Source organism: Drosophila melanogaster, chromosome 3R (assembly GCF_000001215.4).
Source record: "Drosophila melanogaster chromosome 3R".
Lineage (NCBI taxonomy): Eukaryota > Metazoa > Arthropoda > Insecta > Diptera > Drosophilidae > Drosophila > Drosophila melanogaster.
In genome coordinates, this window is record NT_033777.3 from 31306064 (window position 1) to 31542512 (window position 236449).

The 236449-nt window shown below is 44.8% G+C and overlaps 12 protein-coding genes and 5 long non-coding RNA genes across 32 annotated transcripts, besides 2 other annotated features; 11 read left to right on the forward strand and 6 right to left on the reverse strand.

The window, feature by feature from the left end:
- Positions 1 to 5093: 5093 nt before the first annotated feature.
- CG34347 (uncharacterized protein) lies at positions 5094 to 65685 on the forward strand. Of its 4 annotated transcripts, NM_001382072.1 has the most exons (18): positions 5094 to 5600; positions 5747 to 5868; positions 34359 to 34518; positions 45205 to 45309; positions 45634 to 45758; positions 47022 to 47119; positions 47347 to 47555; positions 48399 to 48551; positions 49548 to 49720; positions 51216 to 51470; positions 52846 to 53301; positions 53723 to 54121; positions 54203 to 54487; positions 54616 to 54738; positions 54802 to 54948; positions 55056 to 56295; positions 60780 to 61459; positions 64173 to 65685. In NM_001382072.1, the coding sequence occupies exons 3-18, from the start codon at positions 34435 to 34437 to the stop codon at positions 64183 to 64185; spliced, it is 4545 nt and encodes a 1514-aa protein (NP_001368941.1). In that variant the 5' UTR covers positions 5094 to 5600; positions 5747 to 5868; positions 34359 to 34434; the 3' UTR covers positions 64186 to 65685. The 4 variants fall into 4 exon arrangements, with proteins under 4 accessions (NP_001368941.1, NP_001368952.1, NP_001369035.1 ...); NM_001382071.1 differs by having other exon boundaries at positions 5094 to 5868; positions 54601 to 54738; NM_001382074.1 differs by lacking the exon at positions 60780 to 61459 and having other exon boundaries at positions 5094 to 5868; positions 54601 to 54738; positions 64173 to 64181; positions 64236 to 65685.
- Positions 24428 to 29571: a mobile genetic element.
- Positions 39076 to 39683, forward strand: lncRNA:CR46118 (long non-coding RNA:CR46118). Its single transcript, NR_133497.1, has one exon. It is a non-coding gene; the product is annotated as a long non-coding RNA:CR46118 (long non-coding RNA).
- A 678-nt stretch (positions 65686 to 66363) lies between the features above and the next one.
- On the forward strand, positions 66364 to 68135 carry gskt (gasket). The gene has a single exon (NM_170547.3). It carries the CDS (start codon positions 66499 to 66501, stop codon positions 68002 to 68004), a length of 1506 nt encoding a protein of 501 aa, NP_733426.1. The 5' UTR covers positions 66364 to 66498; the 3' UTR covers positions 68005 to 68135.
- Positions 68136 to 76045: 7910 nt separating this feature from the next.
- Positions 76046 to 85830, forward strand: CG1607 (uncharacterized protein). Of its 4 annotated transcripts, none has more exons than NM_143608.2 (10): positions 76046 to 76272; positions 81013 to 81335; positions 81871 to 82117; positions 82974 to 83047; positions 83106 to 83251; positions 83318 to 83532; positions 83596 to 83825; positions 83883 to 84135; positions 84235 to 84296; positions 84526 to 85830. In NM_143608.2, exons 2-10 carry the CDS (start codon positions 81048 to 81050, stop codon positions 84526 to 84528), a joined length of 1518 nt encoding a protein of 505 aa, NP_651865.1. In that variant the 5' UTR covers positions 76046 to 76272; positions 81013 to 81047; the 3' UTR covers positions 84529 to 85830. The 4 variants fall into 4 exon arrangements, with proteins under 4 accessions (NP_651865.1, NP_001263140.1, NP_733427.1 ...); NM_170548.2 differs by lacking the exon at positions 76046 to 76272 and adding an exon at positions 78336 to 78436; NM_001276211.1 differs by lacking the exon at positions 84235 to 84296.
- Positions 85831 to 87464, reverse strand: CG31204 (uncharacterized protein). The gene has a single exon (NM_170549.2). The coding sequence runs from the start codon at positions 87387 to 87389 to the stop codon at positions 85914 to 85916; it is 1476 nt and encodes a 491-aa protein (NP_733428.2). The 5' UTR covers positions 87390 to 87464; the 3' UTR covers positions 85831 to 85913.
- A 54-nt stretch (positions 87465 to 87518) lies between these two features.
- On the reverse strand, positions 87519 to 89241 carry Ugt35D1 (UDP-glycosyltransferase family 35 member D1). The gene is made up of 2 exons (NM_143609.3): positions 88960 to 89241; positions 87519 to 88899 (listed from the first exon to the last, which is right to left on the reverse strand). The coding sequence occupies exons 1-2, from the start codon at positions 89189 to 89191 to the stop codon at positions 87566 to 87568; spliced, it is 1566 nt and encodes a 521-aa protein (NP_651866.1). The 5' UTR covers positions 89192 to 89241; the 3' UTR covers positions 87519 to 87565.
- Positions 89242 to 89596: 355 nt separating this feature from the next.
- Gcn2 lies at positions 89597 to 95950 on the forward strand. Of its 3 annotated transcripts, none has more exons than NM_057882.4 (10): positions 89597 to 89993; positions 90060 to 90229; positions 90339 to 90844; positions 90923 to 91550; positions 91604 to 92176; positions 92242 to 92418; positions 92483 to 92981; positions 93040 to 94092; positions 94155 to 95125; positions 95188 to 95950. In NM_057882.4, exons 1-10 carry the CDS (start codon positions 89928 to 89930, stop codon positions 95312 to 95314), a joined length of 4770 nt encoding a protein of 1589 aa, NP_477230.1. In that variant the 5' UTR covers positions 89597 to 89927; the 3' UTR covers positions 95315 to 95950. The 3 variants fall into 3 exon arrangements, with proteins under 3 accessions (NP_477230.1, NP_001263142.1, NP_001263141.1); NM_001276213.1 differs by having other exon boundaries at positions 90339 to 90850; positions 95188 to 95497; NM_001276212.1 differs by having other exon boundaries at positions 95188 to 95497.
- PNPase (Polynucleotide phosphorylase) lies at positions 95497 to 99389 on the reverse strand. 4 transcript variants are annotated; one of them, NM_170550.2, is made up of 5 exons: positions 99208 to 99389; positions 98349 to 98541; positions 97873 to 98292; positions 96592 to 97812; positions 95774 to 96519 (listed from the first exon to the last, which is right to left on the reverse strand). In NM_170550.2, the coding sequence occupies exons 2-5, from the start codon at positions 98492 to 98494 to the stop codon at positions 95991 to 95993; spliced, it is 2316 nt and encodes a 771-aa protein (NP_733429.1). In that variant the 5' UTR covers positions 98495 to 98541; positions 99208 to 99389; the 3' UTR covers positions 95774 to 95990. The 4 variants fall into 4 exon arrangements, with proteins under 4 accessions (NP_001163783.1, NP_733429.1, NP_001097990.2 ...); NM_001104520.3 differs by lacking the exon at positions 99208 to 99389 and adding an exon at positions 98590 to 98677 and having other exon boundaries at positions 98349 to 98520; NM_143610.3 differs by lacking the exon at positions 99208 to 99389 and adding an exon at positions 98590 to 98677.
- Gprk2 (G protein-coupled receptor kinase 2) lies at positions 99182 to 151810 on the forward strand. Of its 2 annotated transcripts, NM_057519.4 has the most exons (13): positions 99182 to 99893; positions 104291 to 104338; positions 127396 to 127825; positions 147248 to 147343; positions 147403 to 147523; positions 147588 to 148193; positions 148332 to 148437; positions 148512 to 148701; positions 149144 to 149392; positions 149465 to 149622; positions 149681 to 149890; positions 149985 to 150248; positions 150311 to 151810. In NM_057519.4, exons 3-13 carry the CDS (start codon positions 127774 to 127776, stop codon positions 150401 to 150403), a joined length of 2145 nt encoding a protein of 714 aa, NP_476867.1. In that variant the 5' UTR covers positions 99182 to 99893; positions 104291 to 104338; positions 127396 to 127773; the 3' UTR covers positions 150404 to 151810. The 2 variants fall into 2 exon arrangements, with proteins under 2 accessions (NP_476867.1, NP_001263143.1); NM_001276214.1 differs by lacking the exon at positions 104291 to 104338 and having other exon boundaries at positions 150311 to 150713.
- Positions 107082 to 112223: a mobile genetic element.
- Positions 151811 to 152316: 506 nt separating the features above from the next.
- On the reverse strand, positions 152317 to 153806 carry Loxl1 (Lysyl oxidase-like 1). Its single transcript, NM_079868.3, has 2 exons — positions 152815 to 153806; positions 152317 to 152759 (listed from the first exon to the last, which is right to left on the reverse strand). Exons 1-2 carry the CDS (start codon positions 153656 to 153658, stop codon positions 152521 to 152523), a joined length of 1083 nt encoding a protein of 360 aa, NP_524607.1. The 5' UTR covers positions 153659 to 153806; the 3' UTR covers positions 152317 to 152520.
- On the reverse strand, positions 153759 to 156974 carry CG11334 (uncharacterized protein). 3 transcript variants are annotated; one of them, NM_170551.3, is made up of 6 exons: positions 156767 to 156974; positions 155751 to 155905; positions 154858 to 155093; positions 154567 to 154799; positions 154337 to 154500; positions 153759 to 154278 (listed from the first exon to the last, which is right to left on the reverse strand). In NM_170551.3, the coding sequence occupies exons 2-6, from the start codon at positions 155880 to 155882 to the stop codon at positions 153949 to 153951; spliced, it is 1095 nt and encodes a 364-aa protein (NP_733430.1). In that variant the 5' UTR covers positions 155883 to 155905; positions 156767 to 156974; the 3' UTR covers positions 153759 to 153948. The 3 variants fall into 3 exon arrangements, with proteins under 3 accessions (NP_733430.1, NP_001263144.1, NP_651868.1); NM_001276215.1 differs by lacking the exon at positions 156767 to 156974 and adding an exon at positions 156333 to 156404; NM_143611.3 differs by lacking the exon at positions 156767 to 156974 and adding an exon at positions 155972 to 156115.
- A 263-nt stretch (positions 156975 to 157237) lies between these two features.
- CG11333 (uncharacterized protein) lies at positions 157238 to 158071 on the forward strand. The gene is made up of 3 exons (NM_143612.4): positions 157238 to 157421; positions 157479 to 157688; positions 157751 to 158071. Exons 1-3 carry the CDS (start codon positions 157287 to 157289, stop codon positions 158018 to 158020), a joined length of 615 nt encoding a protein of 204 aa, NP_651869.1. The 5' UTR covers positions 157238 to 157286; the 3' UTR covers positions 158021 to 158071.
- A 4968-nt stretch (positions 158072 to 163039) lies between these two features.
- lncRNA:CR45554 (long non-coding RNA:CR45554) lies at positions 163040 to 163915 on the forward strand. The gene has a single exon (NR_125304.1). It is a non-coding gene; the product is annotated as a long non-coding RNA:CR45554 (long non-coding RNA).
- Positions 163916 to 166977: 3062 nt separating this feature from the next.
- Positions 166978 to 167675, forward strand: lncRNA:CR45555 (long non-coding RNA:CR45555). The gene has a single exon (NR_125305.1). It is a non-coding gene; the product is annotated as a long non-coding RNA:CR45555 (long non-coding RNA).
- A 17339-nt stretch (positions 167676 to 185014) lies between these two features.
- Positions 185015 to 186615, forward strand: lncRNA:CR45572 (long non-coding RNA:CR45572). Its single transcript, NR_125306.1, has one exon. It is a non-coding gene; the product is annotated as a long non-coding RNA:CR45572 (long non-coding RNA).
- Positions 186616 to 193171: 6556 nt separating this feature from the next.
- On the forward strand, positions 193172 to 200929 carry mey (morpheyus). 2 transcript variants are annotated; one of them, NM_143613.4, is made up of 7 exons: positions 193172 to 193529; positions 196144 to 196623; positions 196896 to 197056; positions 197424 to 197625; positions 197930 to 199119; positions 199709 to 199933; positions 200161 to 200929. In NM_143613.4, exons 2-7 carry the CDS (start codon positions 196172 to 196174, stop codon positions 200253 to 200255), a joined length of 2325 nt encoding a protein of 774 aa, NP_651870.3. In that variant the 5' UTR covers positions 193172 to 193529; positions 196144 to 196171; the 3' UTR covers positions 200256 to 200929. The 2 variants fall into 2 exon arrangements, with proteins under 2 accessions (NP_651870.3, NP_001287622.1); NM_001300693.1 differs by having other exon boundaries at positions 193328 to 193529.
- Positions 200930 to 213814: 12885 nt separating this feature from the next.
- lncRNA:CR45573 (long non-coding RNA:CR45573) lies at positions 213815 to 217215 on the reverse strand. The gene has a single exon (NR_125307.1). It is a non-coding gene; the product is annotated as a long non-coding RNA:CR45573 (long non-coding RNA).
- Between the last annotated feature and the right edge of the window lie 19234 nt (positions 217216 to 236449).

The window sequence follows — 236449 nt, forward strand, 5'->3', positions numbered from 1 at the left end:
ATGAGGCCCATAAAAATTTATGGCTTCGAAACAGAGACGCAGAAACGAAACTACGCCGGAATGCATTACGCATGGCTGCGACTCTTGTGGCATCCGCACCTCATTCCACCGGCCAGGTCCATTTGCCCGCTAATGCAGTCGGCTGATTCCTGAATCACGAGGAGGCACGTGGCACGTGAAGCAGGCCTGCAACATCGTAGATGACTGCGAAATCGCAGCAGATTGGTCTCTTTAGCTGCTAAATGGATGGCTATATCGAGTGTTTACTACTTCGCCAGTTGAGGGGTGAAAAAATAATTTACAACATTTGCCGATCAATCCAAGCACTCCTACTGTTTGTAATGATAATGCTGATTATCTGGAATTACTACTACAATATAATAATTACCAACATTATTACCCTTTTTGTTTTTGGACACCATATGCATGCTGATTACTTTTTCATTCATTTTGTAGTACAGAACTTGACCCATTGAACCATGTAATAATGTAGCTTATTTTTATACTGCGCATGGGATTGAGCAATAAAGATTGGTTTTTACTGCAGTATATGACCTTTGTAATCAGTACATATTTTACTACAATTTATTCTCCATGCTGCCGACTATAACTTCGGTCATAGCTGATAGTGGTAAGGGTATTGAGCACTAACAAGGCAAATTAAAAATGTTTACAATCTCATTTTCACAACACTTAGCAGTGATTTCGACCGAAAGTGGGCGTGAAAGTGGGTCTGATTAGATAGAGCCATTGGTGGTTGGCTGTCCCGAGTGAATGTGGCTTTGGGGCAGGGGCGAACTGCAGTAGTCGGGCAACTTGAAATCAATTAAATCACTCACCGGCCATATAAACGCTGAAAATCCATTTAATCACCTTGCCTGTGTGTTCTCAAGCCCAGGTGAATATTCCACACTCCCTGCATTCATATTTCATTTTAGTGTTTTCGTTTTATTTTGTTTGCACGAAGTCCCTGCTGGCGCATTAATTTAAGCCGCCGGGAACATAAAAGCTGCTCGCAAAACTAAGCCGATTTAAGAGCACATTTGAATTCAAATGCCGCACTGCCGAATAAAAACTAAACGGACGGACGGATCCCTTTTTTCCCAGCTCCTGCTCCTGCTCCTGCACCTTGCTCTGTAAAACAGTGTGGATCCGAATCTGAATCCGAATCTGAATCTGACTCTGAACCGAACCAAACTGAACCGAACGGGGCCCAAAGGGAGTTTAAATGGCACAAAAACTGTCTGCAAAGTTTGCGTCTGAAGTTTTTAGTTTCGGCAATGGAGAAATTATAATCCTTTAAATGGCAATCGAGCGTTTCGGAACAGCCGGAAGATTAAGCCTGACGAGGAGTGCTCTCTAATTATGACCTGTAATCGAGGGCAGATAAACGGTTCCATAAGGTATTCTATAATGAATATGCCTTTTAGAAATAAATATATTATTCTGTAATATCTACAAGTTGATAAGGTCCTATCTTCAGATCAATATGTACTTGTATCAGGAGTATTATTGATATCTCAGCCATTAAATGCACTTCAAAAATGTGTTCTTTGATTGATTTGCGCACAATTACAATCAATCTTGATTTTGATGACACCTTTCTATCATTACGTGTTCATTTAATCAAAAAAAAATTCAAAGGTGCGGATGTGGATTCCACGTTTTCGATGGCTTTTGCAGAACCAAGCACATATCACACCTTATCGCACTCCTTCTTTTATTGCATCCAATCTTCTGGACGAGAAGCCCCATATAAAGAGGTGAGTAATAGTCGTCGCTTTTGTAATTGCGGTATATGTTGGCGGTGGGCTGGGGCTTCAGGAAGGCGTGGCCAGCCGCTAGAGCAATTAAGGCTGGCCAGACTGGCCGCAGACGGTTGGCCAGGTTGACATCACCGGACAATGGGACATAAATCACACGAGTCGCCGACTCACAAGGACGCCGGGTCCTCAGATCTGGGAAGTGGGTTGGTTTGAGATGATGCTTTTGATTCCCGGACCTCGTTTATTACTGCTGCTCGGCTTTTTACTACAGTTTCAGCTGGCGATTTCCCCTTTTGCTCTATTCTATTTTATTTTATTTCATTATTTCTGCAGATTCTCGCTGCCTTTATCGGTTTTTGTGTGTTGGCGGCGGATGCTGGCATTGCTGTTTTCTATTTTCTATTTTCCATTTTCCATTTTCCGCTTTTCCGTTTCGATTCTGGCCTTGCCTCTTTGTTTCTGCTGGTGCTCCATTATGGTTTCCTTTGATTTATTTTCGGTTTCAAGTGATTTCCGCCAGCACTCAACACTTTATGGCTGTTTTCGCCCGGTTTTGGTCTTTCACATTTTTTTGGCGCTTTTCTTGTTGCATTTCAAGCAAAACTCCCAGTGCAAACATTTGTCATTTGCGGGTTTGGTCCCCGGGGTTTTCCTCGTGGTTTCCTTTTGCACTTTTGCCTGGCTTTTGATTTGCGGTACTTAATCGTTGGCAAGCGTCTGCGGACGCAGATCTTGAACGGGTCTGTTTTCATTCGGTTCTGGCCATAAATTTGTTGGCTCTGCTTGAATTTTGCAATTTTTTGGTAGCCAGCACACGTAATTGAAAGCAGCAGGGCGGCGATTCTGCTGCTGTTGGCCATTTCACTGAGCCAGTTTGCATTTCGGACCAATTCCCGGACTCAGTGGTTCAATGGCATTGCCTCGCCTGCACTGAGGCCATTGATTAGAGTTATTTCTTACCTTCTTACTCTGCTCGGTTGGTGGCTTACCAAAACCAAAAACCCAAAACCCAAAAACCCAAGACCCAAAAGCCAAAAAGATGCCTTCGGGCCGACTCGCTGCCTTGTAATCTGTCAAAATTGGCTGCGTTCCTGCTAAGCGGAAGTTCGAACAAAAAATTTGCCACACTAAACTGGTTATTTAATGTTGCACAGAGAGATTTTAGAATCTTAAAGCAGGGAAATTGAAAAATACAAAAGTGATCAGTTATCACGCCTTTCCATTCAGTGGCTTGTTTTTATGATCATTACCACGATGTAGCTCGTCAATTTCTTTCAGTGCACACTTTATTACGAAGCCACCAGTTCAATGTCCTCGGTGGGCGTGTCGATTGACTTTGAAATCCCCCAGCTTCTTCTTCGCTTCGTTTTTTTTTTAGCCTGAGAATGTGCATTAATGTCTGCAATGATCGAAAACTGGCACTTGAATGAAGTCAGCCAGTCAGTCACACACTCAGTAGTCACTCGCCCCGCGAAACTGAAAGTTTTAAGCCCGGCCTGACATACAATTATTAGTTTAATTCCCAGCCGACTTTCTCGCTGAGTCAACGACTCTGTTTGTATCTGCGACTCAGTCAACCCAGTCAGCTGTAATTGATCACGATGCGACAAATATTTATACAAGAAAACAGAGCCGCAGTATCGCTAAGCTGCACAAATAAACACGCAGAGCGGCAAACTCGTATTAAGCGATCAATAATCGTGGTAAATACGACACTGTGACGCCAGAGGGGCGATAAGGCCAGAATTATGAACGCACAATCCGCTGAGATTGGGAAGGCAACCCGATGGCAGAGACTGGTTTTTGGGCCTGGCTCGTTGCAGATAAACAATAGCAATAGAAGAGCTTAGACTTTGGGTAAGGGTCAAATGCCGGGGGCATTCCTCTGTGCAGGGGAAGGCGGCGGAAAAACCGCAGAGCAGGAGGATGTGCCTTCGCCTTCGCCTTCGAGTGGCCCCTGCGCAATGATGATGATGATGATGATGAGCATAGCAAATACAAATTATGGCTGAAGAGCGCTACGTAAATACTGCAATCATTTTAATAGACCAAAAACGGCGGCGCATAAACCATAAACCAAACGCCACAGAGCCACAAAGAGGAGGCATCTCCGGACCCTTGGACAAAAGTGGACAGCCGAAACTAACTTTTCTATGGGAAGTCGGAGTTAAAGGCGTTTTGCGATGCTGCAATGGTGCACTGTTGCACTGTTGCACTGTTGCAATGCAGCAATGTTGCAACAAGCTGGCACGCGAGCGGCGAAAATTGCTAGCGAGCCCATGATGCGGTTTCCCGGCACTTGCCCAAGTTAAGCAGGGAAATTAGCGTAGATAAATATTTCCGAGGAAATTCCACAGCTGATGACCACTGATCGATAGGCAGGGGGGTGTGTATTTTGTCGATTTCAGTTGCTGGAGGACAGCGAATTCCGATGCGTCTCGGCCACTTGCGGTTTGCAAATTGCTGGCGAGGAAGGAGTACTCTTCTGCGCGGATCGTCAGGCTTCTTTTCCCGGATCATCGACGTTCTATGGGGTGATTTCTGTCTGATAGACAGCTACAAGCGCACTTAAGGCCGCTTGATGAGGGGCGGCATGGGCATGTATCTTTAGCTATCACTCGGCGTGCAAGATACAAAGCAGATGCTGACTAACCCCAGTCGTAGTCCCAGCACCCCTCTCCGCAGTCTGAAGCATCTCCCCCCCCCCCCCCCAGAAGAACTCATCCAAATCCAACTGCCGCCCCTGTCAATTCCGTAGCATTTATTTTCGTCGCCGCCACTCGAGTCTTTTCCCCCAGAGTTTGTGCTCTCGCTGTGCGCATGCGCTCTCCAACTCTACACACATCTCGCGGTTTGTTTTGCTACAGTCATTCGTAAATATACTATAAATAGTAGTTACTGTAAGTGTATATATGTGCAAACAATATTGGTTAGGATACAGCAAGATAGGAATTAATATAATAAGATGTGCTGAGACATAAGGTAGTACATTTTAAAAATTATTTATTATTATTCACACATATTACAACATTAATTTACCTTCGTTTTTTATCTTTTACTTTATTTTCGTAAGTGTTTATCTGGAATCATTCCTGCAATACAAGTCTTAAGCCGTACTTAGCGCCACACCACGTGCTGGCGGCGCTCTCTGCGGCCATCTCTCCATGGCTCTCTCTTTGCCAGCCGGCATTCGAAACTCTCCAAAGTTGGCGCCAAAAGTGCCGCCTGCTCCACTCCGGAGTCGCAACACCATCCACACTCGCGGTCCACCCCAGAAACAGGTTCCACCCGGGGGCTCAGCCAGGCGGCTCCAAGTCGATGCTCGGCCAGTTGCTGTTGGACCGTCGCACGTAACGCACGCTGCAGCGGAACTACTGAGTTTTGGTTCGGATCGGAATTCGCATCGAGTTTGGGCTTCGGTTTCGGCTGCTGTCGGATTTATCGGTCGTTTTGGTCCGCTTGATCGGTTGGCCAACTGCAAACTCGGCGGCCTGCATTCGGCAGTTGTGATTGATGGACTGCAGTTGCTCCGCAAACTCTGACCTCTGACCCCGGACAATCATCAGGTTCTGTGACTTGAAGGGCACTTTTTACGAGGGTCTCGCTGACCGATACCAAAAAACGACCATCAACGGAGAATATATCAAATAAAAAGTCCAATTTCGGTTTCTTTTTGTTGCCGGGTTTTCGATTTAGCATTTCGCATTTCTCGAGCTTGTCGACGTCGTGTGCGCGGTCTTCATAAATTATACAAGAGCGCATTTTGCGAACGACTTGCAAATAAATAAGCATTTACGCTTTTATTATTGCCCGGCGTGTGTGTGTTCGTTGTTGGTGAGTGTGTGTGTTTTTGGAGCGGGAGCGGGAGCCGCAGTTCTTCGGAAAAAGCTCCCATGTGGCGCAAGCCGGAGGAATAAAATAAAACCGAACCGAGCGTTCCCCTACTTAAAATATCATCTTTGCATACAATCAACATCTAGCCATAAAAGTGTCTTCGTCCTATGAGCATTCCGGTATCCGCTCTGATTTGTGTGTGCTGATAAGCCAGTGATTGCCCCAAAACGCGCTCCTCGCAGACCCCATATAAAGATATCTCAAGCAGGTAAGCATGTGGTACGCCGCCCATAACTCATCACGCACATTGAACCAGCCGAAGTGCAATGACATCGCGTCGTCATTATGCAAATGTGTAAATAGCGAAATGAGCAGCGTGTGCCTGCATCCTGATGCGTCCTCATCTTAGTCATTATAATCATCGTATCGCTGCCCAGCTGTGGGGCTTCCAGCCGCAACGATCTGCATAATTGGAGCACAGCTAGCTGGGTGTCTCTAACTGGCTCTAATGAATAAATAAGTGCCACTAATAGTTTTCGCACTTCCTGTTCTCGGCCATCAAGTTGCACGCGTTCTCGGCAGCAGGAATTGAATCATCTGCCACATCTGCATCGTCTGCATCATCAGGCCGCAACAAGGCAGCGTCCTCCATGCTGACAATATTTAATTATGAAGCTGCGATGGCGATAACCTACCTGTCTGACTTCTTTTGCTATTTGTGCCTGACATGCAAGAGTTCTGTGGCGGGTATGCACTGAAAAAAATCTATACGCACCCAAACAAACAGTTTATTGCACATTAACGTATTGCATAAAATTCTTAACTTAGTTAGAGAGTTCATTGTTGGTTCGGGATTGTTGACAATGACAAATATCCACTCAAGTATTTTCTCCTGGTGTGGGCAAGTCAATTCCGCAATTGTGGTTCTTGCAACAGCAACATTAACTGCTGATGCTGCTGCTGCTGCTGCTTCTGTGTTGCGTTGTGTTGTCGTTGTCAACGTCATCATCGTTGGCATAATCATTTTCGCTGCTCTTTCCCACACAAATCGGCATGGAAATGTTTTCATTTGGCGCATTTACTTTTTCCAACTTTTGAGCGAGGCAAAATGAAATTCTTGCCACCGAATTGTCAGCAGTTGCCATGGCAAATGTTTGCGCAATTATTATTGCAAACTTCTTCCGATGCTTTGAAATGTCTTTTTTATTTTGGAGAGATTTTTTTTTATTAGTTCAGGATATGACTAGCTATGATTTGATGGCATGGTTATAAGCTACATACATACATAAGTGCAGCTGTGTCACACCGCGTGTTTCGCCGGCCGAATTTCGCATGGAAAAAAACATTTCCTGTCCAACAATGTTGTGCAACGGATGCCCCATCATAGTTTCCCCAGATAAACATCAGCCAGACAACCAGAACACTCGAATGACTTGCGCAAGTAGGCAGAGTGGGGAAAAAGTGAGCACAAAGTAAATACAATTTTTCACGAACGAATTTTCCCGACTTCCTCATTTGCTTATCAGGCTGGGGAAGATTCCCCCGCCGCCGCTTGATTTCACTCACGCAGACTCATCAACTTTTAATTAGCTGTAATTTGTAAATTCAACGTCAAACACCGACCACGCAGTCAGTCAGTCAGAAGATGTCGCCGCCGCCTTTGAAGTTGCCGCAAATGCGGATGGCGATGATGATGTTCGCCACACTAACAGATTGCTGATAAAAGCCACCCCCCCCTACCGACCAACATTTCTCCATCACAAATCGCCTGGTTAACCCTTTCAGCACCTCTAATCGCCGGCAAAGCCAGGCCACGAGTCGCGGTATTCTTCTAACCAAAGCTGCAAAACGCCCATCCATCAGTGATGAGCGGCAGCTGTCAGCGGGTTCGCCGGTTAGAAGGCAGGGATTGGCCATCCGTCGAAATTTGACAAAACTGTTTCGTTTATAAATGACTCTTTGATGGCCATAAGCGGTGCCCGAAACGAGGAATTGATTGGGGGGGTATTGAAAATCCAAAAAAAAAAAAAAGGGGGAAGCCACTCGATTCGAGTGTCACATTAAGCGGGAATACATGGCACTTTAAAGGCTTGTTACTTTGGCTGGCACCCGTTTCTCATACCACTAATCACTGGCCAGGGTCGTAAATCCACTCGACTGATTCCCATCTGAAGCAATAAAATAATGCTCGACCAAATTACTTCAGGTCTTGGGATCCGCTTTTTTAATTAGTGACATTATAAATGTGGACACACTAATGGTGAGCAGGGGGGGCTGTACTAAAAACAAAACTTTACGAGCTAATTTTATGGCTCTTGCAAATTTATAGACTTTTGGCTCATGTGACACAAGACTAAACCAACCAACCACAAGCAACCAAACCAAACTGGCAGCCACTGCGAAAGCAGCAGCAACTTTCCTAACAATCTCTATAAATCCCCTGCTTTGCAGCAGAGGCACTTAATTAATTTCTGTAAAAACTTTAAGAACAAAGGGCTGTTCGTTCACGTTACCAGTGTAGTTGTTGTTCAGTTGTTCAGTTCGGCTCCTATAGCCCAGTTGTTGCACGTTAATTTCCAATTTGAGGCGAAAAGAAAATAGAAAAAAAGTGAACGAGCAATGTCATACATAGCAGCGCAGCTCTATGGCAGCAGCAAAATCAAAGCCCAAAGAAACAACGACGACAACTTCGACGGCGGACAACGCAACAGTAGAACTAACTGCAAACTTGCAGCAAGCTGAAGCGCAGCAGAAAAGCTTGCACCAGTTTCCCAACTGCAGCTCGAGGTTGTTGTAGTTGCGAACAGTTACCTGGGCGCTAAACAAAAAAAGACAAAAACGGAAAAACGGGGAAAACAAAAAGGAAACCGGGGGGAAAACTGCGCACAGTAACCAAGTGAACCAGGCTGCAAAGAGATGAGAAGTTGATGCTGTACACTCGAGGAAAAGCATCAGTGAACTAGATCGCAGAACTAGAATGTTACTTTTCTTCCAGAAGAAAGTAAGTCAGCTTATGATGCAATAGCTTAGTGGTTGCAACTTAATGTTGCCAAAATCTGCACCTCCAGACTTTTATGCCAGTGTAGTCTTAGCTACATTCTGGCGCGGTAAGAAAAGGCTTTAGAAAGTAGCCAGGGACGGGGGCAGAGATAGATGGTGGCAGGCCCAAAGCCAAACCCGTTGGCAGCTCGGCTCACTTCTTCAGTTTGCGTGATGCAATTGCCAGCGCCGGAGCGCCAAAAGATTGAAAGCAAACGACAGCCACGTAACTGGAACACTTGACGGTGCTGCTGCGGATGCCTCTGCTGCAACAATTTCCAATTAAAGCAGTTACTGCTGCTGCAGCTTGAGTTGCTTGGGGACCTGGGTTCTGTGTTCTAGGTTCTGGGATCCCAGAGCGGGAGAACCGAGACTCGAGATCTGGGATCTGAGATCTGGGAGTTGGAGTCCGCTTATGTGTCGCTTGCGCAATCATCATACGGCGCGACGGCCACTTCTGACAGCTCCGAATGCTCCGGCTTCTATTTGATTTTCTATTGGCGAGTCGCACTGGAGGCCAGCTTGTGCGACAGGAAGCCATCCGTAATGGGCCTTAAAATACACATTTTATGCCCAGCTAATCATCCCCAATTAGAGCTTTGGGTTAATTGCAGTGACGCATAGTTGCGCATTACTGCACTGCTCGCCGAGCGGCAGATCCATCTATCGTCCAGAAATTGGACGCTCCCAGTGGACAAGTCGGAAGCTAACGGCAGCGCGGTTTGAGCTAATTGATCATTAGGTCTATTTCCGCCATGAGATGGCGGAGACTTGGAGTTGTGAGTTCCTTACCCTTGGTTAGTTGAGTTTTTCCTGCACATAAGTAAGTCATAAAGTGGCAACTTTTATGACAACCGAGCGCATGTTGCACGCAATCACCTGGACAGTCCGAAATTCTAGCTTGGATTTCAGTTGGGTTGGGCTCTCTATAAGGTAGATTTCCTTGCATCCACGGGGGCAATCGTTTTTTATGGTTTCTCCGGCCAGAGAGCAACAAAAACGGATGGCCATAAAAGAAAATATGTGCTGCATGTAAGAATCCACGGAAAAAAGACCAGAGAACTGGGTGAAATCGATTTGTATACGGTATGTAGTTCTTTATTACAGTTGCGGCCGATGAAGACTTTTGTAAAAGTCAGCGAAGGAGAAAAACCAAAGTGGGTTGGATTGAGGAAAATGCGATTCTGTTTTCCCGAGATCGATGAAAGAGATGTGGAGCGAGGGGGGAGAGTGCGTGGTGGACTAGACAAAGACCATAACTATCCAACGAGTAGTTTACCAACTGCCCACCGAGGCATCAGAATCTCAGTTGACTGATAGATAGATAGACAGATAGATGGATTTCCCGCCAGTCACTGACCCACTGCCCACATGCAAATGAGTTCGGGACCGGGTATCTCACGAATGCGTGTGTATCTGGAGACGACGGCAAACTGGGTCGGGGGATCTGCATCCAGATATAAGTATGTACATGGTGCGTTGGCGTTGAGTGAAGTCTGAAGTCTTCTCCTGGCCTTTCCGTTTTTGGGAAAATAGGAGCGAAACGATAGGAGTACCATAGACCCACACCCACCCCCAGTTTCAGTGCTGTGTTGTTTCTGGCTGAATCTTTTGTTTACTTCTGGGTTATTTTTTGCTGCCGAACACATTTGGTTTTTATTCCACGAAAGATGCTGCCAGAAGAAAAGCGAGAAACCCGAGAAAAGCTGAAGCTGGAGCTGGAAAAAGAACAGAACAAGCGATCTTAATTTACGTTAGCTCGTTAGCTGGAACTACCGTTAGGCGCTCAAGTGCAGAAAACTGCAGCAGAGTCGGTTTTTGTGGCCAAAATGCCGATACCTTTTTTGGGCATTCCACCAACGCCTCCAATGCTCCATTGTGTCTGCTGTTCTGCGGTTGGAGGGCGCGTGAAAAGGCCAGTATCTCGGCCTGGTAATCAACAGTTAGTGGTCAACAAATAACAAAGAAAATTAAAAAGAAATTCGAAAAACCAAAGAAAAAAGAAGTATTGCTATTGGTTTCGCATGCTTTATTGCCAATTGGAAAGTTGGCTGGAGTGCCAGAAAGCCATTGAAGCCGCTCGGGGATTGGTGTTAGAATGCTTTACGGGCCATTGTCTTGAGTTGGCCGTAATTGGACGAGCCGTTGTCCGCTGCACTCTGAGTTCTATGCAAAGCCATGGATGCGGCAAAAGAGCCAGCTGACGAAGTCGTTGTGTAATAAATTGTGAACGCAGGCTGGGGAGAATTGATTTAATAACTGCGCATCATTAAAGTGTCTTAATTGCATTCTTCCGCGAAGCAAAGGCTAATCAACCTGAGAGTTGCAATCGCACCATCGGCCATTGATCAAACGTCTTTGGCAATCCATCAGATGCCGCCGAATGCCAATGCCATAATTTTCCCAGTTCCCAGTCGCAGCCAGTTTTGCCCGCTACCTACCTCCCTACCCGCCAGTCAGGTGCCGTTGAGTCAAGTCAATCAATTAGGCATTTCAACACATGTTGTTTACAGTTCTAATTCTGGCAGCGTTTCATTTAAATGCCATCGTGTCTGCGGCAGAAATGCAGTCGGATCATCGGAGCATCGGAGGTGGAGCCAACTATTTTAAACACGCCGCTCGCTAACGATTTCCTGTTAAATTATGCTGCGGCTCCAGAAAGAAAACTTCGGCTAGTTAGAGTTGGTAAAGGCCCAAGGAAAGAAAGGGAATCGGAAACCACAGAGAGGTCGTAAAGCGAAATAGCCGAAAATCGAGTCTTAAATAGCCCCCAGTCACGCTTCATCTTGAGTAATATACTAATGATTGTGTTTAGAACAAAGACCACTCATCGGGCTAATTCAACTTGAGAAATGCCTTCCGCTGCTAAATCGACCCCTTAACCCACAAACATGGCTCGCTCGCAAAATGAAGACGACTGCTGATCGATAACTTCTCAGCTACTCAAAAGCTCATTAGCTGGCTGAATTTTGGAGTAAAAAAATTCCCAGAACATTTGGACCGCCACTTTCGCTGGGGGGGTGCGAAAATAAGAGTGTAAAGCACCTCTAATTTGAGCGGGAAAAGCGGCAGAACGTGTCTCGAATGCACTTGAAAAATCAATTAGTACCCCAGTGATTAACGATTTCCTCGTCCCAGGGGCTCAGCAGCCATCGCAAACAGAAATTGACAGCCCACATCAAACGGGGTCTCCGTTCTGGGCTCTAAGTTCTTGGCTCGCGGTTCTGGCCAACTCAGTTGGCTATGGCCAGAGCTAGTTTCCAGTTATCTGCTAGACAGATTTGATTTATTCAACAGGCCACCCACGAACAGCAGTTCCACGGCAGCCAAAGTTTATAAATGTTTTACGAGCGGTATAAATTTAAATTAGCAAGCAAAGGTCTTTAAAATAAACAAGGGATTGATTCATTCTGAAAGTTGATGGCAGAATACTCTTTGAAGCGCATTTGTAGATTTCCGAAGACTATTAGAAAAAAATTAATGGTACATAATCTAAGATTAGATTTGATTTCGTTGGATATCGATTTATTCTTATTTCTTTCTTAAATACATTCGTCTTTCGTGAATTTTCATTAACTAGCGATTTCAGATAATCCCCTGCAGATAGTGGCATTTTAGCTCTTTTTTATAGCCCAAAGACAGCGATTATTTAATAATTGTTATGGGTTTTTTATGCTTGCAACTTCCATTTGGCCAATAAAGGCCATTCTGAGAGCCAAACAGTTAAACAGTCCGTCATGGCCAAGAGTCTGGCTTTGGAAAGATTCTCACTGATCGCCCGATCATTTCCTAATGAATATAAATTGCACCATCATTTGCAGCCGAACACGAAAATTTCATTTGTGCATGGGATTTATGATGACGCATTAGAGCGAATGCTTTTGGCGTAGACTGTGAGGAATTCGAAGTGGGATGAGGTATATCCAGTTCTACTGGGTATCTGCGATTGACCCGTATTTCTGGTTGAGCTCGTGCCGTCAGACATTTAACCTTGACACCCAGCGCTCCCTCCTCTCACTGCCCCAAAAGATCCGGGGTCAAAAGGGCGGCCGTTCGTTTCGCTTGCCGTTAGATTTGGCGCAATAAAAGTTTGCTTCTCGCTTTTCGCCGGCTCTTCTGCTTTTGGCCTTCTTGCGCAAGCTGGCTGTTTTTGCTCACAATCGGCGGGCATGACTCAAAAGTACAGCGACTAAAAAATACAAAAATAATCCCAGCGAAATAAATTGCAAAATCTTTCACAAGCCAAAGAAAAAGTGCGGCATTTTTTTATGATTCTGTTTGTTTGCCTTTTGCCTCTCAGATATCTCGGTGTAATTTTATAGTTAGCTGAGTCTTGTGGAACGTGATGCTATTTCCATTCGACGGCTATTCTCGTTTTTATTGGCCGGGAAAGGAGAACTAAAAGAAATCATAAATTTGCAGAAGCCAAGAGTCTGAATATTTAATAACGTCGATGGGAATCGAGGCAGGAGGTCGAAAATAAAAATGGTTTCCAATGAACGGCAATTACTTTCCTGCGCATACCTCTTTAAAAATGTATGTCAATTGGTCAATTTCCGCCCCTCGGCGAGTGTGGGCCAATTAAATGTCATTTACCTTATGTGCTGACCATATAATCCCCATTCCAGTCCCCCCCATCTCCTCATCTGTATCTGGACTCCAGCTCAACCATTAGCCATTCGCAAAGCAAATCCTATTTAAATATTTATATTACAAGCTGTCCCAGTCTGTGGCCCCCTCTTGGCCCATCGCTCATTTGGCCAAATTGCACTGTGGGGCATTTTAATTAGGCAAATGGCCGATTTGCCTTCATAAATGCAGACATGCACAAAATTAGCGAAACTATATCGCAATGTCCACCGGCGATTGACAGTTCAATCAACTCGCGGTGCAAATTGCCAATGCATTTGCAATAGAAAATCAAATATTACGTATACTCCCCGCACTGCCCCGCCATCGCCGTTGCCCCCCTCCCCTCACCCCTCTCCACACACCAACCACCGAAAACAGCTACGACCCATTGTTGTGTCAGCGATAACCAAAAAAAGGCAAACAAACACGACGATGACGGCGGCGACAGCGACTCCAACACCTTTGGAGTGGCAATTTGTTGGCGCTGCCATTGGGATATGGATGAAGTGGAGTCCATAGAGGCAACTGCTCCGGTTTGGCGACAAGCATACTGGAACGAGTGCCTTCGGTTGGCAGGCGAATGCGATTAGTCGATACCCTAACCAAGGGGTTTCGCCTTGACTTGGTGACTTCAAAAAAACCGACAGACTGGTCGACTTGACAGAGTATTACAATGTGATTGATTGTCATTTAGCCATTATTAAGCTTTGAATAATCAAATGTTTGCTAGACCTAATGCTCTCTACTCACACATTCTGATTCATTCACTATCGAAAATACAGATATTACCATTCAAATTACAAAAGCACTGCATTATGTATTTGATTACGTAGCAATACTACTTTACCAATGGCAGTTGTTTATTTTCCAAAAAGGGTATGCCCATTTCGAAGTTCCAGCCTGGTCGGGACTTAAACCCGTTGTGGTCTAAAGTCTATGACTCAAGCAATCAATTGCCAGCGGCAACAACAATGCAGGCCATACTTGAGTGGAAAATCAGGCATTGAGTATCTCGAGAATGACTTAACGGCAGGCAAACTTTGCAGTAGCAGTGGCAAAATGGCAAACTGGCAAAAAAGAAAATGAAAAGCGAGGAAAGGCCACAATGAGAGCTGCTAATAGCTGGCAACTTTTGAGTTGAGATTGCGATTGCGTGAATGCTTTCAGACTTTCAGACTTCCCGACGTGTTGCATTGCAGTTCCGGCCAACTTGAGCCCAACTCTAACTCCAAGTCGGATCGACGTAGAGGGTACAATTTCACGTCGTGCTTCAAATGTGTCAAATGCATCGATGGAAATACATATCAGTAATTTGAATCGCTTGCTTGCAAAATTTCCATTCGTATTGCGCAAAATGGCAACGGCAAAAATTGCGCACACAAACAATTATTTGGAAATTGCAGTTGTTGCTGTTGCATGCTTTTCTGTTGCCAAGTTGGCCATAAATTGTAACAACTGTCGTTTGCATATAAGTACCAAAGTATCGAGCCATGAAGCACATATAGTAGATGAAAATGCAAATGGAGCACAGGATTGTGGGACACAAATGTCAGTTTCCAGTGCGTTTATTAAGTGCTCGAGCGATGATGCAATGAATAGCCTTCAGAGGAAGTGGTATAAACTACACGGGATTGAGTGAGCCAACTGCTTTTCACTGTATATAACTCATAACTCAGATTACAATTTGCTGAATTTATAATATCGAAATCTTGTTTTGTTCTTCGACCGCCGGAGGGCCAATACACTCAATTAATTATTCATTAAACATATCCTGTCATGGTCTCCATTAACTTCCAGCTCTCTGCGAACCATTCCCTGTCACAAATCAAACATATCCATCGACCATTCTCCCCTTTAATTAGACACAGAAAATAAATTGAATTAACAGCGTGAGAGTGGAAAGAAGCGAGCTACATAATTGCTACCATGGCCAGAAAATGTTTAATTTGTTTATTTTTCGGTTTTGGACTTTGCGTTTTGGGCCCACTGCGTTCGTACCGCAATTTATTAGCAAGCCGAGGGAAACAAAGAAAAAATTGATTGATCTACCAACTGGGCAGGGTTCAATCAAAATGTGTAATGAACGAGCCGGAAAAAATAGGAGAAAAAATGTTTAAACACACAAAATTCTCGCAGAAGTTGGTTTGGGGAAGGGGTTTTTTGGTGGAGTTCGGTTCGGTTTTCATTACGACGCCGCCGCCGCTCGTAGCGGGTTCTCGTTTTAATGATACAATTTAAAATCAACGCAGACTCATGATTTTGCATATTTCGAGCATTAAACTCGCCTCGTCTGCTGCGGCGCGAGCATAATTCAGGCATGGTTACCGCATTTCCCCCAGTTTCCCAGTAACAACAATCAATGCCCGACGCCCGCTGTGATTTGACCAAAAAGCTGAAAAATAAAAGAATAGAAAAAAAAGAAAAAAAAACGACTGACGGACCGGGTCTGTAGCTGCCGAAGTCATCAAATAAATAACCGCGGGACCCGCAGTGAAAGAATGGCAGGCCAGAATGGGTGTGTCCTACTGGCCGTCGCCGCCTCTTTCCTTGTTCTTCTGGAAAAGCGAAAAGGAAAAGCGGAGGAAAAGCATTTTGTCTAAATGGCAAGGCATTACTTTTAATTAAAAGCAGCGCCGAGGCATCCGCAAAAATTGAACTTGAACTCCACGACCATGTCTAATTCAACATTGCCAGTTGGGGTCCATGGACACATGATTACCCATAAGCTGACATCGCAGAACATCACAGAACGCTTCGCAGATCCGACTTTAATCAGTTGGCCACGGCAACAAGCCCGTCTGACATTTGATGTTAATTTGCACTGAGCGCGACATTGAGCATACGCAGCGTTGTCCGTCCGCCAGTCAGCCGGTTAATTACCGCCAAGCGAACTTTACAAGCCATAAAGCACACACGACATCTCGTAATGTATACATTTTAATCGCGAACGCATTAATTAAACTACATGTAAGCCACCACCTCCAAAGGTGTAAATAAAAAAAAAACACCTGGTTTGGATTTGAAAGAACGCGATAATGACACAAACAAGTTTTGAGAGCTATTCCAAATGCGTTTTAATAACCCAGAGTCGTCCGTCTGGGTCGATTCCTGACTTCGACCAGCCCACGCCCGATTCCCAGCAAGTAATTAGCATAAAGCACGTGCGCCTGCCTCATTGGCATGCCAATGGGCCTGTCTGGAGGTGGATACTCGTGGCTACCTGTTGGTGGCCATGCCCACTCCACACCACTCCACTTGAATCACAGGTGCGTACACGTCACGCCCCTTAAAGCCGTCGGGTCGGGAGACTTTTGGCCGGGTCTCTCGCCTGGACGTGGCCCAAAGCATCTGGCCGACCGGCTAAGCCCGGCTCAACTTGGCAGACATTTGCACAATCCATTTCATTCCGTTCTGCTGCATTTCATTTCGGACTTCTCTGCCGCTTGATTTATGCCCAGCGGCCAAAGCACATGAATCACAGCCAAAAGAAAACCACTGAAATTCGGTGGACTACTCAGTATGTTTTGGTTTGTATCTCTTAAAAAAGGTTAGTTAAATAGAGGATAGTTCCATTAATTTTTTAGTGCAATTAAGATAATAATATAAGAAAAGTAAAAATGGGAATCATTGCAATGAAAAAAGTGATGTGCGACTTTTAATACAATAATGTCGTGCTGGAAATCATCTGCGGTTTTCTTTATCAACACAAACAGCCACTTGCATTACATGCTTACTGCTCTAATTACACAGATTTATCAACTCCCGTCCACAGCCCAATTACAGGGTATGGATGCCGTGCCATGCTGACATTTCTAGTGCAAAGTCTCGACACAAATAGAGTCAGTGGAAAGAGGGGTATGGCGGGTATAATGGGTATTGCGGAAACGGGGGAGCTGCAGAGATCACTGCATTTATTGTATACCTGCAGATTTATGATCATGCAACCAGCGTGCCGCTTCCACGGCACCTACTCCCAATCCATTGTGGTGGGGTTTTTACCCAGATTCGGCTATTGTTGCTGCAGCACAAGATACGGCTTTTTGCGGTCTGTGTCTGTCCATTTCACGCTTTGCCAAATTGCCAACTTGACCGGCTCGAGATGAAAAACAGATAAAGCAATGAAAATGCGGGCAGGCGTTTGCCGTCCAGCGGTATCTCGGCCAGTGCGCGAACATAAAATGTTATTTAAGGCGAATTTCGGGCACAATTTGTTGTTAATGAATGCACCACTTCGGCCAGCTCGCTTGCCACAGATTTTTACAGACTTTTACAGATTTTCCAAGCAAATTGCGCCCACAAATGAGGTCAGGCAGCCGCACAATGTGCGCCCGTTAGCTGCGGCCATGCTCACGTGCTGACTTGTGAAAGTAAGTGCCCCAGCTGGATCAGATCTTTATAGCTTTGGCTCAACTCTTTTATATATACATATGGCGAACACCTCCCATTCAGTGGGGCAACCTGCATCGTGTGAGCCTGCAACTAACCTTCACATAAATTATTCCCATCAACAGCTGCAGATACGAGTAGTCGGCGGTGGAGTAGGTGTTCCTCCAGTCGGCCATCCAGGCGGCAGCTTAATGTTTAAGACATCGTGATAAGCTGCAGATATTTATCTGGCCAGCAAATTACATGAGGCGACGCCTCGGAAAAGCAGCGAAGAGCATGCAACATGTGGCTCTGGCTGCAGTGAAATGAGGTGTCGAAATAGTTGTTAGCCAGTGCTCATACGCCCCGTGGTACGTGGGAAATGAAGGAATTAAAGGTGACCTTGAGGTTGCCAGGCTGGGCTTTCTCCAGGGCTTGCTAATTTCACGTCCATCAGTCGTGATTGATTGAAATAAATCATCACGATTATGCCCCACAAAACGTTAACTTTTACCATTCTAAAGAGTTTGCATTGCCGTATAAGTTATAAATACATAATAATACGCCAGCAGAGTAGGTTTCTATCCATTTTATTGGCATCTTCACATTACAGCCAGCACTCACAATATTTACATACTTCTGATTCCACTATCATTGATGTGTGGGTACTTGGAAATATTTTTAATGAGCCCCTCAAAATCTGGTCTTTAATTGGCTGCCAAGAAATCCATTTCCAGTACACAAATATTTGCGTATTTATTGTTGGCAATCCGCAGAGCAGGCCAAGCCAAACCCATATTTTTCGTCCATAGGCCGTGTATGTCTACGTGCACTGGCAATCGTTTCGATAACACTTGAATACAAAATGAGGGTCATTAATTTTATAACAAACTATGTTGGCCTGCCGTGGCAGTCGAGGCACACTTGAAAAATCCCCATTTCCAGATGGGGATTGCGGCTTATCCGCCTGCCAATGTCGCCTGTCCGACAGCCAGTCAATCATAACCCGTTTCGGCTGCCTTGGCGAACAAATCAAAACTTGTTATCGTTCCGAAAAGATCTGTAGGACCAATAAAATGTACTCCTATGTGGACTGGCCACCTCTGCCATCCCTCTTCCCTCTCCGTCTGGCTGCCATAGACTGAGTCCATGGAGCTGGAATTGTCAGGCCTTACGTGTTTGCCCATCAAAATGCTGCACGCCTCATCAGGCGAACGAAAAAAAAAAACCCATGAAATCGGTGACACTGTCCGCCGGATGGCCATGGCTGCAGTTTAATTGCAGCCACTGTGGTGTCATTTCCATTTGAACCTGGAGTCGTGGAGCCGCTGCCATCCTTCTTTTTGGGTCATGTCGGGCTAATCAAGGACTGGCTGGGTCACGCCCACGGCCATTTATCAGCATCAGAGCGAGTCTAAGTAGTAGTAGGCTCAGATGTTGCCTTTATTAAAAGTTACTTTTCTTCGACACTGAGAGAAATGTTGAAATGTTGGATATCTAAATAATATATTAAATGTTAAGACTAAATATTTTAGGCACTCATTCATTTATTTGCACTCGTCGTCAAGCTGAATTATTTCGGCTGAATCCAAGACACAGTTCTGGTTGATATTTTTGATATTTTTCCCAGTGTATCTATACACATTTTTGTGTTTCGCTGTTGCCGTGGCAAACGTGAGCTTATGGTTTATGGCGACTTAATAAGGCTGTGACCGGCTATCAGCCTGTTGCCCCAACCAACCACGATTGCAGCCCTGTCGGCATCTCTGGCTAATGTTTAATGGCCGGCGGATGAGGCGAATAAGGCGAATCTGGAGGGGAGGACGCCCGGCACATTAGGCACAGCGGCCAGGAAAAATCTGGGGAAGCTCACAGTGGAAGCTATGGAAGCTGTAGAAGCTCAGGGATGCCGCACGATGATAAACAACCGAAGCGTTTTAAACGGCTTCATTAATCTTATTCAGCTCTGCGCTGCGCTTGTCTATTAAAGCCTTGTAATGCCTGCAAGAACCCAACATCCAGCATCCCAGCATCCAACTTCCAACTGATGATGAGCAGCTGTGGCAACCGCAATCAGCGAGCTGAGGCTGAAAATCTACTACCTGTCAGCTTCATGTCATTCCGGCATTTTATGAGCTGTTGCTGCAGATGAAGCCGGAGTTTGGCCAGCAGCACGGGGTATCCCCTTTCCCGCTGCCAATAGAAATGGCATTGACATTGGCGGCACAGCAGAGTGGCGTAACTGTTACCGCCGACTGCTCACCGGTTACTATTTACCAGTTACCAGTTACCACTTACCAGCAGTTCGTAGTTACTGGTTACTGTCACCGCCAGCATTTTCAGCTGGGCTTCTTGAGGATGTACCAGCGTGATGTGTTGGGTAATAACTCGCCATTCCAACAGAAGCTGCAAATGAGCATTTATCTAGGGTTCTGTTTCAGTCGGGGGTATGCTCTAAAAAGGTTTTAAAAATTTATGAAAATATATTAGCCATTAATCAACGTCAATCTTCATAAATCAGCATATTTTTATGTGACCTGTGCATAGTTTTAATATCGAAGTTTAGGAGACTTCCTGTATACAACTATAATTATTAGAACAGCTTCTCTACTCAAACCCTTGATCTTGTCCAAGTTGTCGGTATGTGGCAACTTCTTTGACAATTTTCATGGGCTTATCATTTCATAATGAATTTGTTTTGTCAGCCAATAAATTACGGTCAACACGCCGTTGGTCTACCTACAAGAAAGAGGAGTTCTATTGGACCCCAAGAAATCGCTAGCACCATCCGCAATAACCGGGGAGCAACTATGCTACATCATAATCATGCGAGAAACATCATTGGCAGCGGCATAAAAAAGGCAATGTCTTCGGCTTTATCGTGAGACTCGTTGATTTACTGGCCCGCAGTTTGTTTAGTTATTAGCTTTTGCCCTTTTTGGCCCAGAACAAATTGCGTTTTGATTTATACGGCTGGAATGAGTTTATCTATGTATACGCGACACAGGGCATCGGAATCGGAAAATTGGTTTGGAATGGGCAGGAAACGAGTGTCAGACGCTCTCCCACATCAAAAGGCTGGAAAATCGAAGGGAAAATGCCAGTCACCATTCAGCATTTCCACATCCATTTCCCGCCCATCCAGCATCCCCAGCCACATCAAAGGGCATTAAAATTTCAAATAGGTAATTAAGTAAAACGCATAAACCGCACAACACGAAGGCATGCGATTATTTACACTCGGGAAGAAGCGTTTGCCATCGGTTGAGTACTCAGATTTCAGATTTCAGTGTGTCAATCAATTTGCCTTCCTCTGGCTTCACTTTGCGCTTCCGTGTTCAAGTGCAGCACACGGCAAAGTGTATTAAATAAACCGCAAAACGAACGCTTAACTCAAACACATGGTGGGTAAAATACGGAAGGGCCCAACAACTTGAGTGCCGCAAACAACCGTCATGCAAATTGTAATTGAGTCGCACGACGGGAGTCGGGGGCTTTGGAAACCAGGAACCGAAATCCCCAGGCCCCCAGATCCGCAGGTCCACAGATCCGGGCTCATTATGGCCGGTGAGCTGAACCTACGAGACCAGAAACCAGAAACCAGAAACCGAAATCCGTAACCAAAACGAAACGAAACCCAGCCGTCTGTAAATATTTGGCCATCCTTCGGCACTTGCTCTACTTTTCCCATTTGCCGCAATTAAATACATTAACGAGGGACATTTTTCACTGGCTAAATGTCGGCTTCGACGACGGCCTAAACCGAAATGTCTGCTGACCCGTTTTCCCCAAAGGCATTTTCAGTTTTGCGTGGCGTTGACCGCCGTTTTTCACCAACTGTGAACTGTGTTTTTGCCCCTGTTTGCCGTCGTCCAATTTGTTGATTAAATTTATATCGCATAATGCCATAAAGGGATCCGTTTTTATGATGGCTTCACTCGAACTGTCCGCGACTCTTATCGACTGTCATCAATCTGAGGTTGCCGACTGCACAGCACCCCTGCGGATGCACCTACTCGCCCCGATTCCCATATTTATGGCTTCTGGACAGCTGACAGGTCCAGCTGACCAATTAAAACGTACACTTGATTATGACTTGGGCTCTAGGTGATTTACTCGGAGTATCTTCCCCGTATATGGGGAACATACACCAATGACTCAGAATATTTTTTAAAGTTCAAGTCGCACAAATGAAGAATTGTCGAATTTCACGATAGTGTAATCTAATCGGATTGCCTAATTGCGGCGATTATGTGAATGAAAGTTAACCAACTCGTTTTATAAGTTATGCAAATTGATTCACCATTTCTGACCTGCATTTAACTTTTGTGTGAGTGGTTGGTTCAGTGAACTGGCCCCTTTCTCCGATTCTCTTTCTCTATTTGGCTGAGATTCTTCCGAGAAGCCGATAAATGGGTCAATCGAATGAAACGAAACCTGTTGTGCCATCGTATCGAACCGTATTCTACTGGCAGTGAATTTAAATAAAATTCTTATTAACGTGCAAATGAGCTCTGCCATTTGACACTTTTGATTTGGCCAAAGCAGACTTTATGGCACGGCATAAATGTGTGCTAATGGCTTTGGGAGCTTTTCCGCCAAAACCCCCATCCCATTGGCATAAATTTTATGGCCCGTCTTGACCGCCTGCAAAGACGCTGATATGACAGAAAGCCCTTTGGCTGGAGGCCATAAATGCACCAAATTCGAGATGCAAGATGATGTGCCAGTTTGGTGGCCATAAAACAGCACATAAGGGAGAATTTGGTGGTTAAACATCAATTAAAACGTGGCGGCTAATTGGAGCCATAACTTATGTCCCGAAGTGGGCAGATCGCTGCAACTTAGCGGAAGGTGGAAGAAAGGTATCAGGTGGTGTCGCGACGGAGGAGCAGTCACTCAAATAAGTAAATTGGATTTACCCCGGCCACAAGGCAACTTTGCCTGATTGCCTGGTGGATTGGGGACTCGTGGGCGCTCCGCTTCCGGGGATCCGGCTCCTCGGGCGGTTCTATTGCTGCTATTCCTGCTACTTTTACAGCTCAGCTGACAATGTTGCCAATGTTGTACGGTAATTTTACATAAAAGCACATAAAGTGCAATGTTTGATCGTAAAACTTTTTTACGACATTCTTCCTGTGCGCATATATAAAAATGCCTTTCAGCCAGCTGACTCCTCAGTGGGTATTTTCCTTTATCTGCTGTGGCGCTTATATTATATTCCCTCCGCCCATTTCCGCCTTCTCTGCTTCTGTGCTACTGTGCTCTGCTGCCCCTTAGCTGCCCCAGAAATTGTTTGCTCATATAAAATTTGTAACACGTGTGCCGAAGGTGGCGGTATTTGAAGATCTGGGTGGAAAAGCAGGACCTATAGCTACTATCCGTCTCTTTGCATTTCTATTTCGGTGCGTAGGAAAATTTATGTTGGCCTGGTTTATTGTTCGGCAGCAAGCGAAACACTTTGGAGAATTGCTGCCACCAGTAAATCGAAGCTGCAGATGGGCTGGCAGTACTGCCCCCTCCCAGTGAGTGAGTGGGCGTCTTCAGCGCGGAATAATCTTGGTAATTTACCCAGGAGCTTGGCCTCATAACTGCAATTGCAGTTTCCGTTACCTTGAGCTGCAGTCTGCAGCATTTAAGCACTCATAAAGTTAATGACATGCAGGGAAACCCCGGTGAAGTCAGGGAAACACCCTAAATATACCTGAGATGCCTGGGATTCCATTGTATCCCGGAGGTATGCAAATGCAACTGTCCCATTTACTTGCCTCTGGATGGCAGTCATTAAAAATAAAGCAATTTTCACGCATCTGCCAGACCGAATAGAAAATAAAATGCATTTTCCGCCACATGACGAATGGGTTGATTCTATTTTACAGTTTCGCAACCAGCCCATCCTTCATTAAAGAACAAGAAAAGCGGGAAAATGTATTTCTCTTCTTTATTCACGTATATATTTTTTGCTGCACAAAAGAAAATACACAAGTGCGAGCGGGAATGAGGGTGTGCAATGATGACGTTACCTTCGGCAACCACCGCACGAAGCATGATGGCCAAGAGCACTGGGATACCCTTTAAGCACGCAGGGTATGTCCACTTGCAGCTGCTCCGCTTGGCACTGAACGTCCGTCCAAGTAATCAAGTATTTACCTAACCGCATACATTTCGAATGCAAACACTGCTGGGTATGCAGGAACATGCCTCAACTTTTGCTTGTGGCACGCCCCCTCGCAGACAGCCAGTCAAGTTGTCCTACGGAACAGACGCGAGTCTAGCATCAGCTATAAATGCACTTTGAAAAAAATATAATACTAAAATCTAAACAATACTTTCAAAGTAACTTGCACCTCTTAGGTCTTTCAACTATGTAGTTAAATTGCTTTCAAAGTAACTAATTAATTTATAACTAAAGCTGTAGTGTTAGTGTATTTTTGTCAGTGTATGGCCTTACCTTCAGCATGAACTCTAGCCGGCATATCCAAGTGCAACTGCAACTGTGACTGCGCCTGCAACTGCGGTTGTGGCGCACTTTAAGCGAATTTCATTTGTCTGCAGCGTCAAGCACTTGACAATCACTCACGTAGCCGTGCAGCTTCCTGCCCCTCTTCTGCATTTAAGCCACCTCCTCCTACTCCCTCGAGCCCTTTGGGGCGCCTCCCCCTGCAGCCTCCTCGATAAACCCGCTTCCTGGGCGCTCGTCTGGGCTTTAGCTTTGGCTTTGGCTTCGGTACCGTCTGGTCTTGGATTCTGGGCCTGGATTCTGGGTCTGGGTTGGATCGCTGGATGGATGGTGTTGGAATATACTATTCAACCTACAAAAATAACGTTAAACAACACTACTTTATATTTGATATGAATGGCCACACCTTTTATGCCATAAAACATATTGTAAGAGAATACCACTCTTTTTATTCCTTCTTTCCTTCTTGTACGTTTTTTGCTGTGAGTAGGTCGTGGTGCTGGTGTTGCAGTTGAAATAACTTAAAATATAAATCATAAAACTCAAACATAAACTTGACTATTTATTTATTTATTAAGAAAGGAAATATAAATTATAAATTACAACAGGTTATGGGCCCAGTCCATGCCTAATAAACAATTAAATTGTGAATTAAAGATTGTGAAAATAAATTGTGAAATAGCATTTTTTCACATTCTTGTGAAATAGCTTTTTTTTTCACATTCTTGTGAAATTATTTCCTTCTCAGAATTTGAGTGAAAAATGGACAAGGCTAAACGTAATATTAAGCCGTTTGATGGCGAGAAGTACGCGATTTGGAAATTTAGAATTAGGGCTCTTTTAGCCGAGCAAGATGTGCTTAAAGTAGTTGATGGTTTAATGCCTAACGAGGTAGATGACTCCTGGAAAAAGGCAGAGCGTTGTGCAAAAAGTACAATAATAGAGTACCTAAGCGACTCGTTTTTAAATTTCGCAACAAGCGACATTACGGCGCGTCAGATTCTTGAGAATTTGGACGCCGTTTATGAACGAAAAAGTTTGGCGTCGCAACTGGCGCTGCGAAAACGTTTGCTTTCTCTGAAGCTATCGAGTGAGATGTCACTATTAAGCCATTTTCATATTTTTGACGAACTTATAAGTGAATTGTTGGCAGCTGGTGCAAAAATAGAAGAGATGGATAAAATTTCTCATCTACTGATCACATTGCCTTCGTGTTACGATGGAATTATTACAGCGATAGAGACATTATCTGAAGAAAATTTGACATTGGCGTTTGTGAAAAATAGATTGCTGGATCAAGAAATTAAAATTAAAAATGACCACAACGATACAAGCAAGAAAGTTATGAACGCGATCGTGCACAACAATAATAACACTTATAAAAATAATTTGTTTAAAAATCGGGTAACTAAACCAAAGAAAATATTCAAGGGAAATTCAAAGTATAAAGTCAAGTGTCACCACTGTGGCAGAGAAGGCCACATTAAAAAAAATTGTTTCCATTATAAAAGAATATTAAATAATAAAAATAAAGAAAATGAAAAACAAGTTCAAACTGCAACATCACACGGCATTGCGTTTATGGTAAAAGAAGTGAATAATACTTCAGTGATGGACAACTGCGGGTTTGTCCTTGATTCTGGTGCTAGTGACCATCTTATAAATGATGAGTCGCTGTATACCGACAGTGTGGAGGTTGTGCCTCCACTTAAGATTGCAGTGGCCAAGCAAGGCGAATTTATTTATGCCACTAAGCGTGGTATTGTCCGACTACGGAATGACCATGAGATTACACTGGAGGATGTACTCTTTTGTAAGGAAGCTGCTGGTAATTTGATGTCCGTAAAGCGTCTCCAAGAGGCAGGAATGTCGATCGAATTTGACAAAAGCGGTGTAACCATTTCGAAAAATGGGTTAATGGTTGTCAAAAATTCAGGTATGTTAAACAATGTACCTGTGATCAATTTTCAAGCATATTCTATAAATGCTAAGCATAAAAATAATTTTCGTTTATGGCATGAGAGGTTTGGCCATATAAGCGATGGCAAATTATTAGAAATAAAACGAAAGAATATGTTTAGTGATCAAAGTCTTCTAAACAACTTAGAGTTATCATGTGAAATTTGTGAACCCTGTTTAAATGGTAAACAGGCAAGACTTCCTTTTAAACTATTGAAAGATAAGACCCATATTAAAAGACCACTTTTTGTAGTACACTCAGATGTCTGTGGGCCTATTACTCCAGTTACTTTAGATGATAAAAATTATTTTGTGATCTTTGTTGATCAGTTTACACATTATTGTGTAACTTATTTAATTAAATATAAATCTGATGTGTTTAGCATGTTTCAAGATTTTGTAGCCAAGAGTGAAGCTCATTTTAATTTAAAGGTTGTGTACTTATACATTGACAATGGTAGAGAATACTTGTCAAATGAGATGAGACAATTTTGTGTTAAGAAAGGAATTTCTTATCACTTTACAGTGCCACATACACCTCAGTTAAATGGTGTTTCTGAGAGAATGATAAGAACCATTACGGAAAAAGCTCGAACCATGGTTAGTGGTGCAAAGCTAGATAAAAGCTTTTGGGGCGAAGCAGTATTAACTGCTACTTATTTAATCAACAGAATTCCTAGCAGAGCACTTGTTGATAGTTCAAAGACCCCATATGAGATGTGGCACAATAAGAAGCCATACTTAAAACATTTGAGAGTGTTTGGTGCAACTGTTTATGTGCATATTAAAAACAAACAAGGAAAGTTTGATGATAAATCATTTAAAAGTATTTTTGTGGGCTATGAACCCAATGGTTTTAAGTTGTGGGATGCTGTAAATGAAAAATTTATTGTCGCAAGAGATGTTGTTGTCGATGAAACCAATATGGTTAATTCTAGAGCTGTTAAATTTGAAACAGTGTTCCTGAAAGATAGTAAGGAAAGTGAAAATAAAAATTTTCCGAATGACAGTAGGAAAATAATACAAACAGAGTTCCCGAATGAGAGTAAGGAATGCGACAACATACAATTCCTGAAAGATAGTAAGGAAAGTGAAAATAAAAATTTTCCGAATGACAGTAGGAAAATAATACAAACAGAATTCCCGAATGAGAGTAAGGAATGCGACAACATACAATTCCTGAAAGATAGTAAGGAAAGTAATAAATATTTTCTGAATGAGAGTAAGAAAAGAAAGCGAGATGATCACCTGAATGAAAGTAAGGGATCAGGCAACCCGAATGAGAGTAGGGAAAGTGAAACAGCAGAGCACTTAAAAGAAATTGGAATTGATAATCCAACTAAAAATGATGGCATAGAAATTATTAATAGAAGAAGTGAGAGATTAAAGACTAAGCCTCAGATATCCTATAATGAAGAGGATAATAGTCTAAATAAAGTTGTTCTAAATGCTCACACTATATTTAACGATGTCCCAAATTCATTTGATGAAATTCAATATAGGGATGATAAATCTTCTTGGGAAGAAGCCATCAATACAGAGTTAAATGCTCATAAAATTAATAATACTTGGACAATTACAAAAAGGCCTGAAAACAAAAATATTGTAGATAGCAGATGGGTATTTTCTGTTAAATATAATGAACTTGGAAATCCAATTAGATACAAAGCTAGATTGGTTGCACGAGGATTCACTCAAAAATACCAAATAGACTATGAAGAGACATTTGCTCCTGTAGCTAGAATTTCAAGTTTCCGATTTATATTGTCATTAGCAATACAGTATAACTTGAAAGTCCATCAAATGGATGTAAAAACAGCTTTCTTAAATGGCACGTTAAAAGAGGAAATTTATATGAGACTTCCTCAAGGTATATCGTGTAATAGTGACAATGTGTGTAAATTGAATAAGGCAATTTACGGACTCAAGCAAGCGGCTAGATGCTGGTTTGAAGTATTTGAGCAAGCATTGAAAGAGTGTGAGTTTGTAAACTCTTCAGTTGATCGCTGTATATATATTTTAGACAAAGGTAACATCAATGAAAACATATATGTATTATTATATGTAGATGATGTGGTTATAGCTACAGGAGATATGACAAGAATGAATAACTTCAAAAGGTATTTAATGGAAAAGTTTAGGATGACTGACCTAAATGAAATAAAACATTTTATTGGAATTAGGATAGAGATGCAGGAAGATAAAATCTATTTAAGCCAATCTGCATATGTTAAAAAATTTTAAGTAAATTTAACATGGAAAATTGTAATGCAGTTAGTACTCCTTTACCTAGTAAAATGAATTATGAATTACTTAATTCAGATGAAGACTGCAATACCCCATGCCGTAGCCTCATAGGATGTTTAATGTACATAATGCTTTGTACACGCCCAGATTTAACTACTGCAGTAAATATCTTGAGCAGATATAGTAGCAAAAATAACTCCGAATTATGGCAGAACTTAAAAAGAGTTCTTAGATATTTGAAGGGCACTATCGATATGAAATTGATTTTTAAAAAGAACTTGGCATTTGAAAATAAAATTATTGGTTATGTGGATTCTGATTGGGCTGGTAGTGAAATTGATAGAAAAAGTACAACAGGGTATTTATTCAAAATGTTTGATTTTAATCTCATTTGTTGGAATACAAAGAGACAGAACTCAGTAGCAGCCTCATCAACTGAAGCTGAGTATATGGCCCTATTTGAAGCCGTGAGAGAAGCTCTATGGCTTAAATTTTTATTAACTAGTATTAACATTAAACTAGAAAACCCCATTAAAATTTACGAAGACAATCAAGGCTGTATTAGCATAGCAAACAACCCCTCATGTCATAAACGAGCTAAACATATTGATATTAAATATCATTTTGCCAGAGAGCAAGTTCAGAATAATGTGATTTGTCTTGAGTATATTCCTACAGAGAATCAACTGGCTGACATATTTACAAAACCGTTGCCTGCTGCGAGATTTGTGGAGTTACGAGACAAATTGGGTTTGCTGCAAGACGACCAATCGAATGCTGAATGAAATTTTTATATATATTTTTCAAATTTAAATTCCTGTAAACATATTTTGTTACAATGATCTGATCGGGTTTTTCTGGGTTTTCCCCGTATCCTCGCAGCAAATGCTGGATCAGTTAACACTTCCCAGAATGCACACCACCCACATTTGATAGTTACTAATGAATATTATTGTTATGTTTTTAATTATAGACGTTATTTTTGAGGGGGCGTGTTGGAATATACTATTCAACCTACAAAAATAACGTTAAACAACACTACTTTATATTTGATATGAATGGCCACACCTTTTATGCCATAAAACATATTGTAAGAGAATACCACTCTTTTTATTCCTTCTTTCCTTCTTGTACGTTTTTTGCTGTGAGTAGGTCGTGGTGCTGGTGTTGCAGTTGAAATAACTTAAAATATAAATCATAAAACTCAAACATAAACTTGACTATTTATTTATTTATTAAGAAAGGAAATATAAATTATAAATTACAACAGATGGTGTTAACAAGTTCCCATGCAACCGCTTAAATATTAACGCACACACGGCGACACACGCTGATTCATTGGAGGCAGCTGTCGCTGTCGTTGTCGGCAACTGTAAATAAATACTCATACAGCACACGTTGCAAAATCTTGTGTGTCAATGCACTCGACAGCCAGGACTCGGCCAGAAAAATACGAAAACGAAAAAAAAAAAACACACACTGCGGATACGTGACGTTAGCAGGGGCAAGACTCCAGCGAAATATTTGCCCGCGAACCGCTACAAATCATTAAAATCATCGAAATGCCAGCGTGGCATAATTAACTGCAACTCAATCAGTAGATTCGCATGAGGCATGGCTATGTCATTCCGGGCACAAGCGTCAATGCAATTAGAGCCTGTCTGGATGTCTTGGACAATCCAATTGGGTTCCACCGTCTCATTACGTGCCAAATACGAGTATAAGTGGGAAAGAAACCAGGAGGCAGTGAATCTGGCTCTGATTGTGGCCCCCGTCGAAAGTGGGCGCCAAGACACGCCGTCGACCGTGTTAATTGCTGCAAATGCCTCAAGGTATTCCGAGGCCCACGCCCAGCTGCCCCAACCCCCAGCTCCACCCTTCGGACCATATGTTATGTGGCAATTGTGTGTGTGAGGTGGCTGTAAAATTTATGCCCGCCTGCGGATTGCCAACTTGCCTTTGCCTTTGCCTATGCCTTTGCCTTTGCCTGCCTTGTGGCCACGTCTGTGGCTTTGGCTACAGATATGCACAAGGAGAAATGGCATCAAAGATTAATGCAATTAACTAATAAACCCTACGGTATTTATATCCTCAGATGTCCTGTAGAAGTCTCGGAACAACATACTATATTCATATGATATAGGTATTTTTCGATGATATTCGATATTCAACAATATGCAGATTCTTCCAGTGCACTCTTGGCTATGCATATGGCTCTGATGAAATGAGCCAGCTAGCAAATTCTCGGAAATTAGCGCCACAGCCAGAGAACTAGAAGAGACTAACAGGGACTAACTCGTGAACAAATATTAAGTAATTTTGCGCACGCATATCTCAAGAGGAGCATCGAGTGGCTCCGAATGCGAGATACACATATTTTTCCAACTAATTCTGGACGGGATTATGTCATTGTTGAGGTCTTGAGATGAGCGTCTTTCAGCCGAACCCTTTAACTTCTGTCAGAATGGAATTCCCCCGAAGCCATCGCATGCCCACCTGCCATTAACTCGCAGTCATTTGCAGTCTAGGAGAAATTTATGCCTGTGCCCTTGGCTTCAATTTTCCAGCTCATTTGAGAGTTATTTACATCTCACTACCCGACGCCCCCCAAAAACCAATAAGCTCCATTTTGTAGTCAAATCAACCAACTAAAAAAAGGAGGAAATCAGTGCCTGAGAGCCGGGTCCCCGTGCCCCACCTGCCATATATCCCCCTAAAGCCCCAAAACCCGGCGCGCATTTAATCATCATTAAAGCCCGAAAGACGGAAAATCTGGCACTGCTTCAGTTTCTGGTTCATGTTCGGGCCTGGCCTGGACTGGCCTGGTCTGGACTGCTTCGACGAGGTTGGGCAATCCTTCCGAATCCGAATCGGAATACGAATCCAAATCCAAACAGCCACCCACTGCCGTCTGTGTCTCACCTTTTTTGCCATTTGCACTCTTCGATGCTTTCACGTTTTTCATCATCATTACCAGCAGCTTCTACGCACACAGCACGGCGGGTAATAAATAATTTCGTTTAGCCAGAGAACCAGACACAGAATCAGACCCAAGCCACCACTTTTGCCAACCAGATGGATGTGCTGAAAGTTTGTTTGGCTTTCGCCTTGGCTGGGTGTTACTTCCGCAAACATAAAATGGCAAAACGGGGGAAAATCGAGGACGAAGGGTCGGTCCTGTGATCCATTGAAATATGACAAAATGCTGTTTGAGACATTTTCAGTTATTGATACGCCCGTCCGTCCATCAAGACAGGAAAAGCTGAAATGAATGCAAGTAGGGAGCAACGTTTATGATGATGTGAGGAGCAGAGTTTCGGGCAAAAATATTATTAATATACCGGGCAGAAGAAGGAAAAATAAAGAGACAGCCAGCCATGGGAAAGAAAGTAGTAAAGTCCCCCGGAAAATTGAAAGCAAAGTTTCGTCTGATAAATACGAGAGAAAAAGGACGGGTGGTTGCTTTCTGGCAAATGCCACACGCACTTTATCACAAATCAAGCAAAGTTTTTCCGGCCGGGGCGTCAAAAGTGCGGGGTTTTGGCCAAAAGTCACGCCCATCGCCCCCTGCTGCTGTGATAAATTTGATGGGAAAAGAAATTATGAGGGTGTCGCTGGCTCAAGAAACGATGCTCATGCTCATGGCTGATGCTGATGATGTCCTGTAAACACAGGCTCGGGCATAAAGATATGACGCTATAAATATGCCGGGCGATAAATTTCCCCAGTGTCATCTGGAATGGCGAAGCTTCGGAAAAGCTGCTCAAAAATCGATCAATGGCATATTTATCATATGTGCGGTGGCGGGATTTTTGGGGACCAACCAAGTCGCACATGGCCTTGTGGTTGGGCCTTCCAGAGTTATGGCCTTTGTTCAACATTTTTGATTTAACTTTTTAGCGAGTTGCGGGATGTGTGCAAGGATATTGGTTATCTAGCCATGTAAAATGTGGCGACACCTGTGTGAAATTTCATTTTATTAGTTAGAAGAAGATAATGTTTAATGTTAGAGCGACATACCACTATTCCCAAAATAGACCTTTCACTTGGAGTCTCTAGAAATATTGCCCATTTAAAAGATCTAAGAGGTCCGTTTTGAGTATCATGGAATGCAGAAGAGAATTTTCGAAAATTTCAACACTGATGTTCCCCTGAAACCGAACATGGCAATGAATAAGTTTATTGCCGCGCAAATTGCTTTCCATTTAAATGTACATAATTTCTAGGCGGGAGCTTAACGAGATGAGCATTAAATTTAAGGAAAATGTGGAAAATGCCATCGTAAAAGTGCGGCACATAAATGTAAATTGTAATTTCCGCTGTGCGTTGAGGCGCTGCCACTTGTGGGTGGTTTTTGAGGGGCAGGAGAGAATCAGGCTGGGGCAAGTTGAATGAACTTGTTGTTGCATGCGTTTGGCTGCAATTAAAATTACATGCAGTGCATTCTCCATTCTGCATTCTCCATTCCATTCATAGTGGCTGTCATTCAGAGGAATATGCATTTTAATTGATGTTGCTGCTGCCTCAGCTTCTGCTGCTGCTGCAGCTTCTGCTGCTGCTGCTGCGTTGACAGAGTGACCAAGTTAAAGACAGATGTATGACAGATGTCAGTCAACTTGGCAGCCGACTTTCCATTAATTAGGCATAATATTTCATTAGTGTAATGAGCGCCAGGCAGTGGGAAATGTGCCAGCTACTAGCGTCTAATGAAAGCAGGGGCACAAAAAGCAGCCAGCCACTATCTACGCTGCGCCATTTTACACTCGACGAAATAGTTAGTCATTCGGATGGTAAATTGATGATGACAAAATCGGGAACAAAATGAGGATCTCTATTACAGTAGAACATGCAATCCTTTCTGTGGCAATTGCCTAAAGGGTATATCTATCTCTTGGATTTACCTATGCGAGTAATAGATACACGCATCCCATCTTTCTATCCGTGTATGCAAAACAACGGACTTGAGGTCTGGCCATGTGAAATGTGCGAAAAGTTGGCATGTTTTTCAGCTGCTCCTTTGGCTTTTGCGCTCGGCGCCTTTCATTATGCGAGTGCACATTAATTATTTTGTAGTTGCAGCCGGCACAAAAGGCGAACTCTTTTTCTTTCTCCGACTGTCGGCGAATGTTGTGTGAAGTTGGCGAGGGATATCAGCCCGTGGAATACGGCAGACACTGTGCCGTGGCTTAATTTGTTTGGGGCTCAAACTAATTTGATGGGCTCAACGATTGAAACGTTGGTCTTTCGACTAGTCTGCTTCTGTTTGTGCTATTTGATTTTGAGCAGGAACACAATCTTAACATGTTAGTCATTGCCTTACCAAGCGTCACATGCAGTTGTCCATTATACTTAAGTGTGCTTAGATTTCGCGCTTTATCAGCCGCATTTCTTCTTGTGGGGGTTCTCGCCAGCTCCACTCACCTCACCGCATTTCGTCACGACGGCCTTTAACCGATATGTTGGCACCCAAAGCCCGGCGCTTCCTCCTCTCGAGTTCCTTTTCCCGCCTCCGCGCTCCCCTGTGCCGTGTACTATGCCTGTACTAATGACATAATCTGCTTTTGGCCAACACACACACACTGGAGCTGAAAGCCCTTTAACTAATCCGCTTAAGTGACTTTGTTGGGGCTGCCGCTGTCTGTTGGCCGTAGGTGATTCTTCTCTGCTTCTTCCACTTCATGCATATTAAACTTATCGCTGGCAAACAACCGCAATTATAAAATTATAATGATAATGCCCAACTAGGGAGCGGCAACCGCTGACAGTTGGACTGTCATTGCCTATGATGATGATGATGGTGATGACGATGTTTATGTTGGTGTTGAAGTTGAAGTTGCTTTTGCCGCTGATCTGCCAGGCAGATAAGCGGCGAAGCCAAAAGAGTTATTAAAACAAGGCCTAGTGGCTTTAACTCGGCTCAAATGCCAGAGATTTTTACTACAATGTTTACATAGTCACAGAGCAAACCAGTTTGCCCGGTGCAGTTGCATTCCCACTAATTGCCAGCTAATTACCTGCACGATATTAATTTCCACTTTCTATCTTTCCCATTGCAGAAAATGCTTAGCTGTCTCGGAGACACCACGGCGTATACTTAATCTTGTCAACGGGCCAAAGCACGGCTAAGCAAACATGAACTGCCTCTGTCGCCCATCACGGATTATGTCCGTGCGCATTAATTTGCTGGATGAAACCGAGTTTATACACGAGATCAAGGTAAGTCTGCTCCCTCATTCGCTTCTCCTCGCTGGTAAACATGGCCAACTCTTTCGCTTTCACCCCCACAACATCGTGAGCATCATCATCATCATCATCATCATCGTGCTGAAGAGCGTTTTGTGGCCACAAAAGTGTTGCATACTTTGCACGTGCCTCGGATTTTTAGGAGTGCCATGCCAGGGCCCATCCTCATCAATATTTAGTGCAGGGCCTTGTGACTTGGCAAACATGCAAAGTGTCATCATTCACACGTCCATCGCCGCACCATCGCCATCTGCTGTTTTCCAGCTTTCCAGCGCCTTTCCATCTCTTTGGCTTAAAACTGCTCACGTTTGCCAAATTAAATGGGTCGCCAGGCGACGGATCCCTTTGTCTCCGCTGAGCTTGGCTGGGAAAAATTGTGCTGATTTCGCACGCCATCTCATAGTTGGCATCATTGTGCGGGCAAATCAAATAAATTGTTGTGATTCCTCTCCGCCGGCTGACTGGCCTGGATTTCTGCTCTTTGGTTTCAGCAAACCTTTGCAAAATCTCGTCCCAATCCAGCTCACATGAAAGAGGAAACTCCCTGCTAGCATATTTGTATTTGCCTCTCTGCCACTGGATTTTAATTGAAAAATATTCCGAGTCCGAGATTCGAATTCTAAGAACGAAATCGAGGGCATAAATCAGTTATGAATGTTCGGGGAAATTTCGTTAAAATGCCATAAAATAGATCGGTGACATCAAGTTTCAATCGATTGTGGATAAATCAGAAAAGTCATTTGCCGAGCGCCAAATTGCCTTGAAAACTCTGTAGTTTATACAATTAAATACATGGTTTTCTAGAGCAATCGATTGAAATTCCAATTGCTGGCCAATAAAGATAAAGTTATTTCTGGAACCTTAATAATCTGCATTAAATCAATTAGACCACACCCAACCCAAAAATAACAAAGCCGAAGGTTGTGCTTCATGAATAATAATTCTGGGTAATCGGCCGATGTTCAGCGAGATAAGGTTCAACTACAACATGATGCCCGATCATATTCAATGCAAATTCTTGTCATCTGCGATGCGATGTGCCTGTGAGGTCTGCGACATAATTAGCAGTGACTTAAAGGGCCGCCAGTTGTTAATTATGCAGATGCCGGAAAGTCGGGCCGTGTGTGTACATGCATAAAGTACGCGTATATATATACATATGCCGTGTGTGTGTGTGTGCCGGGTAATTGGACCAGTTGAGCGTGAATCGCCCACGGGCTTTAAGTTGTTGCAGCCCGCTGCCTGCTGCCTGATTGATCGACCGGCGCAGCGGTACGGAGTCGGGGAATCGGTACCCAGGAATCGGGAACTCAACCACGACGACAGACTAGTTTAGTTTAGCCATTCCGGGAACTGACTAATGACACTGGCACTGAATCTCTTGTGGCGTGTGGTGCATGCCATGTGCAAGAATTGGAGCACGTAAAACGCTAATAATCACAGCTCATCAGGGGAGATTTATAATAATTTTACAAGATCCCAGCCGAAAGCCGGCGGCTCTAGCATTCGGGGGCGTGGCAACAATTTGACAACGGCAAACTGGCCAAGTGGCAAATGGCCAAGTGGCCAAGTGGGCAAGTGGCTGTTTCTGCCCGCGGGGGTCGTCATTAATGAGTCTAAAAACTGGACAGAGCAAGTGCGGAGCAAGTACTTATAATAGCTGGCACAACTTATCGCTTGTCATTATTGGCGGGTCGGGGCGAGTCACCTCGACTCACCACATGATTGATAAAAGACTCGCCGCCGACAAATTCCGAAAACCCAGAAAAAAGCCACGGCAAACAACGTCGAAAGCCCAGCCATGAATGAAAACTCAAAGAGCCGCAATGACGATGACGACGACGATGGCCCGATATGCAAAAACGGCAGCGGAAAAAATGCGTGTGGCCGCCAGCCTCAAAACGTAATTTTATTTACACGACGAAAGACTCCGGCCAAGGAGTGTGGCCAAAAGCAACTGCCAAGCAGACTGTCTGTCAAATTGCCACGGCGACGTTGTCGTTTTGGCCGTGTTGATTTTGACGGCTGCCGATGGCACTAAACGCACGCACTTAAGGCCACCAAACAACTGCAGTCTACCCATAATGACAGCGGAGTGGGGTGTTCAGATGTGCAGAGGGGAAAATGATGTGGCATGAAGATCAATTTAATGATTGTATAAATATTTTAGGAGTATATATTATGATTTACATAATTTATGTATAACTTGCATACGACTTTTGGCACGACCTGTTCTTCCTGTGTAGTTACAGATATACAATATTTCATGATGGAGTGAGATGAAGGGTACTCTGTGCGGTTGACTCGTTTCGCATTTCATCTGGCGCCCAGCCAGTGAATGTTGCAAATTTTACATGTGTGCAACTGTCTCCACTGCAGTTGCGCAATCGATATTTCATGGCCACGACAAGAGCTGCGTCGAACGTTGCGTATGAGTGATTATTCGGAATGCGTTATCTTGCGGATTAAATTTAAGTCGACAAGCGGAAAACAAACAAAATCGTATAGATACACCCGCAAATAAGTGACCACAATGTCATGAATGAAATTCGCTTTAAATAATTTCGACTGTATTACAAAGGGATTTGTTAATTGTTAACTTTTTGCGTTAAGTTTTTATTGAGTTTAGGTCCATGTGTAGTTCAAGCTAATTTGATTACAAAAAATAATACAAATAAAAAGCTGATTTAAGCCGTAACCACAAAAATGCCAAAGAACGCATTTAAAATTAAATTACATTTTAATATGATTTAATAAGTGCAAAAATGTAAAATAATTACTGTCTTTTAAATGCAAAGTATGTGAAATAATTACTTAGTTAGCCCTCATATATCAGTGGAAAAAAAACGCGCAATCACAGTCAAGGGAAAAACAAACTATTAGTGAGCATTAAAATCAAGAAACCATAAATTCCAAGCTTATTGTTCCAGAAAATATTCTCTAAAAATCCCTCGCTAAAGCTTGACACAAATTCCGAGAGATCTTAAAGTTCCCGAGACAAAAGTCTGAAAAATTGAGTTGAACCCGCCGAAATCGAGACAAAACCTCTGCCCCGGAGACCCTGGAGCCCAGTCACCTAAAGGCTGGCAAAACTGTGACAAATGATTTTGACGACTTCATGCCCAGACTGGAAACTGGGAACTCTACGTGCGCATATAGACCAGAAATCCGTGAGTCTGCGGGCCATTTATCACGCTTACCATGCTAATGACATTTGGCCAAGTCGGACTGCCAGACTCTGGGCCACTTTTCGAGTGCTCCCAAGCAGAGCCGCACTTCTTAGCACTTGGGGCGGACGAAATGGCATAAGCTTGTTATTGCTGGATAAGGTTATATAATTATTTCTTAACAGTTAAGCCGCTGCGAGCGGAGTGTGTGGGCATTGTTTGTCCAGCGCTTGATTCTGTCAATACAGGGTGCCTGCCATTGGAGAATATTTATGTAAATCATTCCGCACCGCACACACTTCACTCCAGTTCCGTTCCGTTTCGTTCAGCTCACTTCAGCTCAGTTCACTTCACACCGGCCACAATGACAGGCCGAAATGGAAAATGGTTAGTTCGAGTGCTTCACGAGCAAACACTCGAAGCCAGCAGTTCGAAATTGCCATATGAGTTCGTACGTATCGGGGACCTATGTATCTAACGCTAAACCTGGCCCAAAAGTTGGTCAGGCCCCCGAGCGACATTTAATTAGAGTCCGCAGATCGCGTCATTGCTGGCCGAAATAAACCTGCAGTTTATGGCCAACATAATTAAGTTAAAAGCTTTTTTACAGACCCCGCCCGTACAGTTCGTTCCGCAGAGAAAACCGGACAGAGCTCGCTCAAATTGATAATGAAAATGAAAATAAGCAAAGCCCATGAAGCGTGTTTAATGGCTAAATAAATGCCGGCGTCTAGATTTCAGCACCCACACCTGTATCCATGCAGCTGGCTATCTGGCTATCCCAGCAGTATCTCTGTGTGTGCTTAAACTTAACGTCGGCCAGGTTAGCAGTTATAGACGGTAATTTGGGCCATTTCCCAAGGCCAGGCCATTGATTTGACCCATGAAGTTGGAATGAAAATGGCTGAATTTCCATGGCAAATGTTTAATAACGGTTGAGATACTCCGAACTAATGGATTATGTTTTGAAGCACAGCAATAAACGTATTTTCCAAGATGATTTTTCTTTTCGGTAGAAACTTCCCTTCTATACCACATTAAATGTAATTCAATATTATCATTATAAACAGCACACCAATGTTAACTGAGTGGAGAAAGCAATAGGCGAAATTCAAAATTTACAAAACTCCCGCTTTCAGGCTTTTTAAATGACGTAATTAATAAGACGCAAAAGGTTAGGCCCAAAAACACCGAAAGTTTTACCTTTTTCGCAAGCTCAGCGAAACAGTTTTCCGGCGTTGCCCTTTTTTATTTGGCATTTTTTTGGGGCAGCCGGGGTAATTACTTTATCTGTTGCTGAAGTTGCGCTCCGGTTGGATAATAGGATTAACAAAGAGCCCCTTGAAAGAAATAGAAAACAGCCAGCAAAAATTCGGAAACTCAAAAGCCAGGCCAAAACTGGCCGTTCGTTGCCTTTCGCAGCTGTCAGAACCATAACTCAGTGTCAAGTCGAGACTTTGCGGCTATATCTGGATATCTGAATATCTGAATACCAGTATCTGCGTGGCCACAATGCCCCCTTTCGCCCCCTCCCTCCACCGCATCGTTCCGCTTTCGAAAAGACAAAAAGCAATTGTTCAATCGGTTGAGGTTGAGCCGCAGGGAGACCGGCGAAATAGATTTGCAAACAATTTGCAACAATTCAATCAAAAAAACTTTAAACGCAAATACAGAACGGACAGACATCAGCGGGTGGCCAGCAGTCTGGTGGGTGGTGGAAGGTAGAAGGTGGATGGTGGATGGTGGATGGCGGATGGCAGGCGGTCCGGCTTGACGGCCATCAGATAACTCACTCACCTGGTGGTCCGACGTCCGCCATCCGACGTCCAATTCCCGGGAACCCCTTGAGCCCGGCTTCTTTGCGCCCTGTGTCGCTGTCAGTTGGCTTCGCCGTTTGTTTGCCAAGCGTTTGAATGGGTTAGCGAACAAAGCGCCAAAGAAATTCAAGGTGAGCGCAGGCTTTTACACCTGAAAAAAATGGGGATTACCTGGCATGGTTCGAAAAGATGTGAACAGAAAAGTTGGTTAAGTAACATTGGCGAAAAGTAAAACTAACTCCAGAAGTAAGTTCTAAATCTTAGTCGTTCTACCTAGAAATGCAAGATTTCTTCAAGTGCACACTTGAAGAAGCCATTCCTTGGCTTCCATTCACCGTAGGATAAGCGCAGAAATATTTGCGAGGCAAACAATGATATCCAGCATTTGCACAGACGTCGTGCGATTGCGATAGCGGAAAATGCAAGTGATGCCTCTGCGGCGGAAGTCGTAGCTCTCGCCGGAAAAGCGCGAGACAAGTTGAACAGTTTGAACATCCGAACATCTGAGCATCTGAATAGTTGCACGTGCAGTATTTCACCGACTTCGCGGGAGCAGAACGCCCAGATGCATCGATAGCATGGCCCAAAGCTTGGAATTAGCACTGCAAAGGGAGCCATGCTCAAAGAGAATCCCAAAAAAATATGTGCCGGAAAGATGCGACAACCGTCGACAGATCAACTAGCTGCAACCCAGAAAAAACAGCCCGAACATGCCGCAAAAAATAGCAAAAGCAGAAAAAAACGGTTGAAAAACAGATATGGAAGTGCCGCTATGTGACGATGACGATGACGTACCAGTACCAACAACTCATATCGTAGCTAGGGCCAAAACTCCAAGCCAAGCCGATTCCACGGCTAAATCCGAGGCCAAAGCTGGCTGATGCGCTGCTGAATGTGGGATGTTGGATGTTGGTCGTTGGATGTTGGATGTTGAACCTGAGTCCAAAGTCAGAGCCAAAGTCAGAGGCTGAGCAGAGTCGCAGTCATCCGCATCTAGCATTGTCAGGCTTTATGCCGTTTGCAGTTTGCCGTTTGCCGTTTGGCGTGGCATGCGAAATAAAACTCTCGTAAACAGACAGCGACGTCTCTGAACTGCCAGCATCGGCGGAACAAGGAGCTGTCAACTTTGGGGCAGACCTACGACTATCAGATACCCTAGAAGGTTAATCTACTCATACATACCATCATCTTCCCAATCATCGATTAAGTAAGGAAGACGCCTAAATTATATTCTTTTGAATATAATATCTACTTCATTTTTTGATAGAATAGTAACTTTCCCTGGAATTCTCATTCCTTTACATATTTGTATTGACTTAAGGGAATTGAGCTGAATCCTATGGCCGAATCAACGTTGTGCCCACCTGGTGCAGGGTATAGCTATAACACACGGTACAGGAATCTCAAAAGGCAGCATCCCGTCCACTGCGACGACAACAACAACAAACAGACTGACAACAAACATTGCGAAGAACAAGCAGCCGGCAAACAACAAAACAGCAAAAATAAAAAAATAAAAAATGAAAAAGAAGAAAAACCGAGACGAGTCGAGTTGAGTTGAGTTGAGTCGAGGAACCTTCTCTTCGGCGCTGAGCTGCAGGAATTACGCAAATCTCGTTTGTTGAATGTGTTTTTCAGTTAGGTGAAGATGCGCCAATATGGGATGAGCAGGATGGTTTCCCGACCCGAAAAGGGGGTTCCCTCGAAGCTTGGCAGAGGGGGGGGGGGGGAGCAGACATAAATCTGCTTTAGCATTTGGAAAGGCTGGCTGGTTTTTGTGCATAACGACGACACGATGTTGCTGCCATTGCTTTTCTTTCATTTTGTCGCCGTTTTGTCTGTGACATTGCACTCACTCCATCCGTCCCTTTCCGCATTTCTGTGTTTTAGCCCCGTTTGTTTGCTCTTACTGGCTTTTATTTTTATTCCTCCTATTTCTGCCCTGAGCTTAAGACTCATAATGCCGTTATAAACACAAACGAATGCAGCTCTCTGCAGCTGTTTTTTGTTTTTCGCTTTTCGTTTCTCGCTTTTTTTTCCACTGCGTGTTGTGTGCATTTTTTGTTGTCAGAGGTCAGCGCTCGTTTAAGCCAAGCATCGCAATTATACGCACAATGCAATTGGAGAGGCTAAAACGCACACAGACACAGCTCACATGGCATAGAGGGCATTAAGTATACGACCCGTAGATGGCGGAACCTTTTGGGGGGGCAGATGCCGAGCATCATTTCCAGCATCTGACCTGACCCCCATTGCCGGCGACTCGGACTCACTTCTTATTTTCCATTTCAGCCAGCTTTGTTTTTATTTGCCCCTCCAAGGGCAATAAGCTGGCATTTCTTGTTAGCCGCCTTGCAGTTTAAATGGCAGCAAATGAGCTTACACCGGAAATACGATGTAATCTGACTGGGCTGGGTGAAAACACGGAAAAAGTGTGGCACTAGCCATACGTTCAGACTTTAAAGTTAATAATTTATCCGTCTATAAAATCACATACATATTTATTGTATTTGCTCTGTAAAAAATGCTTTCAGAGCATTTGTAACTATTCATAAAGTCAAGTTGATATCAAGTAGTTTTGACAAGCACGTGTGTCTGGGGAGCTCATCCTTTGAACACATAAAACACGTGCTAATTATGTTAAAGCCCGACGACTTGCAGCGCATTTCTGCACACGCAAAAGGCCGAAATTGGGTTAGTCACGTCGTTAAAGTTTACGAAAGACGCTGATTACGTTTTAGTCGGAACGCGGTGCTGGGATTTTCCTTTTCGCCCGAAAAGTGTCCCACGGGGGTGGTGGAAGAAAGGGAAGTTGTTTAGGGCTGGCTGGTGGCCAGACATGTGTGCTATATTTTCCGGTTTACCACTTGGCGTTCTCTAATTAAGTTGCATGGCAAAAACTTCCTCCTTTTTGCTCTGGTGTTGCCGTCAGCTGACAAGAAAAGCAGGCAATCGAGGTTGAGAGCCAGTCGGCGGGGGCGGGGGTGGCGAAAAATGTAAGCTCATTAAGTGTACTTGGCCAGGATTCGATGTCCTTTGGCTCGAGGCAAGCGTAGGTCCTTCCAGCAACATCAAAGTAAGCATAATTTGATTAAGACATTTTAGCCAAAGACCTAATCATCATTAGCATCAACATAATCATCGTAGGGCACATCCGGCGTCTTCTTAATTTTTTCTACTTTTTTTTTGTTTTTGTTGTTTCTCCGTCCTCGACTTGCTTTTGCTGCACTGTCAGCATCAGGATCATCCAAAGCCTTCAGCCTTTGATGCCCCAGACATCATCTACGTCACTGGTTCGGGGAAAATCTAATTTATTGAACTCTGTCAGTGAGTGAGTTGTGTGGAAATTGGCGTTGGAGGTTGGAGGGAGAAATGTTTCCGCCCCCAGAATCGTTTGTGTGGAAACGTGGAAAACCTTTTGGGACCCAAAACACTTTTGTTTGCACAAGTTTTTCCGGCAAAACCCATGTGATTAATTGCGGTCCTTACATGTAGACGTTGATTTCTGGCCATAACTTAGGCGCTGAACGACTAGTTCATTAGGCTGGTTTCCAATGGGGGTGTCTACTTGTTTGGATTCGTGAAAGGTACGGAATCCCATAAGCCCTGATCGATAAAGATGCCTCACGTGCTTTCGGCACACTTTAAGGAATATTATTTCACTCGCTTTTACCTCATTTGGAATTCCATTTACGTGCACATGCATTATTAGCTCCTCTCACTAAGTAAACGGCAACCGACAATATGATGAACGCTCATGTTTCTTATGCATTTTTAAAATGCACTTTTCTTCTTCTCGTGTTCTGTATTTTATGGTAAAAGCATTGACAGCAAAGTCAGAGGAGCGGCAGCTGGAACAAGAGCTTTCGGAGCAAGATGAGGAGGGACAACAATAAGGACTCGACTTGTGTTGGAAATTTCACAGACCATTGTCTTAATGTCCTTGCCCAAGTTCTCTCCACGTATTTGTAATGCAATTTGAGCTGCAGGACCAGAGAAGGAATTTGATGTCCTGCCCAGCTGCAGCATCACGTTCACTTTGCCACTGCCGATGTCACTTCACTGTCACTATGTCACTTCGTCCTGTTAACGACTGTCATCTAATGCAGTCGGCACAAATGCAATTAGTTTTTGACACACACGCACACGAGTCCGTGCACCGTGTACACTGGCATATACTCGTCCTGCGGCCCGGAGCTCATGCAAAAATCAACTCAGCTCGACTTTTTGATGCGGAATGAACTCTCATACGGAGATTATTCCTCCTATCCACTGGGATCTCGGTTTGGCATGGGAATGTTGTTGAAAGGTAAATGATTATTGGGCAGATCAAAATCATTTTGCACAGCTTGCGTACTAACGATATGTTTTTGGGCATATCGAATTCATTGCTGAAATGAGATGGAAATGGAATAATATTGTACAGTTTGCCATCATATGGATTTGAGGAAACAACTACAACTACATAAGTATGAACATGTGGCAAACATTCCCCAACAATGTGTATCAAATATCATTTCAAATATATATACAGCCAACATCCCAACTTCGACTCCATCTTTTGGTATTTACAATTCCCAGACGGCGAGTTAAGCAGCTCGATTTCGGACTGAAAGTCCGAGGTCAGCAGAATGTTTAACATAAATTCAAAACGAATTGTGCTCGGAGTTGCGAGCAAACTGGCAGTTACACCGAGTTCTCACTCCCGGAATCCCAGTGTGCTCACACTTGCCAGCCATTAAGTTTATTACGCAACAACAATAAAGCAGGCCAATATGCATGCGAAGGGAAATGCCGTGTGCAGGATGTGGATGTGTACGAGGATGTGGATGCCCCAAAGGGATCCTTCGACCAGGCAGAAATACCATAAATAAAACATGGCAGCGGGTCGAACAAACAACAAAAGGCAAAAGTCAGTGTCTGCTGGTCAGTTGGCGAAAAAGCAAAAAACGGAGTAGCACATGAGACACACTGCAGACAATCGAGGAGGAGCATCAGCTGCCATCAGGGTTGGGCGGTAAACAGGGGGCGTGGCAGATGCCTTTGCGGTTAACAATAGCACACCCCACGGCCATAGTTTGGGTGCTTTTTGCGGTTCCTGCAGCTGCGGCGGCCACCTTTTTTCGGGGTGATTCCGTATTCGATTGCCAGATCTCCCCGGAGAATAAACTCAATTTATTATTGCCACTAGGCGACGGGACAGACGGGGCGAGAAAAAGGGAATTGGCATTTTAAAGCTTTAACAAATTAAATTAAACCAACAGCAAAGCAGCAAAAATTGTTGATTGCCCGACTTTGGCCGCCTTCGATTTGCCATAAATTGTTTGGTCGAGAGGAAGAACGGGCCATTTTGCTATTTCCACATTTATTTTATCGCCGGCAAAGGCACACAAAAAAGGCAGCAATTTTCCAATTGAATAATTGTCACTGGCAAGTTTTCACTTTTGTCGGCGGAGGACTTAGCCAACTGGATGGAAAATGGGCGCAGGACGAAAGGGAAAAGGAAACGAGGGCCGTGTCTGTGGCCATTCAATGGCTCAACAGTTTGCCAGTGTTTCCAGTGTTTGCCTTTGCCTCTCTGCTTCTCTGCCTCTCAGCCTTTTCTGCTTTTATCCCTCCTGTTTATCCCCAGGACTCTGCTCTGTTTTAACAGCAATTTTCTTGTCTATTTTCAGGATGATTTGCCCGGCCAGGCTCTGCTGGATGTCGTCTTCGCCAGGCTCAATTTAATCGAGACCTCATACTTCGGCATACGTTATATAGACGAGGAGAATCAGACGGTAAGTGTGTAGAGCAAAAACGATCAAAATCGAAAAAAGTGAAGGAGACCGCTTCCGCTGGGCACACATATTGGTTTTGGAAATTCATTTTCGTTTTCATTGAAATTCATTCAGGCGCGATGAAAAATGAAAACAAAGAGCCCAGCAGCCAGACTATGGCAACTCTTTGAGAGTCCTTTGGCTGCGGGGCAAGTTAGATATTTTCGCTTTCGCTGGTCCTGCTGGCTGCGTTGTCCTTCATTTACCTTTACACATACCATACACGTTGCTCATACGCCACGTGGTTAGCCCTTAGATTTATCCCTCATTTGAATATTCCCACAGCACTGGCTCGATCCTGCGTCGCGTATTTCTCGCCAACTCAAGCCCAAGTCGGATCCTTATGACTTGTATTTCGGTGTGAAGTTCTATGCTGCCGATCCCTGCAAGCTGCTGGAGGAAATAACCAGGTGAGCAACCAAAATCCTATATAATCCGTAGTCCTTCACAATAAACTAGACCGCAAACATTTATGGGTATTCGAAATCGAAGTGAGATTCGTGTGAGTTCTGGTGGCATTTAAAGAATATCCTTTTGTTCGCACAGGCATTAACAATTTAAGCATTTAATTTGTGCCATCCCATCTTTGGTCTGCCATAAATTCGGTAAATTGAATTTGGCAAATTTAATTTGTTAATTGAGGCACACAGACGCATAATTATAATGCAATAAACAACAAATGAAGCGAATTGAGATGCACGAGCTGAAAGCTGTGAACTCGCTCTGCCCACTCAACTAATGGATAATGCATCGAGCAATTAATGCATTTATGCGCGCACATCAAGCGAAATAAATTAAAATAACGCCAGTGGAAAAGGCCAGCAGGCCGAAGGGAAAATGCCAAATGTCGTCGCGAATGGCGAGCGAAGTGGGCGGAAAAACTGTGGAAATGTGACCGTGGCCATGGTTTTCATCGCCACATCATCGGTGTTCGGTCGTCCTGGGGACCTGGTGTCCTGGTGTCTGGTTATCCTGGGGGCGATTGCTGCATTTATCAAGCATTTGGTGTGTGCAAATATTTGCTCTCCATACGACGACACGTTGGCCATAATCATTCGCCGAGCGACGGCAAAACCATTGGCCAAACATCATCAAAATCCTGGCCAACTGCCGCTGAATCCACTGCTAATATTAGCGCATATAAATGCATCGAAATGCACTTCTGTCCAAGTGGAAAGGGGCACGGGGCGTGGCAATGCAATTGCCGTTGCATTATTGGAAGTGCACTAGGGCCAAAGAATATCGTGTTATTTTAGCTATACAAAGTCTGCGCCGCACAATAAACGGCAATTGACTTTGGTCAGGACAAAGTTGAAAATTCCGAGCGACGAGGGGATTTCCAGGCAGACTGAGCCACGTCAGACAGGAGAGGATTAAGGCAAACAGGCAGCTTGAAGCTCAAACTTTGCTTGATTTTAGCAAATAATTGTGAAATATGATGCCGGCCTATGCCGTCTGCCGTTTACCAGTATTTGTTTCGTTTCATGATTTCCATGTTACGCCCAAAGTCAACAAGTCGGCCGAATGTTTGTTTTCGACAAGCATTCCAGGGGGGGGTGGGGATCAACTAATTTTATGCCCAGATTTCTGTTTGCCCACTTGTTAACTGCTTCTGGTTCTTGTTTTCGGCTTTTTGTGCTGCCATGTTGGCTAATGAAATTTGTCATTTGCAGGTATCAACTTTTCCTGCAAGTCAAACAGGATGTTTTGCAGGGACGACTGCCTGTGGCCTTTGAGCTGGCCGCCGAGCTGGGAGCCTTTGTGGTGCAATGTAAGTAAAGGAAAGGAACACCAAGTGAGTCACAGGTGTCATACAATCCCCTTGCAAATACGAATCGATTTTCAGCTTATATCCTTAGACTTGTGCTTATATTTACCAAGAACCACCCTCAACCCTTCATTTTTTTTAAAGAAATTTATTAGCATACAAGAATGCACCCGTTTTTAAAGTTTGCTTTCATCCAATAATCAGAGATACATACATGTTTGCTCCCCCAGCCGAACTTGGTGACTATGATCAGCGGCGCCACTCGAAGGGCTACGTGTCCGAGTTCCGGCTGCTTCCTAACCAAAGCAACGAGCTGGAAACCCGCGTCTCCGAACTCCACCAGCAGCTGAAGGGAATGTCGCCCTCCAGTGCGGAGCTCAACTATCTGGACAAAGTCAAATGGCACGATATGTACGGCGTGGATTTGCATCCCGTTCTGGTGAGTAATGTGCTGATGCTGCTCATGTGTCAAGCCAAATCGGGTGAACTGCCGAGGAATGAGGGTGGGATATAGGACCCATGGATACTTCTCGCATGTGACCCGACCCGAAGTTCTGAAACCGCAGATGGTTCACCAGGCAGACGGTCTTCGACGTTCAACCAGCCGCATTAAAGGGGTCAGAGGGAAATGCAAAGTTTAATTTCATTTCAGGGCAAATATTATAAATCATTTGCTCACATTTCTGTGGGGGTCCCCAATCGGGAAGGGGTGGTAATCATTTACCCCCGAAAAAGCGAGTCTCGTGTGTCTACGCTTTTGTGCTGCGTAAGTTGGCACTTCATTTGCATTTTTTATTGCCCTTTACTTTGATATCAAACCTCAATAAATCACCAGCTGTGTTTGTATACATGCGTGGAGTTGGGAATAACCCCGAACCCTTGTATCATACTCCATGTGGCATGGTATGCTATGTGCCATAATAAAGCCTATATCCACCCCCATCTCACTCAGTCGTCGGCCTTGTGTTTGTTTATAGACACAAATCATTGACTATCGCGGCGCCAGACCGCCGTCTTTTATATGCTTTGCCGCTCTCTCCTTTCTTTTTAATTTAATTAACAGCCGAAATTACATTTATTTCGGCTTTTTTTCTTGGCGGCGTTATAAGAACGAGGTATCCATAAAAATGCCGCCTGCTGCTAATGGGCGAAAACTTTCTTCTTGTTAACACATTTTTTGGCAATGGCCGAAAGGAAACTTTTGCGCCCGCCTTTGTTTGCGAAAGTTTCTCAGCTTCTCATTTTCTCTACTTTTTGCCTACACTTTCCCCTTTTCCCACAGGGCGAGGACAGCGTGGAGTACTTCCTGGGGCTGACTCCGAGCGGGATTGTCGTGCTGCGCAACAAGACGACGGTGGCTCATTACTATTGGCCGCGCATTGCCAAAGTTTATTATAAAGGACGCTATTTTATGCTCAGGATAAGCGATAAAAATGTAAATTCTCAAACGCACCCAACGCGACAATGGGAACTGGAACTGGAAAACTGTAAACTGTTAGCTGGAAACCCGAAACGACAATGGCCACTGTGACGATGTGGATGAGGATCCCCATTTCGTAGCCCATCCCAGCCATAAATTTGTTTGCCGACAAGTGCTTTTTACAATTTGCAGTTCGTTCCGCGAGTGAATGGTCGAAAGTTGGCACTAAAGGGTAGTAGACCTATGACAAAGTCGAGTAGAAAGTATCTGACAGTTGAGAGAGTTCTAGGCGTGCTAAATAGATGACGTGAAAGAAATGTAGAAAATTCAATACCAATTCACTTTACTTGATCCTTAGTCATTTTCAAGGATTTATACGAGTAAGTCATGATATCCTCGAAGTTGAGTACTTTAGTGTAGTAAACACAGATCGTTCTTTAAAACTTACAGGGTATCCTATAGTCCATAGCTCCCTTTGAGTGCTTTCAATTTCTTATTCCCGTTTTGCAGTGTCGCCAATTTTTCTGTGTGCTCCTTATGGCGACAACTTTTGCCTGTCAGCGGCATCAAGTGGCGCCAGGAGCCAGAAGCGTAGGAGGACTCGTTAGACAACAAGTAGCTAGTAGCTGGTAGATGGAAGATGGTAGCTTTGGTAGTAGATAGCAGATAGAGGACGCCAAATGGCTGGAGCTGCCGAAAGTTGCACACTTTCGGGTGTTAACGCTTTGATAATCAAAAAAGTTTCCCAGCCAGTTGACGCGCACAAAAGGCGGAACTTAAGCATTTTCCTTCGCCTTGATTTTTCCCTTTTCCTACCCAGCTTTTTTTTTTTTTTCGGCCAGTACTTTACAGTTTGGAATGGGAGGGGGCGAGCCCGACAGGGGCACTCATTCAGTCACTCCGCCTCTTTGTCGGCATGTCGAGTCCCAGTTGAGTTTCCAGTTCCCATCGTGACTCGACTCTTGCGCTTATCACACCTTTGCGATTCGATTCTGTTCCTGTTTCCCGCAGAACGAGCTGAGCACCTACGGATTCGAGACGCCTCGCAAGTCGGCCTGCAAGCACCTATGGCGCTGCTGCGTGGAACACCATGCCTTCTTCAGGCAGGTGCGAGTGGCCCCTCTGCCCAGTTCGCAATCGCATGCCGCCGATTTGTTCCAACTGGGATCGCGCTTCAGGCACAGGTGAGTAACCAGCCAGCTGGCCAGAAATAGTGGAGTGCCGGGCCGCACTGGGAACTCTCCAGGAAGTTCCTGTGGGTGCAGTCGTGTGTGCTCCGCCCATCAGATGGAGTCGTTAAACCAAAAAAAAAAAAAACCCTGCTTCTCCGTTGCCTAATTTATTGGCCAAACCCAAAAGCGCAGCCAATTAAGACGTAACGAATTTCAATGGCCCAGACACTCGAGTTCAATCCCTGGCCTCAAAGTGCACCTCATGTGATTAGCTCATTAAGGGGCAGCTCGAGTGGAGAAATTGGGCTGGACTCGAAGCGAACAAGTGAACTCGCTTTTGAGAGAATAGATGACTAGATGCGCCATTCCAAAGGGCTAAATTTCCTATAAAAATGTTCGGGGATATAGGACATGCCTGAATTTACTAGCAGTGTAAAAGCAAGGCACTTAAATACCTTTTTGTTTTGTTTATTTTATTAAAACATCTTATAAATTCAATGTAATGTTTGTATTAGACGAAATTAATGGTAATCAAGTTCAGACTAAATGGAGGCCCACTCCAGTTTCAAAAAAACAACGCCAATATGCACCAAGTTCGCATGTCAGCTCCTCGAGTTTCCCGCCGAACCAATTAGAGCTCATCTCTGGCCCAAGTCAAAGTCAAATCCAAACAGAAGCAGCATCCAGATGCAGCGCAATCCGACCAGTGTTCATAGATCAAGTTTACGCCATCGCCTGCATGGTCAACTAATTGGAAGTCCAATAAAAATGTCGGATCTGCAGGGGTACTGCAGATGGGGATGCGGATGAGGATGAGGTTGAGGCTGGGGATTCGGATTAGGAAGCCTTCGGGGCAGTCAGCCAAAAAGCAACTCGAGTGCAAAGCCCACTAATGACTTTCTGCGAAAAGGCGGCTCTAAGCTGCTGCCTCACCAAATGCAGGCAATTGTGCATGACGAATGTGGCAGGAAATCGAGGGAATCCAGGGGAATCGACGGGATTCAGGGGAACTCTGGGGCTTCAGGTCCTTCATGTTTATGACTGGACATTTGCGGTGACTGCGGCTGACCATTTAGTTGCTGCGGTAAACTTTCTTGCTCCCGGACACAAAATGGAGTTCACGTGGCCAACCGTAACTCAGTGAAACTATTAACTTGGCTGGCAGGGCATTTCTAGTGGCCGAAAACAAAGTTTTTTTTAGGGGCGTCGGCTCAGTTTATGACTGCCCCAAGAAGAGAACGTTTTTAATTTGAGAAACAAATGAAAGTTTCCGAGTTTCCTTGGTTTTTATTTTATTTGGCTGTCTGTGCTTTACAACCTTTTTATGGTTCACTGTTCATTATTAGCGTCTTCTATGATCCGTACTCTCGTTTTCCTTTTTTGTTTTTCACATTTTCCCATTTTGGTTGTTAATATTTTTGGACGCCTTTATGCCTACTTTTATGTTGCCCAACACCACCACCGCATGTCTGCCAACCCCCCGAACCCATCGAACCACACCCAAAAGTCGCCCGGACAAGCAAACGGAGAAGGATGCACTTTCCGCCGGACGATCGCCGCCTGCCTTCACCCGTACTCCCTCGAAGCGCCAGCCGCGCCGCGTGATTGATGACTTTTTTAACAGCAACGGCAACGGCAACGGCAATGGAAATGGAAATGGCAATGGCCATGGCCATGGAGGAAGTGGAGCGGGAACATTAGGAGGCGGCAGCCACATGGGCAACAGGCCGCTGCCACAGCCCGGAATGGGCACCATCTCCAAGTGAGTACTCCAGAATGCCCATCATTTGTTTTCATTCCGAGCACAAAAGTTTTGATTTACCCGACCGCCCATGTGTAGTACCCTCGCGTTTCGTATTTTACCCATTTATGTGCGGCAGCTGCTTCCTTTGACGTAGTTGTCCTTTTTTCCGGCCAAGTCCTTTTTTGGCCGCCAAGTCCTTTTTTGCTTTTTAGTAATCATTTTTGGGAGCTGGCGCGCCGGAAGAGCTCTCATGTGGCTCGTTGGAGAGGACTCGCCTTTGATCTCTTTTTAATTTTCAAACATATATTTTTCGGTATGGCTATTGCTATTTCGAATCGCCGGGTTCAATTTGAAAGGAATGCAGCCGGAGCACTTCATCATTCCCCGCCTTTTCCGCCTGCGTTTGCGTTTGACAGGACAAACAGGATACATAGATAGAAGCTCCTTGGCATTGTCCCGGCTCAAGTGCCCTCTGGCACTGTGGGTTCTGTTTCGAATTCGTGTTCAAAATCCATTTAGTTGCCATTTCGAAGGCAGTTACATTGTCTAGACGCAGCATTTATTAAATGTTTTATGGATGTGAGCGCATCAAATTATATGGACAAATAAAAATCATAGAAGTTTCGGGGGAAATTGAGTCATGCCAGGCGATTTATAGTCAGTGAGTGAGGGAGTGAGTGTATACTAGTATTCCGTTGTGGAGACTAATCGAAAGCGATCCTCCCAAGAAGCACTTGAATTGGAAAATTACCAGCCAGCATTTCCAGCTGTCCAGTGTAAGTGTTTGCCCACCATCCGTGCATAAATTACACGCTCAGGTGAGGCTCTAAATAAGGTAATAGAAGCCAATCGTAATCGCTGGATGCCTTCTCCTGCAAGACCCGGGATGAGCAAATAGCCCGCGTCATTTATCATTTGCAAACAAAGAGAAGCCCAAACATCAGGCCAATCAGGCAGCCGATCCCCGCCACACCACACCACGCCACATCAGACTATCCAGATCCCAGATCCCAGATGCCAGATCACAAATCACAGATCGCTGCATGCCAGGGAGCATAAATCACCGGGCACGTTCTGGCTTTTCTGGGATCCTCCTCAGTGGAACTGAGTCGAACCGAACTGGACTGAAGCGACGACTCCTGGGAGTACAAAATGATTGCCCGCTGATTGCCAGTGCGGCAATTACTCAATTTTGCACACGCGCATTATTTGTCTGTGTCGATCTCGTGGTGGCTCAGTTGCCTCCCCAGATCGAATTGGACAGCCTAAATGGCCTTCCATGCCGCGGACTTTAATCAACGTTTATGTTAAACAATTTAAATTTATGGCAAAATAATGCGAGATCGCGATGACTGATCCCCCGCCTTTAATCTCTACTCCCTTCCCTGAACAGCAACTACGACAGCCCCTATCGCTCCACCTACAGCATACCCACCAGCTTGGGCATCAGACCTTGCCATCAGCAGCAGAACAACAACTCCAGCAGCTACAACAACAACAGTGGGGGCAACCTGCAAACGCCTGACTCGCCCAGGAGCACCCGGAGTGCTCCCTGGCCCAGATCGCAGCAGAGATCCCTCTTCGGGCACAATCCATCGAGTCCGCGATCCGTGAGATCCGCGAGTACGGCAGGCGGTGGGCTGCACCATCATCACAGCCACCACAGCCACGGTCACGGTACCAGCCACCATCCGCACCACCAATCCTCGTCAGCGGGGGCCACCTCCTCGACCTCGCATCACCACCGTCAGCAGCGGGCCAGCTCCTCATCCGCCTCCCATCAGCAGCAGAGATACCGCTCCAGTTCTGTGGAGAGCCACTCCTCTAACGACTCGAGGTCCACGCGCAAGTAAGTCTTAGTAATATTACGAATTATTTTTACTTCGGACCCGAGTTTGACCTTTCCAAGGGCATCAGGACTGAATCCTAGGATGAAGTTAGATAAATGCGACGCGTGCGAATTTTATCGAGCTAGATGCATTAAGGTCGTCAACACTTAATTAACTTTAGAAGGTTAAGTATGTTAAGATAGAGTCCAGTTTATGTGACATTTTAAGACCAATTAAGCATTATCGACGTGGACATCCTCAGGCATGCGCCTAGTTTGAGTGGTTGGATGAACTGATTAAATTTGTCTATTTATCTTATCTGCAAAGATCTGAATTTCGCAAGGGAATTTGAATTTCCCAATTTTTATGCGTATCAACTTTGGTATTTTCACGTATCTAATCAAGGAACTCTTCGGAATTTGCAAATCATTATAATTCAAGGCATAAGCACCGTCATCGACGCACCTCAGATAATGAAAGCGAGCTTTCCAGAGGATCAGGTCGGTCCGGAAGATCAGGACGTTCGCATCATCGCAAGCACCGCCGTTCGCACCGGCATCGAAGGGACTCAGCCGGAGGATCCGATCATGACAGCACACGAGGACGCAGCTACTCTGGTCATCGCAGCTCTTCGATGAGAAGTGGAAGTACCGAGCTCATAGACTCCACATCGCAATGGAGGGAAGTGCAACGACGCCAGGCGGAGGCCAGTTTGGGGCAGAGTTCCGTGCAACAGGCAGCGGTTTCCAAGAGCAGCATGGTGGCCAGGAGTCTCCACAGCAACGACAGTCACTCGGACACCCATTCGCACCACAAATCCAGGAGGCACCGCAAAAACAAGTGAGTACAACCAAAAAAAAGGAGCCAGTATCCTTTATTTGCGATGGATCTCAATATATGTAAATTTTTAAACAAAAATAGATCCCCATCGGAATCACGAAGCCGCATGTGGAACAGTGAGCTGGCGAAGCACCTACAATTCGATCTGGTGGACACGGAGGGCATGTCGGAGCAGCAGTTACGGGAAATTCCCTACACGGTGGTAGAGACCACTTCGAAGAGGTCCAACTCTAACCTAAAGATCCACAAGAGCAACAGCAAGAGCAGTGTGGGAGCGAAGAGTACGGGCTCTGGTAACACCATTACGAATGGTAGTGGATCTGGAAATGCGGGTCAGGCCAGGAATCGCGTCGATCGCATCAGGGGGTAAGTACTAGTTAACCAACCAATCACTAAATTACTAATAGGAAAGGGAACGATTTTTAGTTCTTGTTCTGATTATTTATCAGCTCTCACTTAACTCATGTACATAATTGTAGACTTTACTATCAAAGCACGCATCCACACGAGGCCAACGGAGGTCCTGGAGCTGGAGGACATGCGCCGAAGAATGGATCCATCCGCTCGGCCAGCACTATATCTTCAAGGGAGTGTGAACGGAATAATGGTCTAGTTAGGTGAGTAGAGGAGGAGATGTCTTCACAAATTTTGGAATATGAATGTGGATTTCCGAACTTCAGAATGATGTCCAGCATGAGCATGGGTGACTTTATCTCGCCCACTGGCTCCAATCTGAGTCCTTTGGAAAACTCAGCTCTGCGGGTGTCCCACGAGCATACTGACTCTGGACTGGGAGCCGATCAGGATTATGCATACTCATCGGAAAGGTAAGATCATTTCATATTTACCTTAATTTGTATTAAGTATTTTAAAAGTTATTTCAGTTTAACTAACCTGCTTACTCTTTTAACATAAACCTCCTTAAAACTTCCAGATCCAGCGACAGCACTCGCTATGGCACCAACAAATCCTCTGGCGCCTCGAGCGGATCGCACCGGAAGTCGGGGGGCAGTGCCGGCGGGAACTACAACAACTTGATGCAGCAGACCGTGAGTAACCAGCAACAGCAGCAGCGCTCGCTGTTCGCGCAGCAGCAGCGGCAGCAGAAGAGCACCTACAAATACGCCACCTCCTCGCCATCGTCCACTAACCCAGGGAGCTCCTCGGGACTGGCGCCCGTCCACAACCCGGGCTCGAGTTCCAATCCCAGCTCCAGTCAAAACCCCAACAGCGCTACTAACTCTAATCAACAGTCGCCGGCTAATCGCCTGCTCCACTACACGACCTTTGAGAACAACCAGTACAAGTTCAGTCTGAACAATGCGCTGGCCAAGAGCTCCAAGGGCGTGGTGAGTGGAGGAGGCAGCATTAGCAATCTGGCCGGCAACATGGTAACATCTGGTGGTGTCGGTGGTCCAGGCTCTCAAGGTGGTGGTGGTGCTTTCAGCCGGCAGCGCAGCTTCGTGGAGTGGCCCAGCAATCCGGCGTCGCCCTACTATTACCAAGGTCCTTCCACGCACGTGGCGCAGGTGAAGCGCCGGGATGCCAAGTCAGATATTGGGGTGCCCACCAGGCGGCTCTCCGGACAGAGTTTGACCAAAACGCAACTTCTGACGGGCGGCGGTAACTCGCAGTTAGCCAATGCGGGCTGTTATCCGTTGCACTATGCGAGCAGCAATGTTGCGGGCGCGGGCTACAATCGTCCCTTAGGTCAAAGATCAGGTGGCAACGGCTCCTCCGCCAGTGGCTTTGGCCTCCAGCCAGCCAAATCGGACCTCTTCTTGTCCTACATCCACGGCGGGGAGTACGAAAGACCCTACATATACAACTACAAGATGCCGCAGATGCCGGGTGGAGCCGGGGCAGGAGCAGGAGCAGGAGCTGGAACGGGAGCAGTGGGCTCCCCAAAACAACAGACCACCGCTTACCACATTTCTGGGTCGCAGACCGCAGATCCGCCGCCACCCCCTCCTCCACTGTACGGCGGCACGGCGCCCGCCAACGACGTCATGTACTATCAGTTCGACAAAGGAGCCGCCGTCGCTGCCGGACCTCCTTCCACGTCGTCGTCCTCGTCGCCGCCCATTGTCCAGCAGCCGCGGCAAACGGGCGGTCCATTAGTGTATCTGCAACATGGCCAGAATCCATCTGTGCCCGAGGTGCAGCAGTCAACTGTGAGTACGAAGTGCAAACCTGTCGCATGTCGATGTTGAATGTTGATGTTGATGTTGATGTTGATGTGGATACGTCCACCTGCCCCTCCTCCTCATCTTCAGTTTGTGCAACTTGTCTTTCGTTTGCCACTCCATTGTGTTGCATGTTTGTGTTCCGCGCCTTAATTGAATCCGTATTTTACTGGCACTATCGCATCCCCAGCCAAGTACTTAGCGTGTATGGCATGATACTCCTCCTCCTCCTTTATATTTTCGGTTTGTATTTCTAAAGAGTACTAGAGTCTATGGCGTAGTGTGTATCCGTATTTGCCCAAGTGTAATAAGTAACTGAAGCTTTTATGTTGATTATTTCGTAAGACCCATTGTGTGAGGGTTGAGGGAGTTGTGGGGGCTGTCCTCATTTCCGCCAAATGAGGAATCCTTATCGCACACACACTCCACCCAAAGGACCTGTGTGTGTCTGGCCCTGTCGAAAGCCAGAAATGTTAACTTGCCGCTATCTCAGCTGCGGGTTGCTCTGAAATTTAATTAACTTAAATTTAAGGCGTGAGAGCGCCACTTGGGTTTGGGATCCTTTTCAGCACTCGAATTTCAGTGGAATAGTTGGGCAAATCTTGGCCAGACATATGCCCATATATTCCTAACTCAAAAGAATGTTTCGCAAAACTTTGCCCAATTTCACGCATGCCTAATTAACAACTGAAATATTCCAACTAATTTCTGCCGGAGCGCAAATAAATTACCCGAAAAATAAAAGGCCATAAAGACCCAGTAAAGACAAAGGTTTTGGCTAGCGGGGGCAATAAAAGAGAATAAATAATAAGCAACTATTTGCGCTACATTATCCAAGATTATATAACAGACAGGACCTCCAGTCCTTCCTCCTCCTTGACTTTTTCTCTTCTCTTCTGCTGCCCGAGCAAATAATTTCAGCCAGAGTTGATGGCACGAAAGCAGAAATACTTACCATTCTAAAATAAATTCTGGGCCAGCTTCCAAGCTCTCGACCGGGTCACACGCATGTGTGTATATCCTCCAGATACACACACATGCACGCGTATTCGTATTTCCCAAACGGCAAGAGAAACAACAAGCGGGAGTACATAGAAACATTTTCGAAATGTTTGGCATAATTTTGCTATAAAATAAATTTTGCAAAATTGTTTTTCCTAAGCTGGGAAGCAGCTTAGTGAGGAGCGGCCAAGAACGACGACTACGCCTGAAATGGCAGCCAAAGCAACGACATCAGCAAGGACATCAAATAAAACAAGCAAATCAAAAATTATGACAGCACAGCAAGGGGCAAAATCGGCCAAAGGAATATGCCAAACACGGTATCCTGCGGCAGGCGAAGATACACTTGAAAAATATATCCCGTTTCTATTGACCATAAAAAACTGAGAACAAACTAGTTCAGTCTTAAGTAAAACCATTTCAATCGAAATATATGCCATTACTTTTTCTGCATTTTAAAATTCCTTAACACTTAGATACAATTACTTCATAAGTAAATTTTATTTTCTATATTTCCGATTTCTCTGAGTGCACTCGGATATGGGACTAGGGACACCATCTTGGCCAGGCCAAAGTGGCAAGTGCGCAGCCAGCGGCCAACAGACAAACGCCAATGCTGACAACCCCCCCAAAAAAAGGGCGGGCGGGGAAATGGGTAGGCGTGGCTGGGTTGGCGTCCTCGCCCCAAAAAGCAGTTAAGTCAATAAATTTACTGATTTAATGTGGCAAAAGTTTCGATTGCTGTTGTCTCTGCCATTTGCTGTGTTGTTTCAAGGGCTAGCAGTTTTCGCCGTTGGCGAAGAACATATCGAATGATGGTTTTGTCCCTGGTAAAACGCCTGCAGTTGTTATTATATCTATTGTCCGGACTGTTTCCGTTTTAGTAGCCCCAAGGAACCGGCCACACTTGGCCAAATCCTAACAAATGCTAGATTAACACAATTGGCAAACAATAAGGCAACAAACTTATAGGCCTTAAAGCGATTGCTTATCGATGGAAGCGTCTTTCGTTTGAGGAGAAATGGTCACAAATTGATTGAGTTGTTCAGAAAATCGAATGGGCATTTTAATTTAAGTAAACATTTGCGTATTTATGCAACTCGCTATTTAGTTTTCCCTCCGTTTTTTCAAGTTCATTAAAAAGTAAAGTTTAAAGGTCAAAAAATATTATGATAGCCCTGGTCAACAGCATGAAATTTTAAATTTAGAAAACAATGCCCAGGGTAAACAATGACCGCAGCAGAAATGCATTCATTCCATCATAACTTTGAAAAAAATGGCAAATAAAATATGGGAATAAAAATATGAAATTGCCAATTGATTTATTGGCAGAAAACATTTTTCCATGTCAAATAGTGCGGAAAATGTACAAAGTGAGAAACAAAGGGAAACTTAAAACAAATACTCGTTTTTTTTTTTATCCAACATCCCGTGAATGATTTAATTATTCATCATGTAGGCAATTGAAAATACTAGATGGCTTGTAGGGGTGGCCCTTTTTCCGGGCTCTAAACGCCCTTTTGTCTTTTGGGCTGCAGGCGGCATATGGCATATTTTTATGCGTTTTTATTTAAAATGTTTTATGCATTCGAGAAAAAAGAAAAGCGCTGCACAACTGCTGGCGGAGTAGAAAAAATAGATCCTGGCGCTCGGTGGTTGGCAATTATCTTTGATGGCGACAGTTGCCAGACGAGGTGGTGACCCATCCTTGGTGACCCACCCAGTTTGTTCCTAACATTGGATGCGACCCCCTGTTCAGTTTTCCTCGGAGCCGCGTGTTAATGAACGGGGCGTTTGACACTGGGCCACATTTATGCCAGACAATTTGATGCATTAGCGTGTGTGTGTTGGTTGGCCATGGGCGTGTTTGCCCAATTAAGGCACACACACTCGCTCACACACACACACCCATAAGCGGGGAGGAAAATTAATTAAATTCCTTGGCTTTGGCCGGCGCTCTTCAAGTTTGTTTATGCAATCTTGTACGTGTTTCCATTAGGCTACAATTCAAAGTTCATTATTGAATGGAAGTGGGCGAGGCCTAGCAGATAAACTTCCCTCCTGCGGCAACAAATACGATTTTCAAGTTGAATGCAATTTTAATTAATAGAAAATCAAACAAACTTTGTGTATATACAAAACAAACTTGTGTTCTCCGGCAAACTTGTGTAGTTTGGCTACAAAAAGCATAAGCCGCCAGCACACAAAGGCCGAAAGCTTAAGTGAGTAAAGGATACTCAGGAACTCGAACTCGCACTCATACTCATACTTAGACCCCTGAACCATTCGAGTGTGCTTGTGTTTGTACACCTTTCTGATTTCATTTACAAATGAATCTCACTGGCCGGCAGCCATTTCCCCAGCTTTTCCCCCATTTCCCGGCGTTCTCCCGGCTCGTGTGCTTATGTGTTGACTTTTGGCAAAGAACTCGCCATCATAAAGGCATCAAATGGGCTTCAAGCGAACGTGTCTTGGGCCAAATTGAATGAGCTTTTAAGTGTATTGAGCCAGAGACAGAGCCAAGTCGCATTCAATGCGATTAGTTACCGCACATGTCTGCCACCTGAATGGCTTAATACCTTGCTTAAATGCAAATCGAAAAGTGTTTTCTTATATACCAATATTTTTAGCTGGCTAGGCTAGAGCCTTTAGCTAGCTGAAGAACAAATTAAAGTATATATTGTTAAAGAGAGTCCCATTAAAGCATGGTAACTAACCTCTGGATCAACAAGGACTCAATGAAGGAATCGCTATCCGCTGTGCAATCAACAGAAAACCGCAGGGCGTGTGGCGCATTTCGAATGGGTTAGGTATAGCAATCCCCCAGAGCTCACCTGGAACCAGCTCCCAATTCCCAGTCCCCCCAGCCCAATCCCCAGGTGCCTGCCCTATCCTGGCCACCTGTGCACGCGGTTTGATTCGAATGGTCAGCTGTTTGGCCGCCGGGGCTTTAGTTACCATTACCATTGCCATTACCATCGGCTTTGGCTTTGGCATTTGGCATTGTTGATTGGGGCCCTTGTTATTCGAGTATTTTGCGTGTAATTAAAATTGTGCAGGACCCGCGCTGCAGCAAATGATAAATTCATAAACTAGGGCAGGGGTATTTTCGCTGCTGTTTGTAAATTAATTAAAATACTATAGCAGCATACATTGGGTTGATTTTGTCAATATTATCCTAATTGAAATATTATGTATGTAGTCGAAATTGTCGATAAACAGCATGTGTTTGTGTTTTGCCTGTGCCATTTATTATTATGATAAATTAGTAAGCCTAATATTGTGATAAACAACTGCGTAGATGTGTAAGTTGCATGCCCGGCCGTCTGTCCCTAAAACTACTGAACAATAGAGCGTGATTAGAGCCCTGCAAGAAAGCTAAACCTTGTTTGTATTTTCAACCCCACCACCCCCGTACTACAACCCCAAACCACCCCCAATTGGATTCGATTTGCGATCCCCGAAACCAGACGCACTCCTCGCACTCCTGCAGCGAGGAGGACGAGGCCATGATTGTCCTGGAGGCCCTGCAGATGGAGGCGCAGACCACCAACGATGAGACCGAAGACACCGAAGACGATGAGGCCGCCGAGGCCGAGGACATGTTTGATGCGGATGCTCCTTTGATGTCCCCCACGGGCAGCCACAATAGCTCGAATAACAATAACAACAGCAGCAACAACTGCATCGCCAACAACAACAGCTGCGGCGGCGGCGGCATTCGTCAATCCAATCCATCGAGCAATATTAATTTCGATAATTGCAATGCGAATGTCTACTGTGGTCAGAAGGCAAAGCAACTAGGGCCAATTACCAGCGGCAACCAAACGTCAAATTGTCCCACATTGAACGCAAATGCAAATGCAAATGCAAATGCAAATGCGAACCCGAATCCGAATCTGAATCTGAACCCGAATCCGAGTAGCCACAACACCAATAGTCACTCCAGTAGCCAAGCGAATGCGAATGCGAATCCCCCACCCAACACCACCAACAATATCACAGCAGCAACTTTAGTTGCAGGTGCAGCAGCAGCAGCAGCAGCAACTGGCACGGCAGCAACATCAACTGCCACCAACCTGCAACAAAATCAAAACATTTCCTCCAGCTTAGAGATAATCCTTTCGCCAATTATCCAAAGTAGTCGACGGTAAGTTTTATTTTCAGTTCGTTTTCGTTTCGTTTCGGTTGCCGTTGTTCTGTTTGTTGAGTAGGTACAACCTATTTTCTGTTCTCTGTAGCTAACAAGAAGTAATACCGATACCGACCTCTGACCTGCATGCTAAAACCGAGAAACAACAGAAGTGACTTTTCCTTTAGATGGAAATGTATGCAATTTTTTCTTCTACCCAGGTTGTTCAGCGTTGAGTTATTGTGTCTATCTGCTATTGTTACGGATTGCATTGAAGTTCTAGCTTTGAGATGTTGACAAAAACAAAATGAGTTGAAAGCCCTTTGTTCTGTTACCCCGATTTTTCTTCCCTGCCACACATTAAACTTTATTGAACAGCGCGGGAAATTTAAAAGAACTCAACCCCAAAAACCAGATACACGACAGCTCCTTTAAGTGGGCGAAAACAAAACGAAACGAAAACATTATAAATTATGTATTAATGTGCCCGTTAGGCCTACGCAACGCGGAAATGTCGGGACCTCCCAGCTGCCAATTTTCAATTGCCTTTGGGCCAAGATAACAATCGACTTGGGGGCCAGGACAATGGCAAAGCCTCTCAGGCAAACATTCATTTTCATTTCAATTTCACTTGCCTGCTCCTTGCTTTCGTTCTGGATTTACATTTGATTTGACTGCCTTTCCCCCCATTTTTGTGCCCGGACATTTTTCCGCGTGGAGGGGCAGCACAGAAACGCACAAATATTTATGTAAGCTAGGAAATTCGACAGCCTCTTTACAAATGAATAGGTTAATGTCATCGGGGTGGAATCTGCTCTTTTGTTTACGAGCCCAACTTGGGGCAAATTGACTTTAAACATGTCAATTTAAATTTTGGGACCCCCATCCAGCCAGCCAACCCAGCAGGCCTCATTAACGGCCACCCGGAAAAGTATGCTATGGCAAACGCAGAAATATTACTCATACGCCGCATTGCACGCAGCCATTGAAGCAACAAAACGACAATTTCACAACAAATTAACCACCCAGCCAACCAAACAGCCAGCATTCGCATATCCGAGTGGATGTGAAAGTCCGGGACATTCATTTCGAGCTGGGAATTGCAAGTAAATGACCTTCAAACTCGATAAGCGAAAACAAAACAAGCGAAAGTGCTAAAAATATACATAATTTTCAGAACACGAAGACAAAGGTCCCCCGCACATGCACACATGAAAATATGATAGGACACAAAACACACCCACAGTCACACATTAAAGTATATGTGTTGCCGGGTGGGTAAATGATATTTCTGCCGGCTCGATGGCTCGATGCCAATGTTTCTGTGACTCCGACCCGCACATAAATACAAATTTCAACAAAACAACAGGCCACAAAACAAAAATAAACCCACAAAAAAAAAATAAGCGATGAAAGCAAAAAGGCGCAATGTTGGCAACAACAGGAGCAGCCAGTAAAAAGAACCAAAAAACAACCAGGCTAGGCAAACATTTCATATCGTAGAAATACTTTGGAGCCAAATAAACAACATTTTGTAGAAGCACAAAAAAGGCATAACAAACAGTTGAAAGGGAAAATGGTTGGCCCGAGGGACTTAGAGGACCTCGGGCTACTCTCTATTTGATTAAGATAAATATTTAAGGCCGGTCAATATTTGGAAAGTATTTCGCTGGAAGTTGTTAGAAATCAAATGTGAATAGAAATGGAAATGGAAATAAATACAATATCCCATGGTTTGAAAATGTTGATAGATTTCAACAAAACAATATCCGATGAATGCTTTATTTTGTTCCCATAAAAATGAGATAATCTTAACCTCGGACTTGCAACACTTTTTTTCGACTTTAATGCAGTTCCCTTTGCAACACACAGCCCCAACTTGGAAAGGGTATTTCCACAAAGGGTCTGCGTGTTCGACCTTGGCACAACGACAGTTCTTGTTTTAGATTAGAGCCCCTGGTCTCCCAACCCCTTGGCCCCCGCAATTCGGCCATTTGGAGCCCATCGCGACTTGTAGCTAGGCCACACGCCACCAGCAACAAAGGGACTCGGGGAAACTTTACGCATTTTTGTCACAGAAAGAAAATAGAAAACGAAAACGAAAGCGGTGGCGCAAGGAAAGTGCTGAAAATGTGGAAAGTGCCCGAGTGGCAATCGTAAATTTGACGCACATTTTTGCCGGAGGGCGGAGAGATAAGCTTATGAATGGCTTTATAAAAACTCACCCCATTTACACACATAATGTAGAATGACTTTTTTTCCAGGATTTCTTTTTGGTTTATGATTAAATTAAGTAATTATTTGTGGTGCGGCGCCAACTGAAATGATAAAAAGTATTCAATTTGTGGCAGTTGCTGCGATAAAACTGAATTTACTGCGGCCATAAACTGCGTGGCGGCACTTGAACTATATTTTTGTAAATTTATTTCGAATTGAAGAGCACCATAACGCATACGCACCGTAGTTGCTAAAACAAACTAACAAGCTATACTCACAAGCACACGCATATATATACATAAAAACATACGCATACACTTACACATACACTTACATTACCGAGCACTAGAGAACTTAAATGAGAAAATCGAATCAACAAGGAAACTTTTTCTAACATGTGCAAATATTTTCTCTCTTTCTTCCCACCCCCAAAAACAAAAACCCTCTTTTCTCCCCACTTTTATTTTCATGCCATGCAAATGCAACTACTACAAAACTACAATGCAAACGGCAGAGCGCAATTGTAAGCGAAATGAGCACAGAGTTGTGAGAATTAGCTAAATTTAATTTGCAATAGCCAAAGCCCGCCGACCATGCCCCTGCAGCAAGAGTAAACTGCTCCTCGAACCCGCCGCCCACTGCATTCTGCAAACTTTGGTTGCAGCAACAGCAGCAGCAGCAGCAACAGCAGCAGCAACAGCAGCAGCAGCAACAGCAACACCAGCAACACCAATCCCAGCAGCAGCAACTCTACGAACAGCAGCAGGCTTGGCTCTAGAAAAGAATAAACACGCACAACGTGTAAGTGGAAAGTTAAATGGAAACTACATGTGCGGGTTCAACATCAACAAAGCAGGAGCAACAATAAACAACATTTAAAAGCCGCTGGGGCTGAAGTTGGAGCAAAACTTTTCACCAGCACGTTGCGTTTGCAAATTAAATGCACATTATGCCGACATGTAAATAGATAATGCTGTATATAGGCAAGTTGGGACAGGGAAACTTAATCGTAAAGCGAGCAGGCCCAGTAATCTTAAGACGCGAATAATCAAAAAGCCAAAAAAGCAAATGTATCTCACAGATAAACAACAGCAATCGGGGGCCTGTGGGCTGCAGGATGAAAGCAAAAAGCTGAAAGTAGCATAAAAGCAAAAATAAATTGTGCGTTAATGATAAGCGGCGCACATTTCAGCGGCATAAAATTTATTAAAATATGCGCACAAGGCAGACAGCGCGGAAAACTTAGCAATGCCGGGCCCCCAAAAGTAGGCAGCACAAACAGACCCACGCAGACACACACACACACACACACACACACAGACAGGCACATACTGGAAAAGGACTTCTTCCGGAAATCGTTGGCGATAAATATAAAATTTTATTGTGCTCCGTATCTGGCCGAATCTGTATGTGTGTGTTTGCGTGCGCCTGGAAGTAAATTAAATATACGTTTTTATTAACTACTAAGAACCAATTTGATACGCATTTAAATAATGCCTCTTACACAAGAGCACACAGAAGATTATGTAAAATTTAATTTTACTGCAGCCAGCGGCAGCAACGAGAAAAGCCAAATAAATGTAGAAGCCTAAATGTGTATGTAATTTAAATAAAATATATTCGTAGAAGAGAAAGATACTCTAGTGTAGCCCCAACTACTTACTTACTTATGCCAACAACGTCCAACAATTTCAATAATATTTACGTAAGCGAACACTTTCGACCATATACGTTAAGCCCCATTTAGCTTAGTTTAATCATTTGCAACTAATTTAAGTCCGTCCGCTGGTTGACCTTCTCGACCTCTGTGACTCCTGAATTGTGTAAATATCCCTTTTGTTAACAAATATTACTCAACAATTTGTGCGGTCAAACTAGAGCTAACGAGTAGGAACGAATACGGAATGCATATGAAACATTATCGATAAAACACTTTAACAATCTACTGCATATGGGTGTTAACTGCAAAACGAAAAGGAAATATAAATATATACGATTAAATGTCTCTAACAAGATTTTACCATGAGTGTGTCACTTTTATATAAATCTATATATATATATATCTAATATATACAATAAAATTACAAGTGAAAAATAAACTGCAAGCGACATTTTATACAAACATTCACAAAGCAGATTTTTATTCGTTTTCCGGGGGCAGACATCTGTGCTATCTGGGGCTATATAAAAAAAATCCACCCTCGGGGGCACTTCAACTGTAAGGAAACAGTAAAAGCATGGTCCTTTGATAAGCGAGTGGACAGGATGGCCAAGACAAGGAGGGCCAAGTCGAGTTAGCCAAAGCCAAGCGATAAGATGCCAGGAGACAAAGGCGCCAGCGAAACTTTCAAGTCGAAAGTCGAGTCGTGGACAACAATGCAAAGGGGTCCTGCGAAATTAGCCAACTTACGCGGAACAAAGAAAGGCTCTCACGAATTATGAATGGCCTTGCATAAGTTCGGCTCAAGTGGCCAAGCCACCTCGAGCTCAGAGATTCGGGCTCCACAACAACTTGAAGTGAAAACTACGCTTGAATCCCTTGAATTATGAGTGAGCAGCTATTAAATACTTTCTTTTTGTGACAGCATTACTTACTTATCCAACGAGCTAAACTACTAAGCTGACTTAAATCACTGAATTAATTCTGAGACCCACCTCGTATAAACCCCAGCCATCCTGGAAATAAACTACAAAAACTGTCAACACTAGAGTAAAGGCAGTTCCACACGCATACGCACAATTTTTTTAAATTTTGTTTGATATTTTAAACACATGAAATCTCGTGGATAACCAAAGTCATACTCATACTCATACCGACATACTCAGGAATCTCAGATCAGATGGCTTCCCAGAGTAAGAACAGTGGGTTGACCAACAAGGTGACCACGGTGGTGGCCACCAATGCCTTCGGCGCTGATGTGATGAGCGAGATCAGCTACACGGACGCGAAAGTTGTGGGCAATGGCAGCTTCGGCGTGGTCTTCCAGGCCAAAATGGTGCCCAGCAACGAAATGGTGGCCATAAAGAAGGTCCTGCAGGATCGGCGCTTCAAGAATCGGGAACTGCAAATCATGCGCAAGCTGCGCCACGATAACATCATAACTCTCAAGTGGTTCTTCTTTTCAAGTGGCGAGAAAAGGGACGAGGTCTATCTGAACCTGGTCATGGAGTTCTTGCCGGAGACGCTGTATAAAGTGGAGCGACAGTACGCAAGGGCAAAGCAAACCTTGCCAGTTAACTTTGTCCGACTTTACATGTACCAGCTGCTGAGGAGCATGGGATATCTCCACAGCTTGGGATTCTGTCACAGGGACATCAAGCCGCAGAACATGCTGCTCGATTCGGAGACGGGTGTGCTTAAGCTCTGCGATTTCGGCAGTGCCAAGCAGCTGATCTCCGGCGAACCCAATGTCTCGTACATCTGCTCAAGGTACTATCGTGCGCCTGAGCTAATTTTTGGCTCCACTGACTATACCACCAAGATCGATATGTGGAGCGCCGGGTGTGTGATGTCAGAGTTGCTGCTGGGCCAGCTCATCTTTCCCGGGGACTCGGGAGTGGACCAGATTGTAGAGATCGTCAAGGTTATGGGCACTCCCACCTCGGAGCAGCTCCATGACATGAATCCGCATTACAAGCAGTTCAAGTTGCCGGAACTGAAGCCGCACCCCTGGTCCAAGGTGTTCAGGATTCGCACACCGGCGGAGGCCATAGATCTGGTCTCCAAGATGCTGATATACTCGCCCAATGCCAGGGTTTCTCCGTTGATGGGCTGTGCCCATCCGTTCTTCGACGAACTTCGTCAGGATCCACACCAGCAGTTGCCCAACGGCAGGAGCTTGCCGCCGCTGTTTAACTTTACAGACTATGAGAAAACCATCGAGCCGGATACAATGCCGCTGCTGCTGCCGCGGGCTCAGGGTTCCAGCACCACCAAGGAGCCAAGTGCTGCCCACAGGAACCGCAATACAGCCGGGGAGGAGAGCCCTCGGAAAACGGAGGACAGCCAAAAACCGGCGACAGCAGCGCTCTCAAAGTCCCCTGGACCTTCGGGCAAGGCGCTCGAATCCCCGCCAGGCTTTTTGCAACACGATTTGGGAAACGGCGACCATGTGGCTGTGGGCACCATGCCAATGGAGCCCCTGACCCTGGAGCAGAACCACTTCGCAGCAGAGAGCTATGCAGTCGGCGAGGATGCCGAGGATAATTTAGAAGAGGATGTCGGTGATGAAAACGACTATGACTACGATGATGGTGGGCAGTGCAATAGCACCTACATCAGCGACGACATGGATGAGGCCTCCGAGTCGGATGACGACGATTTCGAGGAAGAGGATGAAAACTAAATTGTTTCTTAAAGGGGCTTTAGGTCTTGATTTGAACCGCACAAACAGACAATCCCTTGAAAATTTAGAATTAATAGTATGATTCAAAATTGAAGCACAGGAAATGAAACAATAAAATTGTTTGTCCTTTTAAAAACGATATTCTTTTGTAATTTTCTTTTTTCGTTTTCAAAATATATGATTTCATACATTTAGACACCTTCACCATCGGGATGTGATTTCACATGGATGGCCGGTCTAAAAATATACTTAATTATTTAAATGTGAACGCAATAGGGTGGCGCCTCGACAAGGTTGTCCTTGCTCAGTTCTCTGCAATATAAATTTCCGCGCTTTATGGCGGTTCAAATGCCGGCGGAGAAACTGAATCCCAAAAACAGGAGTCCAGCACGCACACATGTCCTTTCCTTTCCGGAGGCGAGTCACATTTCCTGCCTTCGTCCTTTCGTGTCCTCCTGCCCACTCTATTTCTCGGCTTCTGTCTCTCTGTATATCTGTGTGTGTGTTTGTTAATGTGGTAAAATGAATTTTCAGTTTCATTAGTTAAATTGAATAATGGAAAACTTTGTTCGCCGCATTCAACTCACTGTTGTTGTTGTTTTTGGCCATGCCTGGCCTGGAAGCGAAAGTTACACTTCCGTTGGCAACACAAATACACAGCCACTAACTCACCCGCACACTCACACACACGCACGCATACATAAACGCACAAGGACATGGAACCGGGCAATAAAGCAAATTTATGCAAACGATAAATTTCGTGCGAGAGAAATTGTTTGTTTTGTGTTTTGTGTTTTGTGTTCGCCAGTTGTGACGTCGAGGGAAAAATGGCAGGCGGAATAAGCGGAGAACGAGTGTAGTTAGTGCCTCTAAGTAGCAGTTACCAATTACTCACCATTTTGGCCCTGTGCTGCAATGATATTTCCGCGCTTAAAGCTCACTCGAGTAAAGTTGGCAAATGCAATTTTAAACTACAGCAAAACGATGCGTAATTAAATATTCCAGAATGGAAAACGAAAATGTTTGTGTAATTTGATTCTGTGGTTTATGACTAATTTAAATGCCAAAGAAAAGGTAAGCTTAATATGAAACAAATGCGATTTCGCCATATTGAAAATCTTTAGTCCGATACTCCCTTAATGCTCAGATTAGAGAAGCCATTCAGTTTTCCGACCGTGATACGCAAAGTTTAAACTGTACTCTCATTAAGCGAAAAGTCAAGCACACACAGACTCCGGGTGAAAATCTTTCGCAACAGCGATTACACGGCAACACTAGCAACTAACCGCAGGAGCAGCCGGCGGAGCGGAGTCCGGCGGAAGGGAGAGACACTCCGGCACGGCTGAGTAATAAACACGCCGATGACTATTTACAAAGTGTTAGCTGCGGGTTGTTGTTGTTGGTGTTTTTGGGGCGTTGCGGGTGTTTTCTGGGTGTCGGTAGCTAAACCTTTGACTCAAGTGAGATTACGATATGCTACATAATAGAAACTCGGGCAGCCGTGAAGAGGTGGGATTTGGGAGGTCTGTCCACAAGGAGGTGTCCGGAACAGTCGGGGATCCGGGGCCGAAGGAGCAGGAGCAGAAGCAGGAAGAGTAGCTGTGGCTGTGGCAGCAATGGCAATGAAACATTTTTCGGGAACAGCAGCCAAGGGGCACATGGCCGTATACGGCTGTATGGCCGTAACTTGCAGGCATTTTACGGCCTTTTGGGCAGCAGAATGGAGTTCGGAACCAAGTGGGGAGCTGCTCTGTTCAGCTCTGTCTGTTCTGCTCTCAATGGCTACTAACAAGCAGCCGCCCAAGGTGAATGCGGTTAAAGTGCTTTCGGTTAAAGCATTTCGTGGGCCAAAGCATTTGCATAAACAGTAAAACCTTCGCATCAACGCCAACCGGGCAAACAAACAAACAAAAACAGGCAGTCGTGCAAATAGACAGAAGGCCAGAAGCGGGCGGACAAGAGTGCCTGGGATGCCAAGGATAAAAGTGGCAGGAGCGCAGACTTCCTGTTGCTATTGCAACCAGAATTATTTTATTTCCGTTTCCGGACACGCACACTTGTAGCTGCCGGCTGCCGGAGTCGAAAATGCGAAAATGCGCCTGCGGTGCCCACCTTTCTGCGCCGAGATAAATTTTCACTAAATGCACTTTTAATGGGCTCCACACGGCACTCTCCGGAAACTAAACCGAATCCGAGAACCGAAACGAAACCGGAACAAGCTAAATGAGCCACCAGAGGTGCGCTGCTAACAAGCATATCATATTCGGAGGTATTAAATACTCTGTGCAAACTTTTCGATTGAATCGACAGCAATGAATCATCTTTTATTGAACCTTGACCAACTAATGTTGAGCTCCTTGAATCCTTTGAAACATACCAGTGATAGTCCTTTAGCCTTGGCTATTATGTGTCCAGCTGTGCGTTTGTGATTCCTAGGCAGTAAAGTATTCTGGTATCCCCGGGGACCAAATGAACCTGGTCATCTCCGTGCTGCATTTGAAATTGTGTATGTTGCCAATTTTCGACAGCACGGATGGGCCTGGTGTCCTGGGATGGAAATAGCTGGGCAGAGGGAGGCTGTGGCTGCGGTTTGTCCAAATAAAGCAGTTGAGTTAGTTATGCGCAGCTTGCGGTTTCGCTTTGACTATTTTTGCGTGCAGAAATGCGAAATGCCAGCGGGAGGGCAACGCGTTTGGTAGAGCCTGTGTAAAACGGCAGACGGACTAATTAGGAAATTGTACGCTTTAATGCAGCCTCAACAAAATAAACGCCTAAATTTGTTATTGAATTTACACGCAAAAGCTGGAACAGGAACCCCGCCCCGAAACGTGACGATTTTTTGAGGACGAGAGCGGGGACGGGCAGCTGTGAAAAGTTTGCACACAAAAGCGGAATGTCCTGGCCACACACATGTTGGCCATTTATGCACTTGAACTTTTGCTGCTCAAAGTTCCGGGGGATAGAAAATCGAAGTTTTAATTGGATTTGCGATTCAATTAACAGATTTGTCAGCATGTAAACAGTTTTATGACGTCGCAACAGCGACAGGACCTTCTGAGCAGAGCAGAGCTTAGCTGAGCTGGCCATGCAATTGCGATTTCACCTTTGAATGAAATTTATTGAAATTGATTTGCCATTTTAATGGAATTACGGTGGCAGGCGAAGGTGGCCAGTGCATTCCCAGCTCGGCGTTTAATTGAAATCTTTTAATTAGTTTGATTTTCCAATCAAGTGGCATAGAAGACAAACAGGAGTGGCCATTTCCCTGCGGTCGAGCACCGCCCATTCCGCCTCCTCTCGCAGCCAAGGAAAGCCAATTAGTTGCAATGCCTTGAAGTATGCTTTCGGGGCTGTGGGCTACTGTCTCGGTTCGAGTTCGATATCCATTATGTTGTTCACGTCGATTGTCTGTCGATTACAAAGTCCCCCCAGCCCTTCCTCGTCACTCCACTCCCTGGAAGAGCTATGCAAAGCGCTCCCTTCGCCGGAGTCGTTGCGCAACATAATCATTATCCTTGGCTTAACTCGAGTGGCAGCAGATACGGACGGAGTGCGGAGCAGAACGGGTCTGTGCCAGGCTCTGCCAAAAGGATTTCGCCTATTGATTCCACAAAGTGAAAGCCAAATCCACATGATATCAATTTGCTTTCAACGTTATGCCGCTGGCGTAAATAACCGAGACAGTCGGCGGAAGGGGAGGAGCGAAACACATCCAGTGGATTTCGGGTCTTTGCGTGGGCCCTGGGAACCCCCTGAAAAGCTGGCGGAACTGAGCGACTTCTAGCTCCTGACAGCGGGTGCTGAGTAGCGCGGAAGCATCCGAATATCAAAGCACCGGGTTCAATGGATCCCATGAAAGGCAGCCACTTGGTTGGCATGCTAATGTTGCGGGCGATGGGGATGTCGAAACTGCAACACATCTGATTCAATTAACTAATTAAGCCGCCAACTGAAACTACTCTCAACTCAACTACTGAATTGATCTCCTATCTGAGCAGCCGATTTATGGTGGTTTATGGTCTTTTGACCGACAGCCTTCTGCTTGCCAATGATGTAAATGAATAACTAATTCATGATTCTCTTTATATGTAAACAGAGATGTCCTTTAGTGAGGGTTCCTGTCCTTTGGTCGTGCTTCCTTCTGCGACACCCACATAAAAGTATCCATAACTTGCATAAGCTCATCGCAAGCATACCCAATTACGGCGAGCTACCTCCCCCATTTATTCCGTGCCACAAGCCGCAAGTTCGCAAGCCAAAACTCTGCGGCGAGTGCAAAAAACGCAACAAATCCATTATGAGCTTATGCTGCGAGCGCAGTGTAAACTTTTCACACGAATCGCGGAAGCTTTACTTTTTCCGCGCCGAGCAATTATTTTAAATGCGCCGTCAACGCCGCCAAACACAAACTAACCAGACAAACAGTGAAGTCCCGGGTTTCGACTCCGGCGAAGCTCGCTTGCCTCCGACTCCGTACGTGCATAATTAATTCAGCGCATAAATTCAAGACGCCGCCCCAGAAGGGGGCTGGGCAAGTCGCCAAGGAGCTGGCAAGTCTATGAAATTATAAACTTTATCCTTTCGAGGCGCGAGTGTCAAATGGCGACTGGCTTTTTGATGTCGCCAGACAGCCAGCCATTCACAATTCCCGCGCACGACTTTAAATAAATTAAAAACCCTGAGCGATTGTGCCACATGAAAATGTTCCTGCGTGGAAAGAAAATTATGCCAGCTCTCGACGGGAAAATCCGGGAATCAAGAACGAGTTGGAAACTAATCCAAATGTGGCAGAAGTATTCGATACAGATCAAACAACTTTCAGATAATTAAAACTGAAAGAGAAGAATAAATTGTTCGGCGAAGTGAGAGATATCATGGCTGTGGAGGGGGATATGCAAATCCCGTAAAGGACTCAGAAATGGATATGCAAATTGCAGGTGGGATGCAAAGGAAAGTAAGCAACACAAGTAGGGACGGGAATGAACAGCAAGTTAAGGTGAATGCTGCAAAAAAGTTCTGATCAAATATGGAAAAAGGATTGAGGACTGAGCAAAAAAGAGCGAAAAGATGCCATTCAACCATTTTAGGAGCCTAAATAATAACTGTTCAGGCGGAATTCAGTGTTCTAACAACGTTTGTACTCGGCCATTCTCATAAAATATACTACCAGAAGCTGTCGCCAGTCAGCTCTCCCATTTTCCACATCCCAGCGCTTTCCCCGCACTTTCCCCGACATTTTCCCGCTTTCAATATTGTGTGCTTCAAGTGCTTTTGCTCTTTGCATTTTCGCATTGTCAGCAGACGGCGTCTGCTCCACATCCTTTGACTTTGATGGCTCGGCAGCGTGGTCCTGGCTCCTTAGACTCTTTGGTAATTGAAAACGCAAGTTAATTTCTCACTTGCCTGTTTCTTTGTTTGTTGCTTGCCTCCAAGGATTCAGGGATCTTTCCTACTCTTTGGATGAGAGGAGCATGTTTGGGATGAGGATGAGGGGACTGGGCATTGTCGCACTTATTGTATTAAGAAGATTTTTCGGCAAGTTTTCGTAATTAGTAAAGTTTTGATTGTGCGCCAGCCAATGTTCATTTGCGAACTGCCTTGCTCAAATTGATTTCAGTCCATGAAAATCAACATAATCCGGCAGCTGGCAGCACTTTGCATAACTACCCACCATCCGAGCCAGGACGCCTTCCTTCTGCTCTTCAAAAGCAGCTTTGCACTTCATTTTGCCCAGAGTCTCTGGCTCGCATGGTCAGAGAGTGCATAAATTTGCAGGTGGAAAAACGCCTGTCGCCCGTCAAGAAAGTTCGAACTATTCGGTGTGTCTGCCAACATCTATCGCCATTCGACTCAGGACTCCGGACAGTAAGTAGCTTAGAACTTGTTTTACCCACCGATGCGGCAAAAAGTGCGCACTTCATTGATCAGCATTGCTGGGAAAATATTCAAAATTTGCTCAGGCACGATGCGATAAGCAAATGCATATGGGTTTTTTGCCAACTGTAATCGAGCATTTGAATTTGCATTTGCAAATGTGGAAATGTTCCGGCGAAAAGTTTGCCGCCAACGCAGATGAAAAAAAGCGACAGGATGTCCAGAATCCACTTATAAAAACCAGCTCAGTGTTTGGGTTTCGAATTTTCTTCTATAGGCGTCCGAAAGTCCTTTGAGTATGTTGGAAAAACCAGAACTATTTTCATTGCAGCCTTTTTTTAACTTGCAGTCCATTTTTGTTTGAGTGTATCTTCGCTCTGACGATACAGGTGCCAGCGACAATTGTCGCAGTCACGTAAGGATCAAAAGCGTTGCAAAAAAACACGGACAGAGCCATGACATAGATGCGAAAGCAAACTGTCATGTGGCAAAATATGCGCTGGTGTCCTCGATGGTCCGACAGTCCATAGTCCGTAGACCGTAGTCCGTAGTCCGAGGTCCGTTCATATCCTGCCTGCTCGGCATCCTGTTCGTGGGCTAGGCACACAAATAAAGCTTTGATGCCATCAAATTGTGTTTGATGGCGGGTGATAGGCAGCAGGTGAGGCCATTGATTGATTTTACCCTCCTGCAAAACAAACTAATAAGCGAGCGCAGTTGGGGAGACAAGCCTTTATGGCGGTGCAACAGTGCGTATGCGTGTTGCACACTACGTATACGCAATGGGGAGCGCACTGGCATGAGGTAGGTGCATTTATATGGCAGCAGCAATCGCTTTTAAGCACCGAACAATGCAGCTTCCACGCATGAACAGTTCGCAGCTGGATCAAAGTTGCTGGCGCACACGGAACACATCGGAACACACACACACTCAGCTCACACACCACCCTTTCGCATTTGGCCTTGTCAACACATCTTTGCAGGTGGGCGGGATTTGTGGACAACTCGCCGCGGGGATGCATTGTGCAACTGCACACAACACATGTGCCAAATTCCCCGGATTTATTCGATGTGTTACTTACAAATTGTTGAAAACCCAAAAGGGGAAAAATGAGAGTAAAGCTGCGTACAAAATGTGCTGGTAAAAGGAGAAATTTAACAATTTTCCATACGCTTAAACTTTACTAATTCTTTGAATGCTGAAGTGCCAAACCTACCTACACATAAATTATTTTAAAATTGCATTGTTTTTAATTATTTTAATATTTACAGATTTTCTATACACGTAACTTTAACTGGATATCTACATGTCAACTTTCGATTTATACAATTATTTTACAAGCATTTTACCGCGTAACTATTCTACATGGTGGTTGTATAAAAATGACGTACAAAAATGTTGGTTCTTGTCTTGGCTTGAAATATTATTGTCTTTACTAATTATACCCATCACTTGAGCAGGGGTATCATAGAACCACCGACAGCATGTAACAGGTATAAAAAGCATCTGCGAACATAGAAGTTAAATAAATTCTTGATAAAGATCGTTTGATGTGTATGAAAGTTGAAACCTCGGGAATCATAATAGCTAAATAGTTGGACTCTGTCCGTCCGTTTCTTATGTTTGACCGTAAAAAGGTCGAGGCAACTTTACCAGCACTTTATTTTCACAGCGCTCTAGTGTACGCACTCGAAAGCTCTTTCAGGACATGCGCAGCAGGACCCCGCTGACCTTGAATACAACAATAAAGTGAGGCGAATCACAGAGAGCAGCAACCCAAAGAACGTTGTGCCAAGCCGAAAATTTATGCGCGGGCAACAAAAGACGTTCGAATCGCCGTGAACGTGAGCAGACATCTCGCAAAAAGCAAGAACTGCCAGAAAAAAACCCAAGAAGCATGCAGGGACTGGCATAATTTGAAAGACCAAGCCCATGATGACCAACCTCTAAGAATCCTCGACGATGGCCGTTGGGGTTGTGAGTTTCCTATCGCCTGCGAAATGTGTAATTTGCTGTTCGCAAAAGGTTCTCAAAAAACGTGGTCCGCCGAAGGCCTTGGCTCCTGCTCTTAAGAACCTCTTATCGGAGTGCTTTTTGTGGGCGGGGGGGAATGAGATTCGGATGGCTCTCTCGTTTTCTGGCGATGCTGTAACCCCGAACTGCCCGTCAGTAGAACGAGAACTGTGGCCACGGAAACAAAGCGGGTCTTATAAACATCAATTTCGCACAGCAAATAACGTATATTAAAAGATATTAAAGTTTTTAAATTAAAGTTGTATCAAGCAATTCATCTAAGAGTGTTTAAAATGCTTGAAACTTCCTTGATTTAACACCTTGATTAAGTCAAGTTACACTTAAATCTAAGCCAACAAAAAATCAATTAAAATTTGTGTGTGAGTATGTCAGAATCTATATTATTTTGTCTTTCGCTTTGCCCTCTGCCCTCTAACACGTCACAAATGGCAATTCCTGACGTCACAAACTTCCCACGCAAACAGCTTCCGAAAGCTTTCCCAGACACTTTGGCGCCGCTTTTCCATTAACCATTTAATCAGATATTACCTATGGCCAAGAATCTGATGCAATGCCAACCTGGCATTTGGTCAGAAATGTCACAATACGTCAGATTGTACTTGGAATGCCAGCCACCTCGATAAGTACTTGGCTCAGAGTCGATCTGTAAATTAATGAGCGTCGTTCGGTGGCGAAGGACACTTAATACCCGCGGCCCACCTATTCTGGAAAGGTGTGTTGTGCTCCGACTTATTGGCACTTGGCACGCCGGTGGTGTAGATATCAAATGGCCCACACTCTTCTCTTACCAGTTCAATGCCTTTCAGGATGGGGTAAGCCCTTGGCCTTGGGGGAAATCCTGAAATTTATTGGCATTTGCCAAATGCATCACCAAATTTAATTTAATGAAAGCTCTTAAATTGTTTTCGCAGTCTGAAAACCGCAATTCGTCAGCCCCAACAGATGTCAGAGATTAAGCATTAAGTACGCAGTTTAGTTAGGCAGAGAAACAGAAAAAAATAGCATTTAAAGAGCGTGATAAGCATTTGAGGATACTCTCTATAGGCTGTGAATTTGTTTACTTAAGACCATCAGCTGATCGGATTTAGAATTTGGATGCCAAACAAGACTCGATCACATCAAGCAGACTGTAGGCGCAGTAAATCAGTTGAGTAACGATTCGGGGAGCTCCTAAAGTGCCACAAATGCGGCAGAAAAGTCGGAATTTAATTTAATAAGACTAACGCACTTAGAAATACATTCTAACCGGCTGCTATGACGTCGCTGGACGCACGGCCAATTGTCGTTAATTCGGGATTATATACACAAATTGCTAATAAAGCCGAGATTAAGCAACTCAATGATGGACACTTAGCAGTTTGGGAACCAAAAAACCGGCCGCGGAACAGATCCAAATAAATATCGACAGTCGGCCGAATCATCAAAGCCTGGACCTCAGTCTCACAGCCTTTGTTTCGTTGGTCAATAAACTCGAATGGCCCGAGGCGAATTTAGGTTGAAGTAACGCTCAAAGGCGGAGAATATTCCCAGTAATACAAGTTATTCAAACGAATTCTACTGAGAAATTGCAGAGGCTTCGCCATTGTGCTTCAGTTGGCGACAAATCGCCGAGCTTTGAATGACTTAATTCAGTCGTTTGTGTGGATGCAGCTAAGCCCCCGGTATCTTGCGGATATATTCAATTATAGATCGGCAAGTGGGCAGGAATAGATTTGAATATGCGCGCGAAAATCAGAGCGTCTTATATCTAATTTGCATTTATGAGTGACAACGGCAACCTACGTGTGAACGGAAAAAGATACACGGCAAAAGATACTTTCGTGCTCTTAGTTAGTACCCAGTTAGGTCCCACCCGAAGGTTGTTACCACTTGGGTAAACAGACAGAAAACCTTCAACCAAATTGCTCTGGAGCTTGTCCGCGTGTATCTGTTAGATAAAAGGCAGCATGTACCTTTTTCCGCCCGCCAAAAACAAGGCAGGCACAAGAATCAGAACCTTTTTCTCGGCCGTCGAAAGACAACCACGATCACAAACAAAACGCTGCGTAAGAAAACTTGTTTCGGCGGGGCAATTACAGATTCCAAAATTCAGAGATTGCCGGTTAGAAACAAGCGAGCCTCTCGAACGAACATCGAACACGTTCGAAGTAGCGCAAAGTCGAGCTTGACGGGTTTTTAGAAACCTACAGTACAAAATATATAGAGTATGAGTTATATATTTTACACTCATACCATCAAAATCAAAACGAAGAATAAACTCCACCGAATTTTAAGGAGATGAAAGGAAGCCCCGCATTTTCTTTCTGTGCATATGGACGTGTAGGGGATTCCACACAACCGACCAGTCCCGAACACGACTAACCTCTGGCTGAGATTTCCGGAGCGAAGATGCCTCGGAGCGGAATGGAATCGCCGGTGGTTGCCAGTCTGCCTTAGCCGCTGTTTGCGTACGGTTCTGCTTCTCCGGCGGAACTTGTTAGTGAAAGCCTATTAGTTGGCGGGAAAGCGTTCGGATCTCTTAAGGTAGCAGAGCTAATCACCTCTTAAGTACTTAGTGCTCGGCGTTAGGCAAATATCATACAATTTAAGCAGATGCAGATAGAAAATGCTTGCTCAGAACGAGCAACACTTGTGTTTGTGTTGAACAAATCCGCGAAAACGAATCATAAGAATTAAGAATGCCAGCCAAATTAAAAAGGTGTTAATAAAATGGAAAAGCAACGGCGGTAAAACACAAATTTAAATTGAAACGCATGAGGCGATTTTGGCAACTCATAAAAAAGGCTATTAAAAACTGCCCGCTACAATTTATGTGTGCAAATCTGTGGTATATTAAATATATATTATACTGTTCAATTCCTGTTTAAAGTATATATTTAGAATTTGTTTTATGTGAAAGACTTGCTAGTACCTGTTGATAATCGTGCGATCCAAGCCGGTTTCCTCCTGTTTTCATTTTTGTGAATCAAACGAAGTTCCTAATTTTGACTCTGGTTTTGATAAGAGTTAGTTGATTGAGATTCGATGTTGATAGCATAACTGAACCCTGAGTCCCGAGCTAAAAACTTAATTAGGAAGTCTGACTAGAAGAATCTGGGTTTTAGTTGATTAGCTTTCAAAATATATTTATTTTCACCGAAGAATGTATAATTCCAATCAAAATTATTCTCATTATTCAATTGTAATTGCAGATGGCCCTGCGTATGATATCAGTGTTATATTATGCCAGCAAATTGTATAATCTTTTCGCAATTAGCTTCAATTGGTTGATAGCCTAAGCTAACTATGGATGTATTAGGCACTTGCCTCGAAACTGATACTATGATTAATGTGGATACACAATGGACTTTTTGTTTACTACACCAAAATTAATGGATTTCGTTAGTTCTTTGTGGCACTGTGTTTATGTTGGAACTCAGGTGCGCACACGACTACCAATTTCATTTTTGGATAAATCAATAGTGTGCTTTGTATCTCGATTTATGCAGAAATTGGGTCAAGTAAGTGGTTAGCTGAGGATCGAAAGAGCTAATTGCCCTGAAGCGAACTAATGCCTTTCACACGAAAAAAAAAGAGAGAGACCCCCTGAAGGCAGTGACTAAGTGGTGATGCAAACCCAGTTGCATTGTGAATTCCACACATGTAATTTCGCTTTTTTTCCAGATCGGAATTCACTTGAATTCCGCACTAAATAATTGGAATACCCCAAGTGCCGATTTTCCACCACAATCCATAATCTATTCGACCATTGCATCAGGCGAGATCTGGAGTAATTGGATCTTTTTGGCCGTTTTCACTCCGTTCGGCTTGGCTGGCCAACTGTTAAGCAAAGAACATCAGAGGGCCAATTGGCTAATTAGCAAGCGAGGGTTATACACAGATCCGAGTTATAGTAGATCTGCTGTCCATTGGTTTGTTCACCTGTTTGTTTTGCTTGTGCCATTCTACCAGTTATTCCACAACTGAATCACACATCGTATTATTTTGTTTGTTATTCCCGCCTCTGATGCTATGCTAATTTATGCAGAGCGTGGGTCCAGCACCGGCCTTTGCTTTCGCTTAAGGAAGTAACCCCTTCCCCTCCTCCCACATGGCTCGCTAAGGTAAACAATTGGCGTGACCCAATCCATGTAGGGGGCGCGGCTTTCGGGGGATCCACTTCCTTGGCTTTGTGTCGAGTTCATAGGCACACACGTGCCATCCACCGGCGGCCTATCAATCAATCTTTGCGCCCTGTCAGGCTTTTACACCGAAAGGAATGACATAATATACATTTTTTGGGTTTAACGAACTCCTGGCGAAATACTTTTAATGCGAAGTCCATTGCTTCCTCATAATGATAATGAAGAAAATATCTCAGCGTTCATAATATATTTGTAAAGATTATTCAATAAACTCGATTCTGGCTACTTTTTTCTCCGTGCAAATAATACATTAAAAGGTTGTGCCCAAAACACTCACTGGCGCATGAGGCCAGGGTAAAAGTAGAGCAAGCTTTTCTCTTGCCAATGACCTCTAATTACCTTTCACTAAGAAAAAAAAGAGGGAAGGGTATTGCCATTGAAAACGAAGGCATTGCCTTCACTCGAAATTCCCAAGCTGAGATTACGAAATGGCAAGCAAACATCTGTGAACCACTAAGTTGAGACATCTGATAAAACGCAGACAAGCAATTCACTAGTTCACATTTTAGCACATAATCTAGAATTTAATATTTGAGATTTCCCCTTAGCTCAATTAGCACGTCATTTCTCAAAGTCACTTCTCCCAGAACAGCCCATTCCCTCCAGACGCAACAAAAATGATTATCACCATAAAAAACGCAGGTTCATTAACTAAGAGGTACATCGATTGAGGAAGAATCATTTTCTTACAGCCGTGCTGTGCTATAAATATTTCTATAAATAGTCTCAAACTAGCTAACACGTTCAATTTATGGATCTATAAACCGCAGCGTAAACAATTCTATGTAATTAATTCGGAGAAGGTCGAGGGTGTGAGATCTTACTTGCAAACCATTTTGCGAGAGCTCAAATTAAGAGAAAGTGTATATGACAACATGTATTAGAATAATAATTTTCCAAAATCAATCATTTCAGAATACATTTAAAGTCGGAACCCCAGTGCTGACAGCATGGAAACGGAGTCTCTGAACCGCAAGAACTCCTCGCGGAAGAGTTCAATCGTGAATGGGAATGGAGATGCCTCTGCCAAGTTGACCAACGGCGATGGAGATGGAGGCGGAGACGGAGGCGGAGAGGTGACTCTGAAGGCCAAGATGAGCCTGCTCAATGGATGCACCGTCATAGTGGGCTCCATCATCGGATCGGGCATCTTTGTATCGCCCACGGGAGTGCTGATGTACACGGGCAGTGTCAACCTGGCCCTCATCGTTTGGGTCATTTCCGGCCTTTTCTCGATGGTGAGTGTAAGCTAGTGAACCCAACTAACCTGATATGCAAATGGGAGTAGGGCACTCGACAGCCCAGACACCTGTTGCCCTTGCTGCAGGTGTAAATAAACAGCTCAAAGCACCTGGCAAATACCACCAGCTGGTGGGGAAACAAGTCGAAAGCGCGTGTGGGTGGGGCTGGGAAAGGACTTTCTCATTCAATTACGAATGCTGGCAGAGTGCCACAGCGACGCTTAATGAAATTATTGAAATTCCTGCACCCAATTCAACCTCCTAGACACACACCCACACAGCCAGAAAGGCACGCACACAGACATGACAAGTAGTGTCAAACGCACAAAGCGCGGCTCCTGCTCAATAAAATTACGTATACGTCGCAGTGGCGGTGACAGATGACAACGATTGCGCACTCCTGCGGCACTTTAAGCAGAAAATAAATCGAAAAAATTAACCCCATTTCGCTTGTATATATCGTTCAGAGCAGAAAAGTGAATTCTGTTTAATTAGAAGAATGGTATTGAACATCTATTTATACATATTTCAGGTGGGTGCCTACTGCTATGCGGAGTTGGGAACGATGATCACCAAGTCGGGTGCTGATTACGCATACATCATGGAGACTTTCGGACCCTTCATGGCCTTCATCCGACTCTGGATCGAGTGCATGATCGTGCGACCCTGCTCCCAGGCCATCGTAGCCCTCACCTTCAGTACCTACGTCCTGAAGCCCTTCTTCCCGGAGTGCACTCCTCCGGAGGACTCGGCCCGCCTGCTAGCCGTCTGTTGCATCCGTGAGTTTCGATTTCCAGTTCAGTATTTTGTTAATGGGCGGAAAAGCCTCAACTGAACTTCCAGCGCAATCTCGGCACTCGCGTACTTGACCTATAGATTAGAAACAATTTAAATGCACCCCTCAAGTGGTGAGCAAATGAAAATGCTAAAAGAGTTTGCCACATGCATCATACACACAGCTTATCAGTCTGCCAGAATAGTGTTTTGTTTTGATTTTAGCTTGAAATCAAATCCCGATTAGAGTGAGCAAGTAAAATAGTTTGCATGAAACACAGCTGGGGAAAAATTAATGATTTATTTATGATAAAATTCCGTTCCGTATGATTAATAATAATATGTAATAATAACGTTATTCCTATCGGACGTAGTAACAATAACTTCCTTATCAAACTCAATTTTATAAATTATCGCTTATGTTCGATAGACCTTAATAACTAATCCTTTGCAGGGTGTATTGACCTTTTAATTGTCCATGAACCGACTACTTACACAATCAAACGCAATTAAAAATTAATCATTTCCGACTTAACTTTATTCCCCAATGCCCAATCGCACTTGTTGATAGTCGGCGCTTCCTCCCGTTACTCACTTAATAGTAATAGCAATAGTAATAATACTGATTTAGTTTGAGACAATAGAGGGGACCATAAATAACGAGATGTCATTGGCTCAGTTGGCTCATGAAAGTCCTCGTATTATTACATCACCCACATGGGTCGTTCGCATCTTTGGACTAATATGTATCTTCGGCGTGACTCCAAAGTCGTGATGGAGGCTCGAATGTGGGTTAGGCGGCCTTTATACAATACATATATATTTGTATTTTACTTTTCAATTTCCCCGCTTGCGTTGCAGTTGTGCTAACCCTAATCAACTGCTGGGACGTAAAATGGGCGACCGCTGTGCAGGATATCTTTACATATGCGAAAGTAAGTCCGTCGGATTGGATTTCCCCGGGTGGAATTGTAACTATTGCTCCCTTCGCAGCTGCTGGCCCTGTTTATCATCATTGCCACTGGCGTTTACCAACTTTACCTCGGCAACACGCAATACTTTACGTTTGAGAATACGGACACGAAAGTGACCTCCATCGCGCTGTCCTTCTACTCCGGTCTGTTTGCCTACAACGGATGGTAAGCGGATTACGCATCACATCGAAGGCAGTTACTAATTGGATTTGTTTGCGCTGCCGTTGACAGGAATTACTTGAACTTCATCATTGAGGAGCTGAAGGATCCCGTCAAGAATCTGCCCCGCGCCATCGCCATCAGTTGCACCCTGGTGACCATTGTCTATGTCATGGCGAATGTATCCTTCTACACCATCCTGTCGCCGGATGAGGTCATGGGCTCCTCGGCCGTGGCGGTGACCTATGCGGAGCGGGCCTTCGGCATGCTGGCCTGGACCATTCCAGGTGGGTTTCATTTGCTGCATTTTCCATAGCAGATATATAAATGCCATTTTTACGTTCCTCCAGTTTTTGTGGCCTTGTCTACGTTTGGAGCAGTGAACGGCATTCTGCTGACCTCCTCCCGACTCTTCTACGCCGGAGCCAACAACGGCCAGATGCCCGAGATCCTCACCATGATCCAGATCCAGAGATTCACACCCACTCCCGCGGTTTTGGCCATGGCGCTTCTATCGATGTTGTACCTCACCGTTTCGGACATCTTTGCTCTGATTAACTACGTCGGCTTTGCCACTTGGGTGAGTTAGCTGGTGAACATACATATCTAAGCCTCCAATTCATCTTTCTCTCCTTAGTTGAGTATCGGTGTGGCTGTATTGTGCCTGCCTTGGCTGAGATGGGCCCAACCCAATCTGCCACGTCCCATCCGAGTGCCCATGGTGTTCCCCATTGTCTACCTTATTGCCACCATATTCGTGACCGTGGTGCCCATGTACGCCAGTCCGGTGGAGACTGGATACGGCATCCTTATGATCCTGTCCAGTATACCCGTCTACCTGGTGTTCATCGCCTGGAAGAACAAGCCCATTTGGTTCCAGAAGACTATGGGTGAGTTACAGATTCGCACTGACTACGCCGAGAGCTGCTTCCTCCTTGTTGATTTTCACTTATTCACGCTGTGATCCCCACCCATTTCTGATATTCTAGGCGGACTGACACAAGTTCTGCAGAAACTGATGATGGTTGTGCGTCCAAAAGCGGCGTCAAAGGTTTTTAAGTTTGCTATTTATCCTAGTTTTACTTTGGTTCTATCATTCGACTCACCTGCCTGCCTTTTCTTGCGCACTTTAGCATCTCTAGAAGAACTACTAACTCCACTAACGAACCACAAGTTTTGCAACACTAAACTTACTTTGCACCCCTAACTTTAGCCAACTAGTAGATGAGCCCGTCTTAAGCTATTAATCTAATCTGACTTATATGTTTTATATTTTCCAGTAAGCCTCACACGATTCCTACAGAAAATGCTCATGGTACTCGGAAAGCAGACGAAACCAGCTCAGGTGTAAAGGTAAAGAACGTTCTTCGGGGAAAATAGCGGAGATAATATTTCAAGTTAGCCAAGAGCAGAGAAAAGCATTTAAAAGCACACACTTTGATTGCAAGATGCATTATATAGACAACGTAAACGCTTTTGTGTAGCCAACCAATGATATACATACGAAATACACAACAACTTCTGCCAGCTCCTGGGCGACTATACGATATATACCATATATATATTTTTATATACACATGTAAGTCTTAAGTTGAAGCAAGGCCCAGGATTACGAGGAAGTTCCCAACAGAGGTCTGGATCCAAATTTAATATAAAGACTGTGGAAAACTACAAGGAATCAAGGAATCAAGGTGTCCAGAGCTGTCCGTAAATTGGGTTCGAATTTGGATTTGGCATTTTTTTAGCAGAGCTGTGCAAGCAGAACGAGTCTTTTAGGATTTTCAAGTATTCTCGAAAGGTGGTTATGCAAACTGTGAAGCCCCGATAAAAGCTATTGTTTATTATTAACTGCATTTGAAAACTAATTTTTTGAGAAATTTAGTAACCATGCTCTAGGCTTGGCTTGATCTAGAAAGCTAGAAGAACGCTTGAACATACTCATCGGAAGGATCTACAAAGCCCATCTTAGTACCCACAAATGAACATGAACATTTTAGAGCACGATTGATTACTTTTTATTGATTTAAACGAATCTAGCTTAAGTGACACCGCAATTAAATTTCACTTGTCTAAGTTAATACATACATTTAGGTTGCTCAGTTTAGGTTTCACATGTGCATCGTAGAGGGTGCTGCCTGTACAAAGCCCAAGCCAATATACAAAACCATCGCATAATGCACATATCCAACAAGAGAAACGATTAAAGTTGTTGAACGAGAACAGGAACATTGCCAACATACATATTAATATACTGAAAATAACACTATATGCAAATTGTTGTCTAATTACGAATCCAATCGTATCGAATCGAATTGATCTAGCATTGATTTAAACTTTCATTAGTTGTTGTTGCTTTGAGTGTTCGTCACTTAGTGTTATTCATATGAAACTATTATTGCCTATTTAGCATTCAACTAATTAACTGTTACACATTAAATATGGAGCCGCAGCTGGGGAATCAGTTTAACTACTATGAAACATATTGTTGACAATAATATTGTATTTATATATAAATGTATATTATATTATATGATGTATACCCTACAACCTCTGTATTTCTGGAAATAAGAACGATAACGAAATCTAAATGGACTGCATTTATTTGTTCACTTGGGAAAAGGAGTTTCACTAGACATCACAAGTGCTGGATGATTATTTAGTCAAACTTCTAGTCCCCGGAAATGCTCGGCTCCGAAGCACTGATATACTGGATCAAGCCGAGTCTCAGATTCTCCATCTCCCTCTGCTTGAGGACCTTTTCCGCTTCCGAAAGCTCATAGTTCTTGGTCCGGATGTACACCTTAAGAGTTGGTGCGTATGTGGTGGTCTCCGCTTCAGCTTCGAGTTTCTTGAAATCCGTCTTCAGCATGGAGTATATTCTACTGGAGGAATTAAGGTCTCTGGGCGGCCTTTGCGGTCTCACGCCATCGCCACCACTTTCGTCGTTCTCCTCGCTCGGATCTTGATTCATTGATCTGATTTCGCTTCGCAGATCTAAGCTTTTCCGCTTGTACAGATCCACAAAGTGCTGCTCCATGGCCAGTTTCAGCTCTGCGAACTTGGAGTCTATGCGCCCGTACCAACAGGCCAGACCATTGTAGTCCTCATCTGAGAACTTGGCCGTACGACGCAAATGGGCCAAGGAAATATCGGGCACAGATCTCAGGAAGCTGTGGGCTCCGGATGACCTGCTTATTTTACTTAAGTTAGTAGAACTTTGGAAAGCGGGCTTGGACTTGGACATCATTTTTCGAGCTTTATCGAGACATCCGAATGCCACATCGGCCATCCTTAGGATCTTGCGCCTGGAATCCTTCAAGTCAGGACCTATGGGCAGCTCAAACAAAACCACTACAGGAGTAGGACTCTTGAAGTCAAAGGACTCCCTCAAGCAATCGTTCATCAGGGTGCTACCATTTTGCCTGCCTCGGGGCAAGCTCGTAAAGAACTCCACCAAATCTGGTCTGTTCTCGCTGCCGAAGATGTGAAACACCGAAAGATGAATCCGGTGCTCCAAGACCAGGCTATCCCGGTACACAATCTCGAAGTGCAAATAGTCATCACCGATCCCACGGCCTCTTAACAGGGCTAGATCATTAGTTAGCCACTGGTGCAGTTCCTTGGTGCTGGAGACACTTTTTCCGCTAGGCGAATCCCTTCGCCGCTTGGGAACGCCCTTGGGTTGCACCAGCATGTTGACCATGTCGAACTTCCGGACATCGAAGTAGTCCACATTAATTGCTTTTAGGCGGCAGCGCATCTCGACCATCAGTGAGTCGACTTCAGTGACCAAGAGACGTGTCAAGAGGCTGGGATTATGGTTTCTTTGGGATGAGATCCGCAGAAGACTTCCATTGCGACGGTGACGAAACATCTGACCTAGCATATCGCCCAACTCTGTCCTAATATGGCTATCAAATTCATAACCAATACCGTCGAACTCCAAGTGGCGGTAGTAACGAGGAGGCTCCATCGAGTTAGCAGGCTTAGTTGTGTTCTTCGGCATCCTCAACAGCATTGACTTGTGGTCCAAGATCCTGATGTCACTCTCCAGACTTTGATCATCCAAGTAAGCACGTCTCCTGGAATCTGTAAGAGCGACCAACACTACGTGATCCTTTTTGTTCGCCGGAGGTCTGTTCATGGTGAAGATTTTTTTTCTTTTTTTTTAGAATTTTAGAAAATTTTGAAAGCTGTAATTTCGACAGTCTAAAAGTAGAGTTTGAGATTAAAGACAAATAACTCATTTCATGATTGAAATCCAGTAAGTAAAACAACATTAAACTTGAAAAGTTTATTGGATTAACATTAAAAAAAACTTTACTGAATCTTCTTTATTGCCTCACATTTACCCCTTTTTATTAAAAAGAGGCATTTCCTTAAGGTCATAACCAACAGATATGTAACAATTCCCAGGATAACTAAAGCGCCAACCAAAAAAGTGCCGAAGACATCTAGACTGTGGTATCTTACAAAACCCAAGTCCTTGCCGGCGACTTGCATGTGAGCAGCTCCCTTGTGAGACAGGACATACTCGGTCCACCAGATCGCCGTTTCCATGGGCTTCATTGGTTGATCCCGATATCTGGCAGCCGTGATCCTTGCCGTTTCTTCGAAACTCTTGTTCGTTAGCAGCCGTATAATTGTAGACCTAAATTCCTCACTGGTCATTTGCTTTATGTTGAGGACCAAACCAAGACCCACTTGCCGGACATGATCCATATTTCGAAACTGATCGAATAGGCAGGGCAACCCCAACATGGGCTTTCCATGGTGAATACTCTCTATAGTGCTCAGTAGCCCGCCGTGGGTTATAAAGAGTTTTACATTGGGATGGGCCAGGATGGCCTGCTGCGGGAACCACTTACTAATGAAAACATTGGGGGGTTTTCCTGGCAGCAGTTCATCTTCGAACTTCCAAACGATTCGCTGTGGCAAGCTGGCGAAAGTCTCGAGCAATACCTTTCGACGATCCTCGGATAGCGATTTGCTTTTGACATTGGTTCCCAGTGAGAAATAGATTACCCCCGATTCACCAGCACCTTGGATAAAGTGGTCCAGTTCGGCGGACAGAGCCTCTGTGCTGTGATCGACATGCAGACCACCCACCTGGATCATATTCGGAACATAAGGACGAGGAGGACCCAGTGTGAAGTGCTGATTGACCAGGACCAAATCAAAGTTCCGGGATATCTCTGACAAGGGTTTCCGCTCAGCGACGCTGGGGAAAAATTGACTATAGAGAGTCTCCTGTTTTCTCACATGTCGCCATTTATAGTTCATATAAGAAAAAGTTCGCTCCATCAGGTGCAACAACCGCTCTCCATAGGCCTCCAGATCGTAGAATCGAGAAGAGGGAGACTGCAGGTAAGAAATCGGTGAGACGTTGCCCATCAGTTCGTCAATCTTCCAGTCGGTGCCATAGGAAGCCATTCCGATGATCGGGGCATCAAAATAGGCAGCCAGGCCACTGAGCACGTCCATTCGCCAGAGATCCATTATCACAAGATCGAAATGGGGCTTCTGTGGGCCTAGAATATCGCGCCTTACGCCCTCGTTATTCAGCACTGTCTTCGTAAGATTAAGGACATATTCGTTGATGAAATCACTACTTTGCCAGGTGCTCCTGGGAGTAGATGCAATCCTAAGGACCTCTGGAAAATATCGTAAGTATTTCTATTTGACAAATCAGATCTTTATTTATCTCATCTCACCATTAAAGTTTTCGAAAACCTCGGGAACTGGAATATCGTGTATATTCCTAAACGGCTCCCTTTGTGGATACGGACTTACACTGGTTATTTCGTGGCCCAGGGAGGCCAAACTCTTAAGGTAGGGTAAGGCGAAAAAGTAATGCGAAGAACTTGGCAAAGGGAACACTGCCAGGATGCGAGCACCTTCCGAGTAACCAGGAAGAAGACATACGAGCAGAAAGATTGGCGGCATTGTTGCACTTGGCAAGTTCTGCCTTCTAGACGAAATGGAAGACTGAATGCTGCAGATCGCCAATGAAAACTCTATTTCCATTTCAGATAACCTTAATCCGCTGCGCTTTGAGTACAATTGTCAAATTTTCAATTAGATAAGCAAAACCAACAAGGAATGTCAACAGTGAAGAGTGCTGTTAAATCGCTTATCGCGGAATCCCAGTGGGAGGAGTTTTCTTCTCTTTTCAATTAGTTATCATGGGAATAGGCCTCTTTGTGGGCAAGGCCTACGTTTGAAAACAAACACTTATCTATATTTTATTGAAAACCGACCATTGTCATTCTTCGGTTCAAAAGACAACGAAGTCGAACGTTGGCGCCAAGTATCGATAGTGCCAACATTGGACTTTCAGGCTTGTTATCGACACTTGTGCACCACTAGCCTTCAGTACAAAATACGCAAAAAATTTTCTTTTTCCGGAAAATTAAGTGGAAAGCGCAACAGGTTGTTCTCTTTACGCAACAAAAACGGCAGGAGTTCGCGTAGTAACTCATTTCACATCGAATTCAAGTCGAATACAGCAGCAAAGTAATGCAGCACGCAGCTGATTTGGAAACAGCTGCCAGCGCAGTTTGTGAAATTGCACACCGGCTAAAATAACCCGGTGGGAAATCCGAAGGAACTTCCGATCCAGTATTCCAAAGCACCCAGATGTAGCCAAGACTTATCCACTAACCGGAGATTTAATGCAGAAATGGCGGATGAAAAGGCCAAGGAATCCTTCCGCGAGCGGCAAGCGCAGGAGTTGGAGGTTATAAAGGTGAGCAGAGCAGGTGTTTCATCCAAGAAGCTGATACTAAAGGCTTATCTCCTTATCTTGGAACAGTCCATCTTTGGCTGTGATGTGGAGGACCTAAGACCCCAGGCGAATCCTTCCCTGTGGAAGCCAACGGACATACGGATACAACTTACCCCACTTCGAGACTCCTCGAACGGACTGGAAACCTATGTGTGCACCAAGCTGCACGTCACCTGTCCATCAAAGTATCCAAAATTGTAAGAGCCCAGTTCCACTTATTCTTAAAAAACTGAATTTTAAACTATAGAACTAACCACTAGAATGTGGAATGCATTACTCAAAATAAGTAAACCAAACTTTCCGCAGGCCCCCTAAGATATCTCTGGAGGAGTCCAAAGGCATGTCGGATCAGCTGCTGGAGGCCCTACGCAACCAATTGCAGGCTCAATCCCAAGAGCTACGTGGCGAAGTGATGATTTATGAATTGGCCCAGACCGTTCAGGCCTTTCTCCTCGAACACAACAAACCACCAAAGGGATCATTCTACGACCAGATGCTCCAGGATAAACAGAAGCGCGACCAGGAGCTACAGGACATACAGCGGCAGCGGGAGTCCCTGCAACGCCAGACGCTCATCGACGAGGTGGAGCGGCGCAAAGAGATGTTCAAAACGGAGGCTAAGAGGCGCGGCGAACCAAGGCGCAGCATGAGCGAGTCTAACCCACGGCATCCTAGCTCGTCGGAGAGCTCCGAGAACTCCTCGCCCTACTATCGTGGTCACATCTACCCCTCCAAATGCCTGGATCACCGCAACACGGAGACGCTCTACTTCCACAAGATGGGCAGGCAGATTCAGCGTGGATGCTGCGTTGGTGAGGGTTCGCTTTCCTAAAGAGAATTCCTGTTTTGAATGCGTCTGAACTAAGTAATTTATTGTGCGTAATTCCTAGGTCACTCCCAACGAGGTTGCATCGCCTACACTGGCATAGATATGCACTGCGGCCAGTTGCTCTACATAACAGAATGGAACATCAAGTACAGCCAACTGGAGCAGCCATGCATCGGCGGAGGCAAGTGCCACTGGAGCAGCGAGTCAAAGTGCATGGGCAGTCATCGTGTGGACGAAGTGATGGCCTCCATTGAAAAGCAGGTGTCCTCACTGTCCCAACTACAGCACAAAAACCTCGTCTCGTACGAGTGCGTACTGTGCATCAAGCGAAAGGAAGGTCTACTTGTGTATTTGGTCCAAGACTTCCTCCTTGGCACCAGCGTGTTCAGCATCTCCTCCTCGCTTGGCTGGTGCATGGACGGCGCACGAATGGTTGCGCGCGGCGTGCTGGACGCCTTAGTATTTCTTCACAACAAGGGTGTATCCCATAGTCACCTGCTCGACACCACTGTTTTTATGGACAACACAGGCAATGTGAGGGTATCAGACTTTTCGCTCGTTCCCAATCTTCTAGAACTTCTGAGCGGAGCTGGACAAAGCAGCAGTTGCGGGGACTTACCCGCGTTAGGTGCCCTGGTGGAGAGTTTGATGCCCACTAACAGTTACGAGATGCGCGACTTTGTAGACAAGTAATTAATTGTAATGAAAACTTAATCCTTTTTTAATTTAATGTTTTCTTTAGGTGTAACTCGGACCGAACTCTTTCCGCATCAGAGTTATTGGAGCATCCATTCTTACGCTTTTACGTCGACAATGGCCAGCAGCAGGTGATGCCATTACCACAGCAGCAACATCCTAACACCGTCCAGCGCACTGGATCCGCCATGCCGTACCAGATACCGACACTGGCCCTAAGCCAATCCCGCCTGCGAACGGAATTCGAGGTGCTCATGTACTTGGGAAAGGGTGCCTTTGGTGACGTGCTAAAGGTGCGCAACATTTTAGACAACCGAGAGTACGCCATCAAGCGCATACCATTGCCCGCGAGGAGTCGCCAGCTGTACAAAAAGATGACGCGCGAGGTGGAGCTTCTTTCGCGGCTGAATCATGAGAATGTAGTTCGATACTTTAACAGTTGGATAGAAAGTGTAGATGACGCAGATGCCGCTGAGATGGATAAGCTGCTGGGCGGTGAGTGGTCCCAGAGTCAGCAGGACCTTAGCGTAAAACCTGCCAAGTCACCACAGCTGGGGCCCACTTTAGAGGAGGACGAGGATGAAGAGGACAGCTCATCCAGCATGTGGAACGGTTACATGTAAAAATTAGCTTCTATGCTTCCTCTAATTTGAATTAACGCTAACACCTCTTCGTATCCATCAGACCCAACATGGAGGACTCTGATTCGGATGGCATTGAATTTGTGGACTCCAACGGCAAGGTGGCTGTCTACGACGACGAAGAGCAGGAGGATTCCACCAGAGGCAAGACCAATTCGCCAAAACCTTTGATGCAGGTCATGTACATCCAGATGGAGTTCTGTGAGAAATGCACATTGCGGTATGTTTTTCGAAAGCTTCACCAATTAAATAACTAATTAAATAACTATTTAATAATACTGTAGCACCGCCATCGATGACAATCTCTTCAATGACACGGATCGTCTGTGGCGCTTATTTCGGGAGATTGCCGAGGGTCTCGCGCATATTCACCAGCAAGGCATTATCCATCGGGACCTAAAGCCCGTTAACATCTTCTTGGACTCGCACGATCAGATTAAGATCGGTGACTTTGGTCTGGCCACCACCAGTTTTCTGGCTCTCCAAGCCCACGACGCAGCGCCTGCGCCTGTTAACCAGATAACCAGTGCGGAAGACGGCACTGGTACTGGTAAGGTCGGCACCACTCTATACGTGGCTCCCGAATTGACAGGAAATGCTTCCAAGTCTGTGTACAACCAGAAGGTTGATATGTACACCCTGGGAATCATTCTTTTCGAGATGTGCCAACCGCCGTTCGACACAAGCATGGAGCGGGCTCAGACCATTATGGCTCTCAGGAATGTTTCCATTAATATACCGGATGCTATGCTTAAGGATCCCAAGTATGAGAAGACGGTGAAGGTAAACACGTCGCCATCCTGATAAAAGCTAAGATTTTCACTGTTATATTATTTTTAAGATGCTTCAGTGGCTTCTCAACCACGATCCCGCCCAGAGACCTACTGCCGAGGAGCTGCTCATCTCAGACCTGGTTCCACCAGCCCAGTTGGAGGCCAATGAGCTCCAAGAAATGCTGCGTCACGCCCTCGCTAATCCGCAGAGCAAGGCCTACAAGAACCTAGTTGCCCGATGTCTTCAGCAGGAGAGCGACGAGGTGCTGGAACACACCTACCACTTGGGAAGCAGTCGAGCTATGAAATCCTGGAACTCGGCAATTATAATCGATGATATAGTATCCCTGAACCCAGTGATTGAGTTTGTTAAGGCTAAGGTCGTGAATTTATTCCGCAAGCATGGAGCTATAGAGGTGGACTCACCGCTCTTATCCCCACTTTCCGCAAGGAACAGCACTGCGAATGCGAACGCCAATGCCGTACACCTTATGACCCACTCGGGATGTGTGGTGGTGCTACCCTGTGACCTGCGGACTCAGTTTGCGCGTCACGTTACCATGAACAGCGTGAATCTCATCCGGCGCTACTGTGTGGACCGTGTCTATCGGGAGGAGCGAGTGTTTAATTTTCATCCCAAGCAAAGCTACGACTGCTCTTTCGATATAATTGCACCCACAACTGGAAGTCATTTAGTTGATGCCGAGCTGCTGTCGTTGGCTTTTGAAATCACCAGTGAACTGCCCCGATTACGCGAAAAGAATTTGGCGATCCGCATGAACCACACTAATCTCTTGAGGGCCATCCTCATCTTCTGCAATGTACCAAAGGCTCAGTATGGAGCACTCTTCGAGGGCACCATGGACTTCATCGAGTCGCGCATCTCACGCTTCCAATTTCACTCGAGTATTACCGGGATTATGGAAAAGTCGCGAACATCTGCTCAAACTCTGATGGACATGTTGTTAGCTAACTTTCTGCTGACTGGTTCCAGAAGCACTGTGGACGATTCCGCGCTGAAATCTTTGATGCGTGGAAAGGGAGAAGCAGCTTCACTGGCAAGGGGAGCATTGCGGGAACTTGAAACAGTTGTGGGACTGGCTTACAGTCTAGGCGTAAAGGTAAGTAGTAATCTTCTTTTAAAAGCAATATATTTGTCTAACCGGTTCCCATTCCCTTTCAGTGTCCTATACACATATGGGCTGGCTTGCCCATCAGCTTCGATCGTGCCAGCAACGGTGGAATTGTGTGGCAGATGACCGCTGACCTGAAGCCCAATCGCTCTGGCCATCCTTCGGTTCTGGCGATTGGGGAGAGATACGACTCTATGCTGCATGAATTCCAGAAGCAGGCGCAGAAGTTTAATCCCGCCATGCCAGCACGTGGAGTTCTTAGTGGAGCGGGCTTGACGTTCTCCCTAGACAAGCTGGTAGCTGCTGTTGGTGTGGAATACGCTAAGGATTGTCGGGCGATAGATGTGGGCATTTGCGTGTGTGGAACCCGTCCACCGCTAAAGGATGTGACCTATATCATGCGTCTGCTGTGGTCGGTTGGCATCCGATGTGGAATTGTGGAGGCCGCCAGCGAATTGGGAGATGAAGCACAGGATCTTGCCCGCCTTGGGGCGTTACATGTCATCCTGGTGGCGGAAAATGGCTCATTGAGAGTGAGATCTTTCGAGAGGGAACGATTCCAGGAGCGTCACCTAACAAGAACCGAACTGGTGGAGTTCATCCAGAAGATGCTGCGAAGTGATGGACTCAATGGGACCACCGTGGACAACTTCAGCCAGTTGTCAGCCTTGGGTAGTGGTGACAACAGAAGCAGTGGTGGAAAGGAAAGAGAACGCGGCGAGAATGGTCTGAGCACCTCCGCATCGAATGCCACCATCAAGAACAACTATAGCCAGTTGCCGAATCTTCAGGTGACGTTTCTCACCCACGACAAGCCAACGGCGAACTACAAAAGGCGGCTAGAGAACCAGGTGGCGCAGCAGATGAGCTCAACGCTATCGCAGTTCCTCAAGAAGGAGACCTTTGTGGTCCTGGTGGTGGAGTTGCCGCCTGCTGTTGTAAATGCCATTGTGGGGGCCATTAATCCACGGGAAATACGCAAGCGAGAGACTGAACCGGAAATCAACTATGTGATCGAGCGGTAAGTTAACAAATCAATTCTATTTGGTCTGCTTTCAACTGCAACTTCATCAATTCATACAGATTTTCGAAATACAAGCGCTACATCTCCGAGATAAACGAAGAGGTTGTCGACTATCTGAGCGATGCCAAGACTCCCATTGTGGCCTTGTACAGCATATCCGATTCCTACTACCGCGTCATCATCTAGCCAACATCAAATGCATAGAATCGGCTGAACTACTTAGTAGACCAGCCAGTAGTGTAAGCTCGAAAGTGTCACAAATTATTTTCGCCGAAATTCTACTTAACTGGCTGCCCTCCGTGCCATTAACACTTTTGTTTGTTTGTGCGAATCAAAATTGATGAGATTGTATGTTTCTGTATCCATTTCAAATGGTTGAGAACTTATTTCTATTCTGCCAATTTATTGAATGCCTTTCTAGTGGAAGCTCTCATTCATAAACACATATTTTATTATAACTTGGTTTAAAGTTAAATCCATACTAAAGCTGTTCGCTCCTAAGTCAAAAGAATAGTTGGAAACTAAAATGATTCTTTTTGAATTTGTATAATTATGTTTAAACAAGATTAAGTATCCGAACTTTCTTGCACTTCGAAATTAAAGTTAAGTAGAGGCTAATATTTTCAGAGAAAATTCTTAAAAATTGTTTTATAAATAGCATCTCGGGGTTGAATCGAGCAATAACAATTTATTTATACAGCTGACGGTCAAATAGGTGAATCTTCATCCAATATTTTATATACGTACAACTTTTAAGGACAACATTTTTTAGCCTACAATAAAATTTCAAGTTTTGAAGGCGTCTTTTCGCAGACGAAACATAAGGAAAGCTCACTGTACAAGTTAATTTGCATCTTGGAACTCACGTTCCGCTCTCTCCGGCAGATTTGTTGAGCGAACGGGGGATTCCCAGGGCGGGCCCTTGGAGAACCTTTCGCGAAAGACGCATAAAGCCGGAGACGGGATCGCGGCCAAAGTACTTGACCTGGATCTCCTGACCCACTTCCAGGTTTAGGGCAGAGGGATGGGCTATCTTGCGCTGATCCAGCTGCGAGTTGTGCAGCAAAGCGGGTGGCATACTGGGATAGAGGATGACCATTACTCCGGTGTCTCGCAATTCGGTGATTTTGGCAGTGTAGATTCCGCCGAACTCCAGGTCCGGCACTCGTTCCTTCACCATGTAGCCCTCGATCAGCTCCTTGGCCTCATCCATGGCTGCTTGCGAAGGAGCAAAAACATTGAAATGGGTCTCATCGACTGCTGTTAGGGAGGTGCCCGTTTCCAAGTAAATCCGCTTCATGTGAAGGCCGCTGGGACCAATTAACTGCGCCCTCTGTTGCGGCTCTACAGTTAGGGTTTCACTCACTGGCCAGCTCTCCTTGGGGTATTTTCTAAACGATTGCGAGAGTATTATAAAATTAGCATTTAAAACCATGTAGTTCCCTTAAGTGACGTGTACTCACCGAGGTTCCCTAATAGCCTCACTCATGATGTCCAGAATATTAGATTTGGCATCGGTGGCCTTTTGTAGCGATTCCATCACAACCTTAAGAGGAATTCCCGGGATCTTGAGGTCCGCCTGGATGGCGGTGAAGCCTTTTCTCGTGCCAGCCACCTTCATGTCCATGTCGCCCATGTAATCTTCGATGCCCAGGATGTCGGTGAGAATGCGGTAGTCCTGCAGGTGCTTAGTGTCGTCGTTCTCGAACTTTGTGACCAGGCCAATGGCCACACCTGCCGCAGGTGCGCTCACTGGAACGCCGGCGTCCATAAGGGCCAAGGAGCCACCGCAAACGCTGGCCATGCTACTGCTCCCATTGGATTCCAGGACTTCAGAGGTGAGTCTTACGGTAAAGGGATAATCATTCGGCAGGGTGGGAAGCAACGATCTCTCCGCCAAGGCTCCGTGGCCCATTTCCCGGCGACCCACTGGACCAATCCGACCCACTTCACCCGTGGCATAGGGCGGGAACTCATAGTGCAGCATAAAGTTCTTGGCCTTCAGGCCACCGCTATCTAAAGCAGCCAACGAGTCAAGTTTCATTGCGCTTTCCTGCGAGTCCAAGCTAACCGTGCAGAAGACCTGCGTCTGACCGCGCTGGAATAGGGCGGATCCGTGGAGAGGCTTGTACATGTCCACCTGGCAGGAGATGTTCCTCAGCTGGTCGTAATCTCGTCCATCGCAACGCAGACCCCGCTCAAAGATCAGTTCGCGAAAAATGGTTCTACTGGTCTGGTTGAACTGCTCGGTAATAAGCGACGGTTCGGTATCCGGAAACGAACTCCACACCTTGTCAATAACGTTGGAGCGCACCTCGTTAACCGCATTGTCACGAGACATCTTGTCGTGCGTCGAATCCTGGAAGATCTCTCTCAGCCGCATTTCGCACATGCTACGAACGGCTTTCCCCAGTTCGGGATCTACTTCGGCAGCCACTTCCACTTCGCGCTTCTGTCGACCATAGGCCTTCTGCAGTCGCTCGATCTCGTGGATAATGAATTGGGCCTCACGAGTCCCTTGTTTGATAGCCTTTAGAAGGTCCTGCTGAAGAACCACATTCCCCTTGCCCTCCAACATAACGACGAGGTTTTGTTTGGTGGCGGAGACTACCAAATCCAGTTGCGAAGTCTGCAGCTCCCGGCGCGTGGGGTTGATCAGCACCTCGCCGTCGCAGAGGCCAACGCTTTGTAGGATTAAAAGAGTTATAAGCGGTTACCAGTTAGATTCGTTCGTGAGTACTCACCGCACAGCTCCAATGGGTCCATTCCAGGGAATGTCACTTAGAGATAGCGCCATGGAAGCGGCATTGATTGCAAGCACATCCGGACTGTGCACCGCGTCCATAGCCAACATGTTGCACACCAGCTGTGTCTCCGTGCGATAATCTTTGTGGAAGAGCGGGCGTAGCGAACGGTCGATAAGGCGGGCGGACAGGATCTCTTTTTCCGAGGGGCCCAGTTCGCGGCGCATAAAGTTCATGGGTATTCTGCCAGAGGCGGCGTTTTTCAGTCGGTAGTCAACCACCAGAGGCATGAATCCCTGGCCGGGATTTGGCTTCGCCTTGGCCACCGCGGTGACCATGACGGCGGTATCGCCCATTTGGCACACAGCTGTTCCATTCGCAAATCTCGCCAGGCGGCCGGAACTGAAGGTCATGTTACGTCTGCGGAGGATTCAAGACTTTGCTATTGGAACTCGGAGTGGAGGCCACGAACTCACCCATTGCTGAAGTTGACTTCCACGGAGGGCGCTTCTCCGTTGGAACTGCTTTGGATTCCTCTCCTTCCTCCTGGGCAGGACAAACTTAGGCATTTGAGGCGATAGTTGAGCAGCTTCAGCGATTTCCGTGTGAAAATCATGGCCATTACCTAAAAGTGCCGGGTGATTCCGGCTGAGGCGACAGTTCTGTACGCTGTATTTTCATGGTTATTTAAGAAATAATTAGTGGTCAAAATCTTACAATAAAAGCCCTGTACGTTTCTTGAGACTTGGAAGTTAGACTTAGAGCGCCTCAACTATTTGTATTGTTTAATTCAGTTATCTCAAAACTAGAATGCCCATTTAAAACAAAGTAGAGTGTGCAACATGTGTGCGTTCGGCGTTGCCACCTGGCAAGGGTAACAACAAATGAATTATATAGACAAACTATTACACGGATTATGTCTTAGGAATAATGTAGTAAATATTAATACAGCGTATTTTAAAAAAATTAATTTCGTTTCCAATAAGATATTTAGAAGGGTTCCCAGAAAATGAACTATTAGCTTGTGTCCCCGATAATGTCAAATTTGCAGTGCTGCCAACTCTTAGCAATGTTAGTTACAGCATGCAAGAAACAGCATTTAAATTCCTTTTCAGAAACGAAGAATTAAGACGGTATGTTCTGAAAGGTCCTAAAACGACCAACAGAATGACGCGACGATGTCCAAATCGCCAGATCTAAGTAATTCAAGCTAGCTAGAAAATAGCTGAGGCATCAGCACTACACAGTCCGCCAAAATTAGTCCGTCTTTTTACGCGTTTAGAGTTTTTTACCGCGAGTCGAAGACGTCTTTCACTAACTCAACGACGGTCTTACAGAAGACTCCAATATTTTTCGAGCAGGCAATTCGCGGATCCATCGTTAATTTTGGGCACTTGCAGAAAGCCCAGTTGCGAACGTCGTCGTGTGTCGTCTTAGAAAAGCCACTCCTCCAACCGGAAAACCGCAAGAGCGTCGAGCCCTTGTTTTGCGAGCCTTTTCGAAAAAAGCTGGGAATTTCACGCCGTATTTTTCGTATCTTTTCCGTCAACGAAACGCCGCGTGTGTCGTAGTGTGCGTGTGTGTGTTCTGTGTGCCCGCCCATCTGTGCATGTGTGAGAGCGCGCCTGTGTGTGTGAATTTTGGTGAGAGCCGCAACAACAACCGAAAAGAAAACCAAAATCGACAAATGCGGTCAAATTGAAAAGAAAAACAAAAAATCAAAGAGTATTCTTGCGCAAAGCCAAAAGGCAAAGTCAAAAAAGAGCGCAAAGCCAAAAAAACGCAGATTTCCCAACGAAAAGGCCGGAAAATTGCCCACTAGGCGTGTCGCTGCTTCTTCTTGTTCTTTCAAATTGTTTATGCTGCAATTGCAGTGGTGTGCGAAAGGAGTGGTAGAGAGAGAGAGAAGGAAAAGCGTCTTATCAACGCCCGCTTTCTTATCAGAACCCACACATTTGTTGCGAAAATTCCAACCAGCCGAAACTCACAGTGAAGCTTTAAATAGCACATCAAACAAACAGGTAAGTCTCATTAATCAGCTTGAAATCACCTTATTTTCTACTGCTCCTCGGTGGTCACAACTCACTGGCTGTTCCCCTCCTTTGCACTTAAGCACTTAACGGTAACTGTAAATTACACACACGTTGGCCTTGTCTCTCCTGGCGATTAATTGCATTAATGCCGCAGGACTCGCGCCATCCCTGTCACCCCACGCCAATCGATTAAAAAGTGAAAGCAATCGGGAAATGCTTATCAGTAGGTCCTCCTTCTTTGCTTTTTAAATGCATAAATACCCATGCACAGATGCACACATGCAAGCAATCAGCCCAACAATGCACTATATGAATATTTATAGCTCATTATTTATTGTCTCGCTGTTCCCGTCCATCATTTGACCCGCTAAAGAGGGCAGGTTGGTAAATAAATGAAAAGTTATCGAGATAATCGGTGGAATTGTTGGATCATTAATAATTTGTTTATTTTTTAGTTAACCTCTGACAATTTATCAATGACTTAGTAGACATAAGTCAGCTTGTTATTTTTGCATTTACCAAGATATCCGGAAGTAACATCTATTGCTCACACAAAAATATATTGGGCATTCACAATAGTGATGACTCACTGCCATGCGTGTTCACTGATTATTTTGACTTCTAAAATCATACATTTTATATTTACGTAAAGTTTTCAGAGCTGATATAAACATTAATTCAAGATATTTATTTATTAATCACTTGCACACTACTTCCAAAATACTGTACGTTTTATGCAAAATGTCGGAATAACATCAGAGATGTGATGCACAGGAAAATTCCCCATAATTCATGAAACCTATTTCCAAAATTAACAGAAAACTATTTGCGGTACTCGAACTCAAAATCTGTATTTTTATAGCACGAACATTGGAAAAGAACGCAAACCAATTAGTGAAACCATTTTGAAATCACCATAAATCAGCGTGATTGCCTGGCAATAAATTCCCGTTTCCATTTGCAGCTGACAAATGCGAGTCGTTAAAAATAGTTTTTCCCCAAAAGCGTAACTTTCCCCCGCTTTTCAAGGGCGACCCTCGCAATGTCCCGATGTACTTTCCTTATCGCTTCTGCATTTCGAGTTCTTTTTTCTGTGGTACGTCATCGGCAGCCGGGTGTCTCTGATTGTTTGAGAATCGCCTCGCCGGCTGCATAATTAAGACGAGCTGGACGTTTAGCTGATAAACGTTTCCACTTTTCATCGGCGGATGGGAGTCAATGTGCCATTCACAGAAGACCTCTACTCTGGTACACAGATGGTGATTGTTAAAGTCCAAGATCTCTGATGTGTGACCCCATGGGGTGCCCTTTTCAACTGTCAGGTCGCAACTATTGTTTCCATGTTTCGAGGGCTTGCGTCACAGTTTATCGACTCGAGTTGCGAGCTGCGAGCTGTGAGTCCCGAGAACCCGCAACCCATTCCGACAGGATGACGTAGGCAATTGGCAGAAACATGTGTATCCTGGGTATCCTGGGCCCCGTGCAGACAACAATAAACCATCAGCGCCAACCCCATGGGCAAATAAAACCCAATCGAATATTATTATCAATGAGGGCAGGACCCAAACAACGAACGCCAGTTCGAGCGCGAAGGAGGGTTGGCCACATGCTGCTCTTCCCTTGGCAGGATATCATTGCCAGCACTTGGACCCAGCCCACTGAACTTCCCAATTCCAATTCCAATCCCGACCACGCCCACATGCCATCATCGTCGCCTTCTGCGCTAATTTGGCGCGACTTTGACACTTGTTAGCCAATATGTTTTTGGCTCGTGTTAATGGCCCAACGGGAATTGATATTAATTGCGCCGCACGCCCCTCACGCCGCCCGAACTGGGCGTGGTCGTCGGTCAATATTGTTGGTCTCTAGAAGAAAAAAAAAAACAACAGAAAACGAAAAACACAAATGGCCCGAAAATCAGCTTAAATCAATTTTTTGTGGTCGCCGCCTTTTGTTCACTTGCTGGTTTTTGGTCCAAAATCGGCTTACCAACTTCGGTGCCTGTTTTTCTTGTGACTTTGGGCTTTACAAAGAGGCTCTAAGGTTCCCTTCTCGTTCAATCTAATTAATCCTGCCTTCCTTGATTGAGAATATGGGATTTGCCTTGCCCTTAAGAAAACCAGATTTCCTCACCCTTTGGCAGCCAATGAAAACTGAAAGCGCTCCCAATGTTTCCATTTTTCCAGGCCCTGTGTTTTCCTTTCATGTGCCCTAATAAAACTAAATTCAATTAGAACTTGCAGTTCGAGTTCCTTGTGCGTGTGGGAAAAGTTGGAGTGAAATGTGAGAAAAGTTTTGCGGAATATGTCGGAAAAGTGAAAGAGGGATGGGTAGGATCAGTGGCAATGGGCGGATGGCACATGGAGGGCTCATTAGTTGCCAAACGAAATCTCCGGAGGGCATGCAAATTTAATCGAATCACTTCGAGTGAAAAGCCACTTAATGATGGTTCCTTTCCTTTTCATTTCTAATAGATGAAAAGGCATCTGCCTAATGGGTTTTGAAAACAAGCAGCGTGAAAGGTTCCTTCCTTTAGGTCCTACTAATATGAACATAACTTCCCACGGCACTGGAATTGATTCCTTATGATTCATCTCTTCCGTGCTCCTCATCGTTTCCAAGTGCCTAGCATCCGCCTGACACACCCACCTGCCCAGTCTGGCGTAGTTCGATAAGAAGAAACAGAAATGCCTGGTGGTAATCTACAAGACAGCAATGACAGGTGGGCTGATGGCCTTGGAGAAAAGGGAAGCCACCATGGCGTAATGACCTTGATAAACTTTCGTTTCAAAGAGCTTCCATCGCACTGTTCTTCCCGGGATATTTGGCTGGCGGCTGTGCCGTGTGTTCTATTTGCTCTTGTCTGCCGAGAAGCGTTTTACATTCACAACCGCCCCCGAAATAACCACTGCCCCTCCCCTCTTGGAAAACAACTCGCAAAGTACACAGAGCTAAAAAAGAAGTTTCCCTCGACATTTTTTTCAGGTCCCCTTCCTGTGCCCGAAATTGTTCGGCTTATGCCGCTTCGACGCTTTTGTTGTCTCTCTATTTTCAGTTTTGATTAAAGGCAAACCCTCGTCGGCCACGCCCGCCGCCCCATTCCACGTAGCTTTGACTGAGTATTATTACCACTTTGTCGCATCAACCTTTAAACTTTACCATTTAATGGGAAGCTGTGCTGGTCTTTTTCGTCCTCCATCTGGTTTTGTTTGCCGGCTTTTTGAGGGAGGTCCAGAAATTGGATTTTTCGGGGGCTCTGCCTCTGTCAACATAAAAATAGGATATCGTGATCCATCACCCACAGCAGAGAATTCAAAAAAATTATGCAAAGTGTCATTGAAACTTTGCAGCCCAAACAGTTGGAAGAAAAGGTAAATCGTTGTCGGCGTCCCATGCACTTAAAAACCAATCACAAAACCGAAGCAAAACCATAACGAAACAGCACAGTGCTGAGGAAAAGTGGCAACGCAACGTGGCCAACACCTTGACTGCGTCTCGGCCAAGTTTAGCGCCTTGGCAACAGCGACTTGGCCAAATGAAACGAAGAGGAAGGAGCAGGAGATAAATAAAATTCGCCAACGGTAGTCGAAGAGAGGGACACCCTTGTCAAAATAGTAATTCATTTAAGACATTTAAACGTATTTGAAGAGCAAAAATGCTATTGCCTTCTGGACCATCTAAATAGACTGACAAAAACGCTTTCGAATTGATTGATAAAAGTTTATAAAAGAACATTTGTTGAGCTGTTAACTGATTTTATTTATGCCATACAATATTTATACAGGATTTAAGCCGAATAGGAAGCAGCGTTCAGCGAGTTTGTGTAACCGGTTGCGTGCCCAAATTAAAATAAGATAATTTATATACAATTAAAGTAACATATGGGTTAAGGCCTTGAACTTTACCAAACCGGTTTTAACTGATTTTCGTAAATGTTGTGGTTAATTTTAAGCTGAAATATTGTGGCAGTGACTTCTCCCACCGCTACAAATCGATTATGACTAACCGGCCAAAGGGTATGGCCACATTTTTATGCAAAACCTGGACTGCAAACAGGATTTTTCGACTGAATCCAATGGAGCCCAATTCGAGGCAACGCCATACGTGTAGAATTCATTAACAATAATGCGAAGGGATGGTGTAGGGCTGTTGGAAGGGGGGCGGGGAGCGGTGGAAGAAATGCAATCAGCAATCAGAGGGCCCCAGAGATTCCGGGAATTTCTGCTTAAGCCTGATCCTGGGTGGTCTGCTGTGTCGCTGTTGGTATGGAAGTGGCCAGAATGAGTAAGTCTCGGCAATTTAAGTTTTAAAAACTTCTTCATATTAAGTAAAACTGTTTATTGTTGCATTTGGTAATTCGAATTATGTATCATTATATTTTTCAGTTGCCCAGCTATCAGCGAATCGGTCAATTTCATTTGGAGAAGCCAAAGGTGAGTTTACGATTCCCTCGAGCTCAAAGAATTTTATCTGGCCAATTGATAAGACACACTATTCACGTTTCGCCATAAATTATGTCATAGATAGAACCTATAAAAGCCAGCGACATATATAGAATCATTTGATTGACGAGCACGACGCTCATTCAAATGAATTGACATTCATTCAGCGACAGTCTGGTTGCAATTTTCCCCAAAGAAACTTCTAACTGGCAACGATTCAGCGAACTGCTAACGTTAAGTGTTTTCTGACGTCGGATGAGTTTGTTTTTTCAGTGGCCAATCGCATTTTTTATTGAATGTATCTGCCACGCGAACACAAATCATTTTTCATTCACTTTACAAGAGACTCGTTGTGCGAAAATGTTTTGGACTTAAAATTTTTTCTAGCCTTAGTCACTTAGTTTATTTGAAGTGCTTACCAGTTTAGCATGTGTTCTTGATAAGCAAAATTACCTGAGAACTCGAGCTACGCAAATACATTTAATTATAGGTGTGCATAACTGAGTGTACTTTTGATAAAGAGTTAAGATTGCTTCTAGTCGGCAGTATTCCATTGATAACACTTCGAATATGGATTGGATACGACAATTTTATGTTTAATTTGTGTTTGGAATGTTTTTGTGCGTAATACAGCAATCTTAGACAATATATAAATGGAAGTAAAGGCGTTATAAAAACATAAACAACCTGTATCGTCCACACTAAATGTAATGGTAATAAAATATAGATAACCCCATAAATGTCTTTTGTCGTCTGCTCTGTACGTGTTTTATGGCACCGAACGGTTGTTGGGATCCTTTCGAGTGTGCTGCATTTAAACTTGTTATTTATTGTTATAAATTTTTAAACATTTGTCCTCCCTGCTGACGACACATTTGCCGAGCTGGGTGCCTTTTGTTGCGACGTTGACATTTGCTGCAAACACAGGGGCACAACATTTGTTCTGTGCGACGACAAACGGCCTTTGTTGATTCTGGGGCTCACAACTTTTGCCTAGGTAATTTGCCAGCGACGCCCACGGATGGGGGCGTGGCAGCTGGGAAAGGCGATTAGCAACAAAATGCAAACTTGTTAGTAACATATTTTTTCCGAGTCGAGGGCGAAGCAAAAGTTTCTGTTGCACTTCAAATTTAGTTTGTTATTTTTTTTTTTTTTTGCACCACCCGTTCTCGGCGCTTCTGCTATTTTTCCATTGCACTTGTCAGCCAACTTTGTGGGGCACTCGAAGTGACAAAGAAAGTTTCCTGGCTCATGCCGGAGTATTCCCGAACTCGCAGCTGGCGCTTGCCATTGACCATTTACAATATATACCATACCCATACCCATACCTATTCCCATTTGGGCAACGTCCTGGGCCACAGGAACTGGAGACGTCATGACGAATTTTGCCTGGAATGTTTATGAGCTCATAAATTCTGACACAACACTGTCGGTCGTCAGATCCTCCTGCTACACTTTTTTCTTGTGTGTCTACCTGGGGGTTTGATTTTCCCGTCCCGTCTCCCCCTTTGTATTTTACGCTTCTGACAACTTTTGGCACATTTGTCGTACATCAAATTAGGAACAGAATGCCCGACGGCGCGAAATGATTGAGCATTTGCATTAAGCCGAATCAACACACAGGTTCCTACGGGCATGCCACAGAATCGTGAATCGTAAATCGTGGGGAATGTGGTGCCTCAAGGCTGCCAAAAGTGTCGACGAGTCGAATGCCCTGCAAATGCTTCCATAAATTATATAGGGGTGTGAGTTGGTTATTGATTTCAAATGAACAGAATTAAATGAGGTATCAAAACCGGCGTGGTGGCACATAAATCTCCAGAGACCAAGATATAATTCAAAAATCTTTTATAATCGGAAACCTGGCAACCTAGAGAATACCCCTCATTTAAGGGGGACACGTCATCAGTGTCCCTTGGTCAATTTGCAGGTATTTCGGTTAGCAGAACGCCAAGGAATACAAAGACTCGAGTGCTGCCACCATTAACGTGGGTGTGAGTGTTTAACGAAGAGTGGGCAAAACTTTGGTAAAATATTGACTCAGCTATACGAGTTCCATTTTTATTCGTTCGCCGACCGGAGTAAACAAACCATTTTCAAATTTATGCATATGCATGTCAACTCAACTCAGCTCAGCTCAGCGCGGCTAAACTCGACCAAGTGCCGCCTTTCCCGTCATTCGTCATCGCTGCCATCTGCACAAGTGCCAGCCAGCTTGGCTTTATTTTAGCCAGTTGCGCTTTTGGCCAGCGAGTGTCAAGGTTAAGTGGCGGGGTGTCCGGGGGTTTTTGATAGAGTTTCTTTTCTGTTTTATTAAAAATTATAACTTCAATTGTTATTTTACTAGCGGCTTATGCTATGCGATCTAGCCGAATTCTAGAGAATAATTGCTTTAACTAGAAAAGTCAGGCTTTAATATAGATCATTTAGGGGAAGTGCGTTAGTTTTCTTTGGTCCTCTGCATACCACCTATAATGCCAATGGCTATTTTCAGTCCCAACTGGGCATCGCAGATTGCCAGTTGTCCCTGTGCATTGCCGTCATCTGCTCTGTTGGCTTAGCTGTCGGCCTCGGCTGGGCCATTTGGCCAGGTCCGGTGACCTGACATTTACTTAACAGCCAAGCCGACTCAACTCTTCTTCAAACCGACTGACGGCTGGCCTCCTGGCCAACAGGTCAGAATTCGTGAGTCTCCTCGGGGCGGATTGATGTGCCGAAATGTTTAAATCATAATTGTTGTAATTTATAATTTATATTTCCTTTCTTAATAAATAAATAAATAGTCAAGTTTATGTTTGAGTTTTATGATTTATATTTTAAGTTATTTCAACTGCAACACCAGCACCACGACCTACTCACAGCAAAAACGTACAAGAAGGAAAGAAGGAATAAAAAGAGTGGTATTCTCTTACAATATGTTTTATGGCATAAAAGGTGTGGCCATTCATATCAAATATAAAGTAGTGTTGTTTAACGTTATTTTTGTAGGTTGAATAGTATATTCCAACACGCCCCCTCAAAAATAACGTCTATAATTAAAAACATAACAATAATATTCATTAGTAACTATCAAATGTGGGTGGTGTGCATTCTGGGAAGTGTTAACTGATCCAGCATTTGCTGCGAGGATACGGGGAAAACCCAGAAAAACCCGATCAGATCATTGTAACAAAATATGTTTACAGGAATTTAAATTTGAAAAATATATATAAAAAATTTCATTCAGCATTCGATTGGTCGTCTTGCAGCAAACCCAATTTGTCTCGTAACTCCACAAATCTCGCAGCAGGCAACGGTTTTGTAAATATGTCAGCCAGTTGATTCTCTGTAGGAATATACTCAAGACAAATCACATTATTCTGAACTTGCTCTCTGGCAAAATGATATTTAATATCAATATGTTTAGCTCGTTTATGACATGAGGGATTGTTTGCTATGCTAATACAGCCTTGATTGTCTTCGTAAATTTTAATGGGGTTTTCTAGTTTAATGTTAATACTAGTTAATAAAAATTTAAGCCATAGAGCTTCTCTCACGGCTTCAAATAGGGCCATATACTCAGCTTCAGTTGATGAGGCTGCTACTGAGTTCTGTCTCTTTGTATTCCAACAAATGAGATTAAAATCAAACATTTTGAATAAATACCCTGTTGTACTTTTTCTATCAATTTCACTACCAGCCCAATCAGAATCCACATAACCAATAATTTTATTTTCAAATGCCAAGTTCTTTTTAAAAATCAATTTCATATCGATAGTGCCCTTCAAATATCTAAGAACTCTTTTTAAGTTCTGCCATAATTCGGAGTTATTTTTGCTACTATATCTGCTCAAGATATTTACTGCAGTAGTTAAATCTGGGCGTGTACAAAGCATTATGTACATTAAACATCCTATGAGGCTACGGCATGGGGTATTGCAGTCTTCATCTGAATTAAGTAATTCATAATTCATTTTACTAGGTAAAGGAGTACTAACTGCATTACAATTTTCCATGTTAAATTTACTTAAAATTTTTTAACATATGCAGATTGGCTTAAATAGATTTTATCTTCCTGCATCTCTATCCTAATTCCAATAAAATGTTTTATTTCATTTAGGTCAGTCATCCTAAACTTTTCCATTAAATACCTTTTGAAGTTATTCATTCTTGTCATATCTCCTGTAGCTATAACCACATCATCTACATATAATAATACATATATGTTTTCATTGATGTTACCTTTGTCTAAAATATATATACAGCGATCAACTGAAGAGTTTACAAACTCACACTCTTTCAATGCTTGCTCAAATACTTCAAACCAGCATCTAGCCGCTTGCTTGAGTCCGTAAATTGCCTTATTCAATTTACACACATTGTCACTATTACACGATATACCTTGAGGAAGTCTCATATAAATTTCCTCTTTTAACGTGCCATTTAAGAAAGCTGTTTTTACATCCATTTGATGGACTTTCAAGTTATACTGTATTGCTAATGACAATATAAATCGGAAACTTGAAATTCTAGCTACAGGAGCAAATGTCTCTTCATAGTCTATTTGGTATTTTTGAGTGAATCCTCGTGCAACCAATCTAGCTTTGTATCTAATTGGATTTCCAAGTTCATTATATTTAACAGAAAATACCCATCTGCTATCTACAATATTTTTGTTTTCAGGCCTTTTTGTAATTGTCCAAGTATTATTAATTTTATGAGCATTTAACTCTGTATTGATGGCTTCTTCCCAAGAAGATTTATCATCCCTATATTGAATTTCATCAAATGAATTTGGGACATCGTTAAATATAGTGTGAGCATTTAGAACAACTTTATTTAGACTATTATCCTCTTCATTATAGGATATCTGAGGCTTAGTCTTTAATCTCTCACTTCTTCTATTAATAATTTCTATGCCATCATTTTTAGTTGGATTATCAATTCCAATTTCTTTTAAGTGCTCTGCTGTTTCACTTTCCCTACTCTCATTCGGGTTGCCTGATCCCTTACTTTCATTCAGGTGATCATCTCGCTTTCTTTTCTTACTCTCATTCAGAAAATATTTATTACTTTCCTTACTATCTTTCAGGAATTGTATGTTGTCGCATTCCTTACTCTCATTCGGGAATTCTGTTTGTATTATTTTCCTACTGTCATTCGGAAAATTTTTATTTTCACTTTCCTTACTATCTTTCAGGAATTGTATGTTGTCGCATTCCTTACTCTCATTCGGGAACTCTGTTTGTATTATTTTCCTACTGTCATTCGGAAAATTTTTATTTTCACTTTCCTTACTATCTTTCAGGAACACTGTTTCAAATTTAACAGCTCTAGAATTAACCATATTGGTTTCATCGACAACAACATCTCTTGCGACAATAAATTTTTCATTTACAGCATCCCACAACTTAAAACCATTGGGTTCATAGCCCACAAAAATACTTTTAAATGATTTATCATCAAACTTTCCTTGTTTGTTTTTAATATGCACATAAACAGTTGCACCAAACACTCTCAAATGTTTTAAGTATGGCTTCTTATTGTGCCACATCTCATATGGGGTCTTTGAACTATCAACAAGTGCTTTGCTAGGAATTCTGTTGATTAAATAAGTAGCAGTTAATACTGCTTCGCCCCAAAAGCTTTTATCTAGCTTTGCACCACTAACCATGGTTCGAGCTTTTTCCGTAATGGTTCTTATCATTCTCTCAGAAACACCATTTAACTGAGGTGTATGTGGCATTGTTAAGTGATAAGAAATTCCTTTCTTAACACAAAATTGTCTCATCTCATTTGACAAGTATTCTCTACCATTGTCAATGTATAAGTACACAACCTTTAAATTAAAATGAGCTTCACTCTTGGCTACAAAATCTTGAAACATGCTAAACACATCAGATTTATATTTAATTAAATAAGTTACACAATAATGTGTAAACTGATCAACAAAGATCACAAAATAATTTTTATCATCTAAAGTAACTGGATTAATAGGCCCACAGACATCTGAGTGTACTACAAAAAGTGGTCTTTTAATATGGGTCTTATCTTTCAATTGTTTAAAAGGAAGTCTTGCCTGTTTACCATTTAAACAGGGTTCACAAATTTCACATGATAACTCTAAGTTGTTTAGAAGACTTTGATCACTAAACATATTCTTTCGTTTTATTTCTAATAATTTGCCATTGCTTATATGGCCAAACCTCTCATGCCATAAACGAAAATTATTTTTATGCTTAGCATTTATAGAATATGCTTGAAAATTGATCACAGGTACATTGTTTAACATACCTGAATTTTTTACAACCATTAACCCATTTTTCGAAATGGTTACACCGCTTTTGTCAAATTCGATCGACATTCCTGCCTCTTGGAGACGCTTTACGGACATCAAATTACCAGCAGCTTCCTTACAAAAGAGTACATCCTCCAGTGTAATCTCATGGTCATTCCGTAGTCGGACAATACCACGCTTAGTGGCATAAATAAATTCGCCTTGCTTGGCCACTGCAATCTTAAGTGGAGGCACAACCTCCACACTGTCGGTATACAGCGACTCATCATTTATAAGATGGTCACTAGCACCAGAATCAAGGACAAACCCGCAGTTGTCCATCACTGAAGTATTATTCACTTCTTTTACCATAAACGCAATGCCGTGTGATGTTGCAGTTTGAACTTGTTTTTCATTTTCTTTATTTTTATTATTTAATATTCTTTTATAATGGAAACAATCTTTTTTAATGTGGCCTTCTCTGCCACAGTGGTGACACTTGACTTTATACTTTGAATTTCCTTTGAATATTTTCTTTGGTTTAGTTACCCGATTTTTAAACAAATTATTTTTATAAGTGTTATTATTGTTGTGCACGATCGCGTTCATAACTTTCTTGCTTGTATCGTTGTGGTCATTTTTAATTTTAATTTCTTGATCCAGCAATCTATTTTTCACAAACGCCAATGTCAAATTTTCTTCAGATAATGTCTCTATCGCTGTAATAATTCCATCGTAACACGAAGGCAATGTGATCAGTAGATGAGAAATTTTATCCATCTCTTCTATTTTTGCACCAGCTGCCAACAATTCACTTATAAGTTCGTCAAAAATATGAAAATGGCTTAATAGTGACATCTCACTCGATAGCTTCAGAGAAAGCAAACGTTTTCGCAGCGCCAGTTGCGACGCCAAACTTTTTCGTTCATAAACGGCGTCCAAATTCTCAAGAATCTGACGCGCCGTAATGTCGCTTGTTGCGAAATTTAAAAACGAGTCGCTTAGGTACTCTATTATTGTACTTTTTGCACAACGCTCTGCCTTTTTCCAGGAGTCATCTACCTCGTTAGGCATTAAACCATCAACTACTTTAAGCACATCTTGCTCGGCTAAAAGAGCCCTAATTCTAAATTTCCAAATCGCGTACTTCTCGCCATCAAACGGCTTAATATTACGTTTAGCCTTGTCCATTTTTCACTCAAATTCTGAGAAGGAAATAATTTCATAAGAATGTGAAAAAAAAGCTATTTCACAAGAATGTGAAAAAATGCTATTTCACAATTTATTTTCACAATCTTTAATTCACAATTTAATTGTTTATTAGGCATGGACTGGGCCCATAACCTGTTGTAATTTATAATTTATATTTCCTTTCTTAATAAATAAATAAATAGTCAAGTTTATGTTTGAGTTTTATGATTTATATTTTAAGTTATTTCAACTGCAACACCAGCACCACGACCTACTCACAGCAAAAACGTACAAGAAGGAAAGAAGGAATAAAAAGAGTGGTATTCTCTTACAATATGTTTTATGGCATAAAAGGTGTGGCCATTCATATCAAATATAAAGTAGTGTTGTTTAACGTTATTTTTGTAGGTTGAATAGTATATTCCAACAATAATTAAAAGCATTTATTAGCTTGTGTAACACTTAATGCGGCAGGAAAAGAGATCAAAGAAGTGGACTGTTTTTATAGTTTTAAATACCTCAACCTTGAAGCGCATTGATTTTGGAGGAGACAACATCGGGACATCGACGAGGACCTTGGTGTCATTAGGGAACATTGAAATGGAAATTTCGATATCGTGCTGATGGAGAATCGCTTTACGTGCTCCCAATGCATTTATGATGGCATGCAACACAAAATAAAAAACAAAAAAAACAAATGCTTGTTGTTGTTTCGCTGATTGATAAATGTAAAACTTGAAAAACAAAAGGCAGAGGGCGATCGATTTCCGATTTGTTTGGCTTTCGATTAGGAGGAGACGGAGTTTTATACAAATCGGACGTGGCTTTTTTGGCTTTTTGTATCAGCTGCAATTGCGACACGAGGTCTGTGTGCTGTGCTCATGTATGTAGATCCAAACGACTTGGCCGGCGAACGGTCATTCATAAAACCGCAGCAATGGCCAACGACAAGCTTTTTACGCAATCGGCAGCCTTGTGCCAAAAAATAATACTAGTAATAATGCGCAAAAATAATAATAATAAATAAGTAGAAACAAGCGCTGCGGGCGGGCGGAGATACATCGCTGAATTGAAAATAAAATGCCTCAAGTTTCCATTAAAATCGCATGCACTTTGTGTTGAAAAATCAATTAAAAGCGCCGGCCGTCGCTAGCAATTAATGCAAATGGCCAGAAATAAAACTAAATTAAGAGCTCTGCGAACTCGAATGAAATGTAAACATGCAGCGGATTCCGATTCGGATTCGGCATACAAAACTGCGGCAGTAATAAAATATTATTTAAGAATATTTAAAGCGGGCGCTCCTAATATTTGCACATGATAAATGTATTTCTGGAAAATGGAACAAATGCACAAGCTATTTGTATTTGTGCAGCCAGCAAATGCAAATAGTCGACTGCAGATGAAAATCTCAATCATTTAAATCAATAAATTAAAATTGGCAACGGAAAACCAGCCGAATGGTGGTCGAATATTCGGAAAATTGTGAGTTTGAGTGATTGGAGCTTTCAGTTGTCTAATATTCAATATACAACGTGTTTCGCTGCTGCACGGAAAGTAGGGCGAAATGTGTGGAAATAAATTGAATGATTCCGACTTTCAGCACATATTGTATGTGTGTATGTTTTTTGAAATCGAAGGACTCTAAAGATTTATGCTATGCATAACTGCCATAGTTGAATGGTTGTTGTTCGGAGACAAGTATCGCTTGGAAAGTCCAAGAATATTGAAACACTCACGTGGGAGCTTGGAAAAAAAAAACTTGTTTCTGACAAGGCGGCGCTTGGACTTGCTTAGACACTTCGGAATGGAATGATTAAATGAATGTTTATGCAGCGATGTGGTGAATGCTGTCGATTCGAAATGACGTCACTGTGACGTCAAGCACAAACCGCTTTTATTTTATTTATTTTTTGTTCGCCGTTCCTCCTTGAATTAATAGCAGGTGGTGGGGGCAAAACGGGGCCGGCGGCAAATGCCAAATTAAAACATGTACACAATGTCAATAATACATCGTCATAGTATTCAAATGAAGTTTGACAGACACACACAGAATGGCAGAAAGAGTAGACACAGGTGGCCTTATTTTATTCACTCCTATTCAGCCCAGTGGTAGGAGCCAAGTTGCGGACTTGGTCAAAGCAAAGCGCGAGCCTTGGCCATTATTGCTACCATGTGTATGTGGGTGGGTTGGCCATTGGAGCCGCCCGCCATCGCCGTATTTATATCTGTCTGTCTGGCCAAAGCAAATAATCAAATAATTTGTCAGGTTCAAGACCAGATGATCAGCTTGATTTGCGGGCTAAATGGGGAAAAGGGGATTGTATTAAAAAAGCAATTTATTTCCATTCTTCAGCTTGCTGCTGGAAATAATATTATGAAAAACCTGGCTTGGCATGCTAATAAATTATAAATCCTTTTTCACACTCAGCGCTGAACTAAAAATAATAGCCTAATGTCGTAAAAATATTTATTTAAATAACCAATTATTCATAGCAGCTCGCTCGTCGTCCAGCAACAACGTTTTCAATTACATTTGCCAATGGTTATAATTAAAACAGCAGCGAATTATTTATTGCGCCCATTATTTTTTGGTTTGCTGCGGTTTACACGGCCGTGTTTACGTTTTAATGTAATTACGCTCATTATTATGTAATAGAAAACAAGTCGGCTGAGAAAATCACAACGCAAAGGCGATTTCGCAAGCGGACCACGGCGGTTGGAACGGAGCCCCCCATATCATTATCATCATCATCCGCATCATCATCATCATCATTATCATCATCATCATCATCATCATCAGCATCGGGGGATCTGTCGCCGCCGTTGTTGTTTCGTTTTTAGTTGTTTCCCAACTCATCCAAGGTCTCCCATTAGAATAAAGAATACAGAATCGCTGAGCCTCTGCCGCTGCCCCGCCCCCCCAGGCCGCTCCGCCCCAATCCGCATGAATGGAAGGCTTGACGCGAAGTCGTCTGGAATGTATGGCAGCTATCACGAATGAATGGAACTGTTCAAAGCGGCAACAATAACAATAAGCATATACAAATTCCAGTGCCATATTGCGGCGATCAAATGAGGCGAGCGAACAGTCAGCGTCATGCGTGTATGGCTGTCAAGACCATAAATATTTACGCAGATCGAGATCGAGATCGTGAAGGGAGATATGGAGCAGGAGCGAATGGTTCGGGTCAGTACGCTAAGTTAGACCAAATTAGAGAACCAATAAACTTCTTTTATAGCTCAGCGTTTTTATGACATCTTTCTGAATTCAGAGGAAAAGAATGGCCAAAATGTTCTTAATTCTCGTGATTATACTAATACTAAAATCTGATTGCTCGAAAAGGTTAATAAATCAATTTGTCTGCGATTCGTTATCAGTGGGCTTGTTGGCCCAGTTTTTCGCATGCGCAGTCCTTGATCCACATAACACCTTCAGATAAATGCGCCTTCGAAAGTGATTCATCAGAAGTCACACCTTCATCCGCCATCCGCGATTCGCACACCCACTCCGTCGGAAATCTGTGCATATCTACATGGATTGGATATTTGACTTTGACTGCCTATGGCCCAATTGCGTTTGTCGTGCTTCGATAATTTTCGCACCATGCAAATTGGGGAGCTAGTTTATTGCGATTTCAAATGATTGCTTTTTGCTTTTGTCTTCCCTCTACTCCTGCTATTTGTCTTACTCTTTGCGCTGACACTTTGTTGCCGCGCACTTCTAATTGTATTTTTCAATAGGACAATCGCGAGTGACTCAACGCCCAGTGCAATCACAAAAGAACGAAATTGTCACATGATTATCATATGATGTGGCTATACACGTCTGCGATTTTCATGGGGGTTATACAAGTCAATCGCTGATTGCTCGCACCTAATGAGCTTCCATCCATTCCAGCTTCCTTTGGCTTTCCGCTTTTGTTTTTCATGAAAAGCTGGATAAGGCAAGGCCAATGACTTTTCCTTCAAGGCGTCACTGGAATATTTAAGTTGCAACTCCCACCGAAAAAGCGGAAAAAATTCAGCTCAGGAACAGTTTGATGTCCTGTTTCTGGTTACTGGTCCGGGTTCGGGTCCTTAGCCCTTTCTGGCAACTTATCCTGACTTGTGTTTGCCAGGCTGTCGCTCCCTCGACTCCGACTGCCTTTGGTTTTCGCTGCTTTCGCTTCTTTTGTGCTGCATACAAAAGATTTGGCTCGCCCGTTGTTGTTTCCTTATTTTTATGCACTGGGTATTTGCAGGGTATGCCAGCGGGATTTGAGCCCGAAGATCTTGAGCTCAAAAGGTTCCTGCAGAGCACTCAAAATCCACTTGCGGGGCATTCGCTATTCGCATAACCCCACGCTTTTAATTTATTCGAATTTTTTCCCCCATTTTGTGTTTATTTGCAAGAATTCTCCCTTATTTTCCAGCTAGGGTGCAGACGAACGATATGTATGTATGAGTATGATTTTGGGAGGGTGTTTACACACTCGCCATTGAAATGCAGCCAAGCATCTCTGGAGCTGCGAAGCTTCCGCTGCATAAATATTACGCTACTCATGTGCATTCAGCATTCTGTGCAATTTATTTCATTTTACTGCCAACTGCCAGCTCGAACTTCAGCTTCAACTTCAACTTCAGCTTCTGCTCAAATTTTAATTCTCGGCGAGATTTTTCGACGAACATTTCATACCTTACTTGTCTCGGCTCACTTGGTAAGCCGGACATGGAGTGGTCTTCTCTGTTTGCTGATTAGCAGCTGGCAGACATATGCCCCGCCATTCCCAGCCCGAATGCATTTCGACCCTCTTATGCTGTTGGCCAAGTTAGAAAGTTGCCCAATCCTGATTTTGTCATTGGTCGAAAGTTTGTTACCGAACTTTAATTGCAGCTAATTGTTGTGTTGACAAAACAAAACTTCTAATGAATGAGGAATTCTCAAAAGGAGGAATATGGCAATAGCCCCCCCATAGAGTGAAATCCCTTTTAGGAAGTTTCAAAGCTGCTAGTACTTGTTCTATTTGTGTTTAAAGACTTAAAGATTTAAATAGAAACCATTTTCGTGCAATTGTTTTGCATGAGTAGTGGTTGCAATTGTGGCTGGTAAAACCACCAGTATCATACTTTTTAAGTACGAAAATCATTAGAAACTTTGCAATACACATACATTCCTCTTCCTTCCTAATTGTATTGATTTTCAAAGGGGCGTTTGGTCATTCTCTTTAACCAGATTTATGCACTAACGTTAGCCCCTGGCCAATTATGGCTCCTGCCCTCCGATGACCTCGACTTCTGGGCGTGGCAGTGCATGGTGCGATGCTAATAAGGAGTGCAACAAAGTTGGCCAAAATGGCGTCAATTGGGTGCAGGGAACATGGCCGTTGGCATAGTCCCAAACCAATTTATCCAGGCCATTAGTCGATGCTGTAATTTCTGCTTGGAATTTGCCAAATGCTAATTAGCTTAGTGTCACCGCAAATAATTCAAGCGAAAATTCATTACTAAACTAAATAGTTAAGATTTATGCGCACAACAATTTTTGTGGGTTGTTTGAATTGTGAATGAGCTGGCTATTATAAATGTATTTGTTATCTTTAAGTTATTACGCTACTCCTGAAAATTCCCTGCTGTTTAGTTTGTGATTTTTTGGGTTTTTTCACGAAAACAATTCAGAAATTTATTTGTTTGACGTATGGTGGGGTTATCTGATAATTTGTGTCGCATTTAAAATTCGAATTCCAAGAAAGAACTACGTATGTGTATAGTCATATAGCCGCCCCTCCGGTCATTTTGTTATGTGTGGTTGAGAATTTAGTTTTCATGTGGCATGTGGCACAGCTCGGGGGGGAACTGAAAAAAAGTGAAAACAAAAAGTCGCCTAATTGAGTTTGACCAGTTATCTGTTCGCACTAACTGGGTAAAAAACTATTGTAGTAAGTTTGTAGAGGTAAGGGTCGGGTCCTACGAAGAAACACTGTCATTCGAAAATGTAGAATAACGGAAAATAATTGGGCGGAGATAAATGAAAATATATACTTGGGAAAGTGTGGGTCAAGAAAAGTCAAAGCGAGTCGAATCTAGTCGAGTCGAGTCGATTTCAGTCAAGTTGTGTGGCCATTTCGGTGGCCGCACAGTTTCGCAGAATTAAATCCAGTTGGCTCGTAAACCTTGAGCGCTGTAACCCAACAAATCCTCACGCTGCTTTGGCTTAAATCGTCTGAGAAAGGGTTTATGGTCATGACATTTTATGAACTCAATGTAGGAGGCAACGAAACCGAAATGAAACGAGCGAACGCAACCTTCTCGGCTGTAATCTACATAATATTGCAAACAAGTATTTGCCCCGCACACATTTGTGCAGGAATTGTTATTGTGATTGCCTGGCCAAAAGCGTTTCGTAATAAGCTATCTGGTAGCTGGACTTTCCCTGCTCCTGATTGCTGTTAACATGTCGTAGAGTTTTCCCAGAAATTCGTTTTCTACTTGGCCTGCAGGCGAGCGAGGGTCATGGGTTTTCCCCAAACACCGCCCTGCTTTTGTTCTGTTGATTAGGGCCACGTACATTTCAATTAAAATGTCGCCCCCAGCGCCAGAAATTAGAGAAAATCCGGTCTTGACAGTCGGATATTATGGGAGTGTCCATCCGATCAGAGTGCTGAATCACATTTGATGTGGGATGAAAGTTGCACAGGTTTGCGTCCATCAACTATGTAAGCTGCAGTGTAGCTTCAGGCAATGAGTAAAATGTAAGTTTAATTAATTTAATGTCAATTGAAAACTTATACAGGTTAATTTAATTGGTTGGGTAATATACCTTTAAATTGACCGCCGTTCGATGTAGCTCACCACACTTCTGAAGTACCCGTCTCGGGTGTTAGGGTATGCTTTATTATTCCTTTTAGTATCTGCGATATGCCCCCACTCCAGAGTTTCCACTTATTTTTCATGGTGTTTACCCTGATGCCTTCCGCCCATCATTCCCGCCTTTCGTCCTGTCCTGTTTGTGTGCGCGACTGCGACTTTCGCTCATGAATAGTTAAATCCGCCTGCCACCTCGCCCCAAAGCTGCTAACCATTTCCCTGCAGCTTTCCAAGGCGTTCTCGTTCCCGGGGCTGCTTTCCATTTTTGCCATTTTTTATTAATGAAATCTCATGGCTCAATGAAGCGTAAACTCCCCTAAGCCAAGTTCAAGTGTCCTAGAAAGAGGCCAAGAAAGAGGCCAGCTCAAGCGGTAATGGGCCAGCTCAAGAGCCGGCCAAACGTGTTTTCTTGTCGGTCATCAGCTTCAGCTTCAGCTTCGGTTTCAGTTCGGTTTTTTTTATTGATTATGGTCTAGTTTGTGTTCTTGTTTGTTTGTTTGTTTTTGACTTGACCAGGATCTGTCAGCCGCTTGATTGCCTCTCGCATTCATAATCCCCGCCCATTAATAAGTCCCGCAAAGTGGCCCTGTTAGCAATCAGTGAGCGCCAAAATCAATTTATCTAAGAGCTAATCAAAGCCGGTCGGTCTGCCAATCCTTTCGACCGGCAATTAAAGCGAGACGGGGTGCAAATTAACTGGGACCACCGACCAGCCTGCCCGGCATCAAATAGATTGAATAACTCTGTGTCCATCGCAGCCCGAGGGTTGTTGCTCCTGTCCGTACGACTGCCTGTATTGCCCATTTATTTGATGCAAACATCCACAGACTGATGTTCGGGCGCTGCTGTTAACCGCAGACGCATTTTTCCAGCTACCAACTACCATCGAAATACATCGAAAATGAAAATCCTGCTCCTGCTCTTGGTTTTCCTCATCTGCCTGCCCAAAGGCGAATGCTTGCGATGTTTGCTGGCTTTGCGGTTCCATCGAGATTCAGCTGCTCCGACAGCCAGTCGACTTCATTATGGTAGTGCTCTATTCAATTACGTAGGTGAGCGAACAGAAATGCGGCAGGATGTCTGGTGGTAGCTGGATCTGGGTATCGGGGCCCATCATATTTTATGGGCGCCATAAAGCGCCAGCCAAAAGGTAGGGCTGCTTAAAGCCCAATTTATAACTTCGCCGATAAGAGAGTCGCACGCACATGGCATTTACTCGTGGCATCTCCGCCAGCGGTGGCTTGTAAATATTTAACTTGCAATTGCTGGAGCTCATATATCTTGGCAGGCTGTGAATCATTTACTCCGCGCTCGCTTTGAATACTTTGAATACTTAAGCCCGTCTCTTGCTGCCACTCTGCACTTCTCTGCGTACCATCGCTTTTTATCTATGACATTATTTATGCTTGGCATTCGGAGTCGCTTTGGGTGTTGGGGCACAGCGGCATTTTTAGTATAAGTCCTAGAAGCATTCATTAACCTAGAATAGCTAAGCTATGTGGTAGCACAAAGTCTTTTCGATTCTGTGGCATAAATATTCAATAAATATATGAAATTAAAAGATTAAATTTCCAAAGGTAAACTTTTTTTTTTAACTTAAGAGAATTGTTCTGCTTAGATCTCTTATTTTTCGCAAGACAATGAAATATTTGCAAGGTATCTAGAGGTCTAACCCTTTGAAATACCCAGCTTGATGTTTACCATTATTTTTATAGTCCTTTTAATTTTTCCCCCTTTTTGGGATGCAATAAATTTTAATGCCATCCATTGCTCCATTGCTCCAGTTCAGCCCCGAAGCATTGGCATTGATATTGGAGGCACAAAAGTAATTTAATGGATTTTTAATCTATTTCTTTACTGCCACTGATCAAAGGATGAGAGCAGGCGCCGAAAAAATATTAAAACTCGGGAATGAAAGGAAGAAAAATGTCGATGATGCGTGCTATGTGCATTGTGTTTTCACACAGTCTTGGGTTTCTCTCCAGGACCAAACATTTCATTAGCTTTCATTCGGATACTTTAATTGCCTGTCAATGCTGTTTTGTGGCAGCGCATAAATCGATTTTTAAGTAGCCAAGAAAAAATATGCTAATCGCACTCAGGGCAACATCTAAAGCCGTGGCGGAAAAGTGCTTCGAAAAGTCTATCAAAATGTTTTAGATGTGAAGAGGGAAAACGATGAGTTTCGCTCGCTTTGATGTTTGAGAAAGCACTGAGAAGGGGTAAAACTTCTTGTATTACTAGAGTAAAATTGGAGCAATCATAAAGTTTGAACTGCACTTTCTAGGAGAAAGTACTAAACATACAACACAATTTAATAACAGAGATAACTGAAAAATTTACTTGCATTTCCAGCTCACTTAGCAGCCTTATCCACAAAAATTCAATATAAAATAATAGTAGATTTCATAGACAAAATAAATGGATGTCAATGTCTGAAAGCAAATAAAGCACTGATAAACCATTGATTTGTTTCTGCCTTTATTTCTGTTGGCAGCTGATGAAACGCTCAAAAGTATGCTTTGGTATTGTGTCTATGGAAATTGCGTATACGCCCGTTGGCATTTAAGCCATTTTGATGAGTCGCTCAAATTCAAAGGCAGCGAATGTTGGCTGGGTATATTTTTCCATCATTTTCAATTAATATTTAGAAATAGGCGGGCAACCGCATTTCCTAGGTTGCCAGGTCTTATGTTATATTCATAAATCATTCTTACATAAATATTCGATGGGCCTCCTTGGAAATGTTGCATAAGTTTAAATACTTTTCGGCTTGGGCGGAGGCCCTTTCCGCACAAGTGTCCATGTTTGTGTTTGTATTTTGGGGCCTATTGAGGCATAAAATCCGAAGCTTCCCCTCCCCTTCCCGCCCAGCATCCGGCCTTTGTGAATTGTTATTGTTCCAGGGCGGCGGCAATATGTTTGCCTTATTTCACTTTGTGTTGACAGCAATGACCCACATGCATAAATCATAAGTTGTGCGCTTCCACACACTCGCAAACCCTTCAGAAAACAAACGAAGAAAATTTTCAAACGAAATTTAGCGATCTGCAATGAAAACACATTGTTTCTGGAAAAAAACACTTTTCGGAAAGTCTTTTTTTTTTTGCATTTATTTAGAAAGGCAAATCTAAAAAAATACTAATTGTTTTCTAAAAGCAATATATTTCAATGCAAAATCAACGAAATTCAATAAAGCACTTGCAAGCAAAATTTAACTTGCGCGAAACGATTTTATTATAAGTGTTTAAAGTAACCGTAGAAATAAAGTGCACAAGGCTTTTTAAAGGAATAATATACAATTTAAATGTGACAAAAGCCACTGTGGAAAAATGTTTGTTTTGCGGGACATTTTCGTGTCACATATATTCTAATCAAATTACAAGGGGCGCTTTGCCACGCCCAGAACTTGTGGAACGCGAGACCTTGTTGTGAACAAAATTCAAATGAAATTTATTAAAGCGCAAATTAGCAAAGAGGGAGTCCGGGGAGCCAAGCGGTGACAGCGTTTGGGGAAATCAAAAACGGAAACATGAATAAAGGACGAAAAAGCATTCTCTTCACTCTTCACATCCGCACACACGCACGCACCCTTACACACACCCACACCCTTACACACACCCACACACACACACACGGAGTATGCACCATATGTGCGGGGGTCCTCTTTGCATATGCATATCTGAGTGAAGGGGCAAATTATGCATGCAAACAGGTCGAAGCAGTCGGGGCAGGACATCCAGACATCCGTGATCTGAGCCAGGACCTCTGGCAATCCGACGCTTCAGTGCGCCTCAAAGTATGCTGCAGTTTTCAAGTGTATCTCGGTTTCACCAACAACAACTCGTAGCGTTTCCAATGGCAGCCGAGTCTCCCGAGAGGTTGGACCTGCAGACACGTGTTTTGTGACTAGAGCTCAATCGTTCGCAATGCGGGTCGAATCATAATTTCCTCCTGCTGGGATCTCTAACTCAACCCTTTTTCAAAAGAAGAAAAATGAGCAGCGGCGAAAAGGTGGGGGGAACGGAAACCGAGAACCAATCAAGACCAATCTCGACCAGTTTCACTTGTTTTCCAACCCACACCGCATAGCTGTCATGCCAGGAAAATTTAAAACGGAGGAATGGCAGAAGGAGAAATGGCTTTGCTTGGCAGCTGCATTGATGTCCTTGCCGAGGGTCTGTGGCTCCGGACTCTTCCAAACTGGGTCATTTTTGGCATAGTCGTTGGCGCGCTGCCTTATTGATTGCCAGCAGGACAAATGACACCAGTCCAGCATACTGGACATGGATTATTTGCTCCAGATTCGTTCGTGCTGCAATCTGGTTCTTCACATATTTCATAGAATAAAGACTGGCTCGGCGTCTTGGTGACAGGGACTGCACAGAGGGAAAAGATCATCTTTAAGAGTTAACCAATCCCAACATTTCTCTTATACATTGAAAATCTATTCATGATTTTAACGATTTAAACATGATTTCCAAGGTTCTCGTGGTAGCTGTTCTTGTCTCGGGTTTCCGATATCTAGCCTTACGATGCTGTGACGCTGGTTCTCGTCCGCTTTCCATTATCATAAGTCAATCGAGTATTGTTGGCCCGGCTAACCACATACTTGTGGCGTCTTAACTGGCGACCTACCCGTCAGCTCTCCTCGATGTGTTAATGCGACTGCAATGTTATACAACACCTACTGACACGTCTTTGCGGTCGACTGAGCAGTTAAGTATACACAAATACGAATTGTGTTTGCTTGTCAAGCGGTGGGAATTTTATTACAAAAGGGGGAGAGCGGAAAATGCGAAAATTATCACTTTGCTAACTTTAACCTATTGTAACTACATCGGGTTGCTTGGGAAGGAATTTGGAAACTCAATTATTACTACGTTAATATTCGATCTTATTGTGTTGAAATTTTTAGTAGGTTCCTCACAAATATGTTTTGATTAAATTAGTTGCCTTAAATAGCTTCAAGAATGTTCAAAGCAAAGCGCCTTTCGTTCCACTTTCCTTTTAAGCATTGTCCACCATTTTTGGCCGCTCACCAAAGCGCCTCGCATTTCTAATTACAAACTCATAATGCTAAGAAAGGCGGAAAATAGGAAAACAGAAAGGCGGACGAAGCACAGAGTCAGCGAAGGGGGAGAGCTGATTAAAATTTTGCAGCGACTGCAAATTAAAGTGAAAACATTTTCATTTCGAGGGAGTCCTCTGCACGTATGTGCGACTGCATGGAGGCAAAGGACACGCCATGCCACAGGGCGCCTGGCGAAAAGTTGATCCTTTGCCGACCAGCCAGCCAGTCGGGGAAGCCGCACCCAGTCGTAGACAAAGTCAGAATCCGGGGAATGGGATATAGAGGAGATCACATATTGGATAGACCGACCGACCGCCCACATGCACGTCCAAGTTTAACGCAAATAAATTGCGCATTCAGAGCGAAATTAACACGGCTCAAATGGGAAAGCGGGAAAGTGGAAAAGCCAGCCAGAAAGAAGCAGTCGAGGTGGGTGGCGGGCGCAACCATAACGAAGCTTAAGCACAAAAATATGTGGGCACCCGAAAAATAGATGGAAAAAATGTGCGGAAGGAAGGCAGCGAATAAAAACGAAAGCCAAGTGGGCAATATGACTCGCTTTAGCCGGCGACTCTTTATTTGGTCCGCTTTTTGCTGGCATCAGCAGCAAAATGCAGACAGAAACAGGATGCAGGCGACTCCATAACTCACGGAGTCAGGCAAAACGCGCTGAGGATATCCGTTTTGGGCATTCCCATGATTGAGGTTGTCCTCCCTCAGTTCCAAACTGCTCCTTCGTGTCGCTATCCGCTATCCGTGCCCTGCCTACTTGACTATGCATGGGCCGTGGTGGATTGCGAACGGATCCATTGCACTGGGAGAAAATCGCGATGTAAAGCCGGGGAAATCCATAAATTTGCAAAAGCTTCAGTAAAATAATCCCACCATCAAGCTCAATGATACCAAATACATTATCGCACGCTTATGGACACTTTTAAAAGGACTTAAAATACTTCTCTCAGTGCGGTGAAGACGTGGAACCTTGCGTTTGGCATTTAAATTGACGTATTTCAAAGCTTTGGTTATGGCCATGACTGTCATAAATGTGATAAGGGATGATATGCCTCGTCTCAGCATCAGCCCCCCTCCCCACCGCCCTCTTCCGTGGACTGACATTTGGGGCTGGCTGCTTTGTCTTAATTAATAAGTCAATAGCTTGAATGCTTGAGGCTGCTTACACCGCCCAAACGACGGCATCTGCTCTTCTCCATAATTTAGTTAATGCGCTCCTAAACTGATGCCGCTGTCAGTAGGTCGGTCCTCGACCAGCCACCCCTTTTGCCCAAATCCCCGATACTGAGATGCTTGGATGCCCAACAAAGTGGTACAGATAGAAGCAATTTGCCTGCGACAAGGTGACAAAGGTGCGCGGTTCGGGGACAAGTGAATGGTAATGGTGGCAGCTTCGGGCATTGTGGAAACATGGATACCCTGAGAAAACCCTAATTGGATGTGAGCTGGAGGGATTATCTGAGGGAACAATCTCCACTTTGTGGATAAGTATATATACGGGCCTGGTAGTTTGCCTAGAATAATCCATAGTAAAGCCTTGTGTAACTCATCAATAGCCATCGAATTTCCAAGTGTTATGCAATTGCAAGTGATTTAGCTACTTTCTTAGAAATGAATCTTTTCTGTCGCAGAATGTTAACTTCGCACCATACTTCATTGACAGAAAGATTGATACGCCTTTATATTTTTTCTATCGAAATCAGTGTGATGAAGCAACAGAGAAAACGACATTAGCTGGCTTTATTGCCACTTTTCCAGGAAGTGTTGAAAAAGTGGCTGTAATGCTGCCGCTTAATTTCGTTATGAGCCCATGCACATTTGCGCCATTTCGCAGCATTTTCATAATGGCGTCGCTTGCTGCAGGCACACACGTGGCCAACTGTGTAAAAGTTGATGTGAGTGTGGATGATGATGGGGGTGTGGGCTGTGTATGGCTGGATGACTGACAACATCGTTTGGCGGTTGAGTTTTTTATGCCAACGTCGTCGTGACAGCAGCAACAGCAGCAGGAGCCGGAGCAGCAGCATTGGCAAACGGGCCTAATGGCGCAAATGTTCAATAAAGAGGCTTTTAACGTGCTCGGCTCTGCTCCATCATGGAATAGACAGGACACGTCGTCGATGCTCTGCAATCTGGGCCCACTCTTTTCTTTTTAGTTGGTGCTAGAACGCACCTTCACGGAGATGGAGCCTGAATAATACAAGCCATGTTTATTAGAAAGGGCTTCAAATATTTTTAGCTTGATTGCTACATTCCAGATACAATTAATTTGGACGTGGGCTGCAAAAAGTGGCCGCTGTTTTTGCTTGAAATTTGTTTGGAAAATAAACACTCGCATTGCCGCCACACTTTCCTGCCTTGATGGATGTGCCTCCAGCACATGGTGCGATGGTGCGGTTTGGCTGGCTGTTCCGAAACAAATAGATCTATATGTAGCTTCATGAGTTCATTTTTAATTAAAAGCCGTCTATGCGAGGATCCAATAAATTCAATTCGTACGAAAGAGCAACAGCAACACAGCTTTATGACGCACATGGGAGTTGATAAGTGCCATAAAAACTGAATTTCCAATAAAGAAATTTCAAAATCATACAGCGTATGATGTCCGAGGGCCCTTCAAACATGCAAATGCCCTTGTGCAGCAGAAGAAAGCTTGTGTCATTCAATTATTTCGCTATTAGTTGCTCGAGCCACTCGAGTCCGCAAACCATTGCCACATTCCCACACGTAGTGGGGAATGCTCCCACTCGGGAAGAGGGTTCTCAGCATCGACTGTAGATATCCGTACCTCGGAGCTCTCCTGTCAGTGCGTCCATGATTAATAAATGCGACATACTGTCGACCGCAACATTACTGACACCTCCAGAAGGCCAACAGCCGACAAGGTGGGCTAAGTATGCTGTGGCTTTTCAGCCCGCCTATCCTCCTCCTCTCTGCTTTTGCCGGTTCCCAACCACACACGCACACACACACACATATGGCACTCACTCACGCCCAGAAATACACAAGCAAAAAATCGATATTAATCAATATTATTCAAAAACCGTATTTCTAGTATTTCTAGTTTGGGATGCAAAATGTGTTGCATGCATTTCATCAACTTTTTTATTAAACTATTTTAAGAGCGTTACATATATTTTTGGGATATTTTTTTGTACTTGCTTCAATAGAAGTAATTTATATTTTGGTGGCTAGGAATTTAGAAATACTTTTCCGTGTGCATAGATATGCAAAGTTTATCAAGGCACGCAGCTCTTTTGTCACAAACAGGTAAGACAACAAGTACACGTAGACATAACGTGCACCAACTGCTCTCAAAAGGCGAACTTGAGCCACAAAGCCAAGGATAAAATGGTATATTTGTATGCACACGTGAATACATCAAATTTACGAACAGCCAAAAGGGTATTGTGGCTTTTGCTCAGCATTACGGAAAATATAATTAATTTTGTCGAATGGGGAGTTTTAGCAACAGCGAGAATAAGTCAAATGCTAGGCAATTGTTAAACCAGGCAAATAGTACAAGAAAATGTTGAAAAGGAACTCTGAGGGCTTACTAAAAGTTATGCCAACTTATATAGATTGCCATTGAAATCGCACTGAATGCTAAAGGATCTCATTTATCCCTTGTCAAAGCAAATTAACCAAGATATTTATTATCCCTTGCAGATTGAGGAAATCCATTGACCGACGGTTTTACAGCATTCAATCAAGCGCAAATTGGCTCAACTTGCAAAAAGGGCACATTTTCGGCCTTGCAAATTCCAATCTTGAAACTAAATGACGCCTGTGTCTGAAACCGAGACCCTGCTGCCAAATACCGCAACGCTGGACGCCAGACGACGGCCACAAATTAGCCAGCCAGCCGTAGATTTGCAAGTCTAAGGAGTCGCCCTGCCCACCAGAACGCAGAAGGGGATCCCTGTTCAAAGGAGCCAGCGAAGGCCACACACAGGAGAAAGATCAAAAGGAGCACCAGCCAGTGTGACTGCGACTATTTTTCGGGAGCGCCAAAGGATTCATTAAAAAACCGCCAACCTGGAACTAATGGAATTAGAGAATATTGTGGCCAATACGGTCTACTTGAAAGCGAGAGAAGGTAAGTGGCTTTATTTTCCGAGAAAGTGAATATTTAAGCATTTGAACAAATATTTTATCGGGCTAAAAAGGCAAGCATATATAGAGTATGGCGATATCTTATCTTTAATATGTGTGTTGTAGCATTATCCAGGACAATTGGCCAGTTTAACGAGCTTATGAATAGTGGCTTTAATTCAATTGAATGAAATTTCATTCATCTGCTACAGTAGAGCATCTTTAGATTCGCCAAATTGTGCCACTTCTTTGGAGGGTACGTGCTGAAGTGCTGAGAAGGCCCGTGTTGTCACCTGCCATCGATTTTGGCTGCCCCATCTGACGCATTGAAGGGTGGTGGTCTGTTTAGTTGTAGGCGCTGAAGTTGGCCTGGAATTTTCCCATCGAATAAGGGGAGGAAGTGGGGGGGGGGGGAAGTGTCGCTCTTCGTGCTGGTCCTGGGCTTTATCTAAAGTTAATGAAGCGTTAAATGTTTGCGCTCCAGCAACTTATTCATTTTCATGCTCCACGGTGCTGGGCTTTAAGTGCTCTATTGGACGGACGTTCCCGCAGATACACTTCACTTCGTTATCGAGGTCACACTTCAATTGCAGGGCCCACACCCCTGCCAAGTTCACTGTCATCTCGGGAAACTCCGCCCACATCCTTGTTGTTTGGCGCCATTGTTCTGTTTATTTACAGCAGAGTCAACTTTGGCGATTAGGTTGTGGGAAATTTATGCAAAGTTATGCATTAGACGGAGAAAGAAGTTGGTGCAAGGAGCCGCCAGCAAAGGTCACCTTCACTCGGCGACGTCGGTATCGTGCGCATCCCAACATGTTGCATGCCCCAACTGACTGTATCGCCTGTATTGCCTCCTTGCATGTGCCCAATCAAATATTTCATTTTAAATGTTATTTATTTTATTGCCGTCTGCCTGATAGTAAAAGCAGTCCCCCCCACCCCCCTTCCACTTCCATTCCCTGCCGGCCAGATACTTTGGTTCGTTTGGTTTCGGGCCGCCTCAACAGATTTAAATGACAGAAACGTGCGCAAAATTTCAATTCGTAGTAATGTAATATTTTAGAGCAGAGCGGAATGGCAATGGGCTAGAAGCTGCTAGGCAAATGTCTCCGGAGCGGGATGAGCATACACATTTGCAATACATTTTACGAGTCAGAAAGTGAATTTGTCTTTGGTGGTCGTGGAGCGTGGAGCGGGGAGCGGGGAGCGGGGCGGAGGGAGGGGGATGGCCTGAAATGAAGTCGCGCCGCCAACTGCCGACGGCAACGAGTGGAAAATCCATTGCCATAAAGTTTTCCAGTCCTAGTCTGCTTTTCTGCTATTCTCCTTTATTCCTGGTCCGGAAAACTTCTGGTCGTTCCCATCCATATTTTCTGGCTAGCAAAGTTATTGCTGAATGTTATACTAAAGTGTGCAAAAGCAAATGCAAATGTAAATGTAAAAAGCAGGGATGATTGTTCGTTTCTTAGTCGCTCATTTACAAGGACTTATTGCTGTCAGATTGGTGGTACGAAAACTCCGGGATAGTACAAGACTTTTGTTGCACTTATATTTTCCAGAAGGTACAGCTTACTTATTGGAAGTTGAGTAGATAAGTGGCTAAAGGACTAAATTTAATGTTAATATTAATTTTCATTCAAGAGAGTAGCTAAAACCACAATCTTATGAACTAATCAAATAGCAGTACAAGCTGATTGCTGCAATTATTATTAGCAATTGTTGCCCTGTTTAATTTGATACTCAGAAACGAGTATGCAAGTCAAGTAGAAGTCATTGCCTGTCAAATGGTTGGTTCTCCCGTATCAGTTGTCAGATTGTCGGCCTGCGTTGTCGATGCTATCTGCAGTAGGTATGTATATTTACATGTGTGGGACCGAATCTGTTCGGGATCAGGGGTCGGAAGTCGGAGCCGGGGTCTGGAGCGACCTACGTCACTCCGCGGAAGCAGTGCGTCACAGAGGCGGCTTATCAGGGAATGTGGCCTTTCGTTGGTGGTGCAAGTGATGCGATAGTGGTGTGGCAATCCGTGATTGCGGTCCCATCCAATGGCTGGAAGGCCACGCCCCTCGGACGACAGGCCAACAGCTGGTCGATAGCGTTGTTTTGGCTAATTGAATGCATTCCTTAATGACTGCAAATGTCAAACTGCTTTCCTTTTGTGCTGGCATTAGGGAAAATTATGTTTGAGTTCTGAGCTGGTCTGTTATTTACCCCAACCAGTTGTTTCCGCCAGTTTTTCTCGTTTTTTCGCCAGTCAAGTCTTCTTCGTGGCATTAAAATGAGGTCGCATTAAAATGGTTTGTGGTCGACGGAGAGTTGAGGGGGGAAAAGCGTCGCCATGGCCGCATAAATTTCACCCTAATGCCCGGCCATAATGCTGATTATACCAAGAGGCAGACGTTGAAATTCAGAAGACTGCTCTTCAAGTCGGAATGAAGTGAGAAATTTAATTTGGTCCCAGCTCAAAAGTTTGCCGCTGCACTTCAGTTATCAGCTGGACCGAGTGCCATAAAGAGTGGAATTTATAGTGCGATAGCGAATTAGAATCCCCTCCAACTAAAAGTGAACAATTAAAGCAGAGCCAGTAACTTATCGCCAAACTACGAAACAGCAGCCGCCACTTGTTTGGTTGGCGGTGGCTTTAGATGTCTGGGATCCAATTGTGGCTCAAATTTAGTGGGGCAAAAATCGGGATCAAAGACACCAAATATTAAGTACATGATTCAAGAAGGGCTATTCTTATCCGGTTGCACTGTGATCCTATTCCGTGTTTAGCCTACACTATTAGAGCGCTTGTTTTTGGGGGACGACGGGTGCATTGGCCAACTGGAAAGGCGGTTGGTTCATTGACCGACCGCTGGCCAAGTAAACAAGTGAGTGGCCGCAGCGTGGGCAACGCAACACAGCGGAGAAGCACGCGAATTCATTTCAAGTGGTCCCCAGCGACTGGTCTCTTTATCGGGCGGGTCTAACAAGCCACAGTTATGTTGTATGTATGTTGAGCAGTTTCAAAATCTAGATGTTAATTATCGCACGCAAACCTGGGGAAGCCAAAGTGGGCAGAGTGGGCAACTCACTGGCCAGTTGGCCAGTTGGGCAGCTCATCAAACCCACAATCTCTGGCAGGATGTCGGACGTCCTGGAGGTGAAGCGGTGGGGGGGGGGGAGCCTTTGCGGTCTGCGGTGTCTGTCTTTGGTGCCCTTTGGCCTTTGGCCTTTGCTCCATCTGCAGTTGCAGCACGTACCACCCACATCCCCGGGAAGCAACTAATCACGACGAAACTGCGTCTGTGCGCACCCCTCGCCCTTTGTCGGTAATTGCAATCAAAACGATTGTTGTTTGGCAAATTGAAGACACATTGATTGTTGCCACGCACCACATTCGCCCTAATTGTGTATGTAAAGTGCCACCAACAAAGAGCAGCTACAAAGAACGTGGGGCGTTAGCTCCCTGTAAATAATTCCAGATATCCGAACAGTTAACATTTCCGCTGACGGGCATCAACAATATTCATTAGCACTTTGACGCTTACAAGTAATGTACGACTGTCGAGCACTTAATTATGGGGTAATTTATGATCGACAGAGTGGTACCATACAATTTTTTAAAGAAAACTGCAACTGTCCGTAGATATGGTTTATTATCACCCTCACAAAGGATGCTGTTATGACGATCCAAGTTTAAGCTATCGGCGATTATAAGGCGAGTATATAGGGCGGATATACCCGTCCGTTGGCGAATGCTGAACTCATATGATGCAAACATATCTAGCCAGAGAATACCATGTTTACACGACGTCTGTTTCAATGTCTGTTTTTGTTTTTTGCGCTGCCGCTGTGGGAATTCGAGAGATTGCTTTTGCAAAACCGGTAGCTGCTGCCGGGGGAGTTTTAAGCACAGATACTCAGATACAGATACACAGACAGATACAGATACGGATAAAAACTGTTTTTGACGTAGGCAAACGGCAATAATCAGAACGGCAAAGCAACAATAAGAAATAACATCGAAACGTCGACCCCCGAGGTTCGAGAATTGAATCGCTGTATTAAGTGACGCGCTGCTTCGTCAGCAAATGAATATTTAATCGGAATATTTAATCGTTTTGTCGATGGAGCGCACACGTAGTAAGCGAAATATGAGTATTCAAATCAATTTTTTGGCGCAGAGGTGGTCCATTCGTCTTCGTCGCTCATCTTTTGTCTCCCAAAACGTTTGATTTCCTTCCTAATTGATTGAAATGGATATTTATGATTGTATATTGTCTTCAAATTGATAGCGTTTTATGCTCTGATTCAATCTAGTTTTAAGCTCAGGAATCCTGAGGAATCCATTATAGAAAACCACCGCAGGGAATCCCCGACCTCATCAGGCTCTCTGTATGCAGATCCGTCGTGAAAGCTCTCTGATTACGATTAGAACTTGCCCCATTCACTCCCATCTTGCCACATGAAATATCGCGTAAGGTAATACGTACATGTTGTGGAGAACCGCAGAGGAAAATGCGGCAGGTGGCACGTGGTGACCCAGTAGCGCAGCTGTGACCCCAACATGCTTAAAAATGCATGCACTAATGACCGCAGAGACGACAGGTTCATGTACACACAATTTCGATCCTGCTTCATCGTTTTGTTCCGTCGCCCTGTAACGTGATGGCCAATGGTCACCGGAGCGTATGATTAATATTTTAAATTTTCATGCGAGAATAAACGTAGTTCGAAATAATTGAATCACTATGCGAGGGACTTGAAATCGATATGGCTTGGTTAGTCGAGGAAACATTTTTTGTCAGCCCAACGAGTCTAATGAAATAAACAATACCTATTGGACGGGTTCATTTTTCATAAATAAACTAACAATGTATGAACAGTGGTCTTCCTGATTGGTTGCCAATAACAATTTCTAACGCATGCATCATGTCTAACCCAAAATGCTTCCAAGCTATCACATTTTAAATATAATTTATTGTACTGGTCTACTATAAATGCTCATACTAGGCAGATACCAGCATGTGCACACCATTTTACCTGTATCTTTTGAGCTCGACACACGCTACCTGTTCGGTGGATTGGGGGGCGTGTGGATTATATACAAAATAAATTGGAATCTATTCACTTCGGCTGTCGGCTATGCCCAAAATAAAAATGAAAAGCAAAGACGCCGCCGGCGGCAGCTGTTGCTGCCCACTGACGGGCGGGCGGACGACACAGATCGGCAAACAGTCGGATTTATACATAATATATAGTAGACGAATATGGCCGGGGAGATTCGGACAGACGGACAGACGCAAGACCGATAAGCAAGGCGACTTAAGCGCCATTAGCCTGCCACGAGCCCACGTCTACGTCCAGTGGAGTCGGCCGGGACCATAAAGCAAATTTATTGATTGTTTTGACAATTAATTTTTTATACTGTGCATTATTTATATGGGGTCGTGATGGGAGGAACAAAGGCCCGGCAAAATTCCATGCAAAATGCTTTTTATACTTCTGATATTTGTTTACGCTCATCTCGCCTGGCTCCAGCTCTAATTTATTTTTATTATGTTGGATTCTTGTTTTAATTTGCCAGCGGGAGTGCAGAGGGTCGGTGGTGGCGGCGCTGCAACAAGCGTGCCAGACTCATAAATTAAAAGCATCAAAAGTCGAAAAGTGACGGGAGTTGCGAGGGATTTCCATGTAGCGCTGGGCGGAGTAGCTATCCAGATTGTGATTAATTTGTCGGCAAGGCAACGCGACGTATGCGCAATGCACGCAAGTGCCAGCCGACAGACAGAAAGTCTGGGATTGGGATTGGGGTTGGGATTGCTGCTCTTCTGGTCAAAACAAGCAGATCCCGAGGATAAATCGCCTATTTGTCTTTGTTAGGCAGAGGGGGCCAGTCCCACCGTCCAAGGACCTTTCTTATGATTGATGTCCTCCGGGCGCAATGCGTGTTGCCTGCTTTTGGGCGCTGTCGCCTGTCATTTTACGAGCACAGGAAGAATGCCAGAAGTGAGCCACTGAGCTGGGACTGCGTTAAATAAAAAGAAACGCCCATGGTTTGCAGTGGGGAGAGTTCGTCCCTCATCACACCTCCTCGAAAACTGGCAGGGGGCAAGGAGGTTTTATGTGCCGGCATAAAAGAGGAGCCGGAGGAGCAACGCATCTTGGCATATTTTATGCTGGGTCTGTCATGAAAACGTAAGTGTCGCAGTGAAAATTTTTGCTGATGAAAGCTAAGTGAGTTATATGGCAGTACACTGGGCTGCTGAGTGTTGCGAAATCGATAAATATTTATTTGGCTTACTTTACGATTATGCCCAGAGGCTCACCTCTGCCTAAAGGTGAGTCATTGAAGGAGATTTGCAGGGATTTGCCCTTGATCATTTTCTGATTTAACGGAAATGGCTACACTGGATACACTGGGGACCTAGTCGTTCGCGACCACTGTGCGAATAGGGTACTGAACATGGAAATGAATCTCGTGTTGCTGTTGCTGTTGCCTCTGCTGACAACGTGTCGTATGCGCAATTTTGCCATATAAATGACAGCATTTCAGGTTTATGGCAGTTTGCGATTCTCACGCGCGCTTCGCATATCAATTTCAATTCAATTTTTGACAGCATACAACGCATCCATTATCCATTGAGCTGCAGACTGCCGAGTGCCGAGTGCCGAGTGCCGAGTTGCAGTAGTGGCAACTTTAATTTCTAAAATGCAGCCAGTCTGGGTCTTTACACTTCATTGGTTGCCAAATGTGCCGGCAACTTGAAATGCTGTCAGCGGCAGCAGCAACAATTCCCCAAAGCAAATAAATAAATGTCAACGGCAAATGGGGAAACCAAAGGTAAGCCGCTCGCTTTTTGCTGCTGAGGCTTAAAAGCAATTATAAAATGCAGCGACAGCTAAATAATACCAATGTAATGAGTGTGTCTGTGTTTGCCAGCCAGAGCTTTTCCATTTACCATTTAAATCGCAGCATAAACACAATAGAAGTAATGCACTGTGCCGAGTGCTGACACTCTCTCCCACATCCATAAAATGTTGTTCGAATTGATTTTATTTATTTACGGCCAACGCGAGAATTGCAAATGCAATTTCAATTAAACCGTTGATGCCACAAAAGCTGACGAGTTTGCTGTGGCAATTGAAATCGCAGAGCAGAGCTTATTGTTTATGTGCTGCCTGGGTGGCCGATTGTTTAACTTTGCTTCAAAGCCAAGTCCCCAGTGACATCCAGCCGCCATAAAAAGGCCAAGCTGACATCAAAAGCTGAGCAGTGTCTAAAAAAGGATTCCGTATCCTAAACACAAAAAAAAAATCCATTTCGAAGGTCTTTCATTTGTGGTATTGTAATAGCAGGCCTCCAGTTAAGTTTATTAATATCCAATCTATCTGATTCTCCCTGTGCACTGCAGCATCTCAATCTCAAGACATAAATAACTTTAATAACCACAGCCATCAACCAAATCGCCGTTCACATGGCTTATATCCATGTACATAAATGCTGGTCCATTGTTTATCTATGCATTACGCATGAGTGATACAAAGCAATGCATAACAGCTTACAGCAGTAAAGATTCTGAGGTTTATTGCGTTATTAATTTCTATAGATGACGCGCAAGAAGGGCATTTGTGGCAATGCGCAATGTCTTACCAAGTCGATTGTTGACATCTGGGGATTTGCTTTAAACGCTACGCTTATTTGCTACACTTGCCAGCTTAGCTTTTTTACTTCTCACCATATGCGTAATACTAGTAATGCGGCCATAACTTTCTGGAGTGCAATTATTTCCGCCTTGTGGCATTCGAAGGCATCTAATTACATTTCCAGGATCTCGGATGTGCTAATGGTGATTGCACTTTCTGCTGGCGCTGCTACCGATGCTCCCCTAGACCAACGCTGCGTATGAGCAATGCCTGAGTGCCTCGCATTTGGTATGCGCATTTAATTATAATTACTACTTACAAGCCGCCTAATGCGCTCAACGCGATTGGCGTGTGTACAGATGGGATGGGGTGGGACGGGATCGGGATCGGAATCGGAATGGGCACCCTTATATCATATTATAACGTGAACATAAGCCGCTTGCGTTGCATTAGAATGCCAGAATGCCGACTTCGACGACTGTCAACTGGCTTTTGTTGCTGTCACTGCATTCTGGCATTGCACATTTGCCATTGTTGCTCGACAGCCACCGCCCGCTGATTGTTTGACTGAGTGCTTGAGTGTGTGTCGGATGGTGGAAGGTGGGAAGTGGGTGGCTTGGCGACTTGTGTGCTGGGCTTGTCAACTAAAAATAACACTCCCATACGAGCGAAAACCACCGAGTACTTGGCGATAAACAATGACAGCCGCTCAGCCTGATAAGTCGCATTTTTGCCTTTTCAAAACGTTTAATTTTTGTCAAGACATTTAGTAGTTTCGTACGCTTTGTTCTATTTGTATATATTGCTCATGGCTTGCAGTTTTAATTAATCGCCATTTGGTTGCACGAGTTATTTACCTGTTTGTTGCTCGAATCCTGCTCCATCTGCTTTCCACCCATAATTTTCCGGATTCATCTGCGGACTGCCGGGAAGTCAGACATGCAAATTGTCTGCCGGTGAAAGTGCGAGATGGAGAGAAATTGCAGCTTTGGCAAGTTTTATTGGCCAACCCGTTGGATGACGACCATCCATCAAAGAAACGGCAGCAAATCGCTGGTTTATGATAACTAAATGCAAATGAAAATCACCGGGCTGCAGTCGAATGGGAAAATGAGCAAGAGTAAATAACAAGCATCGATCATGTTGTTCGCCTGTCAAATGAGCTGCCAAACAAGGCCGCTTAATGTGGGAATGCGGCATGTGTGTTGGTTTTTAGCTGTTAAGCTGTTGGCCCGAGCAAACATTTATCTATTGGCAAGTGCTGGCTGGCTACCAATCGAAGCACCAACGTACTGAACCGGGCTGTAATGAAATCAAATGTTTGGCAAAATGTGGAGCATTTAATTGACTGTTTGCTCGGCTGTAAGTCGCAGCTCGCCGCGAACCGACTCCACTCGACTGCAATTAATGTCAAGTCAGCGGACACTGATGAGCCGCCAATGAGGGCAACTAATAAAATTCATTCATAAATAATTCAATGGAACCGAGGAGCATTCGCCGTGTCAATTTATAACAATTTCGCAGGCGTTGCTCGTTGCTCGCCTTAATTGATTTGTTTTGCACCCAATAGCGCGGCAGTCGTTTCGTTTGTTTGGCATTTGAATGTTTGAACGAGAATTGCCAAATTGGCATAGATTGAGAATAATTGTGCCTCGTCCGTCTGTCCACCAGAATGCCGACCCCCGACCACCCGGTGTTATCAGTACCAGCAATCCACGTCTGCTCCGCAAGTCCATCTATCACGCAATCTTCTATCTCCGCCATGTGCCCGGCTAATGAGCAGCCCAAAATAGAAAAATACTCGAAAATCGTATGTATGTACACGCATGCAAATCCAGACTGATAAAATGGCCCAGATAATTGTGATTAATCTGGCCGCTCCGCAATAAGCCCATTATGGCCTAAAGAAGAAAGCGACGGAATTTCCCTGCCCTTAAAGTCGTTTTTTAAAGAGCCACATGGCGGTTCAGCTGCTCGTTCACTTGTTCGGCGGTATATTACACAAATGTTGTACAACTTCAAATGCAACCATATGTGCAACAGTGAAACAGCACACTCATTAAGCAAGTGGGTATGATGTTTGCCTTGTCCAGTAAATTTACGAAATATATGTGCTCTTTTAAAAAGTATGAGCGATATGATATGCGAAATTTGTTAAAAAAAAAAAAAAAAAAACCAATCTTAGAACTAAACTACTACGTTTTTAATGGGTATGTTTTAGTCTGAAGACCGAGAATATTTGGTGCACCACACATATCGTTGTTGAACATTTTTCTATGCAATTTAATACTTTTCCAGCAGTTGCACACACACACACACACACACACACACGATGAATTATAAAACAAAAGCAATATAAAGGAAAGACCGAAATAAAAGCCAATGGCAATTAGATGGCAAACAAGTTTGCAGGCCATGAGCAATGGCCAAGAGCCAGTCTATATGTATGTATATATGTCTGTATGCTCCGAAGTAACGAGTTGGATGAAAATGGTGCTGGTGATGCTGGAATGGAAAAGGGTCGACGCCTTTATATTCAAATGGTACTTGGATTGAAATTGATGAAGAGCATCTTTAAATTTAGCTGTCATATTGGAATTCAGAATGCCAAGTTTCCATTCGAAGCCAAGGACGTATGTATACCTGGTCTATAAATTGCATGGGGGAAAACAGCTTGGATTGTGTGCAGACGTCACTCGAACATCAAATCTGATTTGATCATGAAGCTCTTCACTCACATTTCCGGCGATGCACAAGCTGATTGCTACCCTGTTGCCAGTTGTCCAGAACAGAAGGCGAAAACATTTCGGAAATTCATTGCCGGCGCCGAAATATGCAGCATTTTGACAAATACTTTGACAGCCGAAATGCAAACGCCGGCTGGCAGCAGTTGCTTGTGTTTTCGACTCAAACAGGCCAAAACCCGATGCTCCGGGTGCTTTGGCCAAATCGCAATTCGAGTATGAGTGTTTGTTTGGGTATTTCAGCATTTCAGCATTTCAGTGCTTCAGTGCTTCAGTGTTTAGTATCAAATCACGACACGAGCAGCACGTTCGTACTGTCAGCGCTGGGCAGAATTATTTAAATTATGTACAAACTACACTTTGGCAAAAGTTGTAATGCGAGACACGCGCCATGTGTCGCATTTGCTTCTGCTTTTGCTGTTGCTGTTGCTGTTGCAATTCGCTTTTGTGTGAAAAGTTTTTGGCCAAGAATGCCGAAAAAGTTCTGCCTGATTATCTGTATTATTTTTGTGTGCCTGCCGAATGGTTTTTCGGTCGGCGAAGGAAATTGCACTTTAATGCCTAGAGAATGGCGAGAGGAACGTGCAATGCCTTTGATCCAATTTGCAATTTCAAGTCCCGACCTCATCTGCGGCGTTCCGTAAATGTTTTTGGCCACCAAAGAAACACTTGGGGGTGGTGTGGTCGGCGCTAGCATTTGCATTACAAATTCCTTATAAGCAGGCTTTTATTTGTACTCTGCCTGGTTTTATTTCTTTTAATTATCAAGAAGAAGACGAGCAACTCAAATTTCAGAAGGGAATCCAGGAAAGCAAGAGACGAGGAGCGGAACGAAGCAGAGCGCCTGAAGGATACGCTTCTTGGGTCTCTTTCGAGGACCTTTCAAAAGGCGGCAACAGCAGCCTTTGATGTGTTGCTCGTCCTTGACGTAGCCACGTGGTCCTCCGTGTCCTCCGCCCATCAAAAGGTCAAAGTCCTTGGCAACACTTGTCGGAGTTTAAGGCCGAAAGCCAGTCCGCCATTTGTACCAAATTGTCATCCATCGAAACGATGCAATGATAATGAGTTCAACCGCGGCACACGCGGCGTATGATTAATCAAATGGGAGGTGAAAAAAAGTCAGAACGAAATTGAATACGTTTTATTGATTTTCATTGCTTTTTCTTTATTCACTTTTGTGGTTTTTTCTATCGAAATTTAATAAGGCGGCACTCGGTCCTGTTTTTTTTCTACATTTCATACATTTTCAACACGACGTAGTGGGATTTTCTCGGATGCTCAACTTCAATTTCGCGTCGCTTGTACTCGCTTAATTATGGCCAACGAGCAGATGCCAAAGCAACATTGTCACATGGCCTGATGCATGCTTTCATTATTATTATTATTACGAGTATGACAGCCATATATGTAGAAATGTATGTTTCACTCTTTTTGTGTGCGTGCCCGACAAGGTTAATACAATTTGCTGGCCAATTGCCCTTGGCCAACGGGGAGCATAAAGGTCGGCTTGAAGTAATTACAAGTCATGGCATAGGGCCAATTTTCCTAGATAAACTAATTTAACCGAAAATCAATATTAGCCCGGGCAAAATCAACAGACCCGCAGTGTCGTTCCGCCCAACAAACTGCATTCTCCATCTGATTGCCGACGCAAAAAGTGTTTGAAAAACATTTAGCAACGCAAAAGCGAAAGGCCAAAGTGCCGAAACCGAACGACGGGAGTGTTGGCCATAATTTCCGTTTCCGCAATCAAAAAGTAGATACTAAGGACATTTCCATGGCAGAAAGGAACGGGAAGGAAGCGCTGGGCACACAAAGTCAGAGGAAAGTGTTGAAGGGCCAATGAAGAGTGGTTGTTTGCTAGTTGTGATTAAAGGCGGATGTCTGATATCGAACATAACTTACCTATTTATAAATAGGATTCTTATATTTGTATTCAAGCACAGTGCAATCTATTAAACTTAAGTTACTTTTAAGTTCTGTCTTACTTTCCAGAGTTTTACTTCAAGGATTAATTTCTTACGTTTTCTATCCAACTAAAGTCAGCTGACATTTCCCTAAAGTTTCCCTAAACCAATTACATCTAAAAGTTGCTGCTGAAGTTTTCATTTTATTAAATACTCGTAGTTCGCCTTGTAAATTTCGATGCAGAGCAAAGTTTTGTCTGTTTCCGTACGCTTTGCATTGCTCTGCAAAAATGTTTACCAATATTCTTTTTACGACTGCAAATGTCGTTAAGTTGCCACACAATCTGCAGAGAAAAACGCACACCTGAGTGGCCAAAATCAGTTTAGGTAGATACTATTTCAGAATTCAGAGTGAAATTGAAACGGCTGTTGGGCAATCAACTTGTGAGTCTAATTGCTAACTTCTCCTAGCCGCAAATGCAGCCAGCTAAACAATTGTGTTATTCTGAAAACAACAATTATAATTGCCGGGCAATTTACGCAAGAAATGAGAATTCAGGCAGAGACCCTTCGCAAATGGAAAGTGGAAATTTGCAGAACTGGGGATGGCGGCAAACTCGAAGCTGGGAAACTGGGTGCTAAATGGGGAGCCGCCGGCATGAAATATATTTTCAAACACAATGTCACAGGAGTCTAAAAGCAACCACAGCCAGCAGGTTCAGCCTTCAGCCCTTGAGTTTACTGCTCGACTGATGCTGTATGTATGTATGTATGTACGCGTATACATAGCCTAGTATACCCACCCACTTGTGGGTAGCAGGCGCATATACTCGTACCCGAGAGGCTAAACTTGTGTGCGGGTATATATATATATATATATATATATATGTATACATAAGTTCGAGGAGGCGCCCGCCGACCCACTCAAACATGCAGCGACAATTTCCTTGAGTAGGATACAAGTTTTCCTTTTTTAGTTTTTACTTTCCTCTCTGCTTGTGCAGTTTTTATAGCAGCAACAGCGACAGCGACAACGACAGCGAATTATTATAACGAGAAATGCACTTGAACGTTGCAGCCAGGATATATTATGTATTTTGCGGAGGGGCGTGGAAACTATGGCACTCGAGTGGTTGAGCGACAGGGAGGATGCAGAGTGCATAGTGCGGGATTCAAAGGGTTTGGCGTGAAATGAACCGCGCTCATAATACTAATTTAATAAATTAAAAAACTTTCGAGTAGTTGTACAATTTTTTGCACTTTTGTACTGGTAAATGGCATAGAGAAGCTGCAAAATGGCGGTGTCTATAATGAGTGGGAAAAATGTCGTATTGCTGATGGGAAAATAAAATTTATTTCACAACTAGTTGGACTAGGAAAATAGTTAGTATGAAATGAGAAAATCGGCGGCAATTTAAATTAAGCGAATGACACTGACGAACAAGCTTGTTTTTCAGTCCTGTTTGCTAAAGACCATATACTATACCCTCTATTCCCAATCCGCATTGTTTCCTCTGCAATATTAATGCCAGAACTCAAAAACATTTCGATTTCATTTGATTTTCAAATCCCACCCACATCCGCCGCCATAAAAGCGACCACATCATTTATTTACAGCCGACATCACGTAGTTGCCTCTCTATTTGCAAAAATCCATTTCGCAAGTTCGTTCCAGAAGCAAAAGGAAAAATGTATAAATTTTGATGTAAAGTCTGGCGCAGTGCGCCTGACTGCCAGTTCGGATGATGTTTTTCAGCTGAAACAAAGCCAAACCGCAGTGTTTTCACTGTTTTTGTTTCAGCTAGGGACGCGAGGGCGTGGTCATTCTCCACAGTACCGCCCCTGTTGATGTTTGCACAATGCTTTCGGGCCTTTGAGTCCCGCGGCGGTTGCACAAACTATTTACCAGCCCAGCCGGCCATGTCAAGTCGGTTGTGTCAATATTTGCAGCTCTGCATTCAGCTTTCGGGCTTTAATTAAAAGGAGAATCGCAGAAGATGTGCCCGGCCTTATCAGTTTTTATATTGCCCATTAGGAGAGAAATCGTGTGGCCAGGACTCCTTGCGCATCCAGCATCCAGAGGGCCATTGTCTCTGGACATTCTCAGGTAGCTCGTAACTCGCTCGGGTGCCATTACGCATACGCAGTGTGGTGCTTAAGCACGCTTCCCCAGCCATGTTTACGTTTCGTTTATTGTGCGTTTTACGACATCATGTGCGCCATATAAACGGAACGGTGTGAGCCAGTTTATGCCCATTTATTGGCCAAGTAGCGCGACTCAGGCACAATCCAAGTCGAAGGCAAAAGCGCAACTCGACCACTTTGTTTTTGAATGAATAAATTAGGGCTCATATGTGCATCTCAACTTGCTCGCCCGACATTTTCACATTTTTGATACGTTTGCTGATGAGTAGAGCTGAACGTGTAGAGGACATCAAAGGACACGTTCGAATGGAATGCGACTTTAGGGGGTTCTGGCCCAAAGTTTTGCCCTTAAGTTAACAGTATCAGTAGCCGGGCTTAAACCATTTCTCGGGCCATTTGATGTAGGGTCCTGCCGGACTTAAGACGGTCTAATGACGGCGCCAATGAATCAACTTTTCTTAATAGTTTGCCCTCCAAGTTAAATGTTTTCTGCACTCCGACGAAGCCATTAAAAAACGGCCACGAATGGCGCCAATTTTGTGTCTTCCCCGAGCAAATGAAGCTTGAACGAATGAAAGACAAACGAAGCAGGAAATTGTGTGTCCCAGGTTTCCAGTTCAATTCCAGGGCCGCTTCGAAGTGGAAACGAAATAAAACAAATTAATAATGCTAGGCAATAAAATATCCTATAACGTTTCCCGTTGTTTTATGGCCCATCCAGACTAATTTAACTATTGCCCAGCTGCCGAAAAAGCACCACAAATAGAGTGTAATTCTTTTTATCTCCATCCGCCGATGTGTGTTGGCCACTCGAGAAAGAATTCCGACGCTTTCGATGATGCCATTTGTACAGCCACACTTTTTGTTTTTACGCGAGTGTGCTTGGAATTTTAATGAAAATATTTGAGTTTCTCGAGGGGTATTTTAAATGTTCAACTGCAAGTAAGCTACACAGAAAACAATTGATTGTGCTGTGGAATGATTGCTTCTTAAAACCATCCAGTGAGTTCAGCACATTCTAGTGATGTATGGCTACTTAGTCGATCCGCTTCTAATATTGGATTGAAATTGAAGTTAATTAATTTGGCATGCTCGCTTTACTTTAGCGAGAATTTCTGGTTTCAGGCTCCTCGTACATTGCCATAATAAATTTCAGTTAATAGCCGGGCCATCCATTAACTGTTCCTGAATTTGGGTGGATTTTTGCCCTAGATCGATTTTCATATGTGTGTGGTGTGTACCTGATGTACTATAATTATTTTATCACGCATTTAATTAGTTGGCCAGTCCCGCTTCACAAGGCTGAATGCTCAAAGTGGCATTATGTGCATTCCGTGCGTGGCTTTTCCACTCGCCCTGCGACCTTGAGGGGGTGGGGGCCATGCTACGGTCCTGGGACTGCAGCCAGCAATTAAGTGCCTTTGCCAATCAAAGGCCCATTTACATGCATTTCATGTGGCAGCGTCTGCTTTTATTTCTCACCCTCCTTCGGAGCCACCTCCTCCTCAGTCGACCACCCACTGAACCACTCCCGACACCACCCACCACCACCTACCGCCCACCACCCATCGACTGGTGGGGCAGCGGCGTTATGCGACTGCCAATCAACTTTTCGATTGCCGGCGGCGTAACTTTTACGGCTTTTTATTGTTATTTTGAATTTTTATGGTTTTTTAACAGTAATAATTAATTTAATGTGCGCTTCGCTGTAGGTAAATCGGCGTCAGAACGCTCCCCGATTCGCCGTACATTATTGTTTCGACTGCCCCAGTGTTTGTTTTGCATTAGCGAATGTGTAAAAACTGCTGTCGAACATTTTGGTCGCTGCTTTAATACATGTTTTGCGTGCGAGGTTGTCTGAACTTTTAACAACCAAAACCCAGACGGTTACCAAAGCGAAGGCAAATAGAGGTTAAGCGGGGTGAACAGCAGGATTATCCGCACATCAGCCTGTTCGAGACCCATCAGTAGATGGAATTCCTTGCATATGACTCCTATTCATAGACTTTCAAATTATTATTCAACTTATTGAAGCGGCTTTGTTCATTTCGAAGATGTACATTACCGCGCTGTCGATTCCCTTGGGCATATCTCACGTTTCGGCTGGACTTCACCGCCCCATAATAGATTTCCCCAGTCAATCGAAAGCCTTCTGCGATGGCTCCCTGAGGGCCTTGGCCGTGAGCTTATTAGCACGCACTTAACCTTGGACCACGACTTGGCCAAAATGGAGGGCTCGCCATAAATAATTGCAACTAACAGTTGGTGGCCGCCTCCTGGTTTTGCTCGCCAGTGAAAAATGACATCAAATTACGCTGGGACGAAAGTAGGAGACAACTTGGCACTTATAAATTGTCTCACATACTTCTTGGCGTCCAGCGGGAAAATTGATCATAACGATTCGAGCGTTTTCGAGCTCCATAAAAGTTTCGGACCAAAAACTTGTAATGCGAATCCATAAATCAGCGAACGTTTAATGTAAACTGTATTTCCTTTTATTTCGACGGCCCTTGGCCATCTAGTGTCAACTTGTTGAGTCGTAAATAAGGAGAGGACTCGCCGCTGTTTCTCCAGTGATGAGTACTTATCCTTATGCTCGTCCGCATCCTGGCGCTGGGTCCCTGCGTCCGGACACTCAATTAGATAGCCGGATTGCGGCCATTGCAGTTGGCAGTCGCTCCGCTCAGTCGCTCCTCCGGCTGACAAATTGCATTTGTAACCGCTTGACTTGGTGCAAGGGTGAAAACCGGAGCCCAAGATGGGGACGCTATTTTTCTTATTGATTGGTTTTAATTAGGAAAGCCATCAACCGCAAATTAGCCTTGCGATGGCTTCATTAATATGTTTTTATAGCACTTTTCCTCCACATCCACCGCCCATTATTTTTGTTTTCCTTCTGCACATCCACATGAAGCATATCAGCCAGCCAGCAAACTGTGCTGAAAGCCAAGCGCTCACATAATACGATTTATTTGTTTTGAAAATGTTTTCCTGACTTTCGCTCGTCCTCCTGCAAGTTTCGTAATTCATTGAGATGCGGCGTTGTTTCTGTTTTTACGCCTCGCCAAATAATTGCCAAGAACTTTACAAACTTTTGTGACGTCGGTGGTGGTTATGGTCAGAAGAGACGAATGCCAGTCAAAGAAAGTTCAATTTTAAAGAGCACTAACGACCAAAAAGTTTATTACACCGATAGCATTTGAGAATACCGATATATGTACTACCATATCGGGATGCTTGAATTTAATAAACTGAATATATCCAAGGATTGGCATTATAATCCCATAATCCGAGCGCGCACTTGGCCCACACATTTTATATTTGCTCAGTGCCCGGGTCTGTTGACTAATTGTTACTTGGCCAAACTTCGGCGAGCCCCTCGAACGCTTCGTTTTGCTCCAGCACTCAGCAGCGCCGGCTTAGGGTTAACTTTTCCCTTTTCCGAAACTTTAGCGGGTAATTTCATTTAGCTAAGCGCAGAGCAACCTCATCCTCCAGGTGGTGGTGGTGCCTCCATGGAAATTACGACTGTTGTTGCCGCTGCCGCTGCTGCTGCCCTTCAAAGTTTGCGAGTTTATTTTTGCATAATTGCACTGAGACTAAATTAAATGCTCACGCACTGGGGGATCCTTCGTCAGGGAAACTTTAAGCCAGGCCAAAACTTTTGGCAGCAGACTGTTGGCAGCATAAATAAGTGGCTAATGCTCTGTGGCCAGACAAGTCTGTGTATGCATTTGGCGCTCAGAGCCCCAAAGAACGAATGTGTTTGCAGCAAACGAGGCAGTCCAAATAACAAGATTGCGTTCACGCCAAGAACACACCTACTTTGTAGTAAAATTACTCCTTTGATCAATGTATAGCATACTTTCCCGGGTGGTCCAGTAGTTTTGCTTATATGACGAAAATATGAATGTAGTAGATGTAAATTAAACGGGATTCCAAGTGCCATTATCTGGATATTGAATCAATGAGCAAAGGATGTAGGACATAAATTCGTTGCTATTTCTTTGGCCACGACTGTGGCTATGCGATGGGCATATTAACCCAGTTTCCTTGACTGGCTGTGTTGCTGTTCCACCCGCTTCATCCACTTCCGGCCGAACATTGTTGCGAACTCGCTTACGTTTTGCACTTGATTTTGACTGCTTCTGACATTTATGCCCTCTCACTGGACTCCACTCCACTCCACTCAATTCCATTCCGTTCCTTGCCAGACGCCTGGCTATCCACTTAATTTTCTTGCTGGATTTTATGGCTCCACTATTATCGACTGGCCTGACTGGCACTGAGAGAAAGGACTAGGAATGGTTGAGGGCGAATGGATGATATAGTGAATTATTCAGTGTAATGAGCCTTTTGTGTGGTCACTTGTGAAGAAAAAATGAAGGGTCAATACCGAACGACTTGAATTTGGCGACGGAACTAGGAGTGTAATAAGCCCCCAAGATTGAGTTAAGCTCTGTCCAGGTCCAGACGATCTCTCACCTCCGAGTGGCCACGTAAACTGATTCATTTCGTTCCTACAGCCGAGCCAAGTGTCACGAGTCACGAATCAACAGACGGGACTCAATGCAGTTTGTTTGTCTTGTTTATGTGAATGCATTTTATGCATTTCGCATTGGAAATATTGTTTTTATGGCTTGTAGCTAGTGCAAATAAAAAAGAATTGCCGGCATGACGTTAAACCAGACGAAAGAAGGACAGCTTGTCGATTGGATGCGGATGTGGAAGCGGAGTAGCAATCAATGCAATCACGTTCCCAGCCCCTGGTTTAGTGCAAGCAAACGTTCACTTTACCTTTGCACTCGAGTGCCAGGGAAATCACAGTGTTTGCTCCGGAGATGGGAATTAGGAATTCCATTCAAATTGTTATTCATAAAATGCCAATTGAGTGCTGTGGCTTCCGATTGAACTACTGAATCCCAAGACCTTGTTTGCCCTTAATAAATGTTTGTCGACTTTCGTCTCAACTGAATTCTGTTCTTTGCATTGCAGGTGGTTCCGACAGCAACAAGGGAAAGAGCAAAAAATGGCGCAAAATATTGCAATTCCCACACATATCGCAATGCATCAACCTGAAAGACAAATTAGGTGAGCTTTCTGGGAGTGCCAAATGCATAGTTTGTACTGACATTCTCCGTCTTCCCCAGATATAAGCTATGGCTACGTGATAGATCAGCAACCCATTGGTCGTGAGCTCTTCCGTCTGTTTTGCGAGAACAAACGGCCCGTCTACTTTCGCTACATCACCTTCCTGGATGAGGTGGTCAAGTATGTGGTGCTGTAAAGGCTCTGAGGTCACAGGCGGCTAATCTTTTCGCTTTCCGCCTTTCAGATACGAGATCGAGTACATCTCGAACCGCATATTCATTGGCCATGACATCGGCCGTCGCTTCTTGGATGTCGAGGCACAGCTGGAGCTGCGCAACGGCAGCGGGGGCGACGCCTTGGACGCCGAGACGCAGGAGGAGCTGCTGCTCAACAGCAGCAATGCCAATCCAACTGAAACAGCTGAGACTGAACACTGCAACAATACCACCGCCAACAACTGCAACAACATCAACAACAGCAACAACTCGCAGCACAGCAGCGACATCAATCACAAGAAGCTGGACACGCGCAATCACAACGGCGACGACGCCACTGGGAACGGGAGCAGCCACCAGGACGACGGGGACGAGAGCGTCAAGTGCCAGGAGGGCCATGACGATGCGGAAAAGGGTGGTGGCGGAGAGGGAGGCGGCGGCGGAAAGTGTGTCCCCGTGGGCGGGTATCCTGACGAACTCGTGTTGGACGTGCTTAACGATGATCTCATTGCGCAAGTGCGTAACAAACTCAACAGCGGCGGCAAGGACATCTTTGCCCAGTGTGTGAACGCGGTTAAGGCGTTCCTGGCCGGCGAACCGTTCCGGGAGTTTGAGAGCTCTATGTATTTTCACCGGTACGTCCAAGAATTCTTAAAATATGTTGATGAGTCTGAAAGGATCGAGCGATATAATAACCACTTTTTGACTTAACACTGAAGTAAATTCTGAGAAAAACTGTAAATAACTTTCCGTCCTTATTTTCGCCCAACCAGATACTTGCAATGGAAGTGGCTTGAGGCGCAGCCCATCACCTACAAAACGTTTCGCATGTACCGGGTGCTCGGAAAGGGCGGCTTCGGCGAGGTGTGCGCCTGTCAGGTAAGCCAGGAAAATAGCCACCTGTGGCCACCTGACCTCGTTTTCATACACACACCCCGTCTTTCTGTGCACAGGTGCGGGCCACTGGGAAAATGTACGCGTGCAAAAAGCTGGAGAAAAAGCGCATCAAGAAGCGCAAGGGCGAGTCGATGGTGTTAATCGAGAAGCAGATACTGCAGAAAATCAACTCGCCGTTCGTGGTCAATCTGGCCTACGCGTACGAGACAAAGGACGCCCTCTGCCTGGTGCTGACCATAATGAATGGTGGGTGTTATCGAGTTACTCTGTTGCCCAATGCTCAAGAGATGTCCAATACAGATGTCCATTGGCAGCCAGTTAGGGTTAATTAAGTGCTGGGACTTTTTATCGGTTAATCCAGTTAGTTTCCCATTCGATGGCATTCATGTAGCTATGTATCCCGTGTCCTTCGCTGCCAATTATCCGACAGTCTGGCATTTGCATGCATTCATTAAAACGATAACAAATGCATGTGTTATCCCAGCGATGATTGAGTTTGCAATTTTAATTAAATTCCTGGCATTCAAGCGGCTGGCACAATGCCGAAGTCATCCTGCCAGTTGTCCGTCCGTCAATCCACGACCTAATTGAATTTGTACACAAAAGCCAAAGCAAGTCAGTCAACCAATCAGGCTCCCAGGACACGTCATTGTTTGAGGAAGACAATCAACGTCCTTTCCTTTTGCAGGCGGCGATTTGAAATTCCACATTTACAACATGGGCGGCGAACCAGGCTTTGAACTGGAGCGTGCCCGCTTCTATGCCGCCGAGGTGGCCTGTGGACTGCAGCACCTGCACAAGCAGGGCATCGTCTACCGGGATTGCAAGCCGGAAAACATCCTCCTTGACGATCACGGCCATGTGCGCATTTCCGACCTGGGACTGGCCGTCGAGATACCGGAGGGCGAGATGGTGCGCGGCCGGGTGGGCACAGTGGGTAAGTATCCGCTAAGCTGATTGAAATTAATGCGCCCAGCTAAGCTACTTTATTTCCCTCCCAATCGAATAGGCTACATGGCCCCCGAGGTCATCGACAACGAGAAGTACGCCTTCTCCCCGGACTGGTTCAGCTTCGGCTGCCTGCTGTACGAGATGATCGAGGGCCAAGCGCCGTTCCGGATGCGCAAGGAGAAGGTCAAGCGCGAGGAGGTGGACAGGCGCGTTAAGGTCGGTCATAACCATCAGTATTATATGGATTTTGGCTAAAGCCTTCTTTCCCCCACAGGAGGACCCCGAAAAGTATTCAAGCAAGTTTAATGATGAAGCCAAATCAATGTGCCAACAGCTGTTAGCTAAATCGATAAAGCAGCGCCTGGGCTGCCGCAACGGTCGCATGGGCGGGCAGGATGTGATGGCCCACCCGTTTTTCCACTCCACCCAGCTCAATTGGCGTCGCCTGGAGGCTGGTATGCTGGAGCCACCCTTTGTGCCAGACGTGAGTTGACCCGACCGATTTGCATACATGCCGTCGTGATATTGGAAATAACTGTTTGAAGCTCGAAACCTAATCGTTTTGCCATCATCCACAGCCGCACGCCGTTTACGCCAAAGATGTGCTCGATATTGAACAGTTCTCTACGGTGAAGGGCGTCAATATCGACGAATCCGACACGAATTTCTATACGAAATTCAACACAGGCTCCGTGTCCATTTCCTGGCAGAACGAGATGATGGAGACCGAGTGCTTTCGGGAACTGAATGTTTTTGGTCCCGAGGAGTGTCCCACGCCAGATTTGCAAATTAATGCAGCGCCCGAACCAGACAAGGCGGGCTGTTTCCCCTTTCGCCGGAAGGTTTGTTTGACTCAGCTTACTCCTGAAAGCAAGTACCTGTAATAACTGAATCCCTTTTGCAGAAGAAGCAGCCGGCTCGCACTCAGCCCATACCCATTCCGGAGCATCTGTTAACCACTAGTCACAGCGTGTCCTCCACGACGGTCGAAAGCTGATAGCAGAGATCAGTCGAGGATGCCTTTAAGCGGACGCCTGACGTAGACGTCGACACATAGCACAAATTGCGCACAGTTACCCCGGATCGGAAGAGTTCAGCAGGAGCATAATAACTTTAGAGCACAACCTAATTATAAAACCGAAACTACATCGGTTTATCCTTCAGTTGACGCGCAAGAAGCATTTTTGAAATTGTACTTTTACATCAAATTTTCTAATGAAAGTTGTTCAAGCTGATTTCGACACACAATATATATTTATAAATGTTTCAAAAAGACTCCTAACCGAAACAACACACACATTGAGCACACATTAGAGAGTTAATTAATTGTAATTGTGGTAACAAGAATACCACTTACTATACCACTTTGAGAGCTAAGGCCGTCAGTTTGTCACAGCACCCAAAAATAATGTTACTTAAATACGAGCGCTATACAATATACACGCGTCGCCAGAAGCGGGACAACGGCGGATGGGCAGGAACAGCACTACGTAGACGGCTGAGTAATATGTAATTTTTGTATAGTAGTTTGTGATCGACGGGACAGCGTTGGACGATAGATGTTCTAGTTAGCATTTGTAAGTTAAGAAAATGACATGAATACTCGAAAACTTGAATGCATTTTTAACAAATACTTAACACATGCTACTACGTTGTACATGCGTAGATGCGATACAAGCGTGCAACCTAATCAGATGTAAATGTAAAATCTTTAATTATTTATACGACTCCTAAGTTTTATTGCCGCACTCTTTTGCTAAGCTTTTCATATCGTTCTTTTACTTTTTCTGTTGCCTAAGTTTAAGTTGCCGAAGGTTCCCATGGAAGAACGTTATTACTGATATTTGTTTCGTCACGTAATTAAATGAACAGCAGCAGCAGTTATGCTAACTAATGCAAATTCATTGAGATATCGATGTCAGCTAGCGTCTAAGTTTTGTGTAATAGTAGCGTAGGCATTTTGTAATTAGCAATTAGCAACAAAGAAAGAAACAAAAGTAAACCAATTGGAGAATTTATTATGTTAGTATGAAAATTAATTATGATTATCGAACCGGTTGGCTGGCAGCATGGAACGCGCCAGCTGAACGTCTTAGTTTCAATTCACTTGATTTAGGCACAACTAGTAAATTGTAAGGCATATAATGAACAACTACTAACAGCACAACCAACCAGCATTCAAAACAGCAAACGCCATCAGCATCAGCTCCAAATCCAATTTAGCACCACGACTACATAAAGTAAACCAAACTGAGCAAGCGCCGAAATATTTATCTCTAGCAATTAAAGGCATATTTATAGAGCATCGTAAATACCAGATATACATACATAAATAAATCTATTCTGTAAGCGAAATAATACAAAATACAACCGAAAAGTCAAGAGATGGACACTCAAAAACAATAAACGTATTAAACTATCAAGTTGTGTGGCGTTTCATTCTTTTCATTCAGACAAGGTTAAAAAGTAAAGGACGAAATATAAGATTTTGCCCATTGGGTATGCTAGGTAAGCCATTTAAATTTGGCGCCAAAGAATACACTTCTGATGGTTGCAAAGAATTGCATACTTTTGGGAGTGCGCTTTTGCAAACTAACGGTTGATTCTAAGAAAATTTTACCAGCTGGTAGGCACTTGCTACAAATTATGTTCGCCTGGTATTGAAAATCAAAAAACTTGCTACATGGGCACTGCGATTTGACAATCTGTCGGCCAATTTGACGGCTTGTTTGAATTGAAATACCAGGCGAACAGAAATAACAGCAGGTGGATAAACAAAGTTAAAACTAATCAGCGCCTACTGGTATGCACTGCAGTATGACACCCAAGTGTGTCGGCGCCGCAGAAAAGTATGCCGCATAAAATAATGGTTCGACTTTTGTTGCGGCTCCCAAAAGTATACCAAGAATTATTGTTTGGCAGTGAAGAAACCGCTACTCCCCAAAAGTATACTAGCTTTATTGAAGTACACAGATTAATTACGATTCTAAGCCCTAAAGTATTCATTTCAAATGATCCAGCCATCTAGCATTGGCAGGCGGGAAATTCTTAGTATCTAAGAGGTCACCAGAGATGGCTCATACCGCTATTTTACTTTCTAAACTGTACACAAAATCAAATCTTAAACCAAAGCGGCTTTCGCCGACAGTTGAAAATCCTTGTCGTCTGCCGTACGCCAGTGTAGTCAAGAAGGCACTCAGCTCCGTTGTTCTCGAAGGATATCTCTCCCAGCTTGTACTCGGGATTGAGGGCCACTCGCAGGATGTAGCGTCGGTTGATGGGAACTCGGGTAACATCCACCCACTGGCAGTCCAACACATCGGTGTAGGTGTCTGCGCAGCCCACGGAAATGCCTGCAAGGAGATGGGTTACTAGTGACTCCTTAGAAGCTGTCACAGGTGCACGTACCTTGGGTGGTGTTGCCACAGGTGTACTTTTGCCGTACTCCTGGCCGGCATTCACTGTCCATCAGGCAAAAGGAGGCCTTGTGCCCCTGGGCCACCTTCCGGTAGTTGAGGTCGTAAACATCAAAGGTGGCAAAAACATTCATGCTGTGGTAGTGTCTGTGGCACTGGTGCCATACCCATTCCTTGTAGTTAGCGTATGGGCTTACATCGGCGGTGCCCACATTGGAAGCCTTAACGGAAAAGCGAAGCAGTATCCTCGCAGCGTGCGGATTCGTCCTTCGGATCTCGTAAGCGTCGGCGGAAACACAGTGCTCTTCCATGGCGCATGTGAGCCGCGACATGGGCACGGCCTCCAGGCGGGCGGTTCTCTCGATGTCCACCAGTCCGATCTCCAGGTCAGCCGAATGGCTAACACAGGCCGCAATGCTGACATTATGGTTTCTGGCATTGCAGAGGTTCGGGTAGTGGGACTCCCGGATGCAGTCGGCTAGGCGACGCTCGGTTCCCCTGCACAGAGTGCCCACCATGCCCCAGGGATACTTCCGGCTATCCCCGTGCTCCGTTCCCTGGCTTGCCTTGGAAGCGTAGCCCAATCCTAGCTGTCGGCACACCACATTTGCCTCCCGCATGCTCCACGAAGTGCTGCAGATCGTACCCCATGAGGCGCCAAAGTCAAAGCTCACCTCCACGCGTCCCTCGCGGAGGACTTGAATACCGGCGAGCGCTGCCTTGTTAGTGGCCAGTCGGACCATCATGTTTCTATAGTTGTTCTGCACGTTGAGGTTGGCCCAACCTTGGCTGAGAACCACTAGGAGCTGCAACAATTGAAACCGGAACGAAGCCATCGCCCATTCAGCCCCTTCTGGTGGAGCACACCCAAATCGCAACCAGTTTTAAAGTCAATGGAACAATGCGCCAGTAGGGTAACAACTGGCAAATGGGGCTACATGTGTAGGAGGTATATTGTGCGTTGTGCTTCCCAACGGATCGACCCACATCTGCTTGGCAGGCGGGAAAACGTTTGTATACAAAACTCAGCTGGCAAAATGCCTATTCCGAGCGCGCGTGCTCTGGTTTCTGCGGTTTCTTTTTTTGGGGGTATGGAGTGCATGTGTAAACTACTTCTGTGCGCCGGTTAGGACTCTAGCAACTTAGTGATGGCCTCTTTCAGTTCCGCCGGCTTGAAGACACCGCGTTCCGTGATGATGCCTGTGATCAGAGAGGCAGGGGTCACATCGAAGGCGGGGTTCCAGCAGTTAATGCCCGGGGCAGCGATGCGGTGCTCTCCCACGTGCGTCATTTCCCGGTCGGGACGCTCCTCAATGATGATGTGATCGCCTCCGGGAATCGCTAGATCGATGGAAGTCAGAGGGGCGGCTACGTAAAATGGCACGTCGTGGTGCTTGGCAACCACGGCAATCTGGTAGGTACCAATCTTGTTGGCCGTGTCGCCATTGGAGGCCACCTAAGGAAGGGAAGAAACCATTAATCGAAAATAGTTAATCATTAAGAGGCTTACTTACACGATCTGCTCCTACAACCACAGCAGCCACATTTTTGGCCCGCAGCAGAGCCGCCACCATGCTATCCAGAACCAGAGTGGCGGGGAATTTCTCGTGGACCAGTTCGTAGGCTGTGAGGCGGGCTCCCTGATTGTAAGGACGAGTCTCTGTGCAATAAACGTGCTCTAGAGCGAAAAGTGCAAAAGTGCGTAAGTAATCAATAAATGTACCAAACTCTATTAAGTACTCACCCAGTTTTCCCAGCTCGGCCAGTTGGCGGACCACTCCCAGAGCTGTACCGTACCCGGCGGTGGCCAGGGAACCCGTGTTGCAGTGGGTAAGCACCCGGACGGATCCCGTCGATCCAGCGGGCGCTTTACCTGCCTTCGCCACGCCCTGTAGGATCGCCTGGGCTCCATTCGCTCCAATGGCACGGTTATCGGCAATGTCTTTTTTTAGCATAGCTTCGGTCGCGTCCAGAAATCTTAAACAGAAGGGGGTTAACTTTGTGTGCTCGTCTCGTAGCCCAGTAAGGAGGTTACCTATGCTTCATTTGGGTCACGTCGATTGCCTCGTCCTTGTAAAGTTCGTTGGCCAGGGTGATGAGCTCGTCGGCTGCGATCTTCATGTTGACCGCCGTAGGCCTGGCGGAAACCAAATAGTTCAACTTTCCCTCAATCTCCTGCCGCAGTGATTTCTTGTTCTCAAAATCCTCCGGGTTGATTTCCACGGCCAGGGAGAGGCAGCCAACGATAGCGATGGCCGGAGCACCACGCACCTTCAAAGAGTCAAAAATATTAGTTTAAATTGCTTGTTTTATTTTTAATGGTCCCTTAAACGCACCCACTTTTCATGACTATATGAAACGAGTACCCATTAATAGTCGTGATCAATCAAGATGCTAAATGAGAATATTTAAAATATCAGGCTGTCATGCTGTTGTCATGTCTCAAATGAGACCGTTGGGGCAATAATTTCGCTGCTATATTGTCGTTATTCATAAACAAGAGCGAAGAGCAGACAGATTAGGTGGGTCAGCCTATCTTGGCTTATCAGATGACGATGCAAAAGGCGGAGTAAATAGCTTACATGGAAAACGGCGAGGCTCCACGTGACAAGGCGCGTGCTCACACATAAACGATCGGCCACCAATGGGCCATGGGCCATCATCTTCTTGTTGGGGCATTAGCCCAGTGGGAACCGATCGCCAAGTGACGTGCGCGGAGTAGTTTTATTTTTGGCAAGCGTTTTTAAATTTTTAATTTCAATTACGTTATTTATAGCCGGGCAAGGGACATACGACAAGCGACAAGAGACAAGCAAGCGATCGTTGCGCAGATTAGGAAATGTACCAACAGGCATTTTAATGGCAATATGCCGGGGAACGTGGACTATTAAGGGAGGCAGGAAAAGGCGCTGGCCTAGGCATTCTCACCTGCATCTTGTTGATGACCTTCCAGCCATCCTCCACTCCTCGCACCACCACGTACTTTGACTGACCGGGCAGGAGCAGCTGGTCGAGGATCTCCAGGCTGCCCCGCGAGTACTTGATCGACTGCAGGCTCATCTCTCCAGGGGATTGTGCTGAAACTGGAAAGGGTTACCGATTAATGTGTGCACTTTTTGGAGGAAGAAGCAGGGAGACGGGCAACCCACTTGGACCACTAGTGGGCGAATCGCTGCCAACTAATCAGTTATTAATCGAAGGCGATCAGTTTCAGTTTCGGTTTCGGTTTGAAATTCGTAGCTTTAAACGCTCCCTAACAACGACTGCCAGGCAAACGGATCGGTTAGCAACTGAACGAGCCTCACGGTTGGGGCGTCGGAAGAGTTTGTTTCGCAGACGAGCGAGAGTGCCGAGAATGGCGCCGGTAGAGCAGGCGGTACACAAAAAGAACACAGTCCGACTTCCACGAATGGTACACTTATATGTAATTTGAGTGATCCTGACGAATAACAATTGCCAACAGACCGAGTTAAACATAACTTCAATAGATGCTATCGATCAGGGTGTCACCTTTTCGTGCAGTGTACTTGGCCAAGGGCGTGGCAGTCTGGCGGAGGGGGGGGGGGGGACCTCGTCCGCGACATCGTCGATTAATTCGAGTCGGGGACATCGGTGGCTGGGGCTTCCCTCCGCCGCTTGCCCCATTGATAAACGTTGGGCGCTCGCGTTGAATTTCTTGCTGACAAGTGTAGCCCGGCAAGAAATTAATCGCGCTGCTTATCTGTCGGCCGGTTATTGGGCAATTTTGAGTGTGCCTTAATTAATGCGACTGCAATTAGTTGGGCCGCAGCGTGACAGCGACTTGTCCGCTGGTCCTGTGCCAATAAACCGCCAGATGGAGTGCGTCGGGAGGAAGGGATTGGGCAGTCATCACTATCCCCATCACCATAACCATCAGCAGTTTTGGTGAATTTGGGGGCAACTGGTGGTTGCCGCAAGCTAACCTTTCGCAGCTGTGTAGCAGCTGAATGACTCCCAACACCAGGTGGTACTGGTGGCTTCCGGGGAGCGAAATCAAAAATCAGGAATCGGTGCTCGCGGTTATCGCATCGGCAACGCGCACGTTTTGTTACTTGATTTATTTTTAATTTTTGATTTACGAATGCTAGTGCGGGCAGTGTGGTCTCCTCTTTTTCCGCATAGAATACCAAAATCTTCCCGTTCCACAACAAGCCTGATTTAGCTGTTTTGTTTGCAACTTTTGTAAATCTTACGGCTATAGGAAGCATTTTCAGGCAAACTCGGACCTATTATCATTTTGTTACTTTTGGTTACTTTCCAGTTATATACAGCAAGTATATTTGTTTAAGCCATAACTCACCATCCCGCCACTTTGGTGAAGTAGAAAGTTCGTGAAGTAGTCCCTAGGTGGCGCTAGCCAAGCGCCAAATTCAAACGGAGCAACCGTTTGCCTTAAGTTTTCAAATATTTCATTTACGCATTATTACACACCCAGAATCAATCATGAGCAAAGTCAGAGGACCAGCTTTGTACCGCCTGGTGCCCTCGAAAACGCTCTTCATGCTGTGCGACGTGCAGGAGAAGTTCAAGCCGGCCATTCCGCTGCTAAGTTCGCTCATCGAAAACACTACTAAACTGGTGAGACAGCGAGAAGTGACAGGATAATGGTCGGGTTCTAATGGATTCACATTCCAGCTGGCAGCCGGCAAGGTCTTCCAAGTGCCACTGCTGGTCACCGAGCAGTATCCCGAGAGGCTGGGCAAGACCGTTTGTGAGTTGGACATCAAGCATGCCTGTGCCAATATTTCCAAGACCATGTTCTCTATGCTGGTGGAGCCGGTACGTAAGAGTATGACTGATATCTTCGGTGGCAAGCCCAAGACGGTGGTGCTTTTCGGTCTGGAGGTGGGTTATGGCTTGAGTTAGGGATTGGTTTAGCAAAATGACCCCGCTTCCACATGATTTAGACACACGTCTGTGTGGAGCAGACGGCCTTCGACCTGGTAAATGATGAAATCGATGTCTGGCTGGTGGCCGACTGCTGTGCGTCGCGTCACAATCAGGATCGGGACTTGGCCTTGGAGCGCCTGCGTCACATTGGCTGCAACATAGCAACTTCCGAGAGTGTGATATTTAATCTGCTGGGGGACAAGAACAACAAGTCCTTCAAGGAGATTACTCCTCTGGTGAAGAAGATCTCCGCAGACATGCAGCTATGCCGCGTCTCAAAAAATTAAGCCTGGCGGCACTTTTCATGTCTTTCGCTCAGTAAACCATCCTTCCAGCCCATGCAGAGTGTGTGTCACCTTAGAAATTATGAGAATTATGAGAGAAGGACCCACCGGTAGGGCGGCCTCCCTGTCCTCGTCAACTCATAAACATCTCGGCCAAGTGGACATCTGAATGGAGGAGCATATGGGGCTACCCCTTTTTGCCCAGGCGGCGCCTTATAAGAACCATGAAGACACACAGATCCCATGCCAGAAACATCCCATCCTATCCCATCCCATCCCATCGATAGAAACAGCAGCTTCTGCACGGCAGTGCTGCCAATTTATGCAATGACTTTGACTCGGCTCTTTGGACCTGGAATTGGCTGGCTGTGCAGTTAAATTTTATGATGCAATCGCAACAATCTCCAGCGCCCATCTAGCCATCTTCAATCGGCGCTGCAGGCATCCCAGCCAGCGCTGCAGTCATCCGGCGGTACAGCGATCGTATCCGAACCAAGTGATGGTGACAATGTAGGCAGGCGTCTGATTGACTCATAACAGGCCACGCAAACATCGCGATCTTGATCGCCATTTGCATGCCAAGGAGAGGATCTCCGCCGCCTCCGGCAGCTTGCAATTTATTTGCCCAGTCCGGGTCCCATCTCTCTAAGCCCCTAAACCGCTGCAAAGCGCAACTTATGGCGATGGCATCTCGGCACGCGATAAGTCAACAACTTATCCGAGTTCCACTCTAGGGATCTGATCCATCCAATTAGGTATGCCCCTCGGCTGTGGCTTTAATTCTGTCCATGCCTAGGCGGGAAAAGTGAATTGGGCTAACGGCAGTGTGCGTAAGCCTTTGCCGCCCAGCGAATCCATAAATTGCTGGCCTTGTAACTGGTTTTTATATTACCGGTGCCAACGAAGCTCACATTTGGGATATTAATAAATTCGGTTTTCTTTTTTCAGCCGCACGATGCTTGCTGGCAAAGAGATGATAAATCTGTGAAATTGCCTGCGCGGTGTGCAAATGAACACGGCTCCATTTCCATTTCCATTTCCACTTCCACTTGCATCTCCCAAGTCCGATCCGCGATCTGTGATCCTCGGCAGCTGTAGATGTTGCTGCCGTGGAAAATCGATGAAAGATTGGGAATTTATGTGCTGGCACGCCGGCAAGTGGCAACTGTGGACACGCTCATAGATCAAATCAACCGGGGCGCAGCCTAGGAACCGCCTAAATGGCAGCTTCCTTGGGTAACCATAAACAAACTGGAATTAGGCGAAACCCAGTCCCTAAAATTAAGAAATTTATCAAGCAAATGCCGGGTCAGCAACAAAGGTCTGGAAAGACTGGATCCACCGCCTCCTCCATCACAAGTTAATCCCCGCGGAGCCATTTATCCCATTTGAATGGAGCATTGAATGGAGCTTGTCCACTTCGCTGGCCTGGCTGGCTTGGCTGCCTCGAAATTCCTAAAACTCGGTTGACAAATGTGAGAATCCCAGGCGGCGCCTTCAAAGAGCCTGCAGTGCAGCTCACTGCTTGCAGCCTGTTCGCTCAGATTGCATAATTTATGGAGCCGCCTGCCCAAATTAGCCAAAATCGAGATGCTCCCCCATTAATGAGACATCTAATGAAAGATCGCTTGCATTTCCCACACTTTGGGCCGTGCTTGGCGTTTCTCATGCCACAATTAGTGCAATCATTTCTTTATGCTAATTATTCGTTTGTTCTATACAATACCGCTCATTCCAAAAGGGGCGCGGTCGCTGGCGGTCATAGGGAAAATTCTGTTTCGGTTGCCGCCTTCCAGTTCGGTTTTCGTTTTTTGGTTTGAGTTTGAGTTTGAGTTTAAGGCCCCACGTCACCTGTTAACCCACAAAATGCATGTGGCCAGTGACCAGCAATTAGACGAGTGAGATATGTATCTCTAGCCACTAAGTGGCTGCGAGTACGTCTAATTAGCATATGGCCCACAATGTATACATCTGCATCTGTTTTTCTTTTCTGGGGGCGTATTTCTGGGTGTGAGATGCCCAAAGCACACGTATTAATTAGACCTGGTTATGATTGCCGGTCTCGGAGCAGCAGCGATAATCGACCGCTAACAAGAAGCCGGCTATCGGTAGTCGGGAGTCGGGAGTAGGGAACCGGGAACTGGGAATTGTACATCGGATGGCGGAAATGCGTGCACAGGAGCTTTGCTACCCCAATCAAAGAGGTGATTGGGTATTCTTCATGAGTTTTCGTGGTTGTTCACTTAGCCCGTCTGATTGTAATTCGGGGCTCTTTTTACCGAATTCTTACGGGTTCTCCTGATAATCAAATTATATTTTTGTTACAAAAAAAACTTCCAGATTGCATGATAGCACAGTTCAACAGAGGGTGATATTCATCAAAAGACTTGAAGCAGAGGAGTTTTGCGAAGTGAGCCACCAGAATGTATAGAATGCATATATTACGTTGTATTTCGTATATGCATGCTTATTTCCAGTGGCTCCACCTGCTCCGCAAATTGAATGGTCAGGATGGGACAATGGGTCAGTTTGGAGGACATGGCGGGTCTCCTGTCATCGATTAGGATCGCCGCTGTTTATTTGCCGCTTGTCCGACCGCTCAAACTAGATCAGGCGGAGATATGAATGCTGTTTACACCATGTCTCCGAATGTTTTCTCTCAATCCCAGTGCTATCTTCACTTTTATCAAACAATGCCGCAACAGCAACAATGGCGCGACATTTGAAAAGCAGTGAAAGGTGGCCAGTGGCCAAAGCTTCTGCCAGCGGTGGCGCGGTGCTCCACTTGGCTGTTGGCTCGGCCTGGAAGAACAGTCGCAGTCATATATGTAACTAATTTGCTTAAAAGCAGGCACAATTGGAGGCCAATTCGGCCGAGCGCTTGGCTAGACCACAAAAGTCGCCGAAAAAGATTTACACAAATTTATGCTGGAAAATCGGATCGCAGACCGCGCGCTTATGGGCAATATATGGGCAATTGGCCAACAAAGGCGGTCGAGTCCAACACATTTGCGTGCTTTATGGCCGAAGCCATAAACCCTCTCTCCATCTTCGCATCAAAGTGACTTGGCTTGCATTTGACTTGCAGTTTATGCAGTTGCAGTTGCCATATTTGGGCAGTTTCACTTGTTCGGGAATCTTCTTCTTTGGACTAAGGTGGGGGACAATTAGATATGCGCCGTGTGCACTTACTTTCTAACCAAATTAGCATACACTGCTGGCTGGCTGGCTTCTCAATGCATTCCGCTTGGAAATTCCATCCTGTGATTGAAAAAGAAAGTGACAAGAGGATGGATTAGGATCCGCAACTCATAAGGAACTGTGCTTTTCATTAGCCAAGTATCGATTGATTGCCTCAATCGACTAGCTTTCGCCGACCCAGCCCCAAAAACAGAGCCTGCTCCCCATGAAATCCACTTGACTTAAATGTCGAAGGCTGTGCCCGTGGGTCACTTCCCTGTGCGGCCAGGTCAAACCATTGTGTCACGACTCTCCAGAAACACCTAGTAAAAATGGAAATGGTCGGCCGACGATGGTTGTTATTAAACCTAGGTAATTTGTGCAGGGTCTACAAAGATGCCGCCAAAACTCTTGGATTGGCAACTGCAGAAAGTGAAGTTGTGGGTCGGCAGATTCACTTTCTGGCCGGGAAAAACAAAGGGCCCAAGAAGCCAGCCAAGAAATGGGCTAACGATAATGGCAAAAGAGGCCCGACCTCTCAGCCTCTAACTAAATGGGCTTATTAGAGGCGTCGCTGCTCCAGTTCATTGCCCGAGACTCCCACCAGAAAAGACTCTGTCAAATGCATTCAATTAAGGTTAATTTATAGCCACTTCCCATCCGTAATTACCAAACGAAAATGTGTCAGTACGTTGGCAAAACTCTGCGGTTATGAATTGTGAAGATCTCCACTCGAAGCCATTGTCCAATTCGGCTGGCCGTGATTAATGGAGTGTGTGGCCGGCTGATCGCTGGAAATTGGCACAGTCTGCGGATTGGTGGTCAGAGTGAGCGACGTAGGTGATGTTCTCGAGATCATTTGATGTCCAGTTAGCCGGTTTTCTTTGGCTTCAGCTTGGCTCAGCTTGTTGGCCTGTCAGGCGGCAGCGCAAAACTGACAGCCAACATTGACATCCAACGACGACAACGGAATGGGTAAATAACAAGGGGCTACAGGCCGGGATTCCGATCCCGAGTCTCAGGTCCAAGTCCACGTCCGGGCAACGGTAGCCGATGTCGGACATTCAAATAATGGAATGATGTTGTACCTGTGCCTGACCCATATCAGTTTTCTTTGTTCCGTGTGCCTGACGGGCTTTTCTGCCCGGGAAAAGTTCAGCAGGTCGCGAACGGAGGTTTTTGGCATATGAAAAGTGAAAATCCCATTTGAATAGGAACTGGGCATTTGAGGCACTGAGAGATTGAACAAATGAACGGTCTGTCCGCTCCTCGGGCGCCCGCAAAAAAATCGTGTTGACAGTGAAGTGAAATGTAGGAGGTTTTATGCTGATTTTCACAAAGTGCAACAGCTGCTTGCAGCCCGCAATTTGCCAGGAAAATCAAAAGTGAAGGCGTTGCGGGAGATCTTCTTCTTCGGACAAGGCTTTCATTAAATTTCCAAGCGAATTGCCAGCGATCTGCCGAAGAACCCGAACCGAATACCGATTTAGCTTTTGGAGCAAACACAGAGCACTCGAACGCTTTTCACTCGAGCAGCATTTCCTTTTGTCTTTGCGATCGGGCTGGCAAACGGGTTTTCCCATTGGACTCAAACTACGCTTTTCGACTCAAACGTTAGCCAGGGTGTTGATCTTTATTTTAATTTGCGGGGCGCAAAAATATCTGGGCAAAGTGCTAATGAGACATAATGACATAACAGCCGCCAAGGCCAGGACTAATTTATTACTTCTACTCCGCACCCGAGCTCCCTTTGGCCCCATCCCCCACATCCGTCGGATGCCACTGCACTTGGCCGGGCCAATATTTCCTAATATTCGCAATCATTTAACTTAATGTGCGAACATTAATTTTCCTAGCCGAGGATGAGGATGCGAATGGAAGGCGATCCTGCTGCCGGCCAGGGCAATCTGCAATCTCCGCCTGGATCTTACCGCATTCATCGCTGGGCAAATAACCGAACACGATATTCGCTAATGAGACTGGGTAACGCAAGGTGGGCGTGTCGCCGTCGGCCTTCGTGAGCTAGCAACAACAAACAATTCAATTTTCAATGCCTTCGGCCGCCCAAAAACAAAGCATAGGGGCAGGGGCGGCGGAATAAAACATTTGCAATTTATAGCTTAATGCATGCAACGTGCGTCAGATTGCACCGCCAGATTGCAAACTGCGAGCTGGAGGGAGAAGGAGCCGATGGTGGGAGTTGGACACGGAGTGGGAGTGCCATCTTTGACTTGGACACTCGGGCCTTAAAGCCCTGATCTGCCGTATTAAGTTTCACTCGGCGGTAGCAATTTGTCACTCACAAATAAAGCATTCCCCGAACCCAATTTCCATTCCCGCGTAGATTCTCCAGAGACTGTGAGAACTCCAGGCGAAGAGGCATCATTAAGTGCGCCGGCCCAGACACTTTTCAATGCCACTTGTGTTGACTTTTCAACCCAAAAGCGAAACAAAAACGAAACCAACTAGCTGGTCCGTGAAAATGAAAACGATTCCAGCAAAAGAGAAAATGCGGCAAGTGTGTGGGCCACTCGGTATCCCAGTGTTCGAGTATTTCAGCTCAGTGTGATGGCTGTCACTCACTTGGCCGACGGACCAGCGGAACCACTGGTGCCGCAAGGGCACCACAATGGTGGTGCAGTTGGCGCTCAGGGCTGCCCGAGTCACTGGGTCAACTTGGTGAAGGCAATGCAATGCAGAGGGAGACAGCCAAATCGGATCCAAAAATTCAGATAAAAATATTTAAAAATGGACATAAATACTATATTAAATACAAAATTGAATTGTGCGCGATTTGAAAAAATAAAATCCATTCAGAACTAGATTTCTTGGTCAGTCCATAATTTGTTTGTCTTGTGAGCGAGCAAGCACTAAGCATGCCTTGACTAAAGCGCGCTGCCGAAACAAAAGACTGAGGGCACAAACTTGGCCGGAACGCACTTGCTGCGTTTCGCGAGTTATTGTTGGCTCTCGCTTTTCGTTCGTTCATTTCTTTTGGCCACTTCAAAGCTGCCGCTGAGCAGCCTGGCACAATGCGTCTTAGCCCACTTTGAGCAGCGAAAAATCAACATCGAATTATGGCAACAACAAAATCGCAGTTGGCCTGTGCAGACTGACAAGTGGTACAAGTACAGCGTACATCCAAACATCCATCGCACCTACCCCCTGACTTCTACTTCAACAACTACCTCGCCAATGGAGAATTCTGGGCTGTCGAACATTCTAAGCGCACGCGGTGAAAGTCTAGAAACGCTCGTCGGGGCTCAATGACAAGAAATTCTGGTCTTCATAATGAGGCTTATAAATGCTTTTATGGTGGCAGCTGAGGAGCCCCATCACAACTAACTACAATTTGGCATGTGCACCATTTATTAAAGTCATGCGAAGTCTCATGCACTTGTGGCAAATTGGCTTTTTAATTGCTCTGTTTTAAATTTAATATTTCATCTGCGATCGACCCGTCGATCTCCACGGCCATTATGCAGCTGTATTTCGATTTTGTTGGTTTTTAATTCGCCCGGATCGAATGAAATTAATGTGAAATCGATCTATCGCTGATGTGCGGAAAATGCGCCGATCATTAATCTGTCAAATTGAAAACGGCAAAAAGCTTCCTCGAAGTAATAGAGTGAGTGATCTTCTGGCAGTCCAAGCAGTCGTGGCCACAATTTGTGTCAACTTTATCGGGAATGGCTCAGATACTTCCCCGAGTTATATCTTCAGGGAGCGATCCGCAAATGACAAGTTCCCAGGAGTGCTGTTAAGGGCTAGATTGCAACCGCCTCTTCCGTCTAATCAAGCTGATTGCCTGCAGATGCCAAGCAAATATAGCCATATGCATATATGTATTATCCAACCGATGGCCGATTGCTTCCTGGGTTATGACTTCTGCGGCTAATGCCAAGAATTAGTTGTGGAAAAATTAACACCACTCGGGAACGGCATTGACCACAATGCTGATTGTTCTCAGTTCCCTGTGTGTTGTAAGCTGAAAACAATTTACGGGAACCAGCCTTCTGCATTCTGCATTCTGGATTCTGGCCATTGGCCATTCGCCATTGGCCAGCTGTTTGGCCAAGTGCATTGACCGCCTGCAAATTGCACTCTGTAGCCAGTTCGCTGCACAAATTGATTTGAATGAAAGCGGAGGGAATGCTGATTGTGCTGCCAAGTGGCCAGATGCCATTTTCCGTTTACTGTTAGCTCATCTCTGATTGATTTCTGCTGCCGCTGCTTCTTCTGTCACCTTTGACACATTTGCCAACGGGTTGGGCCGGATTGGACGGAACTCATCATTCGGTTGCAAGGAAATTGAGTACGGTCAGCTGACCTCGACTGCAGCAAAGGGGAATTCCTTGGATCAATTTGTAGATGGAAGCTTTGAAATATTGCCTTATATCGATTATCAAATACAAGGGAAAACTATTTTTCCAACGGGCTTCATAAAGAACGGGTCATTGAATTTCTACTCAACTATTGTTTATTAGGTACTCTGGAAGATTAAATTACATATAAATTCACCTGTGACGAGAAGTTTAAGCATAACCCCAATTAAGACATTTTTCTTTTCTAATAAGTAGTCATTATTTAAGCATATAATTTTTATTCTAATGAAATTTCATGCTTGCCTTTTGTCAGTTTAAGCTTACTTACTACAAACTAACTAAAGCAAAAAAACATCTTGCAATCTTATTAAGAGCTACCTTGATTATGCAAATGCCACCAACAAACTGTGCATTAAAGGTTGCTGAATGCTGATTATGGGAAATACTGGACTGCACAAGAGAATGGAATTGAGATTTGCTGCTGGAGCTAATCTGACACTCTGTCCTTCTAACCAAGTCAGTCGCGGATTTGCCAGCTGCCGTTGCCCTTTTCCTATTTCTCCTATTTTCCATTCGCCTCGCCTTCCCCAGCAGCAAACATCCACTAATCTCGACAATCGTCCAAAATCGACATGTAAGGCCCTTAAAATTCATGTATTCCTCACCGGGTTGGACTCCACTTAAAGCGGTGGGCGTGGCAGGCCTGGCAGCCTGTTAAGCAGACCACCAAAAGGTAAAGCCGGAGACCAGGATGGGACCGCACTTCTGTTCAGTGAACAGGGGTTTCGTTTTCGGCAATTATCAAGATGATGTTTGCCAGTTGTTGTCTGCGACATTCGTTAGATGCAATGCTCGGTTGCAGCCCAAAAGTCGTAGGATCCGTTGCGGAATCGGGAGGCTTGGCTTCGCTTGATCTAGGGGAGTCTAGTCTGGTGTGTTCCTTGGGAGCGAAACTAGAACTTGGGCGTGGGTGTGGGTTGCACTGGGTACCACCGCGGTCCCTATTCCTAGCCAAATCCCTTTTACAATCCGTGGCCCTATATCGACTGGTCATTAGTGCTCAATCGTTAGACTTTTAAATGCCCACCACGTTCTGCCAGTTGTGTGCTCTGTTTTGCTACGAATATCATACCAATTAAGTGGGGGAAAACACACGCCGAAAGGCAGCCGAAGCATAGTGTCGAGCATCTGTACACAGCTTTAATCACGTTTCTAACGATAATACTGTTTAAAATGGGGGTATAATTGAGTATTGCTTACATTGTAACCCACTATGTATGGAAGTGTTGGAAAGCCGTGCTTCAAAGTTACCAGTTACCAGGCTAAACATTTCATACTATATGTACATAGGTACATCTAGGGTATCAAACAGTCGAGCTCGCTGAGTGTGCTATCCTTCTATTCATTTACTCGGACAGATATATCACTTCAGCAGCTGCGTTATACGAGTGCAGTGCAGTGCTCTCTCGCATGTACAACCAATTAGTCGATTGGCGCAGAAAAAGATTGAGGTCCGTGCTAAGAAAACGGCAAGCTGCTGAAGATTCATAAATCAACACAATATTATAAAACAATCGGAATGCCAGTGCCCATAATCGTTAATTGCAACTACAGGACAATGTGATGTGATGGCCATGACCGTAGACATCGATATGGATATTGGATATTGGATATGCGACACCGACACTGGATTGAATGTGGATGTGGAAAACAGAAGCTGCAGCCAAATCAGCAGATGCAAATGCAAATTGCCGAGAAGCGTTGAGCGTGTTGCGCCAATTTGCTTGGCCTGCCAACGTCTGTCAACGTCGAGTGGAGCCCTTCTTGGCCAGATTGGCTTAGTAGCTTGGATTCTCAGTTACTTGGCTTCTCGGCTCCTCATGGTCCTTGTCGACCATTGGCAATTACATGCAGCTCACGTCCTGTCAGAGTTGAAAGATGACAAATCAACTTGACAGCCGCGCCAATTTGCATGGCCACATGGCCAGCGAGTAAGATGATGCTGATGATGACTGCACAGGAAAAAATTAGATCATCAACTTGATCAATAACTCAAATAGTATTGTTTGGTCCAGACCGTAAACTTTTGGCTTTAATGTTAAAAATCTTTACTTTGGAAGGTTCCCCGAATGGGACTTGCTCCACTGCTAATTATCCGTTTTCTCTTTCGATTTCCAATAATAATGTGAAATATATATCAAGTGTAAAGATTTGGTTCATATAAAGATGTAATATTTCGTTGAGTGTGTATAGACTGTGTGGGGTGCAGAGAACACGGAGTCTAGAGATCAGGAGATCTAGCTTTCGCCACCAGCCTTGACGCCCGGCATTGTGTAATAATTGGCAGTTCGTGGAAAGCTTGATTTTGAAGCCGATTAATTGGATTGCTTCTTGAAGTTGCAGTCGCACTTGAAGTTTGAAAATGTGAATGCCTCTTTGGAATTCGATTGGCTGAGGCTAGGCTACGCTAGCCAGGAGCGGGAGCATTGACATGGCCAGCACCCAGATTTCAGACCTCAGAAACCCTAACCATTGGCAGGTGGAATTAGCATATTAATTTACGGCATCGGCAATTGCACCCATTTTCATAGCCAATTCTTTCTCTGCGGTAATTGCGATTGGCGAACGTCCATTAAGTAGAATTTTATTGGCCATCGCATAAAAGCGAATTGAAATGGCCTGCGGAGACCCAGAGGGTTGCTAAGGAGCGTTTGTTTTCCCGGCGACAGCTTCCGTCAATTTAATGGCTCCTTGCAGGAGGTGGCTGGCCATCCCAGCAGGTGGGGCACCTCCTCCTGCGCCAGCTATTCCGCGACCAGCTCAGTTTTCGCGGGTACATGCCGGTAATGAAGACAACTGAAAGCCAATCTACGCCAATATTTCAATGGGCCCAGGAATGACCGTCCACGCAAATTAGTTATTCATCAGTTTTGTGGATCACCGCCACCGACGGAGGGGAATTCAGGGCGCACTTGTTCTTAGCCATAAGATGGTGCCTTTTACCAGTGATCTTCTTTCGACCGCCGACTGTCGTGTGGGCCTTTTTTGCTGGCCTGTTCGTTCACACGACTTTCATGTTAGCAAGTCGTTCGCTAACAGTAAAATCAATAAGTACCAGGCGGCTTATTATGAGCCTTGCTAACAGTGAGCTAAATAACTTGGCTCACAGAACATGCGGCAATCATCGTCGTTCGCCTTTTGTACCCCCTCCCTCTGCTCTACAATAGTCCATCCAATAGGCATTAATTTTAGCCATATGCACTGGACTATTCCATACACTATACACCATATAGCATACACCAGGGACCACTGGATATGTCGCACTACAACCGCAAGAGCACGACAATGGGCAAAAAATAAATTAATGACATAACTTGGACGGAACACACGACTCGGTTTGGGATGGGAATGAAGTTTATGAGTGGCCAGGATGGGGGAGTGGGTACCAGTACTAAAAATGGGGATTAACTGCACTAATTTCGCGTTGTATAATAGGAATAACATGCTCGTGCCCGCTCATATTTGCCCGACCTTTGGCCCCCCACCTCTCCTATCGGGAGCCGCCATCGGGAAGATTGGACTTGGCCTTAGATCGGCTTATGTAAGCAACCTTTTCGGGGTTAAATGCGCATTACAAACAATTTTGTAATGCCCAGTTAGCCAACAGAACTGAAATTTGTTTTCAAATTATTTAAGTCGAGCACGGATGAGCTGATGCTGGACGGACTGGACTGCAATCGCAATTTACGTAAATTAAAGCAACATAATGCAAGACGTGTGGGTCACCGAGTGGCCTGAACTGATTTCGAAAATGGCTCAGGTTGAGAGAAGAAGCTGCTTAGCAAACTGGAGATGGCATGGGAAGCATATTCTGCGTGGGTGGGCCTTCGCTCAGATTGATTCAGATCCAAGTTAAAAAGATCTCCTAAGAGTCTACAACTATCAGAAGTAGTTGACAATCTGTTGCGTTCGACTGGCACGCGAAGAAACGCCTTTCTGTATCCCAAAGATTTGATGAACTGCTGATGATATTTTGTACAAAGAAAAAAGAAAGCAAACCCAAAGAAAGCCCATGGATCTCCCTTCCAAGCTCCAAGATCTCCGATCTCCGATCTTGCGGGTGATGCATATTCAATCGACCCTGGATTTCTGTTTAACCCTCACGTGTCGGGTACTTGTCTTTGGTAACTGGAAACATGACACATGAATATACAAATGGACGTTCACTTCTGGCCCCCAAAATGAGCTCTTAATTAAGCATCCGTGTCAGTTGTTTCTGCGCGCTATTTTCGAGGCAGCGGGAGCCTGGCATCCTTGAGCTGGTTAAACAAAAAAAAAATAAAAGAAAAACTTAAAAAAATACCAAAGCGACATGCAAGTTTGTGGCCAGAGTCTTTCGTTTATGGCCAAGACTTTAGCTTGCCCAAGTGCAAGTGGGTCACACAGCTCCAAAGCTCCGGAGCTATATGGCTGTTCGATTTTCTTGTAAAACTGGCGCCTGACATCGGCGGTAGTGGCCGTGCATAAATAAATATCATACGTGCATCGGTCGAACGGCTGGCATATGCACATCTGGTTATGAGGGAAGAAAACGCAAATAGAAATAGAAATAAATAAAATAAGTTTTGCCTGCAGCTTGTTTGTTTGCGGGTTTGTTTGCCTTGCTCTGCCAGTCGAGCAATTTACGATTCGCACACATGCTGTGCTTGTTGCTGCCGCAATTGCTGTTGCATCGCTGTTTCTGCTGCTTTTGCTATTGCAGTTGTTTGGCAACGAAAACGAAAATAAATGCACGTTAAGAGGAGAAGTCCTGTCATCGGTCAACTGGCCGCAGTTGTTTGATATGCCAGCCAGCAGCGGCACAATCGGGTATAGCTAAGGCAATAGAAAAGCAACAGTTGCCCCACGAACACGAATTTGAATTGCCATACTCTTTTTCCCAATAGGTTGATACGAAATGAGATTGTGGGTGATAAAATATTTCAGATAGCGCAATCAAAGATATCTTAAAACTTTACTAAATAAAATACTATCGAAGTGTCAGATAAAAAGTAAAACATTTATGAAACTAATACCCATAATAATATTCCAGTGTTCTATTGCTCATATAGTCGCATTTAAGCCGAATATGGGTAGCTCTTCAAAGAGTATTTTCGATAGCATTGTAAAATTTGAACTGCGATCAGTAGTAGTTTCCCACCCCGTTTTTACTTTCAGAGCGCCTTACGAGCAGAGTAGTCAAGCCTTACCCGTTTTATAGCTGCCATTTCGCCGGTTTGCCGAAAATCAGCAGCCATCATTAGGGTCAGTTCGTGGTTAACATTTGCGTAAGTTCGGCCAGTGTAATGATGCGATGAGATACGATGAGGCAGTGCCTGTGCTCAGTGTCCGATGTGTGACAATTTCTGCCAGTGATTGCCGACCTCGCAGATTTCGCTAATTTGAAAACGAAAGCCGGCGAAAGAGGGAACTGAATAATATATTTGGTCGGAAGCCCTTTCAGTTGTGTTTCTTCTCGGCTGGGGGACCTTTTACTTTTCAGTTACTTATGCAAATTGCCTAGGGTTGAAAACACAAGCTTCTGTCACATTCCAATGGATTTCTCTTTTGCTTCCACGACGTTCTAAATGCCTCCTGAAGAATTTTTCGTTTAATGAGCGCGTAAAACAGCGTGGGTATAATACGAGTATGAGCCCGACAGCTCAAAAACAACAACCACTTTCAAGGCTGTTTGGGCGTCACGTTGGTGTGACACTTTCCATTTTATAGATGTTAACAACCGCCAACAGCGAAAGCTGTTATCACTCAATTCCCATATACCTTGTTCTTTGTTGTGGGACACCCACCTGTGGATGATCACCAGCTACTAGATGATTATCCTTTCACTTTTTTACGCCTAGCTCCTAAAGATCGAATCGAAAACATAAACATCAATCAAGCAGCAGTAAAACAAAGGCACCTCTGTCTTTTTTACCGGTGTCTGATTTTCTTTATCATGTTAATTCTAGTACCAAAGACGAGTCTGTCTTATCCAGCACTTTATCGGGGGGAGACAGCTACCTGAATGAAATCACGGTTCCACACAAAGTAAAGTAGAATGGAGGCGGGCGCAGTGGGCGTTGATTCCAGCTCTCAACGTCGTACAAATTAATCAACACGTAAACGAGACGCTTTGGGGCCAAATCAAAGAGGAGACCTTTTGTCCCAGTTCGGGCAGCATTTACGCTCACACATGAGGATGGAGATTCAGATGGGGCGAGGATGAAAGGATGGCCTCCTAATGGGCTTTTTATTGGGTCACCAGGCGACGCAATTCACACAAGGCAACGGCCAGCGTTCCGACACCTGCCAAAGACCCACATTTCATTAATTGCCTTTTAGACCGAATCGTGAGTGAGCCAAAATGGATGTTGGATGTTGGTGGGGCATTCTGGCCGAGAGGGAAAGTTTAAAGTGCATGGGAGTCAAGGAGCCAGGCGAAATTGGATATCCCGTTCACGAACTTCAAGCGTATAGAGTGGAGTAGTCTATAGTAGTATAAAATTGGAGGAACAGTCTCTTGAAAAAATATTACCTAATCGGGTCATAGATTATATTGGCTAGCGGAATTCTTAAAAATGCAGAAGCCGCATTTCTTGTCTCGAGAATCCACTGAAAGATTCTGGGGCAGAATGCTGGCGGTTCCCAGAACTGTGAGTATTGCTGATGTCTCCTTTTACAGATCAATAACACGACTAACATGGTCTAATGAGTAAATTAATTGCTGTCGACTATGATCTTGTCCAGGCTTTATTTGATCTACACTAATTCGCAATAAAGACTCAATTAATCAGCCAGGGGAAATGCCGCCAACTTGACCTCACATCAACAATGGGGGATTAATTAGTAATTTTCTTGCAAGGGATCCATTTGGACACTTTTGAGAGCTGCAATGAAAGTTCATCGATTTTACCTCACTTTTCACTTTCATTGCAAGAGTGTTAACAATTTGAGCGTGGCCCTAATGATGGCACATGCAGGTTACCGATCGATTAAAGTCGTTCACTTCAAAATAAACAAACAAGCAAATGGGAAAACAACGGCATAGATGAGCCATGTGAGATTAGATGAACTGGTTGATGCTGGTGGCACCTCAAGCACTCAGCTCTCACTTTTCCTAATTAACAGGAGACCACTTGAATACCCTCTAAACACAGGGTATCAGGCTTTTTGGTACCACAAACGTAGCGAGCATGAACTTTTCCTAAATTAAGACATTTACGACCTGGTCAGATGCGAATCAATAATGAAATGGCCATGCAAAATTCTAGACACAACAAGCGCTTAAGAGCCGCCACGGGGAATACCGCAACGGTAAATGGGTCTTCAGAGGAGACCATAGACTTCATGACTGCAGATACCCGACTTGAGATTAGAATGAATCATTTCCAAGCATCCTAATTGAGTTGTGGCCACGCTGGCAGGCCGAAATATTAGCAGACGCCTTGTCGATGTCCAAGTTCTAGTCTGAGTGTTGGTCTGGGAGTAGGTCTGGCTTTTGGGCTTGAGGTGTGAGACTACTTAGCCGGGCCAACTAAGCGGGGCCAAACGGCAACGATTAGTCGCAGGCTTTGTAGGAGGAAGTGGACGAAGTCTAAGACTAAGGGCCATTTATCAAGAGCTGCTCGTGTCTCGTCTCTTTGGGCAAATTAACAGTTCCCCAACTGACTAACTAACTGACTGACTGACTGACTTACAGAGTGGCTAACGGGTGCTGGGCTCCCACTTTAATTGCTCCATCGATGTTCTCACACCGAAAGTGTTATTAGAAGTTGGAGTCAGCAGTCTGAAATTTTGAATGTAGTTCTCTGGGTCAATGCGACCACCTGAACTAATCGAAGCCACATCGAGCGGAGCACGCGCCCAGTCAATGAGCTTTCACAAAATAATTCAGCAATGCTGCACGCACTCGGAATGTGGCTCCAAGATCTTGACAAGAAGACTTGGCTTGCTCCAAAGCCAAATGAATTCGATTGGGGTGTGACAAGAACCAAAGCGATCTTCAACCTGCACCTTAAGGGTGGACATGCATCTGTGAGAACTCTTACTCGAGCTGAACCTCACGTTCCACGGCAAAGGGTTCCAGGTTCCAGTTCCATAAAACACAATGGAGCATCGCCGTCTCAGTGCTATTGTTCTATCGATGGCCGCAGCTTGCAAATTTTCGGCTGCTTTAATGTTTATTCATGAATTCCAACATGAAACGGCAATGCAACGAGGAAGAGACAAGTTCTCCGGCTAGCACAAACATAAATCAAATTGGTCAAGTCCTCTGGTTTAAGCCAAGCAATGGAAACTCAAAAAGCCAAGAGCCCAGAGCAACTGCAGCACGCAGTCATGGGCATCTGATTGAGCTGTCGCGTATTTGGGTGAGGTGAGATCGCCCAGTGTCCAAATGACCATAGAATTCGATTTTGGGAATGGTGTACACCTTTTTTGGCTGCGAACTTCGTGTCTTGGCTTCTTAGGGAAATCTACCGAGAAAAAACGAAAATCTCCATATTTCCTGTACACGTATATGGCTCCAGATCTCTGACATTTTCACGGTCAATGGTAGACGGAATATTTGAAAATACTATAATGCCCCAGGCCCGCCCACAGTTAGCACAGATCCATCCTGAGAAGCCAGCTGAAGTGGGTCAACTGCAGCCAGCTAACGGAAGTCGATTATCAGTTTTATTCCAACTCATATAAATGCACACAGGTGCGTACTCAGATACCGTAGTTTGTTGGCGGATTACGGGGAGTAATGCTGGAATTTCCCAAAGCAAAAACTCGATTTAATCCGCTACATCAGTGAATGATCTTCATTTCGGCTTGGCGCTCCAGATTTTAAGATTAGGGAGGGGTTCTCCTGCGCCATCGGCAATATCGAAAACGATTTCCATGTAAGGAAGGCGGGGAAAAAAGCAAGGAATAGTACTCCGGACTGTGGACATCGGGATGAAATAGCAAAAGTAATAGCTCTTGGATGGCGAGTGCGCTGCACTTATTCTATTACGAATTTTATTACACTTAAGTGCGGGGAGGGCGAAATGTGTGCCATGGATGGGGCTATGGGCCATGGCGGACTTGTTGAGCCATGTCCAATCCTCTGGCGGCCGCACTCTTTGAAGATCTTTGAGGCTCCCCAAATTGCGCCCACTGATGTAATGTTTGCTCGATCTGGTCACGTTGCACGTAACCGCAGCGCGGCTTTTATTTAACGTGCGGTAATTGCATTAATAAAGAGAGCCCAAATCCCAAATTATATTGTACAAATTGAGCTGCGTACAATGAAAGCGAAATTGTTTGATTTCCAGTCGATTGATATCGCCATGCCTCGAAATTAATCTGGCGCAAACGAAAGACTTCAGACACGAACTTGTCAAAGGCGTTTCCAGGAAATGCACGCGAATCTGGTGGTGGTGAGGGTCCAGATTAGCTGGGAAATGGTAACCGTGACTGCAAAAGGATGGACATATAAAGCAAATCAACTGAAGCAGTAATGGACCTGTATGTCTTCTCTGATATTTATATTATTGGTTTATAACCTAACCGTATTTCGAAACACGCTCTTGATGATAAGCATTTAACACTTCCATTTCCTTACAGCCGCTGCAGAATGCATTCCCATTCTGGGTCTCCTCGCCGGCTGACATGATTTACGACTTGGCCACAATAAAGCCAGCTAAAAACCCTCCCACAGATTAATTTCGAATCCATAACCATCTGGCCAGATGCGAGAGAGCCATTCGGTGCTCGGTTCTGGATCCCAACTGGTTGCACCTGTTCCACTTGGCCGCAGGTCGTGTAGTCTTAGAACATTTTCATGTTCAGCAGAGCATTTTGTTTTTACGACAACATTGGAGGAAACGAAGCCATCGTCGTCTTGGTCGTCAGAATGGAACAGGATGCGGCTCTGCAGGCTTCGATGGCAACTTTGGCCCGGACTCCGACTTTTGGACTCCTGTCATGTGGAACTGGCATAATAAAAATGCTAGCAGCGCTTTTCGGTGGCGGCGGCGGTGGCCCCGTTGTGCTGTTAATGTTGGCATTTATATGCCATAGAGTTTTTAATGCGATTAGCGCAATTAATCGCCCGTCGCCGAAGCGTTCAAATTGCAGATTTTTGTTCTGTTGGCGGAAGTTGCCATGGCGTGCAAACGGTCGTTCAGGCAGTGCCCATCGATTGCCGCTGCCCATTAATAATCCCAGTCGAGATGTCGAAAGGAATGCTGCGGGTTCGGTCGAAACCAAGTACAACCAACTCGACCTGAAAGTGAGAGTTGCCCCGGGACAGCTGAAGCTGAATCGATTTGAATCCGTGCGTGGATGCAAACAAACAAATCGGTGATTTATGCTCGTCGAGGAAAGCATGTGAAAAGTGCCGAACCTGGTGCACAGCTCCTCCCACTTCACTTTCGTGTGGGAAAGTGCTCAAAACGGGGCGGGAGCTCAGCCCTGTTGATGATGGATTCGAGACCCCCGTGCAATTACTGCCGCTTAGCATAAATCGCGCGACCCAACCGCTCTGACCCACATTAATTCGCCGCAGAACACTGTGCCCAGAGCCAGAGCGGAAATTAACTAAGCTCCAATCTGGCAAGACTCCGTCGATTGCACTCAGCAAAAATGGGGCTTTCTATATAAGAAAAAAGTGCGATTACATCCTAAACACATCACGCAATACAACCCTTGTACCCGAAGTAATAAGCTGTAGCTGAGACTCTGCGATTCAATGCATTTGCATAATATTGAAGGGTAATTTCCAATGAATTTCTTTCGGTGTACAAAATAGAAGCCGCTGCGCACGGGCCACTAGTTCGCTCTATAAGTCACCGCCGCGGTGCCGGTCTGGGCTTTGTTACATATTATTTATTGTGTCGGTGCTGCACCGAGGAAACCAAGGCACCGCGCTTAGCTTCCACCATGCTCCTCCATCCGACTGAAACGAATCCCGTGGGCGTTTAACGGCATCTCGTAAGTTGCATATTTGCCGGCAAGTCAAAAATTCGTGTGCACAGCCTGGGTATCGCTTAATGGGTGTGGGTGTCTGACTCGCAGCTCCTTGGTTGCGGGTTTACGGGATATCGGTGGACCATATCGGTGGCAATAAAATTATGTAAAGAGCGTTTTTTTTTTTTTTTTTTTTTTTGGCGGCAACAAGTGTCGATGCAAGGGAGTGGGCGCTTTCAGCTCCGGTACAAACAAGTAAATGCAATTTGTGGCTCCATTTATGCGATGCTGGGCCACAGGCGGTAATTTGTATAAGTCACAACAAGGGATTACAAGGGTTACAAGTCTAGCCAAAAAATTTTACAGTTCAAGAAAGCTCCATTGATTTATTTTGAATTGAGAGCGGTTTAAATGCTGTCATAAGTAGCTTAATCCAATAAACGGAGCCCATTATAACGAGACTTTCGTCTCACTTTCATTAGCTCGGGTGTGACAAGTTCCCATGTGAGCGACCTAAGCCCCAGGAAATCGGCTTATGGGCCATTTTATACGGGTCCGAGTCCGAGAACGAGAATGAGTAGTGAAGGTCACAAAACAAAAACAGTCGTAACCACATATTGTCACTTAGAACAAGTCAGCTTAGAACACTACTGTGGTTGGGGGGCTTTTACAGTTCCAGAAAAACTGAAAGTTGTAATTGAAAGTTCAGAAAGAAAGTTAATGGCTTGGGACCTCCGAGAAGGGGCATTCGAATTAGAAAAGCGTGTTTGATCAACACACAAATCTTATGGGACGGGCCCAATGAAAGAAAGAACTCAGTCGGTCACACAGTAGCACAGTTTGCATACCCATGCCCCGAAGAGATATCGTCTTCGATAGCTTCTCTAAAAGGTTTGTTTTGTCCATTTAACCTAACGGTTGTTAGCATGAATGGTCGGCGTGTTAAATTTATTCATGTAGAGTCGCTTATCTGCTTATGAATGGTAATACTAACCGAGTTTTCGAAAATTTCTGAACTGATTAGACAAATTATCAAATTACCCGCTCAGATTTTCGGAGTCTGCATGTTTTTGGCATTGCATTAATTGGGCAGCTTAATTATGGTGCTTGGGCCTCATTAGTTGAATGAAATGCGAACTATTAAAATAAATTTAAGCATATACTCGGAATAGATTAAATCCCCGGCACTTGAAATCATCAGGTAGTCGTTGACCTGTGGCAATTGAAGTTCGATTAGATGGCTTAAAATGTCTCAAGCATGCGTTAAATGTCTTTTAATTGGGCCGATCTCAAGACTTATTTTCCCACCCTCTCGAAAGAAAAGCCAGATCGTTCGCTTTCTCTTTGACTTTTCATCCTGTCTGAAATTTAATCCTGTCAATATCATTTGCGCCAAGCGTATAAGCATAGGCGAGCCCGCTCCAATGAATCTTTCGCAGATGTTCATGAGTTGTTGAACTCGCGATTCAAGATGAATAACGATAGATTAAATGGCAAATTGTTTTCTGATGAGTGTGAATGCGGAATGGCGCAGTTCACACACCGATTTGTGCCGAAGATCTTGGAGGATTCCTTTAATAGGATTAGAATGGCCTTTGTTTTCGAAAAACTATTAGGGAACGCTGCGCTGATTTGTCACACCCATAAATAAGCTCTCCGTGCTCCTGAGCGGACTTTCTTTGAATCGTAGTAGATAGAATTAAAGCGACCTTTTGTTATCAAGGTAATTACAAAATGGTTTCGGGCTACTCACAATGCAAATTGTCTAGCCTGACCTACTTACGCAGAAGCAGGGGGCTTTCTGGCATCCATTACCCGAAATGGAATGGAGTAGAGTTCAATTTAATCATACGAGCGGCTCCTTGGGCAAAAGAAGCCAACTTAGTTAACAAACTAGCACAGCACAGGAGCCAAACAGGCAGACAAACGAACCGAACCAGCCATCTTATGTAGGTAAACAAGCCAGAGCCATTTGCTCAATAACTCATTTAAAAGCGACGTGGACTGCGGACCCAATAATGAACAAATAAAAACTGAATCTGCCGTTCGCATGGAGCCCATCGAACAATGCCCAGGAACTAGCGGAATCGATAGATTCCACACACATGGTTCCACCATTGCTGTGGCCTGCCTCTTTATAGTAGAAAGACCCAAACCAAACCGAAACGAACCGAACCGATCCGAAACCAAGAGCCTGACCAATTGACCGCAAAAGCGGCCCACTAAGAAGAGCCTCCAACAAACAATGCAGGCAAAAGCGAAAAGGATGCCAGTCATAAGCAAAGATACACTGCCTCCTGTTGCCTAGTACCCATCTCCAAGCTCCTTAGCTAGTGGGAGTTGGGTAATGGTTAATGTGATATGGCCAAGATACTGCACCGTGGCATAAATCACTGTGCAGGTTGGTCCGACCATGCAGACTTTATGATCGCCGCAAACCAAACCAAATCGCCCTCGCCTTGAGATGAAGGAATTGCCATTTCCCAGGAAAATCGACAGAAGTAATTGATTATGTCGATTTACATACGAGGATTCGAGCCGATTGAGTTATGAATCTTCGACTCCTGTGCTTGTGGGACACATTTGAGCAGCTGTCCCACTTGCCCTTAACCCAGAAAGCCCAGAAATGGGTTACAGAATCGCATTTATTACAAGCCCCCTGGATTTCGTGTCTGGCGGCCACAAATAAGTCAGGCTTTTTGGCCAGCTCGTGCTGTAAATGATGTTGTTCCCTTTCCGGGCAGACAAAACAAAAAAATCCCTACCGTTGTGGGTTCTCGTTTCTCAATAGTGATTGCGACTTGCATAAATTTCAGCCAAAATTTTATCGAAAGTGTGCATCTTACGCCCGCTGCAAATGGTTAGGAGGAGGCTTTACTGGATTCCTCGTCGCCCGGCTTTGCATGTCTATTTAAATCTTAACATGCCGCTGACAAAATGCTCGGCAATGAAGACAACAGCAGCAGGAAAAGGCAGAATTAAAAAAACAAAAACAGCAATAAAAACCAACGGGAAGACGTCTGGCCTGGAAATTGTGCCAGTAGTGTAGACATGGCCACATTTAACAGGAGCAGCAGGATCAAGACTTGTTCGAAGTGCCTCTGCCATCTGAATTCCCCTATTCCCCGTCGACAATCCACCACACTCTGCCTCCGCCCGGCCAAGTTGTTTGCCCGACTGTTTAGACGATGTCAGTGCTGATAGAAGACGCTGTCTGGGATCGGGTCATGCCTCAGATGGAGATGGAGATGCTGATGGACCAGGAGAGGTTCCCCCGTTGCTCAAAGTTCATGACACTGTCCTTCTTTGTCTCCATTCGGAACGTTGTTAATTCTGCTTGTATGATGCGATGTTACCGTGGGGGAGATGCAAGATTAACAAATTTGTATTCCCAGATTGTGCCAATTCCTTGTCCACACATCTTGCAACGTTCATTAATCTTTTTGCAGACCTTTCGTTTACTTAAATATAGAAAGGTGTTTTTGATGCCATTCCAATTCACTGGATAGGGCGGGTCTTGATTTTATTCCCTTCGATCCAATCATAAATCATCTCCAGTCCGCACTAATTGATTTGCACGAACGACTGTGGGTCAAAGCCATTTCCCCATTCTTCTGCCACTTCTGCCAACACAAATTTATGGCTATTTCCATAATTCTCGACTAGAAAGAATGTCATCCATGTGCGTGAGATGAAATCAAATTGTAGTTTAAACCTGTCGAAAGCCGCGGGTTGAAAGTTAGAGGATAACAAATGAGAATGTTGGGGGTTAATGATGCCTGGCGTTGTGGAATCCATTTCTCCGAATGCAAGCTATTATTGGCTATTAGAGACGTTTCACTTTTCACAGGTCTGGGGCATTTTACTAACACTATTCTATTATGTTTCTGCTATTTAGTGACTTTCATTTCCCGTCCAAGCATTTGCAATTCGCTGGCCAGTTTGGCGTTCTGCATTATGCATCCGTATGAGAATCCGAAATGGAGTGTCCCCGCAATCATCCGACTTCGAAATCCAATTCCTATGCCAGTGATGCATGGCCATCGCTTATCTGTCTGACTTTCTGCTTTTGTCTCTGGTCAGAATCGTGACGCGAATGCCGAGAGTAGGAATATCGAAGGATGTCTTTGGAGCAGAGACCTTGATGAGGATGGAACCACTGCCAGATGTGTGTCGATCGCGGGATTTGATTTAGTTGGAAGCCCCGTCCGCTTGACACTCAACATGAGTGAAATGTGGAGATTCTACATTCTCCTTTTCGCCAGACATTATTTCATTAAATCCGTACTCGTTTGATTAGAATCACTTTCGAGTTCGCTGAGAAGTGAAACTCAACGACGCACTTTCGATGGCACGTGAGACAAACGGACTGCATTGGGAACTGACCATGAGAGACTACTAACAATTGAATGATATGGGAAAGCTCTCCGGAGAGACCTCTTCTCTGCCAGAGGGTCAGCCTATGAAGTACCTTGTATCCAGAAGTGAAATGAAAATTGCAATGGGCTAGGTTTCACTCTTGTGCGAAGAAGAACGGCATCTAATCACAAGGGTAGCCCGTTCAACTCCCATCAAAAGTGGCAATGCAATGGAAACTGCAGATGCAACTGGATGCTGAAATGCAACGAGGGTCACATGCAACATGCAACGTGAGGACAGAAGAAAGAGAAACGATGGTGGAAACCAAAGCAGAAACAGAAGTCTCAGGAGAAGAGCCAGTCAAAGTGGCAACGGCCTGGGAATTGGGCTAATTGATGTTTAGCTGCACTTTTACCCGAAAGAGGAGGCTACGTGATGCACATCGGACGACAAACCAGAGTCGAATGCATATTACATGACTCCAAGCCAGCGGCCAGGAGCGATCCGATCCCAATGGTTTTTGGGCGATCGAACTGCATCTTAATTAATCCGATCATCGGATTACTTTGGGTTGGATGGTGATCAGGGGACGAGCTGTAATTGAATACAATTAATTATTGACACATTTCGCAAGCTTTTGGGACCCAGATAAGCGGAGTCGTGATCTGACTTCTGAGCAGAGAGAATGAGGATATGGAAATGCACTTTCTTCGGCATTTTATCCAAGGAGCTACATGCTAAACGGGTCTTGTAAACGGGTCTTGCAAGCTGCAGGCTTAACCCAATTTGTAGGTGGAGTCATTGCTGAATTCTCCAGCTAAGCGAGTTAATTGCTGCGGGAGGTTCTCCCAGTGGAATGTTATGCCGCTCTTCTCTGGAATAGTTAGCCACTAGCACGACATTTGCTGCTGGTGACAGGTGTTGTAGACATTTTTCAAGACATTCAATTGAAGGAGACACCAAACAGAAGGCGGCGAAGACTTGGAAGCTTTGACAAAGTTGCGCAAACAATTCAAACATCTGCTGCCTGTTTGCGTTGAATAGAGGAGATCACAGAGAATGGGGGATTCGAGGAACGAAGGACTGTCCAAAAGCTTATTTTTCTCACCAAGCCATGACGACCAGCGGAGGAACATGGCCAAAATCGATTGGAATGCCAGTTGCGGGTGTTGCTTGCCCGGGACATTTCTCCTACTATTCTGGTGACAAAGCCCGAGATCCAAGAGCCAGTATAGTGCAGGAACCCAGCTGAACCCGTTCCTGACGCCCCCAACGGTGCCATTTGAATATCAACATTTGTCATCGTGTGTCGTGCCGCATTCCTCACTCTTACTGCCTCTGTTTCTCATTCTCTTCCCGGTTGAAAATGTGCCCAAAAGTAAACAGAATCCAATTAAAGTCAAGTGGAACATGGCCAGGAATCAGGAACACTATTGCTTGTCTTCGGCCTTTTAATTGAATAGCTCTCATGTACCAATGCAAATGTGGGCCATTCAGAGGCTTTTCATAGGATGGAGGAAAATAGCTACTTAAGAGGATTCGTGGAATGGCAATGCAAAAGCAATTACTTTGCTCATCAGTTTCCAACACTTTCCCTGAGGGTAACTGTTATAGTGGAATGGGGCAGAGATCTGGAGCCCCGAGATCGGAACAAAGAAAAGGAATTTCTTGCTATCTCGTCAATTTCAGAGCCGACCAATGAAATTTGGAACGCGTTTTTTGCGAATTGTAATTGAAACGCATTACCGCCAAATGGTAGTCACAGAGTTCGGACTGTGTTCCTGGCTCTAATGGGCGTTGGCTACAGATCGTCGGCAGCTCCGGCAGTTTGTATCACATAACCACAAACAACGTAGGCGATGACAGCATCGGGAAATGGAGACCAAAACTGAGAACTACGCACAGGAGCGGAGGATGGAGGATGAGGGGTAGGATATGGATACATGGTAGCCGAAAGTAGGTGAAACAGCCGCTAACGAAGACCAACTGGAGGCACCAAGACAGTATCAATGGGCGGCTATCGGACATGGTGACGCATTGGCAGCCAACACAGAAAGAAAGAAACTCACAAAGTCCAAAGTGGGTGGCACTCGACACACGCACTGCGTTGGAGGAACTAGGCGGGACTCCCAGGAGGAAGTGCAGCTGGTCTTTTAGGGACAACAATGCGCGGTTCGATTTGTTTGCGATTTGGTTAAAGCATGTTTACGGCAGCCGAAGAATGTCTTTTGTCTATAAATTCAGATCTTTCTCTGGGTGGTCAACACCCAGAAACCAGTTGGAATAAGTTCCTTTACTCAGAGCCATCTTAACCACCGGTGATCCCTAAGTAGAGAGGCAATCTATTAAGTGCATTTAATGACGCTTAGGTGTTTGCCCATCGGATGCCTCTGTTGGAAGCCCATTTGTCATATGCAACGCAGATCCTCCATAACGGTTCCATTTTGGCCTAAGCACATATGCCACATGGGAATTCTTGTCATTAGCCGATCGCCACAACCACACCTGTTAATATTCATAGGTATGGTCACGTGCAGGAAAAATAAGCGATTTGACCTAACCAAGAGACAAAAACGTGGACTCGTCAAAAATCGATGATCAGTGATTCAGTTGGACCCGCGGGACATGAGGAAGAACCGTTGTGGCGACGCGATACTAGCAGGTAGCTATGATCGATAAGGGATCGAGCAACTAGTTTAAACGGATTGCATGACACTGCCAAAAAGATTGTTGAACGAGGAAGAGGCAGTGCGTCTTCGCGATCCGCTGACGGCGACTCTGACGGCAATGTTGGAGGTGACTGTGATGGGCACGACGGCTCCATATTGGTCATACCAGAGGTTGAGGATCGTGATGGCCGGCACGTTCATCACATGATCGCCGGTTCAGATCATTTTGGATTTACTCTTTTCAGGAGCAACATTGCTTATATTCCTCAATATTTCATGATCTGCGTTTTAAATGCCCGAGATATAAAATGTTTTCATAACCATTTTCCCGAAGGAAACGACCAGAAACCGAATTCGGAATATGCATCTAACTTGAACCCACACTTATTATGAGTTCTCTGTCGCTCAAGTTTAGCTGCTTTTACACATCTTTGCTTGCAAAACTCATCATGCTTCGAGAGGTGACCCAATTACTTCATAATTGTTTGCATCCAATTGGGTCTCTTGATCTTCTAGCCGCATATCTCCTTTCTGTGGATTCCACCTTGGCTCCCAGACAAACTACACCACTAAGCGCCTCGAATTCGCCCCAAAAACGAGAAAGTTCATTATGTCCGGCGATCATTTTCAGGCTGATCATTTCCATTTCGATTTGCGTGGCGTCGGCGGCGTCGGTCTGCAAATTATCCTGACACTTGGCTCCATCCAACATCTAACGCCATTTCAGTATTGCTCTCTGCCCAGTTCGGAATTGTTTCGGATTCGGTTTCTAGGCACTACGAGAGCCTCTTGATCATCATCCAGGCAGACAGTTGCGTGTTTTCCAGATTTCGGTCTCGTGTTGAAGTATATGGAAAGTGGAGTGGAAGAGGGTGGATCGAGGCGTTATTTTGATTTAAAATACGATGACCGCAATTAGTAGACGTGGTTCCTAGCATCTGAGCCTTGAAAAGCCTGCACCGCCTGGCCAACCTTCATCCCTCGATTACAGTGAGAGTTCATCTGGATTCCATTTCCCTGGGAATATCGATCGCCTGGAGCGGCTAGTCTCAAGTGGAGTATGATTGGGCACGACAAGCACTAGACAGCTGGAAAAACTTCCATCCTGGGAGTGCCTTTCATTTCTATCCAGTTGCAAATTGTGTACACATTGCAGATCTGAAATTGCATCGATTGCACTTTAAGCGCGAGTATTAAACTTTCGATTGCTCACAGACGAGGTTATATGTCAAGAGCATAACCATGAAACGGAAATATGACCGCAGGATGCCGTTGAACCTAAGCCCGCAGTCTTCAGATCTCTTCATCGATGGGAACGGGTTAAAAATAAGTCGGAATCGGATTCAGGCATAACAATTTCCTGTCAATCAGAGCAACGAGTGCGACGAAATCTCCGCCCCTTCTTTGCTACCGTGGAGCGGCTCCCAGCACTCAATTAATTAGTACCTCCATCTAAAAGGGGAAAGGGGCACGGATAGTGGACAGTTCCACGCCGAATCTGCTGGAGCGAGGAGATATACAAAGAACTACCAGCAAACTGACCAGCGGAGCTCATCAAGCCACCTACGCTTACGGTACTCGACCAACTGCAAATTAATCTCCCTCCTCCTGCTCCCCCTCCTCCTCATTCTCTGACCGACACACTCCCGGTTTCTTTGCAGATCTGGGAATAGGAATAGGAAGCCCCGGGGCCTGCCACACTTCTGAAGTCATTTTCCAAATGCTTGACAATTTATCATTCCGCTTTATTTGGGCAATTTTTCTGTTCGTCAAGTGCTCTTGGCCAAAGGGAACAGAAAACTGGCAAAAAGGTAGCACTTGGCAGAAGTCAATGGCTTGACCCATATCTGGGTCAGTCTGATTGAGAAGCCGGCGGCCGTCGACTGCCAAAAATGTTAATTAATTCGAATTAAAATGTTGCGAATGTGGTCGCTGACAGAATCTGAGTCCGGCAAAGGAAATGGAGTTGGTCTCTGGATGTAGAGATGGCATAGGAGTTCCGAAACGAAGTAGAGTCAAGATATGCCGAAGAAGGCGGTGGCGTTGGCAGTTTTCCGTTGGCCAGAGTCACCTGAACCGCTGATAACTCAGGCCACCGATTCCGTTTCCATTTCTATTGTACTTGGAGCGGCTTTCGGTTTTGGTGGTTCTGCGGTTTTGCAACGGACCAAAGGCCAGGCCAGAATTTTGATATTGAAATTGCTACCTTGGCACACCGAGCAGCCGAACACAGAGGAAATTCTGCCGGAGGCCATGGTTTGATAACATCAGTTCGAGGGGGAGGAACTCGGGGAGGAGCGCCTCCCACTATAGGCCGACGTACTGTAGGAAAACAAAAGACAACAATTCCATTTGGTAAAAGCTCGCCCTGGGAGGAAAGCGGGAAATGCAACGCCATGGCGAAAAAAGAATGAAAAATAATCTAAAGTTTGGACGTGGAGTTGCAGCTCAGTTCGGTTTTGGTTTCGGTTTGCGTTTGCTTTAGTCAAATGTAACTACAATTTAAATGCTAATCTGGCATCTGTTGGCGGTCGGAGGTTGGCGGATTTCGGATGGTGGGCAATGGCACTGCAGAACGCAGCAGCATGGGCAAACAGCCCGCCCATGAACCGCCCACCGATTGGTGGGTGTGCAGGAGGAGGAGGTGGAATCGGGGGAGTAGGGAGTATAGTCACACTTAGCGGTTGGAGCCGGGATTTGCATTTGCTCATTAGCTACCAAAACAAACCCACAAATAAAGGAGGCGAACATTCAGAGGCCCATGCCCTCAAAGGTGCTTATTTATTGTACAATCTGACTCCTGACTGACTCCGCTGTATAATTAGTTTTCACGCCTATAAACTGCCGACTTTATTTGTGGCGGATGCCTGCTCTGGATTCCCAGCGAAATTGGCCACAAAAATGTTGGATCTCGGATTTCTGGCCGAGGTTCAACGGAACACACTACCACCTATCCCCCCGAACGGTTTCTTGGAAACCGCGACACTTGAGAACACTAAAAATACAAATACGAATAGAATCAGAAATAAGAAGTAAGCCAAAACTAGCAGCACTATCAAGAGCGAAAGAACATTTGTAAACTGCCAATTATTATGAAAAGTAAAGACAGCCACATCGGCCTCATAAGTTGGGGAAATGGGAATTCGGGGAGCAGAGACCACAGCGACATCCAAAGAACTAGATTCTGCTTAGTTAGTTCTTCTTCGGTTGGAAAGGGGCTTCCCCTCCGAAAAGCAGAAGGCGCGTCACGCCGAAATCCCGAAATTCGCTCGTTACCATTCCGAGGGCTTGGGTTTTGGGTTTGGGATTGGGTTCTAGGTTTGGGTTCGGATTGGGACTTCAGCTTGGGTTCAACAGAACGCCGGCTGACGGTAGTACGGACCCCTCATCCTGCCCTTGAGTCCAATCTAGACAACTCCAGTGGACGTCTTCTTCCTCCTCTGATCACCCGTTTCCAGGTTTTTTTTTTTTGGCTCGCGTGCTGCCAAACCGCCAATTACCGAACATCAAAAAGCAGTTTCCCCTTTCTCTCCCTTCGTCTACACAGCTCTGGCCAAGTCTCAAACCAGGTCTGAACAATAATTTACTCCCTGGTCTGTGTGTGGATTTGTTTATAGTTTGTAATGCTCTGACCCTTTACATTCCGACCCTTTCCGAATCCCATTCCCCGTGTGGACACCCAAAAAAGGTATTCAAAATGCCAAGAATCCGTTGCCGAATCACGCATTGGAATATACAAGAAGGAATAACCCAACAAATGGAAATGCAAATGGGAAGTACTCTGAAAGATCTCCGTGGCTCACGATGCGATAATTTCGGGCCAAAACCCCGCCCACATCTTTCGCGCCTTCGTGCCCAAGTTTCGTTCTTAGCAGAAATTAATTTAATCATATCGGGCATAATAAATAAAGTGAGTTATCCAACACGGTCTGCCCTGCGGCGCAATTTGACATTTTAATCACGTCAGTCGAGGAGTCACTGGCCCACTTTAAAGGCGTCGGACCTGAGGTGGGAGTAGTGTTCCGGTATTCCACCTGAATCGTGACCATGGAGATGTGGAGATCGAAAAATAGAGCAGGAAGCTGGAAGAGCTACTCATATAGAAGAGTTTGGGGGAGTGGTCTTCTCTCGACAGGTCGCCCAAGAGAAAACCATCCCACTCAGTATGCTAATCACTATCATTGGATACCATAAAATTTGCACACTGGGAGATACAACCATTAGCATAAACATGAACAACAGCGATAATCCTCATTGACGTGATTGATACCCCTCTAGTCCATAAAATACCAATGCCTTCCCTTTTTCATTCAGCTAAATGACGATCTCAATCAAAACCATTTTTATTTGCATTTCGCAATCTGGAATCTGCCCAGGGTTTATCTATTTAATGGTCGCCTCTGTTTGATCAGTCCGCTAGTTGGCTTCTGCGTAGGCCTCCATCTCTGGAGTTCCAGGTGTAGCCTGGGTTATAATGACAATCACGTTTCTGCAGCCGAATCAACGCTCATCTCGACAATCATCTGCCGCTGAGATCTTCATGAACTAGGGATCTGAGAAGAGCTCTGTTTGCTAATGTGCGAGAAGTCAGGGATCGCGTGGGTCGAACGTTCCGAGGGGAAGCATAAGAAAGGAGGAAACTGGCAACAAAGTTGCAACCTCAAGTTGCCAATTATCAAAGTTTTGTTGATTAGAGAAACCGCTAAAATCAAATTTACCGATGAATGAATTCTAAGCTATTCTACCATTCCAATTCTTAAGGATGACGGAGCCGAATTTGAAAAAGCCGCGAAAAAATTCATTGATTGAGACTGCTAAAACCACACCGATTTTCTATATCAAATTATTGGTGGATGCTGGGTGCCAATGAAATATTTAAGACATCCTGTTTTCATCAGCGATCGAACCAAACTGGGAACCAACTGGGCACCCGAGGAGATCCGTATATTGCCCCCTTGATTTATGCAACATTTTCAGCAATAAAACTGCCAACGACTCAAAGAATTATTACATCATCACGTAATAGGCCTCCACACTGAACTGTGGTTCAGGTGGGACCTCGCTAGGCAGCAGCCTCCTTTGGGGCGCCACGCCCGCCTCAAATTGCCCTCTGATGTCCGATCCCCTCTTACCAAAAACTCATCCCAGGCCCCTAAGACCTATGCAGTCCACTCTTTCGCGCTGTCATAAATCAGTCGCCTGCCTCGAGTTACCGCACGAGGAGCGGCTTTAAATACTCGTACTCTCCTCCTAAATTGCTGACCGTACGGCAACGTTGGCAACAAAGCCGCTCTTAAGTGTCGTGTCATCCCAGAAGATCCATCATAATAGTCATGGCCTCGACTACAAAGATTTTAGCGGAGAGGAATTTGCCTGGCACGTGTCCATCATGGCAAGTGGCAACGAATTCCGGCGAGGGAGTAACTTGGCCAGATCCCATTAGGTGGGGAGAGGTGTTAGCTTGTGAGGAGAATATTCCCAGATGCTGTAATAACACTGCCAAATTGGGGCTCATCGCGGGAGGGGAACATTGCATCATGGCTGTCCAGTCACTAGTTCTCTGCGTCCCTTATCTGGCCCAACTATACCCCTCGATGTTACTCGCAATGGCCAATGGCCCATTGTGCAGAGACACCAAACACGGAAGTCGCGGCGTGCGGACTCCCCAAATGCCCATTTAATATAATTTCTATTATTTCTGCCAACTCCAGCAACTGGGAACTGCCACCAGGTGACAGTTACAATGCAGAAACAATATACATCCCACTCCTTTATTTCTGACCGGAGACTCTGCCCCTTCCCAATCCCACCAACCTGTCTTTGCCTACTCGATGGTTCATTCTAGCAATCGTCGCAATGATCATCATAATCGTGATCGTTTTGGAATCGGGCTTGGGTAAGGTTTCGGACCCGTTTGTGTCGTCTAAGTCTAATGTGGCCTTGTCCTCGGGGATCTATTTTTGCCATGCGTTCAGTAGAGAAGCATTACTGTGCCTGTGGGAAACACTCGTGAACTTGTTCTTTTCAAGCGAAATATTTGCGACGAATTCTTATGTGATTTTCTCCTAGTTTCTGCTCGGGAGAAACCCACCCACATGCAAAATAATATTAAAACAAAGTGTGTAAGTCCATGTTTGTATTAGAAATATTTTGAACACCCGCTCTTATAAATCATTTTATATATTACAGTTTTGGGCTATGGTTATCACTACTTATCCCATCCCCTTCCGCTTCCCATTTCCCCACCCCGATCTCTATACTTTGCAACAATGTCGTTGTAAGTCGCATGCTCTAGGATTGTAAATCAAAAGTGGAAGCTTCGATTGCAGTGAGATTGCATCGCCACTGTCCACCCCTCAATGTGTTCGGATTCATAAAACATGAATTAATGATGGGAATAAAACCGCCAATTTGCTTAGCTCCATTTCAAAACAAATTTTTTTCTCCGAAGAAAAGCCAAATAAGGGAAAATCCTTTCCAATCCCTCTCCATATGAAGGCAATAACCGAATTGCGATGCCACCTCTCCGTGTCCATATTTCATTGGGAACCCTCCCCATAACAGTGTCATCCGAGTCCAACTCTGGCCAGGCTATGCAGGAGCAAAAAGTGCGGCAATTAGAAGCAGAAGCTGCCGATGGCAGTTGAATGTTGGTCGGTGATTGAGTTGCAGCTCAGGTGGACACCACCTGCCCCCTGAATCTTGGAGTCTCCATTCGCGGCCGTAATTGATGACGGTTATGGATAGGGTTAGGTGGAGGGGCAGGGTAGTGGGAGGCAACGACCAACGGGAACGGCGGCAAACAGGAATATTCGCATTACTGCATCGCTTAAGTGTCATTATTGGGACCAGAATTTCAACAAGCCGCTGCCGTTGTCGTGTCTTGTGATGCAAAAAAGAAGGGGCGATGGAGATGGCAACTTTCACCGCGTTCAGAATTCCTTTGAGCAGTGAGCTTCAGATAGATGCAGAGGAACAGCCAGACATCGGTCAATCTCGCATCTCCCGAGCCCCTTTTCCCACTCCTTCTCGGTGCACCAATATCCGCTGGCCACAATCAACACCTCCGCACCGCCCCACGCCTCTTCTTGGCGGAGTGGAGCCATCACTCAACTTTAACTTCAGTCAGTCTGTGGCTTCGCTTATCTTGTGCTATTCCTATCCACATCACCACCTCTTCCTCACCTAAAGTCGCCTAGTGTTGATTTTACATCTTGGCCGTTTTTGTGGCCATGGTCTCGTGTCGAACGGATCCAAACTTGGCAGCGGAGAATTGCAGTGGCAGTCCAAGCTTAAGACAAAGTTGTCTTGGGTTAAGGGCGTTAACTGGGTTAAACGCTCGTTGACAGTTTTATGCCGCCGACCAAGAAAGACCACATCAAACCAAGAATTCGAAACTAAGACCAAGACGAGGGCGCTGACTGTCAGTCAGTGGCACAGGCCAAGCGAGACACTTGCTAAGAGTGAAAATTCTGATAGAACAGTTGTTTCTTTCCTCCTGCATAGAAAGCTGCAATTAGAAAAAGCCGGAGGGAAGTATTGAAAAGTGAATCAAAACAAATCAGATGGCGGTGCAATAAGAGGAACACCGGCGCTTTTCCGCTCCCGTCAAGTATGTCGCCTCAGTCTTTCGTTCTTTAGCTTTCGATTCAAATTAGGGTCAACAGTTGGCGCTTTTAAAGGGCACAACCACAACCATGCTCGCACGCATTCTTATCGTAAATTTGGATTTCGCATCCTCCTCCTTACTTTCTGATCGTACAGTGATCTTTTCAGTAAAACTTTGGAGAAAAAGGAAATTGATGACTCACACCTGAATATTTGCGACCCATCTCAATCCTTTCATTTTTGGCAAAAATTTTTTCTGTGCCAAGTGAAAGTAACCTCTCCGATGCATAAACTGCATTTAAAAGTGTGAGACTCGCTCCAATTCTAATGAGTCAACTCGAAATGCACTTCCACGTAAAAAACGAATCTGAGGTGGAGACCAATCAATTTGCAAACAATCGAGACATGGGACGATGGTTGCCGGAAACATAAAACTGGGAATGGGAGGTGGAACAGCCCACGCGGCAATCAGAGAATGTGCGAGAAATCGAAAGGAAATTTGCATGTCACTCGATGAAGGTTTCTACTCTGTTTGCACTGCAAACGAACCTCGAAACTCTGGACAAGATCAGAGCAACACCCCGAGGTTGTTCCGTCACTTTAAGCCCAGCACTCTTTCGTGGCACAGTTTCTCGGACGTAGAATGCAAACAAATGTTTGAATATCAAGTGACACAGAAAACAGAAGCGACATATAACACGGCGAAAATCAATATACGGCCCATATAAAACGACTTCCTCCTAACGGTGGAGTATTGATATATCTGTGGTCACCGCAGTTAATCCGGCCTTGATAAGAGGGAGTAAAAAACTCTCCTCTTAAACTGAGAACGTTATAGGCTAGCCTGACAATAAGAATGGCTTCCCAAGAATAGTACACTTAGAAATTTTGGCAACGATCGCGGCATGCGATAGCAATTAGAGCAAAACTCTGCCAGTTCCAATTACTCAATCTGATGCTAGGGGGGAGGAATCATTTCTGGTCCAATCAATGTCTGATGATATCAAAAGAACTTCACACGCCAATTTCAACGCAAAAGTCAAGACCCTCGACAAGGAATTGAAGACTTCCTATTTCTATTCTAACTCCTAACGCTTTTCCGAGACAGCAAGGCAGAAACACACAATTTATATAATTTCTTTATCAGATCTGCTGGTTGATGTTAATTGTATGAAAAATTGTATATTTCCCTCGAATCGGATGTAGTGCGTCGGGTGGAGATGGATAAAATCGGGGAAAAGTGCGACGAGTGCAGTTCGCTGTGCTTTCGATGATTGCGCGTCAATATTTAATTGCATTATGTGACGGACAAATTCGAGACAGCCTCCGCTTTCTTTGTGGCGCAACTTTTACTGAGTGGTGGCGGTGTTACTAGTAGAGTGGTTGCATAAACGCTGCATCAAACGCGGTTGCCTTGACTAAGCTGCCCCCACAATCAGTGACCTCATTCCGCACTCCCCGTTTTTCAACTCTTTTTTAACTCTGCCTTCGATTGTTATCGCGCACCTAATTAGGCGTGCGTTGTAGTTCTTACAACTTTGGTCATTAGAAAGCTGAGCTGCAAGGTTCTTGGGGGGTTCTCCCCCCAGGAAAATCACGGAGCAGCTCTCTGGGACCCTTCTCAGAATGATCCATGCACCTGCTGCTCTTTTATGGCCTGTTGTGGCACTTCAATTTGGCATTATTCAGTGCAATTCAATGCCGTTGCTGCGTGTCAGGTAATCGCATTAGAAAATCATTTGCCTCGACTGTTATAATTGCATTTTATTACTTCCGACAAGAACGAGAAACCCAAGAGCAGCGGACCCTTGGCGTGAAAAGCTGCAGCTGTGGCTTGAAAGAAAGTTGTAGCCAGTAAAGAGCGCTCTTCGCAGAAGAGAGCTGGCAAAGAGCGGCTGTTTGTCCATTAGCTTTCCGTCTTCTACCGGTTTTTCTTTTTGGCCACAAGAGAGTTAGTCGCCGCTGCCTCTGCCGGCGTCGCTTGGGCCTTCGATGGTTGGCTTCCCAGCTTGAAAACGTTTTCCGCGGCCTTCGCAGTGAGCATTCAGTGTCAAGGTGCTCGAACTGGCGGTCGCTAGCGCTCCAGTGATAGAAGCTAACAAACTCGATCCGATTCGATCTTGCCCAGCATCTGAGATCTGGAATTCCCCGAAGAGTTTCGCATAAGAACGTTTAGCCAAATCACACAAGACGCAGTTGGGCGCTCCACTTTCGACAGTGAGGACGTCGCTCGAGCGGTGCGCGTTGTTTCGGTTCATCTAAAATAAGAAGACATAAATCAAACAGCATTTGTTTTCGAGAAACAAATTGACCGTGTGTTTTGTGCGCGTCCTGTCATCTGCAGTGAAGTTCCAAAAAGGTTTTAATACCTTACCAAGTACTCCAGTGATAAAGGTAAAATTGAAAACGCGTTGAAATCAATTGACATTTAATGCCTGACAAGGTGTCAATTGTCGAGCGAACAGGATGTCCACATGTCTATCAATTAAATGAAAATGGTCAATGGATCATTAGAGAAAGCTTGGGGGAATGTCAACACAAAGAGCATCGAGGAGATGTCACATTAGTTTCCAAGTTGCCCAGTTTCCAGCGTTAAGATAAGTCCTAGGAGCTGGAGCTGGCATTTGTGCCATGCCGGAAACACGGCGTACAGTACCCGTCAACTCCCAAATGTGCAGAATTCTGCAGGCAATTAACTTTCGGCCTGGTCAAGACATCTTGCTCCTTTGTCGATCCACTATCCACTGGGAATCCTGCTGGTGTCCAGTGATTTGGGTCAGCCAACGGTTCGTTGTGACCATTTAATGGCAATTAGCTCGGGCTACGACGAGTAAAGACTTGAATTTCAAAAGATCGTAAGACTTTCGATGCCCATGATAGAATCCAAGAATCAAAATGACAAATCTCTGCACAACGTGCTCCACAATTCACTGCACCATTAGAAAATGACCCTGGCCAAACGGTGACCGAACTCATTAATATTCCAGACAAGTATTACTATCAGAAATGCGTTCAACAGTTAAAGCGACTGTGTTTCGTGAGCTCGGAGATCATGTTTATGGATTTGGGTGCATAGATTAGGGTTCCAATGGCTTTCGAATTGGTGCGGTTGATTTGCCGTTATGTTCGAGGCATGAAATGAAAAGTTTTGTCCAGTTTTTCCAATGCTTCTTGCTTTTTGATACAACACCACAGCCAAGGGAAACTAGTTTTGTGACTCTTTTGATAGTTGAGAAATTTCACTGGCCATTAATTGAAGATTTGTCGCTAACTTTGAGAAATTTCTGCTAGCCACAAAAAAAGAATTTCTATATAAATAACTCGGGGTGACCCACATCCACATCCAAGCGGAGCCAACTCCTTCTGCCGATGGCCAGCGGGTGCAGTTTTCAAATTGCCAGCCATGAAATGAAGATAGCAGCCAGCAGCCAGAATCCAGCTGCCGGGCCAAGAAGTAGTTGCCAAGTGGCTTTCCTGGCCAACTTGCTTGGCTCCAGCTCCATCTGCGGCGACCTGCGCACATTGCTTACTATACAGTTACACTGAGCAGCGCTTCAATTGAGATAAGCTCGAATGGCAGTTATGTCATTCCCTGGCACACTTTTCCGACCAATCACTCGCCATTCTAATTAAGTAGCAACTAGTTTTTGGCGTATTGGTGTCATAAAGGTGCTTTATCGGCACCTTGACAGCAGGAAAACAGCGGGATTAGCCCGAATTTCGAACCAGATCCGAACAGCAGAGGTCTCACTCAGAAGCGCCCGATCGCTCACTCACTTACTCCAACACACTCCATAAAACGTGGCCAAAACAAACTGTCAAATTTGGCTGTAAATATGTGTGCTAAACGAAAAACTAGTTGCTAAGCTGGCTGATAAATGGTCGGACGTCCCGATGCGAGCATGCATACATATAAATCTCCATTCGATCGATCCGCAGCAGGAGCAACTCGGCTGCCAAATGGCAATTTATTTCTATGTCCGTGAGTTTGCAACTGTTGGATCCGAGGATCTGTGGATCTGTGGATCTGCGTATTAGTTTATTGGCCCACTAAGGCAACTGACCCACAACTTTAAATTGTGATTTGAGTGGGCCAGTAGCTAAGTAGTTGACTAGCTGACAGTGGCTTTTCTCCAGCTGGGAAAAAACCGGGTGATTAGAATGTTTCCCCCCCTCTTATTTATTTTATAGAATTCCAAATCCCTGCGAGGGGCACGCGACTCGCTCTGCTGAGCAGTCCGTGTCATTGACCAGCAGCCATGGAAATTGATTTGCAGCCAGACAATTGCATAATAGTTGATTATAAGGCACTCACGAAGCCGGGACTGCAGTCGAATTCGATTAGTGCGGAAATCAAGTCAAGAGCAAGTAGATAGATACGAAAGGCCGGCTCTCTGTGATTTAACGCATATTACACGTAATGCATTTTCCATGCAGCTGGGGCTGGAAAAGAACCGCAAAAGCCACTAACGATCCAACATAAAGCATTCAACAGTTGTGTTCTCCTCCATATCGATCGCATTGCGATCGGAGGGGCCCAATCAGAATTCCAGCTGACCATTTCAGTTAACAGCTAGTGCTTCTTGGCTTAAGGTCCAGGTGCTTTTCTTGGATTTCTTGGCATTTTCGTTTTTCGTCTTTTGTTACTTTGTGCCTGGCTTCCTGTGCGTGCGCCTGGCTAAGTGGCATTATTTTAATTCCTCTGGCCGTGCGTGTGAGCAGCGTTTAGATCAGAAGTGCTGCCGTTTCTAAGGGTCGGGGAGCATCAACCAAATTGATTTTGCATCTATCCAAAGGCAATTAATCAGTGCCTTCGTGCTGGTGGGCGTTGCCACTGCAATTGCAGTTGCACTGCTGGATAGCCCGTATTAAACCCATTATTAAAGCTTAACTGTAACTGCCGGCGCAATTAATCACGAGATAAGCATGAGAGTGGGAAGACACTGAAATGCTAATTAAAAACCAAGCTACCAAAACGTTCATTTTTTCTTGCCATTTCCCCCTCCAGAATACGGAATACGTATACATAGTCTGAAATGCATCTGCGGTCAATGACAAAGAAACGAGGAGTCAGCATGATGGCGCTGCTGGGCTTAATGCTGCTTTTGGTGGACACCTCGGTGGCGGCACGCAAGTTGCCCAAGCGGCCGGCGGTGAAACCGTTGAAGACATTTCCGCGCAACAATGCCACACCGATTCCGCCAACGGGAGCGGGATCGGGAGTTGCGACGCCGAACGGAAGCGAGCTACCAAAACCGTTGAGCGTTGAGCCAGCGGAAGCGATTGCCGCATCGCCACCTGGTTCTATAGGTGATTCTTCTGGTGCTTCTGCCGCCGCCCCGGTGCCACCTGCCGCTGCATCTGCTGCTGCTGTTGCGGAGACCAAGGCCGATGATCTGGACCCCACTCCCATGGCAACACCTTCTGGGAGCTCTTCGGTCGACGAGGACTGCGAGCCGGATATGATTGGCTTTGAGCTCATAACAGGGTAAGTGTCACCGCCATGGAGCATAAATCTTAATTGCGGGCAATTAGTTGTCTATGGCCCATGGACCCAATCACCGAAACAATCACACACACAACACGACTGTTTTGTGCAGCGGGGAGCATAAATTATACCCACGACTGCCTGTTAACACATCGTAAAGGTGGTTTCCCCCATTTATAATGCCGCCAAACCACCCACTTGGGCTGGCCCCCCAAAAACCCAGAGACCCCAGAATTTATGTGCGTTACTCTTCGTTTAATCCACCATCACAGGTACGTGCTATCGGCGCCATCGAAGCAATTGGAAACGCTGCCCGGCACCCTCATGCTGACCGACTGCCTGGAGGCCTGCCAGGCCAATGAATCTTGCAGCGCGGTTAATTACGAGACGGGCCTGTGTGTCATGTTCCGCAGCACTGCCGATCAGTTGCCAGGTGAGTCTGCGACGGACAAAAAAAAAAAGCAGGACTAAGAATCTAAAATGGCAGCATCTAAGCAAACATCTTAAATACAGTGTGCAATTGAGTGTGAGAACCTAATTGTCACTATATTTGATGCAGCTCTTTGTCAGCTTTGTTTGCTTGCTAATCTAAGAAATTTTCAGTATTATTTGCCTATGAACTTCAGTTAGTTAGTTGTAGTTAGTTAGTTTCTTCATGTGTAGCTGCTGGTTAAAGAGCACCCAGCTCAGCACTCGATCGCCCAATCACGATCTTTGGCCCGCAGCTTGTATGTTAAATGTTTCCCGCTAATCACATGAATGCCGCCCCCATCTGGCCATTCCTCCCCGCATTCTCGCAGGTTCACTTTCCCGCTCCCAGTATCCCGTGTTCACCGTTTACGCGCAGAAATCCTGCTTCGGAGTGCGTCCCTGTTCGAAGGCCTGGTGCATCGATCGCGTCCAGGGCTACCGACTCCCTGAGCGGGCCAAGGCCAGCCAGAGTGTGGCCACGCGGCGCGACTGCATCGAGCTGTGTCTGGGCGAAACGGAGTTCACCTGCCGGTAAGTGCTGCTATACCGTTACAACAGAGCCACCCTCTTGAACTGAAACACCCACCCCGCCTCCTTTGGGTACACACCTCTTCATTCCTCCTCAATGCACTTCACACTCCACACTGAGCACTAAACACTAAACACTATCCAATGCACACGAACAAAGAGTGTACATCTTATGCTCGTTAGAAGAAATAAATAATATTCATCTAATACCAGTTGTATCCATTCAAAAAGGAAGTATATTAGATTTTAATTTAATTTGAATCCCATTTCTCTCTCATTTTTTTCCGTGCACCTGATCCACCTGAAGATCGGCCAACTACTATGCGCACTCTGGCCTGTGCGAGCTCTCGGACATGGATCGCATTACGCTGTCGGACGAGGCAAACATCGCGGCCTACGATGGCGCCGACTATCTGGAGAACAACTGCGCCGAGGAGCCCAGCAAGCTGTGCGAGTTCAAGCGCGTAGCGGGTCGCATTCTAAAGACGGTGGACTCGGTGCACCAGAATGTTCAGACGCTGGACGAGTGCCGCGACCTCTGCCTGACGGCACCGTTCCGGTGTCATTCGTACGACTACAACGAAACCGGCGAGCTGGTGTGCCGCCTGTCCCACCACAGCCGGGCCACGCTGACGGATCTCTCGGAGCCCTACCTCTCCATCGAGGAGGCCGCCACTTACGAGCAGTCCGCCTGCTACAATGTCTCCATCGATTGCCGCTCCGGTGAGATGATAACCAAGATCAGGACCTCCAAGCTGTTCGATGGCAAGGTGTACGCCAAGGGAGCACCCAAATCTTGTGCTGTGAATGTAAACAACTCATTGGAGTTCGACCTCAAGATGCGGTACAACGACCTGGAATGCAATGTGCGTCAAAGCGCGTATGGCAGGTATATGAACGACATTGTAATCCAGCACCACGATATGATTGTCACCTCGTCCGATCTTGGGCTGGCCGTATCCTGCCAGTATGATTTGACCAACAAGACGGTGGTTAACAATGTGGATCTTGGTGTGACTGGGGAGATTGAGTCTACGCTCAGTGAGGAAATCATCGTCGATTCACCGAACGTCATCATGAAGATCACCGCACGTGATGGCAGCGACATGAAGAGGATCGCCGAGGTTGGCGATCCGCTGGCTCTGCGATTCGAGATCGTCGACGCCAACAGCCCGTACGAGATCTTTGTGAGGGAACTGGTGGCCATGGACGGGACGGACAGCGCCGAAATCACACTGATCGACGCCAACGGCTGTCCCACGGACCAGTACATAATGAGTGCCATGCAAAAGCTGGCCAACAATCGCAAGGTGCTGCTCTCACAGTTCGACGCCTTCAAGTTCCCCTCCTCGGAGCTGGTGCAGTTCCGCGCCCTGGTCACGCCCTGCATACCGCGCTGCGAACCGGTTATCTGCGACAACGATGAGAACGGCGAGCTCAAGTCGCTGCTGTCCTACGGTCGTCGCAAGCGATCGGTGCTCAACGGCACTGATGGCGGTAAGTAAACGGTTCTTCTCGGCCAGCTTTATAACCAGGGATGGCCAACCCAGCCACCAAGTGACCCATGTTTAGGGGGCGAGTTGGTGGATGGTGGTCACAAGTACAACACACCATGTGACAGTTGCCATTAACTCCGACTGACGCGGAAATCTTTACAGTTCTGTGGAGAGGAGCTTGCATAATTGTCCAAAAGGAGATTTGATACTTGGGTTTTTCTTTTACTTATTCTTTTTTTTTTTTGTAATCATGGAAAGTAAATATCACTTAATTTACTACAAAGTAGTAAGCCAGTAAAGAAGTTTAGTGGTAAATTTTAGATACCAAGAATTTTAAATTTACAGAAGTGATCATAAAACTCGGCCAGTACAATTTGAATGTCATTTCATATAGACTCTCGGGACTCATGCACCTTCCTCACTGTGGCACCTTGGCACACCATCCCTGGTTAGATGGCCCAACACAACAGCTCCCAGAAAACATATTTCATTTCTTGTTTGCGTCTTTCTCTCCGCTTTTCTTTGCTCGCCTGCAATTTTTGTGTTTTTGTGATTTTCTGCTCGATGGATGCGCTGCTACCTTTTCACAGTTGAGCTGGCCATTAAGTCGGAACGCCAAAAACGTGATGTGAGTCATCAGGCGGCCGGCGATGAGAACATTCTGCTGGTGCAATCGATACAAATCACCGATAAGTTCGCCTTCAATGGCGCCGATGCACCGGGAGGCAGCGGATCGGAGGCCGGTGGTCTGGATGGCCTGGCCAAATTGCAACTGGATCTGGGCACCAAATCGGACACTTGCATAAACGGCTATGGTGAGTTGGGATCACTGGGGTCCAGTCCAATGTGTAGCACGGTGGCAAGTCGCTCCAAGTCGGCGGCATCTATTTGGTATCGCTGAGCGTGGCGAATTGATTTGCGCTAATCGCGTGCCGTCGCGCCATCTAGCCGCTGGAAAAAAACTGCCGACTTGCCGACTGAGTGCCCAGCTAATTAAATAAGCTCGTAAATTTTCTTCAACTCTTTTTACAACTCTATCCAGGCTTCATAATTGCCGGGGCTCTGTTCCTGCTGCTCCAGCTGACGGTCATTGCAGTCTGGGACAATATGCAGAAGCGAGCGTTACACAAGCGGTAAGAACGTCAACGCCAGTGAATGGCCTTTTAACAAGCCAGTTGGAGACGGAGATGGAGATGCAGATGCAGACGGAGCTCCGAATGCAGACCGAAGATAGAAGTGCAGACGGAGACAGAGCTGCAGGTGGAGAGGCAGAAACTAGCATGAAATTCTACTTAGCTCAAAACTTAGCACCGCTCATAATCTAGTTAGTAGATGTACGATCAAGACATGGAGAATGGACGCCCTTCCCCGGACTTTCCGCCATAGAGCTGGACTCCTCTGTGAAGGGATCCCCTTAGAAACGAAACGTAGCTTAATATTTATACCTACACCTAACTATATTGCCTATGTAAGTGTGCGCACTTAGGCGCCCCCTCTATAAGACTTACTTACTAAGACTACTCTGGACACGTCGACATAAATACTTTCAGCTTAAGACTCGGAACTCGGAAAGTAAAGCTCCTTAGTTGTAGTGCGAATCATTCAAACCTCTCAAGCGAGCTTCGAACTGACAATCATTGCTCGTTTAAGAGGTTTGACTGTCTAATAATACCTAAACACTTAACTTAACTTAACTTAACTTAATGCTTATATATGCTAGGCCCAATCGATCACAGACACAGATACACAAAAAATTGTAACAAGAGGCAAAACTTCAGATGCTATAAAAGGTAAATAAACGTATTAGAAAGATACTCGTTTGCGTTTGCATTACTTTTATTTTCTTTCGATCGAGCTTTGTTTGGCCTACGTTAGCGGAAAACAAAATTTGCCCGTCACTGTCAACGTCAATCGATCTACAATCGACTGCAATCTGCAATCTGCAGTCTGCGGCTCTAACAAGGCCAAAACCTCAAGCCCCGGTCATGATTGTTGGTTTTAGCCTAATAAACGTTGATACAAATCAATCAAGAGCAGCGTTTAGGCCTCCTCCCGCGATGTTGGTACTCCAAATTGGTGGCTTTGGTGCCCCACTCACCAGGTGGAAAATTGGCCCCAGTATAAACTGAGCCTTGTCTAAATGGCGCTGAACCCTGCTTACAGGCAACAGTTCAAAGTCGAGTTGCCCGCAGTAAAAGTGACAAACTAATTGGGAGAGGAAACGAGGGCTATGAATTGCAGGTAAACAACTTCATTAACATGATTTCACCCACATTCAGTCTGAGTGGGTGGTGCAAATGGGGCTTTTACTTTAGGAATGTTTGACTGGGCTTGAGCACCCCAAACTAGGTTGCCTTATATGTAGGCGTTGAAAACAAGGAAGGTAAAAGAATGTACAGCACTAAAAATGTATTTAGCAGGAAAACCAATAAAAGAAAACATACCTTCGTCTTAATATTCTCAATTAATATATACAAATTAGGTGAAATTACTTGTTGTATGGTTTAAAGCCAAGAAGCACTCTCCTCTTACCGATCACCTGACTATATCTTTGTTTGTCAGGCTTGGCTAAATACCAAGCTCCAGAGACTTTCTTTGAGCCATTCTTCATATACGACTAAATGAAAAGTCACCATAATTTTTAGTCATAATTATTACTGATTTTCTATCAACCCATCCCAAGATGGCAGTGGCCGAGAGGAACAGAAAAAAAGCACAGAAGGCAGGCGGTAGCAGCGGGCAAAAACAATTTGAAAGGAAATGTTTAACATTATCTCGAATCTGATGCTTTGAACTCGGCGCAAGTTGGCGAACATGAACATGAAAAGTTGCCAAGTCAAATGCTGTCACTGACATGGCCATCCAAATTTAGACAAAGCCTCCTGAGGAGGCGACTCCTCGCGACTCCTTTTTTAATGTATTTTTGTCCAGCCTCCCGATTCGTTTCTAATGTCCCCGAGACTTCTGTGCTCTCTGCACCCAGCTCCCAGCTCCCCGGCTCAGCGAAAGTCTTTGAACACTTTCCGTGAATGCACAGCATCCGTTTGGCGCTGCGCTGGCTGGCGTCTTTCTTTTCTATATTTTTGTCACCGCGGGACTCGCGAATCGCCAGTTGCGAGCCACGGAGGCACGGAGGCACGCATAACATAAATTCTGCAATGCGTATTTCAAAAATTGCTGCCTTCGATGTGTCGTTGGCTCTTTATAAGGAGCCGAACAGAGGCCTTGGCCATTCAGTTGTCCGCTGGGCAAATGTTTATGTCAAACGAGCAGCAAATAAAGTGCTCGCCTTGACAATGTCCGCGGCAATGTCAACAGATGGCCATGGCCCTTGGGGACCAACAATCTGGGTGGGTATCCAGTTTTTTTTTCGCCGATGCTGCCTCATAACCTTTATGAATTGCTGACGAGACAATGGCTTGACGGAAATACAACTGCCAGGCATTTGCAACTCATTTTCTAGCTAAGCCAGTGCCATTGGAACCATAATTCGAAAGCTAATTCTTAGATCACGCACGCAGAGGCAATACCCAAATCGCTCCAGATTGGGACACGATCGATTCGGGAACTTCAAGTGGCCATCACTTGTATATCGTTAGTGGCTTTGGCATTGCGGTTCTTTTCCACATCTTCCACTGCAACAACGGCAGCATTGAAAATGCATTACGCGCAATGCGCGTTAAAGCACGAAGTTCAGCTTACAGCTTAGATATGTGAGGAGTTTCCACGGACTGCGATTGATTTCCACACTAATCAAATTCGAATTCAGCATTCACTTGGAGCTAGCCGAGAATGCAATTGTGCACAGCGAAAAATTAAATCGTTTCCTGGTTGATAGCTCGATTGGTTGATAATAAAATTCAATTAATTTTTGGTCATACGAGCATTTACAATTTTTATGAAAATGGCAAATATATATTGTAAATAATATAGTATGCAGCGCCTAAAACCGTATTAAAACTGCCAAGACGTCCAAAGCGTCGAGAACACAACGCCCTTTTTCCAGTGTACTCGCCTAATTAACGATTATGCAACTGTCCGCCTGCAAATCGATTTGCAAGTCCGCTGCCATGGCCACTCTGGTGTTGGCCAGCCTGGTCAATGACATGTCCGCGGAGTCATTAGCGCAACGTTGAGAATGAGTCGCGTGCCGATGGCAGTACCGTTCTCCCGTTCTCCTCGCAAGAGTTGCACAAAAGCGGGCCACCACACTGGCCACTGGGGCGTGAAGAGTCACAGATGGGGATTCTAATTACTCGATTTCTTGTTGACTCCTCTGACTTACATGAGCATGGACAAGGCGCAGCGCAGAGCCGAGAGGCTGGCGAAATTCGCTGTAAAAATGTTCGCTGTGCCCCACTCAAATTACAATTTAATGTTGTGGGTCAGTCGGCTTAGTGGGGCAATAAACAAAGTTTCAGTCGAAATCCAAGTCTAAATCCGAAGCCAAGTCGCTTAGTCGCGGATTGCTAGCATCGGTCCACATAAATTGACTGTGCGCACAGCACAAAAATGTTCGAGTGTTTTTTGTGCCGCAGGGAGTGGGGCCGATTTTCGCCATATATTTTCCTTTTTTCCAGCTTATCCAGCATTTACAATTGCTGATGCGCGCGCGGTGCGCTTTTTGACTGCGCATTCAAGCCCGAATTCAAATTCAAATTCAGATTCCTACTCGAATTCAGGTTCGACGACGATTTATTTAGGCAAATAAACAAATGGCATGTGCAGAGTGTTAATTTATCAAGTTGCCGGCGCGCGGAATTGAAAATAAGTGCGAGAAAATCACTTTGCAACGGCGAAATTCCCCGCGCCCGGCGACTCAGATGGAAGTCCCCAGATGGAAGTCGCAAGATGCCCAATGCTCAGATGCTGTCGGTGGGCAAATTTATGGCCAGGCTGCTCATTTTGTCAGCCCAAAGTGCCTGCCATATATCAGGAGAGCATATCTCATTACTTTGTGATATTGCCAATGCATTTTGTCTGACCCAATAGACACCTACAAATAATGAAAAGGACGCAGATACCCCACCATGCCATACTTGCGCCAACGTGGGGAAAAACTTGGCAACACCAACTGGATTTCTCCCGACAACAGAAACACAAAAGCACAAAAAACAACTGAGAACAACAAGATATATGTGCAAGAAGTCGAAAGACTCAAGCGACAAACTTGCTGGCCGCATAGCAGTAAACACTGCCCGGACAGCAGAAAAAAGATTTTTAAATTGATTTTATTGGATATACGTCCGTAATCTTATTGTGTTGTTTCATACATACATAGCAACCGTCTTATCAAAAGCAAGACATTGGCAAAATAAAAAAAACAACGTGCGGTGAACAAGCCAAATGCATTTTGTATATCAAACATGGTATAGCAAATCAACCAAAAAGTCTTATACATTGTAATAAGGAGCAATAAATTCATCATTGCGAGTGTTTGGGAGGTCGGAATCCAACGTTAATGCTGATGAGATGAGATGAGATGAATTTCCCTGTAATTTATTGTTGATCTTTAGGCCTCATTAAAATGCTGCCCCAGTCGCCCAGCTCAGTTTGTTCTGAGCCGGGCTGTAAATGAATCGGCCACATAGATCATTCATAAGCAAAAGATCTCGTGGCGCTGGCCAGCATATTGATTAGATTCTTCCAGGGGCAAAACTCTTCTGCTGATGCTGTAATAGTGGCCGACAACGAAGAAAAGAGGTTCAGAAACCCCTTCGACGGTCTATGCACGTAGCCGAGAAATTTGTCAGCCGAAGAAAGGAAAGTGAAAAATCTATAAGCGATGCAAATAGCTTCGTTTGTTCAAATGCCAAGCAAAAAAAAAGATTGTCAAGGGGTCTTGGGTTGGGGATTGGCTTCAATTCGTTTGGAAATGTCAATGGCAGCCGCAGGGCGGGAAAATATAAACAAATGGCCCTTGGTTGCCAAGGTGAATGCCACACGGTAAGTCGCTAACCAGGCACAAATCAATTGTTCGATTTTTATTGGCCGTTTCTTAATTCAAAAGGCACTTTTATGACCCGCCAAGACATCCAAGCGAAAGTTTTTCCTGTCTTTCCGTAGCTCTTTTGCTGGGTGGCATAAATTACAAAATCAGTTAGAAAAATTGCTGGAAAAATGGCCGAGAGACGATGACAAAGTCGTCAGCGACTCTCATTGATAATCTACACAAAACTGGCCCCAGTTTACCTCGGCTGCTGGCTAATTGTCTGCAATTGTTTCATAACCGTTGCCTGACCCAAGCCAAGTGACCCAAATCCGCTGACCATCCAGCCGCATCCAGAAGAGATCTGAGTCTGAATCTCAGGAATGAGAATTAAGTTTTCTTTTTCTGTTTTTTTTTTTTTTTTTTCGTTCTGCGTGTGCGGCCGAAATGAAAACCTAACCAAGGCATCAGCATAATTGTGTAAGAATTTTCTGCGCATTTGGGAAATGTGTCTGCCAGATGATGAAAAACAGAAAACAAACCAAACAAAACCTCCAGTGCGCAGAAAAACCTTTTCCGGCAGTGAGAATTTTCAGAGTTTTGTCGCACGAAATGCCAACGGTTCAAATCCGTTGTCGAACTGGAAGATGACACTGCGCATTGTCCGTCCATTCGCGGAGACATTCACCTGCACCAATACCCATCCCACATCCCGGGCCATTCAATTTCAACCGCATCCCAGCATCCCAGCTCATCCCATACCATCGCATCCCATCCCATACCCATCACATCGCGCAGTCTAGTGCGGCTTTCTCAGCTGGAGCATCTGAGACGCATTCATCCTCGCGCAGATCCTCTTCATCTGCAAGTTGGGGCACGTACGCCGCATGTCAGTCTAATTTGCTGACATGATTATGATTTTGCTGGCCAACCAATAGAGGCCAAGACTGCACGACAAAAAAAAAAAAAAAACAAAAACAAAAAACAATACAATTGCAAACTTTTAAAACCAATTGCAGTGATTGAAATATGACAAAACACAAAGTGTTTTTCAAATTAAAATTATATATCCACCAGAAAGAGAATATTGCTTGGCTAGTTGGGCTATTGAGGTAAGAAAACCAACAATCGCCTGTGCCACGGTGTGCAATAAATTAGAAATGTTGGAAGAAGAGGGCTACGAATTACTTTAAGCTGTTTCTCGCTGTGTAATGATTAGTCTGCGGAGGATGAGACTAATGTCGGCAAGTGAATGCCTCATAAGCGGACGAGATGGGCTCTACCAATTTGGCTTACTAACCAGTCCGGCGACTTCCCTGGAAACGAAACCCTCCTGGAGCCAGATCTGAACGGATCTGCTCCGCTTTGAAGCACTCTGATTTGAAAGCCTCCTGCTGCTTGGTTTGTTTGATTCCGCGCGGAGTGATGTCAGCCCATGTCGACCAAGTCGGCTGCTGGCTAAAAACATTTGAGCCATTTTTGGGCGGAAGTCGCTGCTGCTGACTTGGGCGTGACATAGTTGCATTTATTAATGCAAATATTCCGTTTAGCCGCGCATTCCACGGATATGAAAATGAATAACCGTTCTTCGAGCGGTAGTGAACATATCTTTGGCAAAGAATCTGCTCTATTCTTGGCCAAAGAGAACGAAAGAGTTAGGTAAGAAGCAGGCAGCGCAGTCGACGCAGAAAGATTACAAGACCTTCTCTTACGTTCTACTCTTACGTGTAACTCTTTGGTTCTCCCCAAGAACTTTTCCCAAAAGAAGCTTTTCCGACACCAGAAGCTTCCCATTCTCAATACTAGTTCTCGTCGGAAGCAATAAACTGCAATTATAACCGTCGGCCAAATGATTTTTCTGCTGCCAGAACGTCTTGCACGCAGCTTCGGCATTGAATTGCACTGAATAGCGCCAAATTAAAGTCCCACAGCGGGCTATAACTGAGCCCAGGGCATCAGCAAAAGACAGGTGCACGGATCACTCAGGAGAGGAGCTCTTGAGCGGTTAGAATCGGGAAGAGGGGGGAGCTCCCAAGCACCTTGCAGCTCAGCTTTCTAATGACCAAAGTTGTAAGTACCAGGAGAACTACACGACCATTACCTCAACGCACGCCTAATTAAGTGCGCGATAACAATCGAAGGCAGAGTTAAAAAAGAGTTGAAAAACGGGGAGTGCGGAATGAGGTCACTGATTGTGGGGGCAGCTTAGTCAAGGCAACCGAGTTTGGTGCAGCGTTTATGCAACCACTCTACTAGTAACACCGCCACCACTCAGTAATAGTTGCGCCACAAAGAAAGCGGAGGCTGTCTCGAATTTGTCCGTCACATAATGCAATTAAATATTGACGCGCAATCATCGAAAGCACAGCGAACTGCACTCGTCGCACTTTTCCCCGATTTAATCCATCTCCACCCGATGCACTGCATCCGATTTGATTGTCCGGCGATTGTCGATTTGTGGCCGTAATTGAGGCCTCGCCACGTTAGGTTAACGCCTCTAAGGGAATTATACAATTTTTTTTTAACAATAAACATCAACCAGCAGATCTGATAAAGAAATTATATAAATTTTGTCTTTCATGCTTGGTGTTTTGAAAAAGCTTTGCGAGCTTGAATAGGAATAGGAAGTCTGCAATCCCCAGTCCACAATCGTCAACCGACATCCGGATTCGGGCATTGACTTTGGAGTGAAAATTGGCGTGTGAAGTTCTTTTGATATCATCAGACATTGATTGGACCAGAAATGATTCTTCCCCCCTAGCATCAGATTGAGTAATTGGAACTGGCAGAGTTTTGCTGTAATTTCTATCGCATATCGCAATCATTGCCAAAAGTTCCAGGTGTACACTTCTTCTAATTGTCCGGTTTACCTAAACCGTTTACATTCTCAGCTTGAGACGAGAGTTTTTTACTCCCTCTTATCAAGGCCGGATTAACTGCGGTGACCACAGATATATCAATACTCCACCGTTAGGAGGAAGTCGTTTTATATGGGCCGTATATTGATTTTCGCCGTGTTATATGTCGTTTCTGTTTTCTGTGTCACTTGATATTCAAACATTTGTTTGCATTCTACGTCCGAGAAACTGTGCCACGAAAGAGTGCTGGGCTGAAAGTGACGGAACAAGCTCGGGGTGTTGATCTGATCTTGTCCAGAGTTTCGAGGTTCGTTTGCAGTGCAAACAGAGTAGAAACCTTCATCGAGTGACATGCAAATTTCCTTTCGATTTCTCGCACATTCTCTGATTGCCGCGTAGGCTGTTCCAACTCCCATACCCAGTTTCATTTCCCCACAAAGTCGAGGCTAATCAAGAGCAGGAGTTTATGTTTCCGGCAACCATCCCAGGTCTTGATTGTTTGCAAATTGATTGGTCTCCACCTCAGATTCGTTTTTACGTGGAAGTGCATTTCGAATTGACTCATTAGAAGCGAGTCTCACACTCTTAAATGCAGTTAATGCCTCGAAAAGGTTACTCTCACTTAGCAAAGAGAGAATTTTTGGCAAAAGTTAAAAGATTGAGATGGGTCGCAACTATTTAGGGATGTGTTCTCGGTAGAGTTTCTCCAGAGTTGCACTGGTAATGGAGAAAATAAGGAGCAAGCAAAATCCTAATCAACGATGAGAATCGTACGCGTGGTGATTGTGCGCATTAATAGCGCCACCTGTTGACCGCGATGTAAATCGAAAGCTAAAGAACGAAAGACTGAGGCGACGAACTTGACGAAGTTAAAATATTAACGAAGTTCTTCTCAATGCACCGCCATCTGATTTTTTTGTTTCACTTTTCAATGTTTCCCTTTCTAAATGCAGCTTTCTATGCAGGAGGAAAGAAACAACTATTCTATCAGAATTTTCACTCTTAGCAAGTGTCTCGCTTGGCCTGTGCGACTGACTGACAGTCAGCGCCCCCGTCTTGGTCTTAGTTTCGAATTCTTGGTTTGATGTGGTCTTTCTTGGTCGGCGGCATAAAACTGTCAACGAGCGCTTAACCCAGTTAACGCCCTTAACCGAAGACAACTTTGTCTTAAGCTTGGACTGCCACTGCAGTTCTCCGCTGCCAAGTTTGGATCCATTCGACACGAGACCATGGCCACAAAAACGGCCAAGGTGTAAAATCAACACTAGGCGTCTTTGGGTGAGGAAGAGGTGGTGATGTGGATAGGAATAGCACAAGATAAGCGAAGCCACAGACTGACTGAAGTTAAAGTTGAGTGATGGCTCACTCGTGGCGTGGGGCGGTGCGGAGGTGTTGATTGTGGCCAGTGGATATTGGTGCACCTAGCGGGAGTGGGAAAAGGGGCTCAGAAGATGCGAGATTGACCGATTTCTGCCTGTGGTTCTAGTTCCTCTGCACCTACCTAAAGCTGCTGAAAGGAATTCCGAAATCGGTGAAAGTTGCAAGCTCCATCGCTCCACCTCCTCCAAAATCCCCTCCGTCTTCCATATTTGTAACAGACGACAATGGTCCCAATAATGACACTTAAGCGATGCATTTTTTTTCGTAATACGAATATTCCTGTTTGCCGCCGTTCGCGTTGGTCGTCGCCTCCCACTACCCTGCCAATCCACCTCACTCTATCCATGACCGTCATCAATTACGGCCGCGAACGGAGACTCCAAGTTTCAGGAGGCAGGTGGTGTCCACCTGAGCTGCAACTCAATCACTGACCGACATTTACTGCCATCGGCAGCTTCTGCTTTTAATTGCCGCAACTTTTTTGTTCCTGCTCAGCCTGGCCAAAATTGTACACTGATGACACTGGTCGGGTAAGGAGAGGTGGCATTGAAATTCGATTGTTGCGTCTATATGGAGAGGAATTTAAAAGTATTTCATCTTCTTTGGCTCTTATTGATTGATTCGCTTCGATATGAAACTAAGCAAATTGACGGTTGCGTATTCCCATTATTCATACCTGCGCTAATGAATCCGGACACATTGAGAGGTGAGTAGTGGTGATGCAATCTCCCTGCCATCAAAGCTTCCACTTTTAATTTACAATCCCAGAGCCTGCGATTAGTAACGACATTGCAGCAAGTTATCGATGCGAAGAAATGGTACGCGGAAGGGGATGGGATGGGTAGCGATGGCTATTCCTCCAATATTTGCTCTGGGCGTTGGCACACCAACTCGCCAAGTCGACAACTCGTGGCTTCCTCTGCCTGTTTGGGCCGAAATGCAGTTGTCTTTGGAATAGATGGGTTCCTGCTCAGACATAGTCTCTGCAAATGAAGGGGTGTGCCTGGCATGGGCAAAGATGGTGAATAAGATGAGGAAGTGAAGGAGGAGCACATGGTTTCGCAGGAGGCAGCGCAAGGCGTGCGACATGCAACACAAGCCAATCAAGGTAACTGTCAATGGAGGCAACACCTGTTTCAGCTTCTTACGATCACTGGCTGCACTTACACTACTTGCAGCGACCTTGAGTCGGAGGGAAGAGTTGGATACTGCTGGAGCACCAGATGAGTTGATAACCTGCCCGGTGTGCTTGGCTTTTTGTGGGTGTGCAAACCAGTAAATTGGAGCTATTTCCATCAATTTCCAACGCGCGGCACTTGACAAAGTAAACAGATTGCTGGTCTCCCCTTCCATTGGGATCTGAAAATGATCCTAGGTCCGACAGGTACGCCCCACTCCGATCCGAATATTTTTCATTTATATTCTCATCAATTTGCACCAATTTTCACATGCCAAGGAGTGGACCTCGAAGTTCGGCTGCCATTTTCAGCTACACAAAAGGGGCATCGCCTGGAAAATTTATGACCACTTGCCTGTTGCATGCCCCGTGCACCATAGAATGGAACGGAACACCAACCACCACCCATCTTACCCACCAGAACTGCATCCCGACCCAAAACTGTTACACTTGGCTAATTGATTTATGAGAGCAGGTTTCCAAAATATTTCCATCACAAACATGGACTAAGAGGCTAAGATGCACTTTGTTGTAATATTTTTCTGCATGTGGGTGGGTTGGCTGAACAGAAACCACAACAGGAATCGTGGCAAACATGTCGCATGAAAGGAACAAGTCCCAAAGTGTTTCCCACAGGCACAGGAAGTGTTCGTTGCCGAACGCATGCCAAAAATGGATCCCTGAGGACAAGACAACCAGGGACTCGGACGACACAAACGGGTCCGAAACCTTACCCAAGCCCGATTCCAAAACGATCACGATTATGATGATCATTGCGACGATTGCTAGAATGAACCATCGAGTAGGCAAAGACAGGTTGGTGGGATTGGGAAGGGGCAGAGTCTCCGGTCAGAAATAAAGGAGTGGGATGTATATTGTTTCTGCATTGTAACTGTCACCTGGTGGCAGTTCCCAGTTACTGGAGTTGGCAGAAATAATAGAAATTATATTAAATGGGCATTTGGGGAGTCCGCACGCCGCGACTTCCGTGTTTGGTGTCTCTGCACAATGGGCCATTGGCGAGTAACATCGAGGGGTCTAGTTGGGCCAGATAAGGGACGCAGAGAACTAGTGACTGGATAGCCATGATGCAATGTTCCCCTCCCGCGAAGAGCCCCAATTTGGCAGTGTTATTAAAGCATCTGGGAATATTCTCCTCACAAGCTAACACCTCTCCCCACCTAATGGGATCTGGCCAAGTTACTCCCTCGCCGGAATTTGTTGCCACTTGCCATGATGGACACGTGCCAGGCAAATTCCTCTCCGCTAAAATCTTTGTAGTCGAGGCCATGACTATTATGATGGATCTTCTGGGATGACACGACACTTAACAGTGGGTATGTGGCCAGGGATGTTGCACGGTCAGCAATTTAGGAAGAGTACGAGTATTTAGGAGGAGGAGCGGCAAACTGTAGGCAGGCGACTGATTTATGACAGCGCGAAAGAGTTGACTGGGAAGGTCTTATAGGATTGCGATGGGTTTTTGGTAAGAGGGGATCGGACATAGGAGGGCAATTTGAGGCGGGCGTGGCGCCCCAAAGGAGGCTGCTGCCTAGGAAGGTCTATTACGTGATGATGTAATAATTCTTTGAGTTGTTGGCAGTTTTATTGCGGGAAATGTTGCATAAATCAAGGGGGCAATATACGGATCTCCTCGGGTGCGCGTGCATCACCGTTTGGTTCGATCGCTGATGAAAACAGGATGTCTTAAATATTTCATTGGCACCCCGCATCCAGCAATAATTTGCAATAGAAAATTGGCCCTGGCTTGGGGTCTCACTCAATGGACTTCTACGCGGTATTTCCTCAATTCGGCTTCGTCATCCTTAGGAATTAGAACAGCTTAGAATTCATTCATCAGTGACTTTGAGTTTAGATTATCTTCTTTCAATCCAGCAGTGATAATCAGCACCTTGATGTTGCATCTTTGTTGTCACCTTCCTCCTTTCTCATTTCACCCCTCGCAAGGTTCGACCCACGCGATCCCACTAGCAAACAGAGCTCTTCTCATATCCCTAGCTCATGAAGATCTCAGCGGCAAATGATTGTCGAGATGAGCGGTAATTCGGCTGCAGAAACGTGATTGTTATTATAGCCCAAGCTGGCCCTAAAACTCAAAAGACGGAGGCCTACGCAGAAGCAAACTAGCGGACTGATCAAACAGAGGCCACCATAAAGGGATAAAACCTGGACAGAATCCAGATTGCGAAATTCAAATAAAAATGGGTTTGATTGAGATCATCATTTAGCTGGATCATGTAGGGAATGTTTTATGGATCAGTTGTTATCAATCACGTTAACGAGCATTATCGCTGCTATAAATGTCAAAGCTAATGGTTGAATCTCCCAAGTGTGCAAATTTTATGGCAGCCGATGATAGTGATTAGCATGCATAGTAAGACGGTTCTTCATTTCGCAATCTGTCGAGTGTTGAACACTCCCCCGAACTCATCTAAATTAACAGCTCCCTGCTCTTTGTTTCGATCTCGTCACGACTCTGGGGTAATACCAGAACACTACTCCCACCTCGGGTCCGACGCCTTCTAAATGGGACAGTGGCTCCTCGACTGACGTGATTAAAATGTCTAAGTATGCTGCAGGTCAAACCGGGTTGAATGACTGACTTATTATGCTTAATATAATTAAATTAATTTTAGCTCAGAAGTTGGGGAGGATGTGGTAGATTCGGACGGGTTCCGACTCGAAATGTATCGCATCGTAAGCAACAAAGATCTTCGAGAGCACTTCCTATTTGCATTTTCATACCGTGGTTGCGGCAAACGAATTTTTGGCATTTTAAACACCTTTTTTGGAAATCGGAATGGGTTAAAAAGGTAAAGGGTCAAAGTCTTACAAACTTTAAGCAAAGCCACACACAAATCAGAGAGTAAATTATTGTTCAGACCTGGTTTGAGACTTGGACAAAGCTGTGTAGACGAAGGGAGAGAAAGGGGAAACTGCTTTTTGATGTTCGGTAATTGGCGGTTTGGCAGCACGCGAGCCAAAAAAATAAACCTGGAAACGGGTGATCAGAGGAGGAAGAAGACGTCCACTGGAGTTGTCTAGATTGGACTCAAGAGCAGGATGAGGGGTCCGTACTACCGACAGCCGGCGTTCTGTTGAACCCAAGCTGAAGTCCCAATCCGAACCCAAACCTAGAACCCAATCCCAAACCCAAACCCAAGCCCTCGGAATGGTAACGAGCGAATTTCGGGACTTCGGCGTGACGCGCCTTCTGCTCTCCGGAGGGGAAGCCCCTTTCCAACCGAAGAAGAACTAACTAAGCAGAATCTAGTTCTTTGGATGTCGCTGTTGTCTCTGCTCCCCGAATTCCCATTTCCCCAACTTATGAGGCCGATGTGGCTGTCTTTACTTTTCATAATAATTGGCAGTTTACAAATGTTCTTTCGCTCTTGATAGTGCTGCTAGTTTTGGCTTACTTCTTATTTCTGATTCTATTCGTATTTGTATTTTTAGTGTTCTCAAGTGTCGCGGTTTCCAAGAAACCGTTCGGGGGGATAGGTGGTAGTGTGTTCCGTTGAACCTCGGCCAGAAATCCGAGATCCGACATTTTTGTGGCCAATTTCGCTGGGAATCCAGAGCAGGCGTCCGCCACAAATAAAGTCGGCAGTTTATAGGCGTGAAAACTAATTATACAGCGGAGTCAGTCAGGAGTCAGATTGTACAATAAATAAGCACCTTTGAGGGCATGGGCCTCTGAATGTTCGCCTCCTTTATTTGTGGGTTTGTTTTGGTAGCTAATGAGCAAATGCAAATCCCGTCTCCAACCGCTAAGTGTGACTATACTCCATACTTCCCCGATTCCACCTCCTCCTCCTGCACACCCACCAATCGGTGGGCGGTTCATGGGCGGGCTGTTTGCCCATGTTGCTGCGTTCTGCAGTGCCATTGCCCACCATCCGAAATCCGCCAACCTCCGACCGCCAACAGATGCCAGATTAGCATTTAAATTGTAGTTACATTTGACTAAAGCAAACGCAAACCGAAACCAAAACCGAACTGAGCTGCAACTCCACGTCCAAACTTTAGATTATTTTTCATTCTTTTTTCGCCATGGCGTTGCATTTCCCGCTTTCCTCCCAGGGCGAGCGTTTACCAAATGGAATTGTTGTCTTTTGTTTTCCTACAGTACGTCGGCCTATAGTGGGAGGCGCTCCTCCTCGAGTTCCTCCCCCTCGAACTGATGTTATCAAACCATGGCCTCCGGCAGAATTTCCTCTGTGTTCGGCTTCTCGGTGTGCCAAGGTAGCAATTTCAATATCAAAATTCTGGCCTGGCCTTTGGTCCGTTGCAAAACCGCAGAACCACCAAAACCGAAAGCCGCTCCAAGTACAATAGAAATGGAAACGGAATCGGTGGCCTGAGTTATCAGCGGTTCAGGTGACTCTGGCCAACGGAAAACTGCCAACGCCACCGCCTTCTTCGGCATATCTTGACTCTACTCCGTTTCGGAACTCCTATGCCATCTCTACATCCAGAGACCAACTACATTTCCTTTGCCGAACTCAGATTCTGTCAGCGACCACATTCGCAACATTTTAATTCGAATTAATTAACATTTTTGGCAGTCGACGGCCGCCGGCTTCTCAATCAGACTGACCCAGATATGGGTCAAGCCATTGACTTCTGCCAAGTGCTACCTTTTTGCCAGTTTTCTGTTCCCTTTGGCCAAGAGCACTTGACGAACAGAAAAATTGCCCAAATAAAGCGGAATGATAAATTGTCAAGCATTTGGAAAATGACTTCAGAAGTGTGGCAGGCCCCGGGGCTTCCTATTCCTATTCCCAGATCTGCAAAGAAACCGGGAGTGTGTCGGTCAGAGAATGAGGAGGAGGGGGAGCAGGAGGAGGGAGATTAATTTGCAGTTGGTCGAGTACCGTAAGCGTAGGTGGCTTGATGAGCTCCGCTGGTCAGTTTGCTGGTAGTTCTTTGTATATCTCCTCGCTCCAGCAGATTCGGCTTGGAACTGTCCACTATCCGTGCCCCTTTCCCCTTTTAGACGGAGGTACTAATTAATTGAGTGCTGGGAGCCGCTCCCCGGTTCAAAGAAGGGGCGGAGATCTCGTCGCAGTCGCTGCTCTAATTGACAGGAAATTTGATTCCGATTTCGACTTACTTATGGCGGACTGCAAACACAAGGTACAGGCATCCTGCGCTCAGATTCCCGTTTCATGTTTTTTCTTTTTGACATTCAACCTCTTCTTTGAGCAATCGAAAGCTTAATACTCGCACTCCAAGCCCAATCGATCTCAGCTTAAATCTCAATCTACACTCCATATACATCTGGGTGGAAATGAAGGCTGAGTCACTCCCAGGGAGGAAGTTTTTCCTGCTGTCCAGTGCTTCTCGTGCCCAATCATCCGCCACTTGAGGCTCGCCGCTCGAGACGGTCAAGATGGCGGAAAACTCAGGGAAATGGAATCCATGCGAACTCTCACTGGAATCCAAGAAAGAAGGCGGTCCAGGCAGCGCAGTCTATTCAAGGCAAGCGCAGATGCCAGAGATAGCACTCGAAACCATGTCGACTAATTGCGGTTATAATATCAAAGTCAAAATAACGCCTCGATCCACCCTCTTCCACTTCACTCTCCATTTACTTCAACACGAAACCGAAATCTGGAAAACACGCAACTGTCGACCTGGACGATGGTCAAGTGGATCTCGTATTGCCTCGAAACCGAATCCAAAAGTAACTGAAAGCGATGCTGAAACGGCATTAGATGTTGGATGGAGCCGGGTGTCAGGATAATTTGCAGATCGACGCCGCCGACGCCACGCAAATGGAAATGGAAATATAATGAACTTTCTCGTTGTCGGGGCGACTTTGAGGTGCTTAGTGCAGTATGCAGTATGGCAGGCAGGGTGGAGTCCACAGAAAGGAGATATGCGGCTGGAAGATCAAGAGACCAAACTGGAGTGGAACAGTTATGCAGAATTTGGGTTATCTCACTAAGCAGTCAGTGATGAGGGTTTCCTGCAGAGATGTGCAAACAGGGAGCACTTGAGCCTCAGAGAGCTCATAATATTTTATTCAATTTAGATGCTGATTCCGAACTCGGTTTCTATTTCGTTTTCTTCTAGGAAATATGCATTAATGCTTCTAAAGCAATTAAAACTAAAATTATCCTAACCGGAGATCAAGTTATGAACATTAATGAAAGCCGTTATAGGGGCTCCGAGGATATACAAATGGGTTTCGAACGGAATGGGTAAGCGCCTGAGTCCCGAGGTAAAGCACGAATCTCTTTTTTGGGATCATAGGAAGTTGACTGGTATAAGTATACGACACTTCTTACTCCATCTGGTTTCAGGATTTTGACCACCTACGGATATTTTCAATGAGAAATGTGGACGTTTTAGACATGGGACATTTTTCGGCCGCTGTAAATTTGCTCTATCCAAATCGCAAACAAATCGAACCGCGCATTGTTGTCCCTAAAAGACCAGATTCCCTGCCTCCTGGGAATCCCCGCCAGATTCCTACAACGCAGTGCGTGAGTCGAGTGCCACCCACTCTAGACTTTGTGAGTTAGTTTCTTTTTGTGTTGGCTGCCAATGCGTCGGCATGTCCGATTGCCTCCCATTGATACTGGCTTGGTGCCTCCTTCCCTTCCCTTCCTCCTGAGCATCCCATCCCATCCTCCAGTTGGTCTTCGTTAGCGGCTGCTTCACCTACTTTCGGCTACCATGTATCCATATCCTACCCCTCATCCTCCATCCTCCGCTCCTGTGCGTAGTTCTCAGTTTTGGTCTCCATTTCCCGATGCTGTCATCGCCTACGTTGTTTGTGGTTGTGTGATACAAACTGCCGAAGCTGCCGACGATCTGTAGCCAACGCCCATTAGAGCCAGGAACACAGTCCGAACTCTGTGACTACCATTTGGCGGTAATGCGTTTCAATTACAATTCGCAAAGAACGCGTTCCAAATTTCATTGGTCGGCTCTGAAATTGACGAGATAGCAAGAAATTCCTTTTCTTTGTTCCGATCTCGGGGCTCCAGATCTCTGCCCCATTCCCCTCAGGGAAAGTGTTGGAAACTGATCAGCAAAGTAATTGCTTTTGCATTGCCATTCCACGAATCCTCTTAAGTAGCTATTTTCCTCCATCCTATGAAAAGCCTCTGAATGGCCCACATTTGCATTGGTACATGAGAGCTATTCAATTAAAAGGCGGAAGACAAGCAATAGTGTTCCTGATTCCTGGCCATGTTCCACTTGACTTTAATTGGATTCTGTTTACTTTTGGGCACATTTTCAACCGGGAAGAGAATGAGAAACAGAGGCAGTAAGAGTGAGGAATGCGGCACGACACACGATGACAAATGTTGATATTCAAATGGCACCGTTGGGGGCGTCAGGAACGGGTTCAGCTGGGTTCCTGCACTATACTGGCTCTTGGATCTCGGGCTTTGTCACCAGAATAGTAGGAGAAATGTCCCGGGCAAGCAAAACCCCCAACTGGCATTCCAATCGATTTTGGCCATGTTCCTCCGCTGGTCGTCATGGCTTGGTGAGAAAAATAAGCCTTTGGACAGTCCTTCTCCTCGAATCCCCCATTCTCTATGATCTCCTCTATTCAACGCAAACAGGCAGCAGATGTTTGAATTGTTTGCGCAACTTTGTCAAAGCTTCCAAGTCTTCGCCGCCTTCTGTTTGGTGTCTCCTTCAATTGAATGTCTTGAAAAATGTCTACAACACCTGTCAGCAGCAGCAAATGTCGTGCTAGTGGCTAACTATTCCAGCGAAGAGCGGCATAACATTCCACTGGGAGAACCTCCCGCAGCAATTAACTCGCTTAGCTGGAGAATTCAGCAATGACTCCACCTACAAATTGGGTTAAGCCTGCAGTTTGCATAAAACAAGACCCGTTTAGCATGTAGCTCCTTGCATAAAATGCCGAAGAAAGTGCATTTCCATATCCTCATTCGCTCTGCTCAGAAGTCAGATCACGACTCCGCTTATCTGGGTCCCAAAAGCTTGCGAAATGTGTCAATAATTAATTGTATTCAATTACAGCTCGTCCCCTGATCACCATCCAACCCAAAGTCAGCCGATGCTCAGATTAATTAAGATGCAGTTGGATCAGCAGACAACCATTCGAGTTCGGATCGCTCCCGCCGTGGGTTTGGAGTCATGTAATATGCATTTGACTCTGGTTTGTCGTCGGATATGCATTCTCCTCTTTCGGATAGAAATGCAGCTTAACATCAATTAGCCCAGTTCTGTGGCCGTTGCTACTTTGACTGGATCTTCTCCTTCTTCAACTTCTGTTTAAGTTTCCAGCTCCGTTTCTCTTTCATCTAACCTCAAGTTGCATGTGGCATTCGTTGCATTTGGCAACCAGTTGCAGCTGCAGATTCGAGTTGATACTCAGACCATTGCAATTTTCATTTCACTTCTGAATAAGAGGAACATCATGGGCTGACCCTCTGGCGAAAAAAAGGTCTCTCCAGAGGCAATCTCTCATAGTCAGTTCCCAATGCAGTCCGTTTGTCTCACGTTCCATCCAAAGTGCGTTGTGGAGTTTCACTTCCCAGCGATCTCGAAAGTGATTCTTATCAAAAGGGTACGGATTATATTAAATAATATCTGGAGAAAAGGAGAATGTAGAATCTCCACAATTCACTCATGTTGAGTGTCAAGCGGACGGGGCTTCCAACTAAATCAAATCCCGCGATCGACACACATCTGGCAGTGGTTCCATCCTCATCAAGGTCTCTGCTCCAAAGACATCCTTCGATATTCCTACTCTCGGCATTCGCGTCACGATTCTGACCAGAGACAAAAGCAGAAAGTCAGACAGATAAGCGATGGCCATGCATCACTGGCATAGGAATTGGATTTGGAAGTCGGATGATTGCGGGGACACTCCATTTCGGATTCTCATACGGATGCATAATGCAGAACGCCAAACTGGCCAGCGAATTGCAAAAATTTGGACGGGAAATGAAAGTCACTAAATAGCGAAACATAATAGAATAGTGTTAGTAAAATGCCCCAGACCTGTGAAAAGTGAAACCTCTCTAATAGCCAATAATAGCTTACATTCGAAAAAAAGATTCCACAACGTAAGGCATCATTAACCCCCAACATTCTCATTTGTTATCCTCCTTTCAACCCGCGGCTTTCGACAGGTTTTAATTTTGATTTCATCTCACGCACATGGATGACATACAGCCCAGTCAAGATTCATGCAAATAGCCATAAATTTAAGTTGGCAGAAGAATTGACAACGTGGGGAATTGCTTTGACCCACAGTCGGATCGGGAGAAAAAAGCTATTCTTTTTCTTTTTCGTGCAAATCAATTAGCGCGAACTGGAGATGATTTATGATAACCGGTCACTCGGGATCGAAGGAAATCAGATCAAGACCCGCCCTATCCAGTGAATTGGAATGGCATCAAAAACACCTTTCTATAATTAAGTAAACGAAAGGTCTGCAAAAAGATTAATGAACGTTGCAAGATGTGTGGACAAGGAATTGGCACAATCTGGGAATACAAATTTGTTAATCTTGCATCTTCCAAACGGCAACATCGCATCATACAAGCAGAATTAACAACGTTCCGAATGGAGACAAAGAAGGACAGTGTCATGAACTTTGAGCAACGGGGGAACCTCTCCTGGTCCATCAGCATCTCCATCTCCATCTGAGGCATGACCCGATCCCAGACAGCGTCTTCTATCAGCACTGACATCGTCTAAACAGTCGGGCAAACAACTTGGCCGGGGGGAGGCAGAGTGTGGTGGATTGTCGACGGGGAATAGGGGATTTCAGATGGCAGAGGGACTTCGAACAAGTCTTGATCCTGCTGCTCCTGTTAAATGTGGCCATGTCTACACTACTGGCACAATTTCCAGGCCAGACGTCTTCCCGTTGGTTTTTATTGCTGTTTTTGTTTTTTTAATTCTGCCTTTTCCTGCTGCTGTTGTCTTCATTGCCGAGCATTTTGTCATCGGCATGTTAAGATTTAAATAGACATGCAAAAGGCACAGACAAAAAGTATTTGCTAAGACGAGGCATTACAGCTCCTCCAAACTTTTTCACAGCGGGCTTATGATGCACACTTTCGATAAAAATCCGGCTGAAATTTATGCAAGTCGAGAAAGAAACAGAGATTCGCTAGGACCGCGAAGCCAGACAAATGTTAATCCCGTTCAAGGAGAACGACTTGAAGGGTGCTCGCCCAATGATTTGGCAATTTTTAGTTTTTGTGAACTTACGCGATTCGTTATTTGTTCGGTCCGTTTTTTTCGATCCGTCCCTAGCCGAATACATTATTTACTAAGCGGCTTTTGTGTAATTGCTTCGAGAAAATGTTCTATGAAGAGTGGTGGAAGCTGTGGGAGGAGTGGGGAAGACCACCCGAGTCGGGTAATGACAAAATAAATGTTTCGGTTCGGGCCATAAGGTCAACAGACATCGCAGCATAACGGCATTCCCAGTTTGCATCTAGAATGCAAAGCGATCGGCGAGCGAGTTCCTCGATTTGCGCTACCAATTTATGCTTTGGCCCAAAGCTATCTGCCATTTATCGGCTTGGCAATTAAACTAGTCGAGAGTTGTGGTTTCTTTTGGGTTTGGTTATTTGGATGAGGTTAGAGAGGTGGCGTTGGCAATTGTCGTCGCATTTCAGCATTGTATCGCCGACAGCTACCGAAACTTCTGAACCGGCTCAACCGACTTAACCGACTTAGCCTTATCAATGGCCCCGAGTTAATTGAATTTCCATTCATTGTGCGCACTTAAGTGGCACTTAACCCAATGCCGCGGGTCCAGATATGATGCAGCTGCATCTGCATTTGCAACTGCATTTCGTCGGAATTCGTATAAACCAACAGAGCCTACTAATTGTTTTTTACTATTTTTTGGCGGCGGATGCTATCGGACCATTACCATGACTACTCAATTAGAGGAAAGCCAATCGAATTTCACCAATTGACATGTTTTTAGCCCTCCGAAAGCCGACTTGTGCCGTATTTTAGCCGCTGGTCTAGCATTTAACAATCATTTGACCACCACTAAATGCGTATAATTATAGCCATAATTTGGAAGCCCACTTTCGATGGCGGAGCAAAGTGATTCGGTAAGCAGGTCAGAATGGCTTGACTCGGGGAAAGGTTGCATTTCGCTTTCCGATCGCATGGAAATTGTAAATTAATTAATTATACGGAGCTCGCTTTCTGCGCGACTCCGACTGGCGTATGATACCTCGATGTTCAATCGGCTTATGTCCGAAGTTCTCGGTAAATTTGCAAAGAATATTACCGCCATCCGTATAATGCGGGATCGCACTGGGTGGCCACTAATCCGCTAAATTAGCTGCAAACAATAGCCGGCGAGCATAATTGTATTTGCTAAAAGCCACGAGCAGGCGACTCTAGCTCAAATTTGTAACGCAAACACAAAAGAGGTGGCAAACCGATTCGGAGTCCAGATGAGTATATATATGTGTGTGTGTGTGTGTGTTCCCCATTTCTATCCCTCTTTTTGGGCCATAAACCTGAATGGCCGCAATAAATGTGGTTCGGATGGCAGGCGATCTTTACCGACGATCGGCGAACATGAAGCTGCCGACGACCAGGTTGAAATATGTATTTGATGAGTTTGACAACAATCGGCCGATCGATCTCATGGCCGGTAGCACATAAACCAGGGTTCAGGCCCAGCACGTGAATGGTGGTGGGCCATCAATTCGGAAGGCGATCGGTTGCCCCGATTCGTATCAATAACAATTTGTTGAGTCCTCTGCCGCTTTTTGTTTTAAGGCCACCGGAAGCCAAGTTAATTTAAATGACTGCAATAAAACCTTTACAGTTAGACGATAGATTTCAACCATTAAAAAGCATATTCAAGATGCATTTTCTTTCTGGCATTTAATGCATATGCAAAAGACCCACAATGGTGGTAAAACAGGCACAAAAGTTTTGGTCGGGTGCAGACTTAGTTGTCCCACATGTCACTGCTTTCATTATCATACATATATGCTCTGTGAATGTGCTTTAAACGAAAACACTTTCCAACTTTCGGTTTTCCAAGTAGGGTCATAAAACAATTCTTAATTGAGAACTTACATGTAGGTTGGGTCCACTTCCAAACCAGAACTTGAAGTGAATGACCCGGGCAAAAAAAAAAAAAAAAACGAAAGTTGATACCAATCTTTCATCGGTTATGTAAGGATGAATGTGGGAAAATAGTTTCTGGGGAACGTGTGCAAATAAAAGATCTTCTAAATTTAGCTAGATTATGAGCTTTCGTTAACTGAAAGTAAAAGAAACGAAAGTTACTACGTCTCTTCTGATTGAAAGACTTGTTTGAGCACTCTGTGAATTCATATTCAAATCGATACGCTTTTCATGGGTTATTTTTCTGACAACCAGACTCTCACTTTCATTGATCACTTGCATTGAAGCTTGGGTCTAACATGGTTAGTTGCGTACGGAACCGCTTAACGGGTTCAGCCGATGAAAGAAAAGCCAGTCAATATAACATGATTTATGAGTCATCAATTATGGCTAAGCAAATTGGAAATATGGCCTTTCAATCGAATATATGCTTCCATCTAACTAGCCATTCATCGAACCAGCGAGTCATCGATGAGTTAATCAACTTGAAGACTGACAGCCGTCAACTACAGTATTCACATTCGCGTAATTGAAGATGCATTTGATATTTGTTTTCTTAGGCCCTGGAATATAAGCACGAGTATGAAAAGAACTTTCAAGGAGTCAAAAGATCAACACACTTCTCAAAATAGGACAAATTGGTATTGAATCAATAAAATATACTATATAATGATTCAGAAATGATATTTTATTTACAAAAGTATGGAACTTTTGGCATGTTGATTGAAAAAACCATATTGTTCTTTAATTTGTCTTTAAAGGTGCCAGTTTTGATAAAAGAAAAATAATATTTCCTAAGATAAATAACATCAACAAGAAACGCTCATGTTTCCCCCTATGTACATATGCACTCTCGGCAAACTCCCACCTATCCATATTACAATACATCTTGTCCACCCAAACGGGTCAAACATTTATCACTTCGCGTCTCATCAGCAAACTATTATAACTTCTATTAGCAGTGGTATGCAGGTGAATATGCGGAGTCATCGAAGTACTCCAGCATCCTAGGCAGAAGTGTGAAGATGATTTGCACTTGGAAAACTTTGGAGGAGCCTTTGGCTACCGAACGAACATTCCTGTGGCCGCAAGCAAGGAGAGAAGGGGTCCATTTAATGGTTTTGCCAACGAAGCTCTGCGAAATCGTGCCTGGAGTTATGCAAATGAATTGTTTATTGACAGAAGTGTCACTCGTGGCTTGTTGGATAAACATTGCACAATCATTTTGACTAATTGCAAGACAAATTGTTTAAAAAAGCGCTAGAGAAGCGACTGCTGGTCAAACGGACAACCCAATTTCAGTTTACTGACTGCATTTTTTGTGCTTAACTGGGCCGCCGCCGCCGCCGCCGGTAATTTTTGGAGCCAGTCTTTGGTGGGCGTTTTCGTAAACCGCAAAAAATGGGGAAAATTTTGCTGGCTACTTTTTGTTTGAATTATTGAACGAACGTATCGGGGCCTCCGGGCAGAACTAACTGTGCGCTTGAGTTAAAGCCTGCAAAAATATTATAATCTTTATGCATAAATTCACACACCAACAACAAGAACAACAACCAGCGGGCAACGCACAGAAACGAGTCCGAGTTTGCTCTCGAGTCTTTTGTTTGCAGTTGGCTTATATAAATAGCGACGGACCATTGAGTTTCTGCACTATAAACCCAATTTCGACGGCTATTTATGGCATCTGCCGAATAGAATAGCCTTAATGGATATACTCGCCTAATTAGCCATAGACACACTATTCTTCATTAGCAATCCGCGCACTGAGCCTAATCCCCGCCTGCATGCTGAGAGGAGTTCGGAAAGAAGATGAATGTGGAGATTGAATTTATCTCGGATCCCCGCACGAGACATGCTGAGTATGTGCGTCTCACCGAATGGCCAGAGATAGACGAAGCCGAGATAATACTTATAAATGCTAAAACTGCTGGGAATGTTACAGACGTACCCGCAATGTAGTTCAACCAACAAATCAAGAGAATGGCTCTGTAGTGATCAATCCCCGCCAAAAACCACCGCCCATCATCCAGTAGTGCTTTTCGCTTACGAAGAGAGCAGCTAATGCCCTTATGGATAGATGATACGGTTATGTGATTGCAACTCAAATCGATTGCAGTCCAAGCCCATTACATCAGTGCACTGCATCAAAAGAAAGCGCCCGCCGGCAGCCGAAAGATGGAAGCTCATTCGCGGCACTCAGGTGCTGCTTCTAAAACAGACAATTGAACAGTGGTCCACCAGCAACAGGAGATGCAATAAATGATGTTACTAGACTAAAAAATGTCAATCTAATATCCGGACATTGAATAATATCTTTATTTAATGAATACATAAAAATACCAATCTCGCTCATTTTATTATAGTTAATTAGTGGGTTACACTTCCTTGCACCATAAATCACGTCCATCTAATTATTCAATTAAGATTATTACTATTTTACTAGGACATAGTAAAAGAATCGCAATCATTTTTTGCCAGGAGTCTTACGACTTCGCGATGGGGTGCCAGAAGTGAAACCACTGTGGTAGAGGAACATGGAAATCGTTTCCTATTTTTCCACTGGACGGCACTAAGTGCGAGTAGAATAAAGACCATTAATATAATACCATTATATGAAAATTGTTAATCGTCTTCCGTTAGTCGAGCAACTGATGGTGCTCCTGATGCACTTTTGCTGTTTAAGCCAACTGACCCAGTTGTACCCAACAATATAAATGCACCCAGACTAGGATGGCCACAGTGGGCGGGCTTTTTAGCATTTTCCATTTACAATTTGATATGACAAAAGTCCGTGAAAATGGCAAAGATCTGGAGCCATATAAGACCATAGGAAATATGGAAATTTTCGTTTTCTCCGCGGCAGATTTCCCCAAGCATCCAACCACGAAGTTCACAGCCAGAAATAGGTGTACCCCATCCCCAAAACCTCGAGTTCTATGGACTTTTGAACACTGGGCGATCTCACCTCACCCAAATACGCGACAGCTCAATCAGTTGCCCATGACTGCGTGCTGCAGTTGCTCTGGGCTCTTGGCTTTTTGAGTTTCCATTGCTTGGCTTAAACCAGAGGACTTGACTTGGCCAATTTGATTTATGTTTGTGCTAGCCGGAGAACTTGTCTCTTCCTCGTTGCATTGCCGTTTCATGTTGGAATTCATGAATAAACATTAAAGCAGCCGAAAATTTGCAAGCTGCGGCCATCGATAGAACAATAGCACTGAGACGGCGATGCTCCATTGTGTTTTATGGAACTGGAACCTGGAACCCTTTGCCGTGGAACGTGAGGTTCAGCTCGAGTAAGAGTTCTCACAGATGCATGTCCACCCTTAAGGTGCAGGTTGAAGATCGCTTTGGTTCTTGTCACACCCCAATCGAATTCATTTGGCTTTGGAGCAAGCCAAGTCTTCTTGTCAAGATCTTGGAGCCACATTCCGAGTGCGTGCAGCATTGCTGAATTATTTTGTGAAAGCTCATTGACTGGGCGCGTGCTCCGCTCGATGTGGCTTCGATTAGTTCAGGTGGTCGCATTGACCCAGAGAACTACATTCAAAATTTCAGACTGCTGACTCCGACTTCTAATAACACTTTCGGTGTGAGAACATCGATGGAGCAATTAAAGTGGGAGCCCAGCACCCGTTAGCCACTCTGTAAGTCAGTCAGTCAGTCAGTTAGTTAGTCAGTTGGGGAACTGTTAATTTGCCCAAAGAGACGAGACACGAGCAGCTCTTGATAAATGGCCCTTAGTCTTAGACATCGTCCACTTCCTCCTACAAAGCCTGCGACTAATCGTTGCCGTTTGGCCCCGCTTAGTTGGCCCGGCTAAGTAGTCTCACACCTCAAGCCCAAAAGCAAGACCTACTCCCAGACCAACACTCAGACTAGAACTTGGACATCGACAAGGCGTCTGCTAATATTTCGGCCTGCCAGCGTGGCTACAACTCAATTAGGATGCCTGGAAATGATTCATTCTAATCTCAAGTCGGGTATCTGTAGTCATGAAGTCTATGGTCTCCTCTGAAGACCCATTTACCGTTGCGGTATTCCCCGTGGCGGCTTTTAAGCGCTTGTTGTGTCTAGAATTTTGCATGGCCATTTCATTATTGATTCGCATCTGACCAGGTCGTAAATGTCTTAATTTAGGAAAAGTTCATGCTCGCTAGGTTTTTGTACTAACACCCTGATACCCTGTGTTTAGAGGGTATTCAAGTGGTCTCTTGTTAATTAGGAAAAGTGAGAGCTGAGTGCTTGAGGTGCCACCAGCATCAACCAGTTCATCTAATCTCTCATGGCTCATCTATGCCGTTGTTTTCCCATTTGCTTGTTTGTTTATTTTGAAGTGAACGACTTTAATCGCTCGGTAACCTGCATGTGCCATCATTAGGGCCACGCTCAAATTGTTAACACTCTTGCAATAAAAGTGAAAAGTAAGGTAAAATCGCTGCACTTTCGTGCATCTCCAGCAGATCGATCTCTAATCTGAGATTGTTTGACGGGGTCAAGACTGGGGTCGCTTCGTCCCTCTGAGCAAGTGGGATCTTGTTGCCAAATCAAATAAAGACTGGACAAGATCATGATTTCAAGCAATTAATTTACTCATTAGGCCATTTCTGTCGCATTACTGATCCACAAACGGGGAACGCGGCTCTTCATTATAGACGACGAGAGTTCTGAGAAAAGGCGACTCAACTTGCCCCAGAATCCGCTGCTCGATTCCCAAGAGCTCAGAAACTTCCTCGTTTCAGATGAAGCGTCTTAGAGAATTCGGCTAACAAGAAGAACTCATAACTCAATTACGAAGCGGCCTGTAATTGCTACACCCATGGACTCGTAGGCGAGAGGTTCGCATGACCAGTCTGGGATCCACTGGTTACGCCACGTCGTAAGTGTCACCTGCTCTCCCGATTCCATTCGAATACGCTAGTGACAGGCCGTCCTCGCCGATTCCTCTCGAAATGTGGACTGGACAACGTGCTAATGAAAGAGGTAGCCAGGCAAGTCGGGTAATGGACTCATCTGGCACTAGATAACCAATTTGGAAGCAGACTGGTCCATCGAGATGCGTGTGCAATGGATTGTACCAAGAACATGTGTTAATTATGCTGTTAAATGGTGTTGATTCGATGTCAAACAGTGGCCACGATTGATATTGATGTGGACAGGTTATGAGATGCAATGGATATTGGGAAAAATTCTCAAAAAGTCTCAAATGGAAAGCGTATAGAACCAAGCCAAAAACAAGGTCTGGCCAAATGAAAGTGTCACATCATGGTAACCTTGAAGTAAATTTAAGCCGCTGCCACGAAATTAAAGCCTTTTATGACCTGGGCCATTAGAATTACTTGGCCAACGCGAGAAAGAGAAACTTAAGCACATGTCTTTGCGTTTTTGGCCAGAACCCGCGAATAGAAAGCCAAATGAAAATTAAACACGATTTCATGGTCCTAGGCTTTGCTTTAGTTCTACACTACTTTATTTTTGCCCAGGCCAACAAAGGTCCAGAAGACTGAAAATAATTGTGTATAAGTTTCACACATCAGTGCCCCCCACGCGGTCCCAAAAACCGCTTAATCATTGCAATTGATCGGTCGTATATTTAGATTTTGCTTTGGTCTTGGGGCCCGGTAGCCAAGCACTCCATGAAAAGTCTGTTGTTTAACAAATCATTTGCATGCCACAAACAAGAGCGTTTCAGATCGAATCACAGCTCATCAAATCGAAACACATCACGAACGAAACTGAACCGAACAGAAAGTAAGAGGTCCATTAGTCCGAACAAAAGCGACTTAATTGCCAAGCTCGCTATTCTAAGATAGGTCTGTTTCACTTCGCCAGAGTCTGCATTCGGATGATTTGCTGATGGATAAGTATCTGTATCTGTATCTGAATCTGTTTCTGTTTCTGTATATTTTTCGGAATGCGCTCGCTTTCATTCACTTTCATTCACACCTCAAATTAGCGAAACGCTTCAAAAGATCCATTGTTAAGCTAAGCCTGCTGACTTAGCGGCTAACGGTTCCGTAATGACAATTGGCCATTAGCATAATACAACTTGTTCTTCTGTATTCTTCTATTCGAGTTGCCAATTCGTTCACGTCTGAGCTCGCGTGACGAATGACCCTTGACCCCGGAAAAATTAAGACCTCAAGAAGTCTGGAGAGAAGCCAGATTTAAACAGCTGACACATTTCACAGCACGTCATTCAAATGGGGTTTCCGGTATTTTCACTTTTAGTTTCGTAGACATCAAGTACCATCTTCTTTTAATTCATTTTCAGAACCCGCATGGCTTGATGTTTAACTATGACAGCTGTCAAGTGAAGTTCTGTAATGATATTTCCATAAAGTTACACATTTTCATGTCGTTTTCCAAAAATTCCCCAAGCGTGAGATAATTTTTTGAGGTGTTAATTTTTTTTACTTCGTGGAATTCTTTTTTAAAACGTTCCGCACATCGATACCAATCGTTTAAAAAGGCACCAACATGACTCTGCAATTCTAATGGATTTTGGATTATGGGCATCCACATATATCATCGCGGTGATCCGAAGCATTTAAGCCGAATTAAGCGGCAATTCAATTGCCATTCGACAATTTGCGGTCTTCACCGGCAAGCAATTTGTCCTGCAATTAAAGTGATTCAGATACTTGTGAGACTGTTGCACAACAGAAAGAGAAGAGCCAAGTTTTTCCTTACATAACGCGATCATTTCAATAGTAATAGTAATAGTAATGCGCACGGCAGTAAAAGTAACGTCCAGCCATGTGTGCGTTAGCCCAAGTTTAAGCCGCATCGCGTACTAAATTCGTCGTTTTTGGCTATAATCTTTAACGACACTGCCACACAAGCGAGTGCGGAGACCAGAGCTAATTGCTTTTAGGGCCTTTGTTTTTGGCCAAGACAAGAAGAAAGTGCACGAGTGAAGGCAAGTAGTGTAAACGGCTGCCGAACTGTTTCAAATGAAAAGCCTTTTAGCCAACTGCCGCGTGCCTCGACCCGCCATAAATACAAAATTTGTTTGGTTTGCTTTCTTTTGCATTTGTTATGGCTTTTTAATAATTTACCTGCCACGAATGCAACGTGAAATTTCCTTATACAATTGTCTCACAATCAGCCAACATCTTTCACAATAAATCCACTGGCCGTTCCGATGAAACATATAGATTTCGGCGTGAAAGTTTAATGACAGGCCTAACAGAACCTGCGCTCATATCGATACGATGTATGTAAGACGTGGTGCGATCCGATTATGATGATCACTTGATAGCCAAGGCCGTGGATTCCGCAGCTATCGCCTCGATGACGGAGGTAACTATGCATCTCGGTATCTAATCCAGATGCAGCTGCAGGCCTGCAGCTTGTTAGGCTATTTTATTATTTGATACCCTGACAAAGGATGAAATAAATCTGATTCGCCCATGCGAATCTTATGACTTGAAGATGCATCTAGATCTAGATGCATAAGCATATGAAATAAACATTTTAAGTAAGTTTCAATGGACTCTGAAACTTGTGATAATGGCACATATATAACTTTTTGAATACCAAATACTATAGGTACCATAGATTGCAGTGATATGCAAAGTATTACCAATTCGACTATCCACACTGGCGCAGCCGTATTACTCGCTTTTTAATTGAAAAATGTTAGCGGCTCTCGGCCACTTTGCACATAACTGACAAAACACCGCGGGTCCCAACTGCACTGGCTGTGGATGTTAGACGTTGGTTGCTGGATGTTGGATCTGAAGTCTGGGTTATGTTTTCATCTTCGTTTTTCCATTTCTCGTGCTCGTGCTGCAAGTGGTGCTGTTCTAATCTTAATCGCTGCTAATCACAAGCGATCAATTTTTTCCCGAGCAGTGCCAAAGCAGACGTGCAGGCAATTTGAAAAACCATAGCGGACGTTGTGCTCCATTTTGAGGTGAGAAGCATTCAATCCTGGCTGGAGCACCGGGAACCACCCAGTATTGCATGTGGGATATTGCAGCGACGGATTCCCGATTCTGGCTGCTGGACTTGTGGCCAACGAGTTGCTAACACGTCTGGGGCGAGGCACCTTGCAGTCGATGGCCCAACCGCAGCTGTGATTGCTGCTAGTTGATTGGGAATTTACGATTGGAGGCATGCAACCGGGCCAAAATGACCTTGACTGAGCCAAAACGCTATGTAATGGGAGGCTAACCATGCCCACGAGCCACACACGACATGCCAAACTTCTGACATTTGCATAGCACGCAGCCAGGACCCGCTTTCAGATCTAACTGGAGCTGGGTTTGATTTATGTACCACAAGTGTGACTGCCGTTAGGTAAGCTGTAAGCTGCAAGCTGCAAGCTGTGAGCTGCAAACTGTAAGTTGTATGCAACCAGCAGACTTCCACAGAAGCTGGGGCGTTGCACTGTCTCCGATTATGCAATATTGATTGCACAATAATTGGCGAAAGGGCACAATCGCCATCGCGAATAATCCAAACAAGGTGTCGATGTCTCAACGCCGCACACTAACGAGCTTCTTTCATTCTTTCGAAAGATATCTGGGTCTGCAGCTAGACAGTCAGCCAAACAAATGTGGCCATAAAGACTCATAACTACAAAATAGAATACAATTCTAAAACTTCCGCCTTACGAAGTACAATGGGATTCGGCTGAAGAAATTTGACTATATTTTACAGAGGCACTCAAAAAATTCAGTTAAGTTTATTTTTGAACGGATCCTGAAAATCTAAATTAAGTAGATCTTACAATTTTGCCCTCTGTAATTTTGCTTAACATTAAGAAATTGCTAAAAATTAAGCAAAACCCTAATGAGATTATAAAATGCGCACAATTTGGGTTTTAGTTGTCCATTAAAGACACCTAACGAGCACTTAAAAAACAAAGGAATTCTTTCCACAAGTACCAAAATAAGCGGTTGCGTAATGAGACTCCTTGCGTTTCACTCCCGGGAGTGAATTCCTATTACACATATTTTGCAACCATGTAGTCGAATTCCGTACTACCCATAGTGCCTGTGTGGTCAAGTTGGGAGAGTATCGGTGGATATCGCGTTCGGCAAAACTGTGTCCATGTTGCACTTTAATATGATAACAAATTATGGCCAGATGGGTCCAAAGACGTGTAACCAAAGGCGAGTGCGGCGCTTTACATGCTGCCATGGCCAAACTGCATGGCCCACACAAATATGGCCAGTGGACGGAGAAGGAGAAGGAGCAACCTCATCGGAGAGCTGGAAGAGCCGTATGGCTTTTATGATTATCATGATATACGAGTGCCCATTGTTTTCACGAGCAGGCAACTCGGCGCAGCAAAGATACTCACCAAAAATGGCCAGGCCAAACCAGGGAGCTGTGTGTAAAATTTAAATGAGCAGCCAGCCAACTATCCGTAAAATTTGGAAGTTGGCTAGAAGGGTCGGGGTTTCGCAGCGATGGGTTTCTCAAACTGTTGGCAGGCAGGCAGCAATTTGTTGGGCTTTCGGGGTTTTCCATAACATTCCTGTACGCTTATCAGAGCACATTAGGTGAGAATTGTGTCACCTAATTAGCGTAAATGAATCAAAGAGTCAAACCAAGTCAGTTAGCCGGCTCCAAAGAGAACTCGAATGTCTGCGGCCTAATCCGTACCAATCTCGTTTTCAAAACGTGACAACTCAGAGCCGCAAAATGAGGCATTTGAAGCCTTTTGGGCTAATTTCGAGAGTCGCTAAAGAGGCAGCGCGGAGGCTAAGAAACAATGCCACTGCCAACCAAATTTAAATAGACTTTACAGTGGCCAAATAGTTGGATAAACGTGACAAATGCCACAAGCCAAGTTCGAGTCTTTCTATTTGTGTCTTTGGTGTGCGAGTTTTAATAGCAATGCTAGAGAGAAAAGCATAAAATATAATTTATAAGAAATGGTATTACACAATTTACATTAATAACATTTAGGAAAAGTTATATTAACAGAACCTGCTATGTCGAATGTACCATATAACCAGGATTCTTAATAATGAAAATATGTTTGCAATGCTGAGAATAGAAATACCATTTTGAAGCTATTCTTAGTGATTGAATTATTTTTATGCGAAGTAAAAAAAATCATAATTGCACTGTCAGGAGCGATACATTTTTTCTGGGGAAATATGAAGATATCTAGACCGAAATGGAAACAACAAAACCAGATTAAACGGGGGACAAGTGCAAGTCTGTCAATGTTATTACAATTACAAGCAAATCTAAGCGATGGTCTTTTACTTTCTGATGACCATTCTTGGATTTTCTTTTTATTGTTCCTATTATGTTTGCCATTACCATTATGATTTCTGTGTTAAGCCGGGCAACGCCACATGCCAATCTGTACTTAGAACGTGAGCTGATGACGACGCGATGATTGTGATGATGAAGATGGTCCAACTGGCAGATGGAGAAGCTGGTCGGACAGTTGACCATTTCTCGCACTATTGAGCACACAAAGCAGCGAAAGAAGAAGTTCTTGGCCATTGACAAAAACAACTTTCACCGGGCTTAGAATACTGACATCTTTCAGTGCTCGCGGTTGTCGCAAAAATTGCTTTCTTTCGAAAAAAAAAAACAGCCTACCCGATGTAAGCCAGATAAAACGAAACCCGAAACCAAGAAACTTCCCGACATAAATCATTTACTTCCCTAGGCCCAAATACTTTATTAATCCACAGGTTAATTAGTCAATTAGGAAAGGGCCCAGCCCAACTCATACTGAAAACCAAAAACCAAAAACCAAAACCGAAGACCAGAATTGCATCATTTATCTGGATGAAATTTCTCTTTTTGGGGTCACACGCGCTTTTGGCCAGGAAAGCCAAAGGCAACAGCACCATCAGCATTCCTCGGATACAGATGTTCAAGTAGATACATACCACTTCTGTCTTGATATTCGGCGAATTTGCAGCTCTGCAGTGCATGCCAGATTTTTCATAAAGGGCCCGCTTTTCGGCGGCCCGCGGACACAAACAAATTACGGTAATCGGCTTTAATTAACGCTGCGTTTTATCTGGCCAAAAAGGTTTTTGGATCCCATTTCGTTTAGCTTTTCATTTTAGGCCTCCAAAGGGGCGTTGAACTTGTTTGGCACAAAGCGTCGGACCAAAATTAATCAATAAATTCCCACCCTGTAACCAATTTATGTTTTTCCGCTAAGACATCTCGATCTCGATCTAAAATCGAAGCCCTTTGTCCGCTAAAAGTGCTCATTGTGCCCGGTCCGCATTTGTTTCCATCTGGGGTAAGGAAAAAAGCGCGATGTGTGCGTATGGCAAAACGATTTCATGCTTTAAATATTTGCCCCAGCAGACAATTGTTAATCAAGACAAGAAATGGTAACAGTCCGCATGATGTTTGCTTAACTTAACACAAAGCATCTTTGAAACGAGCCGCCAAAAGAATTCTTCAGTTTTTGTTTTCCTAGCAGCGTTGGCCAGAAAAAAAAAACAGCGATGAATTAGAAACATGTCTCGTGTGTGTCACACGAAAGCCAAGAAAATGTTTTCGAAAATTGCAGGAAATAAACACTTTAGATAGATCTCTTTGCTTTTCGCTGTGCTATGGCAAAAAATTTGCCAAAAAGCCCTGGGAGAAAACACATTTTCAGTGAGCCGCAAATGCTTACGACCTGTATTTTGGCCAGGTAGCTAAATATTTAGGGAAAACCGCACTCTGGGCGATAGCCAGCCAGGTGAGGTTCGGCCAGTAACCCGGAGCAGCAACTGATTGAATTGCTTTATGTTTACTTCTTCTTTACTTCGCGCCACGCCCCGAAAATGTATAAATATTAAATGTTGACCTGATTAGCGACCGAATGGGCAAGTACTGGAACTATTTGTTCCATATTTAACGACCATATCCCTCCCCTTTCTGTGCTGTTTATTTTGATGAACTGCACCTGAGGCCGCACTTTTACGTTTCGCTGCCATGCCAGCCAACATGGTCGCATTAAATAAGCCAATAAATGCTCGCTAACAAATCGCAGGCCCAAAGCGAAGGAGCAGGCGCAGTTTCTGGACAATATTTGTACCCGGACTGACCCAAGAAACCCAGGGACAAACAAAGCTGAAATAAAATTTTCTCAGCTCATATTTCACCCAGCCTGGGCATAATATTACGCCCAATTTGGTTCTGTAGTTGTACATGGATCGTTTCGCTTGGATTTGGCTTTGGCTTTGGTTTTCGTTGCTTTTTGGACTCGGCGGACCCTTGTTAACAACCGTTCAGATACAATGGATAACGTTAGCTCTTGTTCTCCTCTGGGTCTCTAATTTGCTTCTGGGGTATACTTAACTAATGAAGAGCTAGGAAACATCAAGAAGTTACTATAAATAATAAAAATAGGATAACGTCCCCTAATCGAAGTCATGAAAAATAATGCCATCGTTATTTTACATTTGCCTCTAAAAATATATGCGAATTTTACAACATATCGGTTAATGTTTTGACACAGACTTTCACAGATCTATAAAATGATTAGTATCTGCTAGCAACACAGTTTATGAGGTCATAAAAACCTATATAATGCGTTTGGCGAAAGAACTTGCCATCCCTTTACTTTGAAAATAGTGCATTTCAGCGTCGATTTGGCTTTTTAACCAAATTTGTAGTCAGGCTTTGTTTGTTTTCGGCACATTTTCTTGGTTGAGGTGCATCAGCAACTTAATCAGTGGCAGCGTTTCGAATACGTGAACGGATGCTGTTCCAATCCGCACAAACTTCTACAAGAAACCCTTAAAGAAAAGCTGAGAATGAGGGGATTCCATTCAATTCAAATGCTGTGCTGAGTAGGGGAATAATATAAAATTTGAAGCATACACTCAAAAAGTTAAAATAAGGCGTCCAAAGAAAAAATTATAACTAAAGACTTAAGCAACAAACTTTATGGGACAGATGAAACATGTGCATCTGCTATGCGGGCTATTTTCGGAAATAACTGTTTTCATTTTCGCCCGAAAAACGAAAGCAACGGCAATAACGAAGCCTCGGTTCTCGCTAACTAAAAAAAAATGCACCTGTTCGCAGTCACACCAAAGAAAAAAATCACCGAGATACAGATCACCAAATCTTCCAAATCTTCGCAAATCAACGTGCATCATCATTAAGCAGCTGTCATTGTCACACGGTGAAATGCAAATTGCCTTTCTAACCCCTTCAATCCCCTTTTTTTCCACCTCTTCAAAACATTTTTGGGCATTTTCGAGCGCTTTGTGTAAACATTTCCGGCGACATTTGATTGCCGCTTTGCAAGAGTTACAATTTGCGCTTCCTTGCGCGACATTTCATTTAGCAATTGTCGCTTTGTCTTCAGTTGTGGATTTCTTTGATTTGGCTTAGCTTTCTCCAGATTGTGACGAACGCCTCGTGGACTCATCAGTATGCAGAAGATCGTGCCGCTTTTCAGTTACAGCTTCGTTGAAAGCGAAAGGTCTCCCGTCTGCCGTCATCCGATTCCACAACAATCCAAAATCCGATCCCAAATTGATTCATTTTTCGGTGTCCCTTTGTATCGATTGTTTTGTGATCGCCTATGTTTACATTGGCTGATCGTTCCAATCGTTCAATTTATGAGCCTAACATGTTAATGACTCAATAGAAATGTTATTAAATCATTTGTTGATCTACGCTGTCCGACAAATCTGTAACTTTCTTTGGCATCTTCAGGGGCTGTGTGATCAATTGATGGACGTTTTGATTTCTTCCTCGATTCTGCTGCACCTTTCTATTCAAGTTGACTTCGTTTTGGGCTCCTAATTCATTTAAACTGCGGTGCTGGACAGCTTTTATGGAGCATAAAACGCACGACACTGCCTGGCTGACCACAAGACGAGTGAAAAATGAG

Bases quoted from the DNA above. Each gene is read 5' to 3' on its own strand.
- CG34347 (NM_001382071.1), top strand. From the start codon at position 34,435: ATGAACTGCCTCTGTCGCCCATCACGGATTATGTCCGTGCGCATTAAT. The intron at 45,310-45,633 runs GTAAGTGTGTAG...ATATTCCCACAG, and splicing joins TAGACGAGGAGAATCAGACG to CACTGGCTCGATCCTGCGTC. The intron at 47,120-47,346 runs GTAAGTAAAGGA...TTGCTCCCCCAG, and splicing joins GGGAGCCTTTGTGGTGCAAT to CCGAACTTGGTGACTATGAT.
- gskt (NM_170547.3), top strand. From the start codon at position 66,499: ATGGCTTCCCAGAGTAAGAACAGTGGGTTGACCAACAAGGTGACCACG.
- CG1607 (NM_001276211.1), top strand. From the start codon at position 81,048: ATGGAAACGGAGTCTCTGAACCGCAAGAACTCCTCGCGGAAGAGTTCA. The intron at 83,252-83,317 runs GTAAGCGGATTA...TGCCGTTGACAG, and splicing joins CTGTTTGCCTACAACGGATG to GAATTACTTGAACTTCATCA. The intron at 83,533-83,595 runs GTGGGTTTCATT...ACGTTCCTCCAG, and splicing joins GCTGGCCTGGACCATTCCAG to TTTTTGTGGCCTTGTCTACG.
- CG31204 (NM_170549.2), bottom strand. From the start codon at position 87,389: ATGAACAGACCTCCGGCGAACAAAAAGGATCACGTAGTGTTGGTCGCT.
- Ugt35D1 (NM_143609.3), bottom strand. From the start codon at position 89,191: ATGCCGCCAATCTTTCTGCTCGTATGTCTTCTTCCTGGTTACTCGGAA. The intron at 88,900-88,959 runs GTGAGATGAGAT...GATATTTTCCAG, and splicing joins GGTTTTCGAAAACTTTAATG to AGGTCCTTAGGATTGCATCT.
- Gcn2 (NM_001276213.1), top strand. From the start codon at position 89,928: ATGGCGGATGAAAAGGCCAAGGAATCCTTCCGCGAGCGGCAAGCGCAG. The intron at 89,994-90,059 runs GTGAGCAGAGCA...ATCTTGGAACAG, and splicing joins AGGAGTTGGAGGTTATAAAG to TCCATCTTTGGCTGTGATGT. The intron at 90,851-90,922 runs GTTCGCTTTCCT...CGTAATTCCTAG, and splicing joins TGGATGCTGCGTTGGTGAGG to GTCACTCCCAACGAGGTTGC.
- PNPase (NM_001170312.1), bottom strand. From the start codon at position 98,494: ATGGCCATGATTTTCACACGGAAATCGCTGAAGCTGCTCAACTATCGC. The intron at 97,813-97,872 runs GTGAGTACTCAC...AATCCTACAAAG, and splicing joins GGACCCATTGGAGCTGTGCG to CGTTGGCCTCTGCGACGGCG. The intron at 96,520-96,591 runs GTGAGTACACGT...GCAATCGTTTAG, and splicing joins GAGGCTATTAGGGAACCTCG to AAAATACCCCAAGGAGAGCT.
- Gprk2 (NM_057519.4), top strand. From the start codon at position 127,774: ATGGAATTAGAGAATATTGTGGCCAATACGGTCTACTTGAAAGCGAGA. The intron at 127,826-147,247 runs GTAAGTGGCTTT...TTTGCATTGCAG, and splicing joins CTACTTGAAAGCGAGAGAAG to GTGGTTCCGACAGCAACAAG. The intron at 147,344-147,402 runs GTGAGCTTTCTG...CGTCTTCCCCAG, and splicing joins CAACCTGAAAGACAAATTAG to ATATAAGCTATGGCTACGTG.
- Loxl1 (NM_079868.3), bottom strand. From the start codon at position 153,658: ATGGCTTCGTTCCGGTTTCAATTGTTGCAGCTCCTAGTGGTTCTCAGC. The intron at 152,760-152,814 runs GTACGTGCACCT...ATCTCCTTGCAG, and splicing joins CTGTGGCAACACCACCCAAG to GCATTTCCGTGGGCTGCGCA.
- CG11334 (NM_170551.3), bottom strand. From the start codon at position 155,882: ATGAGCCTGCAGTCGATCAAGTACTCGCGGGGCAGCCTGGAGATCCTC. The intron at 155,094-155,750 runs GTGAGAATGCCT...GACTCTTTGAAG, and splicing joins AGGTCATCAACAAGATGCAG to GTGCGTGGTGCTCCGGCCAT. The intron at 154,501-154,566 runs GTGAGTACTTAA...TTTTCGCTCTAG, and splicing joins GGCCGAGCTGGGAAAACTGG to AGCACGTTTATTGCACAGAG.
- CG11333 (NM_143612.4), top strand. From the start codon at position 157,287: ATGAGCAAAGTCAGAGGACCAGCTTTGTACCGCCTGGTGCCCTCGAAA. The intron at 157,422-157,478 runs GTGAGACAGCGA...TTCACATTCCAG, and splicing joins TCGAAAACACTACTAAACTG to CTGGCAGCCGGCAAGGTCTT. The intron at 157,689-157,750 runs GTGGGTTATGGC...CACATGATTTAG, and splicing joins TGGTGCTTTTCGGTCTGGAG to ACACACGTCTGTGTGGAGCA.
- mey (NM_143613.4), top strand. From the start codon at position 196,172: ATGCATCTGCGGTCAATGACAAAGAAACGAGGAGTCAGCATGATGGCG. The intron at 196,624-196,895 runs GTAAGTGTCACC...CCACCATCACAG, and splicing joins GGCTTTGAGCTCATAACAGG to GTACGTGCTATCGGCGCCAT. The intron at 197,626-197,929 runs GTAAGTGCTGCT...ATCCACCTGAAG, and splicing joins GAAACGGAGTTCACCTGCCG to ATCGGCCAACTACTATGCGC.